Source organism: Heloderma suspectum, chromosome 2 (genome assembly GCF_057233095.1).
Source record: "Heloderma suspectum isolate Gila_16-S chromosome 2, 16-S_ref, whole genome shotgun sequence".
Taxonomy (NCBI): Eukaryota; Metazoa; Chordata; class Lepidosauria; order Squamata; family Helodermatidae; genus Heloderma; species Heloderma suspectum.
Window position 1 is genome coordinate 168,147,167 of NC_139459.1, and position 224,863 is coordinate 168,372,029.

Here is a 224,863-nt window from a genome sequence, read left to right on the forward strand (position 1 = left end):
AAGCTCTCTGGGCAGTTCACAAAAATTAAAACCAAAGAGCACACAATAAAATAATATAAAATATATAAAACATTAAAACCACAGAATTATTTTATTAATTTCATTTCAATTATTTATTCAATACTTATGGACCTTGGCCTCAGTCTGCAAGGGGCAAGTCTTCTGTTCTTAATGGCTAGAGCACAGGGTGTGTGTTGTGTGTCTGGGAGCCAGGACTGTGAGGGGGGTGGGTTTAAGGCATGTTTGCAGAACTGGTGGTTCATAGGGGGAAGGGCCTATGGTTCATAGGGGGAAGGGCCTATGACTTCATAGGGGGAAGGGCCGATCACAGCCACCAGCCATGATGGCTCAGTGGAACTTCCCGGTCCAAAGAGAGTATAACTCTGAATACCAGTTCCTGCCTTTGTGCCCTTCTTGTGGGATTTATTTATTTATTTATTTAAGCTTATATTCTGCCCAACAGCTGAGGCTCTCTGGGCAGTTCACAGCAATTAAAACCATAAAATACAACTTAAGAAAACCTAATGTAAGACTTTAGACGTATAAAAGCACCATGTAAAACCGAAGTAAAACCCAACAGCAGTTATAGCCCAGGGAAAGCCTGGGCGGAAAGGTGCGGGTTTGGGAGGTACTTGAAAGATGCCATATTTTCTGCCTCCCAAACTGCATGGGGGGGGGAGGGTTTTCCACAGGGCGAGTGCTGGGACAGTGAAGGCCCGCCATCAGGGTTCTTCACGGTGACATTCCTTTCCTTTTGGAATGACCAGTAAGGCCTCCTCTGCTGATCTTAGATGTCACCTTGGTATGTACAGGGGAAGGTGGTCTGCTAGGTATCCTGGTCCCAAGTTGTTTAGGGCTTTGTGTGATAAAAACATAACCTTGTACATGGCTCAGTAGCTAACTGGCAGCCAGTGAAGTTCTTTTAACACAGGTGTTATATGAGCATATGTAGGTGTCCCAGTGAGCACCCTAGCTGCTGCATTCTGCACTAACTCAGGCATTTGGTGACATCTGTTGGATACAGGATGCTAAACTAGACTGACATTTGGTCTGATCCAGCCAGTGATGCAGCTAGGGCCGGACCTCAGGGCCAAGGCCCCACAGACCAGCCCCCAGCCCCAATCATCACCCAGGGAGTGAGAGGCTCTAGGGGCAGTAGCAAACAGGCATGGCATTAGCCGGGGCCCACTGGTGCTAATGCTGCTTGTTGCAGCATCCTTTCTTCTTATTTTTTAAAAAAACATTTTATAGTCAGGGAGTGGTATTATCGTTTTGCTGCAAGAGAATGGTGCTTAGTCCCTAGGAAATGTTTTTAGCATCAGGGGAGCAGAAGCAAACGACATTTGATTGCTGTAGTCATGATGGTGCTATGATTTAAGGGAATTTAAAATGCTGAACTGCACATGCTCAGCGCATTTCTCTTTTAAAATCAGGATTGGCAAACAGTTTGTTTACACACTCACAACATATGAGGAATGTAGAAACAGTTGTGAAGTATGGAATGATGCGGGGGCGGGGGGGGGCTGTAAGATGATTAAATCTATGGTCTAAAATTACCTAGCTGTCCCACTGTATCCAGCTGAGCTCCTCTTAGGTTATTACCATTACATGCAAGCTATCAAAACCCATCATACCAAATATGGAAATTAAAATGTTGAAATGAAACAATGATACATAACATTTACATAGCTCTTGGGAGTGCTGAAAACACCTTACGTATATTCTCTTGTGATCCTTACAACAACCCTGCAAGGTAAATCAGTACGTATTATTACATTTGTGTTGCCGACAGAGAGCTGAGAGGGAGCTGAGGCTAAGAGACAGTGACTTGCCTAATGCCATCTAGTGAGTTCATGGCAGAGAGGAGATTTGAATCAGGGACTTCCTTATTTGTAGCTCATCACATGTCAGATACTGCTATTAACAATCCAATGAATATCTAGCAAGTATTTAAATATCCAAGATTAAAATTCACAGGTGAGAACGCTGAAAGGAATGTCTGAAAACAAAGCAAGGAGTGTCCAGATGAGGCTTTTATCATGCCATCACCCTGACTCACTCACGAAATTTTATGGGAGGTTCAGAAGTTGTCTTCCATTTGTACCCTCCCGGGTTTTCCCACTGCTTTTTCTATCTTTTTTTCTTACCACAGGAAATTCATTAGGGAGAAAAAGACAGAACAGCTGCACAAGGCCTTCTAATTGGTAGTGCTAGGACCCTCTGTCTGGAAGCACCTTCGGGGACAAAGCAGACATTCCTTTAAATCTGTGTCTAGCCAATAGGTCTTTTTTGTTTTTACTGTAGAGTAGACACAGGGGCCCTGATCCGGATTGGGATCCTAGTGTAGTGGGGGGGGATGGACATGACTCCAGTTCTGCAGACAGGCCCTGAGCCATTTCAGAAAAGACCTGTCATCGGTTCTCATACAAATGCTGGCTTTTGGCTTGTTTTTAACTCAGGTTCATGATGTCAGCTGCTGGCACACAGCCCTGAGGCTGGACCCTTGCCATGCTTGGCGTCATCTCCCCAGAGACAGGCCTGTCTCAATGTCATATGTACTATTACACCAGAATGACGGTAGGTGTGCAAAGCCAGCCTTGGCTGGGAACTGCTCATTCTTTAGGGATCCTTTCACACTTGCAAAAACGTTTCATTTAAACAAGGACATTGCTGAGCTCTGCAGTCTGTTTAAATTCCCACTGGTCCTGCACAGCAGGCAAAGGAGCATTTACGCCATCCTCACCCTCAGACGTGAGGGTCTGGCAGTCGTGCCCACAGCCTGAGGGGTGCTTGCAGCAGGGTGTGGGTGGCCTCTTGAGGGTTTACGATTAGGCAAGGAGGAGTAGAAAAGGTGAATCCAAATCTCAGCCACGTATGAAGAAACAGGACAGTCAAACGAAGGGTCAAGAGCCCCAAAAGGTCACCCCAAAGCCAGCTGGCATTTCTGGCCATCGTGATACTCTTAGGAATATCGGTCTACATTTGCTGCTCGTTAAGCAACCCTGCAGTCTGCTCAGAGTGAAGTGGGGGAAAGGCAGCCTCTTGCTGACACCATTCCACACCCCCAGGAGCAGAGGAGGAAAGGAAGATGCCCGTGGCCCTTGGAGCTACTGCCTCCAGGATGCCAGTAACAACTCAAGCTCCCTGTCACCCACTGCCAGAGACTCTGGGGTTCGAAGGAAGAACCTCAAGGGCTCAGGCCGAGACCTGGCCAAGCGACCTACCGTATGTCCCCAGGCCTCAGAGCAGGGGTAGGTCACATGGCGCCCTCCCAAAGTTTGGGACTACAACTCCCAGAATCCCTGACCAATGGCCATGCTGACTGGTTCTTATGGGAATTGTAGTCCAAAACATCGGGAGGGCATCAGGTTGCCTGCTCCTGCCCTCAGGCAAAAAAGGGAATGTGCAACGCTAACTTAGCCATGTGCAGTATAAATATTGGGAACCTGGTGTTCCCCCGCTTGGCTGGAGTCTACTGCTCTGGCTCCAGTGACTGGGGGCTGGGGGGGCAGTGCTAGCACAAGACGCCCTGGGGAGACACCAGTCCTTGAGTAGCCCCACCAGTCCCTCACCACTATTGCTGCTGCCCAGTACTTTTTCCTGTCCCTCTGCACATGCTCAGAGGCCTGATCTGCACCACCACCCAGAGGGAGAAGGGAAGGCAACTGGAAGCGGGGGCTGCTGCACCTCCTTCTGGCTCTTGTCACTTTCCACTTCTTTGGAGAAAGCAGGTGAACTGGCAATGACAGCAAGGAGAAGGAGCAGCGGCAGCAGCGGGGCCAGGGGCTTGTGGGGGCTGCTTGGGAGGGCCTCAGCACATGCCCAAAGATGCCAACTCCCAACGCCGGCCCTGCCAGAGCCTGACACCCAGAACGCAGTTTCCTGGTCCAGATTTCGGCATGACCGCCCATAATCCCGCCTGCCTGCTGGTGAATGCAACTACCTTTTCCACCGGAGACCCATTCGGACCACTCCAGGTCAGCACAACTACCCCGCCCCCAGTGGCTGCAATGGGTGGAGAGGATTCCGCACTTGTGCGACCAGTCCGCAGAATGTATAACAGCACGCGCCACATCCACGAACGTGGTGTGGCCCAATCAGAAGCGGCTCTGGCCACGCACCAGCTCAGCTAAGAGCTCGACAGGCAGCTCGGTCGCAAACCCCTGCCTCTCAAAGGCTGCTGCCCGTCTGAAACAATGGCGAGGAACAAGAGCAGCCACCCTTCAGAATCGGTGCTGTGAGGACAGATAAGGAAATGCTCTCCCTGAGCCTTAGAGACAGGCAGCGTGCAACTCTAGGGAGGGAATCACACACACACCCTTGTATTTCTCTCACACTTAACTCAAAGAGGGGGCATTTGAACTGGGCGGGGTGGGGGGGTCACAGTACTAACTTCACAGCAAGAAGCAGCAACTGCAAATTCTTCAGATAAAGCAAGCATGGCTTGGAAGGCAGCCAAGCAAGGGGACTCCCTAAATGACGCACTTATGCTAGAGCCAGAGAAGCTGGGCAGGGCTGGGTGTGGGGGAAGGAGCGATGAGGAAAGGGAGCTTTTTTAGCTGCTTCCAAGGAACTCGACAACAAGAGTGACTCCTAAAGAGCTACCAGCCGCGGCACTGACTCACTACTAGATTAGCAAATTCAAGATGTTATTGGCACTGCCTTGGTATCAGGGAGTTGGACTTTGTAATTGTGCCTGCATTTTGGAAATCAGCTGTAGCCTAATGGTTAAGAGACCGAGCTACACATCAGGAAGTCCCAGGTTCAAATCTCACCTCTGCCAGGAACTCACTACATGGCCTTAGACAAGCCTCTTTTTATCAGCCTCAGATCTGCAATAGGATGATAATAATACACACTTAACATACAAGCTTGTTGCAGGAATTGCAGCAAAATAAATAATAAATGGGAAGTGCTTTGAACACTCTAAAACACCCTTTAAGCGCTAAATATTTAAATTTAATTTAGCTGACTTCTATATCCTCGGGGATCAGTAATATACCTATAGGGAATGACTATGGTAGAGTCATAACGTAAGAGGAGTGACAAACGTGGCCATGAATCTATTAAAATGGGTGGGGGTGACCCTTGCCTTACCCCAAATGTATTCTCCAGTCACCTGCCTCCACTTTCTATCCCTGCTCAAGAACAAAACAGACGTGACACCAGCAATTACACTAATGAGATACATATAGCAGATGGGGATGGTATCTCAAAGGCAGCAGTGGATCCTTCATCTATTCAGCATGCCCAAGAATCCAAACATCAAGAAACAGAGATGAATATATCCACATGTAGCTAGGTGGGAGCGAGCAGAAGGCTGCTACCCCCAAAAAAGAATAGAGCCCACCTGAGTGGCCCAAGTGAACAGTGAAACCCAAGGATTCTTCCCAGTTCCTTGGGGAAGGACCATAGCCCAGAGACAGAGCGCATGTTTTGCATACAAAAGGTCCCACATTCAATCCCTGGCAAAGTTGGGAAAGACACCCATCTGAAACCCAGAACAGCCACTGTCATGTTGACAATACTGAGCTAGATCAAGCGATGGGTAAAGGCAACTTCCTCTGTTCTACCAATCCACTGGCCCAATTCCTCCTCTTCCTCTCCCTCTCCCACCCAAGCCAGTCTTCTCCCAGTCTCCATCTTGGCAGCCAGGACAGGACAGGAGGTGATGGTGGGGTGGCAGCTCCTTCTTGGACAAGAGAGGCTGGCCCAGGCATCTCTTCTTCCTGCACATGCTCCTTTGAAAACTGAAGGAGAAGCTTGAGGAGTCTCCTTCTGCCTGGGGTCATGCAGGGCAGAACTACAACTCCCATCATCCCCAGCAGAACCCTGCAAGTGTCTGGGAATTATGGGATTTGTAGTTCAACACACACACCCATCACAGGTGGAAGGAGACACTACAGCGTCAGGATGCTGCAAGCATCTCCTTACGTTTTCAGTGAAGTGGGTGTAGGAATGGAAGAAGAGGTCCAGGTGAACCTCTCCTTCCCATCTAAGGAGGAGTCACCAGTGGAGCTAGCATCACCTGCTACCTTGCCCTGGCTCCCAAGGTAAGCTTTTCCCCTTTGGGGACTGGGACGGGATGGCACATGGCAAGTTTTGCGAGCCGAATCAAGGACGGGCAGCCCACTGGAGCCAATTCTGCTCAAAGAAATGAAGCAAGGGTGTTTGCCTATGTGAGCACCTCTACTTGGTATCCCACAACACCCTTTCTTGTCATCTAAGCTGCGTGAACCAAGCCAAACTGACCCAGCCTGTGGCTTGACACTCTCTCCACTGGTGGAGCTCTTTATAAGATGCTCCCCAGGCATGCCATCCTGTTATCTTCTAGCAGCCATCATTTTTCCAAGTTAGCCTGAAAAACAACACAATCCAAATAGGATGCCTATGGGATGGAACCAGTCTTGTGGCACCTTCAAAACAAGAGCCAACCCAGTTGAAATCCAGGTAATGACACATACTTTTGGTTTACCAGTTGGGTCTCTCTGCTTTCTCAGAGGAATCTCTTCTTATGAGATTCTCCCCCATCTGACTTCTCCAGTTCCCCTTTGCAAGGATCAGTCCTCATTTAGTTTTCCATTCCTCAACTGTGGTTGCATTCCCTCTTTTCATTATGTGGGCGACTTCTTGCACAACTTGGAGAATTTAATCAAGTAGGAGGGAAACACCATTTCTGGCCAAACCTGATATTTTGAAGGCAGCAGAGGAACTTGGAGAATCCAGCATGAGGCAGGAGAAGATGACAGCAATCCTGTGTCAGTACAATGAAAGCTGTTTCTCATGGACTGCTTTAAGCAAAAGATTCTTGACAGATATTGAGAGAATCCGTCAGCCACTTGCTGAATGAAGCAACTCACATGTCACATGTGATCTGATGTAAGTAGGACGGAGTGCACTTCACTCCAGGGCTTTCTTGGTAGTGGCATCACCATCCCTTTACAAGGTAAATCTACCAAGGTAGATTTGGTTCATCCGTTCCTTGGATGCTTTTCAAAGGAAGTTGAAAATATTTATTTTCTCAAGCCTTTGCTGTTCACTGCTGAGTTAATGGCTATGAGCTTGAAACTGGTGTTGTTTCCTCTGCTGCTTCCAGCAATGTTTAGTTGTTTTCTTGGGTTATAAGCTTTCAGTTGTTCAGATTATTGCAATGCATTGTATGCAGGGCTGCCTTTCGAATGATCCAAAAACTGCAGCTTGTCCAAATCCAGGTGGCAAGACTGCTAATTGGAACTGGGCAATTTGATACATTGCACCACCACTTTATCAGCTGCACTAGCTCCCAGTCTGTTCCCAGGCTATTGCCTATGGTAGCTAGGGCTAATGGGAATTGCAGTCCAACAACATCTGGAGGGCCACACACTCCCCACCTTTGCCTTAGTAGCCTGGGAAGAAGATACCTGGAAGAGCATTTCTCCCACGTATACTTACCTAAACCATGAGACAGGCCCTGCTCCAGGTGCCCCCCCCAAGGGCAGCTACCAGGGAGAGGGGCTTCTTGGGGGTGGCACCCTGCTTATGGAATGCCCTCCCCAGAGAAGCCTTCTCTATAGTCATTCCAGCACTGGGTGAAGAGTGGGTTTTTTTCCCCTGGGCCTTTTACAAATCTGTGATTTTACTGGTTTAAGCCACTGTTTACCCATTACAAACTTTTTCAGTCATCTAGTACTATGATCTATTCCTCACTCAACTAGAAATTTTTAGATTGCAAGTTGTTCTATGATATCGATATTTGATCACATTGTATTTTAATTGTAACTGAACATGGGGGGGGGGGTGTGAGCAAGCCAGAGAATACTGTTATTATGCAGCTGTCAAGGTTCCCCTTATGACCTGGACCCCCTGAGCAACCTTTTAAGTATCTCTTGCCTCCTTAAGAGTCCCACCTTCTTTCTTTTAAACTTCGCCTTCCCAGTAACGTGGGGTTTAGGCTGTACACATGGGGCGACTGACACTCTAGAAACAGGGTTTAACCACAACAGTTTACTAGTAGATTTAAAGCTAGCAAATCACAACTAAAGGTATTTACACAATAGAGCTGAGTCATACAAAAGGCATTAAAAGAAAATAAAAGTTGCAAAATGAAAGTTCCTTTACCCTAGTTGTCCTCAGACTTTTCTAGGCTGCTTCTTCCTGCTCACTCTTCAGACTCTGCTCTCACTTCAAGATATGGCTTTCTCTCTCCTCTTACTGGTGCTCTCTCTCTCTCTCTCTCTCTCCTTATATACTCTCCTCCCTCAAAACGGAAAGTACTCCATCAAACCTGAAGAAATGAAACTTAAGTGGAGAAAGGAAACTGACACTTAATCAGAGAAATGAAACGACTCCTCTCAGGGTTACCCTCTCCCAACAGAAAACTCCAGGCTTCTAAGCCTGACCTTTTTAGAAGCATGGAGGGGGTGCTCTCCTCCGCACTCCAGCCGCCCTGCATTTGCAGCTAGACAGCCGACTTCGGCTGTCTAGCCACGGGACATCGAAGCACGGGGTGGGGAGGCTGGACAACATATAAGAGTCGTACCAACACTTCCACACTCCCCACCCTGCCCGCGGGAACGCCCCCTTTTGCCCTGCTCCGGGTTGCTCTTACAAGCGCTGAGCACAAGGACAATCCGCATCACATATGAGGCAGTGGGTGAGGGGGTTGGGAGGAAGTTCTCTGGGAACCGAGCTCAGAGCACGGGCGCCAAGGTTGATTCCCAGAAACCAACCAATCCAACTGCTGTCTAGCCGCTGTTTAGCAGCCATAGGATTGTGCCCTAAATATAGTAAGTAAGTAAGCAAGCAAGCAAGCAAGCAACCAATCAAATGTAGAATTAGTTGTTCTGTTGAATTGTACACCATCTTCAGGTGCCATGCAGTCTTGTGGAACCTTAAAAACAAAGGCTCAACCCAGCTGAGAAGTAGGAGACACATACTTTCATAAGTTATGCCGCTTTTATATTTCATCCCCACAACTCTGCAGTTTCGTTTTGTATAATTTTGTTCAACAACTGTGTTTACCACTCCATATTGGAATGAAGAAGGGCTTTGTTTATAACAGCCAACAAGTGCAATTGTGAATACTGATTCTGAAGGAGAACTTCATTGCAAAAAAACAAAACAAAAAAGTCATTTCAAAGCATTTTATAACCAAATAGAGTATTTGAAGTGAGCACTGAGAGACTATTCCAACACCCGCAGTGCAGCCATCTTCAAATTCAGTGCTGCACAGCCCCTTATTAAAGTGAGTACAGAAGTCTCTTGAAGTCTGTGTTTGTACTGTTTTCATAATAATTCTTAACATTGATATAGTGCATTTAAATGCTCAGAGGCAAGAATTACAGAGATAATGTAACAGCCCTGCAATACAGATTGGAATTATTATCCTCATATGGAACATTAGGAGTTGAAGCAGAGAGAACAGCCACCTAAGAAAGGTCACTTAGCAAGTTCTATAGCTGAGGTGAGGGGAACACAGCACATTATGCTGCAGATGCATATAACAAACCCCAACGGCCCTGCCCCTTGGCAAAGCGCACGTGGGAGAGGCACAAATACTTAATGCTTCCCCTGCCTGCTGAACTCACCCATACCAAGCAGCTTTCCCCCACCCCAGCAGTGTTCTAGACCCATGTTTATGGGGACTTCGGAAAGGAGAAGGGGCCACCAGAGGTTCATCACAGCTGCCACAGTAATGCGTAGCTTGCCCCTGTGGAAATCTGAACCTGGGACTTCCTGTTTTACACTCTTAGCCACTGTCGTGTTATACTGGTTTGCAGCCTAAAACACGCATTCTCCTCCTCCTCCACTTCCTCCTCTATTTGAAGAGATCTAAAAACTTTTGAGAATTTTTAATTATTTAAATGGCTAATCGGAATAGCTGCTGAAGGAAGTCTTTGGGTATATCCAACTTCAGATGGTATGCCAGCAACTTCACTACCTCTCAAGAAACAGCATAGTATTGGGGGACTTAAAGGGTTTGGCTTTATTCTCTCTCTCTCTCTCTCTCTCTCACACACACACACACACACACACACAGTCAGCTTCAGATGCATGCCTATAACTACCCAATGGCTTTCAGCTATCCTGTCTCAGGACATGAACACCGAACAGTGCAAGGCCAAAAGCCATTATTCCCTCTACCTCCTTGCGTCCCTCTCCATTTTATCATTTCCTTCTCCTTTTTGAGTTATTTCAGTTTCTGGCCCCCAACTGGCCACAGGGATTTGTGCCCCCTCCCCAGGGGAGGAAATCCTCTAGATTTCTCCCTCAGGCAATTGTGAGGCAAGAGCAAGGTTGCTTTTCAGGAAGGAAGTGTATCTGAGGCAAGGAAAAACTGAACTGAACTGAGCTACCATCTCTCTCTCTCAGTCTCTCCCCCTCCATTATGTTATAAAGAAAATATTCTGGGAAAATTACTGTTCCATTTTTTATATGTATAACCCTGTACAACTTCAGCCACAGCAATTATAGATAGCTTGTACCTCAGGAAGGAGATGACGGAGAGCCATCCTTCTCCAAATCAATTTCCCATGCATTATGCAGTAGATTAAGAATTATTTTGTGAATAATTAATTGTTTAAACTACAGGAGGAAGGCAAAAAGCAAATATTTTCATCACTGTGCTCAGCAGAACAAACCTGTTTTCCTAGACAATCAGGTAGACAGAGCTATGCCAGATGAGAGATCATCTCTGCACCTATCCATCTTGCAAGAAATAAGTCCCAAAGAGTTCAATGGGGCTTACTGCCCATGTTAAGTGTGCATGGGATTGTAGCCTTTTATTAATTATTTATTAATTACGTTTATATCCCGCCTTTTTTCCTCCTTAAGGAACCCAAGGCAGCGTACATTGTCCTCCTCCTCCTCCATTTTATGCTCACAACAACCCTGTGAGGTAGGTTGGGCTGAGAGTCTGTGACTGGCCCAAAGTCACCCAGTGAGCTTCCATGGCCAAGTGGGGACTAGAACCCATATCTCCCAACTCCCAGTCCAACACTCTCACCACTACACCACGCTGGCTTCACATAATAAGCCAGAGGTTGCAGAGAGCTTTTGGGTTGCCCATCCCTGCCATAAACAAATGGCCCCAGTAATTCCTAGCCACTCGTCCACTGAAATCTTCATTCATCATCAGAACATAAGAAGAGACCTGCTGGATCAGACCAAAGGTCCATCTAGTCCAGCATTCTGTTCACACAGTGGCCAACCAGCTGTCGACCAGGGACCCACAAGCAGGGCATGAGCACAACAGCACCCATTGTTGCTGTCGTCCCACCCAGGTTCCCAGTAACTGGTGTACATAGGCTTACTGCCTCTGGTACTGGAGGGAGCACATAGCCATCAAGACACTAGTTTTTTGACTAACTAGTTTTTGACTGATCCATTGATAGCCTTCCCCTCCAGGAATTTGTCCAACCCCCTTTTCAAGCCATCCAAATTGGTGGCCATCACTACATCCTGTGGTAACGAATTCCGTAGTTTAATTATGTGCTGTATGAGGCAGTACTTCCTTTTATCTGTCTTGAATCTCCCCCTAATCAGCTTCATGGGGTGATCTGGGGTTCTAGTACTTTGAGAGAGGGAGAAAAATGTCTCCCTATCCACATTCTCCACACCATGCATAGTTGTGTACACCACTATCATGTCTCCCCTTACCCTCCTTTTTTCCAAGCTAAATAATCCCAACTGTTGTAGCCTTTCATCGCAGGGGAGATGCTCCAGCGCTTTGATCATTTTAGTTGCCCTTTTCTGCACTTTTTCCAGCTCTACAATATCTTGTTTAGGTGTGGTGACCAGAACTGTACACGGTATTCCAAGTGTGGCTGCACCATAGATTTGTATAGGGGCAGTATGATCACTGCCTTGTTGTGGCGAAGGGGCTTGCGTAACTCAGTGAAGCCATAAGCTATGCCATGCAGGGCCACCCAAGACGGACAGGTCATGGCAGAGAGTTCTGACAAAATGTGGTCCACTGGAGAAGGAAATGGCAACCCACTGCAGTATTCTTGCCAAGAAAACCCCATGGAACGTATCACAAGGCTAAAAGAGATGACGCCGGAAGATGAGCCCCTCAGGTCGGAAGGTGTCCAATATGCTACGGGGGGAGAGCAGAGGGAATTCCCAAGTAGCGCCAGAAAGAGTGAAGTGGCTGGGCCAAAGCCGAAAGGACACTCCGCTGTGGATGTGTCTGGTGGTGAAAAGAAAGTCCGATGCTGTAAAGAACAATATTGTTTAGGAACCTGGAAAGTAAGGTCAATGAATCAAGGTAAGCTGGAGGTGGTCAAACATGAGATGGCAAGATTGAACATCGACATCTTGGGAATCAGCGAACTCAAATGGACAAGCATGGGCGAATTTAATTCAGGTGACCATTATATCTACTACTGTGGGCAAGAATCCCTTAGAAGAAATGGAGTAGCACTCGTAGTCAATAAAAGGGTGGGAAAAGCAGTACTGGGGTACAATCTCAAAAACGATAGAATGATCTCAGTACGAATCCAAGGCAAACCATTCAACATCACAGTAATTCAAGTCTATGCCCCAACCACTGATGCCAAAAAAACTGAGGTTGATCGGTTCTATGAAGACCTACAACACCTTCTAGAACTAACACCAAAAAAAGATGTCCTTTTCATCATAGGGGATTGGAATGCTAAAGTAGGAAGTCAAGAAATCACCGGGATAACAGGCAAGCATGGCCTTGGTGTACAAAATGAAGCAGAACAAAGGCTAATAGAGTTTTGCCAAGAGAACACACTGATCATAGCAAACACTCTTTTCCAACAGCACAAGAGGCGACGCTTGGACATCACATGGACATTACCAGATGGTCAATATCAAAATCAGATTGATTATGTCCTTTGCAGCCAAAGATGGAGAAGCTCTATACAGTCAGTAAAAACAAGACCTGGAGCTGACTGTGGCTGAGATCATGAGCTGCTTGTTGCAAAATTTCGGCTTAATTTGAAGAATGTAGGGGAAACCACTAAACCATTCAGGTATGACCTAAATCATATCCCTTATGAATATACAGTGCAGGTGAGGAATAGATTTAAGGGATTAGACCTGATAGACAGAGTGCCTGAGGAACTATGGACGGAGGTCCATAACATTGTTCAGGAGGCAGCAACTCAATCCATCCCAAAGAAAAAGAAGTGCAAGAAAGCCAAGTGGCTGTCTGATGAGGCTTTACAAGTAGCTGAGGAAAGAAGGGAAGCGAAAAGCAAGGGAGAAAGGGGAAGATATATCCAACTGAATGCAGAGTTCCAGAGAATAGCAAGGAGAGACAAGAAGGCCTTCTTAAATGAACAATGCAAAGAAATCGAGGAAAACAACAGAATGGGAAAGACTAGAGATCTCTTCAAGAAAATTGGAGATCTCAAGGGAACGTTTTGTGCAAAGACGGGCATGATAAAGGACAAAGAAGGAAGGGATCTAACAGAAGCAGATGAGATTAAGAAGAGGTGGAAAGAATACACAGAAGAACTATACAGGAAAGATCTGAATGTCCCTGATAGCCATGATAGTGCGGTCACTGAACTTGAGCTGGACATCCTAGAGAGTGAAGTCAAGTGGGCCTCAGGAAGCATTAGTAACAACAAAGCTAGCAGAGATGACAGTCTTCCAGCTGAGCTATTTAAAATCCTAAAAGATGATGCTGTTAAAGTGCTGCATTCAATATGCCAACAAATTTGGAACACTCAACAATGGCCGCAAGACTGGAAAAGGTCAGTTTACATTCCAATTACAAAGAAGGGCAACGCCAAAGAGTGTTCAAACTACCGCACCATTGCGCTCATTTTGCATGCCAGCAAGGTGATGCTCAAAATCCTACAAGCTAGGCTTCAGCAGTATGCGAACCGAGAACTACCGGAAGTACAAACGGGGTTTCGAAGAGGCAGAGGAACTAGAGATCAAATCGCCAACTTTTGCTGGATCATGGAGAAAGCAAGAGAATTCCAGAAAAACGTCTATTTCTGCTTCATTGACTACGCTAAAGCCTTTGATTGTGTGGATCACAACAAACTCTGGCAAATTCTTAAAGTGATGGGAGTACCAGACCACCTTACCTGTCTCCTGAGAAACCTGTACAAGGATCAAGAAGCAACAGTAAGAACCAGACATGGAACAACCGAGTGGTTCAAAATTGGGAAAGGAGTATGACAAGGCTGCATATTGTCACCCTGCTTATTTAACTTATATGCAGAGTACATCACAAGAAACGCCGGGTTGGATGAATCACAGGTCGGAATTAAGATTGCTGGGAGAATTATCAACAACCTCCGATATGCAGACGATACCACCCTAATGGCAGAAAGCGAAGAGGATCTAAAGAGCCTCTTGTTGAGGGTGAAAGAGGAGAGTGCAAAAGCTGGTTTGAAACTCAATATTCAAAAAACGAAGATCATGGCATCTGGCCCCATCACTTCCTGGCATATAGAAGGGGGAGAAATGGAAGCAGTGACAGATTTTACTTTCTTGGCCTCCAAGATCACCGCAGATGGTGACTGTAGCCATGAAATTAAAAGACGCTGGCTCCTTGGGAGGAAAGCTATGGCAAACCTAGACAGCATAGTAAGAAGCAGAGACATCACCTTGCCGACAAAGGTCCGTCTAATCAAAGCTATGGTTTTCCCAGTAGTAATGTATGGCTGTGAGAGCTGGACTATAAGGAAGGCTGAGTGCCGAAGAATTGATGCTTTCGAACTGTGGTGCTGGAGAAGACTCTTACGAGTCCCCTGGACTGCAAGGAGGTCAAATCAGTCCATCCTAAAGGAAATCAACCCTGAGTGCTCATTGGAAGGACAGATACTGAAGCTGAAGCTCCAATATTTTGGCCACCTAATGCAAAGAGAAAACTCCCTGGAAAAGACCCTGATGCTGGGAAAGATTGAAGGCAAAAGGAGAAGGGGATGGCAGAGGATGAGATGGCTAGATAGTATCACCGATGCAATGAATATGAACTTGAGCACACTCCGGGAGAGAATGCAGGACAGGAAGGCCTGACGTGCTATGGTCCATGGGGTCACGAAGAGTCGGACACGACTGAATGACTGAACAACAACAGTATGATATTGGCAGTTTTATTCTCAATTCCTTTTCTAATTATGCCTAACATGGAGTTTGCCTTTTTTTACAACAGCCACACACTAGGTTGACATTTTCATTGCGCTGTCCACCACAACCCCAAGATCTCTTTGTTGGTCGGTCACCACTTGCTCAGATCCCATCAGGTTATACTTGAAGTTGGGATTTTTTGCCCCAATGTGCATCACTTTACACTTGCTTACACTGAACCTCATTTGCCAGTTGGATGCCCATCCTCCGGGTTTGATCCTTTGGAAGCTCTTCACAATCTTTTTTTGTTTTAACCACCCTAAAAAATGTGGTGGCATCGGCAAACATGGCCACTTCACTGCTCACTCCTAATTCCAGATCATTATGAAAATCTGAAAAGTATTGGTCCCAATACAGAGCCCTGTGGGACCCCACTATTTATTTCCCTCCATTGGTAGAATTTATCATTTATTCCTACTCTCTCTGTTCTCTAACCAGTTACTGATCCATAAGAGGACCTGTCCTCTTATTCCATGACTGCTAAGTTTGCTCAGGAGTCTTTGGTGAGGGACTTTGTCAAAAGCCTTTTGGAAGTCCAAGTAGACAACGTCTACTGGATTGTTCACTGACATTCCCAAAGAACTTGAAAAGGTTAGTGAGACAGGACTTACCGTTGCGGAGGCCGTGTTGATTTTTCAGCAGGGCTTGTCCTTCTATAAGCTTACTAATTTTATCTTTAATAATGCCTCCCTTTTGTCAGTTCCATGACCAATTGTTCTAGGGCACAATTGTTTAGGGAATTGAGAAATTTAACCTCTTTGTCATGAGTGGAACATGCATTTATCCAGTCAATGTGGAGCTAACTGAAATCACCCATTATTACAATACTTCCTTGTTTGGAGGCCTCCCTGATTTTGTTTTCCATCTCAAGGTCACTCTGAGCATTCTGGTCTTCTGGACAATAGCACATTCCTAGCACTAAATTAGTGTTGGAGCCTGGTATTGTCACCCACAGTGCTTCTGTGGAAGAGCTATCCCTTTTAGGTATTCTACTCCTCTCGATACTATGCCCTCTTTGATGTACAGGGCAACACCTCCCCCTGTACACCCTTCTCTGTCCTTCCTGTAGAGTTTATATCCAGAGATGACCATATCCCACTGGTTCTCTCCATTCCACCGGGTTTCTGTAATGCCCATTATATCCATGTTCTCCTTTAAAACCAAGCACTCCAACTCTCCCATTTTGGCTCGGAGGCTTCTAGCATTTGCAAAGCAACCCCTATACACAGTGTCCCTCTCCAGATGCCTCTGGTGTGTACATCTTTTGCTACGGGACTTTGGCCTCTTTGATTGGCTATTATGTTCTACCATGTACTCCTGGTTTATTTCCTCCCCTTCTACATTTGGTCAATCAGAAACATTTTCAACTTCATTCCCTTGCGATGATTTAACCTGAACTGGATGCCTCCCAGCTTCTGTTGGCTTTCCCTCAGGGTTTAGTTTAAAAGCTGCTCTGCCATCCTTCTTATGTTTAGCACCAGCAGTCTGGTTCCATTTTGGTTCAAGTGGAGTCCATCCCTCTTGTACAGGCTCAGCTTGTCCCAAAATGTTCCCCATGCCTAACAAATCTGAACCCCTCCTCCCTGCACCACCATCTCATGTACACATTGAGACTCCACAGTGTCACCTGTCTAGCTAGCCCTCTGCATGAAACAGGTAGCATTCTGAGAAAGCCACTTTGGTGGTCCTGGATTTCAACCTCCTACCTAGCATCCTAAATTTGGGTTCCAGGATCTCACAACTACATTTTCCCACATTGTTGGTACCAACATGAACCATGACCACTGACTCCACACCAGCACTATCTACTAGGCTATCTAGATGGCGCATGAGATCCGCAACCTTTGCACCAGGCAGGCAATTCACCATGAGGTCTACACGCCCATCACAAACCCAGCTATCTCTGTGTCTAATGATTGAATCTCCCCCTCCCCCCAGAGGCACATCCTCGGTGTCAGAGGATATTTGTTAGTCTTCCGAGGAATGGGTCCCTTCTAAGGGATCATTTCCCTCTTCCTCATATTGACGCCCGCCTTCCCTGAGACCTGCATTCTCTGTAAGAGCGGAGGAGCTGTCACCCTGGGTGTGGAACACAGCTAATAAGTCCCTGAAGGTCTCATCCACCAACCTTTCTGCCTCTGTTAGCTTCTCCAGGTCAGCAACCTTGGCCTCAAGGGAATGAACTTGTTCCTTGACAGCCAGGAGCTCATTACACCGAGCACACACCCACAACTTCTGACCAGCAGGCAGATAGCCGTACATGTGGCACTCAATGCAATACACTGGATAGCCCCTGCCCCCCTGCTGGCTTTCCACTTTTCACTGGTTTTTTTACTTGGGTGTGTTTTCCCTGGAAAATTTAGTTTTTTTACTATGAGAAGGTGTGGAAATTATTTATAGTTATTTATTTACAGTTACTTACTGTGAGTAGGGAGGGAAGAGTTCACCGCCCTGGCTTCCTTGCCCTGTTGCTAAACCCGCACAGTTGCTTAACTCACTTTTTTGCTGAAACTTTGTCCCTGGGGCTGAGACGCTTCATCACTGGTGCTCCTTGTGCTTGGAGAGCTTTTGACTTCCCTTTGTCCTTTGACTTCTCTTTCAGTTCTTGCCTCCTCACTTTCTTTTAACTTCTTTTTTCTTATGCCTTCTCTTTCTCCCCCGCTCCTTCAAAACTTGGGAGCTACTTCCCCCTCTCCTGCCCTGCATCTGTTCAGGCTATCGCTAAAACCTTCCACTTTCAGTTAATCCATTTTGCTAAACTTCATCTGGTTCCATTCAATCCTCTTAAAACCCTGGTTAGCTCTCTTTCTCTATCCTGTCCAGATTATTTTATTATTCTACTTTCTGGCTTAACTCACATCCAGTGCAGACATAGTGACTGGGTTCAGATGACACAATAATGCACAATGGATTAAACAACCCACGATGGTTTATACAACTCATTGTGGGTTATCATGTTGTCTGTCAGGAATTTTTTAATCCACGATCGCTTATTTGCCCAAAATAACCCACTCTGATAACCCATGGTCTGCAGTAGGGTTTATTTAACCCACTGTGGGTTATCGGTTTGTCTGTCAGGCACTGTGGGTTATTTTGGTCGCCTACAGAGTTGTGCTGCAAGAGCAGTTCAGATCACTGCTGCTCTGCTCCTGCAGGTGTTCTCTGTGTTAAGGAAACAGCCTACACAGGCTATTTCAGTAGTGTCTATGGGGGAAAATGCACAACTGGAAACACCCGAAATTTGCAGGATTGGGACCAAACTTCATATACAACCTCCCCTAGTCAGGAGGTACCCGATGCACCATCAAAACCCTGCATGATTACTCACAAAGGAGCAAAAATCCTGGGTGCACCAAAAAGGGGGTGGCAGCTATAACACCCTGGAGGTTTGCAGGATCAGGCCCACATTCCACACACAGCTGTAGTGCTGTTTCGCTAAAGTGCTATACTGGCTTTTCACAACAGCACTACAGCTCTTTAGCAAAAAAGCTAAAGCTGTGTATGAAGTTTGGTCCTGATCCTGGAAGCCTCCAAGGTTTTATAGGTGCCACCCGTTTTTAGTGCACTCAGGATTTTCGCTCCTTTGTGAGTAATCGCATAGGGTTTTGATGGTGGATCAGGTGCCTCCCGACTGGGGGAGGCTCTGTATGAACTTTTGTCTGGATTCTGCAAACCCCCAAGGCTCTATAGCCAGCGCCCCCTTTTTGGTGCACCGCCTGATCCTGGAAGCCTCCAGCACTTTAGAGTCCCCACCCCCTTGTCAGGTTGCTGCTGGAATGTTGTCAATGGAGGAAACAGCGCCACTGCTCAGGCGGGAGGACTGCAGTGGGACAGGGGGTAGGGGGATGACTCAGATTATGCACAGTAGCTTAATAAACTACTCACAGTAGTTTATTAGCCCATTCATGTGGTGGGAATAAGCTACCATGAGTAGCTTATTAAGCCACCATGGCTTAAAGTGATGTCCGAATGCAGCCAATGTTTCTGATGTAACCATGATTGGGAGATCAGAGCCCCGATGCTCTCTTTCCATCCTCCTCTCCTAATTCCCCCCTCCCCACTCCCTTCCATGATTTGCTTTGACATGTTTTCAAGATGAGATGAGACAGAGTTACTACCCTAGTCCTCTGATCCTTGCATGCACATGGCAGCATGGAACAATCTCTGCACATTTGCCTGAGGAATAGGGGTGCAGGGGTGCACAACCTCTTCAGCCCAATCTGTAAACAGTATATGTGATATGACACACACAACCCTGCGATCCTGATACATACTGCTCTTTCATTTCTGATATCAGGAGCAGGGAAAGAGCGGTTTGTATGAGACGTTCTGGAGGAGATTGGTGGAGGTGTTAAGACACCCTTGTGAGGCCACAGTAAAGACCTTGAGGGATGCAGGTTGTGCACCCCTGGTTTAGGTGGAGGGGCCAAGTTCAAAATATTTCAGAATATCTGCATTAAAGGTAAAGACTAGTATAACTACTTGACAGTAGCATTCATAATAACTGGCGGTCAGCCCAGCCAACAGTAAACAGCTCATGTGATTTGCAGTAGGCTGCGGGCAAAAACAATTAAAGATCCTCAGATGATATAGAAAGCATGATGTATTCCCTTACTGCCAAGTTGAGAAGAACCTATCTGATGTCTCAGGGGAATTTCTGAGAAGCTTAATAAGTTGGCACAGTAGTCTCTATCTGAATCCCAACCAGACACAATTTGCCTAGTTAGTTCATTGTGTAGCTTTACTCAGCTGGACAGAAACCAACCACCTGGCAGATGCAGGTTCAGGAAGGAAACAGAGTCAACAAACCAACAGAAGACAAAGGCTACACTCTATTTCTTGATCCTTTGAGCTGATCTATTTCCCTACCAAACAGAACCAGAATTCAAACTCATTTTTTTTAATGAGACGAGTTACTAGTTCCCATGGTCATGGAAATGCACAAGTTCTGTTTGCCAAAGCATCTAATGTTTGAATTACGGGAGAAAAAGTAGGGGAGGACTCTTCATTAAATCTACAAGCCCCACCTCCTGACTCCTTCCAATTTTAGTCAAATCACTGGCCCCCTTTAGCATTAAAAAAAATTGTAAGACAGATGACACAAAAGGTAGGGGGTGGGGTCCCTCTGGCCCTCTATAATTCAAGCACCATGATGTTTGTGGTATGGGTATCTGTGAACACCTCTCTTAACATAGGGTTCACTTTTACAGGGGTATGGGCGGAATATGTGGACACATTCAAAAGAAAATAGTGATCAGTTTCTTCCTCTCACCATTGAAAATACAACAAGAAGCAATAGTTCTAAAACTACAAGAAAGTAGATTGGGTTTAATGATGAGCAATAATATCCTAATCAGAGGAACAGTTCTGCCAGGGGATTAACTTGCCTAGGGATGCTCTTCAGTCCTCTTCCTGGAAGTTTAAAACGTAGCATGCAAAAGACAGGCATCCTTCATCCTTTACTTTAGGGATAGTCTGTTTCAGAACAGAAAGCTGGACTCTGTTAGGGATATTGGCCGATGCCTGAGGGATAGGTTTGGGTAGTAACCAATGTCAGTCCTGCTTTCAGTCCCATTCATGTCAATGGGTCTACTCCAAGTAGGACTAGCACTGGACACTACCCTTTATTTTCCAGGTTGAGGCCTGGGTGTCAAAACTGCATTATGCTGACATTTCAAAATATATATATGAAGGGTTTTTTCCCCATTATTTTTGATACTGTGATTTCCCCACTTGATAACTGCTCTGTCAGAGAAAACGGGGGGCTTGATCCAGCCTGTAGCCAGCCAGGTGACCATCTTCAGAATGGTTTAGATATGGGGGAGGGAACCTTTTTTCTGTCAAGGGCCACATTCCCTTGGGAGCCACATGAGAGTCAGTGTGGTATAGTGGTTAGAGTGCTGGACTGGGACTTGGGAGATCTGGGTTCTAGTCCACACTCAGCCACGAAGCTCACTGGGTGGCTTTGGGCCAGTCTCTAACTCTCAGCCTAATTTACCTCACAAGGTTGTTGTGAGGATCAAATGGAGAGGAGGAAGATCATGTAAGCCGCCTTGGGTTCCTTGCAAGAGGAGAAAAAGGTGGGATATAAATGTAATAATAAATTTTAAAAATAAAAAGCAGGGGGAAAGGCCGAAGTGAACAGTGGGCAGGGCCAGAGCACAATATGAGTGGGGCTACCCCCTTTTTTCTTTCTCTCTTGCCACCACCCACTTATCTCTTTCCCTCTCTTCCTCCCTGCCCAACAGACTGCTAGGGAAGGAACAAATCACTCGTGCCAGAAGTCTCAACTGCTCACTTCTAGAGGGCCACGTTAAGTTAGGCTGAGGTGAAGGCCGCAGTTTGCCCACCCCTGGATTAGGTGCTACAGTGGTTTCCTTCTGTGCATAGAATGACCAGTATGCATGGCTTATAAGAGGAGAAAAACCCATATTCAATTCCCTTGGCTCTGCCAGTCACCTGGAGTACACTGGAGCCATTTTGCCTAAGATAACCATGAAAACTGTTTGGCACTGAGATATACATCTTAGTTCTGACAGGGATTCATCCAAAGAGCTAACGAAGTCCAAGCTCCTGTTCTGACCTACTCTCCACTGAGCCAACCCTAAATTGACCCACATGTGCCCATTCATTCATTCATTCATTCATTATATTTCTGTACCATCCCATAGCCAAAGCTCTCTGGGTGATTCACAAAAATTAAAAATCATTCAAATACATTATATAAAGTATAAAAACCATTCACTATCCCTCCCCCCACCTATCACAGACAACAGAAAGAGAAGAAAATGAGTACTGGATTGAAGAGTGCATCCAAAATTTATTCTAGCACAGGAGTGAAAGAGGACAAAGCCACCTATTTTTCCGAAGGCTTTTAAAATGAGCTATATTTATCATTGGGATAGCCCAGTGCAGACATAATCAATACATGTGTGTGTGTGGGTGGGTGGTGTTATTGCACCTACCAGATCCATACCCTCAGAGCATGAGTTATCCACACATTAATTATAATGTATGCAAAGGGCCCTACATGCAAATATCCCAACAGAAATTGTGCAAGTTGTACACTGCAATTCTCGCCTATGTTGGCATCTATGAAGATAGGCTCCCAGGCAGATAATAAATTCAACATGTCGATGTTGGGCACATCAAGGGGACAAGGACAGCAAAAGTAATCACAAGCCCACCACCCACCCACCCGCTAGGATGTCTGTATTTAGGCGGACCAACTCCTGTCCCAGCCTAATACTGATCCTGCCATCAACCAGTAAGAACTGAAGACTTCACAGCCAGAATTACAGATATATTTCAATCCCGATTATAAAAGGAGAGAAGGCATGGAGGGCTGAGGGCCAACTCAGATTTATAGCTCAGAACCAATTTTGTTGTAGTATCGGTCAGTTGTATGGGACTGCTTTGTTCAAGTAAGCTTAGTTGCTTTTTTAATCCATACCAAGATAAATTTTTGTTGACCTTGAAAGCCAGCCAAGATCTGTGATTGCCACCAAACCTATCCCAGCCCAAGCCCCAACTTAGGGTCTTCTCCATGGCATCACGCTGGGATTCCGAGACACTTGGAAGGAGTGACAGGACTGCTTCTGGAGTGACTCCAAATCCATTTCCGAGAGCCTCCTCCACCCTTCTCTTGAGCTTAAATAAGGGTGTGGGCTCTTCCCGACCTTGCACTAGGGTTCAGAGGTATTCAGAAAGCAGCTTTCTGGGTGCCTCCAAAGCCCAAACTGAGGTCAGGGACAGCACACACCCTTCCCTCACCAGATTAAAATGATGCGCTTGCCAGATCACTATGCATTTCTTTTCTTTCTGTCCTCCCTCCCCAACCCCCAAGAATGGGCAAGAAGAAAGCAACTAGTAGTTGCCTAGCAACACACACACACACACACACAGCTACCTCCCTTCTTTACTAAAGAACTGTGAAGAATGTTGTTATTCTCCTCAAAACCAGCAAAGAAAACCAAGCAGAAACTATATCGAGGGCATTTAGGTCCATTTTCCTGGCAAGGGTCCTGTGCCAGAAAAGCTGCATGGCAGGCAGGAAACTCAGTGTGATGCCATGGAGAAGAGCCTAAATGAAACTTCAAACTCTCTCTTTCCAGGGAGAGCTGCACTGGTTGAACTTCTATATGTCATTCAGTGCTCAGAGCACAAGAGCTTTGCCAGCCCAGCAAATGAAGTGGAAACTATCTTGGCCCTGCCTCTTTTGCCACTTGCCAGCACTTGTGCCAGGTTATCAGTCTGCAGGTGGCTGTAAGGAGGGGATGGAATTCCCAAACTAAAGAAGAACAGGCACAGAAGAGGTAGAAATACCCACTGCTTTCCTGCTGGTGGCACAAATCCTTTGTTTCTGTTCTTCATTACTTAAAACTGAACACAAACGAACTTCTAGGGTATTGCTGCCTGCACTGATATCATAGGATACACAGCAGTGGATAATTCCCCTTAGAAAACCATAAGCCCGAGCTTCCACACAGAGCCACTGCAAACATTTACTGTAACCAGGTCTATCTTCTTGTGCATCAACAGCTATAGCAGGTCCCCTTAACACCCTCCGACAGACACTAGGAAAACAGTAATTGCCATATAAAGGCTTTGGCAGCTCTGTCCTTCTGGGACTAGTTGCAAGGAGCTGGCTGGCGTAAGGAATGCTATTCTGGAGTCTTGATTCTTGGCTGAGAGCTGCAATGCTTAATATAAAAACACTTCCAATACCTGATCTTGCCCTGGCTCAGATGGAAAAAGAGGACAAGTGAAAGAAGTTGTCCTGTCCTATGCTTGAAGGGCAGAGATATGCCTTTCCCTGGCCATTCAGCGAGTTACTGCCATGCTGCCAGTGGGAAATGCATTGCCATTATTGATCCAGAGAAGCCAGATTATTGACCCAGAGTTAATATCTGCTGCTCTTTTTTAAATCTTACATTTTATTGTATTTTTAAAGCTTCTGAGCTGTTTTATTGCATTTTTGTTATCCTTGTTAGCTGTCTTGGGTGCTATATGTAGAAACGGGATATAAACTGAAATAAAGGTGCAATCGTATGTGTCTGGGCTTTGGAGGCACCCAGGAAGCTGCTTTCTGAATACCTCTGAACCCTAGCACAAGGTTGGGAAGAGCCCACACCCTTTTTTAAGCTCAAGAGAAGGGTGGAGGAGGCTCTCGGAAATGGATTTGGAGGCATTCCAGAAGCAGTCCTGTCACTCCTTCCGAGTGTCTTGTAATCCCAGTGTGATGCCATGGAGAAGACCCTAAATTGGGACTTGGGGTGGGATAGGTTTGGTGGCAACCACAGCATGGCTGGCTGAGGAATGCTGAGAGCTGTAGGACTTTTTAATGTCTAAACATGCATAGGATTGTGCCTTAAATAAAGTACCAGACATCGCATGAGATCACAACAGAGTCACCAGCTGTTCCTGTTCCAAGTCCTCCCCACCCCATGCACCACAGGAATAACCTTTTATGGCCTCACAGAAATCCAGCTCCACAGCTCCATAGAACCTCACAGAATGTAACCATCAGAACTCCTTAAGAAAGCTCTCATATGCGAAGCGCTCCACCAAACCAAGAGCTACATTTATATAAACTTGCAGTACAGTCCTCTGCATGTTTATTCAGTAGTCCCACTGGGTTCACTAGGCATTTCTTCCAAGTGTGTTGTTAAAGCTGCAATCCTAACCATCTATACAGAACCACCTTCATTATGAAACAGAGTTTCATAAGCAAAGAAAAACGTATCTTTGCCCCAAGATACTTACAGTGTAAATGTCAAAGTGAGAAGGGGCAACAGAGCAGCAAGGGTAACATGGGATGAAATGCAGTTACACAGAATATGTTTCAATTGAGGAAAAGGATTAAGGCAGGGATAGGGGATATCTAGCCCTCCAGATGTTGTTGGATTACAACTCCCATCCTCTCTGACCTTCCTAGTTGGAGCTGATAGGAATTGTGACAAACTCGGACTCCTATATTCTGATGAAGCTCAACGGCACCCCCTAAGGAGTCTGGTAAGTTGGCACAATGCCAGGACACCTATAGACTGATCTCCCCTTTTCCTTCTCCAATACGCATCCACTACTCTTTTTTTTTTTTTTTAATAATAGGCTCCCAGGTCTGAACTAGCTGAGTCTTTTGAGGTGTAAGTTTAGGGCTGTTATGAAAGTGGATCCTACCACTAAGTAATTTTCTGATTTGCTGGCTCGACCACTGACATCAGAAATTGAGGGCATTGTTGTTGTTGTTGTTCAGTCGTTCAGTCGTGTCCGACTCTTCGTGACCCCATGGACCATAGCACGCCAGGCCTTCCTGTCCTGCGCTCTCTCCCGGAGCGTGCTCAAGTTCATATTCATTGCATCCATGATGCTATCTAGCCATCTCATCCTCTGCCGTCCCCTTCTCCTTTTGCCTTCAGTCTTTCCCAGCATCTGGGTCTTTTCCAGGGAGTTTTCTCTTCGCATTAGTTGGCCAAAATATTGGAGCTTCAGCTTCATTATCTGTCCTTCCAATGAGCACTCAGGGTTGATTTCCTTTAGGATGGACTGTTTTGACCTCCTTGCAGTCCAGGGCACTCATAAGAGTCTTCTCCAGCACCACAGTTCGAAAGCATCAATTCTTCGGCGCTCAGCCTTCCTTATAGTCCAGCTCTCACAGCCATACATTACTACTGGGAAAACCATAGCTTTGATTAGACGGACCTTTGTCGGCAAGGTGATGTCTCTGCTTCTTACTATGCTGTCTAGGTTGGCCATAGCTTTCCTCCCAAGGAGCAAGCGTCTTTTAATTTCATGGCTACAGTCACCGTCTGCGGTGATCTTGGAGCCCAAGAAAGTAAAATCTGTCACTGCTTCCATTTCTTCCCCTTCTATATGCCAGGAAGTGATGGGGCCAGATGCCATGATCTTCGTTTTTTTAATGTTGAGTTTCAAACCAGCTTTTGCACTCTCCTCTTTCACCCTCAACAAGAGGCTCTTTAGATCCTCTTCGCTTTCTGCCATTAGGGTGGTATCGTCTGCATATCGGAGGTTGTTGATAATTCTCCCAGCAATCTTAATTCCGACCTCTGATTCATCCAACCCGGCATTTCTCATGATGTACTCTGCATATAAGTTAAATAAGGAGGGTGACAATATGCAGCCTTGTCGTACTCCTTTCCCAATTTTGAACCAATCGGTTGTTCCATGTCTGGTTCTTACTGTTGCTTCTTGACCCTCGTACAGGTTTCTCAGGAGACAGGTAAGGTGGTCTGGTACTCCCATCACTTTAAGAATTTGCCACAGTTTGTTGTGATCCACACAATCAAAGGCTTTAGCGTAGTCAATGAAGCAGAAATAGACGTTTTTCTGGAATTCTCTTGCTTTCTCCATGATGCAGCAAATGTTGGCGATTTGATCTCTAGTTCCTCTGCCTCTTCGAAACCCAGCTTGTACTTCCGGTAGTTCTCGGTTCGCATACTGCTGAAGCCTAGCTTGTAGGATTTTGAGCATCACCTTGCTGGCATGTGAAATGAGCGCAATGGTGCGGTAGTTTGAACACTCTTTGGTGTTGCCCTTCTTTGGAATTGGAATGTAAACTGACCTTTTCCAGTCTTGTAGCCACTGTTGAGTGTTCCAGATTTGTTGGCATATTGAATGCAGCACTTTAACAGCATCATCTTTTAGGATTTTAAATAGCTCGGCTGGAATACTGTCATCTCCGCTAGCTTTGTTGTTACTAATGCTTCCTAAGGCCCACTTGACTTCACTCTCTAGGATGTCCGGCTCAAGTTCAGTGACCGCACTATACAAGAGTCAATCTCCATTAAGGAGCCAGCTTTAACTGAACTCAAATTCCCATAGAAGTAAATGTTTGTTCACTCCTCGTCATCTCCCTAATAACATCTAATTCAAGGCCATGACCATCCTCTCTGCAATGAACTCTGCATATGCCCTGAAACCCAAAACTCTACTCAAGTAGGCAATGTACACCTAGTTAAGTTACACTGTGTATTGATTTTATTTGGAATTGTGTGTGTATGTGTGTTGCCTTCCCTTGTTTTCCACATGCACGCGCGCGCACACACACACACACACACACACAAATTAACTCCTGTTTTATACTTGGTTATATGGCTGTGTTTTCAAAGGGAAATTCTCACTAAACTCCCTTCCCCATATAAAAACAGCATGGTTACAAAGCTACCACTCAGGTTCTTAGGATTTTCACAAGGCTTTAGTTACGTTCTGTGTGTCTGAACTTATTTTTCCCTAGTGCTGGGCTGAAAGGCGAGGTCCTTGGCAGAAAGGCTTAAAATTCCCCAAGCCATTGGATAAGGATGTATCAGCAGTTTCATCCTAACTGGTGACAGTCCATCAGTAATCCTGTTTTGGGGGGTCCTTGTAAAGAAGGAGGTCCACCAGCGGGGAGTCATCCCCCTCCCAGATCTACACAGGGGTCCAACAACATCTGGAGGGCCGCTGGACTAAGAAATTAAGCCAAAGAAAGCTTAATCGTCTGTCTGAAACTTTCTCAGAGAAGGCATGTTAATTAGTGGCATGAGTTCTCCTTGCTTCATTCACAAAGAGCTCTTTACCAGGATTGCTAGAGGATGTACCTACATCACTAAATAGGGTTTGCACTTCCCCAGTGATAGCTTGCTGTAAAATAATTTGTACTGTTTTAAGGATCAGCAGCACTCTTAAGCATCCCCTAGCCCCCACCCCCACCCCGCCCTGTGCTAAAAGTGCACAAGTGATTCTAGACTATGGAATAATTACCCCTGTCCTCCTATACAAGAACAGTTTACTAGGATTGCCAAGTACCTTCTTTTTTCTCCGGCAAATAATCACCAAATTACAAATACAACAAGTACTTTTATCATGGGCATTACCAGTGGCACCAATCTGGGGGGAAGGAAACTCAGCAACTACATGTAGTTTATTTGGGACAGGGGAAGAAACACAGCAATTAAACACAGAGGGCACCCTGTAGTCCTCACTAAGAGCCCCTGACAACACAGTTCACTGATACACAGAATCCCATATGAGAAAAGGTAGTGCCCCGTTCATTAGTGAACTATTTTCACTGCTTTTTAAGTTAGGTCTAGCCACACATCACTTGTTACTTTTGCCCGTCAAGAAGTGTGTATCTAGTAATCTGTAACTGCTGGTTCCACTTTGCTTTTTCCAGTCTGGAGTGCATGCTTCTGGAAGCTATCAAATGCCTGGTTCACATACCCCATGCAGAGAAAAGTAGCAATGAAAACAGCTCCAAACCATTATTCATGGTTACATGACCATCTGCACCCAAGGAAGGTGTCAGGTTATTTGGCCGAGCATTTGGGCTTACCTGCTCAGGCTTATGAAGTCTTGTGCATTTAATTCTGGAACCCCACATTTGGTAGCTGAATTGGCACATGGAGATAGAACACTCGTCTGCTGCGGGACTGCCTCCCACACACACACACTTTCCTTTATCCTCAGAGCAGCACAGGTGTTGCACAAGCGTATCCAGACAGCTGTTGCACAAGCGTATCCAAAGTCCCACATCTGCCCTTATGTGCATTTCTCTGCACATAGCAGATGAGAAAAACCAGAGGACAGAGCACTGCAGTGGATGCTCAAGCAGCACAGAAAGAATTCAAGCAAGGGAGGGGCAGGTGGGGAATAGCCCAGTGATAAAGCACACGCTTTGCATGCAGAAGGTCCCAGACCCAATCCCTGCCATTCCCACTTAGAAGATCTCAGGTACTGGGGTTTGGTCCCAAGATACTGGGAGAGCTACTGCCATTCAGAGTAATACTGGGTTACATAAAGTTGGGGCCAGTGGGAGAGGAGGTTACTATAGCAGTTTCCTATAAACCTATACCTCTCATATGCAACCTCTCACACTGCCTCTGATTAAAATGTCCAGAAAATTGTGATCAAAACATGGACACGTGTGTATTTTGCAATGTGTACTGGGAATCTGCAACTGGCCAGTTGCATGCAGATTCTGGTATCTGACAAATGTACTAACACGAATTTCAGTGCGTGTACTCTGGCTGTTAAGAAGCAAGGAAGTGCTATCCAATCACAACTTCCATATGAGCCTGCTTGCACGCTCCATTCAACAACTGCCATGAAGCCTTTAGCACAGTGGGTGAGGATGCAAGGCAGGGCTTTTTCAGATGGGGTGTCTTAAGTTACAGAACTGTCTTGACTTGCTGCTCACATTCAACCAAGAAGCTAAAACATATTTTAAAAAAGATTTTGGACTAGATTAACTGCAGTTGCTGAGTTCCAATTGATTTAAATCAACCATTAAATTTCTTTTTTTTAAAAACAAAGACAATACAACCATCCAAACAGAATTACAATGTTATGAGTCACTTTTGTCATCTGACAGACAAGTGAGATATCAAAATTTATTAAACATCTGATTCCCAGCATACATGTAGCAAGACATACATGTGCTGCACACAACAGTACATGAATTTCACTCATTTTCCAAACACAAAAATACTTTCCACATGGTAAATTTATAACCTAGGAAGACGCACTGAACTGAAATTATTGGGGCCTTTCCAGCAAAGAAAGTAGGGAAATGGAACGAGGACTAAAGTAGTATGATTGCAACACCATTCTCGTGTCAGCCAACAGCCGGAGGTTCACCAAGGAGCCAGAGGTTAACTGGATGCAACTTGCCACATTCATGATGTCTGGGTGTGTTGGAGTACCTCATTCATATATACCTATTAGTAGATGCAATCTTTCTTTTATATTGAGTTCAGGTTGATTATATGTATATTCTTTTCTCTTCCAAACACAGTATTTGGAAAACTGAGATATGCCATTCTTCAGAGAGTGGGTAGCTTGCATAGGAGAGGCACATAGTTTGATTATGTATCTCCTCCTACCACAAAGACAGACTTCAAAATAACATGTCGCCATAAGGGAAACGGAGGAACACCAGGGGCAACAGTTGAGTTTGCTTTGGTGCATCATTTCAGACAACGACTATGCTTTGTGCATATACCACGCCTTCCTCTCTCTTGATTTGTGATGACCCTCACACTGCCGTGAGTGATTTCAATTTCAACAGAATACAGAGCACAGCACAGGACATGTGGCAATACAATGCCTCTTGAGCTATAGAGGCAGACGAGTAACTGAGCAGATTTCTCTCAGCATTAAGTGGCAAGCCAGCCCCCGCTGGCTCTTAGAAACCTCTGACCAGTGAGTAAGGCAGGGGGCTCAGGAGAAAAAGAGCAGCTGCGAAATGATCTGTGGAGGCTAACCCGCACTCTGCAGGCAGCCACAGCATCCCAGACCCAAATCCCCACTTGGGCAGGAAGTTCAAAGTTCACTGCATGGCATGCAACTACACCACTAAGCCAGATCTTGTTGCTGTCACCACCGCCCCCATTAAGAATGTGCAATCTTTATGCACTTTCTACACTGGAAAGAGGGATTCCCATGTTAGCTACTGAAAGGAGCATCCCAGCCAACGTGACCCAATGCTAACACAGCTGCACACATGCGAGAAAGCTTCAAGAGAATGATTCTGGATTTGCACCACTGAAACTGAAAGAGGGGAGAAAATACTGAAAAGATTGCTGGAGCTGGCTTTCCCTTGCTAGGCTTGATGTGCAAGAGGCTCCACTTGAGTTTCCACTGTTTGCAATGCAGCACACACTCTCTGCTTGTGCTTTGGGAAAGCAGGGGAGCCCTGCTTTGCAGAAGACATTCCTCCCATCTCCAGAAGCCTGCTATCCACTGCTACGGAGAAAAACAAGTGGGTTTCCTCCTCTTCCTACACACCTACCTCCCGCCCCACACTGCAGCCTTCCCCAGCCTGGCGCCCTCCAGATAACTCCCAGCATTCCCAACCACTGGCCATGCTACCTGGAGCTGATAGAAATTGTAGTCCAAAACTTCTGGAGAGCACCGGGGTTGGGGAAGGCAGCCATAATCAATGCTATCACTGCTGATGGCACTGGGCAAGCGGGAAGCAAAGCTGGCCCAAGACATTTAGGGACCCAAGGTGAGCAACCTAAATCACCAGCCTCCCACCCGCTCGCTAATCTGGGGTGTGACCTACCAGGAAGCTATCAGGAATGGGAGCTGTGCTCTCCAATCATATCAACAGAGTTTATACAGGGAAAAATTCCTGCAGGGTTGTGCCGATGAGTCAGATCTGACTATCTCATACTCTGCCACCATTAATAATGGCCCAAAGGGTGCCACCGAGTAGGGGTAACTACCTCCCTTGCCTCCTCCTGGTAAGGTTGCCTCTACTGGGAAAGCCAGCAAGCATGTTTGAGATTTTAAAAAGAGGGCAAAAGTTCACCAACCAGCATCCGCTCTCAGCAAAGAGGCACCAGCAAAGGAGGAATCCAGCAGCCACAACCTCCTTAGGGATGGTGGCAGTCTGGCCTGGAATGAATGGACAGGAATCCACAACCCAGTTCGGCCAAATGACTTGGATTCAAATGAACATGGAGCAGCCACAGTCGACTGGCACAATGCCCAGTCCTCTGGCTTGACCAGATTGTGCTGAAGGAGAACGATGAGTGCAGTGGAGCAATGAGGGCAGGGCAGGCTCTTGCAGGAGCCCAGACCACCATGGCCACATCCATCACAGGCTGCAATAAAGCTTGTGTACCTAGGAAGCGACCCCAAAACTGGCTGCCCAGATAGTCAGGAACACCCGGCTGTTTCGCCACCCTTTGCACAGCTCAGCCTTCCTATAAAATTCAGCCTTTGCAATCTGGCATGGGCCCTGATTTGTCCATATACATGAAGAACCAACGGTGCGTGGGCTTTTCAGTTCCCACACACACTATTAAATGCCTCTAGGTTCTGCAGATCAGCAGCAACAGCAACCCCCGCCCCCCCAACCACCTCATTAGGACAGCATATAGACTACACCCCATAGGTGTGGGCTTGGGCACAAATAAACGATCCACAACCTCTCCAGATGCAGCCCTACGTGCCTAAGCAGGAATAGATTTCTCACCAATGTTTTTTGGGGGAGATCCCCAAACAGGCTCCACTGGGTCTCCTCGACCATAAAATACTCAAGAGTGCCGGAGTATCCTCCCCCCGCACGCCGGCGGGGGGAATTCTCTTTTGCTTTCAAGTCGATTTGTGAGATCCCGGAAGAATCGAGCTCAACTCTACACCTCTGGTTTCACTGCACGCGCGACCACACCAACACCAGATGCGAGTGGCAGGTTTTAACAGACCCTCACGTGTGTGTGTGTGTGTGTGTGTATGCACGCGCGTACACACACACACACACACACACACAATGATGAGCCAGTTCCCACTTAGCTCCACACCCCACGACCATCTGAACCAAAGGGCTGCGATTTAAATCTACTCACACTCGCAACCCACTGCGCGGGGAAAGTCTGTCCCGTGTGAAAATGTCCACATAAGAGACGATTCCCGCCGCGGGACTGAAACCGACTGCGGTATAAGTGCACGGCCAACAGAACAGCGCGGCACGGGAAAACACAATCACGCGCGCACGCACACACACAAACACACACACATGAGCGCACGGCAGGGACAGCAGGCATCGCCTCTCCGTGGCCAACCAAGCAGCCCTGCAGAGGCCGGAGTCCCTGCAGCAATGTTTGCCTGCCGGGAGAGGATTCGGCAACTCCGGAAACACCCTGCAGACAAATCACGCCCGTCTCCACGAGCGGGCATTTTGACGCAGCGACGGATCGGGCCCCGAAGCCTCGCGTCGGCCGCTGGTCCCCGTGCGGGGGGCGTCGAAGGCTGGAGCACGCGAGGGTGCGTGGATGGCCGGCAAGGGAGCGAGCGGGGAGAGGAGAACCCGCGCGCATCGCGGCAGATGCTCTGCAGTGGCGGCGGCGAGCGAGTGAGGCAACTGCCCGCCTGCGCAGCCGGGGAGAGCGAGAGAGAGAGACGCCTGGCGTTGCCTCACCTTTCAGGGTCGCCGAGGATCCCCAGGGGCGAACGGCGCGAACCAGGGCGGCGCGGCGGCGGGTCTGGTTCCGTTTTCCGCCCGGCGTGCGTCTGCAGCGCGCCAGCAGCCCCATGCGCCGGCGAGGCCGACGCCTTTTGTTTTTCTGGCGTCGTGTGGACGCGGCTCGAGGCGAGCGTGCGAGGGGAAGGGGAGCCCGGCGGAGCCCGCCGCCCGCGGGAGCCCCGCCCCTGCCCAGCGAGCGCGGTCTGCCCGAAGTCCACGGCCCGGGCGGAGGAGGGCGAGGACGCGGCGGCGGCGGCCGGGGAGGCGAAGTATGGCAAGTGGGAAGCGCCTCGCGTGCGCGCGTTCGCATGTGTGCGTTCGCTCACGCTGCAGGCGGAGGCTGGGGGTCGCCGAGCGGGCTGATGCGGAGCGCGGCAGGGGCCCGGCCTCGGCCGCTCCGCTCTCCCGCAGCTCCGGCGAGGGGGCGCAAGCCCCGAAGGAGCGGGGCCAGCCTGCCCGCCATGACGCCGGAGGGTGCGTCCCTAGGAAAGCCGGGGCAGCCGCCTTGGCGCACGTGAAGGAAGCATGAACGGGGCTTCTCGCGGAGCATGTGCAGAGCTCTGCGTAGGGTAGTAGGCGGGGGGGGGTTAGTTCTAGCCATTCTGGGGGGGAGTGTCTCTGGGCACGTGAAAAGTGAGTTTCCATTATGAAGAGAGCCAGATGCTTGCATTAAAAAACGAGCCTAAGGACGCCTATGCATGTTTAGACCGAAAAAAAGGCTTACAACTCCCAGCATTTGGCTGGGGAATGCTGGGAGTAGGGCTTTTTCTGTCTGAAGGTGCGTAGGATTGCGCCCTAATAGTGCCATGTCCAGAGCTGCTGGCGCTGCCCAAGAGGAGCTGCTCGTTACAGCTGTCTATAATAAGACAAGGCCTAGAAAATGGGGAGAAGCTATGCAACTCAGTTGCAACTCGAAGTGTTCAGTGTTCCTTTTGGGGCCAAACTGCGGACTGGGCTGTGCTCCTGACAAACCATAAGCAGTTCAGGAGGAGTCAGCTGTGCATGCAGCAGCTATGCGAATCGGCCCAGAATAATAACAGCCCAGTGGCCTGTGGTGGGAAGCAGCTCCAGGCCTGGGGTGAAAATAAAGTCTGTGGCTAACTCAGAGCTTACCCTTCTGCACAACATGCCTGTCACATTAGCACATTCCAAAGAAATAAATTTCCCCAAAACATATAGAATAATAACTTTATTAGGAGCTTTGCACACATTGGATCAAAAGGACTGATGGGGGGGCACTGTGGGGCCTGCCCCCCTCAAGAAGTTTCCAGGCCCATTCCCTGAATTCTCAACTTTTCTGTTTTGTTTTGTCTTATAAGTCTCTCTAACCGAATTACTTCTGGAGACAGAAGGGAAACTGTGCAGGCAATGTTCTATCCAGTTGGCATTAAGCATGTGACTGGCCCTTGACTGCTTGTTTTTATTTACTAAATGCACCATATTGTGACTTCATGACTGCAAGCAGTTTGGGGCCAGGATTGCTTGGGGCAAGCCACTTTGATTTTAATGGGATTTTGTCTAGCGCATTTCCAGGGTCAAGGAGTTTGCCTCTCTTTATAGGTCTGATCTTAGGCCTTCTGGGCACTAATGGAATATAAATAATGCACCAATAACAATGTGCTCAAGTTATTTATTTATTTATTTATTTATTTATTTCATTTCTATACCGCCCAATAGCTGAAGCTCTCTGGGCGGTTCACAAAAATTAAATCCAAGCAACACACAATAAAACAATTTAAAATATACAGAACATTAAAACCACAATATAACAATACAACCACAATAAAACTAGCAGCAGTGCAGGAGTTTAAAATACAGATTTAAAACAGCAAAGATAAAAATTTAGAAAGCTGAAATGCTAAAATGCCTGGGAAAATAAAAAGGTCTTCACCTGGCGCCGAAAGGAATACAATGTAGGCGCCAGGCAAACCTCACTAGGGAGCTCATTCCAGAGCCGGGTTGCCACAACAGAAAAAGCCCTCCTCCTAGTAGCCACCCGCCTCACTTCCTTTGGCAGGGGCTCACGGAGAAGGGCCACTGATCATGATCTTAAGGTCTGGGCAGGCACATATGGGAGGAGGCGATCCTTCAGGTAACCTGGCCCCAAGCCGTTAAGGGCTCTGAATGTTAACACCAGCACTTTGAATCGGGCCCGGAAATGGACTGGCAGCCAGTGCAGCTGGAAAAGTACTGGCGTAATATGAGCTCGCAGGCCAGTCCCTGTTAACAATCTTGCTGCCCTATTTTGGACCAGCTGAAGTTTCCGGACCGTTTTCAAAGGCAGCCCCACATATAACGCATTGCAGTAATCCAGACGAGAAGTTATCAGAGCATGGATAACTGTAGCTAGGCTATCTCTGTCCAGATAAGGGCGTAGTTGGTATACCAGCCTAAGCTGATAAAAAGTGCCACTGAGTTCACCTGTGTCTCAAGTGACAGTTCTGGATCCAAGAGCACCACCAAACTACAAACCTGATCCTTTAGGGGGAGTGTAACCCCCTCCAGAACAGGTTGAACAGGTTGAATAATACAGTAATAATACTTTAAAACGCATGATGGTAAAATGGCATGCCCAGGCACAGAGATAACCAACAAGTCAGAATTAAGAGGCACTTCCCAAACCAGAGCATTCCCTCCAGAACGCAAGATCTTAGGCAGTCTCTGTGTTCTCTGAAACAGGCGAGAGCAAGTTCTGCCATCTACATACACATAGATTGAGGCTAGCACAATCAAGCTTTCAGCCTTTTCCTGGGTGTGTCACTTCAGAGAGGGGACTGCATGCTTGAAAATTCTCTTGTATGTGTGTTTGGGTGCAGAGGGGGAGAGAGACATAAAAAATGAGGACGTGGAGAAGGGTTCACTCTTGGCCTTCTCCCTGTACAGCAGGTGCAGGGAGCGTTGGCCCTCCAGATGGTCTTGGACTGCAACTCCCATCAGCCCAAGCCAGCATAGCCAATGTTGTGGGATGATGGGAGATGCATTCCAACAACATCTGGAGGTCTGCACATTCCCCATCTCTGCTGTAGAGGATATCTGTTGCTTTCTCTCTATTCCCTCACACAGGATCAAGTTCTGGTCATCTACCATGACTGCTGTGCCCTTTTCTTTGCCCTTCCATTCTCACACCTGAGTCCTCCTACCTCTGCTAAAAAAACTCCCTTGCCAAAATCATTTATTGTTCCCGTTGCTCAAACTGGGTGATGCTCTTCCATGTCCAGCACAGACTTTTTCTCAGTACCTTAAAGCTCTTCATGCCAATTGCCGCTTCCCTCCTGGAGGAAATAGTGGCTCCGAGTATGTGTGATTTTCATCAGGACTGCAGTGCAGGGGAAAAGGGTTAAAAAAAAAAACCTCCCCGCATGCTGCAGTTCTGATCCTGCTCCCCCCCCGCCCCCCCATACACACATAGCTGCTCTTTTTAAAGTAAAAACCAGACACATCAAACGTATACACACAATAAACGTATCATCTAACTTGTCCCTTACTTGGATTGAACCATGGTTTTGTAGCCCATTCACCTTGTTTGGTGAGATCCTGTTGGAACTCTTTGCTTGAGTTTTTCCTCATCCTTGGCTTTGGAAATTTGAAGTTGCCAAGTTTGCAGATGACATCAAATTGTTCAGGATAAGAGGGGGGGGAATCAGGTTTTTAAATTAAGAAATTAAATATATGTCTCAACACAAATCCTTAGGGGACGTCACTGCTTATTTCCTTCCACTGAGAAAAATGACAGTTTATTACTACTTCTGCCTCCTGTTCTTTAACTAGTTTCCAGTCTGTAAGAGGACCTGTTCATGACTGCTGTGTTTACACAAGAGACTTTGGTGAGGGACTGGCCTGGTTCACATGATCAAAATAAGCCCCCATGGCTTATTTAAATTGTAGCACGTGGAGGGCCCAATTTCTATAATCACTGCCCGAGTGTAGCTTGTCATGTTGTCAGAACCCGGGCAGCATGGCTTTTTGGAGGGTTGTTTCCCCCTCCAACAGCTCATATGGAAATCGTGCCCGGCACACTCCATGGCTTAAATAAGCCACAGTGGCACACTTTGATTGTGCGAACTGGCCCACCCTGCCAAAAGGGTTTTTTTAATCCTAAGTATATATTAGGTACCAGAGATCACCCCTATCCTCATGCTTGTTGATGCTCTCAGAGAACTCCAAAATACCACTCAATTCCCTTTGCAGAAATCACACTGATCCTTCTTTAGCAAAACCTGTTCTTCTGTATACTTAATCATTTATCTCTAATCAATCTTTCCACCAGTTTGCCTGGAACAGACATGAATGGTTCCTGGATCAGTATTACACTGGCTGCTTTCCAATCCTCTGATAAAAAGGATGGTTTTAGGGACAAATTCCATCTTTACATTAGAAGATCAGCAATTTCACACTTGAGTTCCTTAAGAACTCTTGGGTGGACACCATGCAGAGCTTGTGACTTGTTATTTTTGAATTTGATTGTAAGACCTAGTATTTCACCTTTTGCCACCTCTGTTTGGCTCAATTCTTCAAACATCCTCTCTTCCAAAATTGATTCAGGTGCACGTATCCATCCAGTATCTTCTGCAACCAAGATAGATGCATAAATGTATTGCTTTACAAAAAGTGAAAATAATGATGTCAATCTCCTTCAGTCTAATGGACTGCTATGGAGAGAATTGATTCACCATTAAAACCAGATACACCCTCCTACAGAGAACTTCCTTATCTCACTGATGAATGTTGGGCCTCCTCAGGAGCTGTTTAGAGGCACAAATGGACCTGCAACCTAAACTGCATTACTGAGATAGTTATGTTTTCTATCTGTCATTTCTGAAATAAAAATTTATAAAGAATTCAGTCAGCTTCTCTGTGATCTCCCTATCCTCCTTTAGCAAAATCTTCAGTCTTGTATTTTTTGTTTTAATGTTTTATTTGCAAATACAACAATAACAAACAAACAAAAGGGGAACCACAAAAGAGAGAGAGAAAAGAAAAAAATGCATAACAATCATTTATATCACCCATAATATAAAAAGAAAGAGAGAAAAAGAAGGATTTAACACTTCCATTTCAAATATATGCATTAATATAAACAGTCCATATATCTAAATAAGCATCCATATGAAACTAATGACTATATACAAATGTAGCAAGGGCAGTAAGATCTCCAGTCCTTTGTTGTTGAATAGTACAACTACCACCCTGGCCAGTTTCCTGCTTTGGATGCATGTACATATTAAAAGTATTTTTAGGCCACCTTTAAGGGTCAAAACATTTTCGTTGTTGGTCTTCATGTTTCTAGCCATATGTTCCTCAAATTCCTATTTTGCTTGCCTTTCCAACAACATACATTTGTTTCTGCTCATTTTTTGTTCTCCACATTTGACTTCTGTTCTCTGAAGGAAGCCTTCTTGCCTCATCACTTCCTTGATTCTACTCATTAACTATACTGGCATCCTCTTGGACATTTTGGTACCTTTCCTAATGGGTGGTAGAAATTCTAGCCAATGTTCTGTTATCATGGTTTTAAATAAACACCAAGTGTCTTGGTGATCTGACCACCTTGACTGTTCCTTTTGACTTCCTTTTAATAAATTGGAGATGAGTGAGACAAGGATTGAGAGCAGAGAGATATTAGGCTAGAGTTACGGTAGGGGAGCTGTCCAAGTTCTCTGGCCGTCTGCCATTGTAGGAATGCCTGTTTGCCTCCACTGTGTTCTGGTTGTATATTTCTAAATAAAACAAATAGTAAAAAGACACTATAAATCTCCAGTAAACTCTCATTCAAAGGTGAGCTCTGCAATCCTATACACACTTACCTGGGAATAAATCCTATTGAACCCAACGGGGCTTGTGTAGGGCGTAGAATTGCACTGTACAGCTGGGAGCACGGCCCCTGGAACTTCTCAGTTGAGCAGCCAGATGGAAAAGAGAACTAGGCTTCTGCTTCTTTAATCGTTGTGCAGGAGACAGCATTTCAGTAGGTGTAACTTGCACGACAGTGATGTAGTGGAACCAGGGCTCTCAGGGTCAAAGTGCCAGGACTTTTTGATCAGCAGCGACGATGATGTCATCTGCGCACTCCACCACCCTCAGGCTTCCCTGTTCCCTCTGACCTTAGCTGCAATCCTCACAGTAGCTGGGAGGGGGGTGGATTTTCATAGTCAGGTATCATTGTGAGCGATCCCTTTTGCAATGCAAAGTGTTTTGGGGTGGCTTGGTCTTGAATGGGTAATTAAGGGAGCCATCCTATGGCACCTAGACAGCATCTGGGAGGCCATAGGATGTTTCAGATTCCTGGATCCAAGGTCAGAGACAGCAGTCCGACTGACAGAGTGAATTTTTCTGTAACCGACCACCAATCTCCAAGCCTGCCCTCCTGATTTTAATACCGGAAGGAGGGGGCTATTATATGGACTCTGGGCCCTAGCTATGATCCCCTGTTTTTCCAGATCCTCAATTACCCCCGCAATCCATTCTTCTGCTGCCTTGGGTAAAGGATATTGCTTCTGGGGTGGAACTGGGGCTCTACCAATGCTGTTTTATGTTTTCCACATTCTGAGGGGTAACTTTGCCAGACTGGACAAGCTGAAGGCAGAACATGAATATGGCGTAACTGTTGATAAGTCTGGCAAAGTTACGCCTTGGAACATGGGTGATAAAGCCCATCTAGCGAAAATGCAGAGTGGGAGGAGCGCACAGGCGAAGATCACCTCTGCACTCCTCCTGCTCTGCATAGGATGACCGTCAGCCTCCAAGTTCAGAGCGTGACAGACATCCTGATAGGATTGCACCCTTAGCTTTACAAAAGACCTGCTCCTGGTGGAGGTAAAAACTGCTAGAACTGGTTTGTTGATGTGGGTCAACACACTGGCCTGCATTTCTAGGCTCCCCTTGGGAAGGTGGGTATGGGGACTGTCATAATGAGCGCCTGCCCCTCAAAATTTACCGCTACAGCCCCGATGACACCTGGTGAAATTCCCTGTGCCCCACGCCTATAAAAAGACACAGGAGCCCTGTCCTCTTTTGCATTCGACCACCCTGCTTCTCCCTGCTTGTAAGTGGACAGTGTAGCATAATACGACGTTGAGGAGGAGGCCAAAGCCATCGCTTTCAGTCTGGAGGACTGGAGAACAGGCAAGGGCCAAGCTGGACTCAGGCCAAGTAGGGGCAAGTTCTGCTACTGAAAGAGTAGGGAGCTGCAGGACCCAGAGAGATAAGAAAAGCTAGAAGGGGGCTTCAGCAGCAAAGGCCGGGGGCAACCAATGCTAGACATATTTTTGAGGAGGGGAATGAGAGGGGCTGTTCCTGTGCTCCTCCTCCGCTGGTGGCAGCTGCCGTTCAGGAGCTGGAAGTGCACGGCTCTGCGTGACTCTCCATTTTTCTCATCCCTGTGGTATGAAATAAAAGGCTGAGCTGGGCAGCACATGTAGCTGGCGAGGAATATGGATAACATCTAGATCCAGATTTTACGACGCGAGTATGAGTGGATGGCGCTTTGGACGGTACAGACAGACAGAATAACTCCTGGGCACAGAACCCTGTTCAGGCGAGCAGCCAAGCCCAATGCTGTGTAATTTTCCTTAACTAATTATTAGAAGCGGGGGGCAGAATGAGAAAATAGTCTCTTAGAAGGGACAGTGGCTTTATAAAAACAAGCAAAAACGGGACTTGTGGACATATCATGAGAGAAAATGTTGTAAATATCAGGTGACAAGAAGAGACTCTCACTTCAGTCATCTTTTAAAAAATACCTAAAATTCTACAGATACGTGTGAGCAAAATGTGTATTGCATCTTTCAGTTTCCACCTAGTTAATTTGGTTTTCAGTCCACATGGGTGTATATTCCTGGTAGATCCAGAGCCCTTATCATGTATTTGATGAAGCAGATGGTAAATGTTGCCTATGAAGATTTATGCCACAATAAACCACGGAGCTTCTAAAATGCCACCATGGGACTCTTAATCTTCTTTTTTATTTATCTGAAGTGTCTGTTACAAGCATCCACATTTATAGCAACCTTGTTTTTTGCAATAGTGCAGAATTTCTACTTTGCCAGGTAAACTGTAGTTCAACTGGAGAAACATTAGCATTAAATGTAGGCTGGAAATCAGGGTGGGGAGGGGAAGAGTTCTAATTATGAGAGGAGTAAGGGTGCTTTCAAGTGGTGGGGTCCTAGTACTTGCAATCAGAAAGCATTGTGCAGCTATTCTGTCTTTTCTTACTTAACAGATTTTCTATAGTAAGAAAAAAGATGGAAGAAACAATGAGAAAACATGGGAGGGTTATGAATAGAAGACAATGCTGTTTATGCCCTCCCCCCTAACGTTGTATGAATGAGGCAGGGTGATGGTGTGATAAAAGCCTCCTCTGGAAGCACTCTTAGATTCTTGAATTGTCTCCTTGGAATAGGGGAGGAAGCAAAGAACATTTATTTATCTGGATTTTTAGTCTGCCTAATCCCACAGCCTATGAACAGGTTGCAATACCTTGAAACACACACAAGAACAGGTGGGGGTTCTGTTCTAACTTCAGTCATCTCTAAATATGTGTTTTCCCAAGCACAGGCCTCAGTTGTAGGTCTCACAGGAGCCTTAAATGCACCTTGCTTCCACAGCAAGGAGGTACTAGGATCTCAACCATGTCAATTGCACACCTATGATCTGCATCACATGACAGATGCTTGTGATTGTGAACGTAATAGAGAAATTATCAAAACAACACAGAGAAGCTTCAGTTTGCTCTTCTAAGAAGAATTGTGGAGGGGGGTGCCCATGTGAGTGAGTGAGAGAGAGGGAATTGCAGACAGACAGATGAACAATGTACTTAACAAGGTGGACACTTAATGGACGTTAGCCTCCAGTTGTGGACAATTTGCAGCTCTGCAGATGCAATTCAGTTCATTCTACAAGGCAGCTACCTATCTTTTCCCACATACTCAGGGTTTTACCGTGGCTTGGGAGGGAGTGTGTGTGCCCGCGGGCATGCATTTCATTACAAATCCTGATTGGGCTGGGGTGGGGAAATCACTGGTTCTTGATCTTAGACAACTGTCCCACCTGCATAAGAAATATAAGAGATTGTGAACCCTAGAATTCACATCTACCAGTCTCTTTCTGGGCTTTGGTAATTAGCAAGTGAGGTATGGTTTAATGTGCCTAGTCCTAGTAGGAGCCTCCTTGGTGTCAAGGAGATGGAAGGATTTGCCAGTGCTGCCAGGCAGGAGTGAGGAGAAACTGGAGCTTCCCTTAGAGTGTTCCCCACTCTCCGCCCACTGCTTGCCAGTCTGGGAAGCTTGCCAAACCTCAACATTTACATCTACGGAGATTTTCCTTTAGCAAAACAGTCTCTCTTTTCGTGTCCCTCTCTGTATAGCATTGTGCACCAGGCACAGTCCATTCCCATGGATTAAGACATGCCATAATAATTGGGCCTTAATAAAGGGATGTTCAACGTGGCGCAGATTCAGCAGGTACAATGGGCGGAACAGTTTGCATAGCTACTTCAAATATCAGGGGCTGTCTGTGTTCAGACTACAAAGAGTCTCGTAGCACCTTAAGGACAGAACAGATTTATTGTAGCATATGCTTTCAAGGACTAGAGTCCACGTCATCAGGTGCATGCATGAAGCGTTATCCTCAGCTGACAGGTGGGTGTAGAGCAGTGGAGGCTGGAGGCTCCGATGTCAGTGGGGCAGTGAATCCACTCCAAGTTTCAGTCAGAACTCTAAAGGGCCTTGGATAACTCCTTCAGAGTTCCGATGGAAACCCGGAGCAGATTCACCGCCCCACTGACATCAGAGCAACCAGCCTCCATTGGTGTAGAGGTCACATTGTTAACAGTGGTGTCAAATATCGTAGGTCAGATCCAGGGTTAGTCATGCTTAGAGTAAACCCATTGAAATCAATAGGTCTCAGGCTAGTCAGTCTTAATTTGTTCCATTGATTCCACTGGGTCTACTCTAAGCATGACCAAGTCTGGATCCAACCCAATGTTTTCTGACTTACTACAAGTATGGATTAACATAGCAGATCTAGGATTATTGTGTTATATCCGGAAATGTGAAGACCTGGTGGGAAAAAAACAGAAAAATGGGGATAAGAGTTTAATCTATTCCCCCCTCAGGAAATTTTTGGAAATTTTTTGGGGGGGTTCCTCATGGAGTTTCCCCCTGCAAACCTTCACATCTCTACTTATATCACCAATTACTGCTGCTGTGAATGGTCGCTATGCTTATGTTTTATATGTGTTATACCAGAGTTGTCACAGACCGTATATTTTTGCATTTCAAGATCATTTGGCCCTGCAGTTGAATTTCTTCTCTCTCCCATTGGGTCTCTGTGTGGATATGGATATATAACTTGCTAGTGTAAGCAGGGCTGGCCTTAGGGGTGGGTGAGCTGGGTGGTTGCCCAGGAGGGCCAAGCTGAGGGGGTGCCAAGCTGAGCTCTGTGGCTGTGTTTTTTAATGTACTGTCTGCAGTGAGCTAGGGTGGCAAAAAGCAAGTGCCTGTACCCTTTCTTTTAAGGTTCTGCAAGTTGTTTGGGTACTAACTACAAACATGATCTTCCTTCAGTAAGCTTTAAAGTAGGTTTCTTTTTCAGTTTCCACCTAGATGTCATTTGTGCTAGGTAGAAATCAGTGGAACACAGCTGTACTTTGAGGCAATGTTACTGAGTGCTTACCACATCAAGTACTGTAAGCGCTATATACATAATAATAAAATAAAGACATAAGCTGGCAGAGGTCAGCGGATACCTTTTTTATTTATAACTTTTCTTTTATTATTTTTAAAGATACACATAATGGATATTCTAAAATAAAGAATGTTTACTAAAAGATAGGAACTGCTACAAAACAAAAATATTGTAAGTGAAACATAACAGAACTGTGACAGTTCCACTGTGTTGGATAGCGCACTGCCACTGCTCAGAATGTGGCTTTTCCAACTTTGGCTTGTGCAAACTGTAGCACGGTGGTTGAGAGATCAAGGTTTTCAGCCATGTCATTCTCAATAGACATCACACCTGCACCAGGCCCCATAAATTCTCTGGGTGGCCCTGGAAAACTGACTATGGGCAGGGCAGCACCAAAGGCACTCCTGGGCCAGGGAGCTATTTGTGCTAGGGCCAGCCCTGAGTGTAAGTCACTGGGATGAGTTCCCTATCCAAGGTCTCCAGCAGCCAGTCCCCAGTGCCTTATCTCCTATGCCACCAGCACTCAAGTGCCTCAGAAGGCCCAGGCAGGGTAGGCCTTATAGATCTAGGGCTGCACTTCCAACCTGAAAGGTGTCAACTGACCACCCCCAAGGTTCATACTGTTAGCTGAGTCCACAAGCCAATCAGCACATAGTAGGCTCTATAAAACCCTTCAGGCCAATCCAGCCCATTGATCGAAGCTACTTGTCTCTAAAAGAGGCCATGCAGACTGTCTTGCTTCATTGGCCTGGCTTTGATTACATCTCTGCCTCGGCCCAAGACATTTTGCTGCCTGAGGCACCCCACCTATTCCATGTAGAAAAGCTGACTGGACTGGCAGCTGAATCTTTCTTCAGCTCTGGCAATGGGACAGCATCCTCCACCACCCCTGAAGGCAGCAGGTGAGCTTAGGGGGCACAGAACAGGCCATGTGGCCCACAGCTTTCTCCTTTCCAACACTTTGCTGCTACCTCCCAGCATCTGCCCCCTGAGGTGACTGCCGCACTCCACCTAATGGCAGGGCTGGCCATTCTGATTGCTGTCTGCCTCCTCTGGATCCTGATCCTCAGCCTGACTTTGACTATATCTTCAACCCGTAGCCCTTTCTCCCTCACTGCTTGTGACAGAGTCAGGCTTCCCCTACAACTGTGGCCCGTCCTGGTGCAGAGCCAGACTCAAAACCTAGGCTGCCTGGAGCTGAGCACTGAGATCACACATACTCCAAATCCACAGTGTGCAAAGCAGCCCTGAGAGGTACTGTTTGCACCCCCAGACAAAAACTTTCTGTAAGTATAGATTTGGACTTGGACTTTTATATATCAGGAAGAGACCCATGTTTGGCTACAAGCTGGGCATGGGCTGGCCTGCTAGAGAGATGGGTGGGAAAGTACTGAGGCAAGAGGGTGATGAGACACATAATGAGACACTACCACAAGATGTGGTGATGGCCACCAATTTGGATGGTTTTAAAAGGGGGGCAGACAAATTAATGGAAGATAAGAGAAGCAATGGTTACTAGTCATGGTGGCTATATGCTACCTCTGGTACCAGAGGCAGTGAGCCTATGTAAATCAGTTGCTGGGGAACATGGGCGGGAGGGTGCTGTTGCACTCGTGACCTGCTTGTGGTTTCCTGGTCAACAGCTGTGTTGTTGTGGCCACTGTGTGAACGGAATGCTGGACTGGATGGATGCTTGGTCTGATCCAGCAGGGCTCGTCTTACATTCTTATAAAGCTTGCTGCAGTCCAGCACTGGAGAAAGATGTTCTCCATGGGATTTCCTTGTTCGCAAGATCTCTGCAAATTGCTTCTCTCCCTCTCCCTCTCCCTTTAAACAAAATCAAGCTGATGCCCAGCAGGTGGAACCCACAGTAATTGCATTTCTGCTCAACAATGAACAAACCCATAAACTGTTTCCTAAAGGCAGGAAGGTAAAGCAGGAGCCATTTAACAGCCAAGAAAACAACAAACAAGTCAAAGAAAATTAAATGTGGGAGGGGAACTTGCTCATGTTGCAAACACTGCAAAGATTTGGGGTGGGGTGGGGTGATGAGCTGCTTGTACAGAGGAGCAAGGAGCTGAGGAGACTACCTCAACAGTCCTTGGTGGGACACACATCTGAAAAATAAATGTCATGTTATGAATACATAGGGTAGCTGAACCTAAAAGAGGGAGATGAGAGGGGGGTCCTGAGGCTATTCCTGCAGCCCTGCTGAAAGGCCACCCTCATGAAGGCTCCTCATCCCTCCGCTATCACCACTACCAGCCATTCCAGCAGGCTGTACAGAGGGAGATGACAGAGCAGGGCCAACCCACCAGCCCTGCTGAAAGACTACTTCATTTTCTTCTTCCCTGCCCATCCCTTTTTCCTTGTGTGATGTATGTTTTTAGATTGCAAGCCTGTGGGCAGGGGCCGTCTTGTTTCACTGATTGCTTGAAAGCCACCTTGGGAGACATTTTAGCAGAGGAGTGGGATAAAAACACTTTAAATAAATAAATAAATAAAGGCAAGCTGGAGAATTTTCCAACAGTTTCTGCTTCTGAACCATCTTCAAGGGAACTGTATGTGAATACTGCAAATAATTTCTGCATTGGTTTCCTTCTGACACGGCTTAGGTACTGGGCTTTTGGACATCCAGAACTTATTTCTATGGGGCTTGCACCGGAGAACGTCCTGGTGGATTGTGTCTCATGCACCAAATCTCTCTGTGTTCCTCTTTGGTGCCCCAATTTTCATCTTGCCTTTTAGCCACCTCAGGTGAGGGGCAGGATGGCTCTTCTTCTCTGCTATTCTGGGTGATGAAACAGAATGGAATGTTTGTGTGGTGGCTGGGGCAAAATTGCAGACATATGTGCTGAGCTATATGTCCAGATGCAGTAGTACTGAATGTAGCAGTTTGTTGCACAGTTAACAGCAATCTGGAAAAGCTTTGGAGGAAGGGAAACCAATATTTGGTAACAGGCAGGTTGTACCACTGAGGGTGAAACAATATATTCAGCTCCCAGGACATGCCTCCCTTGAGGACAGAGTGATGCCATCAGCCCTCAAGGAGGCAGTGATAAGACCGCTCTTAAAGAAGCCCTCCTTGGATCCCCAAGTTCTGAACAGCTTTCGCCCAGTCTCAAATCTGCCATTTTTGGGCAAGGTGATTGACCTGGTGGTGGCGATGCAGTTGAAGGCACACTTGGAAGAAACCGATTATCTAGACCCATTTCAGTCAGGCTTCAGGCTTGGGCATGGGACATAAATGGCCTTGGTCGCCTTGGTGGATGATATGAGGAGGGCTCTGGATAGGGGTGAATGCTCCTTCCTTGTTCTCCTTGACCTCTCAGCGGTTTTTGATACCATTGACCATGGTATCCTCCTGGACCGCCTGGAGGGGTTGGGCATTGGAGACACCGTACTGTGGTGGTTCCGGTCCTTCCTCTCCAGCATGTACAAGAGGGTAGCACTGGGAGAGGAGGTTTCGGACCCGTGGCCACTCACTTGTGGGGTGCCACAGGGTTCTATCCTCTCCCCGATGCTATTTAACATCTATGTGAAGCTGCTGGGGGCTACCATCAGGAGGTTTGGGGTGCGATGTCATCAGTATGCGGATGACACACAGCTCTACCTCTCGTTCAAATCTTCACCAAGGTTGGCCGTAGAATCCCCGTCCAAATGTCTGGAGATGGTGAGTGGCTGGATGGGGAGGAATAAGCTGAAGCTGAACCCTGATAAGACCGAGGTATTTTTGGTGGGAGACAAGAGGAGGCTGGGGGATGTTGACCTGGTGTTGAATGGGGTACGGCTACCCTTGAAAGACCAGGTCCGCAGCCTGGGGGTCATTTTGGACTCCCAGCTGTCCATGGAGGCTCAGGTGTCAGCTGTGAGCCAGACAGCACTGTATCAACTCCATCTGATACGGCGGCTGCGCCCCTACCTTCCTGACCATCTGCTCCCATCGGTTGTACATGCCCTGGTCTCCTCTCGTTTAGACTACTGTAATGCGCTTGTTTTCTGGGCCAAATTCAAGGTGTTGGCTTTGACCTTTAAAACCCTATATGGTTCCAGCAAAGCCTATCTTAAGGAGCGCCTCCAGCAACACCAGACAGGCCACTTAACAAGATCAGCCTCAGATGGCCTTCTCTCTGTCCCATCAGCCAGGACAGCTAGACTGGTGGGGACGAGGGAGAGGGCCTTTTCTGTGGTGGCCCCCACTCTGTGGAACTCCCTCCCTAGGGAACTCCGTCATGCCCCCTCTTTAATGAGCTTCCGCCGTGCATTAAAAACGTGGTTTTTCAGGCAGGCATTTGGGGTGGGTTAGGGTAATTTTAGAAAATGCTTTTATTGTAGAATTTTATTGTTTTAAACTGTTATATGTTGTACATCGCCCAGAATGGCTGGGTGACCAGCCAGATGAGTGATTAATAAATTTAATAAATAAATTTATTAAATAAATGTCTTCAATGGCTGGACATCATTGGTCTTGGCAAGGGAGGATGAGAGGGCTTGATTTCTAATGAGGGAGAAGTGAGTGGTAGGAGGGCACTTAACCCCTCACTTACCCACTGATTTTCCTTTCTAGGACTTCCCTCCAGCTGCTTTTCTCCTAGGTGATGTTCCAGAGCCATCTTTCCATTGCAAAAACGCATTTGGAACTTGAGCTGGTGGGAAATCAGAAAAAAGGAAGCTGGAGGAGGAAAGCACTGGGCAAAGAAGGGTTAAGTGCTCCCTACCCACACACACCTCTGCTGCTTTTCCACTGGAGATCAAGCCTTCTGGCTCCACCTTGCAAAGAAGAAGTGGCCGTCGGACTGTGAAGATATGCATTAGAGATGGAATGCATAGTTCTACCCTGAGGACTAAACAAATTGTTGGTTAAATGGTCCTTGTGGTTATTGTGCTGTACAGAAATTCGGGTAATCTGCATGTCCACTGACAATAGGGCAGCCCTGGTTTTGTGTTTTGTTTTTTCCAGATCTCATTTCTTGTTCTCTCTATTTGCGGAGGTGCCGGCTGGTTGGAGGAGTGTAAATGTAATGTCATCCGCCATTTCTTTGAAAGGCTCCTACAAATTAGGTATGCAAGAGCCAGTATGGTGTAGCGGTTAGAGTGTTGGACTGGGGAGACCCAAGTTCAAGTCTCCACTCAGCCATTAAGCTCACTGGGTGACTTTGGGCCAGTCACTGACTCCATCTAGCCTACCTCGCAGGATTGTTGTGAGGATACAATCAAGAGGAGGAACATGTACACTGCCTTGGGCTCCTTCAGAGGAAAAGGGGGAATATAGATGTAACAAATAAATACACCAACAATGTTTCCTTCCTGGCCAAAATAATGGGACATTTAGGTAAGAAAAGTTCCCTTTGGGTGAATTTCAGACACCCTTTTAACAATGAGAATGTGTGTTGCCTGGCTATATATAAATATCTCTTTAAGCCAGGCATGGGGAATCTCCAGCCCACAGATTGGATATGGCCTTTGGTGGGAGGGGGAGGGTCCCCATCTGGCCTGCCAGCTTCTTCCCCAGGCCCCACTGCACCTCTGAGCAGGGAAAAGCTCTTATCTCCACTCAGTAGCTGACCAGAGATGAGAGCTTTTCCCTGCTAGGGAGGGGGATGGGACCTGAGGAGGAAGCTGCTAAGTAATTCAGCCCTGCTTGCTTCTGAGGCTCATCCTGCTTACTTCTGAGTAGACATACAGAAGCTTGGTATTTGGGATGCTGTTTGAAAGTGCTGCTGTGTGATTCAGTTGCACTTATTTCTGAGTAGGCTTAAAATCAATGAGTCACATTTGGGCCCTGCCCACTCTGCCTAGGGGAAATCAACAGTGGAAACCACTGGTTCCAAAACAAAATGTATTAAGATTGGCCGTGGTCAAATATATAATTGGATCTTTGTTTCTCTCTGTGTGTGAGTAGAACTTTGGTACCGGCTAAAAAGTCAGTAAGATGCATGATACCAGCATGTCACATTTCCCGGGAGAGCTATTACACTTAGCGGGATCATTCCCAGGTTCACTGGGTTGTCTTTCAAATGGCATTCACAGAGAATAAATAGTGGGTGGCTCAGTCAGTAGCAAGGTCTATAGCACCTTGGACAGCTCCATCTGGTAGGCCTGTGGAGAGCGGTGACAAGATTTCCACAAAGCCCAGAGTCTCAATGAGAATCATCTCTCTTAGGTGAATCTTATTACCAGCAAAGCCCCTCCCTCTGGAAAGCCGCAAGCAAGGCTCTGGCTTAGAGGCCTGTGCTGTGGACCCACCACATAGCCTCAACGTGGGTCTGTGGCTGCCTCTGATGTGGACTTCTGGAGCAGTAGTCATCAATCTTTCCAGACCCAGCATCTCCCAAACTGCAGTGTGGGACCTGCTTCCTCCCCACCCACCCCAATCATATATTCCAATCTTCCTCCTCTTTTTTTCTTTTTAGAGTGTCCAGATGCAAAGGAGGGCAGGGGCTGTTAATAGCTTTATACAAGAGATTTTTTCCAGGTGCATCTTGTCTTGAACTGAAAAGGCTGCACTTTCCAACATATTCTCTTCTATACAACTGCTACTAAAGATAAAAGACATTTTTCCTTTGCCTCTGGTAAACTCTCCCCCTCTGTTTCCCACCCCACCCCACCCCCTCTCCTTAAAAAAAACCCAAACAAGAAGAACATAGTGGCAACGTAACTGGCACAACCTTAGATCAGGGCACAATCTACTTGTCAATCCCATCAGTGGAACTCCAATTCCTGCGGGGAGGGGGAACAAACTGGCTTGTTGTACTTTTATTTTTTACTAGAACCTTGAGGTCCTTCAGCGTGATCTAGGTACAAGAATTGGGGATGGATAGAACAGTGTATTTTCAGTCCATTACACTTTCACATGTGTTCATTCAGAAGTAAATTCTGTCTTTTTCTGCATTAATCTGCAATTAAAACACACACACATGAACAATTGCATTTATATACATGTTTAAACATGTAATTTTGAGCATATTTCCTCACAAAATTCACATTTCTGAAGTATTTTATCTGAAAATGTGCATTTTTAAATGCATTTTGAAACTCTTTTTTTGAGCCAAGAAAATCACAGAATTCAGAAAAGTGTGAAATCTGAATGATAAGGACATTTTGATCCCCACATTAGTTCAACAGGTCAGTTCATATCAGAAGTCACAAAAATCAAATTCTTCAAGCATCCCTAGCAAAGGAGTGACTCAGAGTGGCAGAACACACTCAGAGTTAAGGAACAGGGTGCCCCTGAGTATATGCTCTGCCCAGGAATTTGTTTTTGGTACTAGAACCAAGCTCCTAGTCCTTTCACACAAAAAATAGACCTCTGGTTTCTTCCCAAGCTTTCTTGATTTCAGCACCAAACTTAGGAGGAGGAAGCCTTTTTATTGTTGCCAGTGTTAAATGACTGGGAATCAGAAACCCTTGCTGATTTACTGCAAGTCACCAGGAGATCGTAATCTACCTTCTGCCTGTTCCTGCTTTAGAGGGACAAATTAACGGTCAATGAGGTGAGCTGCCAGTCCTGGGTTAGTTCATCAGGGTGTTGTTGCTTGTCATTATCCTCCTCCTCAAGGTCTATGAAGAATTCTCCCCATGACTGTTTCTGGAGCATCAGGGTGATGCAAGGAGTCTCAAACCTGGGCCTCCAGTGTCTAGCCTTTCACCCACCACACCAGGCTATCTCAGGCAGGGATGCAGCATGGGTGGCCCTCCAGAGGTTGTTGGACTGCAACTCCAGTCATCCCTCACCACTGGCTACGCTGGCTAGGGCTCATGGGAGTTGCAATCCAACAAGCTCTGGAGGGCCACACGTTCCCTGTTCCTGATATAAGTGCTGGCCTGAGTGCTATGAGCTGAAGATACCATCTGAATGTAGTCAGCTGATCTCCCAAACTAATGGAAATGCACCAGGCCCTATAAAGCCTTTCCTTCTAGGCTGGTCTGGGAATAGGAACTACTTGTCTCATTGAGTAATTAATGCAGACTCTCTATGCCCCACTCAGTCTCAGCCCTGCCTTGCACCTGCCCTCCTACAGCTCAGCTCCACTCCAGTTTTTAACTTCCAGCCTGTCCATGACTACACCTCCTGCCTCTGTTCACCTGACCTGCCTCCTGACCTCTAGCCAGTTGACAGCCATGCCTCTGGCCCATGTGGCCATCACCGGACCTTTGTGTATCCTGGTGCCGGGGCTTGGAGCCCACAAAGGAAGAGGCAAGCTATATTCTACAGACCCAGGCAAAGGAAACCAGACTGAGTCACGTCGATCAGTTTAAAGTCAATCACCTCATGGTAAGTCAGGACAGTCCAAGAGGAGGGGCTGTAGCTCAGTGGGCAGAGCACCCGCTTTGCATTCAGAAGGCCCCAGGTTCTATCCCCGGCATCTCCAGGTAGGGTTGGAAAATCTCCTTCCTGAAACCCTGGAGAGCCCTGGCTGCCAGTCAGTGTCAACAATACTGGGCTAGATGGACCAAGGGGCTGACTCGGTATAAGGCAGCTTCCTGTGTTCCTAAGGCAAGCCAGTTTTTTACTGGCTTAATCTGAGTGAGTTCAGGCCAGCAGCAATCAGGACTGTGGATAGCTCCCACTTCGCTCAGCAAGAAAAAGATATTCTAGACATGGTCTTCCAGCAGTGCCACCCTCATTGGATCTGATTGTAATTGTTAAAGGGCTGGTGGCTGTTTCTGCAGTCTTGTACTCTAGTGTGGCTGAGGGATAGAAGAAGCTGTAGAGGAGTAATCCTCAGAGCCAGAGATTAATAGGAGGGCTAAGTCCTCAGGTCAGGAAGGTATAGAGAGGGGTGCTGAAAGCTCCTCCAAAGTGAGGTGACCTGTCTGCATCTAGTACTCCTCAGGTTGATGCTGGGCCTTGGAAGCAGCAGATATGGCAATGTCAAAGTCTGTACCAGCTTGTCACCCACTAGGCCCAGGCCTGGCAGTTAAGCAATGCTGAGGGCCGATGATTCTGTGTGTGGCTCCTAAGGTAAGGGCCTTTTCAGTGGTGGCACACCAGTTGTGGAATGCCCTCCACAGACAGTCTCCCTTGGCACCTCCATTGTCACCTTTTTCACATCCTATTAGGACATTTTTATTCCACCAGGTCTTAAGTCCTTCAGTGAAAAACAAACTGTTTTATAGTTTTTAAATCTTTGCACTGCTACTGGATTTTACTTTGGTTTTATTCAGTTTTAAACTTTGAGTTATATATTATGTTTTATTGTGTTATGGTACGTTATGGTTTTAAGTTTTGTTTGGTGAACCACCCAGAGAACTTCAGCTATTGGCTGGTATAGAAATGTAATAAATAATCCTCAGAGGGCTCATTATGGAACCAGTCTAGGGTTCCTAGATTGGTTCCTCATCAAACTCTCATTTGATATAAGCCAGTTTGACTGACAGCTTGTTGGTTTAGAGCTTTCTGCAACTCCCCTATCATTCCTTTTCATCCTGTTCATTTGCAAATAAACATACATTTACAATTACACCATCATTCTCCAGTCCATGTTCCTTCAATGGAAACTGACTGTGAAGGTTGTTGTTAAAGCAAGAGAGAGTGAACCCAAATGGGGAAAAAATGCAGTTGATCAAATTGTCAAAGCAAGACAGTCCAATCTCACCTCACAGAAAGTGAGTCTTTAATCAAACGGCTTGCTGCCTAAACCAGCAATCAATAATACAATTAACCCATTACTAAGCATTGTTACAGAGGCTTCCTGGAACATATAGAGAGCCAAAGGACTGCATCTCTCTAACCCATTCCCTGTGGCTATTAATTTAAAAGTATAGCTCACTGGTATCTCCAGTAATATTGATCCCTTCTACTATTCATACCTGCAATAACTTGGTGATATTGGCTGTCAGATTCCCATATATGTGCAGGGGCAAAGAGCAGCTCCTCCATATTGAGAGGGGGCAAGTTCCTGGATCACAGAGAGCATCAGACAGGCAAGGTCCCCTGCCTGAAGACCCAGCGGGATAGTCTGGTGACCATCATCAACAATAAACTGCCCAGGCTTTTCTACATGAGGCATTTATCGTGTGCTCATCATCCCTACTCATAGTTGTTAACAGGTTCTTTAGATGACCTCATGGCCCTCCAGTTTCACTTTCAGCGAGTTTTTTTAGAGCAGGAACAATGTGGCATTTAATTGTTAAAATTAAACAAACCACTTTTTTCACTTGTGTATTTGTGCTATTCTTCTATACCACAGTGCCACCTAGAGGTTATGTAGCAGAAAAGCAAATGCTGTTTGTGTAGAGCTTAGATCGCAATCCTGCAATGAACCCAAAAGTAGATTCAGCCAATTAACAGCCTTGTGTAGAAAAGCTCTAAGGGAGCATAGCAGATCTTGGAGCTATAGAGGTGCAGTACCAACTCCGGATTTGAGGGGCCCTTAGGCAAGACTGAGTAAAAGGGTAAAGGTGTCCCCAACCAGTCGTGTCCGACTCTAGGGTGCGGTGCTCATCCCCATTTCTAAGCCGAAGAGCCAGCGCTGTCCGAAGACGCTTCCGTGGTCATGTGGCCGGCATGACTGAACACCGAGGTGCACGGAATGCTGTTACCTTTCCCGCCGAGGCGGTACCTATTTATCTACTTGCAATTTCTTGCTTTCGAGTTGCTACGTTGGCAGAAGCTGGGACTGAAGACAGGAGCTCACTCTGTCATGCAACACTCGGGTCTCGAACTGCTGACCTGCCGACCTTCCAGTCTGCAGTTCAGCGTCTTAACCACTAAGCCTAGGTCCCTATAAAACATGAGTGCTGAGCAATATGAAGTTCTCTTCATGAACATCCAAGGCTACAGGGTCCCTACCTCCCACCATAGCCTTGCTAATCTCTCTGTCTTATGAGAACATCACTACAGCAAACAAAACCGATACTTGCTGATGCATTTGGCCCTGTAGTGGTGAGGGAGTGCCTTCCATTCATCAAAGTAACTGGGCTGCAGTTTTCAAAGTTCCTAGGGTGGTCTCAAAGGAGAAGGAGCAGGGTCAGTGTCTGGCCTCCTGTGAGCAAGTGGGCCCTGGCAAGTCCTCAGTTATGTTGTCTGTTGATGCCAGACCTGAGGCAGTGGCATGGGATTGGCTCTCCAGGATCACCTGATTCTCAAGACCAAGAGGGTAGTGGGGGCTGGTGGCTCCTATGTTACTGAGAGGTGAATCCACTCCAAGTTTCAGTCAGAACCTTAAAGGAGCTGTTAGAATTCTGGTTGGTTCTAATGGAAACCTGGAGCAGATTCTCTCTCACTCACTCACACTCACACACATACACACAACATTGGAGCCACCAGCCTCCATTGCCAGAGGGTTAGGGTCTGTGGTATTAGTGTCGCAGCTTCAAGGATGCGTCTTCCACAGTAGGAGTTTACCCTCAAGTAGCCACACTTTTTTCACTCACTTTTTATGGGGTATTTATATGACATTGTCACCAAATGGGCCTCCTGTATTTCTCCCATGCTGCTTGTGTCTTTTCTCAGACAGCAAACAAAATCACATTTTAAAAGAAAGAACAGAAAAATAGCACAATCTCTGCAAATGTCATTTGCCTTAGAGCGACTCTTCTGTCTTTTTAAGAGGCATGTTTGTTTTTACCATGCAGTGACATTTTGGGAGATTGAGGCTCATGCAGCTATACCTCAACACAACTTTGCTGTTATCTTTCTGGTGAGCACCATTTTAGCCACATTTTTTAAATGGATCTTTTAATCTGCGCCTTTTCACCTATAGGTGAAAGATATATAAGGTGTTTATAACAACAACAACAACAACAACATTGTTAAAATTATATTACTCTACAACCCCTCTCCTTTTTTTTAAAAAAAAGGAGAATAAAAACAACTACCACCAACTACTGGAGACTGTAACCTGTTCACCTCATCCTTTGCTAATACCTCATCCATTGCAGTTGCCATTTTTCCTGTATATCTTTCTGTCTGAACCATCTCCAGTACATCGTGGTTCTGATCATAGCATTGTGGCCCAATCTATACTTGCCTAAAAAGGTAAAGGTGTCCCCAACCAGTCGTGTCCGACTCTAGGGTGCGGAGCTCATCCCCGTTTCTAAGCCGAAGAGCCAGCGCTGTCCGAAGACGCTTCTGTGGTCATGTGGCCGGCATGACTGAACACCAAGGCACACGGAACGCTGTTACCTTTCCTGCCGAGGCGGTACCTATTTATCTACTTGCAATTTCTTGCTTTCGAACTGCTAGGTTGGCAGAAGCTGGGACTGAAGACGGGAGCTCACTCCGTCACGCAGCACTCGGGTCTCGAACTGCTGACCTGCCGACCTTCCCGTCTGCAGTTCAGCGTCTTAACCACTAAGCCACCGCGGCCCCATACTTGCCTACCCCTGCCCTATTCCATCATGATAATAGGCATTGTAATCTATACCAGTGGCCTTCATCTTTTTCTGATCAAGGACCCACCTTTGGTACCAATATGGGATCCATAATTGTACATATCTCTCTTCCTCTCTTTGTTTTTCACTTATATTCTTCCTCCCTCCTCTCTATATGTTTTTCCTCAGTCCATCTCTCTGTGTGTGTCCTTTTAAAGACAACAACCCCCTAAAAAGCAGTAAAAAAAGCACCTACAGTGGGAGTGCCACCTCAGGGCACGGCATGACCCAACAGGGGGTCCCAAAGCACATGTTCTATATTTACAGTAGCTAGTTCCCACAATTGTAGTGCTTTGTCAATTAATGATGAGATGTTTATGCTTTTGTGGCTATACCCACTTACTTTGGAGTAAGTGGGTATAGGCAAAATAAACTCAAATAAACAACTGAACCCAGTAGGATTTACTTCCGAGTAGATATGTATAGAATTGCACTGTTTATGGATTTGTATTGGCTTCATTGTGACTTTTTATTTGTATTTTGTAACCTGCCCTGGGGAAAAAAAATATTGTCATTCCCCCGCTGGAGGAATCCTGCTCAGAGAAAGAGCTGGAGCTCTCAGAAACTGCGAACATCCCAAATTAGTCACTGTCACCAGACCAGGAGGAGCCTGGGCCCTTGGGGAAGATGGCTGCAGGCTGAGCAGCCCCCTGGCACCCAGAAGCTTCAAGCAACAGGCCAGTAGGGCTCCTCTGAGAAGGACTGCCTGCTTGCAGAGGAGGACTCCTCAAGAGAACGTGACTCCTCAGGAATAGGGTTCTGGCCAGAGAGCTCTAATGTACTACAGCTGGGCTCTGGGTGAGACTCAGCAAGCTCTGGTGTTGAAAGCCGTCAGTGTCTGCTTAGTTAGTGGTGGAATAACACTGTTCTATCAGCTCTAGTGTGTTGAATCTTGTTTTTCTGATCTTGCCTTGTGAATAATCCTCATGCTACTGAGCCTTGGACTCCTTCCTGACCCCACTTCTGGGCTGTGTAATGTATCTGACTGCCTAACTGTGTTTTGAACTTTGCCTGCTATCTTGACCACTTCTGCCTTAGTCTGAACCCCTTGGACTGAAACATGTGTGCTAGAACCTTTGCCTGCTTCATTACTTTACCTCTTGGTTAGCCCTTTCACTCAGAGTCTGCTGCAGCCAATGCAGGACAGTTATACAGACATTGGATGCAATTAATTGATTAATTTTCAGTCTGGGTCAAGTAGTGGAAACTTCTGGATAAGGGGGCCTTTCCTTCCCTCTCTTGGGTTTTCAAATGTTGGCATACCATTTTAGGATGTGGAAGAAAAGAACATATGTTGGGGAGGTGTTTACAGTCATGATTTTATTTCTTTTTGTATTTCATCAAAAACCACCTTCGCAAGCATGTGCCATATTAAATTAAACCATCAGATACAAGAGACAACCCATCTTACCCCTACCCATGGTCTTAAATCATTCAGTTGCTGTCACATTGTCACTGCATTCAGCCATTTTTTAAAGAAATACAACATGAATGTTCTGTCAAAAGGCCAAGCCTTTTCTTCAGCAGAGACAGAAAGATGTTTTCTCCATCAGACAGACCTGTTTCCTACACAGCATCTCAATTATGAGAAAAGCTAGCAAAGTTCCCATGAAAAATTGAAAAAATAAAAAAGCAGCTCAAAAGCATATTACTCCCACCCACCCTCTCAGTTTAATATTGGCTCGATAGTGAAATACTATGTGCAGCGGTTGCTAAGGATCTAATGAACAAACTGGGTTTGTCTAGGTAAAAGAGTCTGTTAATTATGCCAGGCATGGCTGCAAAATCTCCTACATAATCAGTCTGTTTCTTCCAAGCAGAGTTCACCTATGCTGCTTTGACAGCCTGACTGCTGATGCTGATGGACTGGCCCTCCTTATTCCAGGGTTTCTTTAAAAAAAAAAAAAAAGTGACAGATTTGATAGACATTATTTTGGTCTTATGCTATGTTCCAAGAGCAAAAGCAGTTAGGCGAAGATGACAGGCAGTCTGAACTTAAAACCTTACTCTTAATGCAGGCCCTGAAATCACTCCCAATACCCTCAGGTGTATCACTTTGGCAGGAACAGCTTCTTTTCTTTGGTAGAAAATACCATAGCTTTGCTAGCTTCAGTTGTGAAAAAGTGATCTACCACGCATGGCCCTGAAATACCAGAGAATATCCCCTTTTTCACTGGAATGACTCCAAGGCATAGCAAAGCGTAAAGAGTGCTCCCTCCAAATATTTCCCACTTCCCCAGCGTTCAGTTACAGTTAGGGATGGGGGAGAATTTCTCCCCGAAACTTCGGGGGGCTGAGCGCCAACGCATTCGGCCCCCCGAAATCAGCGGTGAAATTCTCCACCACCACCCCACCACCCCCCCGCCACCCCCCCGAGATGGGACTTACCTTTCACGAATGTCCCTCCCGGTGGCAAATAGCGTTGCCCTTATTTTCGCCGTAGTCTACAGGGACCAAATAAGGAACGCAAATGGCGGCTCCCTAAGGGCCGCCATTTGCGTACGCGCTTTTTTTTTTTCCCAAAGTCACCCGTGATAGGCTACATGACGATTAACGTAGCCTATCACGGCTGACTTTGCAAATCTAGCCGTGATAGGCTACGTTGATCGTTAGGTAGCCTATCACGGGGGTGGTTTTTTGTTTTTTGTTTTTTCGCGGCCGGGTAGACGGGGCGCTTCTACTCGGCCTGACTTTCACCGGTGAGGGATGGGGCGCCTCCCGCCCGGCCTGAATTTCGGCCGGGCGAGGTGGGAAGCCTCCCCCCCCTCGCATGAACTTCGGGGGGAGAAGCGAAGCACCTCCCCCCCACCGTGAAAAAAGCTGCGGGACAAGGTAAGTCCCTTTCGTACATCCCTAGTTACAGTATGTTTGCATTTCACACGCATAGCAAAATCCTTGCTCTCCTAATAATGGCCTTTGCTGCTACTTTGCTCCCCAAAGTAGTTCCCCCCCCCCCTGGAGTTGTCCCTGTCTTTTCAGAAAATGTTGCTGCGTGTCTGAATGACAGTTCTCCCACTCAAAGTTCTGGGTATAATATTTTATCTGAGGTTGCTGATCCAGAGTTGTTACTCAGATACAATACCATTTGTCTAAATATATAGGAAATTCCAGGGTGTGTTAGCCTCAAGCTGTACTGTCCCAGGCTCTGTAGATACACTGAGTTTAAGTGTGGATAGGAACATGAATACAGGAACTGGTAAGTCCTTAGTTCAAATCTCCCTTCAGCCACAAGCTCAGTAGTTGATCGTAGTGAGACACTATTGGTTCAGCCTCAGTACCTCCACCTGTAATATGAGGGTCAGAATACTGGCCTACAGTATACCTTCCCGACACTGTACCTGATAAGGTTCTCTTTTCTACATAACTGTTAAAGTTACACAAGCCCTCTCTTTCTTTGCACTGTGTGTGCGTGTTTGTGTGGGGGGATAATTTGTCTTTACTACTCTAATGCAGTACAGCAGCTTTAGGATAAGGCCAGGTTGCCCCTCATTTTCCAGCTGAGAGTCACTCTGAGTATCCAGAGCCTCTTTCCACAGCTTTTGTGAGGAATCGTGTCTTGGAACTCGGCATTCACTGCCAGATGTGTTTTGACTTCAGCAGTGGCTGCTTTACAGCATGCAAGACTTCAGTTCATTGCCTGAGGAGTACGTTCATAATGCATAGCTGCTTGACCTGCAAAGGATACTTGTTACTATTGGAGTGAAGCTCTGAAAAGTTAGCGCTTTGGGGTTAAACTTCTGAACAGAGTAAATATCTTCTGAACAGAGTAAAATCTGAAAACTTCATTAGCACTCTAACACTTCATGTGATCAGCAACGTTTTTTCCCTGTGGGCAAAGACGTTCTGAATATTCTTTTATAAACATGCTCTGCAGATGGTGAATTGAAGTCTTGCATGCTGTACAGCTGCTGACGAAGATGGAAGTTGAAACACATTTATCTGTTCTCATTGTATTAAGAGTTCTTAAGATTAAAACTGGGGACTGTTTGATTTGCAGAACCTTTGCTTGCAAGGCATTCTCACAGGATCAAGTTGATTTGTACAGACAGCCTGCAGACCATTTTCTCCAGAGCAGTAAAGCAAAGCCACCAAGTTGGATGGCTTTACAAGGGGACAAATTAATGGAGGATAAGGCTATCAATGGCTACTAGTCATATGCCGATGTACACCAGTTGCTGGGGAACATGAGCAGGAGGGTGTTATTGCTCGCAAATCCTGTATGTCGGTTTTCCCCAGGCAGCTGGTTGGCCACTATGTGAGTGCTGGACTAGCTGGACCCTAGGTCTGATCCAGCATGGCTCTTATGTTCTTAAAGCACCTTTGCAAGCAATTGTGGATCTCTGAAAAAGTAGGTTTAAAAGCATAATCCCATATATGTCTACTCAAAAGTAAGTCCCATTGAGTTTCCTGGGAGGTTTCCTTGGAATAGGATTACAGGCTAATTGGAATAAGCCCCACTCAGTTCAGTGGGACTGGCTTCTAAATAAGCATGGATTAGACTTCGTGTGCAGATCCTAGAATTTCCGAGTTTCACATATGAAGTTCTTTTCCATAGGGATATTAGGGGTATGGATTTGTGGGCAGTGGAATGGCTATATTGTATTTTTGTGGTAGAGAGACCCCCAGTGGCTACGTACAGACTTAACCACATTACTTTTTGTATAGCTGTTCAACTACCATAAAACTGACATACATTCAAGCTTCCTGATGATCCTAAAATGCAGAGAACAGCAAGTGCTGAGAGGCTTCCTCCCACCCCCCGCCACCATAGTCCTGCAGAAACTGGCCAACCCCCAAAGCTCTATCAAGTCCATAGACCGCTGACCCCACCTCTCCATCCCAGGGGAGTGTTCCAGAGAGCAGGGTTCAAATTTCACCTCAATGCTGGACTCGCTAGCTGGCCTTGGTCAATTCACTACACAGTCCCTTTCCATAAAGTGGGAATGATAGCAACCGAATTTGCAGTCTTGTTATGAAATAGTATGAGACTTCCCATGCTAATAATGTGGAGCATAAGGTAGTGTTGCTATTTTAATTTAATATTAAAATTATGAGCATTATAGAATAGTCAGTAGTCAAAGGCTGTCTTGCTAGTCTGTTGGGTCTCCGTTCAGACTAGACACAACCTGACATGAGCTCACAGTAGGACTTTGGTGCTAGTAAAAACTAGCTAAGGTTGAAACCCTGAACACACATATTGGTCTGATCCTATGTAGTTAGGCATACTGATCACCGATCATGGGGCATGTCGCTTAAGGTATCAGCCAGTTTCCTGGCTTTGTGGAGCTTGAGCCAACATGAGATAGCATTAATGGTGGCCTTAAACCTGAAGATTTGTTTATCACTGAATATATATTGTATTTACTAGTGTAAAGCCCACATCACCATGGGTGCAAGTAGTCCTGCTACTTTTCTGCCTTTTTTCCCCCTCAGCCCCCTCACCATAGAGAGGCTGAGGAATAATTCAAATGTGGCTCATGCATTCCGCCCCTCCTAAATTTGCATGTGGCACTGCCCCACCCCTTCCCTCACACACCCTGATTGGCTGCCTCCATCCCCTTCCCACTGGCAGCTATAACTGCATGGTGCCCTTGTGCCCAGGGCCCACTTTCGCACCACACTATTTGGCTGAGCAGGGCTGTCTGTCATCCCGCTGATGGAGGGACTGCCCTGCCTGTTTGGCATGGGGGAAATTAATTGCTATTAAAACTCGAGCTGTGAACTTGTGCAGAAAATTCTGAAAGTTTGAACATCTACACAGTTCAAAACTAAAATAAGCAAGATCAGTCTAGTAGATCTTGAGTAATAAGCCTTACACTACTGTATTCCTATATGAGATAACTGTGTAATACCGTTAAGCCATCTTTAGCATTTGGAATAGGATGGGGAACAAATATATTTTTAAAGTATCTCTTTATTATATTTTAACTATTATATTTTTAATCCATCCAATAACAAAAGTTCTCTGGGTGGATTACATAAAGCTAAAAGAATACAACACAGTACCAACACCACCACCCCTCAATATCAAAGACACAAAAACAGCCATAAAATCTAAAATGCCTGGGAGAAAAGGAAGGGCTGTGTCTGGTACTGAAAAGAGAACAGTGTAGGCACCAGGTGACCCTCTTTTGGTGGGAGGGCATTCTATAAACATGGCACCTCAACTGAGAAAGCCGTCTCTTGCAGCTACCCACCTAGCTTCCTTCAGCGGGGAAGGAAGGACCCAGAGAAGGGCCTCTGAAGATGCCCTAAGATGCCTTCTTCTGGGTCCTTCTGCAAAGTTAAGTCCTGTCTCACTAATGTTTGCGTCCTTTGAGAGTGACTATAAACATGTAAATGGGGGTGATCCAGGAGACACTCACCTGGTTCTCGTGTATCGAGAAGCCACCATGGGTGAATTTTCCTGGGGGGCTTCTCATTGCGGTGAATATTCAAGTTGTGGCAGGGGCGCATGGTAGCTTGTTACATGTGAACCTGGAGAGGGTGTCAACCACCTCAGCAACCCACCCTCACTGGGTTAGCACATAACAACAAGCTACAGAGCTGCAGCTGCCGTGGCTCAAATATTCAAAATGGTGACTGCCATCACAACAAAAAATTCACCCATAGTTCTCTTGTAGCTACCCACCTAGCTTCCTTCAGTGGGGAAGGAAGGACCCAGAGAAAGGCATCTTAGGGCATCTTCAGAGGCCCTTCTCTGGGTCCTTCCTTCCCCACTGAAGGAAGCTAGGTGGGTAGCTGCAAGAGACGGCTTTCTCAGTTGTGGTGCCATGTTTATAGAATGCCCTCCCACCAAAAGAGGGTCACCTGCTGCCTACACAGTTCTCTTTTCAGTACCAGACACAGCCCTTCCTTTTCTCCCAGGCATTTTAGATTTTATGGCTGTTTTTGTGTATTTGATATTGGGGAGGGGGTGGTACATATGGGAGGTGGTACATATGGGAGGAGACATTATTTTAGATACTCTGGCTTCAAGCAGTTTATTAATAAATTAGTATAAACATAAACACTCGGAGGAAGAAAGGAAAGGGCAGATCTTTTTTTCTCTAGAGGGCAGCATTCCCTTGGGAGTAACCTGTTGGAGGCTGCACACGCACTGCTGGTAGGTGGGGTTGGAGCCAGAGGTGAGTGGAATTCGTGTTATAGTAATAGTTATAGTATATGTCATGATCTCTCTCCTTCCCTCATTTCTTCCCATTTCTCTCTCTGAAGTTTGCGAACAAGCTTGTCAAGAATGACAGCCTGTTTCCCACCATGAGACCAGGCCTGGGCATCATGTCCCAGGCATCCATCTGGAATGGTGTATTATCTGCCAGCTCCTTGGCCCTGTTGCTCAAGGCCATGCTCAGTCCCTGCTAATTGGGAAAGAGATAACAGCTGGGTTCGGTGGGAAGATCCTACCTCTTCTGGACAAAGGTGGTCCCTTTGGGGGCTGAGCTGACGATTGGCTAAGGGAAATCCGCCCTGGGTTGCTAGGGCTGGCCTTAAAAGGAGGCTGAGAGAGAGACATCACGTCTCCCTTCGTCCTGGTGGGTTTGGACCTGCTGCCGGCTGGATGCTATCCTGGGAGGCCCGTACCTAGGTATGTGGAAGGATAGTTAGTTTGGTTGTTTTGCTTGGGGGTGTGGTATAAAGGCTCTCTATGTATGTTTTGGTTTCTTTGTAAGCTTTGTAGCCCTCTGTACAACCTACCACCTCGAACTCTCCCCTTCCCTCTGTCCCTTTCCCTACAATAAACAGGTATCCAACTCCAAGTTGGTGTGATTCTTTCTGCTCAAACTCAGTGCTAAATTCAGTACCTCTTGGCAGGAGAAGGTGGCTACTGGGTGTCTTCTGGGGGGCTTGAGGCCACGTCTGGGCTGTCCTACTTTGCTCCAGCACTCCTTCACAAAGCTGATTTTGACCCTTTTGGTGCTCTGGATGCCGTTTTTTTACTGACTTCGGAGAACAGCGGGGCAGCAGGGGCTGCATTCAGCCTGTAGGCCGCATGTTGCCCACCCCTGCTTTAAACTCTGGCCACTGCTGTAGGTGAATGGGAATTGAGATTCCCACTCAACTTACTTTCCCCCATCAAGGGATCTAGGAGATGATTTGTCATTGCAAGTATATAATTAACACAAGTGCAAGTAGCGCAGCCTGATCCCACCAAGTTCAAAAACTAAGATGAGAAATTCTTGATCTTCTAATAAAAATATGTAACATGTTCCTAAGATAGCCCTCCTAGAGGACTGAGTTGTAACCAATGCAATCCCAGTTTTTAAAAATGGATCAAATGGAAATTCAGGAAATTACAGCCAGTTAGCATAAAATCTGTTCCAGATAAATTGGTGGAAAGCATATAGAAGAACAAGTCCTGATGAAAAAGAATCAACATAGCTTCTGCAAAGTTAAGTCCTGTCTCACTAATGTTTGTGTCCTTTGAGAGTGACTATAAACATGTGAACAGGGGTGATCCAGGAGACACTCGCCTGGTTCTCATGTATCGAGAAGCCACCGTGGGTGAATTTTCTGGGGGGGCTTCATTGCAGTGAATATTCAAGCTGTGGCAGGGGCGCATGGTAGCTTGTTACATGTGAACCTGGCGAGGGTGTCAACCACCCCAGCAACCCACCCTCACTGGGTTAGCACATAACAACAAGCTACAGAGCTGCAGCCGCCGTGGCTCAAATATTAAAAATGGTGACTGCCGTCACAACAAAAGATTCACCCATAGTTATGTGCCAACTGGGCTGGTGTTTATTTGGACTTCCAAAGAAATCAAAAGTAAAACTGCCAAATATCATAATGCCCTTCTACAAATCTATGCTGCAACCAAACTTGGAATACCATGTAATAAGGTGTGCTGGGAAGGTCTGTCCTAGTCAGTTAGCAAATACAGCAGTTTCTCATGGCTGGTTTTACTTTGTTTACCTTGCCAATAGTGGCTACAGGTCTCTTAACATAATACACATTTTACACTCCAACTGAAAATGGGCAAGTTCCTCCACTACTACTGTGATATATGGGCAGATTGTAAGATTCTTTGGGACATTCTCCAGATGCCCAGTATAATCTGCCAATGGGAGAACATTTAGCTGGGCTTGTGTAAAAGCAACCCATAATTCCCTCTTCATTAGATGTTCAGAATAAGTGATGCCTGAACAGGTATACACATAATACTAGTGTATAAGGTGTTTGATTTACAAAGAAAAATACCTCTGCAATTACTTTACAATGAGACATCTTTCAAGCACTGCAACAAGCCTCCTTTGCCCTTCTCATAGCTCAAGCTTAGTAAATAAGGAACAGAGAAGCCCAGATTTAAAGCCATCTCACAGAGTTTCTGCCCTCAAAAGCCCGCCCCCACCTCTCCATAAGCTTCAGCCGCCAAGACTGAAACCTGTTGGAAAATAATTTTCAGCCAAAACAGCACAGCCAACCCCTGTGTCTAGCTGTCAGTCTGGAGAAGATCTAATTCTGCCCTTACTGTGACCAGCTTGGTTGATCTAGGTACTGACCTGAGTCTACATGCAAATTTATTCTGTGCCTTTTCTAAAGGATCGAGCTCATCCAAGGCCCATAAAGGGACACTGTACAATAGCTGAGGCACAATTCTACATCTATGCATTTCAAGAGTTGGTTTAAACAGGTTACCACCCTTGGTTCTATGAAATCCTAGCATCCCATTTGTAGCCCTATCTGCCGTTTGAGTTAGTTTCAGTACTTGTGAAAGCCACCGACCTGTTGGTTGAAACATTATACCCAGGTAATTAAATTTTTTCACTTGTGCGATCTGATGTCCACCAAGCAGCCATTTGTGGGGTTTAGTAGTTCTGTAAAAAACCATAATTGTTGTTTTGTCATCATTTATACTCAGATGTTCAATTTGGCAGTACTGGCTGAATCATCTTTGCGTAGGCCAATTTGTGTCTGAGAAAGTAATATTGCGTCATCCGCATATAACCAAACAGAGTATCAGCCGCTCCCCACCTTTACAAGGAAGAATTGGTCACCTTTTTTAAAAGGCTCCACAGTATTCAAATATAAACTGAAAAGCAGAGCAGGCAAAATACAGCCTTGCTCGACCTTATTAGATAATGTGCTGTCCAATCCTTACCCTCACTTTCAAAGTTGTATCTATATATAAAATTCTAATATAGTTCAGAAAGTTGACATCAATACCTAAGGACAGTAATCTGGACCACAGTCATCCACAAGGTATTGAATGAAATGCTGCCTTTAAATCAATAAAGGATACATAAACACCACTTGATTGACCTTTTTAGTTTTTTTAACTATGTGATCAAGAATGAAACCATGATCTAGGGGGGAGCGCCTGGTCTAAAGCCACCCTGTTTTGGTGCTAAGAGGTCATGAAAGTCAACCCACTCTTCCAACTTGTCAAATACATGGTGGGCATATATTTTGTACCTCCAGCAGGTTTATAATTGGCAGGATCTGTCTTAGGGCCTCTCTTATGTATTGGTATAACTGTGACTGAAGGACATTCATATGGAAAACAGCCAGACCTATCCGTGTGTGAGAACAGAGCTGCCAAAGCAGGAGCCCACCAATCCATAAAGACAGTAAAAAGGTCAGGTGGGAGATGATTCTGCCCTGGAGCCTTCCCATTTTTAATGGGGATAGACGTCTTTTTACCTCTTCCCACAGTGACTGGTGAACAGTCTGAAATTTGTGTGGGTGTAAAAGCTTCTAAGGGAGCAACCCTATGGCCACTAGTCAGCGGCTAGATGGCCGTAGGATACGTTGTTTTCCAGGAACCAACCTTCCCCTGCTCCTGCACTGCCTCGCAAGCAGCTCGGAAAGACCCCATGCTCCGCACTCGGAAGAGGAGTGTGGAGCAGCGAAAACGGGGCGTTCTGGGCCAGGGAAGGCGGAAATGCCAGTACAACACATCCAACGTGTCGTCCAGCAGCTGCTTCCCCCGCTCTGCCTTTCTGCGGCTAGACAGACGAAATCAGCTGTCTAACTGCAAATACAGGGCGGCTGAAGCATGGAGGGGATGATCCCCTCTGCACTTCTCCTGCCCCGAATTGGATAGGTGGTCGCCTCTGAATTCGGATTCAGCTGCCTATCCCAGTAGGATTGCTCCCTAAATTACTAGCAGTCAGTTGTGGCTGTTCATTGAACAGATTACCAAAGTGGATTTCCCACCTTTCCATTGATAACTGGGAATCTGAAACAGAAGGCATCCTGCCCTCCATTTTAGCCACCATTTCCCCAAAATGCATAAGGCTATCAATGACTACTAGATATGATGGCTATATATTATTACCTCCAGTATCAGAAGCAATATGCTGGGGAACTCAAATGGGCGGGTGTCCTTGTGCTTATCTCCTGCTTGTGGGCTTTCCATGGGCATCTTGTTGGCTACTATGGGAAGAGAATGTGGGACTAGATAAGCCTTTGATCTGATCCAGCAGGGCTCTTCTTATGTTCTGTGCTCAATTTTTGGGTATTCCTTCTAATTCCCCAATTATTTGAGGAAGGAGCAGATCCATTTTGATTAGTGTACTTATATGTAAATTATTGCTCTCACAAACACTGCTTCCAGGACTGACCCCAGATATTAATTGCTGCCTGAGGCGAAGAACAAGACAGCGCCCCCTCACAATCCATGCACACAAGCTGACTGGATTGGCAGTTGAATCTTCTTCAAGACTGGCAATAGTACAGCATCTTCACCACACCTAAAAGCAGCAGGCTAGTTTGGGGGGGGTGCAGGGCAGGCCACTTGGCACACAGCTCTCTCCTCCAACACCTTCCTGTTGCCTCCCGGCATCTGCTGCCTGAAGCAACTGCCTCATGCCACCTAATGGTAGGGCCGGCCCTGACTATTTCCATTAACACCTTCACACATAACCATATATCAAAGTTGTGTTTTGAGTTGCAGCGATTCTACAATAAGTGTAACCAGATCCATTTTGTGAGATTAACCATTCTATGATGTTTCACAACGGGAAGAAATGAAGTGTCATGACCAGCTTCCTAATATGTTTCCGAAGAAAATAGCTGGCTCTCCTAGAAGCATCCCTTTAGGAACTCCTGTCTCTGCCCACAAAGATTCTTTCCTCCATCAACGGGAAGTGAGCAAGCCATGTAGATATCCTATGCTTTTTCTGGGAATAAACAAAACAATTTTGCAGGTGGCAATGTTGCAGGTAGGGTATGTTTTCAAAAACATGCACTGACTTTCCACAATACTTATTCCTACTCTTATTTGTCAACAAAATAAACTAAATGCATGTAATAAATGCAGCTTTTAATTGCTCCCTTGCTTGTTTGTCCCGTTCCTATGCTCACCAGCTGAGGATGCAATCCTATAGATGTTTAAACAGAAAAACAGTCCTACAACTCCCAGCATGCCTCAGCTGGCTGGGAATAGTGGGAGATGTAGGACTTTTTTTTCTGTCTAAATATGCACAGGATTGCGTTTAACTCCACTTTCCTTTAAAACTACGCTTTCTTAAAAAAAAAAAAAAAAAAAGAAAGAAATTCCACTGTGGTTTCATCAGCCAATCAGAAAGCAGGACCAACTCTTTCCACGGGGGCGCGGGGCGGACACGTGGGGTGCATGATTGCTTCCCAACACGCAGCGAAAGGGAACCTCCAGCGCTGCTCCGTGCGATGGACCTACGTGCACTGTATTTCCGCAGCTCCCACCTTGCGCGCGGAAGAGTCTCTCTTGGAAGCGGGAGCCTGAAGTGACGGCTCCGTAGAACTCTTCACCTTTGCGTGCGTCTTTCCTTCGGGTAGCGTCGCAGTGATAAGAAAACCGAGGCGCAAAGAGGGGAGGGGGGAGGAGAGAGAGCGAGCGAGCGCGGAAGTGACGTTAGGGAAGAACCGGATGTGCGAGAGCGTGAGACGTAGGCGGCGGCGCCGGGAGGCTCGCGAGGCGGGAGCGGCGCCATGGTGGATTACAGCGTCTGGGACCACATTGAGGTGTCCGACGATGAGGACGAGACTCACCCCAACATCGACACGCCCAGCCTCTTCCGATGGCGGCACCAGGTGAGGAGAGAGCCTCCCGCCCCCTCCCCTGGGGGGAGAGGCCCCTCCCCCTAGCGCGGCTTTGCCCCCCCCGGCCCCGCCGCCTCCCCTTCCGCCCTGGCCGGGGGGGTCCTGTGGGAGGCTGCATAATACGCGGGAGCCCCACCGGTGCGGCCTCCCCTGCCCTGCCGCGCGGGGGCGGGGCTGCGCCTGCAGCGTTACTCTCAGAAGCACGGGGGCCCCTTCGCCGGGGCGCAGGCGAGCGCCGCCCTCCCCGCCTGCGAGGTCCGGCCCCCCACCCTCTCGCCGGCTCTTCGTTGCTGCCTCATGCCCGGCGTCTTTCCTACCGGCGCAGCACCTGCCGCGCGCTGGCTCTCTCTCCTCCCTCAGAACCCGCTTTGTTTGGGATCCTTCGGTACAGCCCCTTAAACTTGGTCCTCGTCACCTGTTACTGAAACGAAGTACATATACTAACTGAACGGAATGCATACGTTTCCTTTTCTCTCCTTCCTCTCTCCCTTCTGTTGCTTCTCCTGTGTGAAATTTTTAGAGCGTAAGCTTCTCGGGTACCTTGTTCTTGCTCTGTAAAATATCGTGGGCAGGTGTGGTGCTGTATAAATGTTGTTTGTACGCTACCCAGAGAGCTTGGGTTGTTGGGTGGTTTAAAAGTGCAGGCAATACATCTGTAATGCCTAAAGTACATTTCAGTGTGGGAACCTATTATCATTGTTAGTGGGACTTTCCCTTTACATAGGGCATTGTAGGTATTATTTTGTTTGTCAGGAACACACCTGCAAACAGTGTGTACAGTATTGCCATTTTGCAGCTGAGGGATTTGAGGCTGAGGTAGAAAGGCCACCTCCTGAGAGCTGTTCTATACATGATGTAGCAGCAAACCCAGGACTGCTACTGAGTGTATGCTGGTTATGGTTTGCCATCCAATCTTAGCTCTTTGATGAGTATACCTGCCTGAAACAAGTGTTTCCAAATATATGTTTGACAGTTCCCATGGAAGTGGTAAACCTGTGTCTGGGCTGTCTCTCTTCAGACTTCAGGCAGAGACTTGCTTGATGAAATGGTCCTCCATACTAAACCATTCCCCACACCTAGCATGAAAACTAGCATGTTGGTAGTTGGGAGGAAGACTAGGCAAGAATACTTCTTGACATGCTATTTTTCTGAGTGGAGGGAACAGATTTGTGTGAAAGATCAGTTAATCTTGTGAGTCTTCATTTGCAATCTGAAGAGATGTAGTCCAGACACAGGTTTATGATTTTGGTGAGAACCGGGCCAGTGCCTCATCTGCACATCTTATTTGTAGGTACGCTTAAATGTATCCCTACAAAATGTAATATGCAAATCAGCTAATATGTAATATGAGTCCCTGAATAATCAATGATTCCCCAAAGTGGCTTGTGCAGCCTGATCCTTATTTGAAAGTAATTTCTGCTTGTGTTTAGTGAGACTTGCTCTTGGGTAAGTTTGCATAGGATTGCAGCCTTAAACCAAGAGCTGTCAGTTCCAAGCTTAGAACTGGAACGCATTTCTCTTGTGTGTTTTTAACCCATGTGACTGAAGGTGTGAGCAGCACTTTTCTCTCCTAACAATATATAATCCCAAGTTACCTGATTGGGTTGCAGTTGGAGTGTGTTAATTCTGGGGATAATCCAGAATTCTTTCACATAAGTATTCTTTCACATAAGTATTCTTTCACATAAGTAAAGTAGTTATTTACTCCCTCCTACTCCCTCCCTCAGGGGCACCAGTAAGTAATATTCTTTATTCTTATATTCCTACTATCTTTTCTTTCAGCCTCCTGGCACTACTTCCTTGCTAAAAAGTTTTGAATTCATACGCAGAATCTCAACGAGTTCAGAATCTTCCTCTGAAATGAGCATATTTATTTGGGCTCTTTATTAGTAGTGTCAATGCGACTACATATAAAAGTTTTCATGGCTTATCTTCAACCTTCACAGGTGTTTATGTAGGGTGTTCTGTGTATTCCTTAAAACAGGAATCCCCAACCTTCTTGGGCTGGTGGGTACATGTAGTATTTTAAGAAAATGTCATGAATGCTATCACAAAATAACTGTGCCTTGGCAGGGCAAGGGTCCATTCACAAAATGGCCACCATGGTGGGCACAGCCAGTCACAAAACACTTATTTCACAGCCTCTGGGCTCCATGGGCCCAGAGGTATTCTGGAGAATGACACGAAAGATGGCAAGTTGTTGCAAGCCAGGTGCTTCATTTTGCAACTGCCTTAGGGAGGTTTCTGTGGGCTCATTGGAGAGCCTGGACCTAAAAGGATGCAGGTAATAAAGTACTATATGCTCTTCACTACATCTTGAAATGTGGTGCTTCTGTCACTGGCACAAGAAATATGTACAAAAACAGAAAATTGGAGGGCTCTTAAAAACAAGAGTTTGATATGAGATATGTTTTTCAAACTCTCAGACTTCTCAGAAGTAACAACCTATACTGCTTCCTAAAACTCTTGGCTCCTTTCATTTGTTTACAACTGGCTGGTTTCCAGTTGTAAACAAATATATAATTTGTTATATATTGGCTGGTTTCCAATAAATATATAATGTGTTATATATACTGGCTGGTTTCCAGTTGTAAACAAATATATTATATAACCAAATAAGGAACTGAAAAACAAGCAGAGATGCCATCTCTGCCTGTTCTCAAAATGTTTAATAAGACTACCATTTTTCCACATGGTATGGGTGAACAGAGCCATGTGGATCCCTGAAATGCCACTCACCTGCATACTTTCAAGCAGATGTGTACAGCCACAAGGACTAGATGCCAAAAAACCACCATCCCTGGTATTCTCAGCAGCTCAAACTCTGCTCCAGTTTCCAGTCTCTCCTCCTGTAGCTATAGAAGATAAGCAATCCTGCCTATATTAAGATTCATAGAATCATAGAATAGTAGGGTTGGAAGGGGCCTACAAGGCCATCGAGTCCAACCCCCTGCTCAATGCAGGAATCCAAGTCAGAGCATCCCTGACAGATGGCTGTCCAGCCTCGTCTCGAACGCCTCCAGTGTGGGAGAGCCTACCACCTCCCTAGGGAATTGGTTCCATTGTCGTATTGCTCTGTCAGTCAGGAAGTTTTTCCTGATGTTCAGCCGGAATCTGGCTTCCTGTCACTTGAGCCCATTATTCCGTGTCCTGCACTCTGGGATGATCGAGAAGAGAGCCTGGCCTTCCTCTCTGTGACAACCTTTCAAGTACTTGAAGAGCGCTATCATATCTCCCCTCTGTCTTCTCTTCTCAAGGCTAAACGTGCCCAGTTCTTTCAGTCTCTCTTCATAGGGCTTTGTTTCCAGTCCCCTGATCATCTTCGTTGCCCTCCTCTGAACCCTCTCCAGTTTGTCTGCATCCTTCTTCAAGTGTGGTGCCCAGAACTGGACACAGTACTCCAGATGAGGCCTAACCAGTGCTGAGTAGAGCGGAACTAGTACTTCCCGGGATTTGGAAGCTATGCTTATTTATTTATTTATTTATTACATTTATATCCCGCCTTTTTTCCTCCAAGGAACGCAAGGTGGCGTACATAATCCTCCTCCTCCTCCATTTTATCCTCACAAGAACAACCCTGTGAGGTAGGTTGGGCTGAGAGTATGTGACTGGCCCAAAGTCACCCAGTGAGCTTCCATGGCCGAGTGGGGACTAGAACCCGGATCTCCCGACTCCCAGTCCAGCACTCTAGCCACTACACCATGCTGGCACCATGCTATGCTTCTATTAATGCAGCCCAAAATGGCATTTGCCTTTTTTGCAGCCACATCACATTGTCGGCTCATATTCAGCTTGTGATCGACAACAATTCCAAGATTACATTCATATGTGCTTGCCAGTTTCTAAAGCAGACCAAGTTAAAACAGCGAGAATGTTGCCTGGTGATCAAGACAGGATCCTGCAAAAAATGCTTAGATCCTAGCTTAAACTATTCATAGCCTATTGAGGTCAGAAGAGATGATCATTTCTTCTGACCTCCCTGGGGAATTTAGTCTAGTGGGATTAAAGCATACCTTTTACTGGATCCATGAGCCTCTGTCTAAAGCTTTGCAAGCATGGACTCAGTGTTTAAGAAGCTGAGATTTTAGAGGGCTGGGTTATGGCAAAAAGTATTTTGTTATTGAAATATGGTGACTTTGAGGCCAGGAGTGGTGTGCATCTGATTGAAATGGTCATCTTGTCATTGCTATATATCACCACTCTTTACATTGGACTTGCACTGGAAGCACTCAAAGCACCACCAGTCTCTTTGGCTGGGCTCCATCACTCCCAGTGACCACCACAGCAGCTAGGTATAGGGTTAGGCCAGTGGGCAAGGCTAGCACAAGTGGTGGTGATGGTGGTTTTGGGTTACTCTGAATCCAAAATGTCTCAAGTGGCAAACAAAATACATGCCAGATCTTGGTGTTGGATTGCAGGAGGAGAAACATGCTGATGCTTAGGGGAAAGGCAGCCACAGCCTCTATCCAGGGGGAGCGGCCAGTACTGCACCTGAGCAGGTGGTGGACAGCCAGAGTGCTGATGAATGAGCAGACAGCCTGGGGGCATTGCTGTTGCCAGCGTGCTGTGAGGATGCAAATGCTCTGGTTTACTGGTCCAGGCAGGATTGTAAGGGGGGCTGGAAAGGCAGCAACAAGGAAAACCCGCCCTGCCCGCTTTACCTACTTTCTCTGCTATTTATGTGTGCGTGTGGGGGGCGGGGAGATAAAAGATTTGTGTGAGGGACACACCCATTTTACACTCTGTGGACAGCAGCTTCTGCTTCTGCGGCTGGCTGATTTCTTTGTCCAGTATGCATGCATTCCCTTTGCATATCCGGGAAAAAAGGTTGGGAAATGTTTTTAAATCTATCGAAAGGTCAGCTGGCCAGCAACATGGGGGTGGGGAAGAGAATGTTCCCTCCCCCCTTCTGTCAACTGGCCCGGAAGACCAAACTGTCCAGGCTTCTGTTGCAATTTATAAAGAATTTAGTGCAGGGATACATGTTATTTGTCAGGGTGTTTGTGGAGCCCATGTCTCAATTAACAGGCTGCGAGGCAAGATCATTGACCCTAACCTGTATACCTTTAGGTGCCTACTTAAAAACTGGTTATTTAAGAAGGCCTTTAGCTGAGAAGATGTCTCTTCTGTAGGTATGTCAGTGCTGTTCCTGTTTATCTTCTTGTTTTTGATATTGTGGACTGATTGCTGCTTTTGCTGCTTGCTGGAGTTTTTTGCTCCAGGTATTTTATTATGATGGTGGTTCAATTAATTTTGTGGTTTTGTTTTTGTTATTGGTTGAGTTCTTTGGGGGGTGGGGAAATGTTGGGATAAGACAGGGTTTTTAAAAAATAAATACATAATAAAACAACCTTTCTTTCCCTTTAAAAGGTGCCAACTAGCTCTGTTTTCATATAGGCTAGTTGGTAGGACTCATTCTAGGTTGGAGCTGTCCCAATATGAGTGCCAATGAGGGGGGAGTTGGTAGTACGAATGAGCCTTAGTTGGACTATATTGTCTGAATAGAACCTGTTTTCCAGGCTCGAGTTGACAGGATGGAACAGTTCCACAAGGAGAAAGAGGAGGTGGAGAAAGGGTGCCGGGAGTGCAAGAGGAAACTAACTGAGTGCCAGAAGAAAATGAAAGAACTTGAATTGGCCAACACAGAGGCCACCAAAAGTGAGGTGCAAAGGCTACAGGCTGAGGCACAGCAGCTCAAGAAAGAAGAGAAGAGCTGGGAAGAGAAGATGGAAACACTCAGGAAGAAGGAAAAGAATATGCCTTGGAATGTGGACACTCTTAGCAAAGATGGCTTCAGTAAGGTGGGTCTAGCTATTCACTTGGGCTGAGTGTGTTTTCTGTCTTGCTTCCCAGGGTTGATGGATCTGTACTCATTTACAACTGCAAACCCTTGGTGTGACTGTCCTGTACATTAAGTTACATGAATCACATACCTTTTCTGATGAATTGTGGGAGTTGGGTTTTTCCAGCCTGACACATTCCTAAAACCCAGGGTGTACAATCATTTAAAAAGCAAACACAAAAACCCAACTTAGTTCAAGACAACCAGCTACACGGAGAAGCAGTTTAAACATTTTCCAAATAGAAAGAGCCAAAGAACCATGAACCTGATTCCATAAACCCACTGGGGCTTTCATCTTCTTTTTTCTCAAGCGGCAGCCCCTCCCCATGCCACCTTTCAAATTGCTTTTGACAGTGAGGGTATTTCAAAGGCGGATTGATGTAACCTGGAAAGAGGCCTGGTCAGTGGAAAAGGTCAAATCCCACTGGGTTAGTGCAGTCCCCTTACTTGAGCGTAAATGGCTGTTTGGATCCTAGCCAAGATGCCCAACTGGCTTAACTGCATTCCCCAAGAGCTGGCTTGGAAAGGCATATCTGAGGGTACTTTTGGAAGGTGCTGTGGCTCAGAGGTAAGGAAGTGGTCGGGGGAAGGGATGGAGTTCACAGTTATTGGGACAGCCACCGAGAGTGCCTCGATGTGCCCTTGCAGTCCTGCAGACATGCATATAGCCTCAAGAGAATATGCTTAGGCAGTTTTGGAGATGATTGTGAGGTATAATTTGCCGTGAGCTGCTCAGAGAGCTTTGGCTATTGGGCAGTGTTGTTGTTCAGTCGTTAAGCCGTGTCCGACTCTTCATGACCCCATGGACCATAGCATGCCAGGTCTTCCTGTCCTCCGCTCTCTCCCAGAGTGTGCTCAAGTTCATATTCGTTGCATCGGTGATGCTATCTAGCCATCTCATCCACTGCCGTCCCCTTCTCCTTTTGCCTTCAGTCTTTCCCAGCATCAGGGTCTTTTCCAGGGAGTTTTCTCTTCGCATTAGGTGGCCAAAATATTTGAGCTTCAGTATCTGTCCCTCCAATGAGCAGTCAGGGTTGATTTCCTTTAGGATGGACTGATTTGACCTCCTTGCAGTCCAGGGGACTCGTAAGAGCCTTCTCCAGCACCACAGTTCGAAAGCATCGATTCTTCGGCGCTCAGCCTTCCGTATAGTCCAGCTCTCGCAGCCATACATTACAACTGGGAAAACCATAGCTTTGATTAGATGGACCTTTGCCAGCAAGGTGATGTCTCTGCTTCTTACTATGCTGTCTAGGTTTGCCATAGCTTTCCTCCCAAGGAGCAAGCGTCTTTTAATTTCATGGCTACAGTCACCATCTGTGGTGATCTTGGAGCCCAAGAAAGTAAAATCTGTCACTGCTTCCATTTCTTCCCCTTCTATATGCCAGGAAGTGATGGGGCCAGATGCCATGATCTTCGTTTTTTTAATGTTGAGTTTCAAACCAGCTTTGGCACTCTCCACTTTCACCCTCCACAAGAGGCTCTTGAGATCCTCTTCGCTTTCTGCCATTAGGGTGGTATCATCTGCGTATCTGAGGTTGTTGATAATTCTCCCGGCAATCTTAATTCTGACCTGTGATTCATTCAACCCGGCGTTTCTCATGATGTACTCTACATATAAATTAAATAAGCAGGGCGACAATATGCAGCCTTGTCGTACTCCTTTCCCAATTTTGAACCACTCGGTTGTTCCATGTCTAGTTCTTATTGTTGCTTCTTGACCCTCGTACAGGTTTCTCAAGAGACAGGTAAGGTGGTCTGGTACTCCCATCTCTTTCAGAATTTGCCAGAGTTTGTTGTGATCCACACAATCAAAGGCTTTAGCGTAGTCAATGAAGCAGAAATAGACGTTTTCCTGGAATTCTCTTGCTTTCTCCATGATCCAGCGAATGTTGGTGATTTGATCTCTAGTTCCTCTGCCTCTTCGAAACCCAGCTTGTACTTCTGGTAGTTCTCAGTTCACATACTGCTGAAGCCTAGTTTGTAGGATTTTGAGCATAACCTTGCTGGCATGTGAAATGAGCGCAATTGTATGGTACATTGGGCAGTATAGAAATGTAATTAATGAAGAAAGGACTGCTTCTATAAGTTTTGCAAGTCCTGGGATTAGAAAGGGGCAGTGGGGAGGGAGCAGAGGAAGCAGTAGGGGTGCAGGAAGAAGAATTTCTAACTGATCCCCAGGAAGCCTTAGAGGGCAGAGTCTTCAGCAGACACTGCCCATAGTTTGATTCTTCCACTCATCTTGTAGACGGAAACTGAACAGTACAAATGTGCAGACCATGAGTTTATTACCTCCCATGGTCTCTGATTGCATCCCAAATGCTAGATCTCTCTTCCTGAATAGCTAATGATGGAAGCAAGGATGGGATCCTGGTCCTAGAAATATCCTAGAACAAATAGACGAGGAAGCGTTAAAAAGCTTCCTGTAAAACTGTTAAGTCCAGAGCATTTTGAGTCTCACGATTCATCTTCAGAGGCAGCTGAATCAGTTTCATCAAAATAGCATACAGAATTAATTTAGTCTTGTGCTAAAGACTTTGCAGGACTAGCTTGAATGCCTTGAGGAAACTGATTCAGTTGCCCCTGATCCTTTTGAGGATACTTTACCTCTTTATTCTTTTGCTGGTGCATTCCCTTATTTGTTTGGTCTAGAACTATCCAGCCAGCCATGAGATAGTTCAGCCAACTTTGACTATCATGAAGTAACAGTAGTGGCACTAACAAGCCTTCCTTTGCTATTTCAGAGTGTCTTCAACGTCAAGGCCGAGCAGCAAGATGAGGAGTCCGAAGAACAGAAAGAGAAGAAGCACAAAACATTTGTGGAGAAGTATGAGAAGCAAATTAAGCACTTTGGTAAGTCAGTTACAGTTTCTTATGCGGACTATAGATGACTAGCTTTTCTATTTTCTTTTTGTGAAATTTCTTTGGATTGTGGTCTCAGAGGTTTACATTTATTAGTTTTTTATTGTAGAAGAGACTTGCTCATGAAAAATACATACTGGATAGAGTTTATCCTGGGTTTCTTTTTCTGTCACCGAGAGTGCTTGGGGTCAATGTGGCCAATTGCGGCCAGCTGCAGATACAGTCTGTGGACTGGTACTCATTTGCAATTGAGTAGATTGTGTGACTGGCCACTGGGCCAGCCCAGAATTAAATACAGGGGTGACATGTTCTGTGCTCTAATTTGCCATAATGCTCTACCTTGTTCATAATGGAGTACAACGGAGGAATGTATCTGGAAAATCAAAGACTTGGGAATTTAATGTTCCATGAGCTACTTCTGTGCAGCTCTTCTGGAATGAACAATAACAAAATGTGAGCTGCCTGTCTAATACTTATTCACCCTGGTAGTTGCCTTCCCTTTTGGGTTACAAAGTTCAAAACAAAGTGTTCTGACAGGACACACTTCCTTTGGGAGGCTATTCTGGAGTAAATGAACTGCAGCATCTGTTTCCAATGGTCTAAGTAGTTTCCTTTTTTTCTGATGGTTTGTTCTTGGGTTAAAACTCTTGAGTTGTTTCTCCCTCAACAACCCAGATCTCCAGGTTTGGATGTCTCAGAGAACAACCTTGGAATGAGGTGTTCCTGGGTTGTTAAGCAAAGCAGAAGCAAGCAGTTGGGAGCTCTCCCACGCAGTCCAAAACAACCCATGGCTAACAAACCATGGGTTGTTAAATCATGCCAAACGAGTCATTCTGTTCTGCTCTCTGGTGCTTGCTCCTGAGTATGAACACCCTCCAAAGGTTGGCAAGAGTGCTAATGATCCAAGTATCCCCCAATGGTAATACATTTTCAAAATGATGAGATTAGTTGTCTATACCACACATGAAGCTTTGCTCAGTATATATATGGTGGCTGGTTTGCATGTAACACCCAACTATGTGCACAATCCTTTGAACACATGTGCTTTCTCTGCTCCTTTCTCCTGTAGGAGAAGGGAAGCTTTTGTTTCAGTTTTCAACTGCAGTTATTTGTTATGTAAGAACCTGGACAAACTGTGGCTAGTGTTAACAATGGTTTAAGGAAACAAGCCATCTTGGTTTGTAAACCACAGTGTGAAGTTGGCTTGTTTCCCTAAACCAGCCTTCTCCAATCCAAGTCCTTAAAGAGGTTTTGGATTACAGGTCCTATCAGCCTCAGCCAGCATGGCCAGTAATCAGGGTGATGGGAGTTTTACTCCAAAGTATCTGAAGCTACCCAGTTTGAGGGAAGCTTCCCTAAACCATAGTTAACACCACAGTTTGTTCAGATTCAGCCGTAATGAGTAACTGTGGTTAGTTGAAAATAGAAGCCAAAGCACTAGGGGAGGGGCAGGCAGGATATGTATGTGTGAGTTTGACGCTCAGTCAGGCTCATTCCTAAACTGGTTTAGTGCTGTGTCTGAATAAATCCATTGTGTAACAAGGACCAAAAACAGCATCTTGGATTGTGGGCTGTGATTACCCAAAGGAAGCCACTCCTAAGTCCTCCTTTTACGGCTGTCGTGGAGTTTGTTTCTTTTATTTAAGAACATAAAAGCATTCTTGCTTCCTGCTGTTGATCTTAAACAAACATATATTCAGGTTATATAAAGCTCCCTTTAGGAACTAGAAGCCTTGCTCTGGTTCTCATAGGCTGTGTGCAATCATGGTTGTCTTGCTTAATTGTTTTAATACCATTTTTACCATAAGTTCTGAGCTTCTTTAATATTTACCTCCATGAATGTTCCCAAGTCAAAAAACCAACTCCTCTCCCCTCCCCTCCATCATTATCCTATCCGCCTCAATTGCTTATCTTGCCAAACTCAAGTTAATGTGTTGCATATTATACACCAAAAAATGCCAGCAGTTCTTCATAGTGCTGTCAGTGGTATGTCAAATTCCTGGTCCAAAAGCCTGGTTGGGAAAATTGTCTCCTCTGTAGACCGTGGGAGCAATCTGATTTGATACTGCTTCTCTCCTCTTCCAAAGGAATGCTGCGGCGATGGGATGACAGCCAGAAATACCTGTCTGATAACCCACATCTTGTGTGTGAGGAGACAGCCAATTACTTAGTCATCTGGTGTATTGATCTGGAAGTAGAAGAGGTGAGTGATGCTGATGTAGCTTTTCTGGAACCTGCAGTGCAAAAGGCTAAGAGCTACCAGTCAAACATGATAAATCAGTTGAAATGTGTGGAGGATAACAGTGGCTCCCAGAGACCCCAAGTTCTAGGTTATCCTTTTTAGCCCCCAAATAATTTTGTAGTGGCTACACAATTCTATGAAATGACTCCTTCTGTTAGAAAAATCAAACACTTTCATGGCTGTTATTATTGGTCTCAAAACAAATGAGGACAATGTTTTGAGAAACTTTGGTTACTGCAAGGCAAGCTCTTAAGGTCTTTCCTTCGTATTTATTTGAGATCTTATGATTAAGAGTCCAGATAATGCTTTTGAACACCTGGATACTAGCCATTAGTACAGTATATTACCTTGTGCAGTTTGGTAGTTGACTACCTCGTAAACAGCCATTGTGGTTCTGCACTGAACAATTTGCCTGGCCTTGCTTTAAATGAGTAATTTCCCCTGCCAGTGGAATTATTTCAGCTGTTATTTTGTGTCTGGTGTTGTAGCAGTTGGGTCCTGCTGAGTCAGCTGCTGCTGTCTCACAGCCAGCTACATGCCTAGAAGAAGGCACTGACTGAGATAGCCTCACGAATTTGTTGAAAGGCAATGCTGACATTCAGTATAGTTCTGTTGCTGTGTGCTGGAATGTAACAAAGCGGCCAGGGAGGCAGGATGCTGTCGCTTTGATAGTCATGGTTCTGGGCCAGCTGGTGTCCTGCACATGTAGCATGAACCTGAGAGAGGCTTGGACTGATTTTACTTGCTTATTAAAATATTTATTGCCTGCCTTTCAGCCCAAGCAAGACCCTCAAGGCATTGTACAACAAGAAGAAGAACATTAAAACAAATTCAGAACAACAAGCTGAATTAACAGCAGAGCTAACGTTAAAGCCTCACACCCCATGTTAAAAACATTTAATAGCTGAACAGGACAAAACCATCTTCACTGCCTGCCTAAAACTGAGTAAATATGGGGGCCTAGGGAGGCAATTCCATAACTGGGGTGCTTCCGCTGAGAAGGCCCTGTCCCACGTCCTCACCAACGTAGTCCACCAACTTTTTAGAGCTCTGTTGAAGTGTGAATAAAGCTGTTTTTGTGCCAGGCTCAGGCAGATGTGGTTTGGAGGAGGAGTGCTGTGTGTCTTTAAAAGTTAAACTCCTCTTTTGTCACCTTTCTCAGAAACATGCCCTGATGGAGCAGGTGGCCCATCAGACCATAGTGATGCAGTTCATCCTGGAGCTGGCCAAGAGCTTGAAGGTTGATCCTAGAGCTTGTTTCAGGCAATTCTTCACTAAAATCAAGGTGAGAAAACCCTTCCCTTGAATAGTAGCAATAGAAACACTTTGCCTTGCTGGCTTCGTTGCCTTGCTTCTTGGTTAGCCCTGCGCTCAGGATCTGCTGCAATCAGTGCAGGGCAGCTGCCTTATTGGCTGACAAAACATTACAGAGGCAGCAGAGTAACACTAAGCTTCCATTTTTCCATAGCAAATGTTATCTTAAAGCTGACAATTTCTGATGATGAACGTCCACAGTCTTCAGTGCTTGATGTTGTGCAGTCTTGGTGAATGAGTAAAAATAGTTTGTGGCTGTGACCCAGATAAGTGGTGCAATTCTGTTTGTGACCTGCATGACCTTAAAGCAGCCTTCCCCGACCTTATGCCCTCCAGATGATGGGAGTTGTGGTCCAACACATCTGGAGGGCACCAAGATAGGGAGGCTGAATTAAAGGAACCATGCAGACACTACTCCCTGCCTCCACCCCAAATGTTCTCTTATGATCCCTCAGATGAACAGGCTGCCCCCTTAACAGTGCCTTCCAGGTAACTAGCCTACACCTCAAGAGCCCTAAAGTAATTAGGAGCTTCATGTTTAGGAAATTCCATTCCTCTGGTGGCTCATCAGAGTCTTAGCTTGAGTATATTTGATAAGTAGTGTGAAGTATTTGGGCTTGGGTGGGCGTTTAATGGGCAAGTTAGGCAAAGTGTGAAGAGGTATGGGGAGAGCGGGTCACTTTGATTGTTGAGTTCAGGATGTCCGTTCAACACTTGGTACTCATGTGCGGTTTTTTTCTTTTCCCTGCCGCCTTCCCACCTTCCATTCAGACTGCTGACCAGCAGTACATGGAGGGCTTTAATGATGAACTGGAATCCTTCAAAGAGAGGGTGCGAGGCCGGGCCAAGGCACGCGTCGAAAGAGCCATGAAAGAGTATGAAGAAGAAGAGCGGCAGAAACGGCTGGGACCTGGTGGCCTTGATCCTGTGGATGTGTATGAATCACTCCCGTCTGTGAGTAACTCAGGGAAACTGCTAAAAAGCTGATGCTTCAGCTGTGGAAATTAGTTACATGAAATGATCCTTTGTTTCACTCTGTGGTGTGTGTATGGGAGGGAAAGTGGGACAGCGATGATGATGATAATATCTTGGTTCTTGAAACCTATATTATCCCAAGGGCTCAGGACTAATGACTCCCATGTAGATAAAACTATTTGTACCCTTATTTACTTCCCTGGCCTTGGTACCGCTGTGCTGTCAGAATCCCTAATCTAACTGTTCCTCCCCAGGAAGCTGTTCTGTAGTCATGCGTCTGGTGAGGGTACCTACGGCAGAGGCAGTTCCATCAGGGATCAGATTTGCAGTGCACCTGATTCCTGTGGCCCATACTCTGGTGGAGCTTCTGGTCTTGCAGATTATGGAATATGAATATATAAAGTTGCCTTATACTTGGTCCATTTAGCATGCTACTGCCTGCTGTGATTGGTGGTGGCTCTCCAGGGCCTCGCACAGAATTCTTTCCCAGCTCTGCTGAGATACTTTTAACTGTGTATGTCAAGGGTTGTACATGGGACCTTGTGCTTGCAAAGCATATGATCTATCCCTGAGCTTTGGATAGCCTTTGTGACTCATGTAATCTGAGATGTTGGTGCAAGGCTGTTCCTTTCTTTCCCCTCCACTTGCTATAAACTGCGAGTGAGTGCTTGGAGGGGAGGTTCTTTTAAACATCTGGTTCGATGCTAAAGTGTTGAGCTGAAGCAGGAAAAGCTCTTGCGCAGATGCCCTCACATTGGGCATTCTCCTAATAGTGCTCCTTGATGGACCTGGGGTACCATCCTGAGTTTGTAATGGAGTGACAAAGAATTGTAGGGAATGGGTTGCTCACCTAAGCAGATTATCCCCTCGGCTAACCATGCTACTGTCTCCTCTTCCCAGGAGCTCCAGAAATGCTTTGATGTGAAAGATGTGCAGATGCTTCAGGATGCTATCAGTAAAATGGATCCTGCTGTGAGTATCGTCAGAGCTGGGTTAAGGATTGGACTCCCTCCTTCAAGTCATGGAACTGTATCCAGATAGCTCCAAAAGATGTCAGGCCCTGTTCTTGAATATGCTCACACACTTACATGCATTCTCCACCCCAATTCACCTATGATCTAGGGCTTGGAGACATTTGTTCACACTATCACAGCCAATTACTACAATTTCTCCAGCTACCCCATCCCCATCAAACCACTTTGAGAAAAAGTCTGGTATTTATCTGTACCAGTAATTGCATGCTGTAGTACCCTAGCTTACAGAGGTTCTGCAAACATGACTAGTGCTCTTACAGTACTGAGCTTCCTTGCTCCATTAGCTGTGTCCGATGCTTTGCCTGCATTTTGTCTTTAAGCTTCAAAAACTAGTATAAACTACTGAAGTATTTGTACATTCTTCAATTAGGAATTAACACTAGAAAAATCTCTCATTTTTCCTTGCAACCAAAATTTCCCTTAATAGCAGCTTATTCTGTGGATTTGGTAAAACCAGTTCCCTTAAGACTGATTTAAGCTTTGTAGTCCTTTTGCTTTATTTTCTAACCTTTTATTTTAGGAAAAAAACCCATCATTTTGCATAGTGATGGGCAGGCTCCCTGCAGCTCTGCCTGGAACTGATATTTAAGAAGTTCACATTTGCATACTTTATCTGTGAACTTTTTAAAAAAGCTTGTTTCCTTTCCAGGAGTCATTTCTCAATGCATCAGGTTAGCACATGTGTGGTGATGGTGCTGTGCACTCATGTTATTACATTTCCCTGACCCCCCATCCCCAGGAATTGTTGAACTTTGGAGAATTTCTGCACAGGCGGCTGGCTTTGATTGCCTCGTCCGCTGACAGTGCATGCACAGAATTGTGTCTAACATTCTGAGCTGGAGAAGAACGTCTGGGGAAAATAGAGTTCAATTTGTAATACAGCTGAGCATTATGAGCTGGACAAATATGTATACTGAACCAGGGAATTATGAACTTCAGCGCTATTACTTGTCTGTCTTCATAATTATTACATTCGTCTTTGACTCCATTAATGCCCTTTAAAAAGCTTTAGGTCAGCATGTTTCCCTACAGCAAAATAGAAAAACTGCCCTCCCATGGCAGCTTTAGCACTACAGAGTGCTAAAAGGGTCAAATTTAGCTTGTTCTGAAGCCAAATTTGACCTTTTTAGCTTACTGAAGTGGGTTGCTGCTGAAATTTGGCAGCAAACCGCTGATTTTTTCTCTCTTGGAGCCACACTGAGTACAGTCTGCAGGAGGGGTCTGGGGGTGGGAACATGGCTCCTGGGCCCCCCAAAATTGCCCACCCTTGCTTTAGTTTTATTAGAATAGTTTAATTTCCATTGTTTAGAAGCCCAAAGTGGGTCCTAGGAATTCACCAGAACTGTTCATCTAAAGTGCAACAGGCATATGGCCCTTAAGCAGTGTGCGTTTTGCATCCCACTGCAGGAAGCAAAATATCACATGCAGCGGTGCATTGATTCTGGGCTGTGGGTGCCAAATGCACGAACAGCAGAAGGAGCAGAGAAGAGCGACAAGGCAGAAGGTGTCTATGAAGAGTTGAAGAAGGAGAGCTGTGAGGAAGACAAAGGAAACCCTTGAAGCTTTGGCTGGATGTCCGTAAAGCAGAATGCCCCTGTCAACCTCTGTCCGCTCTTCCTGTCTTTCACACCAAACTGTTCAGCGATGATGTGCTTTATACACTTAGACACTTCTTGAATTGTATGAGCTGCTTCTTGACTGACTCTCTTGCTCACCACATCAATCCCCCCCCCCTCCTGTGCGCAGTCCTGAAGCATTTTCCCCTGTTGGAAGCCAGCATTTTAGGGGAGGTCCTGCAACACAGCATAGGCTCAGGGGGGCTTGGCATGGCAGTTCTGCCTTCTATCTTGTTGTGGTAATGCCAGTCAGCGTCATAGTTACAAATGTGCTGTTATATCTATCTTTTTGTTTGGCAACCAGTTAAAGCTATTGAGCAAATAAAAAGATTGAAATAGCTGAGACTGGAATGGAGTCACTGGGCGCAATGTGTCTCTTCACTAGAGAATCAAACCATTAATTTTCTTGCTGTTTAGTTCCGGTTCAGGATTGGCTGCAAGGAGTAGTAGAGGATGCATGCTCCACCAGTAGAGCGCATGCTTTGCATGTGCAAAATCCAACCTGGTATCTCGGGTGAAAAGGGTCTTTGGGCTGGAAACCTCTTCCTGAAACCTTAAGAGAACTCCTGAGGAATCATGGTAAAGAATGCTGAGCTAGATAGACCAATGGAGATGGTTTTCATGTATATCTTGAGTTCCTCTTTGGGTCAGTAAAGGCTTGGTAGCAGATTTGGGACATATCATTGACATTTCACATTTGATGTTCAAAGTGCGGTGGGACAAACTAATATATCTAATGTATATACTTTCCAGTCTGTTAGAAGTACCTGCTTCAGAATCTGGACCCTCAGAGTCTGCTTCATTTTTCATTGCGCCTAGGACCCTGCAGGCACCACCTGTTGGAAGGCAACATTTTAGGGCAGGTCACATGACCTGTGAGGGAAATTCCTTATCAGACTGGGTTCATATTATCTGACTGGGTTCAGATAATATGCCACAGCTCATCATGGGTCATTTAACCCACAGTGTCCATGAATGCAAAATTGAATATGCAACCCCTGCTTAAGGGTTGTCACGTTGTGTGAACCCAGCAAGTATGGTCTAAAACAATCCTATGTGTGTTTAAACAGAAAAGAGTCTTACAATTCCCATCATTCCCTAGCCAGCCGTAGCTGGGGAAACTAGAACAATTTGTGAAATGGCAGTATATGCCAAGGATATCTAGTTGGGAGGCCAGCACTAAAGTGCTTTTTAGGGTATAATCCTACACAAGTTGAGCCAGAAAACGGTCCTAAAACTCCCAGCATGCCCCAGCCAACCATGCTGGCTGAGAAATGCCAGAGGTTGTGGGACTTTTTTCTGTCTAAACGTGCATAGGATTGTGCCCTAAATGTTCTAAAACAGACCATGGGTAATGGGAGGATTGTTTAATCCTCAAATAACCCAAGCTTGGCGCGTTTGCATGATATGACAAGACCTGAGCAGGGATTGCATGTTCAATGGCGGCTGCATGTGCCCCGCATGCACCACAGCCTTGTCAAGGGTTGAATGACACGGTGGGCTGTCATGTCGCGTGAAGAGTCCTAGTTTGTCCTTTTGAGGGTCAAAGATCAGAACGATTGTATTTCAAACATATTTAAGAGCAGCAGAGACTGGCTAAGCACCAGACCATGGAGAAACTATAGTGCACAAAAGTGCTGTCCCTTCTCACACTAGGCTGCCACACTGAACTGGAGTCTTGGAGCAGGAGGCCTCCAGGGTGCCTACCCCATCCCAGGCCTTGATGTGGCACAGCACAGAAGACTGAGCAAACCCAAGATGTAACAGTCCTCTTTGATAGTGGGTTTACGTCCTGTGATTTATTTTATTTGGAGCCTCTGAGTGTAATACATCAATATTTTAATTGAACCCTTATTCTGAACTGATAATCTGCATCGTCTTTTGTTTGGTTTTTGTTCTGTTTGTGTATAACATACTTTTGAACAATGGTTCCTGTGCCTTGGGAAGAGAGAAATAAAAAGACCAGTCCAGTTCTTGGTACAGATTGAGTTTTACGAGCCTGCTCCTCATCTAGTGTGAATATTGATATGGGAAGACCAACTCCAGCTCAACATCATTTGTTGGAATAAATTATAGTCTTGCCTACACAAGTTACAAATACTTGTTTAGTGTTCTGTTAAATACCTTGTAGGATAAAGTAATTTGTAGCTCTCTTGGTCCACCCCCCATGGGACTTTATATAATAGCACAGTGGCTGTAGACCACTGGAATGCCTGTGGTTTTTAAGAGGATGAGGGATGGCCAATTAAGATAGGTACAGGGAATTAAATAGCTGTTTTGAAACTAAAGGCCATTGGGCAGTATCCAGTGGGTCCGCTCTGCCTCCACTATTTCCGTTCTACTCATGTGACCCACTGCTTGCACAACAGGGCTTTGGTGCTTCTAAAAATAACCTTAGAAATGCTAAGGATCTGGACAGGTCAGCGGTCTTCCCTTCTGCAATCTCCGCTTGTCCTGCCCTATTCCAGAAATTAGCGTTTCTGCTCCTTTCAGGTTATTTTTAGAAGCGCCAAAGTCTTGTTGCACAAGCAGTGGGTCCTATGAGCACCCAGGCACAATAGGATACTACCCACTGTAAGATGTCTTGGATATTTTCTGGGAGAGGTGGAGAATAAATCATACTAATAAAGTTGCTAGGTAGGTACAGTCATTCTATAATAACTTCTCCCATCTTCCCAGAAATTTCTTAAAGAGCTATTTGCCCTGAGCACCGTTCAGGCATATGGAGGTAGGGAATGGATACATTTCCCTGGAGTCTTGGCAGAAGGGTGTTGTGTAATTAACATTAGGGTAAAAAAAGCACTTAGGTGTGTTTTTTTTTAAGTTGTAGATTGTGCTTGAGAATGTTTATGCAAACATATCTGGGGTATTCAGACCTTGTGAGATTTGCTGAAGCCAACCAGAAGCCCTCTAGAACAGGAAGAGATCTTGTACAGGAAACTCTAGGACTTGTGGTTTGAGAGACATGTGCCTCTGTATGTAACGTGAGCACTTGAACTGCAAGCCCCAGACTTTCTTAATTCCCGCTGGCATTTTCTATGAGGCAGCTGACAGGTGGGAGAGATAAGTACCATAATCAGGGCCACTGAGATCCTAGTGATGGTGGAGACTAGTGCTGCTGAGATGATTTACAGGGCCCAGAATATACAGAAGAAAATAAGCTAGGGCAGGGGTCTCCCAGGACTGAGAATAATATCTAAAAGGCATTGTCAGTGTGCTTGTATATAGTCAACATACATGCCATACTGCCATGTCTGGCTATAAACACTTAGAAGTCAGACAAACTTGGGGCTAAACCAGGTGAGCTAAACAAAGCTAAAAGACTAGTACAATATTTTAAAATATATCCTGCCTTTTCTCCTAGGAGTTTCGCAACAAAAATCATTCTTTCAACTTACAACGTAAATACCAAACATTAAAACAAAACAGCAGCAGAAAACAACGCAGCAGTCAAAATTTTTAAAATAGTCAACCAGAACCCAGAAAGTTCAAATTGCATATCGAATCCCTTCCTGAAAAGGAAGGTCTTTGTCAGCTTCCAGAAGGTCGTCAATGATGAGGTAAGACAGGCCTTCCTCCAGTTCTAGAAGACAAGGGATTGTGGAGGGTGGGGCATGTTTGCAGTTTGTACTGGACCCAGAGAAATGATCCGTGGGCACTTGCCCTAAGGGGAAAACAAGAGGAGAATCCCAGGTTAGGGAGCTCATACTATCCGTGGCCAGATTCAAGCTGGGGCATCCCCTCTCAAGGGCTATTTAAAGGCCTGTATACCCGGGGCCACTGCTGTTCGGTGGCACCTAAAGGTGTTGACCTGGTTCACATTATATGATAGATCACCATGGCTTAATTCACCCATGGGGGTGTGATGTGCCAGGTGCCTGCGGGTGCCATTTTTGCATGGCATCCATGGGCATCCAGCTTGCCTTGTGCGAACCCAGGAGGCAGGGTTTATTTGAGGGTTGTCTAACCCACGAACAACCCTTGTTGCTTGGGTTTGCACAACACAGCAAGCCAGGCACCATGCAAAACTGGCGCCCAGGGGCACCGGTCACGCCTCACAGATAAATAACCTACGATGGGCTGTCGTGACATGCAAATGGGCCTACTGGCAGTTTGGGGATTCCTGGAAAGGGGTTCAGGAAAGCGAATGTTCTAGTTGTTGCTATTTTCTGTGGTGGGATTGGGGAAAGGACATTGAAAGGGGGTTTCAGAAAGGTGTTGGAATAGCAAAAATGATAGGGAATGAGTTGGGGTCCTGGTTGTGGAGGGATTGAATGATTGTTGATGGGGAAAGGGGTTCACTTGGGGTATGCTGTGCTCCACCCTAGGAGCAGGGAAGAAGAAAAATGATAGGTTGCGGGGGTACTGCATTGAGCGCAACATCTAAAAACGACCTGACATGCATAGGCTCTCGATGTGGTCAAGAACTCTTATGTTGTCAGGGTTCCTGATCAGATCATCTTCCCCAACTTTACCTGCATAGGCTCCTGTTTGAGAGATCATGCCAAACATCTGGACACACTAGAGGTGAGTGGTGCTGGCCCATTTCCCCCTCCATGTATTGGACACATGTGTGGATGGGACTTTTCTGAACATGACTGTTGTCCATTGAAGTGTCTGTGTCTAACTATATCAGAACCTGAAACGTGACCGTTATGATTGTGTTGTCTGTTCTGGTGCTTTCCAGTGCTAAGAGTTCAGGTTCTACCTGCCAAGGAGCAGAGCAGAGATTCCAGTTGAGTCTATTTGCTAAGCAGCTAAAATGGAGGGGAGGCAGCAAAGGAACAATCAAATATTCCTGCAAGGGTGGTTGTGCAGGCCACATGTTGGGTGTGTAATGAAGTGCCAGCGGCTCGGAGTAGGCATGCCAATATATTGGACAGCCTCAGAAATGCTTTGTGCAATTGCTTCATGCTGGCTGTTGCAAGGTGGATTGTGGGTGGAGTTTACAGTGTGGCTTTGATCAGTATTAATGGTGGTTGGCTCTTAGCCTTTGGCACCCAACTTCTAAACTGCTTCATGGTCAGGCAAAAGCTGCTGACACCCACTTTCCATTGCAGCAAACCCCTTGTGCATTGCCATTCATCTGCTGGAGGTGGTGGCAGGACATAATCAGGGCTGGCTGTTCTACTCTGTAGGAAAGAAATAATACAATTCTGTGCCCAGGAATATGACTTCTCTAGGCTCTGTCTAAATCATGCAGGTTTGCATAATTTCTCAGTCTGCTATGGGTCAGCTCCCAAGTGGGGTCAGTCAAAATAAGGACCCCGCTTGGGAGCTGGGAAATCAGGAAGTTAGACATCTTATTTTCAACAGTGATGTCGGTGCAGCATTGTCAGCTGGGTCTAGGATTCTGCCCCCCCCCCCCCCAACGTAGACGATTTATTGGCTGCACTAAGGTATTTGTGTCTGGCAGCATTTAAAGAACCTCAGTAGTGTACTGGGCATGTTTTTAATGACATACCATCTCAGTTCAATCAACTTTTCGTGTTTTGGGGAGGTGACATGCAAAACATTATTTGGCATTAATGGCGTTTCCATGCTTCTTTTTGCCTAGCAAATAACACCCCCACACACACCCCTGCAGCAATACACCAGAGAGAACTTGCTCCCTTTCCAGTATACGGTCCCTCTCAGAACTGCCAACCTCTCTAGGTACTCCTCTTGCTCTGTCATCCAAATGAAGGCCAAGTTAGCAGGACATAACCCTGAATTCTTGTATATTTGTGTATGAGGATGCAGACCACTATACCTTGTATGGTGACCCTTGTACATAGATGAGGATCCTCAGACATCTGGCCTTGGTCTGGCCTTTTATTTATCTGTTGCGTCTCCCTGTACTACAAGTGCCACCAGTGAAGCTTCGTGTGTCTGTGTGCGTGTGTGCTAGTCTGAGAATCCCTGCTCTAGCCTACTATTACCATGTCTGTCTTACCATGTCTGTCTTCTTTGCTGGCAAGATATAACAGATGCAAAAACCAGTCTGCTTTACTTCTCTGTATGGTCTTTCCACAACTGGATTTGCAACAAAAAGAGCTGCTTACAGAGCCTCTGTGGATGGAAGAGGTTAAGTATGTCATTGAGACCTTCAGGGCCAGAAGGTTTTCTTACAGAATGGTATCAGGCCCACTTAGACTTCAGACTCCTAAGCTTTTCTGTCTTTATTGTGAGGCTTTTGAATCAAGAACTTTACCTGTCTCGTTATACAACGCTTATATATCAGTTATCCCTAAACCTGGCAAAGACCGTGCAAATTATAGACCAGTTTCTTTAAATAATGTGGATGCTAAAACATTAACGGTAATTCTAGCTAATAGACTTCAATGTGTGATATACACATTAGCCCATCCTGATCAAGTGGGATTTATTCACCAGAGACAGGGAGTGGATAATTTAAGGCTTGCAGTAAATCTGATTGCTTTGAACTCTAAAAGAACAGGTTTGGCTGCGATTATTTCATTTGATACAGAGAAAGCATTTGACAAGTTATATATTGCCAGTTTATGTTGTGACCTTAGAAAAATTGGATTTCCATAGGAATTTTTGAGATGGAGTAGAATTCTTTATCTCCCTCCTGCATCACAAGTGATGACAAATGGAATTTTCCCAAGCTTTTTTGGTTTGGAGCTGGGCACAAGGCAGGGCTGTCCTTTGTCTCCATTAATATTTGATCCTTGGCATGTGCAATTAATATTTGCAGTTTGGGGCATGAGCAGGTTGAGTATAAAAGAGCTTTATACACAGATAATTTGTTACTTATCAGTACACCAAAATTAATCAGCTCACTTGATACTTTTGGTACACTTTCGGGTTATGCTATTAATGGGTCAAAATCTGATTTAATGCCTGTAGGTTGTATCGAGAAACCCAAAGGGGATGGATTTAATTTTCCAGATCTTAGTTTACATCATAAGCTTATTTGTTAACTCGTACCAATGATCAGAAAACAACCTTTTCTTTTAATACTCCATGGGGTTTTTTTGGAGTCAAATTATTTGGCACCTCTTACTGGTTGGATGGCATTAGGATCTAGGTATATTAAAAAGAAAGGAATGGCTCCATTAACCATTTTAGCAGTGAGAGAGAATTGGCATGCAGCTGGGTTTACACAACACACTAAGCCACCCTGCAAATAAGCTATGGTGGGTTGGTTGTTCGCAGAACAACCTACAGCACACCCGACAGATGATCAGGCTTGCCATGGCTTGTTCTCCCCCTCCTTCTCCCTCAGTCCTGCAGCTGGCTCCGGCACATATCCGAGGCATCTTTGTGGCAGAACCTGTCTTGTCTCCTCATCCCAATCCTCTCCCCACTCCGATCGCTACCCCTTTTCATTTGAAGGGGAATAGGTATCTCTAACATTCCTGTCCCTGGTTATACCTTCTTCAATTTCCACCTTTTGAAACTGAAAACCCCCTCAGGACGTCTGCCTCCACTTTGGTCAGTTGGCCTCACTGACACACAAAGCTTCAGCCCTTTTACGCTCTCTGGGTTTTACATCCAATATGCATAATAGGTTCCTTCTACCCAATACAGGAGAAGTAAGAAGGAAATAGATTTTCTAATGGTAGCACAATAAGCCAAACAAACACATGGGATTTTGTATTAAAAATGAACAAATAAAATGTATTACACACAACAGTTATATATACTATTATTAATAAGTCTGTACTTGGTCCTAACCTACCTACTCTACCCCTTCTAAATCCTGGTTCCCAAACCTCACTAACTAGATGTAGTTCCTTCAATCCCTAAGGCCCTATCTGACTAAGTGTCAGATCTCTCCTTTCATAACCTCAGAATGCGCTCTCTCTCTCTCTCTCTCTCTCTCTCTCTCTCTCTCACACACACACACACACACACACCCTACACCTTTCACTCACTCTCAAATGTTCTTTTAACCCTAACTTACCTGGGTTACACTTAACAATGCAAGCACATATATTACTTTAACAAGCACAAGTTACGGTAACACAACTTTTCATGGCTCCTTCTGTCTTGTCAAAGGCAAGGGTTCTTTTTGGATTCAGGAGCAATAAGCACCACAAGGGAGGTGAAGTCAAAGGATTTTATTTAAAGCAGACAAAAGGATATCAGGAAGAATATACAATACCAAGCAAGCAGTCCTCAATCAGTTGTCGGGAGCCCCAGCCGAACGACAACGAGGAGACCCCAGTATACGGCCGGCATGCAGCAACTTCCCGGTCAGGTCTGCGTCGAAGCTCCTCTTGGGCAAAACTGCGGGCTTTTTTATACCTTAATCTCTTGAGTGCTACGTGCTGCTTAGGACAGCACCTCAATTAATCACACCTGTTGTGCTTCAGCCACTCAAAAGATTAGGCGAAGCGAGCGGACAATGGCCAGATGGTACCCTCCCGCATTCCGAGGCCGTACCATCACTCATGTCATCCTCCCACATTCATGTCATCCTCCCACATTCGTGCCGTCCCCACCTGCAACCAACTCTGAAAACTGAATTTCACACTAAAGGCCTTAAGGAGGCCTAAGTTTTAAGGTCTTCCAGGAGACATGGGAATAGAAGGAACAATTGTGGCACACCATCCCTATCTCCTCGATATACAATAGTCTTCCGGTGGTTTTCCTCTACACCTTCTTGGAGTACTTACTGCTGTGGTTACTGCGCTTCACAGGGGGTGGGGGAGAGAGCCATTATCTCCCCTTTCTGGACTTGCTGGAGACTTGGGCAAGTGTTGAATCAGAGGAGGACACTGATAAGTGTCAGTTCAACACTCATTAGTGAGAAGATTTCATTGCCACATGGGAAATGTTGTCCCCGTCCCCCCTTTTGGTGCACCTACTTCTCTCACTTCAGCACTCCCTTTGACAGCTGAAACATACAAGGAAATTGACAAGGCAAGGCTAGACATCAGTCAGGTGAATCTGCGCACTTGTGAAAGAACAGGAAAAATAATAATTAAAAAAAATACGGCCCCATTTGCGTACTCCCAAAGCCCTGAATTTTTTTTTAAAAGATGGTGACAGGCCCTCCACAGTGTTGTTGCTGTTACTGCTGTTATCATTGTGGCTGGTTTTATTGTTGGCTTTATTGTTGTTTTTATCACTTTTAAGATCTTAACTGTTTTTATGTATTTTATTTCTGTACGCCACCTTGAGAGGGCTTCTGCTCTGAAAGGCGGCTGAGAAATGTTTTAAATTTAAATAAAAGTGTATTTATTTATTTATTGAATTTCTTAATGACCCATCTGGCTGGTCTCCCGGCCACTCTGGGTGATGTACAGCAATACAATTTTAAAACAATAAAATTCTACTTTAAAACATATTTCTAAAAATACCCTAACCCACCCCAAATGCCTGCCTGAACAACCATGTTTTTAATGCATGGCAGAAGCACATTAAAGAGAGGGCATGGTGGAGTTCCCTAAGGAGGGAGTTCCACAGAGTGGGGGCCACCACAGAGAAGGCCCTCTCCCTTGTCCCCAGCAGCCTAGCTGTCCTGGCTGATGGGACAGAGAGAAGGCCATCCAAGGCTGATCTTGTTAAGCAGCCTGCCTGGTGTTGCTGGAGGCTCTCCTTAAGATAGGCTGGGCTGGAACCATATAGGGTTTTAAAGGTCAAAACCAACACCTTGAATTTGGCCTGGAAAACGACTGGTAACCAGTGCAACTCCTTCAGCACTGGAGTGATGTGATCACGCTGGTGGCTGCCTTTAATCAGGCGAGCCGCCGCGTTCTGTACCAGCTGCAGCTTCCGAACCGTCTTCAAGGGTAACCCCACATAGAGCACATTACAGTAGTCTAAATGAGAGGAGACCAGGGCATGTACTACTGATGGGAGCAGATGGTCGGGAAGGTGGGGCGCAGCCGCTGTATCAGATGGAGTTGGTACAGCGCTGTCGGGCTCACAGCTGTCACCTGAGCCTCCATGGACAGCTGGGAGTCTACCATGACCCCCGGGCTGCGGACCTGGTCTTTCAAGGGTAACCGTACCCCATTCAACACCAGGTCAACATCCCCCAACCTCCTCCTGTCTCCCACCAAAAGTACCTCGGTCTTGTCAAGGTTCAGCTTCAGCTTGTTCCTCCCCATCCAGCCACTCACCATCTCCAGACATTTGGACAGGGATTCTACGGCCAACCTTGGTGAAGATTTGAATGAGAGGTAGAGCTGTGTGTCATCCGCATACTGATGACATCGCACCCCAAACCTCCTGATGACAGCCCCCAGTGGCTTCACATAGATGTTAAATAGCATTGGGGAGAGGATGGAACCCTGTGGCACCCCACAAGTGAGGGACCATGGGTCTGAAACCTCCTCTCCCAGTGCTACCCTCTGGTACCTGCCGGAGAGGAAGGACTGGAACCACTGCAATATGGTATCCCCAATGCCCAACCCCTCCAGGCGGTCCAGGAGGATACCATGGTCAACGGTATCAAAAGCTGCTGAGAGGTTGAGGAGAACAAGGAAGGAGCATTTGCCCCTGTCCAAAGCCCTCCTCATATCATCCATCAAAGCTGTTTCTGTCCCATGTCCAGGCCTGAAGCCCGATTGAAATGGATCTAGATAATCCGCTTCTTCCAAGTGTGCCTTCAACAGCATCGCCACCACCCGCTCGATCACCTTGCCGCAAAATGGCAGATTTGAAACTGGGCAAAAGTTGTTCAAAACTTGGGGATCCAAGGAGGGCTTCTTTAAGAGCAGTCTTATCACTGCCTCCTTGAGGGCTGATGGCATCACTCCCTCCTCAAGGGAGGCGTTCACCACCACTCTGATCCCCCCTCCCAGCCTCTCTCTGCAGCTCATGAGCCAAGATGGGCAGGGATCAAGTAAGCAGGTGGTCGGCCTTACAGACGAAAGCACCTTGCCCCTTCATCAGAAGGAAGAAGCTGGAACCGATCCCACAAAACTGGTTTGCCACAGGCCGTCTCTCATTCACTAACTGTATCCACAGCGCACAGAATAACACTCCTAATCCGATCAATTTTATCCACAAAGTGCCTTGCCAAGGCCTCACCAGAGGCCTTAGAATGCTCCAGCGGTTCCAGAGCAACTGGACTGACCAGGCTCCGGACCACCTGGAACAGCCTCCTGGGACAGCACTCTGCAGATGCGATAAAGGCAGCATAATGTTCCTTTTTTGCTGCCTTCACCGCCATGTGATAGGCTGAAGATACAGCTCTAGCCAGTGTCTGATTGTCTTTGGAGCGAGACTTCCGCCACCGGCGCTCTAGCCGTCTCACCTCCTGTTTCAGAGCTCGTAACCGTGGATTAAATCATGGTGCAGTCTGAGCCCTGTTCAGGGGGAGAGGGCATTTCGGAGCCACCCGATCTAATGCCCCAGTGATTGCGGCATTCCACCTACCCACCAGGGTCTTGACCGAGTGGCCGTTTGCGTGTCCAAGAGAATCACCAAGCGCATTCAGGAATCCATTCGGATCCATAAGACGCCTGGGGCTGACCATTTTAATGGGTCCTCCACCCCTGCGGAGGGGTTGTGGAACCGAGAAGTCCAACATCACGATAGTGATCTGACCATGACAAGGGGGTGGTGGATATACCCCCGACTTCCAGATCATCCCTGCTTCTCCAGAAACAAACACAAGGTCTAGTGCATGACCGGCTACATGGGTGGGCCCAGTTAGAATAGGGTACAGCTCCCAGGAAGCCATGGTCTCCTTGAAGTCCCGAGGTGCCCCTGTGAAGATGGCCTCTGAATGTACATTGAAGTCCCCCAACACCAATAAGCTAGGGGACTGCACACGCACATCAGAGACCACCTCAAGCACCTCAGCCAGGGAGTCAGTCGTGCAGCAGGGTGGGCGGTACAGGAGCAGAATCCCTAGACTGCCCTTCGGGCCCCAAATAAATTGTTTAGGCATCAGTGGAGGGGCAGTCACGGATGAGATCGGAAAGAGTGGCATGGGCTTTTTTGCTGCTCTTGCCAAGCAGCTCTGTAGCTGATCCCAGCAACCCACGATAAAATCGCTCTTCTGGGTTCAGACAACATGGCAACCCACCATGGGTATGAACAACAAACCATGGGTTCTCAGGGTGGCTTGTTTGAGAAAAATAAGCCACCCTATGAAAACACGCTGGGTTTCAACAACACAACAACCCACCATGGCTGACTGCTCATGGTAGGTTGCCATATTGTGCAAATCCAGTCATGCCTTTGATCCAGTTTGATCCATATTCACATACTAAATTAACTTTATGGGAGAATCCACCCTTGAAAATAGAGAGATGGCCTTTTATGTGGAGTTGGGCTAATAGTAGAATTTATACTTTAGATCAGTTAATAGGACCAGACAATGAGTTAACATTTTCAGCACTGCAGATTAGATATCATTTACCACCTAGTGCTAGTTAGGAGTATATTCAGCTACAGCACTTGCTTGTATATTTGCCGTCAGCAATGTGTGTCTCAGTGCTTCCTACACCATTGGGGGAATTAATTGGCTCTTCATAGAGAGCTAAGCCTACAATAGCTGTTTATAAAAATCTTTTGGAATGTAGTAAAGTACAGTCAGGGCCAGAAATATTGGAGCAAGGATAACTGTTTTGGCAATTGGCCTCTGTACACCACCACATTGAAGTTGAAAGGAAACACACCCAGATGGGAGCGAAGTCAGGACTTCCAGCTGTAATTCAAGGGGTTTGACAAAAGTGGGGCACTAACCATTCAGGAAGGACAGCCAGTGGCATACACACACACCCATCATTGGTGGCTCATACGTAATGGAACAAACCAACATCATTTCAAACTGAAGGATTGCCTTTAATACCTGGATGAAAATCCTTTGCAGTCAATGACTGCCTCAAGTCTGGAACCCATGGACATGACCAAATGCTGAGTTTCCTCCCTCGAGAGGCTTTGCCAGGCCTTTACTGCAGCTGCCTTCAGCTGCTACTTGTTTGTGGGTCTTTCTGCCTTCAGTCTTGTCCTCAGTAAGTGAAAAGCATGCTCTATTGGGTTGAGATCAGGTGACGGACTTGGCCATTGAAGAACATCCCACTTCTTTGTCTTGAGAAACTCTTGGGTAGCTTTTGCTGTATGTTTTGGGTCATTATCCATCTGCAATATGAAGCGGTGTCCTATCAGTTTGGCAGCATTCGGCTGAATCTGAGCAGAAAGTATAGCCCTATACACTTCAGAATTCATCCTGCTGCTTTTATCAGCAGTCAGGTCATCAATAAACACCAGTGACCCGGTTCCATTGGCAGCCCTACATGCCCATGCCATAACACTGCCTCCACCATGTTTGACAGATGATGTGGTATGCTTTGGATCATGAGCTGTTTCTTTCCTTCTCCATACTTTTCTCTTCCTACATCAGTCCAAAGAATCTTATTCCAGAACTGGGCAGGCTTTTTTAGGTGTTTGCTGGCAAAGGCTAATCTGGCCTTTCGGTTCTTGAGCATAACCAGTGGTTTGCACCTTGTTGTGCAGCCTCTGTATTTACATTCATGAAGCCGTCTCTTGACTGTAGATGTTGACAATGACATGCCCACCTCCGCAAGAGCGTTCTTGACCTGGCTAGATGTTGTGAAAGGGTTCCTCTTTACCATGAGCAGAAGTCTGCGGTCATCCCCTTTAGTTGTCCTCCGTGGTCTTCCAGGCCTTTTGCTGTTGCTGAGCTTGCCAGTTAATTCCTTCTTTTTCAGGATGTTCCAAACTGTTGTATTGGCCACTCCCACTGCTTTTGCAATCTCTGATGGGCTTATTTTGTTTCCTCAGCCTAATGATGGCCTCCTTCACTCACATGGACACCTCTTTGGGCCTCATGTTGGGAGTTCCAGTGAACAGCTACCAAATGCAAATGTAACACTCAGAACCACCTCCAGGCCTTTTACCTGCTTGATTGGTCACCCAGGAAACAGGCCACACCTGGCCATGCAGCTGCTTGTCAGCCATTCATTCCATTACTTATGAGCCACTAATGACAGGGGGGTGGGGTTAAGGCCACTGGCTGTCCATCCTGAATGGGTAGTGGCCCACTTTTGTAGAGCCCCTTGAATTACAGCTGGAAGTCCTGACTTCGCTCCCATCTGGGTGTGTTTCCTTTCAGCTTCAATGTGGTGGTGTGCAGAGGTCAACTGCCAAAACAATTATCCTTGCTGCAATATTTCTGGCCCTGACTGTAGATGTCCAGAATGTCAGAGAGGAATGGAATAAGGAGTTGGAATGCTCTATGTAGTCTAATCCATAAATGGTACATATGGAAGTTATAGTTTCCACATGTACTATTTATTTAGATTTAAAATTGAAGCTGATTCAACAGAAAATGATGTTTCACGTACATCAGACACCACAGAGACCTGTTAATAGGAAGCTGGCTAGCTCTGCCAGATGCTGGCAATGCAAAGAGGACAATGCCTCATTGAGACACAAGTAGGTGTGTCCTGTAGTGGCTTCCTTTTTGTGGGAAGTCATTGCTCGTGTAAACTTTGTTCTTGAAAAATCTGTGACAACAGTGAATGCTCATGCGCTTTTAAATTACATCCCCGTGACGTGAGGATTAACAGATGGACAGCAAAAGTGGATGCCGAGAGCCCTTACGGTTGCAAACGGACTAACACTTCAGGCTTGGAAGGATAAATACCCACCACCTATCACTCAATGGACTGAAGAGATTACTGCTCTTGCTATAGTTGAACTTATCTCCTACAGTGGTCAATCTCATATGGATGCCTTTCTAGGTATATGGACTGCTTATATTAACACATATATTTGAAATGGAAGTGTTAAATCCTTCTTTCCCCCTCTTTTTCTTTTTGTATTAAGGGTGCTGTAAATGATTATTGTGCGTGGATATGTTGTATGATGTGTTTTTCCCCCTCTGTTCATTTCTTTTTTGTGTTTCCCCTCCTTCGTTTGTTTTGTTTGTTGTTGTATTTGCAGAAAAAAGATTTAAAAAATAAAATAAGAAAGGATGGTGGTTTGCTTCATCGTCAGAATGCCTTGTAATTTGTGTTTAATAGCTCCCTTGGAGTGATGCCCTTCTCTCACTCTGGCTGTGCAACACACCCTTATTTAGTATGTAGCAAGATTATTTAGCTGTGTATTTGGCTTGCAGCCCTTCTCCAAGCTTTTCTTTGTTTCATTTTCAGTCATTTTGGCTTGCAGTCATCTCTGCTAAGTGCTTGCTCTCTTGAATCTGTTCCCAGTGTTTTCATAAAAGTTCCCACACAATTGCCCTCCGTCGTCATTTCTATGCTCATTCCCCACCCACGTGCATTGTGCGGCACAGAAGCGGCAGGGCCATCTGACAAATGAGAGGAGACTGCAGAGGTTTTTATGTAATTACCACAAAAGCTCTTTGGAATGAACTGCACGTTCTTCTCTGTGGGAGGATGGAAGGGCAGAGATCAGGAAATTCTGCACAAAACTTGGAACTAGGCTAGAAACCTCAGATAAAAAGTGGCATTGTTAACTAACTAAACATACTTTTCTTAAATGCATTTGACAGTATTGGAGTTTGTGTAGTGTAGAACTAAGGGTGAGCTGCTAAGCAAAGAACTTCAAGTCTATTCTTGCCCCTGCTATGAACTTTCTGGGTGGCCTTAAGCCAACTGGTATCTCTCAGCCTTGCATCCCGCCATCCGCAATATAGGAATAATAATATTCTCTTTCTTTATAGGGTCATTTGTACGGATTACTGAACTAATGTATATGAAGTGCTCTGAGCACTTAATAAATAACATGGTGTTATTTATTGGCAATAGACTATTCAGGTTGTCCCTGCATAACTCTGTATGTAAAGGAATAAAGCTGGTAGAGGAATCCCTTTTGATTTGGGTGGGCAAAGTTTCTCGTCCATATCCTAATCTTATCCATTGCCCAAAGCATGCATGAAGAAGATGGGATGCTGATTAGCATCTCTTGGATGGAAATAACATTCTAATACCCACCTAACTTGCATCTCTGCTGCAAAGTGGCATCAGTGTTGGGCATATCCAACCACAACTTAAATTGGTGTTGCCAGACACGTGTTTAACCTGCCAGCAAGTGTGTGCTCAAGTTCTTTGTCTCTTGGATGGAACACCTGGGTTGAAATCCTGATGCATCCAGGGTGGGTAAAAAACTGATGATTTTTTTTAAAAGGATTTTTAAAGACATTTAAGTAGGATTTTAAAAATTTAAATCATTTTATTTTTAAACATAAAATATTTTATTTATATATAAATAAAATATTTTCTCTAACTTAAAAATAACATAGTTACAATAAAATCTCATCATAAACATGCTAAATCTACACATACAGTGTCATAAAAATGAAGTTACCTACCAATGGGCATTCATTTCAGTTTTTCGGCTCATGGAAATGGCTCTGTCCAGCCAAACTAATAGCTCTTGAAACTGCTTAGCTTTAAGTTTCTGTGACTAAAGTCGCATGTGCAAAGGCACAGGCAAGGTAGGGTTGTTGTTCTGTGCTTACGTGGTGGTAGAGCATTTCTTTTTTGTTTGCTATTTGTTTTTTTGTGAGGGCAAGTCTAGGCCAAGACAGAATAAAGCAGAAAGGAGCAACACTGGAAAGAAAAAGAGAAGGCAACATTGTACAGTGTGCATCTTTCTGTAGTCTCATGCTAAGGCTGCAATCCTGCACCCACTTACCTGGGAGTAAGCCCCACCAACTCAATGGAACTTATTTCTGAGAAGACATGTATAGGATTGTACTGTTAACTTCAAACTGTCAAGATTGTTAGTCATAACAAAGACCTTTTATGGGAATATTTTAAAGACATTCCCTCTGTAGTCTACTTGTGAGAATGAAATAGTGTAAATAATATGCTCTTTAGTTGTAAGTTAACATGGTTTAGCAGTCAGATTTGCACCATTGTTCAGGAAATATATGAAAAAGTTTCAGATGGGAAACTTGATTTAAAATTGTGATTTAGACAGGCCTTTTCTCACCAATTTAATTCATGATTTAAATCACCGTGATTTAAATCAATACACCTCGGTTGTTTCCAGGATGCTAGGTTTCACCTACTGCCTCTACCCTTCTCCTTTCAAAACTGTTATTTGAAGCAGTGGGATGGCCATAAATGTATGTTTTGACTTGTATAGAATATATCAGCTGCTGGCCAAAATGATGCTGCAGGTGGCTGTCAGCTTCTCCTAAATGAGTATTTGAGCATCTAGTATTAAAATCTATTTTTATCCACCCTGTATATTGTCTTTCTGACTTAACTAATTCCTCTGCTTGCTTGGCCCGGCTCTACCACTACCTAGACCAATAACAATCTTATCCACCCTGTGCCATTCATTGCACATGTGACTTTAGTGAGAGAAAATGAAATGGAAAACTCAGTACATGCAAGAAACAAGAGCTGGTAGTTCGGGACCCACAGAGCCATTTTCATGAGATGAAAAACTGAAACGAACCCCTGTGCTTGATTGGTAGCTAATTCAAGGTCTGTGGGTGTGACCACTACCACATTTTCATGAGACTGTACGTTTAGTTGATTTAAATTAAACTGATTTTTAATTCACCCATGCATCTGCACATTTTTATGTTCAAATGCAAGCTACATGCAGTTGTTTTCAAGAGGTCTACGATGAGCAAAACCTCTCCAATAGTGATTTTGGAGTAAATTAATAGGATTAATTATATAATTAGTATGTCGAAAGGTGGTTTACGGAAGGAGCAATCCTATGGCCGCTAGACAGTGGCTAGACATCCATAGGATACCTTGTTTTCCAGGAACCGGCTTCGGAACCTGTGCTCTGAAGTCAGTTCCTGAAGAATTGACCTCCCCGCACTTCCACACACAACCCCATTCTCCGTGCTCGCAAGAGGAGTGTGGAGCGGCAGAAATGGGGCATGTCTGGGGACGTTCTGGGGCGGGGAGGGTGGAAATGCCTGTACGACACATCCTATGTCTAGCCGAAAATGCAGGGCAGCAGGAGCACAGAGGGAACAATCCCCTCCATGTTTCTCCTACCCTGCATTGGATAGGCAGTCGCCTCTGAGTTCAGAGGCAGCCGCCTATCTGGATAGGACTGTGCTCTAAAGCACTAAATTAAAATTTAATAAATCTTAAATGTATTTAAAAAAGAAAAATTCATTAGTGTGTGTGGATATGTATACAGGGCACCCAGAGGAATCTGGGGGCCCAGGGCAAGATAATTTTCATGGGGCCCCTGTCACACACAAAAATTACAATTGTTTTGAAATTATATATAATTGAAAGACCATAAATCTCATTTAAAAAGTCCCAGCTTCTTGAATAACTACAGTATACATATAAATACCTAAATAATTAAAAAAGTAAATATTGAAATATTTGTACCAAATAACTAATTATTAGTACATTAAGGGAGCTAACCTACGGCCACTAGTCAGTGGCTAGATGGCCATAGGATATGTTGGTTTCGGGGATCCTGCGCTCTGAGGTCGGTTCCCTGAGAACTGACCTTCCCCCTCTCCCGTGTTACCTCGCAGGCAGCTTGGAATGACCCTGTGCTTCGCGCTTGGAAGAGGAGCACGGAGCAGCGAAAACGGGGCGGTCCGAGGCGGGGAAGGCAGAAATGCCAGTACGACGCATCCAATGTGTCGTCCAGCAGCTGCTTCCCCCGCTCACTCTGCCTTCCCAAGGCTAGACAGCCGAAATTGGCTGTCTAGCCGCAAATGCAGGGCAGCTGAAGCATGGAGGGGATGATCCCCTCAGCGCTTCTCCTGCCCTGCATTGGATAGGCGGTCACCTCCGAGTTCGGAGGCGGTCGCCTATCCCGGTAGGACTGCTCCCTCCATCTTTCAATAGGTAATTAAAAATATTTCGGACCTAATGTTAAAGTGGGTTTGGAGAGCAGCATCCCCTCCGTTACTGGGCCAAGTATTTTCATGTTTAAATATATGCCATTTATCTCTTACAAATTGACAATTTTAAAGGAAATTTTGTTGAAACAAGTGTTAAAAATGTATTATTTTTCATTTAGTTAAAATTGCTGGAAGAAAAGGTGTATGGCCTCCTCCTCCCCTTACAGCACCCCTATCCTCCATTCACTATTCCTAGAAGAACTATGCACACAGAGCTTTCAGAGGTGTAGTAACCACTGCCTAGGAAGTATTCCAGAACCAAGTTCTGAGCTGTTTCCACAATTTTTTTTTGTCAGAAGCCTGGAACAGAATACAATATTAATACAAAACGACATGAGCTGGTAGTTCTGTTAAAAACAAGAAATAAAATACTGTGCCCTGTACCACTGTAATGCTATGCACAGTCAAGAGTGCAAGAGCCATTACACTAATTGTGACTTCAGAGTGAAAATGCGTATGATTGAAAGAAGGCCTATGAGGTACACTACATAGCCAGCCAACGTGGAGTAAGGATTATGACCAGAAGTTCTGTTATAATGGGTGACTTTTTTTTAGCAAGAAATGATTGAAAATTTGCCCTTGAATATTTAGTATAGATAATCACAGGCTTTTTTAAAAGTGTGGCCCAGCAAGCAGAAAAAGGAGGAATTTAACCAAAGAGTATGTGTTCTAAGGCAACTTATCAATGAGTGGAAGAACCCATTTGACAACACAGAAAAACGGAGGCAGCAGGCCACTGAAGTCAATGTTGAGTATGGGTTACATAATCACAGGGTTTAAAACAATAATTTTGACCAGCAAATAGAAAACTGGAGGACTTTAGCCAGAAATGTGTGTTCTAAGGTGTTACTTTCCACCACCAAAAGAAAGGGTTAAAAAAAAAAGCAGACTGAGATTCATTGTATAGCACCACAAAATGGAGCCCGGGCATTGCCCTCAATTCATTACTTAAGGCGAGCATAAGGGAGGACAAAAACACCCCAATTTAAAAGTAGTTCAGACCCCCCATCCCCCACTCCAATTTATCCAGAATAGCAGCACAGAGAAAGCAATTTCTGGCAGAGTCCACTTACCAATGATTGGAAGCAGGGGAGGAGAGGGCGAACCGATTTCATACACAGGAAAACTGAGGCAGCAGGCAGTTGAAGTTAATGCTGAGTTTGATATATAATCACAGGGTTTAAAATAATTTTTAAAAACTGCAAATACAAAACAGGAGGAATTTAACCAGAAATATATGTTCTAGGGCATTACTTTGCACCACCAAAAAAGGGAAAGGGTAAAAACAGACTGAGAAGCACTGCATAGCACCACAAAAAGGAGGCCAATTAATTACTTAAAGGCGCAATCCTATGCATGCATAGACAGAAAAATAGCTTACAACTCCCAGCATGCTCCAGCCAGCCAGGGAGTTGCAGGCCTCTTTTTGTTTAAACATGCATAGGATTGAGCCTTAAAGCAAGTATAATGGAAGAGAAAAAAGGCCCCAATTTAAAACCAGTTCAGACCACTCCACCCCACCCCCACCTCAATTTATCCAGAATAGCAACACAGAGAAAGCAATTTCTAGCAGAGGTCACATAACTGTTTTTTCCCAGGCATTGGGCGGGGGCAGGGGGGGTGGGAGATGGTATAAACAAGATGGGAACAAAGATTTTTGCTGCATTTTACAATGCTACAGCACCTACGAATTTCTCCAGACACCCAAAAGAGAGATTGGAAAGATTTTTAAATGAAGAACATACTGGTTTAAACATGAAAAAAATAAACAGTGATGGTCTGGTCTGGTCTCCCCCCGCCCCTTCTACACGTTAAGAAGGGTATAGTGGAAATAAAGCAGTTACTATGCTTCAGTCACTCCTCTCAACTGGGCTTGGACCACCCAACACACCCACAAGTGGCTCCGACTGGCCAGCCAGCCACCTACTCCGTTTACTGACAATCAGCCAGCTTTCTTCCTCTGTACAACCCCCATCGCCCAAAATTACACACACACACACACACACACACAGGGAAGACGCCATCTTTGATTGGCCAGCTCAGGCTGAGAGCCTGAGTTGACCCTATTTTTTGTGGCACTTCTCCTTTTAATTAGGGTGGCTAGCCCTGCATTTTCCCAGTAGTAACATATGGCTGTGAGAGCTGGACTATACAGAAGGCTGAGCGCTGAAGAATTGATGCTTTTGAACTGTGGTGCTGGAGAAGACTCTTACGAGTCCCCTGGACTGTGAGGAGGTCAAATCAGTCCACCCTAAAGGAAATCAACCCCGACTGCTCATTGGAAGGACAGATACTGAAGCTGAAGTGCAAATATTCCGGCCACCTAATGCGAAGAGAAAACTCTCTGGAAAAGACCCTGATGCTGGGAAAGACTGAGGGCAAAAGGAGAAGGGGACGGCAGAGGATGAGATGGCTAGATAGTATCACCGATGCAATGAATATGAACTTGAGCACCGTCCGGGAGAGAGCGCAGGACAGGAAGACCTGGCGTGCTATGGTCTATGGGGTCACGAAGAGTCGGACACGGCTGAACAACAACAACAAGCCCTGCATGGCACTGGGCACCAGGCAGGTTCCAAAGACTTTATGATCCAGGGAAAGGCTCTGGTATAGCAGCAACATTCTGAGCAGGTGAGAGCATTTTTTTAAAATTAAAAAAAAAATGCTCTCCTTGTGAATGGCTTAAATTTAAATTTATTAAATGTATTAATACAATTTATTAATTTATTCAATTTATTAATTTAATATAAATTTATTAAATTAATATAAATTTATTAAATTTATAAAATGCGCTTGGCAGGGGAGGGGGGTGCTGTGCGGGACCCGGGCCAAATTGCCCCCTTTGCCCCCCCCCGCAGCCCTGTATATATATGTATATACGTGCACACACGAACGAGAATTAATAATGTGAAACCACCCTCGGATCAGCATGTGATTCTAGTTCCGGTCTGGCTGCGGCTAGACATTGCACATACGAAAGTACTTTTCCTCCGTCTACACTGCAAGCCAGCGCGGGCACGTGGCGGCCCAGAAGCTGCCAAGCGGCAGAACTGCGCAGCCAGCCGGAGCTACAAAGGCGACGTCCGGAGGCGCCCACTCAGGCAGCCCCGAAGAGCCGCCCGTCATCTTTAAGGTCTCCACTCAGAACCCCGGCAGGTAGAGGTAAGTCCTCTCCCCTGTCCCGCGTAGCCAATGAAAAGACGGACGCGTTTGCCCTCCTCGGCGAAGCCCGTAAGGGAGAAGGAGATGGGGGGAGGGGGGAGCCGACGAAGCCCAGGAACCCGACCGGCGGCGGCGCGTTAGCCAATAGGAGAGGGCGACTCATGGAGCCAATAGCGAGCGGCGTCTCGGCCGGCCTGACACTCCGGATGCGAGTGGTGGGCGGGGGCTGGAGCTGTCTCTGGCGGCGCCCACCTGAGGCGGCTCTGGCTGGGGGGGGCTCCCCTCCGCCGCGCTCTGAGGTGGGCCCCGGCGAATGGCGGCGCTGCCGGAGCGGGGGGAGCGAGGGGGCGGCGGGCGCCTGTGGGGGAAATGGCGCCTCGGGGGTGGGGGGGAGAAGAGCTGGGGGAGCAGGGAGATGGCTGCAGGGGCGAGGGGGACCTTCAAGCTCGGGCGGCTTTTAGAAATGGGTTTACAGCGGAATTCCTGGGGGGAGGGCGGGGGGAGGGCGGGGGGAGGGCTGTCAGTGTGCTGGTCCCAGCTGCTGACGACGAACCCTCCCTCGCTAAATCTAGATCGGCAGGCGCTCAAGAGGGAAGTTCAGCCCGACGGTTTTCTATATCTGTATCGTTTTACGCAGATCGTCGTCGCTCTGTTGTTTTATGCTTGGTGTCAGTTGAGTTTTCGTGTCGCATTGCTTGTCGATGAAACAGTAAAAAAAAAAAAAATTAAAGGAAAGAAAAGCCGATGATGGAGCCTCCATGTATAGAGCCAGTGTACCTTTAAAAAACATGCTGGGGGCAAGCAAGGCGGAACCATCACCAGATAACTCACTAAAGGGGTGGGGTAAGTGTAGTGAAAATATTACCACAAGACGTAGTGGAATTGCTGGTAGAGATGGTGGTGACAGCTGCTTCAGTTTTAATGGCTTTTGGGGGGAAAATATGTGTCTAGGCTCTAGAGAAAGAAGGTTGATGGAGAAACCCCTTTAAATTATGCATTGGTACTGTAAACTACACAGATTCCGTACTGCTGTGCAACTTTTCTCTGTAGTGCAGTAATCTGCCCGCAAGAGCTGTAAAATATGTGACTAGATGTTTACCAAAATATGGAACAACAAGGAATAGGTAGCACATATGCATTTATTGTTTTAAGCAAATGGAGATAGTGTATGAGGAAGAATAACTACTGAAGAGAGTAAAGTGAATAGTGGAGAAAATATTTCTTTATAATCTACCATTACTCTGTAAAGTGTCTTTAATATTATGAATGGAAATGATGTTCATATTTATTGTTAAAAAAAAAACTTTTTATTTGCATGTTGTATTTTGTTTACTTGGACTTTCAATATGTAAATTGAAACAATAAGGTTTGGCTGGGGAGAAGTAAGACCAAACGTATGAAAGCAAAGAATCTATCATTGCTTCTGTTAACTATGACAGCTAAATGAAATCTTTAAGTATGGAAGTCTCTGAATACCAGCTGCGAGGCAGACTCTCATTTAAAATAAGCCCTTGTAAGTTCCCCAGAGGCATTTATCTGGCTGCTGTTAGAAACCAAATATTGGACCAGATGGGTCTTTGGTGTTATCCAGCAAAACAGTTCTTTGGCTGGTGGGGGTGGGTGGGTGAGGAAATGATAATGGTGGAGGTAGGAGAAGGGTTATAGAAGGCTAGAAGTGGAGCACATCTGGAGGCTAGACAGAGGCTGTTGGAAGTCAGGGGAGACTTGGAACAGGTGGTGGGAGTGGATACGCTGTCGTATTTTATTTAGAAAGCTCTTTAAGTTACTTTGTGTTGTACAACAATAATAATGTAGCATTTTAATAATACATCTCATGTCCCACAGCACTTTTGTCTGTGCTATCTCAGTAATCCCACCTACAGCCATGCAAAATACCCAATAGTGCTATCCCCATATTACAGATGTGGGTGCAGAAGTTGAAGGATAGTGAGCTCACGACAGAAACAAGATTTGAACCAGGGACATCTTGACTCACCTTTTAAGCCAGTACACCACACGAGATCAGGAGTGTGGGAAGAATGGGATTGGTGCAATAGAATACGCTTTATTTTATATAACTAAACAGGTTTAAATACCGACTTACAACAAATATAATACATGATAGAGTTATTATTTGTATTTGTTAATCAACATGAGTTAACATTTCTATTCAGCAGCCTTAGGTGGTGAGGCCCTGTCCTCCTTGCTTCTCTAGAAGACGTTAGAATTCAGGGAGCCAACTGCAGTCTTTTCAGCAGCCTCAGGTAGAATGGCTGGCTGTTAAATGGCAATGATGAGGCTGGTTTGGCTGGCCAGAACAGGCGCATTTGAGTAAAAGCTTGCATTTTGTTGTTGTTCAGTCGATAAGTCGTGTCCGACTCTTCGTGACCCCATGGACCATAGCACGCCAGGCCTTCCTGTCCTCCGCTGTCTCCCGGAGTGTGCTCAAATTCATATTCGTTGCATCGGTGATGCTATCTAGCCATCTCATCCTCTGCCGTCCCCTTCTCCTTTTGCCTTCAATCTTTCCAAGCATCAGGGTCTCTTCCAGAGAGTTTTCTCTTCGCATTAGGTGGCCAAAATATTTGAGCTTCAGTTTCAGTATCTGTCCTTCCAATGAGCACTCAGGGTTGATTTCCTTTAGGATGGACTGATTTGACCTCCTTGCAGTCCAGGGGACTCGTAAGAGTCTTCTCCAGCACCACAGTTCGAAAGCATCAATTCTTCGGCGCTCAGCCTTCCTTATAGTCCAGCTCTCACAGCCATACATTACTACTGGGAAAACCATAGCTTTGATTAGACGGACCTTTGTCGGCAAGGTGATGTCTCTGCTTCTTACTATGCTGTCTAGGTTTGCCATAGCTTTCCTCCCAAGGAGCAAGCGTCTTTTAATTTCATGGCTACAGTCACCGTCTGCAGTGATCTTGGAGCCCAAGAAAGTAAAATCTGTCACTGCTTCCATTTCTTCCCCTTCTATATGCCAGGAAGTGATGGGGCCAGATGCCATGATCTTCGTTTTTTTAATGTTGAGTTTCAAACCAGCTTTTGCACTCTCCTCTTTCACCCTCAACAAGAGGCTCTTGAGATCCTCTTCGCTTTCTGCCATTAGGGTGGTATCGTCTGCATATCGGAGGTTGTTGATAATTCTCCCAGCAATCTTAATTCCGACCTCTGATTCATCCAACCCGGCATTTCTCATGATGTACTCTGCATATAAGTTAAATAAGCAGGGTGACAATATGCAGCCTTGTCGTACTCCTTTCCCAATTTTGAACCAATCGGTTGTTCCATGTCTGGTTCTTACTGTTGCTTCTTGACCCTCGTACAGGTTTCTCAGGAGACAGGTAAGGTGGTCTGGTACTCCCATCACTTTAAGAATTTGCCAGAGTTTGTTGTGATCCACACAATCAAAGGCTTTAGCGTAGTCAATGAAGCAGAAATAGACGTTTTTCTGGAATTCTCTTGCTTTCTCCATGATGCAGCGAATGTTGGCGATTTGATCTCTAGCTCCTCTGCCTCTTCGAAACCCAGCTTGTACTTCCGGTAGTTCTCGGTTCGCATACTGCTGAAGCCTAGCTTGTAGGATTTTGAGCATCACCTTGCTGGCATGTGAAATGAGCGCAATGGTGCGGTAGTTTGAACACTCTTTGGCGTTGCCCTTCTTTGGAACTGGAATGTAAACTGACCTTTTCCAGTCTTGTGGCCACTGTTGAGTGTTCCAGATTTGTTGGCATATTGAATGCAGCACTTTAACAGCATCATCTTTTAGGATTTTAAATAGCTCGGCTGGAATACTGTCATCTCCGCTAGCTTTATTGTTACTAATGCTTCCTAAGGCCCACTTGACTCCACTCTCTAGGATGTCCAGCTCAAGTTCAGTGACCGCACTATCATGGCTATCAGGGACATTCAGATCTTTCCTGTATAGTTCTTCTGTGTATTCTTGCCACCTCTTCTTAATCTCATCTGCTTCTGTGAGGTCCCTGCCTTCTTTGTCCTTTATCATGCCCATCTTTGCACAAAACGTTCCCTTGAGATCTCCAATTTTCTTGAAGAGATCTCTAGTCTTTCCCATTCTGTTGTTTTCCTCGATTTCTTTGCATTGTTCACTTAAGAAGGCCTTCTTGTCTCTCCTTGCTATTCTCTGGAACTCTGCATTCAGTTGGGTATATCTTCCCCTTTCTCCCTTGCTTTTCGCTTCCCTTCTTTCATGAGCTACTTGTAAAGCCTCATCAGACAGCCACTTTGCTTTCTTGCATTTCTTTTTCTTTGGGATGGATTTTGTTGCTGCCTCCTGAACAATGTTACGGACCTCCGTCCATAGTTCCTCAGGCACTCTGTCTATCAGGTCTAATCCCTGAAATCTATTCCTCACCTCCACTGTATATTCATCAGGGATATGATTTAGGTCATACCTGAACGGTTTAGTGGTTTTCCCGACGTTCTTCAATTTAAGCCGAAATTTTGCAAGAAGCAGCTCATGATCTGAGCCACAGTCAGCTCCAGGTCTTGTTTTTACTGACTGTATGGAGCTTCTCCATCTTTGGCTGCAAAGGACATAATCAATCTGATTTCGATATTGACCATCTGGTGATGTCCATGTGTAGAGTCGCCTCTTGTGCTGTTGGAAAAGAGTGTTTGCTATGATCAGCATGTTCTCTTGGCAAAACTCTATTAGCTTTTGTCCTGCTTCATTTTGTACACCAAGGCCATGCCTGCCTGTTATCCCGGTGATTTCTTGACTTCCTACTTTAGCATTCCAATCCCCTATGATGAAGAGGACGTCTTTTTTTGGTGTTAGTTCTAGAAGGTGTTGTAGGTCTTCATAGAACCGATCAACCTCAGCTTCTTCGGCCTCAGTGGTTGGGGCATAGACTTGAATTACTGTGATGTTGAATGGTTTGCCTTGGATTCGTACTGAGATCATTCTATCATAGGGTGGTGATATTTCTTTAAATGTGTTGTGGCATCCCTTGCCCTGAGCGAAAGCAGACAGTGTTTACTAACTTACTATGGCATGCATGCAACTGTTTGGTAAGCCTGTCACCTGGATCAAGTGCTACACAAAACTTTGCAACGTATCCACACTTGATCAGAAATTAGGCAACCCAGCAAATTCGTCTTGTCAGTTGGCAGTACAATACAGTACTGCTAGCCTAACAAGTGGTTACATGCACCCTATAATAAGTTGCCACTTAGTAGGTAGATGCCTGTATTCCTCCAAAGTTACAGAGGATGCTGGAGCAAAGCTCTAACAATGCAAATAGCTGTGCACACATATTGCAACTGATTCTGGGTTGTCATGTGGTGCAGCCACTTGTGAGGAGCAAAATGTCTTTGGCCAACTGGTGATGCTAGGGAACAATGCAGAATAGAGGCAAGGTAACAGTGGGACTATCTAACCAGGTCAGATGACATGCTGCAGATGTCAGGTTGCATATGCAACTGCCACCCGGGGGTTGTTGTGTTGTGTGAACCCAGTGAGCATGGGTTATGCGAGGGTTTACAGCTCTCATATAACCCTAAAACAGACCATGTGTATGATGGGTAACCCATGCTCACCATATAACCCCAAGTGGGGAATGCATATTCAAAACAGCGGCCTCGCCATGGGTTAAGATGTTGTGTCATGCAAACAGACCCTCTGAAAGAGGGTGGGTTTGAGGAGCTTTTTGGCTCCAGTATGCAGTGGGCGATATCATGAGATCTGGGTTTGTCCAGAGTGTTGTATGAGAATAGTAGCCAGAGGACTGTGTCTCCTTTGAGGAAGGCTGGGTTGGCTCAGGAGGAGAGTTGACCAGAAGAAGCTTGCTTATGGTTATGAGGCCACTGAAGTCTTATAGTTGACTGTGAATCAGGAAGCCCCTGATTCAAATCTTGCGTCTACCCTGAACTTGCTTAGTGGTCTTTAGCAAGCTGTTCTCTCTTTCTTGCAGCCTCAGTCACCCCAACCCCCTTCTGCAATATGGAGATGATAGTGCTGACCTATCTTACAAGGATTGCAACAAGAGAATGCAATTTGAAGATTTGAACATTATAAAAGCACTATGTAAATGTGAAGGAAAGAATTATTGGGCTAGATACAGATTTGGGTAAGGAGGGAGTGGGGCATTCCAGGCTTATTGAGGTTGGCTTGGCTTGCTATGAAGGATGAGGAATTTTGTGACAGAGGATGGAAAACTGGAGGTCTGAGAATTGTTAGCTGCAGGCATTCTAGGTCTAGGGAAGAGCATAGGATTTATAAACAATTACTGCAACTAGTGTGGTGTAGTGGCAAGAGTGTTGGACTATGAGCTGGGAGATCTGGGTTCTAGTCCCCACTCGGCCATGGAAGCTCACTGGGTGACTTTGGGCCAGTCACACACTCTCAGCCCAACCCACCTCACAGGGTTGTTGTTGTTGTGAGGATAAAATGGAGAGGAGGAGGATAATGTAAGCTGCCTTGGGTTCCTTGCAAGAGGAAAAAGGGCGGGGTATAAATGCAATAAATAAATAAATAAATAGTGCAGGTTGATGAGAAGTGCAGTAGATGGGGTGATATAGGTCATTTCTGTAGGCAGTCATATCAGGAGGATAGGGTTGGAAGAGGTTGGATGCAGGTTAGAGGAATGTATTTGTGGATCATGGTAGAAATGTGTGAATATGAGAGGTGGTGATGAAAGGAATATTGCAGGACAGGTCTGGGCAGAAGGGAGGAGATGATGTGGGTTGTCCAGACAGATTTGCCCTCTGTTTCACACTTTTTAAGGTTGTAATTTCACTTGCTCAGGAAGGGGCTTGGCCAGAATAGTATGGTCTCCTCTGTGTGTTGTGGAGGTGTTTATAGTTGTTGGTATTCATGGCAAGTTGATGTTTTCCTCTTGCCTTTCTCTCTTGTCAAGTACTTGGTTCATTGGATTACAGTATCTCTTTGGATCTATTTTTGTTAGAGTGAAAAAGCTGCTTGGCTTAAAAAATGTCAGGCAGATGTGTTCTCTAGCTGTTTGACTTTTGGGGTGTACAAAGATTTTATGATGTAGATAGAACGTGTGTGGTTCTGGGGAGATAAGGAAGGTAAGGCTGTTTCTTAATATCTTGCATATTTGATAGTTTAATGCAGCCTGCTAGAAAAAGGGATCCAGGATGTAAAGTCCCTTGCTTATTAGCTAACTGCCTCTCATAGATGCAGAGCCAAAAGACAAAAATTGCTTTCAGAGCATACTGTACTCTAGTATGTCTGAAATATAGGAAACTCTAATGAGGATGAGAAAGAGAAAGCAATATTGCTGCATATATTATGGCATTGCCTTGTAATAATACCTTTTTTGGTAGGCAGTATTTAAATATTTTAATCTTTCTTTCAATGCTGTCTGCTCAGTTACATTTTTACCTGAAATTATGGGAGTCTTTCTGGTAGCTTTCTGGTCCTTAAGCAGGGACCAACACTTATGGTTATATGGTGTCTTTTTAATTGCAAAAATGCTTGTATTATGCCATTTGAAGGCTAGATATTTACTATTCTTGAAATCTCATTATATAAGCTAAAATTTCAGAGCTCGTTCAAAGCAGTGAGAGCTCTATACTGGTTTCCATCATCTCTGAAGCTGCAGTTCAGTGCCCCAGTCACTAGCAAGTATATAAGAACACAAGAACTAATAGTTTGGCTCTTACTGAAACAGGACTGTTTTTGAATTTGGAGACTGTTTGTACAACATGATAGCTCTCCATGGGTTATTTAACATATGGTGAGGCTCCGGCATGCGTGGCTGCCATTTTGAATATGCAAACTCCAGTCGGGAGTTGTCGTGTCATGTGAACCCAGCAAGCTGTCCTGCTTAGGCTGGGTCAGATTCAGCATTAGGGTAATTGAAGGGCAAATCCAAAGGCAGGTCAATAAAGAGGCAAAGGTACAGTTTTTCCAGATAAGTAGGTGGTTTCCAGAAGAGAGTTCTGAGGCACAGCCAAGGTCAAAACATGAGAGAGCACTCAGATAGAAACATAGTCCAAAAAGCAGAGTGAAACAGGAGTCCAGAAGTCAGTAGCACGGAGGTTCAATCACAAGGCCGAGTCAAGGAAACAGTGGTGCAAGGCATTGGAAGCTGAGGTAGGGTGCTGTGTCCAACAGCTCTCAAGTTCCAAGTGAGAGGTGATATAGCCAGAGCTTTCAGAGCCCTAACCAGGCCCCAGCTGAAGTTCAACACATGCTTTTGTAAAAAGTCCTCATGAGGCGGGCCCGCCTCATGAGGAGTCTGGTTCCTGCGGTCCTTGAGGTGTGCGCTTCACCTCCAGGTGGCAGCCTGTGCTTCTACTCTCTGGTGCTGGTACATTCTAGGGCTAGGCATATGCTTGGCCTCCCCTTATATTCTGTGGGGGATGTATGATCCTCAGGGCCTTGTCCAGGGGTTCCTCAGTGTCCACTAGTACTGGATGATGTGGTGTAGGATACCTGGAGGTGTTAAGAGTGGCAGTGTCCAGATAATGCACTGGGTTGTTGGACTCCATGGTCTCAGAATATTCACCTGAAGAGTCATCCTGGCCTGGATCAGGCATGACAGGCGGAACCTGATACAAGCGTGGGTTATGCGTCGGTTAAACAACCTTCGAATAACCCATGGTCTGTTTTAGGGTTATGCGAGGGTTGTTTAACCTTCTCATAGCCCGCACTCACTGGGTGTGCATAATACAACAAGCCCCAAATGGGGGTTGCATGTGCAATTTGGTGCCCGTGGGTGCCATGGCTCATTGTAGATTATATAAACCCATGAAGAGCTGTAGCGTGTCATCCGAACCCAGTCTACAGGTTTGTGACACTTTGATAAATGCCACTTCCTCTGATGGGAAGCTATAAAAGTCGCTTTAGACATAACATGATTTTTTTAAAAAGGGAAAATATAATCCATCATTTTAATTGGAATCACAAGGCAGAAAATACAGCAAATGGCTAAAATACTTTGTTTCAGTTACCTAAAGTTTGTGTCTTTTACATTTTTCTGCAGAAAATGCAGAAGAGGCCACTGCCCTGGTCATTTTAAGAATCTTGAGTCACAGGCCATGCATAATTTGGGTAGCAGGGATCAGACCATTAGGGCAATCTGTTTAAAAAAATGTTTCCAGATATTTCATACTATCTGAAGAGACAATGAAATGCCTTAAATCACTGTGAAAGTAAATAAATGGGGAAAATAGGAAGCCTGAAATAGTTAAATCTATTGTATGTGAATGTCTTAAGGCAGGGTTGGGGTAGCTGTGGGCATCATATGTTGCTGGACTGCAACTCCCAACATCCCTCACCATTGGCCGTGCTGGGTGGGGTGATGGAGTCAAACAACATATGGTGGGCTACAGGTGTCCTCAGCCTTCTCATAAGGGGACTGATCTTACAAGTATATTGGGCTTGTTTTCCTAGTTGGCAAATGAGGGTGAAGTTGGTTATTTGTTCCCAGTTCCTTGATAAAAATGCAGCTACATGAGCATCCTGAATAAGGGATTATACTTTATATGCCCCTGTGCCCCCAAATAAGGTTTGGGCCACCCCATATCCTATATCTTAATGAAAGGAAGACCGTTCACTTTGAGATGCACAAGCCTTCCCTCCAAGAAAAAAATGTCACTTCTGATTTAACACGTGATGAAACTAGGCTTCAGTTACAAAATTTAGGCTGCGACTACTAGGAGTGTCCACTATGAGACATCCTAGCATGGCAACTGGCCCAAAGTTTTGTTTTGGGGCATGATTTGGGCTGGAAAATTTCCAGTGCTTTATTTTTCTGCAGAAAATTTTCTGTTTCCTAAGTTCATTAGTAACAATGAATGGATGCTAATTGCAAATATAACATTAGGCAAGCTTGGCAGCTTCAATGTTGTAATTAACATTTTTCAGGTGATTATCCTTAGCAAGTATGTGAGAAAATACATATATGCCATATGAAATAGAACTAATAGGCGGTGACTGCTCCAATGACCTTAATGGAAGAGTTGAACTCTGTTGAAACAGAAGAGTGGTTCTCAGCATATAATGCACAATTCTTTGCTAAAATTAATTAGTGCAGCCTTCTCCAACCTGGTACCCTCTATGTTAACTGAAGGGTGACTGAATTTTTGTGAATCACCCAGAGAGCTTTGGCTATTGGGTGGTATAGAAATGAAATAAAATGAAAGGATGCTGGGAGTCATAACCCCACATATCTAAGGGCACCAGGTTGGGGAAGGCTGAATTAGCGTGTCAGCAGTCTTCAGTATCTTTGTTTTTTTCTTAAATTTAAACAATAAGGGAAGTAGATGCTATTCTCTTTTAAATTTTTACACATTTTCCAGTAAAAGTGTCTACATAATATAACACTGAAATCACATTAAGTGTGCTTTAATTCCCCACCACCACCACTTCAGGTCACATACTTGTGGTGTATTGAGACAAAAAATAAATAAATAATGTGGGGTCCTTTTTTAGCCTTATTGTTTATTTTACTTGTATTTAGAAAATATGCTAAATTAGATCACTCTCCAGTGAACTGAAAGTTTTCTGATGCAAATGATCTTATGCAAATCAGCCCAATTTGCATTGGAAACCCCACATCACCGGGGGCAAGACACTGTGAAGTGTGCTGGGCGCAGGCTAATTGCCAATATATGTGGAAATGAATAAGGAACTGGGATGTGCAATGGGACACTGTAGCATTGCATCTCGTAGCATCTGCTGTTATGGGGAAGCATGCTTGACAACATTTTGTGTGAAATGAAGCATTGGGCTGTATGTGATGCTAGGGCATCTCGTAGAGGACAGTCTTCTGGCAGTGTGGGTATATGAGTTGGGGTGGTCCAAAGCTTGTTTTGGGGTGCAGGGGCATATAAACGTCTGTTCTTTATGCAGGCTGCTCATGCAGCTCTGTTCCAAATAATGAATTATTTATTTATTTATTTATTTCATTTTTTACTGCCCAATAGCCGAAGCTCTCTGGGCAGTTCACAAAAATTAAAACCAAAAAGCACAAGATAAAACAATATAAAATATAAAAGCATTAAAACCACAATATAACAATACAACAAGAATAAAACCTAGCAGTAATGCAGAGATTTAAAATACAGATTTAAAACACCAAAGCTAAAATTAGTTTTGGAGCCTGGTATTGTCACCCACAGTGCTTCTGTGGAAGAGCCTATCCCTTTTAGGTGTTCTAGTCTGCTTGACACTATGCCCTCTTTGATGTTCAGGGCAACACTTCCCCCCAGTATGCCCTTCCCTGTCCTTCCTATAGAGTTTATATCCAGAGATGATCATATCCCACTGGTTCTCTCCGCTCCACCAGGTTTCTGTAATGCCCACTATATCCAGGTTTTCCTTTAAAACCAAGCACTCCAACTCTCCCATTTTGGCTTGGAGGCTTCTAGCATTTGCACAGAAACACCTATACGAGGTATCCTTCCCCAGATGCCTCTGGTGTGTGCATCTTTTACTATGGGACGTTGGCCCCTTTGATTGGCTATTTTGTTCAACCATGTACTCCTGGCCTATTTCCTCCCCTTCTGCATTTGGGCAATCAAAAACATTTTCTTCTTCATTCCTTTGGGGGGATTTAACCTGAACCTGAATTAAGAACTAGGAACCAACTTCAACCTTGTAGTTGGCAACTGGAGGGCTAAGGTATTCCTGCTTCCCCACCCCACCAAGTGACCTGTCAACAGGCAGCAGATCTACACCCCCCCCCTCTTCTTCCTGGCCTCTAGCTTTCCTCCTATCTTTCCTTCATGGGTGATGGGTGGGAATAGAGGCTAAAAGAGCAGGGATGGGCAACCTGCAGCCCTCCAGATGTTGTTGGACTGCAAATTCCCTCAACCCCAGCCAGCGTGGCCAGTGGTCAGGGATGATGGGAGCTGGAGTCCAACAGCATCTGGAGGGCTGCATGAAGCTCACACCTCAGAGAGAGAAGCTCTGTTTTCAGACTTACTCTGATTTTTCCTTCCCCAAAGAGAGACAGGGGTATACAAGCAAGCATTAGGCCCTTCCCATTCCTGATATGCCCTAGCCATGGTCTTCCTTCCTAAGCATAAGGAGAAGAGTTCCTCTCATGTGCTCTCTGGGCTCTTTCTATCCTAAGAACAGCTTGTAGGAAGAATAGAAAGAACAGGTTAGCAGCCGTGTTTCCAGACTCAGCCTGCAGGCTGCCAGTTGCCAATTACTAATATAGGTAGGTTGAAAGCTATTATAAAGAGCAAGCAAGTTATTCTGCATTTGGCTGGAAAAAAAGCAAGAGAAAAAGAGCAGCTGTCTCTCCCCCCCGCCCCCAGTTTTCAAGCACCTCAAGGTCAGTTACAGAATTAGGGATTTGCTGAAGTTCAGTTTCTAAACATTGTGCCAGAAACAAGATGGTGGAGAAAACGCTGTTGCACATTTTGTTGTGCTTGTTTTTCTTAGCAGTAAGCCATAGGATGGATTCCTGTTTGTTCTGCCCATGCTTGTTCAGACTGAAAGAACTTGTTGTTTTACACTTCTTCCCCTCCCCAAAGAGTAAATAGAGCTTGATTTGCCCACGAGCTACAGACCAGCTATTTATCTGAGTCAATAAGGACAGTCTGGCTCTAAATCTCCTTTTTGTTTAAATATTATCCCAAGTGATTAGCCACATGTTGTGTAGTACAGCAGATGGGGAGATGTTGATTGTGATCTGTTACTTTAGTGCTTTGTAGTGAAGTCTTGTCTATCCTTGTAGCAATGTTGAAGTAATTCAGACCGTGCTTCATAACATGTAAGGTTAGGCATGGATAATGGTTACAGACACGCTTGTGATTCTCTCTTTTATGGAACATACATCTGTTTCTCTCAGATGAGCAATTAGCATATGATGTATTTCTTGGGGCTGATGTGCTGCACTGGAAGAGTATGATGGCTTTAATATCAGAGGTTTGACTACAAGAAGCTCTCTGTTATTGCACTGGGCAAATTGCATTCAGCCTAATCTACATTTATTATTATTACTTTTATATCCTACCTTTTCCAAGCAGTTCAAGGTGGTGTATCTTGCTTCTCCCCCCATGTTATACTAATAACCCTGTGAGGTAAGTTAGGTGGAGAGACTGACCTACCCAAGGTCACCCAGTGAGCTTCATGGCTGACCAGGGTTTTTAATCCAGATCTCCTCATTCCTGGCCTACTATAACTACTACACCACACTTGCATGGATAGATAAGAGTAATTTTTCTTATCTATGTGTGCTTTGTACTCAGGATAAGAAGTTCTATAGAAATAATTATACATGTCAGTTCTTGGCTTGTGGTCCCTTTAAGGTAGGGACCACAAGCCAAGAACTGACATGTATAATTATTATGGTAGATGTGGCACCTCTCTTCATGCTTCATTCACAAATTGTAAGTGAGAGTTGGGACTCACATTGAAGGTGGGCAAATATCTACTAGATAATGTTGACACTTGCTATGCAGAAAACCTGGTATGGGTAAGGGGCACAGGAAGCTGCATGGAAATAAAGTTAGTGTTTCCTGTGGAATTCTTATAATCTGCTATCTTTTAAAGCAGATTTGTGTTTGCATTTATGGAATGTTTGTGTATGTGTTCCCCTGCAACCCTTCCTGTAGTTTCTGTTAAGGAGAAACCCTTATATTTGAAAGATGGAGCTCCCAGAGATGGAAGGTGTTTTAAGCCAGGGTTGTTCTACCCTTCTGCTGGCTTCTGTGCCTGCCCGTTTGCCTCTGGAAGTCTGTTCACATGCATACTTTTCAAATTTACTATGAGCTGGAGTCCTCATCCCCAGTCACTTTTTTGTGGAAAAAAATGTTGAAATAAAACTTTGCAAATTCAGGGAAATAAACGTAGATTTTAGAATGAGTATTATGTGTGTAGATTAATTCATTTTTTCCCTAGTTAGTGCTGTTTCATGGCAATAGTAGGAATGCTCGAGGAGACCAAAAGCCAACAAGTCCCAGCCTTTGGTCAAGTAGTGTGTCCTGCATGAATTGGAGATGATCATAGATCATAGAACCATAGGGTTGGAAGGGGCCTACAACACCATCAAGTCCAACCCCCTGCTCAATGCAGGAAGCCTGATTCCCAGGCAGGTCCCCATTGAAGTACAAACCGGGGCTGACCCTGCTTAGCTTCCAAGATCAGGCACATCCAGCCCTTACACCTTCCCTGTAACTTTCAGTGGTGGGGAGGAGCTTTCCAAATGATTGCGAAAGCTTTATATCAACATCCTATTTGCAGAAGCAACACAACTGAGATCTTTTTGCCAGGAGCTGGGTGGATGGACAAAAGTCAGCTCTTCCTACTTGTTATGCATAAACAAAGGATTAGCAAGAAGCTTCCTTCCCAGAGTGGGCTTTACTGCTGGCTTGTATAACTGCCTGGAATATCTGGTTCCTATCATGATCCATTGGTCTCTGTTTATTGAAAGAAATGTGATTGCTTTCTTTACTGCATGTTTGAGCTAATGTTTGCTGCTTAGCTATGATTTCTATTGGCTTTGGTATGAAGAAACACCTTAGTATCTGGAGAAAGAAAGTGTGCCTTAAATGTTCGGTTTCATATGACTAGTTAATTGGGATCTAGGGTCCCTCTGTTTCTGTTCACTATCAAAACCTCAGTGGAACTTAAGAAAGGCTAGATCTTGTAGCTATAGAGGTATTGTTAAGAAAATATTTTCCAGTTTTGACAGTTACTCAAACTTTGTATAGGAACATCTTTCTTTGGAACTGGTTGTTGTTGTTGTTGTTGTTGTTTAACAGAAAAGTAGCTGTTCCTCTTTCAGGCTTGACAACACTAGCAATATTTGAAAGAGTGGTATATGGGCGTAACTTGCAAATGGACTTATATGTGGATATTTTGTCTGCTTTTACTGAAGTTTATGTGTAACCCTTCCCCCCTTCTTTTTTTCTCCAATATTGTAATGTTAGAAACTGAGGATTTTTGAACATGTTGTATTTTTATTTTTATTTTGTTCTTCTTTTTTTAGGTTTTGTAATGTTTTCAGTTTATAAAAAAATAAAAAAATGGGGGGGAAAGGAATGGCTTCTCTCAGGAATGGCTCGGGAAGATGGGAGCTGTGAACCAACACATATGGAGCGCACCAGGATGGGGAAGAGAGGCTTAAAGCATTGTGGTGGGTTGGACCAGATGGTGCTTGATGTTCACACTAGTTCTTGGATTCTAATTATTCTCTGTAAATGCACCTGTTTCTGGAAGGCTCTCTACCAGCTTTTTAAAATTGTGCCAAGCTGTATCTTATGCTGGGGAATAGCATTAGTGTTACAGAGGAGAAGGGTTTCTAAACCTATTCCACCCATTGTTCCTCTGCTGTAAATCCCCCTCACCAGGTATTGAGTACAAAAGGGACACACTTGCTTTGCCTCTGTGGAAGAGGAAGTGAGAGAGATTTGCCAGCTACTAGAGGCAGTGGCTGACTAGCAAGCGTAATCAAAATGTATGGAACTCTGGCCTTGAGCTCCCTCTTTTCTACTAACTAAACTGTAAATCCTGACCCTCTTTGTGTGATTTTTGTGTGTGTGTGTGTGTTAGATGTACATGTTTAAGGTGTTGCTGAAGATCATATTGTACTCCTGAAAATGTTTTAGGGTTTTTTTTAATGAGATCGTTGTTCCTCTGTTTCCCTCCAGCTAGGGACTTGGAAACATTGGCACAATGCCGCTGTGCCATTGTGCAGTGAAACACAGTGAATCGGACATGGAGGGGTGCCGTTCTTCACCTGCTGGAGGGCTGAGGGTATATCTCCACTGGAAGGGTGAGGAGGAGGAACAGTACCAGAGTTACATGCAGGGGACTCTTTGTGCTGAAGAGATCTGCATTGATATTGCACAGAAGATTGGTAAGCAGCCTAAATGATCCAGGGTTGTTTAGATATCTGTAGAAACATGTAGCCCTTGCTGTTCTAAAAAAAAAAAAAAAAAACGCACCATGCAAAATCCAAATATTCCTGTTTATCATCTAGGACAGGGATGGGGGACCTCAGGTTCAGGGGCCAAATCCAGTCCTACTGGAGTCCCAGTCCAGCTCTGTGGGGTTTCCAAGATGACCACACTCCCTTTGTCCCAGCCACCAATCCATTTGGTGGCTCCCTGGCTTTTGTACAGTTTTTTCCTTATTCCAAAAGGTTGAAACGCTTCCCCTAAAGCTTAGTTACTGGCAGTAAGGGATTTAAGCTAAGTATCCTGGTATTTTGGGTTTTGGCGGGTATTTTTAGCAATGCCCACAACTGGAATATGGCCCCCGAGAGCTTCTCTGAAATTGAATTTGGCCCTTGGATTGAAGGAGATTTCCCACCTCCAATCTAGGGAAACAGGTTTCAAGAGATTGTCTGTGCTCACAAAAGGAGGAACGGAGTCCAACTTTCCTGGGCCCCAACTATTATTTTAACTGCTGGAATTCCTACTTTGCTGTTTCCACTAATCCCTCTGAAGTTCCACACTACTAGCCAAAAACAGGTGTGACTATGGATGTAAGTCCCATGGACAGGAAACTTGATGGCTGTTTGTGTGTCTTTTGTGAAGCAATGGGAAAAGCCTGGTATTTCATTGGACCAATGTTTACTTTCCTCTTCCCTTTCCATTCTTTTTTCTCTTTTGTATTGTATTGTGTCTTTTGTCGGCCTGCAGGCAGGGATTGTCTTTTAATATCTGTGTTGAGAGAATATTGGTTGCTTTATAAATGTTAAGTAATATAAAAATAGCAATGTCTGGAACTTTCGTGGTGTTTTGCAGCTAGATCTTTCCTTTCATATTCTTTGAGGAATGTCTCCTCTGTCTCCCGTTTCTTTAATCTCTTCAGTTAATACCGCAGTACTAGAGTTGTGACACCTGCTATCCTTGGAATCCTGATTATATTTGGTTGTGGCAGTTGCTGTCCTGGGATCCCAGGAGTGTAATTTCTGAAATGAGGCACTGTGATTCAAATCTGCCTGAAAACCATGTTCTTTGCCTTATAAATTTTTGCCTCTAATCCCTGTGCTTTTCTATACAGCTGGCTTTAACTCTAGCCAGCACGGTAGTTCTTGCAGCTCTATGTAATTTGACTGAGGAAGGAGGGGTGTGTGTGTCTGGAACCTCTTCAATTAGAGGTTTAGAGCAGGAGGTGTTTACTCCTAAAAACAAAAAAGTGTATGTGGGGCAGGGGGCGGGAAGGATATTTGTGTGTGTAATATTCCTTAATCTTTGGAGAGAGAGTTGGGGTTTGGGCAAGGAGCCCTCATACCTGCCTATACCATTAGATGGTATCAGGGTGCAATAAAGGGAATATGTTATCAATTACAAAGGTGCTTTATTGGTTTCATGGAATATCTAAACCCATTTGTACTGATTGCTGGCCCATCCCTGGGTTCAAATGATTTTAAAAAATCCTGTTCCAGAAAACTGGGCAGTCACTGAACTTCTCAAAAAGGAAATTGAAAGGGGAAGTCAAGAAGACCAAATCTCTCTGGAATGCTTGGGAGTTATTCAAAACCACAGTAACAGAAACTCAGGTAGAATGTATACTGCAGGTCACGAAAGGTACCATGAAGTCCAAGAAGATGATTATTGAACAATGTCAAGGACTCTATTAGAGAAAATAAGGCCTCCTTCACTAATTGGAAGTGTTGCCTAAACAAAAAAGAAACACAAAACTTGGCTAAAGAAATGCAAGTAGACGACAAGGGATGCAAAATTAAGACTTTGAGAAGCATATTGCTACGAATGTTAAGACTAACACTTAAAAAGCTATTTAAATATATCAGAAGTTGGAAACTAGGCAGGGAGGCAGTTGGACTGTTGAAGGAGAATGTGAATTAATGCAAGTAGAACAAAATTCTGGTAAAAAAAACCCCAATTCCATCAATGAGCAGACAACAGTGAAAGACACCTGACAATCTGTGCAACGCAGACAGAACAGATTTAACAAAATCCATATATTCCTAGTGTGTGGCAACTGTGAAAAAAGTGAATTCTGTGTTAGGGCTTATTGGAAAACAAACTGAAAATAAAACTGCCAATATCATAATGCCTTTATACAAATATGGTACAACCATACTTTGAATACTGCGTACAATTCTGCTTGCCACATCCCAAAAAGGATATTGTAGAGATGGAATACATGCAACAAAAGGCCAACCAAAATGATCAGGGGACTGGAGCAACTCCTCTATGAGGAAAGGTTACAACTTTTGGTGCTTTTTAGTTCAGGAAAAAGGCAAGTGTGGTGGTGGTGGTGGTGGTGGTGGGAGCTATGATGAAGGTGTATACAATTTTGCATGGCATGGACAAAGTGAAAAGGGAGATGGTTTTTCTCCGGTCATAACTGATGTCATTCAATGAAGCTGAAAGGTGGGAGACTCAGGACTGGCAAAAGGAAAAAATAGTTCACATGGTGCTTGTTAAACTATGGTATTCACTTCCATAGGATGTGGTGATGGCCAGCAATGTAGATGGCTTTAAAAACGGATTACAACAATTCATGGAGGATATCAATGGCTACTAGTCATGAAGGCTAGATGCTGCCTCCAAGATCAGAGGTAGCATGCCTCTAAATATCAGCTGCTGGGGAAAAAAAACAGTGGGAGGGGGCTAGTGCTCTCATGTCATACTTCAGGGCTTACCATTGGTATCTCGTTGACCCCTGTGAAAAACAGATCCTGGACTAGATAGGCCTTTGATCTGATCCAGCAGGGCTCTTCTTATGTTCTTAGGAAATGGCTACTTATTAAGTAAGTTGTGACTTTCCAAGAGCTGTGCCCAATATTTAAATGGATAAGGGGAAAATAATATGTTTCTACATTTCCCATAATCTTCTTGTTTTCCACAGGGATCACACCAATCTGCTACAGCTTATTTGCACTCTATGATCCACAGGCCAAACTATGGTTCCCTCCCAATCATGTGTTTGAAGTCGATAATGACATCAAGTTGACCCTGCATTTTCGGATGAGGTAAGGATATGGCTCTCCATATGTATTCCATCTTCAGTTCCTACACTTTTCAGGTTACAACTTCACTGCAGAAAATTTGTTGGCAACTGAAATGGGTACTTGTAGATGGGGTCACCTGTATGATAAGCTGAGCATGGGCTAAAGAGAGCACCAGGGGGCTAGAGAGAGAAGGGGCGGGGGCTAAAAAGAGCAGCAGTAAGCCAGGGGGCATGTTAGGGAGAGGAGCAGGAAGCCAGCAGGGCCTGGAGTAGTCAGCTGGGAGTAACCTTGGGGGTTGGGGAGGGTTGTCTACTTGTACATCTGCATGCGTGTGAGAGATGGGGAGGGAAGGGGTTTGTGTGGGATTTCAGAGGGATCCTGAGAAAAGGTGTGGTTTTTCATTGTGCTTGCAACAATGAGGAGAAGGGAGGGACATGCATGTGTGGTGAATACATAGGGTGTTTATGTGTGACAGAGAATGGATGGAGGGTGGTGTACATGAGAGAGCGAGAGAGAGCGCACATCTGTGGGTGGTGAGGTGGCTTGAGCGAGAGAGTCTATTTGTTAGGATGGGGTGGGGTAAATTAAAAGAGTGTGCCTACTGTGAAATAAGTTTCTGTTGGCATTGAAAATGTTGGCTTCAAAGAATTTGTTTAGTGTGTTGGGGTTCAGATCCCACCTCTGACTTGTGCTTAGGCTTTTTGGCAGGTTACTTGTCCTTTGTGATTGGCCATGCCTCCCATAGCAGCCTTTTTGTGGTGGTGCCCAGGACAGTTTCTCAAATCGCCAAATGTGCCCATGGGCCCAAAAAGATTGCCTACCCCTCGTCTATATAGTGATTATGTGCTTTAAAAAAAAAAAACATTCCAAAAAAGTCATATAACAAAGTTATCCACTCATAACAGAAATAAACAAGTACCATTTTATATAAAATATCTGGTTTAACCATGACCTAGACAGGCTTCTCCAACCTAAGGCCCTACAATTCCCAGTATTCCTGACCATTGGCCATGCTGACCAGGGCTGATGGAAGTTGAAATTTAAAACATCTGGAGAGCCCCTGGTTGGGGAAGCCTGCCTCTCATTTAGTACTTTTTTTCAATTAGCAGAGTTTCACAGATACGCTGATACCAAGCATTCAAGATAAGCAGACCCACAGCTTTTCATTGCCCAGAAATTTCCATATAAGCAGTTGTGATGAGTGATACTATGAGACTTCTATGAAGTAAGCCCTTTAACTCATCAGGGAAATGCCCAGCCAGTATGGATATTCTGAGTTCAATGTTGGCTGCGTATCTGGACTCCAGTAAAATAAAGGGACAAATCTAGTATCAAAATCTGGATATTAATTCACAGTTCCATCACATACAATTCAATGATCCTAAATCCTAAACAAGTCAGGACCAGGATACCTGGCTGACCACCTTCCCCTATATACACCAAATCAACCCCTGAGATCTTCCTAGGAGGCCTTACACATCATTCCATGACCATTCCATGTATCGCCAGGTAATGGCATGTAAGTGGGCCTTCTCGGTAGTGGAACCCACCCTCTTGAATGTTCTCCCACACATGGTTCAAAAGGCAGAAACTGCGGCAAGCTTTAAATGCCTGTTGAAAGAGCATCTGATTATTCAGGCTTTCCCTGACTTGTAACTGACCATGACACTACTCTGTTTTACTGTTTTTGTTGTAAAGTTGTTAATGTATTTAATATTTTATATTGTTTTTATATTGTTTTATTGTATATTTTATGTAAACTGCTTAGAGATCTTAGGATATCAAATGGTATTATAAACAGTTTAAATAAACTAAATGAATTAGCACCCCTTCCCCCAGTGATGTGGTGAAGTTGTCTTGTGTATGTGCTGAAGTTTTGAGAGTGAGGTACCAATGATGAATGAACATCAGAGCTGATTTGAGGAGGGCAGCATTCTAATAGGCTTATCTTGCCCTGTGTTGATGCCTTTTGACCAAGTTTCTAAGTAAGTACCATAGTCCTTTAGGGAGCATCGGGCAGTTGGAGATTGGCAGCTTCCAGTATCTAATTCAGTAACGCACTTGGATTTCTAAACTGAAGGAAGTAGTTTTCATAGGAGTTAAGAATTCAGAGGTATTAAGAATTTTCTGTCTTTCTGTAAGCAATGGTGGAACTATTGATTTATAGAATTCAAGAGCATGGATTCAGTCCCAATGATAAAGTTGCAGTAACTAGAACTCCGCTTAATTCAGATTACCATTGACCCATTGGGGGCTATGATAAGGAGAGGGTGAAAGGACCCCAGGGATTTTGCGCTGCTGGTGGCATCTGATGAGTAATCTAAATGTCACAGATCCCCATGTGGAGCCTTGTAGATATGCTTTTTTTGTTTGTTTTTTTTGTTTCTACAGTCAACTGTACCTTGGTGGCAGGGGGCTTGTTCAGATGACCAGTGGGGGAAACAACACAGTGTTGGTGGTTTCCCCCACTCCTGCGGATGCCAGTCAGGCGATTGGTATTCCCCTAATTACCTGTGCTGCATCATGGGTTGTTGTGTCATCCAAACCTGGTGCGCAGTGCAAGCATAGTACATTTTCACCCATCCTACAACCTGTACTGCAAGCTGTGGGTTGTAGGGTGGGTGAAAATGTACTATGCTTGCACTGCGCGCTGGGTTCAGATGATACAGCAACTCACAATGTGGCGTGGATAATGAGGGCAATCCTGGTCATGTGACCAGCGGGGGCAGGGAAAACAATAGACACTGCATTGTTTTCCCTGCTGATCGTCCAAACCAGGGCAGGGTCTGGGAATGATGAGTGAGTCTGGGAAGAGTAGATTGGATAGTAAGGATTAATTTGAATGTGGAGCAGGGAGGCTTTAATGGGTAAAATACTTGAAAGCTTATTTGCCTCACTATGTCAGATGACACCTAACCTTTCTGACTTGAGTATATCTTCTGATTTGGTTATGACAACCAGTGATTAATCTGAGGCCCAAGTAAGTTTAAGACAAGGAAACAGGCTTAGTTTAATGGGGTTTTGGGCACTTGAGTTGGCCATTTCATCTTGAGATGAGTGCATGATCATTATATCCCTAGATATGTGGTGCTGAGTGAAGTTAATTTACTCGAAGCACTCATTCACCCAAGTGATAAAGATGCAACTCAGATAAGTTTTGAACTGGCCAGTGTTCTGGTGATATAGGATTGGAGGCGTTGCGGTCAGACCTTTATCATGGTCAGATCATTATCTCATTAAGGTACGAGTGGAAATAACAGAACATCTCTGCAGGGGTGGGCCATTATGTTAGCCTGCTCTTGGAGACTTAGATTCCGAAAGATGCTGCAAGATAGAGGCAGCTCTGTTAATTGGAAAGTTGGATGAATGGTTGATGAGAGAAATTGACAACCCCTGCACATTGGTTTTGGAGGGTCACAGAGCTGCAGACTATGAAGCACATAGAGAGAGCTGGAGCACAAGTGACCGAAGATGCATGCTTTATCTGTTGAAGCATGCTATAAAGTTGGTTTGCAAGTGGTGTGGGTGTTGGAAGTGGCAAATAGTTTTTTCTCTCTGCCACTATTGCATCAGTTGAATTATGAGAGAGCTATTTGAGGGGACAAATGGACTAACATGCTGAAACGTTGACCCACCAGATTCTGTGCAATCTAATGCCTGTTGTGGTGATTTGTCTGGATATTTGCTGATAAAACAAATCAAATTTGGTCTGATTTGGATTCTGCTGTTATGATAGATTTTGAGCCAGAGGTATTAGAGACCTTATCTTGTTGCAGGTGCTTGGGTTACTTTTTGTATCTTACCTCTGAAGATGTGGACAAAGTATTGGGAGTTGTGAGGGCCACCAGTGTAGCTTGAACATAAGCGTCTCCTGGCTAGCTAAGGTTGGCTGGGTTGAGCTTGGGCTATTGTTGATCAGAGTCATCAAAGTCTCATTGGATGCCCCATTTCAAGGAAGCAGGGGTCAGGTCTCTCCTTAAAAACCATTGTTGAGCAGGTAGCAAGGCAACTCTAGGTGCATCTGGATGAGGAATTCTTCCTTGACTCCTTTCAATCAGGCTTCCGACCTGGTTATAATGCTGAGGGCAGCGGTTGCTGTGGTGGACAGTCTATGTCTCATATATCTTACTACTATGTGGCTCATAATATCTTGCTACAAAGGCTATGATATCTGGTGGTGGGTTCCTGGGCTTGCTTTTGAAGATTTCCAGGCCTTTGGGGGAGGGAGGATCCACTCAGAGTTGTAATCACTGAGGCAAGCTCAGCCCCTGTAGTGAGGGGTTCCATGGGTCAGTACTGTCACCCATGTTAAATATTTATGTGAAGCCACTTTTAAAGCCAATCAGATTTTGGTAATGAGTGTCATCAATTTGTTTCCAGGCTCAATAGAAGATACTGGCTTTAGTCTTCAAAGCTCTCTATTTTCTTGGAATGGCATCCCTACATGACCGCCTCTCTGCATATGTCTTCCCAGCCCCACCGCACCAGTTAAGATCTGTATTGGATGCTCTGTCATTGTGTAAGGTCAAGTCAACCTTGGCAAGAAGAAAGGGCTTATTTAGTGGTGTCATTGGGTCTGTAGATGGAGGAGGAGGTTCACTGAATTGCATTCCCAGGGGAATGCAGAAGAAGCTCCAAGGCCTTATTCAGAAAAGTCTATGGAAGTTGAAGTCTGTTGAACTGGATACATATGTGCTGCTGATTTGGATGTTTTAGTTACTGTAATTCTGCTTTTATTAACAGTGAATGTTTCAAGTTGCCCCCTTTAGGGCTGGGAATATATTGCACCATTTTTGTCTTATTTGCCCAGGAAAACCTAGCTGAGGATAGCCCTGGCGGCTTTCTGGAAGCAGTGTAAGATGGTTTTATTCAAGAAAGCATTGATAAAGTTTCTTGTATGAGTTCCAGTAGGCTGAGCTGGGGTTTGCTTTATTACCTATAATATAGACAAATGGCTAGGGTGTTGTTGTTGGCATAAACAACCATTTAATACTATGATACATGGAGAGTGTTAGCTGCTTTGAGCATTTTGAATGGCAAGGCAGGGTATGAATGCAATACTTTTGCATTCATAATCAATAGCTTTCCTTTGTTCTAGAAGCATTGGGTATGTACTTAATGGTCAGTAGTACTGTATCCCACTTTGAATTCTGTGTAGAATAATGATATTTTATATAAAATGATAGTTTGCAGTGGCACAGGCCATAATGAATTGCCTTAATAATGAGAAACATTTTGTGCCAAATGTTCTTGGTGTCAAAACTAAATAGTTTGCACTTTGCTTCTCAGCAGACTTTCTCCCTCAAGTTATGTGCATGTGTGCCTCAGTCAGTGTGGTTTGGCCACATTTTGACAGAACTGGCTGCTTCTGCCAGAAAGTACAGATACAAAAATAGCATCCTGCCTGCTGTACCAAAGCAAAGCTGTGGTATTTGAAGAGAGAGAGATCTCAACCTGGCCTCATTTTAACATGCCCAAAATTTAATTTTTCATAAGTATCAGGTATGATGAGGACCCTATGCGCTGCAGAAACATTTTCAGAGAAGTATTAGTACAGTACAGATGCCAGCAGGGTACCCTTCCCTTCTGATACTTAACAGTGCAATCCTAAGCATATTTACTCAGAAGTACGCCCCACTGAGTTCAGACTGTCACAGATTCTTCAGAGACTTCTGCATGTGCACAGGTGTGATCTGAGAAGGAAGTGGGTAGGGTGATTATCATGCTGATGGAGAAATCTGCTCCAGTTTGGTGCCTTACTATAGATGCTGGGCTGAATTTGAGCTGTTGGCTTGGTTCATGTGTGTTGTCAAACAGAGATAACCAGAACTTACTACTTTAACATTATATTGACTTTTGCAGGAGCTATATAGCCATGCCCTTGAGCAGAAGCTTTCTTTCAGTCATATTTTTCCTCACAACAAGGTTATTTAGCTTAAAAACACACCAGACTAGTTAATCAATTCCATTCCAACACTGCCCAGGGATCATTTTGGTGAAGTCCAAAATATAAATTCCCTAAATAAAATAAATATTTACTCATTTTCTTTCTTCTTTAATTGGGTTTGGGTGACACCCTATTACTCTGCTGCTTTCAAATAGAGCTAATTGGAACCTACTGCTTTAACATGAAGTGAGGGTAGGGTTGTAAGGATCCATAATATTTTAAGTGCTGTGGATAATATGATTAGTGAACAACTGAGCAGCTGGACCACAGCAACAGCCTCCCATGTTGTTAGAAGATCAAGGCCTGGAGTGAGTAACTCAGCAGGCAAGCCTGTAATGGTGCACTTGATCGATCACTTAGCATCATTAACTCATCTCACCCATGGCAGCTACTACTGAGCAGCTCTCGGGGAAGATGCTGCTGCCTCCTAAACACAAACTCTTATTGCCCAGCTATAAATTCCTCAAGAGGGAGATGCTTGGCACTGTCTGCCAATAATGTGATGCTAATGAGTATTTACTGCATGTTAGCTTCTGGTTATATAGAAAAGTGGCTTTAGGCCAAAAGGCAGCTTCCTTCTTACTCACAAACTGGTGCTAAAATGCAAGAACCAGATTTTCTTGCTAAAAGAATGTATTTCAGACTAAGGTGTGGAAATAACTGTTCTAAGTGGCCACAATGGTTCACGCATGTACAGACAAATGGAAAGTGTACTTTGTCTTTTGTAGTGTTGGAAGAGCATGCATGGATTCAGCCTGGAACTTTGTCCAGTAGGATAGGCATGGGGGAGGGGGGAATTACTCATCTGACCAAATACTAAGATACTAGCTAAAAACCTGATAACCCTGTGGCCCAATTTTTGACCTGCCTCCTCCCACCCCCGGTGATCTCCTTATACATCAACACTGGCCCTGGAGGGTGAGGTGAGGTGGGGTTAAAATTGTTTTCATTTTATTGCTGAAAGTCTTTGCAACCGCATCTGTTGTGGGAATGCCTGGAAATGCAACTTTGTGTATGGCAGACCTACCCATCAGAAATATAGTCTTATTCTTAGTACTTCTGCCAGCAGCCTGGTAAGTCACCCATAGGAATCCCTCAGTAAAGTGATGAGGCTTTACACCACATCAGAATTGCTCTAGTACTACATGGCCTGAATAGATCCCATGGATCCACTTCCATTTCCTCCCACCAGTGACTCAGGCCTTGAACCTCTCATGTATACATGCTTCTCTGGGTTCTCAACCGCCCTTTTTCTGACCCTGATTCTGCAATTGCTAAGCAATGCTATGCTGCCCATCTCCTTCTTTATTTTTGCAGTTATAGCCTTGAGATAGGCTTGTTCGTCTTGGAAAGAGGTATGACCTATGTTTATTTTTCCCAGATACTTTTGGGTACTTTACAAAATGTAAAAGGGTAGTAACTTGGACTGTTGCTAGTTAGATGTTTTAGAATGCTGAAAATGTCTCCTTTGTTAATGGAATTGCCATGACCTGCAAATTGTGTCATATTAATGCATGGTTAATGTGCTGTAGGTGACTTGAGATGTAAGCAAAGCTTGGAAGAGGAAGGGAGTAGAGCTTTCCATGTGCCCGCTTGAGCTCACCTCTGAAGGCAGGCTATCCAAACAAGCAATTGCTGCAGCATCAGGGCTGCTAGCAGAATGAGTCATTGACATTCATCACTTGCTTGTCTTGGAGCCAGCCAGGCAAAAATCAATCGATGGCATTTTGCCAAAGCAATAGGTAGGAGGCTGAAATGGCAGGACCAGCTATCAAGGAAGCTTCTTCTCCAGGACTTGTTGGCTGACTTATGCTCTCTTGCACATACATGTACAGGCAGCGTGCTTGTTTTTTCTCCAAGTCAGCCCCACTTAACAGCCTTTGTTAATCTCTTGGGAGACAGTCTAAATGGCTCCATAATTCAGGTGCAATTGCTAGGATAGCTTTGATCATAGCTGTTGAGAAAACAGAGCTTAACTGCCAGCTGAAGTAACCTGACAGAGCCTTGACGCTGTTTATTGCAAGTACTTAAAACAATTATGACTGCAGCAGCAATATTAGCATTTATACAAGCACTATTCTTAGGTGGTCAAAAGACTTGACAAGCATTATCTCAGTAATCCGCACAACAGCTCTGTTGGGTAGGCCAGTATTATTCCCATATTGCAGGTAGCGTTCTAAGTCTAAGAGAGAATGCCTTGCCCAGTGAGTTCATGGGTGAGTTGAGTCATGCTCTTTATCACTCTGGTAAGCCAGCTCTCATGAAGTCATTTAAGGTCATTAAGTTTAAAATATTAACAGTAGAAATGGGAGGAGTGTTTCACAAGGTGGTGGAGGAAGGTGGTACTATCAATTAGCAAGCTGCCCTAGATCCTGTTAATGTTGCTAAACCCTGCTTGATCCCTTCCATACCTCGTGCTGGGCATCTTCCTAAATGCTAAGGGAGATCTGCCATTGTGCCTTTCCAGAGCTGTCTGAGGAGGCTGGTAAGCTTTGCATGGTGGCTCCTCTTGCTCCAAGCTACTCTTCTACTAGTTAGACTTGTGTCCAGCCTGCAGCCCAATTTCTGCTCCTTCTATTTACCTTTGTTCCAGGGCTGAGTAACTGTAATGAGCCACATAGTCTCCCATGTATCCTCTCCATCAGGTGTTTCTTTTCACCAGGTCACTCAGCTCTATATGCACGCTCTTTAAGCTGGCATCCAAGTTGTTGACCCAGATTCTACCCCTTCCCCACTTTGAAACACTGAAGCTTTGTTTCAGCTGGGCATTCTTGGATTTTGTATATGCTCATTTCAGTAAATTGAAGATGGGGCTGTAGCAGTTGTTTTTCCCTAAGAGGAAACATTTAATACTTTGTAAAGCATGGCAGACAAGTTCTGACTTGCTGCTAACTGTTTTTGCACATAGGCACAACAGTTTCCTTACACCCTGAACCAAGTCCGTGTGACTTCAGTGAGTACCTTAATATTGCTTCCAAACAGATTCAAAGCAGTCTTCTACTGACATATCCCACTATTCTTGATGCAATTTTAACAGCATAAATGTCCTTTAAATCAGAGGAGTTTGTCACAGTTTTTACATCTGGTCCTATCTGCTTTGGCTGACATTAATGTATGTATTGTTTGCCAATGTGATGTGCAAACGGTTGCTAGTCTGCAAGAACTACTACTTTGTCATTGACTAGAGACCAGTTGTTATTGGCTTCTATTGAGAACCATTGTACTAATTGTACCATTGTCACTCATACAGGTATTATTTCCGAAACTGGCATGGGACAAATGACAAGGAACCAGCTGTCTATCGCAGCATTCATCGCTCAAACGACTCAGAGGATAAGTCCCAGAAGGGCGAGCAAGGCAGTGCCGTACTGGATAAATCATCATTTGAGTATCTCTTTGAACAAGTATGAAGTTTTGTTGAAATTGATTTGTTCAGATTAAGCCTAGGTGTCTGGTACCCCATCCTTTTTAGCTTGTCTTTTTCTTTCTTAACACTAAGTTTCCTTGGGATTCACTGGATGAGTGGGGCAAACCCAAATAGCTCTTGAATTGTGAAAGCCATAAAGGCCAACCCCACAGTGCAAAGCAGGGCCATCAGTTTCCCAGCTCTCCTCTGACCAAACTGCACAATCCAGACCACACATGAATCAAGCAGAGAATATGCCTACAGAGCAAATAACTACAAGTGTCTCTGAGCCTAAGTTTCTGCCAGAGCAGGCTTGGGAAGATGAAACTGGGAGGCAGACACAAAGAAATGTAGGCAATATATGGCTATAGGAAGCAGGAATAGATAAAAGCTGTGGAGATCACTGGTAAGTTCCACAGACACTAAACCAACACACAGGAAATAGTGAAACATGGCATGTCATGGCAAGAGCAGATGGGGGGACTCTTCAGTAGCCAGGAGATGTTCATCGATTGGCAGTAGGCTGCAGTTCAAGCTCCCCCCCTCCCCATATATATATGAAATGTGGTGCAGATAGCCAGACTCCTGCATCCTAGATTTGTCTCCAGAAAGCTCCAAGCAGGCAAACTGAGACACATTCTACAGAGGAAAGAAAAATGCTTTTCTGAGTTACAAGGCAATCTGATCCCCTACACACACACGTGCACGCACCCTGGCATCCTCAGGTATGATGTTCATTCAGACACTAAATGTGATTAAAACCCATCCACAGAGTCTAAAGTTTATCAGAGTGTAATTATGTGTTACTCAGTAGATGTCCTGAACATTCATGTGACTTGACTACTCTTTCCTCTTTAACACTAGACCTAAAAGATATGCTGCATACAAATTAGAAAAGGGTTAATGAATAGTGTTTTACTTCACTTACACCAGAATGGCTCTCTTGCCATTGGTGGGGTGTGTGACTTGGAGAGAGGAAGAGACAAAGAATTCCATGGTTAGGGTCATGGTGGGACACTGCCAGTTTCAGGTTAGGGGCGGTAAAAGCAGGCAACAGCTGGTTCCAAACAGAACAGGATAGGGGCAAGATGGAAATGAATTCTAGTGAAACATTGTCTCTTGGCTTTGTTGTTTCATAACTACAAATAGCCTTTAGCAGACAGTATGTTTTGCCTACATGAGATTACAGGTTGGACCCCAGGCATCATTTTAATTCAATCTCCAGTAACTGAACTGGGATAGCCAATCTGACCAAGACCCTGGAGACATGCATTGGAGACCCACTAGTTTGGAAATGTACCTCCCTGAGAGTTACTTCTTTGGTTCTTTTTTCCCAGGGGAAATATGACTTCATTAATGATGTTGCCTCTCTAAAAGACCTACGCACTGAACAGGAGATTCACCAGTTTAAAAATGAGAGCCTGGGGATGGCTGTCCTCCACCTCTGTGACATTGCGCTCAAGAAAGGCATCTCCCTTGAAGAAGTGGCAGAGAAAATCAGGTGATTACCATGGTGATGGTAGTCAGAACTGTCTGTATGGTGTGCTTCCCATCCCTGTAATCCTAAATTCCTTTTCAGGGGGTTGCAGATATTAACTGCTGAAGTGCTCTTGGAGATCTTCTATTAAGATGTTGTTAATGATGTGAGTTACACGTGTGTCTACCACTTTAAAAGACTGCTCTACCCACTACCCCAAGTTATTATTCAGTGGGAATAATGTGTGGGGTGGGGATGGGGAGGCATTTCCTGTTGTACATTGTGGTGGCATATCTAATCCTCCCAGCATATTCTGTATATGCCATTTTAAGACTCCTAAGAACTGCCTTACTGGATCAGGACAAGCATCCATCTAGTCCAGAACCCTGTTTCCTACATAAGCTGGCTAGAGGGAAATCCTGCAAACAGAATATGAAGGCAATGGCTCTCCCTGTTGTTTGCTTCCCAGCAATTTTTATTTAGAGGTAAACTGCCTCTGAATCTGCAGGGTGTGTGTGTGTCTTAACTATTGTGTTTTAACAGCTTAACTAAGAGCTGTTGCTAGAACTATTCAAATATGAAGAAGAACTGCAGTAAGTCATGGCTCCCCCGTACATGGCCCTGAGTGTTCTGAGGGCATGTGTTTCCCCATAACATTTTACTTTGACCTTTATGTACACTCTTCTTATTGATAGATCTGAGTTGCTATGCAATGTGTGACATTACTCTAAGATTCCTCAGCTTAAGAAATGTAGAGAAGAGACTTGATTTTTTTTTTGACAGTGGTAAAATCCTTGCCTCTTTATTAGCAATATGATGCACCTATATTATGGGTGTCAGAGCATTCACCATTATACAGGGTTTTAAAAAATCTTTTCACACCCTTACTGGTTCACTGCTGATTTGTAGTGCCTATTTTACATTGGCCAGATGCCTTGAAAGAACTGAATCCAGAATATACATTCTTAGATTGTGCTTGTTGTTGTTCAGTCGTGTCCAACTCTTCGTGACCCCATGGACCATAGCACACCAGGCCTTCCTGTCCTGCGCTCTCTCCCGGAGCATGATAGACATAATAGAGTTTACATGAATTTCCTTTTGGTTATCCCTTCCAAAGCAGTTCCTGCAGTTTACACCTGAAAGAACACCATTAGCTTTTGATAGCAGCTAGGACCTTTCAGATCATAGGCCTAGCTTTGTAAAGGAATTGTTTTAGTCATTGTAATATATTGTAATATATTAATCATAATATATTGGACTAGAGATTTATTATTCCAATAATGGAAAGGGTATGATCACTGTGTAGTGATGGGGGGGGGGGCATAACTTGATGACAGAGCATATATGCTGTATGCAGAATTTTTTGGGTTCAGTCACTTGCATCTTTAGTTACAGGATGTCAGATAGAGCTGGAAGAGACTTTTGTGAGAGACCTTGAGCCAATCTACAGTAACATTTATCTTGGTAATGTTACTTCTGGCCTACTCGTGCAGTGCATGACACAGTCCTCAACCCATTGTCCTGATGCTATTTCTCCCTCAATCTTCTAGTTTTCCCCAGTACTATTATGGAGGGTTTTTTTCTCAGTGTGCTATTGAGGTATGTGTGTTCCAATGTAACAGTATTAAAACTCTTTCTGGTGGGAGTGACTTTAAAGCTGAAGAATCTGTTTTGCAACATTTCCCCCCACCTTCTCCTTTGGACTTAGATGGGGTGCAAGGAGGGAGGGATTTGCATGCATGAAATCTGTGGCTTATCCTCCATTTCTTTGCCTTCTGTGACCACGGTGTTTGGTTGGCCATTAAAAATCTTTTGGGGAAGGGTATTTTTTCAATGCACATCTACACAGCTGTGAATAAATACACAGGGCAGTATCCAGTGCTGCTTTTGTGCCTCTGCTGTTTGTATTGCCCCAGCAGTACCCAGTGCTACGACAACAGGAAGCTAGCACTTCCTAGAGCAACCACAGAAGCGAGCCAAAATACCAGTTTTCCTAACAGGATATGTCAGTGGAGCTCCCTTCTGCTAGCCTGTTCTATTCCAGAAATGAGTATTTCAGTTTGTGTCTGATTGTTTAAGGAAACACTAGCCTTTTAGCAATGGGTCCTGCTGGTGCGCATGCAGCATTGGATACTGCCCACAACTCAAATCTGTGCAGGTGCACATGCAGTTATAGGGTTTTTTAATAAGAAAGCAACCTGGCATCCCACATTTCACATGACCTCTCATACTCCTTCTCCCTGAATTACAGCTCTATGCATTGGCATGTGGCACTTGATCACATTATAAACACAGCAGATACTGTGGTGTATTTATTAACGTATGCTCACAGAGTAGCAATTGTGTTTGAAAAAAATACTGGACCTGTGGTGCCTCAGAAACAAAGGGGCTCCAGTGTAGATTCTATCCTTTGGGGAGACACATATTTTCCCCAATCACATATGTGTATACAAATGCTCATCTCTACATCTGTACCCAACTGACACAAGAATATAAAGGATCTTTGGCAGAAGCATGGCATGTGCACTGCAGATTGTACTCTGTGCTAGATACAGTGAGGAATTGACTAAAGAACACAAACAGAGCTTACGCATAAAGAATGCACATTTATTTTACCAAATATAGTTATAGAAAGAAAGAATTAATTAGATCACCACTCTTAGCTGTGAATGACAGCTTATTTTCTTATGACCCCTAATAGCTGCAACAGAGCAAGAGAAGATGGAGGTGGGGAATTATGGTTTGCCACATAAGGAGTGGGGATGACACTTGGGTAAGGTTGGGGTGGCACTTGAAGGCCTATACATAATAGGCGAGTTTGCACATCATGCTAAACTACCCTGTGAGTAAGCAACGGTGGGTTGTTTGTTTGCTGAACAACCCACAATACACCCAACAGACAACTGGGCTTTCTGTGGCTTGTTCTCCCCCTCCTTCCCTCTCAGGCCTCCAGCCAGCTCTGGCATACCTCCCAGGTGCCTTTGCAGCAGAACTTCCTTTTGTCTCTTGACCCCGGCCTCTTCCCCGCTCTGATTGCTACCCCTTTTTGTTCACCACCTTTCTGTTGTTGTTGTTATTATTGTGTTTTGGGAGTACACAAATGTGTTCATAATTTTTTTATTTTTCCCCGTTCTTTTGCAAGTGCGCAAGAGCATACTTTCGCCTGTCCAATATGTGTGGCTTTGCCTTGTCACTTTCCTTGTAAGTTTCAGCTGTCAAAGGGAGCACCGAAGTGGAGTAGGTAACATACAAGGAAATTGACAAGACAAGGTTGCATGACAGCTAATTTGCACACAGTTGCGAAGGATGAGGAGGAATAATAGAGAAAGGAAGGACCCAGTAGTGCAGTTCAGAAGCATCGAAAACTGGGGGGAAAGATGAACAGAGTAAGTGCATTGAAAGGGGGTGGTGGCAATATCTTCTCCTTGGCAATGAAATTCTCTAACTTTTAAGTGTTGAACTGATACTTGTCAGTGTCCTCCTCCCATTCAACACTTCCAAACTCTCCAGCAAGTCGAGAACTGGGAGATATTGGCACCCCCATTTTTCATGGCTCCTTTCCAGATTCAAATTCAAATTACGAACACATTTGCATACCCCTGAAGCGCCTTAAAAAAAAAAAGGGTGGCAAACAAGTGATGTTCCTCCAAAGTGTCATTTGGGCATTGGTGGAGGGGCAGCCACCGGTGAAAGAGGCTAGAGGTGGCACTAGTGAAATCACAAAGAGTGGCACAGGCTTTTTTGCCGCTCTTCCCCAGCAGCTTTGTAGCCAGTCCTGGCAACCCACAGTAAAGTCACTCTCCCGGGTTCAGACAACATGAAAACCCAGGTATGAACAACCCTACAACCAGCCATGGATTCTCATGGATTTTTGTTCACAAAAATCAAGCCACCCTATGAAAAACGCACTGAGTTCAGACAACACAACAGTTCATCATGGCTGGCTCGCCCACAGTGGCTTATTGTATCATGCAAACCCAGTCAATGGCCGCGTTCACACAACACAGCAACGCATTCTGCGAATAAGCTATTGAGTGTGGGTTGTTCACAGAACAATCCATGGGGTGCCCAACCGTTGATTGGGCTCACCATGGGTTGTTCTCCCGCTCTGTCCCTCTCGGACCTTCAGCCGACTTCCAGTGTCCTTTGCAGTAGAACCTGTCTTGTGTGCCCTTTCCATCCCCCTCCGCACTCTGATCGCAACCACTTTTTATTCCCCAGCTTTTTTAAAATTCCGCCCCAGAAATGTGTGCAACTGGAGCCGTAATTTTTTTCTCTGGGTTTTTTTTTGGGGTGGGGTCAGTCTATCGGAAGTGCTCAAGTGAGCACTTAAGGCTGCCCAATATGTATAGTCCTGCCTTGTCAGTGCCCTTGGATATTTCAGCTTCAAAAGGAACCAAGTGCAGTAAGAAACATAAAAGGCAATTGACAAGACTAGACTGCATATAGGCTGACTTGCACACCGTTGACAGTGACAGGTCAGAAAAAGATCAGGAGAAGTAAGTGCACCAAAAATGGGGGTGACAATGACATCCACTTAGCAAAGCGATCCTCTGGGTTTTAAGGATTGAACTAACACTTGTCACTGTTCTGCGTCCATTCAACACTTCCCCAAGTCTACAGCTATTCGAGAAAGGGAAGATGTAGGTTCCCCCCACCACGCTTTTCATGACTCCCTTTCACAGTAACCGCAGCAGTAACTGCGCCGAATCTGACAGCCCCTCCAAAGTGCCTTTTGGGCATCGTTGGAGGGGCAGTCACTGGTGAGGGAGGCTTGAGGCGGCTTGTGCAGGCACAATTAGGAAGAGCGGCAAGGTTTTTTGCCGTTCTTGTTGAACAGCTCTGTGCCTGATCACTGGAACCCATGATAAAATTGCTCTCGCGAGTTCAGACAGCACAAAAACCCATCATGGGTTAAATAATCCCTACAACAAGCCATGAGGTGTCAGGTTGGCTTGTTGCCTCAAAATAAGCCACCCTGCAGGAAGCGGTTTGGATTCAGATGACATGACAACCCACTGTGGCTTGTTAACCATGACAGGTTGTCATGTTGTGTGAATCCAGTCAGTGGCTGGGTTCAGATGACCAGTGGGGAAAAGAAGCCTTGGTGGCACTCACAACACTTGCCATTTCCCTAATTACCCTCGCTACGGTGTGGGTTGCTGTTTCGTCTGAACCTGGCAAGGTGTGTGGCAGTGGTGGCTTCCAAACCACCCTGTAATGCCTACTACAAGTCATGGGTTGCGGGATGGTTTGGAAGCCAGCCCCGCTGTGCACCTCACTGGGTTCAGACTGTGATGAAGGTAATTATACCTGCACTGTGATGAGGGTAATTATAGAAACATTGGGTGTGCAAGCAGCACATGCAGGGTGGGGTGCTGAGCATCTGAACCCAGTCAAAGAGAGAAACTCGGGTTTCGGTGGCCATGTGAGGGGCACAATGGACACAGATTCAGAGACATATTTGGAAAAAGAGAGAAGGAAAATAAGAGCAGGTATATTTATCTGTTTCAGAGGAGGGGGAAAACAGAGGGCTTCACTTCCTGGGTGTTTGCAATTATTTGAACAGCAATGATGGTATAATCACCCCAGTCTCATTGACAATGGGATGCACCTCGTCTGGAGACATCCTAAGGAATGACTTTTAAGGTGATGGTGGCAGGCTGAGATGTTTTAGAAGCCCCACATGGTGCAGAATTCAGTTGCAAAAACAGAACTTAAGTTGGAAGGCAGCGAAGCAGTCCCTCACCAGAAATCCTAACTAAACTGAAGGAAATGGCAAAACTAGAGAAGAGGCAAAGGTGCAGGGAAGAAGAGGCAAGGAGGCAAGCTGGCTAAATGGGGGGCAGACCGGACCAGCATGGTGATCCAGGGGAGAAGGTGAACCCAAGGTGGTGCCTGGGAAATCACTTGTAAAGGTTCTGTTTTCTAAGGGGTGCTTAAGCCAAGGAGGGGTCTGAAGGTGCTAGATCTTCTATCATAGGTTGGGGAATCTTGATGCATGGCATAACTAACCTTGAGTGAAGGTGAGTTACACAGAAGTGTTTTTAGCCTTGATGGCTGCCAGTGATTGCTAATGGCTTCTTTGGAGATAAGGGCTCTTCAGGATTGGAGCATATTTTCTGGCAAGGCTTTAGATTGGCCAATTTAGGTAAGCCTTTGAGTGGTTCAACTAGGATAGTGACTTGGTGGTCAGGAAGGCATCTGCATCCATCCAGAGTTCCCATGCTTTGTGTACTTGCATGAGGGCGACTCCTGTTAATTCAATTGCAATAAAGGACACATAGGTTATGAACTCTGATTACATTATATGTCATTAACTCGCAGTTTACTGTCTGGAACATTCCGCTCTAGGTTTGGAAGCAGCCAAAACAGCCTCCTGAAGCACATACTTTAGACAAGGTGCTTTGGTGATGCCCTGAAATAATGCATGGAACAGTAACAACAGGCAGTTAGAATAGACAGTGCTGGCTAGATAGACAAATGGGCTGACTCTGTATAAGGCAGCTTCATATATAAGTAAGATATGAGACAGGTTACAGAGTTTAACTGAGAAAATCAGATTTTGAAGCCCTTATGCTCATAGGTGGCTTGTGAGTGGAGCGATGACCATTTAGGCCTGTGTCATCTTTGCTGCAGGCTTCCATTCTTATTTTCTCATCTGTTTCATTGGGAGCATGATATTAATGTGCATGAGGGCTGGTCCTGCTAACTGGCTCTTCATGTCCCTTGCAGTTTCAAGGAGTGCATCCCACGTTCCTTCTGCCGGCAGATTCAGCAGAGCAATTACGTGACCAGGTTCCGTACAAGGAGCGTTTTCAAGAAGTTCTTGCAGCACTTCCAGCGGCACACAGTAAGCAGTGGCAAGCTGACAGAGGAGGACGTTGTGCAGAAGTACCTGGCGACCTTAGAGAACCTGGCCCCATGTTTTGGGAATGAGCTGTTCACAGTCCTCTCACTGGAAACTGTTTCAGAGGGTGAGAAGGTGCCGCTTTACATCAATGGAGAGCATACTTATCTGGAGAACTCCCATGCCTCCCCTGCCAGCGACAGGCCTGCCACCCATGAGGTCCTGGTCACAGGCACTGATGGCATTCAGTGGCGGCCCATCTCTGCTGAGGTAGGATCACTTCTGGGTTCATCATCACCTCCTTCTGGCAGTCCTTACCAAACTTTGCATCCTTGGGCATTGGGGCTCTCAGCTTTTTCTGGGGAAGTGGGTGTAGTGCCTGTTTGCTGTGCAGTAATTTTGTTGCATCCCAGATTGGGAAGCCATCTTGGGTACTTACTTTTGTTCAGCATAAGATACTTATTTTTGTCTTGGTTTACAGGTTTAGGGCAAGTAATAATATGTTCCTTACAAGCCCAAATTACTAATGGTTAAACCAGGAAGTTGGTTGAAACCAAATTTGAATTGAATGGTTAGTTTTTTCATGAACTGGAACAGAGTGCTTTTTGAAAAAGATCCAGGTTAAGAGTTCAAAATAAAGGTTTTACAAAACAAAACCTGATACAATGATATACTCAGTCACAATGAATCACGAGTGTGTAAAACTAAAATGTAGAAGGATTTCACATACTTTGGGTTTTTCTTGACTAATCTGTCTTTTGGGGAAATGGCAGCCAGGACAAAGCCCTTCTGGCTTTAAATGTTAAGGGTGTGGATCCACATATTTTGGCTGGTGTTACCAGCCAGAATTTGTGCTTGCTGCAGACCCTGCCCCTCTCTTGACTTTAGGTCTGGTGGGGGAGAATGTCTCATCCCTGACATTGGGCTGAGTTTCAGAGGCACTTGGAAAGTAGCCTGAAGACAGCATGCTGAACTTTTGTGCTCACATTAGAAGATGTGCTCGCTGGTGGCAAAGGAGTGTATTGTAGTTGACTTTGAAGAAAAACAGCATGGTGGGGTGACTGGCTGGCTGCTTCTGATTGGATAGCATTTAGAAACTAAAATCTTCAAATTCTGAGCTGATTCAGTTTAGCAAAAGCAATTCCAGTTTCTCAATGCAATGAAAAGAGTGTCTTGGCAGCAATAAAATCTTCCACTGAGGGGCAGCCACACAGTGCCTTTGTAAATTTGAGGGTACACGGTTAATACCAAAGGCACGCTATATAGATATATAAAGTGGCTGACAGGAAGCTCTGGCGTGGGCTGGTCCATGAAGTCACGAAGAGTCGGAAGCGACTGAACGAATAAACAACAACAAAAGTGGCATTATTGGGCATGCTGATTGTTCTTGCTTTTGTAGACTTGCCAGAATTTTGGGGATGTTTAGAGGGAAAATTGGGGTGCAGGGTGTGTGGGAATTTGATAGAGGATATTATAAGCAAGAGAGAACAGTTTTTCTCATATCAACGCAGAACAGAATAAAGAGCTGTGGGCTTAAATGTTCGGAAGGTAGATTTAAATTATATATTATAGGAAACCTTTTACTGACAGAATTTCCATTTAATTTTAATATTTTCATCGTGCCCACCATCATGCCCACCAACATCTTTCTCTCCCTTTTTCTCTGTTCTGTCTTTTGCTTAATGTCCAGCTTGAAAGGAGTTGTGGTGAACACAAAAGCTTGCTCGCATATTACTCTACTATTCTTGTTTGGAACTCTTTTTCTTGATGGACCAACATGGGTACCTGCATTTTTGTCCAGAAAGTTCAACAATGGCTCGATGACTTAGAGCCTCTGAAAGCTTCAGCTTCCAGAAAATGCTGGTCTGGGTAGATCTTGAGATGACCTATGTGGCCCTAAGATTCTGAAAGCAAAGAGTACACCTCAAAGGACACTATTTCTGATCCTAAAGCTGGAATTGGAGGACAGACATGGTTCCCTGTGTGCTGAATGGTTGGAAAGATAGTCCAGGTTTATTTTTACAACAGCTATAATGTAATATTGGAGTTCCAAGCTGATGTGAACACCCCAGAGTTCAGACTAACTCTCTGTCGTTGTCTTTCAGAGATTGCAAAGCCATCTCCATAGAGGTTATTTGGGGAAGAAGGCCAGGATGAAGGACCATAAGGCCAAGTGGCCCTACCAGCCAGTGGAACAATGTGAACCTAAATGGGTACACTTTTGTGACTTCCAGGAGATCACACACATCGTTGTCAAAGACTGCAAAGTCAGTGTTCACCGTCAAGACAATAAGTGCCTGGTAGGTGGGACTTTGTCCCTTTGCTACCCATCTCACAGAGTCCCTTTATTAATTTACAATTATTGTCTGGAGTAGCAATATCTGTGTATATGGTGAGGGTTGGAGCTGTTGAAAGGACAATACGTGATGTTATTTCTACTGTGATTGTATTGCTCAGCACCCTTGGCTGAAAGATCTAATTAGAAAAATGTTAAAACCAATAGTGACTACCTTTGAAAGAACACTTTCAGAGCACTGGATACTGGAGCTTCTTGCTGGGGTGTGTGTTTGTGTGAGAGAGGTGGGGTGGGGAGGTAGAGGAAAAACGATATCGAACTTCATTGAGATTTCTTAGGAATAACAGTTCTGTGCCTATGGAGTCTCTAAACATTGGGATATACCTGCATGTTTGGTTCTCCCATGTCTTGATGTCACAACAGTATATATCCATATCATGTGGCTGCCAGCCACTGCAGAGTAACACACAATGGCTGGGTTCATATGATCAGGGAAAGAAAATAAGCCACCGTAGTTTACTTTCCTGCCCCATGTGTGCTGCTTGCTGGTGGCAAAGGAGTGCACTGTAGTTGACCTACAAACCACCCTGCAACCCTAGAACAAGCCATGAGTTTCAGGGTGGTTAGTAAACCCACCTGCTGCCCACCTTGCCAGGTTTGGATGACACAACAATCTGTGCCCAGCAAGCATAATTATGCAGTGTGTGACCAGCACATGTGGGGTGGGAAAGTAAGATACGGTGGCTTATTTTCCTTCCCTGATCATGCAAACCCAGTCAGTGTCATGATATCAGTTGTTCTAGATCATGGCATAGAGGGAAAATGGGGAACTAGACTGCTGCTTGTTCTAGCCTTATTTTAATTGTTTTAAGATAGTTCTCCCCACTCTTTTACTGTTACTCTTTTATCTTAACAACAAACCTGTGAGGTATATTAGCCTGAGAGGTAGTGACTAACCCAAGGTCACCCAGAGAACTTCATGGCTGAGTGAGGAATTTGGACCTGGGTCGCCCCAGTCAAGGCTGAACACTAACTACACCACTACCCTGGCTTTCTCAGAATCACAGTTTTCCTTGGCTAGTATGGTACTGTGGATAAAATGTTGTATTTGGATGTGGGAGATCAGTTCCCTGCTCAACAACAAAGCACTTTTCGGTCAATAACCTTAAGCACGGTCTTTCAGCCTCCTTGGCCTCTAAATGGATTTTTGAGGAAAAAATAAAAACTATTGTAAAAGTACTCCATACTCTGAAAACATGTAGAAACCAAAAGGCGATTCTATCTGAGAAAATTGCACAAGATGGATGGGCTGCTCAGTGTTGCCTTGTATGGCTAATGTGTTGCTTCTGGAGCCACTGGTAACTGGTGCTTTTAGAGATAAAAAGCTGAGCTGTGTAGAGTGATTAGCCTAAGCCAGGAAGAGAGTGAACCCTTAGCTGTGAAAGTAGTATTGCACTTTCATTCCCAAAATTCCCATGAATTCCCACTAATCTTCCAGTGGTGCTATATGCAGGAGCACACGTAGGTTGTGACCAAGATGACCACTTGGTGGGAAACTTTTTAAAAGTATTGTTAAAGTACTGAAGCAATTTGAGCCCAAGTCTCCTTGTTCGAAGTCCAAAACTCCTGTCCACTCCGCTGTCTTGGCTGTCTTAGGATCACAGCTCTGTTGGGCTAGTATGGCGCAAGACGGTAGCCTGAGGTTCGTGAAGTTATGTATAAGATAAGGAGGGCATCCTGCTACCTTTTTCCTAACTAGGGATAGATTATGCACTTAGCTTCCCAACCAGATGCACCCCATTTACAGTGCTATCTGTATGTCTCTTCTCTCCTTTATGCTGAGCCTCTTTTAAATGTTTTGCAACTCAGAATACAGTGGCTTTATGTGAAACAGTGGAGTATTAATGGGACAGCAGAAGGAGGCTTAACAGTGAGCGCAAGCAGAGGTGGCAAATGGGGACAGAGAACTGCAGGTTCCCAGGTTATAGCTTTCCAGCATAGGTTCACAGGGACCTTCAGCCCAGCACAGTGGCTCAGGTCTAATGGTTGTGCTTTTAAAACATTTCTATTCAGGGTCTGGCTCTTTCATCCCATGAGGCTGCCCTTTCCTTGGTTTCCCTGATAGATGGCTACTTCAGATTGACAGCTGATTCTAGCCATTATCTGTGTCATGAAGTAGCCCCACCACGGCTGGTTATGAGCATCCAGAATGGCATCCATGGACCCATGCAGTAAGTGGCCTCTGCTTAAACAGCTAGCCATTCTCTACTCTTACATCAGGCTTGGGAGCAGGTGGCTTCCATAGCTTGTGTCTGAAATGTTTTCTCTTTGTAGGGAAGAGTTCATTTTGGCTAAACTGAAGCGGGAGGAGCAGGAGGAGGGGCTGTATGTCCTCCGCTGGAGTGTCCTTGACTTCAATAGGTTGATCTTATCCATACTGAGGCGAGGCCAGGTGAAGTATGGGGGAGTGGCAAGAGGCTGTTCTGATTCTATAGATTCTCCCCAACTTGTGATTTGGTCCTGATGCTCTGTGGGGGAGCCTTTCCCAAGTATAAACATTCAACTCTGGATTCTAAACAATGTTGTCAACAGCTGGGTGTGCCTTTATGTTAAATCTGTGCTGGCTGGTTGGCAGTGTATTGTCTAGCCAACTTGACAGACAGAAATAAAGATTATAGAAATCACCTGGGAAGCAGGGCTGAAGTTCTTGTATCTGGTGTATGTCCTCAAAGTGTGGTTCAACATTAGCGCCACCTTTCTGAAGATAATTAAACAAATTCTGGATTGCTTCCGATCAGTCAGCCATGATTAAGGAAAGTCAACTATGGCTTGGTATGATTTCTGAATTGACAATTATATTTTATTTCTGCCCTGCTTTTCAATGGAAAAGGGTTCCAGAGTGTCTTACAGATCGACAACCACCCCTCTGGCTTACAATCTAAAGGACACAACACAAAAGTGGAAAGGGTTGCAGGGGGAAGGCAAGGGAAGGCAAATTCAGGCACCAGTTTTAAAGATACAGAATTCTTATTATGAGCAGCTGGGATGCAAACAGTTCTGGGAGATGAGGAGCCAAAAGGAGCTGGTCTCTCACAGTTCCTGCTTCCCATCTCTCCCTCCACTACAGCCTGATGGAATGATGGCTGCCGCTCAGTGACAACTGGGAGAGAGCAAGAGCCAAAGGATGCTTGTCTCTCAGCAGAGCCAGAGGAATGGTTCTGCTTGCTTTCTCTTCCTCTGCTTTGCAGACTTATGGAATGTAATTATGGCCAATACTCTACCTCTGGAGGCTGCTGCACCTTGGAGATGGGATGAAGCTGAATGCTAAGCAAATGGAAAATGAAAGCAAACAATTAGCTCTAAACCATGGCTTTCCTATTGTATGCCTGGAAGCACACGATGTCTGAACTGAGTCACACTTTAGAGTTGCAACCAAGATTACTAGCATACTGTCCCACAAAATATCTACATTAGTCATTTAGTAACTTATGGTCTAAAAGGTTGGGGAGGTGAAGGAGTATGCTGTAATGTTCCCATGACTCATCACTTGGAGACAATTTCTTACTTGCTGCAGGCAAACAGAGGAACTGCTATCTACAAACCTTTATTAGCTTGAATGCACTTCTAAGTAATTTTAGGATCATTAATGCTATTGAATGAACTGTACTTTTAACCAATAATCATATTGTATAATTCCTGTATAATAACAACACTATGGGCAGGTTTGCATGACACAACAGCCCACCTTGAGAATAAGCTACACAGTGTGTGGGTTATATTTAGAGCAGTTACTGCTGCGGTTACTGCAAATGGGAGCCGTGAAAAGTGCAGGAGCCTAGTCTCAAAAGGACTTGCTGGAGACTCAGGGCACCCACAAGTGTCAGTTCAACACTTAAAACCCTGGAGATCAACTTGCTAAGTGGGCAATTTTGTTCCCTTTTCCCAACCTGTTACTGTCAACGGCTGTCAAATTAGCCTGTATGCGGTCTCGTCTTGTGAATTTCTTTGTATGTTTCATACTGTGTTCCCTCTGACAGCCGAAACATATAAGGCTATTAACAAGGCAAGGGTATACATACCTGACAGTTGCAAGTGTGCACTTGGGCAATTCTGAAAAACTTACAAAAATAAATAATTTAAAAATTATGAACACATTTGTGCACATTCCTGAGGCTGATTTTTTAAAAAAATATATTACGGCCCCATTTGCGCAAATGTCTGGGACCAGCATTTTTTAAAAAGTGGTTGGCGAATGAGTGACAGCCATCTAGGCACTGTTGGAATGGCTGTCACTGTCGAGGGAGGCTCAGGCGGGTGCAGTTGGGAAGAGCGGCAGGGGTTTTGCTGCTTTTGCCAAATGGCTCTGTATTTGATCACCACAACCTACGATGGATTGGCTCTGCCGGGTTCAGATGACACACCAACCTGTCATGGGTAAAACAACCCTCAGAGCAAGCCATGCAGACATAGAGTCCATTGTGGTAAACGGTGCCATTTTCCACTATAATCCCATCTGTTGTGATTCCTTTTCCCTACTTAAAAATAAACTAAGCCAGTTGGCAGAGCATCTGTATTTGCTTGCTTTGCTACTAGTTGTTACCAGGGCAGAAAACATTACCAGAGTAGAGCCCTTTGTAACCCTTCCCAGGATGGACCATTTCTCTAAGGAACAACTTAATATGTGACATACACACTACCCTGTTCTTGACCGGACACTGCTGGAAACAGGATGCAGAACTAGATGGAACCTTGGTCTGATTCAGCAGGCCGCCTGTTTATCATGAAGATGGAAGGAGTAAGCAGCATGTTCCTGGCTTCTGTTGACTTTTGAAAAATGGGACAAATAGAGTTTTGTGTGAAATGCCTGTGGATGCCTTAGTTTGGGGGCAGGTCTGTCCCATGTTATGCACTTTCCAGACGAGGCTGCTGAGTGACACTGCATGTTCACGTCCATCTCTTATTCTCTCTCCTGTTGCTTTTTTGCACCAGAGCCTCCGCAGCCAAGACGCCACAAGCTACAGACAGTTCCGGATCCAGAAAAAGGAAAATTCCTTTGTGTTTGAAGGCTGGGAGCAAGAGTTCCCTAGTGTCCAAGAACTGATGAATGCTCTCAAAGGCTGCACACTAAGAACTGAAAATGAGATCTTCATTTTGAAGAGGTGTTGTCTCCCAAAGCCAGGAGGTACAAACCAGGCCACATCTATAGAATTTTTCTTTTCCTGTGATACAAGTTGATAGTGAAATTTTCCCTAGGGAGGGAGAAATATAAGAAGGGGAGAGGTTGGTCTGCACATGGCATAGGACCTTTTCCTACCATAAGACCTGTAATGGTTTAGCATTTGGTTGCATATCCCAGAGTACAGTGTATCTGAACGTTGCTCAGGACATAATAAATGCAGATCAAAAACTTGTGAATCTGAGAAGGACTTTTGAGTCTAAGTTACAATTTCAGGCATTCTAGCCCTCACACAATCAGAGAGTAGGGGCAAACTCACTGGCCCCAGCCCCTCCATTGCATCACTGTTACCTGGTCCAGCTGCTTTCAATGTGTTGGAGGGTGAAGGTCTGCAGTGGGCAGCCTGCTGTAAGTGCCCAGGCACCCCATATGATTTAGAACCCTGTGCAATCAGCCTACATGTGTAGAGCATGATCCTCGCTGCAGACCATTGCCCCCCAATGAGCAGAGGGCAGCAGGGCTGGGAAACAGGGATGCAATGAAGGAATGGGGCCAGCAAATGCATCCCCACCCTCTCCTTATCATATGAGGGGTGGGCAGAAGGCCTTCAACTCCCAGAAGCAATATGTGGCTGCAGTAAGGTGGTAGTGTCTGTTTAACGGACCATATTTAAAAAGATATATGCTGAGGGTACTTTTGGGTAGCAATGGAAGCAGTAGCAATAGTCTGCTGTTTTACTGTAGGTTAAGTGTAAACCTGGATCTCTAATACCATCAACTGTGTGCACTGGCCTGGTTTAGGCATAATGACAAACCATAGTTTGCCATTAAAACAACAAGCAAATGCTAGCATCAGCCTTATGCGCCTCCCTCTGTTGTGCATGAGGAAATGAGATTTAAAGCTTCAAATTACAGATCATTTTTTAAAAGTGCAGTTTCTCATTTTACCCAAACACAGGGAACTGTGATTTATACAAACCATAGGTAAGAAACCAAGGTATCAAACCATGATCAAACTATTGGTTTCTTAACTCTGGTTTGCCAAATCAGTTCCCTGTATTCAGATGAAACCATGATCTGTTACATCTGAATTGGGCCACTGTGTGAGAGTGTAGCAAGAATTGTCCCTTATCTGTGTCAGCTGTGTGAATACTTGCCTCTTATTTCACTAGAAAGTTGTGGCCTGAGCTTTTTTAGGATTTAAGTCTTAGTATCATCCCTTCCCAGGACCCTGTGGCTCACTGGGAGAGTTTTTAAGCATCTCAACTTCTATGTTAAGACAGACTGCTTGATTCTTTTTTTTCCCCTTAGGAAATTCACATGCCAATCACTTTTTTTTTTTAAAGAGTATTTCTGCTGAGTTTTATGAAGCTATCTGCTAGCTATAGGCTGTCATACGTGGCTTGCTATGAGGCAGGACAAAGTTGCTAATCATCAGAAGCAGTGTCCTGCAAGAGGCTCTATTCAGCAACAAGATATTGACGGAGAGAAGCTGTCTTCTGGGAGGACTGCTGGTTGAACTCATTTATGGAATGTCTTTTAAAACTTATTTATTTTACAAGCTTCTAAATCTCAAGTCTTCCTGGGCAACAGGGCTCAACAATTGCTGCTTATATGTTACTAAATGTAATTTTCTGTGTGCGTGAACAAAGCTGCTAAGTATTTCCTTATAAATGGTCTGCTTTTGTGCTATCATCTTAGTGTGATTTCCTAGATCTGATCCCTTTGGGCTACTAATCTTGTGTACTACAGAAGTCTCGAACTTGCTGATCAAACAGAAAGTGAAGGACAGCACTCGACCAATGTTGAATTTGACCCAGTTGAGCTTCCACCAGATTCGAAAGAATGAGATCACCCAGGTCAGCATAGTTGATTTCTACCTATTAGCGAATGAAGGATTAGGATTATAAAGGTGCAATAACCTTGAAAGGACCTAGCATTCTCTTCCCATGCAAGGAACTTTTAAACCCCAGTCTTATGACCATGCAATGTGCTAATTTCAGATATAATGCCAAGCCATGGCTTAGGACCTACTGGATAGGTGGCTTGAGCTACTAATATGTCTTGTCTGGTGGCATCCAATTTGATTTCTGTGCCTCCCAGGGGGTTGAAAATGGAGTTTACTGGTTTAAAGCAAGCTGAATGCCTGACAAGAAGGATTACTGGCTTCTTTTCCCAATTGTGGAAGACAAAAGCAGGATTTAGGATTTACAGACTTGCAGGAGAGCCATGAATCCTATCCTTGGCTCCAGGTGGAAGGAAAGATGCACACAAGACTAAGGGGGTTATACGATTGGGAAGAAAGGGATGTTTTAGCTAACACAGTGGTGTCTTAACCTCCTTTCAGAGAGCCCACTTGGGACAAGGGACGCGCACCAACATTTATGATGGTGTGCTGCATGTGTGCACTGGTGCCAGCGGTGATGATGAGACGGAGTACTTCTCCACTGAGCAGAACAACAACAGCCGTGAGATGCATGTAGTGCTCAAGATGCTGGACCCCAGCCACAGGGACATTGCCCTGGTGAGTAGGCATCTGGAAAGCAGTAGAGGGGGAACTAGTGAACATTCTGAGAGCACAGCAACCCATCTACCTATCTGCTAGCTATTTGAGTGGATGGGTGGGCTGGCTTGCTCCAGAGACAGTAATGGCTACTACTCATGATAGCTGTAGGATCAGGATCAGAGCCACCATTCCTTTGAATACCAGTTGCTAGGTGCAACAATCAGGGAAAGACCTATTGTCCCCCATGTCCTGCTTGTGGGCTTCCCTTTGGCACCTGGTTGGCCACAATGGGAGACAGGATCCTGAACTAGATAGGCTTTTGGTCTGATCCAGCATGTTTATTATTTATTGATTTGATTTGATTTGATTTGATTTGATTTTTACCCTGTCTTTCTACTAAAAATGGCATGCAAAGCAGCTTACGATCACTGATAAAAACAACAATAAGCAAATATATTAAAACACAAAGGTAAAGGTAAAGGTGTCCCCAACCAGTCGTGTCCGACTCTAGGGTGCGGTGCTCATCCCCGTTTCTAAGCCGAAGAGCCAGCACTGTCCGAAGACACTTCTGTGGTCATGTGGCCGGCATGACTGAACACCGAGGTGCACGAAACTATGTTACCTTTCCCGCCGAGGCGGTACCTATTTATCTACTTGCAATTTCTTGCTTTCGAACTGCTAGGTTGGCAGAAGCTGGGACTGAAGACGGGAGCTCACTCCGTCACGCAGCACTCGGGTCTCGAACTGCTGACCTGCCGACCTTCCCGTCTGCAGTTCAGCGTCTTAACCACTAAGCCACCACGGCCCCCAAAAAACACAATTAAAAACAATTAAAAACACAGCAACAGCATCCAGCTCAACTGACCCGCTTACACACCTAAGGCCTACTTGAATAAATAGGCCTTTGCCTGCTGGCGGAAGGACAGCAGTGAGGGAGCGAACCTAGCCTCCCTTGGTAGGGAGTTCCACAGCCAGGGAGCGGCCACTGAGAAGGCCTTCTTTTGCGTTTCCACCAAACATGCCTCGGAAGGTGGTGGACTCAGAAGAAGGGCCTCTCCCAGAGATCATAAGAACTGGGCAGACTTGTATGGGAGAAGGTGGTCTTTCAAGTACCCTGGATTCAAGCTGCATAGGGCTTTTTAGGTCATAACCAGCACTTTCAATTCTGCCTGGAAAAAGACTGGTAGTCAGTGAAGCTCTTGTAACAAGGGACTCATGTGTTCCCTGTAAGCGGCCCCAGTCAACAGTCTGGACCAGCTGAAGTTTCTGAACCATTTTGAAGGCAGTTCCACGGAGAGTGCATTACAGTAGTCCAAATGAGATGTAACTAAGGCACGTGTGACTGCGACAAGATCCGATGTCTCTAGGAACGGGCACAGTTGGCACTAGCCTCAGCTGTGCAAATGCACTCCTGGCCACCACTGAAACCTGGGCATCCAGGTTAAAAGCCGAATCCAGAAGTATACCCAGACTGTGAGCCTGACTCTTCAGGGGGAGTGTAACACCATCCAGCTTTTCTATCCCATCTTGCAAGAAGAAGGAGGAGAAGGGGATGACTCAAGGCAGCAACTCTTTCCACAGATGCTCAAGATGACGTATAATAACGTTAAAATATTACAAAACCGTAAATGAAAATAAATCTGAACAAGGAAAGAATAGGTAGCTAGTGAGCTTTACTAAAAGCACAAGTTTATTTATAAAGCTTGTTTATCATGTACTTGTCATCCTGTGGGGAGTGGGATGTTAGAGTGGATAAGGAAATCACTGTTAGTGCACAGCAGTGAATTTATTTTGTTCCATTTTATTTTGTTCTGCCCCAGCTGTGCAGTGGCCCTCATGTGATGGCCTCCTCTCTCTTTTCTGCAGGCATTCTTTGAAACAGCCAGCCTTATGAGCCAGGTCTCCCACATCCATTTGGCCTTTGTTCATGGGGTTTGTGTACGGGGCTCAGAGAGTGAGTATTAATCCCTGCCTTGCCTGGTCTTTGAGATATAATTGTCGTCTTCTAACTGGCCTACAAGCTTCACTATTTTATCCTTCTAATACTCCCATTTCTTCCTCGCACAATGCCATTTCTCTCACTTTGCATCTGACACAACATACCCATGTTTAATCATCTCTTGACATCTACCACAACATATAGGATGGCCTCCAATTCGGATGGCTTTAAAAGGGGATTAGACAGATCCATGGAGAATAAAGCTGTCGGCTGTCAATGGCTACTAGTCATGATGGCTATAATGTATCAGTATGCCTCTGAATACCAGTTGCTGGTGAACACGAGCAGGAGGGTGCTATTGCGCTTATGTCCTGCTTATGGGCTTCCCAGAGGCATCTGGCTGGCCACTATGCAAACAGAATAGGCCTTTGGTCTGATACAGCATGGCTGAATAGGCCTGAATAGGTCTTTGGTCTGATACAGCATGGCTCTTCTTATGCTGTTATGAGAGGTTTCTATGGTGGTCACTTGCCTTCCATCCCCAGCCTGTGGCTCATCCCCCTTTTGTGGTTGTCTTAGATCTATTAGCATAGTCTGCTGCTGCTGTGGAGCAAGGATAATGAGCCTCTTTTTGCTTCAGAGTTCTCACCTGTCTTCCTTTTCCTGCTCTCAGATATAATGGTGGAAGAGTACATTGAGCACGGCCCCCTGGATGTCTTCTTGCGGAAAAACAAAGGGCGGATAACAGTGGGCTGGAAATTCACTGTTGCTGCACAGTTAGCTAGTGCCTTGAGTTACTTGGTAAGTCTCCTGGGGTGGATTTGGAGTGGACCTTCTGAGAGTGTTAGGTTGTCACTTGACCCAGATCTCCACTAAAAGGTTATATCTGTCATATACTACTTTAATTCCCAGGGCTTCCCCGCCCCCCGCAAATCCTTGGAATTGCAGTTTGGTGTGGGTGCTGGTTACAGATTCTCCATTACCTCACAAAACTGCATTTCTATGAGGAGAAGAATAACCATCAAACCAATGTAAGTTTGCCTTGTAAATCATGCTTTTGGGCACCACCTTGAGAGACGCAGAACTGTATGCGAAAGAGCCCCATTAAGTCCCACAACCAGATAGATGAGGATCACAGGACTGGAGATGGTTATCATTGAAAAACCGTTTCAGGCCTGAACTTGTAGTTTCCAGGGTCATGGTGATCCAGCCTTAAGGCACATAATTAGATTTGCATGCTTTCTGACCCTCTTCCAAGCCTATGAGTCTCAGGCTTGAAGTGCCCAAATCAGCTGGGGCAGCAGCACTTATAGGGCAGGGCTGCTTTCTCTGCGGTATAGAAGGGGAGCTGAGGCACATACAGTAAACTATTTTGCTTACAAGGAGTTTATGGTATGGCAAAGAGTTGCAGCTGTGTTCTCTGACTACTGAACCAGAAAGCTTTCTACTTGTTGCTTAACTAGCCCCATGAGGAAGCTGAGGCACAATGGAACAATGACTGAGTTGCTTACACAGAGTTAGAGATGGAAGCTCCCTCCATTTCCTGCTATTGAGCAGAACTTTTCCTTCTGAAGTATGTCTGACATATGCGTGTCAGAAATGGGGCTTTTCACAGACTGCCGTTATGTGTTTATTTAAATAGGAAGACAAAAACCTGGTGCATGGCAACGTATGTGCCAAGAACATCCTGTTGGCCAGGAAAGGCTTGGAAGATGGCTTGCTGCCCTTCATTAAGCTCAGCGATCCTGGAGTCAGCTTCACAGTGCTCTCCCGAGAAGGTAGACCTTGCTGGTTCTCTCTTCTCATTTATCTTCGTTGGGGGTGGGTAGAGGGGATTACTTTGGACACATTGCACTGGAAGTTGTCAGCTGTGAGCCTTTTGTGTTTCTTTGTAAGGAAAGATCCCTGAACAATTGTACATCTATTGTACAGAAATATTTTTCCATATGTGAGTCTACATCAAAAATGTTGTGGGAGGGGAGGGGAGGAGCTTCCTTGGACAAGCACTTGTTAATGGCTGATCTTGTACAAATAGTGGCTCTGATTTGCTCCTGTAGAGGCAAGTGTTATTTCAGAAGAGGCCCTGGCATGCATTGCCTGCCTGCCCCAAACAAGAATGAGCATTAGAAGAATTTTGAATCTGGCATATTGTCATTCTGCCGTGAAGACTAGTTAGATACAGGGGTCACAAATGAGAACATAACATTTGCTTTGCTGGACCAGATGCTAAGGTCTGTCTCCAGCCAGAGACAGTGACCAGCCAGATGCTCCTGGAAATACCCAAGCAGAGCATGATATGGGCGGGCCATGCCCTATTAATTTCCAGTATCTGCTTCTCAGAAGTATATTGTCTCTGATTATGGGGGCAAACTAGATGTGACTGGGGCAGCCATATTTGTTTGTTCATGTCTGCCCTATTTACATATAAATGGGGGTGAGATGGGAGGGGACCTAATCTGAACTCATTCTTCTTCCACTCTTACTCCCCTGTGTTCTGCCACTTCAGGCACTTTTCCTCCCAGCCCAGCTTACTTCCCGTATTGGAGCTGAGCTGGGGAAAATGCCTAGGGTAACAGTTTAGGTACTGCTCTTTGTATAAGAATTAGACCCCCCTGCTTTTTATATGAATAGTGCAGACATTCCAATAAACATGGTTTGGCTCATGTCTAGTTTGGTCCATCAAGAAGATTCCATTTAGCTCTTGGAAAACAGGTCAAAGTCATTGATAGACCTGTTCTCTATGAATTTGTCTAATCCTAATAGCCATTCTCAGCCATCAGGTCCTGTGGCAGTGTATCCTATCAGCTGATGATATGAGGTAGTACTTCCTTCAGTTTGTCCTGAAATTAACTGCCAGCTGGTGCCATCGGGATGAGGGAATGCACAGACAATTTGTGCATGAGCCAGGTGCTTTTTTCCCCCTTCTGCTGGAACTCAGCAGACTTTTGAATGAGCAAAGATGCTTGCTTGCTTTGCAGTACTGAAAGTGTATATGAAAAGTATAGGTGAAGAAAGGTTTGAAGCAGTCCAAATACTGGCAGCCACATCCCAGACCAAATTTTAGGGAGTGCTTTCTGGTCAAGCAGAGCCTGAGCAGGACTAGACTTCAATACGTCTTGTGCAGGAGAATTTCCCAGTGGATTGTATCCCACAGGTCAGATCTGGCAAATTATTCTGCCACCCGTAATGGTAGAGGGTGTGTGGGGGAGGACACATTACTAGTTCTCACTGAAGTGGTAAGCCTGTGGCTGGGCTGTACTACTCCAGGGAGAATTTTGTGATGGGTTTTTTCCACTATTCAAGTAAGTTATTTGCACATAGAAAGCTAGAATGCTAGGGATAAGGATTTTTAGCTTAACATTATCTGTGACAGCCTCATTTTGTTTGAGGAGGGAATTGTTTTCTCTGGAAGAGCATGCCATCATGTGACACCAACTCCCCGCACCTGCAGTCTAAAATGGTACAGCTCAGACCAAAGCTTAGTGTCTTGGTACGAACTAGGCCAAAGTCCTGCTGTTGGGAGTAGGCCACTTCGCTTTGCTGCCTCTGTGCTTGACTCCAGCCAGTCTCAATACTGTAAAGGCTTTTCAGCTTCCATAAATCCCTTGAGTGACCATTAAGTAACTATCTCAGCTCATAAATTGTTCAGCAGACACCAGTCCCAAACAGAAAGTATCCCATCTCCCAAAGCAGCATGGAATGTTTCATGTGCTTATTTGTTTGTTTTGAAGACTGGGAGCAACTGATCATCTGTGACTTGCTTTAAGTGTCAGGCAGCTGCACCCTGAGCTGCATCCCTTGATAGCCTCTTTGGATTTATTCATTTTTTTAATAAGATTTCTAAGTCCCATTTGTCTTAACCAAAATACTCAAACTGACAACTAAAACAGTTCTAAAAAACAACAGAGACAACATACAAGCCAGCAGCAGCACAACTTGCTTTAAAATCTGTTCAGTCTAATTAGCAGATCTGTCCTCCATGTATTTTTCGATTCCCTTTCTTCGACTTTGTTTTACAACTACCTCCTTTGCAGTTTCCCAAGTAACAAGGCTTCACAGGCCCCTCTTCTCTTATATAGCATCCCAGAGGAATTCTATAGGAGCTGCCTGCCCGGCTTTGTCTAGTATAGTATTTTGTAACAACTAAAATAAATGTCCAGTTAAGAGCCTTACCTGGGCAACAACTACCTGGGTAGTACCTGGCAATGACGACCTGGGTCAGTCATTGCATGATGACTGCAGAGCAATTTCAGAGGCTTCATGCAGTAGCCCATACAGGTCAAAAAACCTAGTTCAATTTACACCTCCATGAAGACTGTCACTGCATAGATAAGTATTTAAACTACCTTTAGGGTGCAATCCTATGCATGGCTGTCCGGGGAATGCTGGGAGTTGTAGGACTTTTTCTGTCTAAAAATGCATAGGATTGCGCCCTTAATAACTTAGCAGAACCTGCGTTATGCATGCTAGATACTGCCTGTTGTTTGCATTCACCTATATGTTCTCCCTCAGGCAGCCACTAATTCTTGATTTCTTTTTCCACTTACAAAGAACGAGTTGACAGGATCCCATGGATTGCTCCAGAGTGTGTCAAAGATGTAAGCAACCTCAGTACAGTGGCTGACAAGTGGAGCTTTGGTACTACACTGCTAGAGATATGCTTTGATGCGGACGTGCCACTAAAAGAACGTACCCCTTCTGAGGTAGTATCTGCCTCTGCTTCCTTTTTGTCCATGTATCCCTGCAAGACCCCTGTATCTTATTGAAGGATTTAGAGCAGGTTCCTTGCAGAAATTGGTTGACCTAGTCCATAGCTTAGTGACATTTGGGGATATATTTGCTGGGCAATAAGAAACAGATGTGCAGAGAATATCAGGAGCTCTTTTGTAGGGCTGCTGTGCCAGTCTGCTACTGGGAATGGCTTACCTAGATTATAGATGTATAATTAGGGGATCTAGATTTTTGAACCAAGGAGCAGAACACATTACAAGACATAATACATACATTGAATTAGCCATTAAGCTAATATGTCATGGCTGTGAGCTGGGAAGGTCCCCAGCTGTGAACTCACTAGGTGGCTTTAGGCAAGCATCTATTCTCTCAGCCTCATTGGTGATAGGAGGATAATAATGTTTATCTGCTAATAGTGCAATCCTACACATGTCTACTCAGAAGTAAGTCTCACTGAGTTCAGTGGAGCTTACTCTGCGGTAAGCAAGTATAAGCTTAAATTGCCCTTTCAATGCTTAGTAATTACCAGGCAGAGGTATAAAATTGCTTAATTTTCATCCTATTTTCTAGCTGCAAATGTAGTTGAGATTCAGCTATGGTCTTTGAGCCATGTGTACACATATCCCATTTTAAAGCTTGTTGGTATATTGGTGAAGGCCAGCAATATCTGCAATATCTTTTTTACAAAAGGAAATAATTGAGGATTCTCCATTTGTAGCCTGACTTCAGTTTGTAACCTTTATAAATCTATTCTTCTTCCTGCAGAAAGAGCGTTTCTATGAAAAAAAACATCACCTTCCAGAACCATCTTTCAGGGAACTAGCTATGTTAATCAGCCAGTGCCTGAACTATGCTCCTGGGGAGCGGCCGTCCTTCCGGACCATCTTGCGAGATCTTACTCAACTACAGCCACACAGTAAGGATTGCAGAGGGCTCTAGGATGCTGATAACAGCAGTTCTTTGTACGATGGAATAGTGCTCCCTCCCTCAGAGTCTCACAGTGCATGCAAAGGGTTGACTGTAAACCAGATCCATTTAAGGTGTGAAAAGGGTAACAGTTTGTGGCTTCATTGCAGTTAATGAACTTGGAGTAACATGAAGACAGGGACTGTAGAAATAAAAATGTAAATCTTTTATTAACACAAACTACAGAACAAAATGTTGAATATGAAGCAGCAAGATGTAAAACTTAAGAAAAGGTCAGGTCAATGTAATATAGAACAATAGAAGAAACATACAATGTTTAGAATAACCTAGGAACCTGATACTTGGCTCTAATGGAGAACAAAAAAGTTGTGATGCAACCTGTTCCGATATTAGACTCCAATAAAGATCACTTACGACTTGCATGATATGGCTGCATTTCTGTTACCTTTTCCCTCCTCCTGAGATCATCCAGTATATTTTGCTGTTTGAGTCTATTTCCTTCTAGCTGGTGTACATTTCACTTGATGTTTCTAAATTCCTTCCTCTTTTTTTCCAGACCCCCTTGACATCACCTCTGTGAACCCTGAATTTCCTGTATCTGACCCTACTGTCTTTCAGAAGCGCTACCTGAAGAAGATCCGAGATCTGGGTGAGGTAAATTGCCTTTGTTACAAGTGAAGCATCCACTTCCTGAAATTCTTTCCAAGTAAAAACTGAAACAGACAAGCAAAATCTCCTCTTGATTTTTCCATTCCTGCACTGTACCATTTCGATCTGCAACTTGAGGATCAAAAGTTTCAGTCCTCTCCACACTTCTTTTATATTTATACATACAGAATTAGTGTATCAGGGAAAAGCTAAACAACCTTCTTCCTGACATGCTAGGTTTGTATGAGTAGGGAGTATTTTATATGGGGGACCATTCAAACATTCAATCCCGCACTTGCAACCCAGCTTAGATACAGAAGAGAGTGTGACAGGATGTTTCAGCCTTTATAATGGATGTTTGGGCACACACGCACACATGAAGTGAACACATGAAGTGTGAGGGGGATTGCGCCCATTACTAGCTACACCCCTGCCGATGTGGTCACATGTTCAATCTTAGTATGAAGGGGGCTGTGCATTTAAATATGTGCCTATGCAGGGCTCCTACATTTGAACACACCTTCACACTGACACTGAATGTACAGCTGCTGGGTAGGGCACATTGACATGGGGTGGTGGCTAGCACGTGCCATCTTGCTCTGCCCTCACACATTCATTGAATGGGGGGGGGGGCGAACACCCCTATAGTGAAAAAATTAACATTGATGCTCTATTCAGACATCATGCCAAACCAGGGTTTGTGCTAACCATAGTTTAGCACAAAGTCATGGTTTCCACTTCCAAGCTATTGGGCAAACTATAGTTTACAGCTGCTTGGCTGCTTTCATTTTCTGTCTACCTCAGTATTCTCATCTGTAGAGGCAGTACTCTCCAGAAGCAGAGCAGCAGCCGTAACCATATTTTGTCCAGACATCCCACCAACTATGGTTTATAGACCCACTTCAGACCTTGGGTTTTGATTCTTTCTTGCTGGCTGATTGGAAACCATAACTTTGTTAATTCAAGCATCAGATCAAACCATACCTAAGCTTCCATAACCATGATTTGACATGTCTGTAACATCAATCATCTTTTTTGTTTTAACAAGTTATTAACTACCTTGCTGAGAATGGGTGTAAGGCATGCTCTTTTAGATGTTCACGCCATTTTCCCTCAGTCCAGCCTGCTTATCCACTTGGTATAGTGGGCTCATCTGGCTTGACTATTCCATTGGTAGAACAATGGGCTAAATCCAATGTTGCATGAGCAGACTTACCCCTGTGCAACAGGAATTTCCCTTCCCCCATGCATGCCCCTCAATCTATCCCAGCGAGTCCTCTAACCCACTGGAGCAGATTTGGGGGGTGCACTGGGGAGGGGGAATTTGATCTGCCCAGCAGTCAGTTCCACTGGTGGGAGGACAGTGTTGGATACAACCCAGTGAGATAGGCAAAGTGAGCTCTGAAGTGGGATCACAAATAGAAAGGATCAGTTTCAGCCACAGAAAAATCTAAGACCAATAAAAGACACGAGTAGATACGTTTCCTAATACATCTTGAGGAAAAGCTTTATCAAGGGAAATGTTTATAAAAACAATACAGATTAAACATTCGAAGACAACACCCAATCTAATAAGATGTATTAAAAATACTGCAGTATCTAACTGCAATAAAATAATTAAATAATGTTTAATATCCAGAAAAGAGTTTCCTCAGTGTGTTAGGAACCATATCTATTTGTGCAGCTCTCTCTTTTTTTGTTCTTGCTGTGAAGTGGAATCTCTGGGAAGTGTTGCTTAGGTCAGACTTGGTTGTGAAATCTAGTATTTGGCTTATACCTGTGTGTTGGAAGAGCTGATTGGGATATTGGGCAAAGAGGATATTCCTTGTCTTCACATTAATTTCTGCACGGGTTCGTGGCATGGCATTGTTGCACCTGAGAATGTTCTTGACATCAGTTCTCCTTCTGAGAAAACTGTACACCCAGTCAGTACAATGAATGTTCCCTAAGAGAGAGAGATTAGGATGTTTGTCTCTTGAAATATCAGATCCAGACCTTGTTTCTTTCTCTTTCCTTCTACTAGGGTCACTTTGGCAAAGTGAGTCTGTACTGCTATGATCCCACCAATGACGGCACTGGTGAGATGGTAGCAGTGAAGTCACTGAAATCGGGCTGTAGCCAGCAGCTGCTGACCAGCTGGAAGAAGGAAATTGAGATCCTGAAGACGCTTTACCATGAGAACATTGTCAAATACAAGGGCTGCTGCAGTGAACAAGGTATGGGATCTGTTGTGTTGGCACCACGGGTTGGATGGCAGCTGGCTTAGCACAGGAGTGCCTTTTGGGGAAAGTCATACAGGCAATTACAAAAGGATCGTGTTATCTTCTGTGACATTCATTTTTCATAGTTACCTCCAGAACTCACACAGCCTGTAGAGGGTGCTGGGTTGGCATCTCCTTTTCTCCATCCCCATACCTCTTTCCTTCCAGAGTTTCTGCTTTGATGCTCAGGTCTGGGGAAATGACTGCTTGAGAAGTTTCTAGGAACTATGGGAAATGATTTGGAGAATCAGTCAGGATGAGAGAATGCCTTTGTTTTTGTTCTTCTAGGGAGAGTCAGGGTGATGACTAAAAGAACACTCTCCTGTGGAACTAATCAGGGTAGATTGATTAGAAGGGGGATTTTTCAGAGGCTGAGGATGTAAAGCCTACCAAAGAGCTATTTCTCTGCCCCACCGCATCCCTCCTGCCCATTGTATTTCAGCTTGCAGCTGTATCTGCCATGTGTGTGAGCCAATTGATATATTCTACTTGGATTCCAAGGGTCCTTTATTTCTATCCCATCTAGGCCATAGGCCTCATCTGTGGCATTGAACTAGTTGCTATCTGTCATTCTCCATTCCATGTAGCAAGAATAAGCAAATTTTTCAGGGTCAAGGGCTTGTGGGAAAGTGGTTGAGGACCAGTAGGCAAGACTGGCAGCAAGCACTAAAATCTTGAAAGGCAGCTAAGAAAGACATTACATTACTTTAAAAAGGCAAAAGTGAGCAGGGGCACCCTTTGTTTTTGTTTTCTTTCCATCCATCCATCATCCATGTATTCTCTTTCTTCTTCTTCTTCTCTTCTCTTCATTTATTCTTTCACTCACTATCACATGCTCCCCCCAACACGCTAGTAAGCCAGCCTGCTCCACTGTGCCCCAGCACCCACAAACCTGCCTGCTTATGTGCCTGCCCCCAGTCCCCTCCCACTGTTACCATCTTTTCAGCAGTACATCTTTCCAAAGAGAAGAAGTGCTCAGTGGACGCAGCAGCCTGATGCAATAGCATCCTGGATAGAACACCAAGTGGGGGCACTACCTGGCACTGTCTGTGGTTGGCCCCCTGAGCATAGCTGCAAGAGCAGCTATTAGATAACACTCTGACATCTGCACTCAGAGGGCCAACCACTGAGTCCGCCAGCTCATTATAGGGCCCATGGAGCCTATCGGCAACTTTGGCAGCCCTAGGGAGGATACAAGCACCAGCCCTTACCTTGACAATGAAGCAGGGGGAAGTATGCATTAAAATCACCAGTGGGAGGAATGTTGGGGGGTGGGGAGCTGTGACTCGGAAACCCAGTAGACTGCACACAAGAGTCCCCCAAGAGCTGCAGCTTGCCCAAACGTGCCCTATAGTATAGTAAAGAAATAACATAAATGCAACAACACTTCCTTTGGAGCAATAGAAATAATTGTCTGAATTTTTCAATTCCAGGGGAAAAGGTTGTACAACTTATCATGGAGTATGTGCCTTTGGGGAGTCTGAGGGATTATCTACCCAAACACAATGTCAGCCTGGCCCACATTCTCCTCTTTGCTCAGCAGATTTGTGAGGTAAAACCCATCACCTTTGGATGCAAAATTCATGTGGCTTCTGACCTGGTGAAAATATACATTTGTCTTGAGATTATTGTTCTTGTTCTGGAAGAGGAATGAACTCTAATGGTTAAAATAGGCTGGAGGTTTGCTTGCATGGCTGTTCCTTGGTTCAGGGAGGAGTTGTTTTTCCTAACTGGAACAGTCTAGGCTGAGATTCAGGTCTCCTGTCTTTGATTTTCAGTATAGACATCAGCTATTGGAAGCCTCCCTGGTTGCAGAGTTGGGAGAATAACCCTATATTTATTCTTTGTAGGGAATGGCTTATCTCCACTCCTTGCGGTATATTCACAGGGATCTGGCAGCCAGAAATGTACTCCTGGAGAATGAGAATGTTGTGAAGATTGGAGACTTCGGTCTTGCCAAAGCCATCCCTGAAGGACATGAGTATTATCGTGTCTGTGAAGATGGAGACAGCCCTGTCTTTTGGTAAGTAAGCGATCATAAAACTGCATGGCTTTCAAACACATGAGGGGTATGACTGCATTGTAGCTCATCCTTATAGGCACTATGCTGAAAACAAATAAAGAGGCAAAGCCTCAAAATAGGTTCTGTCTTTGGGAAGCTTCAGTCTTGAGCTAAGACAAGATGTTCTTCTGAATGACCAATAACCTCCCAAGCTCTAAAACTAAAAGCTAAAACTAAGTTTAGCTCTAACAGAACTAAGTGCCCTTCTACTGTTACCTTTACTTCCAATTGAATGTTGCCATATGTTTAACTTTTGCAGAAATGATTGACAGTCTTCTTCCTCTAGTAGCTGGAGTGAACGGCGAGTTACATGCCTCTATAGCTTAAGTAAAAGAGCACCAAAAAGGAAGCTTGAAAACAAGGGGCTCTTGTCTTATAAGCAAGAATGTCAAATGTACATCTCCTATTTGTGAGCTTTCAAAGGCACCTGACTGGCTGCTGTTGGAGACTGGAAATGTGGACTAGATGGACCTTGGTCTGATTCAGCAAGGCAATTCTTATGTTTTTATTTGCTATGATATCTCAGCAGAACTTCCATGTTCATGAGGTAACATACCCCACTGGTGTCTTCCAATTGGGATAAACAGGTGGTCATCATCTTCACATTCTGCGTGTGAGCTTTGCAGAAGCATCTATCTGGTTCCTGCTGGAAACAGGTTTCTGGACTAGATGGACCTTGCTTTGGTCCAGCAAGACAGCTTTTATGTGTGTTTTTTATTTACTATTTACCAGCTCTGTGTTCTTGTTTTATTGTGTGCTGCAGGTATGCTGTGGAGTGCCTGAAGGAGTGTAAATTTTACTATGCCTCTGATGTCTGGTCCTTTGGGGTTACTTTATATGAACTCCTGACACGCTGTGATTCTAGTCAGAGCCCTCCAGCGGTGAGTCTAATCACTGGGGATACAAGGAAGGTGGCAACACTTCCTTAGCAGTGCTGGGAATTAAGGAATCCCAGTATGTCCCTAAGACCTATGAATATCCATTGTGTTGCTTCACTTGTAGTTCAGTTGTCAAGGGTACTTTGGCCCATGCTGGCTCTGCGGCTAACTGTAATTTAGCACAAAGCTAGTGTGCACACTGAACTGTTCCCTCAATGTACACAGGGGTGTTCCAGGGTTAAAAAATACCTGCCTTGTCCTGGTATGACTCCTGTACTCCTAATGAAATGCTCCAGTATCCAGTCAAAATTATAAGAAGCTACAGTATAGTCATGCATTTGGAACTTTTCTTCTGGAAAGTCTGTGCCCTACCAGAAGGAAGAAAATTATGTACATTTTGAAGACTTTTGATGAAAAATGGAACTCATGGCCTATGGTATCTCCCCCCACCCTCCCATCAAACCACTCACTAAGAGATTTCTTTCGGTTGCCTTAGAAATTCATCGAGATGATTGGAGCAACTCAGGGCCAAATGACAGTGCTGAGGCTTATAGAGCTGTTGGATAGAGGGAAAAGGCTGCCCAGCCCAAAGGACTGTCCTTGTGAGGTGAGTCTGGTTCTCACTTGTGTCTTTGCTTTTTTCTTGCAGAACCTGTAGCCTAGGGATCTAGACATTTGACTGCATTCATGCTTTAGCCTCTGTGGGGGTGGAACAAGGAAAGCTCTCTCATGCAGTAGTTAGATGCTCCTTGAAAGAGTATGTTTCATGGCTACTACTAACGATTTAGAAACCAGAGGGTGTTGGGAAATGGTTAGGAGATGCAGATCTCTACGTGGGACAGTTAGCGGGCTTACCCCATAATGTCAACACCCTCATGTTCTCAAGTTTTCCATGAGTCATGAAATGTCTTCCTCAGCTGCTTGCTTAGTTTCTGAAAACAAAACTTGGAGAAAAAAATTGCAACCTGAACACGTAGTTTAAATATGTGCGAAGTTGAATCATACACAGTATTTTAATATTTTGACACTTGATTATATATAATTGCATATTTAGCAAGTTTCCAGCTTTGAGTTATTATAGTTTTTTTCATGCTTTCCCCAAAAGCCTATGGATAGGATGCTAAAATATCACCCTGCAATGGAAACTCTTGCTTGTTAAATGGACGTCGAACATGGCCCCCAGGTCCACTACATTCAAAATACCAACAGTCAGAATTAGCTTATTAACTTGTTACTTAACATTAACTTATGTCACTAGTGGTAATTCATTCCTAGAGCATAGGAGATCAGGGCATGAAGTCAGGTCTGTCCATGCCTAGCAGCTGAGGAGGTTGGAGAAGATGGGTAGATGCAATATCCAGTACTAATGTCTTCATGGGATGGCCTGAGCTAGAAACAGATTTGAGAAGATTTGTTAGTGTGAAGTCTTGGAAGCTAAGTGATTAGTGGGACTGTGGTCTTTGTAGGCAGGAGCCTACTTCATCTGAAGTAGTGGATTCTTGCCCACAAATCCTCTTGGCACAACCTCTTTAGTCTCAGCAAGGGATGATGCAGCACTACTTAAAGCACAATCCTGTGCATGTCTACTCAGATGTAAGCCCAGTTTTCAATGAGACTTTCTCCCAGGTATAGGATTACAGCCTTAGTCTTGTTCCTGTTCCTGCACTAGCTACAACAGGGCACAGGTCATAGTAGTCTTCCAATCCTAAAAAATGTTGACAAGCGTCTGAACATGTTACAGTCTGTCATAAGTCCTAGGTTGCTTCCTAGACATAAATAGAAAGTACTAACAATGGTTGACTTTTAATGACTGGATGAGAATGAAGTCCTTATATTACACATACATTAACGTTTTCTTAGTTTTCTATAAATGTGGCATGTGATTCCAATTGATTGTCCCTAGCTGTGGGGACTTTGTGTCTTGAGGCAGCTAATGCTGTAGAAGCCCAGAATTGGAGCTGTAAGAGAATTACAACAGCTTCTGATTGAAGCTGTTTTAGCCCACTAGTAACGGCTCTTAGAGCAGAAGCCACAGAATTGTTCACCTGTGACTCAGTGAGCTGTTCTTGTGTTTATTTTTTTAATTTATTAAATGGCTAACTCTCCCATCCTCCAAATAGTTTAGAATGAATTACATATAACTTACCCCAGTCAACTGATGGGGCCAGAGCTGCTTGGCTTTAGCTGTAGAACTGAATCATGTGCCTTCAGACCATTCTCTGAGCTAGCTTTTTCTTTTATTCTGTGTGCCTCTTTTCTAAATCTGTGCCTGTTTTCACAGATTTACCGCTTGATGAAAAACTGTTGGGAATCAGAAGCTTCATTCCGACCAGCCTTCACAAACCTTGTGCCCATCCTCAGAACCTTTCACGAAAAGTACAGGGCCCAGGCCCTCTCAGTTTTCAACATGTGTTGAGCAGGATGCAGAGATTGTCAGCCAAAGACCACACCCTTACCCACACTCTGTGTCCTGATGCTGTCTCTGAGTGTCTGGAATGCCACAGTGCCATGGAAGCTGCTTCAAAATGTCAACACGCCTTGGAACTCTTGACTCCTCCTGTTTTGTTGTTCAGAGCCAGTACAGAGAGTCAATTTTTGCCTTGTCTATTTTTTCTTTATGCGAAATGTGACGGAGCTTGGGGGAAAACCCATCCAGTTTCTCAAACAAAGGCAGAGTTATGAAATGGTGTATATTGCTGCCCCAAACCCTGGCCTGAGAAATCGGGAAAGCCATGAGACTTGGTCTGAGTGTGGGATATCACAGGTGCAGGAAACAGTGAAAGGACTGACTTCACTGCATTTTAATGGACTGTTGGGCCTGTTGGTCTGCTGCAGACAGCTTGGATTAAAAGGATACTGGGAAGGAGCCCAAGATCTTCAAGCGCAATAATCTGGCTTGCTATAGGAAACGTCTGTCTTGGATTGGGTGTGCAGCATGCAGAATATTTAGTGCTGCATCTGATTAGTAAACAGAAGGGAGGCCATCTGTCCCTTTCCTTGCAACACCTTTCCAAGGAGATAAGCTATTTCCGATACTTTTTTCAAAGTGAATGCTTTGAACTCCCAAAGATGCATGAACTGGCTTTTGTTCCCATTCACCTGGTTTCTGTGTATTTCAGAATTGCTGGGGCTCTTGCATCTCTTAGATACCACCATCCTCCACCTATAGTATAGATATCTTTACACTTCCTTTCTGGAGGAGGCCCTCTTCTGCCTTCTAGAAGTCCATTTGTGGAGCCAGATGCACCCTCAGCCGATTAGAGAGGTGAATGTCTGATCACCTGTTGTATCTCCATGGAAAAGTCTTGGGTTTGCGCCTAAAGAGCTATTCTTGCAGTCTCCAAAATGGATAAAGAAAAGGTTCTATTTTTCCAGAATACGCCCTACTGATGAGAATTCCCCCCTCCTGTTCTCTGTAAATGTTCTCAGAGCCCACCTTGCTTTCTAGATAATACAAGCAGACATTCCTCTTTTGTTGTACCAAGAACCATTTCCCAAACTATTGTTGGTTTGGAACCAGCAACCAGAAACCTCCCCACGCCTTGCTTTTGCCAACCAGAAACTAAATTTGAAGTTGGGGGGGCAGAAAGGGGCTGCCAGCCTTAAATCATACCACAATGAGAGAAGAAATGCCTTTTGTCACCTAATTTGGTTGCTATGGCCCAATAACCAAGCTTTATGTAGCAAAGTAACAGTGGTCTCTGCTGGAAGCCCACATCCTGGAAAAAAAACCCAGCTGCCTCATACATCTCAGAAGGACTGTGATGTCTCTTATCTGATTTAGGTTTTTTTTTAATGCCTTCTTGCTCTTTTTTTTAATTTCTTCTCATTCCAAATCTTCAGGTAATTCTCCATCCTCACCAAACCTGCTCTGAGGAGAGTCAGCTCCATTTTCATAGACACATTTCAGATCCCTGTTGGAGGTATTGCAGGCTCCAAATTCTGTTTATGATCTGTAGAGTGCTGCAAAGCCAGTTTGCCAGTTGCCTTCAGTACAAATTCCTCCCTTGCTAACTTGCATTCTTGTGCTTCTGTCTGTTCTCCATAATTGGGGACTGGGACTGACTGTCTTTGGCAAACCTGAGACTGCAGAAAATCGATGAGCCTGTCCCAGACCATTTCTACTTTGAGAGAGGGGTGGGGGGCAGCTGTTGACCTGCCTCTTGTGTGGCTTTTTATATCATTAAAGGATACTATAATAATTAAGTATTTCAAGTATGTTCTGAATCTCCTTTCTGAGAGGATGGAAGGAGCAATAAATGCTGATAGTTAACAATTGTTCATGCTTTAGCTGTGCTGTGAAAGCTAGTCATATGCTTGGAGCTGTGAAAGAACTTGATGCGACTGCTTATCCCTGAGTATTCTCCTAGCATTCCAGTTCACCAAAGGCTAGAAGCAATCCCTATCCTGCTTCTAGGTGGCCACTTAGTTGAGGTTGAACGAGGATGATTAAGAGGAAGGGAATGCATGAGGAGCCAGGAGCCTCCTTGGGGTTAGTGTCCATTTTTATCCAGGCTAAGACTTTGACTTCTTGGCTCATGTCCGGATTGATGCACAGCTCTGAGAGTACCAAATGTCCAAAACTGAAGGGGGTGGGATTGTCTTGAAATGCTTAGTGCTGAGCATTTATTCTCTGGGGCTTTGATCTGCCAAATGCCTACCAAAGAAGTTGAGAACAAATACAGATGTGCATAACTTTTAATACTGTTTGGATTTTTGGAAAGGGCAGCTTGCAACCCTAATACCATCCTAGACATACTGACACAAAACTTCGGTAGACCTATTTTGACTGCTGTCTCAGTCACTCAACAGAGTTTGGCAGCATATAGCATTGGATGAGCATAGTTTCCCAACTCTTTCAGCGCAAGGGCCAAATTCATGTCGGAATAGTTTGAAAACTGTAAGTGCACTGGCTGTTTTTCTCGAGTAGGGGTTGAGGCATGGGTAAAGCCAGTCAAATGTACCTATCATGATCTTCCACAAGAAAGGTAAGAGCCACTGAATTTCTGTCCTCTCCCATGCCTGGCAGACATAGATCAGGACTGAGAAAATTGTGAAATTAGTTCTGGGAGCCTAAGGGAGCTGTGCAGCACATTCTTTTGCATGCTTACTTGGAAGTAAGTCTTACTGGGTGTTCATGTACATAGGATTGTAAGATTTGTTTTGGTTGAACAGCATCTCTCCTCCCCCATGGTGCATGGCGAATAACTTTTGCTGTTGGAAATAGTTTAAAAAGCAGTTTGCAATGTATTGTGGGGTTAACTCTTTTTAAAAAGTCAAATCTTCCACTGTGCTAACATAAACCCTTTCCATGAGCCCAAGCAGCTCCTTGAATCCTGACCCTGATATTTTTAAGTGTTTACAGCATGAAGAGGAGGAGGTGGTTATAACTTGGACTGTAATTCTATAAAGACTTGCATTTCTTTTCAAGTCTATGGGACCACTTAGCATAAAAGACAAAGAGGTGTTTACAAAACTCATGGTGTTAATCACTTTTATTTTGGAGGACTGCATGTACAGATGTTGGTAAACTTGTGCTATTGGCCTTAAAACTAGTCTTTCCCTCCCCTTTACATTTTATTTTGGGGTACAGAATTGCACCCTGAGCCTGCACTCCCTGTCTCTGGAGTGTGGAACAATGCCACCTGTCTTAGCTGAAAAGTTATCTTTGGCCTACAGAGCTAAACTGGAAAGCTTCACAGCATTGTGCCTTTTGCATCTGGAACTGCACTGAAGATTGGAGGCAAGGACTTCTCCCTCCACAGAAGCATGGGCAAGCTTCAGCTCAGCCTCCCTTGCTTTTTCTGTGTCCAAAGCTGCTGTACTTGTGTGTGTGTGTGTGTGTGTGTGCGTGCACACGTGTAGAGAGAGCGTGTGTACATGGGTGGAGAGACAGTGCAGAGAGTTCTCTGTTGGAAACCTTGCTCTAATGTGAATGTGCTCTTGTGCTAGTTGAGCTAGCAGCAGCTAGACTAATCAACTACATGTAATATCCTGGTAATGTGCTTTAAATTTTCTTCAAATAAACATTATGGAACTTTTAATGGGTCTGTGGAGTCTTGATTACTATAGACTGTTTCTAAAACATTTACTGGTGTTAGAAAACTACTATCTAGAATACATAGCCAAAGTAGAGCTTATAATTTTGTTTATGGTGTCATCAATGTACAAAAACAGAGGGGTTAAATTCAATATTAAAGTAAGTCTATTGAAATTTATCCTATTAATTTTGCTGCAGTGAATGAAACAGGCTGGAGGTCTGCTAGAGCGCAAATGGCATAAGGCTTGAAGCGAAGATGACCGAGCATGCTCTGGAGCACACAATCGTGTGGCGGTGTAGGCAGCAAAGAAGGCTTATTTTGCTGCCTCCATTGCATCCTCGAGTAGCTGTCCGGCACAATTCATCCAGGTGGTCCAGAGCTGTTAATACCTTCCCCAGCAAATGAGGACCCACTGTGACCTTTTTGCATCACACTTTGAGGACAAAATCACTTGTCTCCACAGCAAACGTGACGCTGTTGTTATCACAGTTCCAGCCAAGGTGTCTAATGCCACCATCTGCCTGATTTTGTGGGATCAGTTCCAGTTCCTGTGGCCTGAACTAGGTGCTTGCAGCAATGTGACCAACCACATGCCCCCTCGATCCCTGCCCCTCTTGGCTAATAAAAGCTAGCCAAGGAAATATGACTGGGTGGGTCCAGGGAGTGAAAAATGCTTCCCTGTGGGAAGGGGTGGTCCCTGCTGACCTTAAGGAGGCAGTAGTGCAGCCACTCCTGAAGAAGCCCACTCTGGACCCAATGGTATTAGACAATTACTGCCCAGTCGCAAATACAGTATCCCTTTCTTAGGGAAGATACTTGAGAGGGTTGTGATGGAGCAACTGGTCTTGGAGGATACTGATTATCTAGACCTATTCCAGTCTGGGTTTTGATCTGGCTATGGGACTGAATCAGCCTTGGTCAACCTGATGGATGACCTTTAGCGAGAGGGATGGGGGAGTGCAACCCTGCTAATTCTGCTCCATCTCTCATTGGTTTTTGTTACTATCAACCATGGTATATGGGGCTACTATGGCTTAGTGGTTAAGACGCTGAACTGCAGACCGGAAGGTTGGCAGGACAGCAGTTCGAGACCCGAGTGCTGCGTGACCGAGTGAGCTCCCATCTTCAGTCCCAGCTTCTGCCAACCTAGCAGTTTGAAAGCAAGAAATTGCAAGTAGATAAATAGGTACCGCTTCGGCGGGAAAGGTAACAGCGTTCCGTGCACCTCGGTGTTCAGTCATGCCGGCCACATGACCACGGAAGTGTCTTCGGACAGCGCTGGCTCTTCAGCTTAGAAATGGAGATGAGCACCACACCCTAGAGTCGGACACGACTGGTTGGGGACACCTTTTTACCATGGTATTCTCCAGGATCAACTCAGCTTCATTTGGCGACTTCTGTTTGTGGATAAAGGGAGTATTTCCTGACAGAATTCAGATCTGTGAAAACTGTTGTGGAGATAGTAAAGAATGATAAATGGGGTGGGAAGAGAGAATTGCAAGGAAGAGTATTATATGAAAAATGGATGCCAGGATTAGAAGAGATGGAAATGCCAACAGAACAACTGGATGGGAAAGGAAGAGGGTGAAGAAAGGTAGAAGAGATAGAGAAGAAAAGGCTGCATTTTGAAGGATTTTTCTCAGACAGTGAGGAATTGTCCAGCTGTTTTTTCTTGAGCAAATCCCCTGGGGTGGGAGAGACTTCAAACAACCCATTCTCATTCTCTTATAAAAACAAATGGGGCAGGATAGAGTATAGGTACAGAAATAGAAAATGAAGAAATCTCCATACCCAAAGAAACGTGGGGGTGATTGGGGAGAGAACTGCTGGAGGCAAGATGATACTCAGAACCAGAAACCATATTACATTACATGGCACCTTTCAAGAAGATAGCCATCCTACCACTCAGAAAGTCATTCTGAAGTCTGCCTATAAGGTAGGCTTAGCAACCTCAGCTAGAGAGGTTGTTAACACAACAACCCAGAGTAACATTCTATTATGTGTTATGTGAACCCAGCTGTGCTAATAAACCATGATTTGTTAACCATGAATAACCCACAAAGAGAACCCATGGTTTGTTGTTGGGTTGTGAACTCTGGGTTGTTCATATTTATCAAACTATGGTTTGTTAGCATGGCTGGGTTCACACAACAGCCCACGATTCAACAACAACCCATACTGTGGGTTGTTGTGTTGTGTGAACCCAGTGATAATCTTTAGTAGCTGCTGTTGATGATGAAAGCAAGCTGGGCTGGGATTGAAATGAGGAAAAACTGAAGGAGGAGGTAAGAACCGGGCACCTGCTGCTGCTGGCAGTCTATCTTGACAATGGAAAGGGTGTTGAGAATGGTATATGCGAAGCCGCACTAGGAGTGTAGTGACCAGATCTTCTATATATTAGAAGCCGTAGGAGGAGAAACCAGCTTTCCACTCCATGCTTCAGCAGCCCCAGTGCCTATCATCAGGCCCAATTGTTAAGATCTATCAGTGGGTACTACACATGATGGTTAGGTTAGGTAGCAGGCCCTTTTTAGACCGATTTTCAGTGGCTTCAGCTTTTTCTTTTCTTTTTGCAGCTTGCTTCATGAATCACATAAAGCATACTGAAGGTTTACATAATACAGACACATTAGTTGAAGGCAGAAATTTAACCAGAAATGGGGCCTATAGGTATAGTAAGAAAAATGGGCATGATAAATCAGCAAGAAACGGCAAACAGCTAAACAAAAGTAGTGTCATAGGTTTACATTAACTGTACATAAGTCTGGTTAAAAAAAATTAACATTTTAAAAATCCTGCTAGGTGCCTATGTGCTTGTCAGTGTAGGTGCCTATACTATACTGCCTGTTCATGGGCTTCCCATGAACATCTGGCTGGCCATTGTGCAAACTGAATGCTGGATTAGATGGCCTTTGGTCTGATCCAGCAGGGCTGCTCTTGCATTTATATTTTCCCTGTAAGGAAAAGGGCTGAGATTCCAATCTTAGACCCACTTACGTGTGATCAACAGGGCTTATTACTTTAAATAAACAGGCATAGGATTGTGCTGTAAATTTCTCTGTCACACACACAGTAGGGGCAAAATAGCTATCAAATGCAAGAGATAATTTTAAGGTTGTGATGTCTCCATGCAAAGCTCTGGAGGCATTGCTAAGCACTTAAAATATTTGGTGCCCATAACTATAGGGCACAAATCCGCATAAAAGATGCATATATTCATACACACACACATATAAATAATTACTAGGATTTATTTAAATTTCACAGAATTCAAAGGCAGTCAGTTAAGTTCTCATCCAAATCACCTTAAATGCTTCAATTAACTTGCAACCCACCACAGATCATCCCAAATCAGTCGTTCCTGTTCAAGTACAATTCATTTGCAATGGTGCGGGGAAAAAAATGTAAAAAGGGACTAGTAGTTTTTTTCATGAGCCCTCCCCCCTCATTCTCTCTCTCTCACACACACACACACACATGCCTGGTTTGCACATAACGACAACCCAGAGTATGGGTTGAATATACAGTCAGGGCCAGAAATATTGGAACAAGGATGACTGTTTTGGCAGTTGGCCTCTGTACACCACCACACTGAAGTTGAAAGGAAACATACCCAGATGGGAGCGAAGTCAGGACTTCCAGCTGTAATTCAAGGGGGTTGACAAAAGTGGGGCACTAACCATTCAGGATGGACAGCCAGTGGCATACACACACACCCATCATTGGTGGCTCATAAGTAATGGAACAAATGGCTGACAAGCAGCTGCATGGCCAGGTGTGGCCTGTTTCCTGGGTGACCAATCAAGCAGGTTAAAGGCCTGGAGGTGGTTCTGAGTGTTACATTTGCATTTGGTAGCTGTTCACTGGAACTCCCAACATGAGGCCCAAAGAGGTGTCCATGTGAGTGAAGGAGGCCATCATTAGGCTGAGGAAACAAAATAAACCCATCAGAGAGATAGCAAAAACAGTGGGAGTGGCCAATACAACTGTTTGGAACATCCTGAAATAGAAGGAATTAACTGGCAAGCTCAGCAACAGCAAAAGGCCTGGAAGACCACGGAAGACAGCTAAAGGGGATGACCGCAGAATTCTGCTCATGGTGAAAAGGAACCCTTTCACAACATCTAGCCAGGTCAAGAACGCTCTTGCGGAGGTAGACATGCCATTGCCAACATCTACAGTCAAGAGACGGCTTCATGAATGTAAATACAGAGGCTTCACAACAAGGTGCAAATCACTGGTTATGCTCAAGAACCGAAAGGCCAGATTAGCCTTTGCCAGCAAACACCTAAAAAAGCCTGCCCAGTTCTGGAATAAGATTCTTTAGACTGATGAAACCAAGATTAACTTGTATCAGAATGATGGGAAGAGAAAAGTACGGAGAAGGAAAGGAACAGCTCATGATCCAAAGCATGCCACATCATCTGTCAAACATGGTGGAGGCAGTATTATGGCATGGGCATGTAGTGACCCAATGGAACCGGGTCACTGGTGTTTATTGATGACCTGATTGCTGATAAAAGCAGCAGGATGAATTCTGAAGTGTATAGGGCTATACTTTCTGCTCAGATTCAGCCGAATGCTGCCAAACTGATAGGACACCGCTTCATATTGCAGATGGATAATGACCCAAAACATACAGCAAAAGCTACCCAAGAGTTTCTCAAGGCAAAGAAGTGGGATGTTCTTCAATGGCCAAGTCCATCACCTGATCTCAACCCAATAGAGCATGCTTTTCACTTACTGAAGACAAGACTGAAGGCAGAAAGACCCACAAACAAGTAGCAGCTGAAGGCAGCTGCAGTAAAGGCCTGGCAAAGCCTCTCGAGGGAGGAAACTCAGCATTTGGTCATGTCCATGGGTTCCAGACTTGAGGCAGTCATTGACTGCAAAGGATTTTCATCCAGGTATTAAAGGCGATCCTTCAGTTTGAAATGATGTTGGTTTGTTCCATTACGTATGAGCCACCAATGATGGGTGTGTGTGTATGCCACTGGCTGTCCTTCCTGAATGGTTAGTGCCCCACTTTTGTCAAACCCCTTGAATTACAGCTGGAAGTCCTGACTTCGCTCCCATCTGGGTGTGTTTCCTTTCAACTTCAATGTGGTGGTGTACAGAGGCCAATTGCCAAAACAGTTATCCTTGCTCCAATATTTCTGGCCCTGACTGTAGGGTGTCACTGAATCATGGGTTGTCACTACACACAAACCCTGCACTATGGTTTAACTATGGGTTATCAACCATGAACAATCCAGATTGAGGGTTATTTAATCTACAATGAGCTGTGGCATGTGCCAGCAACATTTTGAATATGCAACCTTCACTCAGGTTGTCATGTGCACTCGGCCTGAGGGTTATTTGAGGGTTAAATAACCCTCACATGACCCTTGGTTTGTTGTTGGGTTATGCAAGGGTTTTTCAACCCTCAGTGGCCAGGTTCATATGACAATGCAATCCCCAAGCTGGGTTTGCATATTCAAAATGCATCCAGCCTGCCTCTGAGCTTATCATGCGTTAATATAACTCATGGTGAGCTGGCCGTGGCATACAAAGTGGCCCAAAGAGAACTCATGGTTTATTGCTGGGATGTGAACTCTAGGTTTATGATTAACAATTAAGCCATAGTGCAGGGTTCACTTGTAACAATCCACGATTCAACCCGTACCCTGGGTTGTTGTTACATGTGAACCAACCAGTTCAACCTTACCTAAAAGTTCAGATGGCTGATCCAAAAGCAAGCCAAATCAAGAGATCATCTCCATTGTTTTCCCATTTCCCACCCAGATCCTGCTCCAAAATTTAAACAATTCTCCTTCAATTAATGACTCCATTCATCAATAATTATTACCTCATAAATTACATTCAAAATCAAGTAAGTCATGTACAATTCTGTCAAATTCAGGAGGTGTGAGGTATGGAGGGTGGGGCAGAAAAGGTTGAGCGGGAGTGGGGAACCTTAGGCCCAGGGACCAAATCTGGCCATCCAAGGTTCCCCAGCTCCACCAAATATTTGGTGGTTTCTCAGCTTTTGTGTAGTTTTTCCCTGCTGTAAAAGGCTGAAATGCCTCTCATGAGGCTGAGTTACTGGCAGGTTAAGCTTTAAGATATAATATGCTAGCATTTTTGGCTGCACCCCTTTTGTGTATGGCTCCACCCCTTTTGTCTTCCGCCCCAGCCACCACTGGAGTGTAGCTCCCAAGAGCTTCTACGGAATAGAATTTGGCCCCTGAGCTGAAAGAGGTTCCCCACCTCTGAGGTAGAGGAAAGGGGCAAGGAAGATTAGAAAGAGTAGAGGGGAAGGAAGGAACAGGCAGATTTGAGGGTGGACATCAGAAGGAAGGGAAGGAGCAATGATTGAATAGCATGTCAGAGGGAGCCTAGAAAGAAGATGGGGGAAGAGATGGCAGGGGGATCTGATGGGATCTGAGCTAGCAGTGACTGGCCAAGAAAGAGATCTTGGGGCTGTGGTGAACAGCTTGATGAAAATGTCAAGCCAGTGTGCAGCCGCTGTAAAAAAGGTAAACTCCATGTTAGGCATAATTACGAAAGGAATTGAGAATAAAACTGCCAACATCATACTACCCTTATACGAAGCTATGGTGTGACCATACTTTGAATACTGTGTACAGTTCTGGTCACCACACCTAAAAAAGGATATTGTACAGCTGGAAAAAGTGCAGGAAAGGGCAACTAAAATGATCAAGGGGCTGGAGCATCTCCCCTATGAGAGAAGGTTACAAAAGCTGGGATTGTTTAGCTTAGAAAAAAGGAGGGTAAGAGGAGACAGAGGTGTACACAACTATGCATGGTGTGGAGAATGTGGATAGGGAGACATTTTTCTCCCTCTCTCAAAATACTAGAACCCAGGATCACCCCATGAAGCTGATTAATGGGAGATTCCAGACAGATAAAAGGAAGTATTGCCTCACACAGCACATCATTAAACTGTGGAATTCACTACCACAAGATATAGTGATGGCCACCAATTTGGATGGCTTTAAAAAAGGGTTAGAAAAATTCCTGGAGAAGGCTATCAATGGTCCTGATGCCTCTATGCTTTGTCCAGTAATCAGAGGCACCAGTTGCTGGGGAACATGGGTGGGATGGTGCTGTTGCACTCGTGTCCTGCTTGTGGGTTTCCCATGGGCAGCTGGTTGGCCACTGCATGAGCAGAATGCTGGACTGTATTGGTCTGATCCAGCAGGGCTTTTATGTTTTTAGGCAGCGGGTGGTAGACAGATGGCTCTCTCCCTTTCTCTGCTCTGCAGTTTCTGAGGTTGTCTCTTTCTGTGATGGGGACTTGTGACTCCCCCCCCCCCCGAAACCCTACCACATACATATGGTGGACTTTGTCCCCTACCACACAGGCAGATACAAGCAGACTTGGCTAAGAAGTCTCACATTTAGTAACAAAGTTCTATGCACAATATAGGTCAGGAAGAGACATAAATTTCAGGTGGAACCATACCACAAAGGCACAAGCTCAGGAACTATAGAGAATGATCTCCTGGCCAGACAGTTTAACCTTTTAGGAGGGCAGTAAACACATTCCCGCCCACCCCCCTTTTCTCTCTCTCTCTTCAGGAGGAAAATTGCCCCACCCCATGCAATTAAGCTTAGAAAAAAAAGCTTCCATTAGCACTAACAGAATAGGGGTTCTCCTCCTAGGCTGAATACCCATGAAAAAGGGGGGGGGGGACTTTGAAGGGCCACAGTGTGGAAGGAAGGGAGAGTTAACCTGTCTTCCCTGACTGCTATTCCTAAGGAAACGCACGCGCACACCACTGGAACTGTGGAAAAAGCTCCCATTGGCACCAATGGAAGGGCTTTTTCGAAGCTTAATTGCCATGCATGGCGGGGGGGAGAGAGTAGCAGAATGCTACTCTCCCCCCCCCCATTGCTGTGGGTGTTGCAGCATTGGGGAAAGAAAAGGAGGGTTAATCTTTTCCCCCCCAGCTGTAATCCCCCTTGAAAATTGCCCCTTGCATGGCAACTACGCTGAGAGAAAACTTCCATTGGTGTCAATGGACGCTCTGGGGAATAGATTCCCCCTATGGGCCCAGGCCGCCTAAATGAACACTAAATAAAAACACGGACTTCTTTGTAACAGTGCCGAATATTGGGCTGCTGCAGAGTTCTACTTTCAATTACTTTTCGCACATAACTATGCTTGGGGCAGCAGTCCATTACGGATACGCGGCACCAGAGGAGGAGGAGGAGGGAGGGGGCGTGCACTATCCCAAACAAGTATCTCTTTCTCCCCCCCCCCCCGGACCCCCGTGGAAATGATAACCGAACCATAAACGGGAAGTTAAAATAAGGCTGCAGCCCTGATCGTGCTTCCTCGAAATGGCATCAACAAACCAATGGGGCGTGAAAGAGAATATGGTTAGGGTGATTTCTCGCTCAGAAATCTAAGATGTGGCACAAAGCCGCCCGAAAAGCTCTTCGGCACTTTTGCGGCTCCCCCTAGACGCCGCCGCTCCTGCCGAGACGTACCCCGAGGTCTAAGCAGCCAATCCCTCCGCTCCGCGCGGCAAAGGGTTAATTCGCACGGCCCCGTCTCATTGGGCGACTCGTCCAACGGTCATCCGGGCGATGGGCGGAGTCCTTCTGGACCAATGGGCTGCTGCCGTAGCGCCGCCGCCGCCACCGCCGCTCTTTCCCGCCTCTCGCTGGTCTTAGCCTGAGAGGAGGAGGGTAGCGGGCTCCCAAGATGGCGGCGGTAGCGGCTGCGGCTGGGCTCTCCGCGGGGGTGGCCGCCGCTGCCGGGTCGGCGCCCAGCCCGGACGAAGGCTCGGCTAACGCCCCTGAGGAAGAGCTGCCGCCCCTGGAGCCGGCAGAGGCCGGGAGCCGCCTGGAGAGGAGCGCCCGGCAGTTCCGTAACCGACGCAAGGTGCTCATTCGGGGGCTGCCTGCCGACGTCGCCAACCAGGTAAGGCGGGGCGGGGCGGGGCGGGGCGGGGCGCGTGGCGGGTCCGGCCCTCGCGGCGGGCGAGGGCAGCGGAGCAAGCCCGCTGATGGCGCGGGTGGCGACCTCTCTTCGTGCCTGATCCCCCGGCGCTGGCGAAGAACGCGCGTAGTTAAACCGGGCTGAAGGATTCCGCGGGACCGCTCCTTCTGCCTCGTCTCCACACGGGCGTGCGGCTTCTTTTTCCCTTCTGCCTGGGGAAGAGTTCTAGCGGGCTCCCGAGCTTGCGCGCTGCGTCTCTTGCAGCGGGCTTCAGCCCCGGCAAGGTCACGCCGCAGTGTATCTGTTCGCTTTTAAGACGTTGCGGGGCTCTTCGTTTTTGCCGTGCTTGCTGTGCGCTCTTTCGGGCTTGTTTTATTTCGTACAGCTGGAAGTAAAGCGAAGAGCCCTGTGGCAGCCTTAACGCCCAGCAGAATCTGCGGACTAGGAGGCACTTCCTCAGTTGTATGGAGTGTTGTCCTCGGCTGAAGATGGTGCATCTGTTAGCACCCATATGCACAGAGAAGAGAGACGGTTATAAACAGTGTGTCTAAAAGGCCCTGAAGTGCAGGGGGTATGAGTAAGTCTCTGATATTTCTATGCAGAGTCTACAGTTATGGAAGATAACAGTGACCTGATTACGAGTGACTGCTGTTGTGAATGGCTCACTATTACCTTGTATGCATTTGGACTCCGTGTAGAACTGTGACACACCTTCTTTTATTTCTTTGTACCTTATAGCGTTTTGGCTTCAGTGTTCACACTTACTTCCTCTATAGCTGTCACCTGCCAATTGAGTAACAAGTGGTGTATCCGCTGAAGTGACTTCTAATCCATGAAAACGTGTGTAATAATAAATCTGTTGGCACTTGACGTGCTGCCGGACTCTTGTTTTAATGCTGCAGCAGACTAACACACCAATTTCTCTGGAATGTGATATTTTTCCGTATTTGTTACATACCCCGTCACACCCAGATTTCTGGCTTCTGTGTCGCCGCTGTAGTATGGAGCGTGGACACTTGTTTCCTCGCATAAATAATTGAACGAGTTGGGGTTCACACAATTAAGTTGATTAGCAGTAGTTTTGGGACAGAAGGAAGAAAAAACTTCTTCACACAAAGCATTATTCTATGTTAATGATAAGTTTTTCTTTGGACCAGTTCAGACATAACAGTAAACCTCAGCATGTCCACAAAAAGGCAAAGTAAATATTATTCTGGCAAATAGGGACAGGTGGGCTATATGTTAATGTCTGTATATGCATATCAGAGAGCTCCAGGGCTCTTTGATATGATAGAAAGGACCAATACTGACATTGCACTCCAATCATAGTATTTCCCTAGCAGTTTCATATAGATGTTAAATAGCATGAGGGGTAGAAATGAACTCAGCAGGACCCCCAAAACCACAGTGCCAAGCAGTAGTCCTGCACTGCTTTCTGCATCCTGCCCTTCAGGAAAGACCAGAACCACTGCAAAACAGTAACTCCTAATGGCAGCCGGTCCAGGTGGTCCAAAAGGATACAGTGATTGATAATGAAAGGTCCAGCAGAATAAACAGAGATGAACTCTCCTTGTGTCTGTCATAGATCATGGCCAGGTCCCACTTCTTCAGGAGCAGGTTCAACTGATGCCCCAGTCAAGGCTGAATCACCAAAATGGGTCAGAAACCAGATTGAAACAAATCCAGATCATTACTCTTATAATTACTCCAGGAAATATCTGGAGTTGAGTTGCAATCACATGCTCAAGCTGTTAGGCATGTTAGCTATGCATAACCTCCACAAATGGAGGCAATGTATCTCAGAACATCAGATTTTGGGGGCAAACAGGAGAAGTTCACCTCTATGTCCTGTCTTATGGGCTTCCTGGAGGCATCTGTTTGACCAGGATTAGAAAGAGGATTTTGGACTAGATGGACCTTTGGTATGAGTTGGTAAGACTGCTCTTACCATCTTTATTGTTTGTTTATTTAGAATAGTTTTGTATTGCCCTTCCACTTGGTGAATGCTTGAGGAATGTACAAAAAAAATACAAAGATTAAAATACATAATACAAAAACCTAAAACATTTTAAAATTGGAGTTTAATTATAAGGAACAATAACTATTAAAAGCTCAGTGGAACAGCACTAAGGAGGGGTTCCACAACAAGGTGGTGCCACACAAAATGCCCTGTTAAAGCATTGACCGACCTCACCTCTCTAGGAGGTGGGGTCATGCAACAGCCTCAGATGATGAGCACAGGGTTCAGGCAGGCTCATACAGGAGAAGGTGGTCTTTCAGATATCTTGGCCCCAAGCCATTTCAAAGCTTGATAGTTAAGAACCAGCACCTTGAATTGAGCTCAGAAACAAATTGGAAGCCAGTGCAGCTGTTTCAAAACCCTCTTATACAGACTGTAAAATGCACACCAGACAAAGGTCTGGTTCCACATGTTACACTTGTTAAAGTTTCCAGACACTCTTCCAAGGGCAGTCAAGCCAACCCAGTAATCCAAACATGTAGAGCACATTACAGTAATCCAGACATGAGATGATTTAAAGTATGGATCAGTGTGGCCAGATCCCCTTCCCCAGGAAGGGACACAACTAGTGCACCAATCAGAGCTGGGCAAAGGCACTCCTGGTCATTGCCACCGCCTAACCATCCAGGAGCACCAAGCTGCATATGTGGTCCCTCAGAGGGAGTGCTGTCCCATCCAGAATAGGTTGCGCTCCCAATCCTGGGTTGGCCTGCTCATTGACCAACATTGTGGCTGAGAGAATCGTGGTTTTCATTAAGGCCACCTGGGGTGATTCTGGCTTATACTTTTGGCCATTAGCTATTCCAGCTCTAACAGGGTAAAGCAGAACCTTTCTCCTAACAATAAAGATGACCCAGGGTTATAGAGGTGGAGGCCATGAAGTATGTATTGGAATTGAGGGGGAAAGGTGGAATCCCTGAAGAATTTGGTGAGGATCTATAGAATCCCTTAGTAGGAAAAGTTGGAGATTGAGGAGGAATGGGGTTCTGGGAATGCTGGAAAAAATGGAGTTGTGAAAATACTATTATTTATAATTGCACTATCAATATACATGTAATATGAGCATCAAATACAAGCCCCTGCCCCAAAGAGCTTGCAATCTGTTTTTCAATAGTAAAGAGAAAAAGGCAAGAGAAAGAAGAAAAGAGGGATGGTAATAGATATTACTGGGTAACATGCAGAGAAGGGAGACGACTTCTGAAGAGTACTGGAGTGGGGAAAGCTGATCATGTGCTTGTGGGTGTTGCTTTTCCCTTTGAAAAACACACGGCTACATGTCAGGATAGGTTTTGGAGCTAATTGCAAGCCAGTATGATCCCTAGGAAAACGGTGTAGTGGGACATCTAGGTTCAAGTTCCAGTTCAGCTCTGAACACTGTAGGTGGCAGCAGGCAAAGCATAGCAGGTGGTTATTTTCTGCCTGATACATTTTTAATTCAAACGTTTGTCCATTCCAACACTTGGCACATACACAGTAACTAATTACACACTCAGATGTGTTGCAAATTCACCACAGCAGTATACTACCTGTTCATGCCACCTGGGATTTGCTCTGCATCTGCACTCCCTGCCTATCTCTACTGTTGATTTTCTAGGTGTATTGGTAACCACACTGAGTCATGTGCTCAACATGGCAACAAACTAATCTCTAACTTTGTTACAAAGTCCATTCCTGTTACTGTTTCTCATTTCACTATAACTCTGTAACATCACAAGCATGCATGTGAACTGGCTGACCATTTTTGTTTTGGAATACAACCAGGGACTTCAGTAGTTTGGGAAGAATTAATGTGAGGCATGCTCTTCACACTGTAGAGAAGGCAAGTTGCTTTGGGAAAAGTTTGGAGGATACTGATTATCTAGACCCATTCCAGTATGCATTTCGATCTGGTTATGGGACTGAATCAGACTTTGTTGCCCTGATGGATGACGTTTACCGAGAGAGGGACAGGAGGAGTGCAACCCTGCTAATTCTGCTCAATCTCTCATCAGTTTTTGATATCATCGACCATGGTATCTTCCTGGATTGACTCTGTGGGATGGGAATTGGAGGTACTGTGCTACAGTGGTTCCGGTCTTACCTGCAAGGTTGATTTCAGAGAGTAACATTGGGTGACGATTCCTTGGCCCCTTGGCAATTGAGCTATGGGGTTCTGCAGGTTACCATCCTGTCCCCACTGGTACTCAACATTTATATGAAGCCACTGGGTGCTGTCATTAGGGGATTTGGAGCCAAATTCCGTCAGTATGCTGATGACTTACTGCTTTATCTCCCTGTGGCATCTGAATCGGGTGAGGCTGTGCAAGTCATGGATCAGTGCCTAGACACAGTAATGAGATGGATGAGGGCCAGTAAACTGAAGCTGAATCCTGAGGGTGAGTGGTTCCTGGGTCTAGAAGATAGGCTCATTGCCTGTTCTGGCTGGGGTTGCACTCCCTTTGAAAGATCAGGTCCGTAGTCTGGGGGTACTCCTAGACCCATCATTGTTGCTGGAGGCCCAAGTGACCATGGTGGCTCGGAGTGCCTTTACCATCTTTGGCTGGTTCTCCAGCTACGGCCTCTCCTGAACAGGGATAGCTTAGCCACAGTGGTACAGGCGCTTGTAACTTCAAGACTGGATTAGTGCAATACACTCTATGTGGGGCTGCCCTTGAGGCTGGTCCAGAAGCTGGAATTAGTGCAGACTGTAGCAGCTCGGCTGTTATCGGGAACTGCCCTTTGTCAGCATGCAACTCCTTTGCTGAAGGAACTGCATTTCTACCAGGCCAGGTTTAAGGTTTTGGTACTAGTGTGCAAAGCCCTAAACAACTTGGGGCCAGGATACCTGAGAGAGCACCTTCTCCCTTACCAACCTGCCCAGTCACTGCTGTCATCAGAGGGCATGCTCCTGGTGGTTCCACATGGACCTATGGCCTGTCTGGAGTTCACCTGGAGAAAAGCCTTCAGTGTGGTGGCTCCCTTCCTATGGAACTGCCTGCCTCTGGAGTTCAGGCAAGCACCAACACTGGGTTGTTTTTGGCACCTGCTGAAAACAGCTCTTTTCCAGAAAGTCTACCTTGGTTAACCAGCCTCAGTTTTATTGAGACTCTTGTTTTTTAAAGAATAATTTTAGTATCATGTTTCATTCTTATCTTTTGTTCATTTTATTTGTTGTTGTTCACTGCTGTGTAATCTGTTTAGATGTGGAGCGGTATACAAATGTTGTAAAAAAAAAAAGTTAAGGAAGCTGGGATGGGACAATCCATGTACCTACAGATTGAAATAAAAGAGGCTATCTAAGTGTGGATATCTAAGGCTTTGTTAGGCTGGTAAAAGGACTATTATATGTCAAGTTAAGACTTAGAATCATAGAATAGTAGGGTGGAAGGGGCCTATAAGACCATCAAGTCCAACTCCCTGCTCAGTGCAGGAATCCAAGTCAAAGCATCCCTTACAAGTGGCTGTCCAGCTTCATCTTGAATGACTCCGATGTGGGAGAGTCCACTACCTCCCCAGGTCATTGGTTCCATTGTCGTATTGCTCTAATAGTCAGGAAGTTTTTCCTGATGTTCAGTTGGAATCTGGCTTCCTGTAACTTGAGCCCATTATTCCATGTCCTGCACTCTGGGATGATCGAGAAGAGATCCTGGCCTTCCTCTCTGTGACAACCTTTCAACTACTTGAAGAGCGCTATCATATCTCCCTTCAGTCTTCTCTTCTCAAGGCTAAACATGCCCAGTTCTTTCAGTCTCTCTTCATAGGGCTTTGTTTCCAGTCCCCTGACCATCTTCATTGCCCTCCTCTGAACCCTCTCCAGTTTGTCTGCATCCTTCTTAAAGTGCGGTGCTCAGAACTGGACACAGTACTCCAGATTAGGTTGAGTAGAGGGGGACTAGTACTTCCTGGGATTTGGAAGCTATGTTTCTATTAATGCAGCCCTAAATAGCATTTGCCTTTTTTGCAGCCACATCACATTTGTTGGCTCATATTCAGCTGGTGATCTACCACAATTCCAAGATCCTTCTCGCTTGTAGTGTGGTTGAGCCACGTATCCCCCATCTTGTAACTGTGCATTTGGTTTCTTTTCCCTAGGTGCAGAACTTGGCATTTATCCCTACTAAATGTCATTCTGTTTTCTGACCAGCGCGCCAGTCTATCAAGATCACTTTGAATTTTGTTTCTGTCTTCCAGGGTATTAGCTATCCTGCCCAATTTTGTGTCATCTGCAAATTTGATCAGCATTCCCTGCACCACCTCCTCCAAGTCATTAATAAAAATGTTGAAGAGCACTGGGCCCAAGACTGAGCCCTGCGGTGCCCCACTCATTACCTCTCCCCTGTTTGAGAAGATCCCATTGATAAGCACTCTCTGAGTCCGATTCTGTAGCCAACTGTGGATCCACCAGATCGTTGTTTCATCTAGCCCACTTTGAGCTAGGTTGCTAATCAGGCTATCATGGGGCACTTTGTCGAAAGCTTTGCTAAAGTCGAGGTATATGATGTCCACAGCATTCCCACAGTCCACAAGGGAGGTTACCTGATCAAAGAATGAGATCAGGTTAGTCTGGCAGGATTTGTTCTTGACAGATCCGTGTTGGCCTCAAGTAATCATTGCACTGTTTCAAGGTGCTTACCTTGATTGATTGCTTTATCATCTGCTCCAGAATTTTCCCAGGGATTGATGTCAGACTGACTGGTCTGTAGTTCCCAGGTTCCTCCTTTTTACCCTTTTGAAGATAGGGACAACATTAGCCCTAGGCCTGGTGTGCTATGGTCCATGGGGTCACAAAGAGTCGGACACAACTTAACGACTGAACAACAACAGTCATCTGGCACTTCCCCCATCCTCCATGATTTCTCAAAGAGAATAGACAGCGGTTCTGAGAGTTCTTCTGCCAGTTCCTTTATTCCTCTAGGATGCAGTTCTTCTGGCCCTGGAGATTTGAACTGCTTCAAAGTAATTAGGTGTTCCTTGACCATATGCCTATCGATCTCAAGCTGCAATCCTGCCCCTTCAGCCTATATTTCGCTTTTGCCAGGGGGGTCATAGGCCCTCTTTTGGGAGAAGACTGAGCCGAAGTAGGAATTGAACACTTCTGCCTTTTCTTTGTCATCTGTTACATTTTGCCATCCTTATTTAATAGTTGAACCACCATTTCTTTCCTCTGTCTTTTACTATGTACGTAGCTGAAGAAAGCCTTTTTGTTGCTTTTAGCATCCCTTGCTAACTTAGATTAGGACCATATGTGACTAGATCCTATTTTAGGGTAAGAGTTCACTAAAATTGATGGGGCTTGGAAGCTGAGCAGCAATTTGACTAGGACTAGGATGTAGTTGGTTCTGTACTGCCATGATCAGTGTGCATAAACAAGAAAGATTAGTGAGAGGAACAGTAATGTGAATAAGGTTTACCCAGGCAGATGGCAGAGGGAGTGGTGGTGGTAAATGTGTCACCAAGAATAGGTTGAGACAGAAGGAGGTAGAAGATGGATATTTGGACATGACCCAACCAAGTAGCAGGGAACTCAAGGATGCAACTAAGGTAGTAGTAGATGTTGGTGTGGAGGGAGAGGGTTGAAAGGGCAAGGGAACATGGCTCAATTTACTTTGGGAGTCCTTATAATGAGGCCTATGTGTATTCTGTGATAGTCATGTACAGAATTCAGGGTCCTGTATATGTCAGCTTTAAATTTTTGGAAAGGGGCAAGTTAGGTGAAACCGTGGATAATAACCAGTGAAGTTTTGGAATAGTACAAGATTAGTAAATGTGCAGGAATGCAAATTGAATTTGCATACTTCATACAGGTCTTTAAAGTTCCCCTCTTTTGGCGCAGAACATGGGTTACCTTGGCACAGTCAATTTCAAATGCAAAATTTTTGTGTACTTTGTGGCAATAATGCATTCTACAAATGAAACTGATGCAAATGCTTCTGTTTTGCATTCTCAGTTTTTATAAGTTCTGTTTGCATAGTAAAAGGCAAGGCCTTACTAAGTGGCATTGATCTCTCGTTGAGGGGAGGATAGAAGAAGCCATGCAAGGTACAGAAATCTCCTGTTTTACATGTTGAAGAGTTTTGCAGGTGCAGTTTGCACATTTTCTCTCCATTAATGAAGGCTAGAACTTTGGTCTTTTTAAAGAATGAAAATTGGCAGAGTCTGCATTCTTGAGAAATCAAGCATTCTTCCTGATAACAGAAGAAAAACAACCCAGACCATGGGGTCTGCTATAGGCTTGTCACTTCCCTGATTATAACTTCCAGAGTGGTAGCTATATTAATCTATTGCAAAAATATGTGATAGATAGATATAAAATATCCTTGTGACACCTTAAAAGATTAACAGTTTTATTATAGCATAAGCGTTCATGAAGTAAACTTTAGTCAAAAGCTTTTGTGCTATAATCTGTAAGTTTCCACAACACTCCACCCTTCTGACTGAATATGCAAACTCCGATTGGCCTGATTGTAGGTTGCTTTGTGGTGTGTGAATCCGGATACTAGGGGTAATTTGTGGGTTAAACCACCTGAAGTTAACCTAAGGTTAACTTTGGGTTGTTTAACCCATGAACAACCCAAAATTGGGCCAATTGGAGGTTGCATATTCAAATCAAAAGCATCTCACACATGGCACACGACCTGTAAAATCATGAGTTAATTCATGATTTGCTGCCATTGCATGTGCACTGAGCCATTATCAGGATAGTTGATAAATAGGCCCTTCTATCAGCTGCTTCTGGGTGCTTGGCTGATGCAGCATCAGAGCACATGTTAATCCTTGTTTTCTTGGCTTATTAGCTGAAATTTTGAAACAATGGATATAGAAATGTGGTCACTTTGCCCACTTGGAATGCTTAATAATCTAGCATTTTAACTCCTGACTCTGCTCCAAATGCAAGGAGGTATATAAAGTCTAGGAAGGCCTGGCGTGCTATGGTCCATGGGGTCACGAAGAGTCGGACACAACTGAACGACTGAAGAACAACAACAACAACATATAAAGTCTTCCTCAAACTCTCAAGGACTCTACATAAGAAAGCAATGAGGAGGAAACTCTCTGCAGTTGCTGTCTTGGCATTGTTAATCTGGTAAAGAGTTATGACTGGTAAACTTTTGAGAATGGATTTAATACCAACCAGCCCCTGGGGAAGTGCAAACCCATGAAAGAGTCAAACCAAATGAACAGACTACAACTTCTGTTCTTTTTCTCCTGAATCTGAGCTGTTTGAATTTCTGCTCAATCCAAAATAGGACACAACCGTAAAAAAAGAAGAAAAAAGAAATCATAGAACAAAGCTGAACCTAAAAAAATTGTTGTGGTGGTACGCTTGATGCCCCCCTCGAAATGGAATGGACCGTGAAGATAGTTACACATCTCGGGTTTGTGAAGGCTTTTGTACTCTCAAGGCCTGAGAAGGGATAGGTAGGTGGGAGGTCTCCTGCTCTAAGGCTCCAGCTCACTGTGGCAGCCTGATGGGAGAAGTGGCAGCATTTCTATGCATTTTAAGTACTTTCCCTATGGCATGGTGCTCAGCCAGTCTCTTTTGCTCTTAAACTTGGAACATTATTTTTCCGACTTTTGGCCCTCAGAAGGACAAACTAAAACCAATTTCCCTCACAGACAAGGTGTGGTGGTACTTAAAGAGTCTGAAGCAATGCAGAATGAAGCAGCTCTTGGCTCTGAAGCAGATACATCCAAAAGATGGAAAGAAGGGGAACTTGAAAGCGTGACTCTTCTCCCCACCCCATCATATTATGTCTTTCAATTATTACTTGATCCAGTGTCAGTGCACCTCCTTTTGCTGTTTCTCTCTTTCCCAATGTTTCAACTTGCTGTATGCTCATGTTATACAGAAAAGTATGTGTATGCTATAAATACTTAGTATTAAAACAAGGTGCAATAGTAAACACGTGTAATTCAGTAGTGCAACGTGACTACTGACATTTCCCCATGTGAATTGGTAGGTGTGGATATGCTGATGATTTATTGGCCTGAATTAGAGCCATACTTGTACAATTTCAGTCACAGCTTTGAACCCAAACTGGAAATTGGAGCTGAACTGAAATATGTAATAGTATGACTCCTTGATACTAATTTCTTTGGAAGGTTAACAAGCTGGGATTTGCATGTGAATGGTGGGGTCTATTATTGTCTGCTCTCGTGCTACAATTGTTAATTTCAGCTGGGTTGAAACACAGAAGCAAGTGAATACAATTTCTTAGAAATGTCTCTTATAAAAGGGTCATAAGATGCTCTGCTGTATAAATGTCTCATTTTAATTTCTTCTCCAATTGTGAAGATTGCATTTATGTCTGCATCCGGTAGTGATGCAAATAGTCTGGTCAGAATGAACAATGGTACTTCATCGGGAATCCTCATTGTGTACATTTTACATTATTGCATAGGAATTGTTCAACAGACTGCCAGGTATCTCTTTGACCCTGTGACCTGCCCTCATTGTTCGGGTGGGATCACTTGATTTCCAAGCTCTATTGATTTCTGCTAAAATCTCACATGCAGGCTTCTAGAATTGCCTTTAATTGATGTCTCTGCCTTTTCAAGAGCATAAAGAACACTAGGTTTATGCTGGAGGAATACACTGTGGTGTTGGTGTTTCAAGCTGCCTCTAGGGCACACATTTCAAAACAGGATCTTGCTGGTCCATTTATGCACGAGGTTTCCTTTTGAAGCATTTGGTCTCATGGCCAGAACAAGGAGAGGAGCCAGCTGGCTTCTTGGGGTGTGACCTTGAGCAAGGTTGACTCTTTGTCAAAGGAGATTACCTCATTTGGGGTGTGTGTAAACTGTGCAGCTTGAAGTTCATAAATTACTTCCCTGCCTAAGATGAAAGGTGTCTTGAGTAATAAGTGAAAGTGCTGCCTCTGGCAGCAGCAACACACATGCTAAATATCAGGTTGCTGCTGGTCAGAAAGAAGACTGTGGTTTGGAAAGGAAGTTAGTTCTTGTTGATGATCTGTACCAATGGTGCAGATTGCAATACCATCTTTGACTGGAGGCATAGTTCATTCTAACTTCTTGCCTAAAGGCTCTTATCAAGTTGAAAGCTCTTGTTCTCTTCAAAATAAATGGATTCAGTAGTAGATCCATTTGATGGATGCAGGCAATTGTATGTTGTGTTTTTTATTTCTTCAGTTGTGGCAGGATTCATATAAGAGTTGTTCACTTGAAGACTAAGAGCCTTCCCCACCCCAAAAATGCCAGCCTAGCTGAACAATGGTGGCTATAGTGTTGAATGTGTATTTGTTGTTGTTCAGTTGTTCATTCGTGTCCGACTCTTCGTGACCCCATGGACCATAGCACGCCAGGCCTTCCGGTCCTGCACTCTCTCCCGGAGCGTGCTCAAGTTCATATTCATTGCATCGGTGATGCTATCTAGCCATCTCATCCTCTGCCTTCTCCTTTTGCCTTCAGTCTTTCCCAGCATCAGGGTCTTTTCCAGGGAGTTTTCTCTTCACATTAGGTGGCCAAAATATTGGAGCTTCAGCTTCATTATCTGTCCTTCCAATGAGCACTCAGGGTTGATTTCCTTTAGGATGGACTGATTTGACCTCCTTGCAGTCCAGGGGACTCGTAAGAGTCTTCTCCAGCACCACAGTTCGAAAGCATCAATTCTTCGGCGCTCAGCCTTCCTTATAGTCCAGCTCTCACAGCCATACATTACTACTGGGAAAACCATAGCTTTGATTAGACGGACCTTTGTCGGCAAGGTGATGTCTCTGCTTCTTACTATGCTGTCTAGGTTGGCCATAGCTTTCCTCCCAAGGAGCAAGCGTCTTTTAATTTCATGGCTACAGTCACCGTCTGCGGTGATCTTGGAGCCCAAAAAAGTAAAATCTGTCACTGCTTCCATTTCTTCCCCTTCTATATGCCAGGAAGTGATGGGGCCAGATGCCATGATCTTCGTTTTTTTAATGTTGAGTTTCAAACCAGCTTTTGCACTCTCCTCTTTCACCCTCAACAAGAGGCTGTTTAGATCCTCTTCGCTTTCTGCCATTAGGGTGGTATCGTCTGCATATCGGAGGTTGTTGATAATTCTCCCAGCAATCTTAATTCCGACCTCTGATTCATCCAACCCGGCATTTCTCATGATGTACTCTGCATATAAGTTAAATAAGCAGGGTGACAGTATGCAGCCTTGTCGTACTCCTTTCCCAATTTTGAACCAATCGGTTGTTCCATGTCTGGTTCTTACTGTTGCTTCTTGACCCTCGTACAGGTTTCTCAGGAGACAGGTAAGGTGGTCTGGTACTCCCATCACTTTAAGAATTTGCCACAGTTTGTTGTGATCCACACAATCAAAGGCTTTAGCGTAGTCAATGAAGCAGAAATAGACGTTTTTTCTGGAATTCTCTTGCTTTCTCCATGATGCAGCGAATGTTGGCGATTTGATCTCTAGTTCCTCTGCCTCTTCGAAACCCAGCTTGTACTTCCGGTAGTTCTCGGTTTGCATACTGCTGAAGCCTAGCTTGTAGGATTTTGAGCATCACCTTGCTGGCATGTGAAATGAGCGCAATGGTGCGGTAGTTTGAACACTCTTTGGCGTTGCCCTTCTTTGGAATTGGAATGTAAACTGACCTTTTCCAGTCTTGTGGCCACTGTTGAGTGTTCCAGATTTGTTGGCATATTGAATGCAGCACTTTAACAGCATCATCTTTTAGGATTTTAAATAGCTCGGCTGGAATACTGTCATCTCCGCTAGCTTTATTGTTACTAATGCTTCCTAAGGCCCACTTGACTTCACTCTCTAGGATGTCCGGCTCAAGTTCAGTGACCGCACTATCATGGCTATCAGGGACATTCAGATCTTTCCTGTATAGTTCTTCTGTGTATTCTTTGTATATTCTTGTATGTGTATGAATGTGTATAGGGCATGATAAACAACCTTGCTTCATCCGGATTTTGCTATGGGTCAGTGGAGAACTGCCATTGTAGGAATGAGAGTCAAGTATAGTCTGCATCAAATGGTAAGCTTGTGGCAAACTCCCATCAACTTTAGGGTTTGTGGCCTGCATCTTTAGACAATGATGAAATTTACTGCATCTGGGCAAATTTCATGGGAGGAAGGTACAGACATGCTGCTTTCCCTACACAGAGTGCACTTTGGCTACATAGTAGGAGAAAATGAAATAGTTAACTTGCGATGAAACTGTGCTTGCAGATGCTGTAGGTGCAAATGTTGTATGTGGAACTTCCTGCCCAAGAAGTTAGAACATCTTCCTCTTTTTCTGTGTTCCACGTGTGAAGACATTTATTTTCAAACAGACATTTGACACTGGTTTTTCTATTTTGAGTTTTTGTATTTTTGTTTCTGATAGTACTTTTAGCTTACTGTAAACATATTTTAATGATTGGTTATTTTTATGCTTTTTATATTTTGTAAGCCGCCTTGAATGACTCTGGTTTTGGAGGGAGGAAGCAGACCATACATTTCTTAAATAGTTTATTAATTGGCTAGAATTGGCAGCATTCATTCCTGCATAATATATAGCTTCACAAAACTGCAGATGGAACAGGACATTCATCTGCAGTCAAAAAGAGAAAGTTAAGGTGATCTGTTTTTAGGCACTATTTTGTGGTGGTCTGTGTCACACCACTGTTGAATTTAAAACTTTTTATAAGGAGTTCAAGGACTCCCTTGCTTTTTTTCCTACCGCTCACCACCTCTGTCTATTTTAGCTGATTCACACACAACAGCAACCATTTATCTTATTTCTCTAGCTTGTTGGGGGAGAGACAAGCCAGAGGTCCAGGTTCAGACGTCACTCTAAACAACCCAAGGACACAGCATCCCTGGGTTTTTTAGCTGCTCCTGCTGGCAGGAAGAGCCAAGGAGGAGCAATCAAGCAGAATTAACTACCACCCTGGCTTTCATCTGGGTGGCTGACCACCTGCTTACCTGATCCTTGCCCATCTTGGCTCATTATGAGCTGCAGAGAGAGGCTGGGTGAGGGGATCAGGACGGTGGTGAACGCCTCCCTTGAGGAGGGAGTGATGCCATCAGCCCTCAAGGAGGCATTGATAAGACCGCTCTTAAAGAAGCCCTCCTTGGATCCCCAAGTTCTGAACAACTTTAGCCCAGTCTTGAATCTGCCTTTTTTGGGCAAGGTGATTGAGCGGGTGGTGGCGATGCCGTTGAAGGCACACTTGGAAGAAGCCGATTATCTAGATCTATTTCAGTCGGGCTTCAGGCCTGGGGATGGGACAGAAACAGCCTTGATGGATGATATGAGGAGGGCTCTGGATAAGGGTGAATGCTCCTTCCTTGTTCTCCTTGACCTCGCAGTGGCTTTTGATACCGTTGACCACAGTATCCTCCTGGACCGCCTGGAGGGGTTGGGCATTGGAGACATCGTATTGCGGTGGTTCCGGTCCTTCCTCTCTGGCAGGTACCAGATGGTAGCACTGGGAGAGGAGGTTTCAGACCCATGGTCCCTCACTGGTGGGGTGCCACAGGGTTCCATCCTCTCCCCAATGCTATTTAACATCTATGTGAAGCTGCTGGGGGCCATCATCAGAAGGTCTGGGGTGCGGTGTCATCAGTATGTGGATGTCACGCAGCTCTACCTCTCATTCAAATTTTCACCAAGGGTGGCCGTAGAATCCCTGTCCAAATGTCTGGAGACGGTGAGTGGCTGTATGGGGAGGAACAAGCTGAAGCTGAACCCTGACAAGACCGAGGTACTTTTGGTGGGAGACAAGAGGAGGCTGGGGGATGTTGACCTGGTGTTGAATGGGGTACGGTTACCCTTGAAAGACCAGGTCCACAGCTTGGGGGTCATCTTAGACTCTCAGCTGTCCATGGAGGCTCAGGTGTCAGCTGTGAGCCGGACAGCGCTGTACCAACTCCATCTGATACGGTGGCTGCGCCCCTACCTTCCCTACCATGTGCTCCCATTGGTAGTACATGCCCTGGTCTCCTCTCGTTTAGACTACTGTAATGTGCTCTATGTGGGGTTACCCTTGAAGATGGTTTGGAAGCTGCAGCTGGTACAGAACGCGGTGGCTCGCCTGATTAAAGGCAGCCACCAGCGAGATCACATCACTCCAGTGCTGAAGGAGCTGCACTGGCTACCAGTTGTTTTCCAGGCCAAATTCAAGGTGTTGGTTTTGACCTTTAAAACCCTATATGGTTCTGGCCCAGCCTATCTCAAGGAGTGCCTCCAGCAACACCAGACAGGCCGCTCAACAAGATCAGCCTTGGGACAGAGAGAAGGCCATCCATCAGCCAGGACAGCTAGGCTGGTGAGGACGAGGGAGAGGGCCTTCTCTGTGGTGGCCCCCACTCTGTGGAACTCCCTCCCTAGGGAACTCCGCTATGCCCCCTCTTTAATGTGCTTCTGCCATGCATTAGAAACATGGTTGTTCAGGCAGGCATTTGCGGTGGGCTAGGGTAATTTTAGAAATGTGATGTTTTTAATGTTGAATTTTATTGTATAAACTGTATTGTTGTACATCGCCCAGAGTGGCTGGGTGACCGGCCAGATGGGCGATTAATAAATTTAATACATAAATAAATTTAATAATAAATAAAAATGACAACCCAGACTTAAAAACAAACACACCTGTGTTGTCTCTTTTGACAGACGGGGTTTATGTGTGCTGAAAGAGATACTGATGGTTCATCCCCTTAAACTGACATCCTATGGCAGTTTCCAGCATCTGAAGTCTCATAGGAAAGTATACATGGCCAAGCAGTTATGGGTCCACAGCAATGACAAACCTTGACTTGCTTGCTATACCTCTGCAATAAAAATGCACCTGATAGTATCTTTTTCTGTTATCTTGTGACAGCTGGTTGGAGATGTTACTTGGGTGCTTGATGACAAAGAGTAACCTTAGCAGAACAGTGAAGGGACTTCAGCTTCCCTCCAGAGTTTTGAAGGTTACAAGCACTTGCGCAATGTGTTAGGTGACTTTAAAGAATTCTGTAGCTGACTTCCCAAATAACACATTTATTTGTTTTGGGGCTTTGAGGATGTGAAGGTTGCAATGTGTGTATGATGGCTTTAAGGGTGGGTGAGGGAAATGACAGCACTATTTGTGAGTCTGAACCCAGGTAAGGGACCTCTAAGAGCAAGGCTAATTCAGTGTTCGACTTTGTAAGTTCATTCACCCTGAACGCTGCCACGTTTTCATCCTTCTGTTCAACCAGTTCCATGACAACCTGAAGCATTGTATAACGTGTTGGGTTGGCCTTTGTTTGTTTAAGCCTGTAAGCTAAATCTTCAGGTAAGAATTCCAGAAGCTGGAAATGCTCAAAGCAGTGATTTGGCTTCACTGGAATTGCTGCCAAGATATGGGTGCAATTGTCTACTCCTCACCATAAAATGAGACTCTAATTTTGTGTGGTAAAGTTTAGCAATGGGGCTTGACTGGTTCCCAGAATGTGGGCTGGCTGTATTGCAAATTTTTTCCCCCAAGTAGGTTGTGTCTTCTGTGGACTGGAGTGGTGGGGTGAAGAGGTCGCTGGGTGTTCTTTTGTTGAAAGCAGTAATGTTTCACCACTCTGCCTCAACATGATTCCTTCTGTTGACTTTATGCAGGAAGTTCATGATCTGCTGAGTGACTACGAACTTAAGTACTGTTTTGTGGACAAATACAAGGGGACTGGTGAGTAAATGTGCATTACAGACTTCTTTGCTGTCATATGATGGGCGGGCTCTGTTTAACTGTTGATATACAGAAAAATCTCCTGAACCCAGCTGAATAGACCCCCCTCTCCGCTGAATGCCCTATGTAACTCAAAGACCTTCCAGGGCAGAGGAGGGGTAGTGCACCTGGTGGGTGTGGGAGGCGGCTCTTCCTGCTTGCTCTTGCTGGTGTGATCATCTTGTTTGCCATGGAGTGTCTTGGTCTTACTGTCCTTTGTGTGTGATCTTTCTTCAGTTGTGCACATTGGACCCTATTTGAGGTGACTAGTGACTTCGCTTGGAAAATTAGGAGCCAAGGGGTGTAAAGTCCTGTGAGGTGTTGTACGTGCAGCATGGGAGTGTCTGTCTTTGTGCTGGAAACAAAGCCATTGGCTGTTCCTTTTCACTGCTGAACATCCCAAACTCTCTCCCTGAAGATTGGGCAAGGCTGCACATTGTATCTGCCACATCATTTAAACAGTCCATAGAAAGTTTTAATGAACAGGAAAAGCTTCTGGCATGCATGAGAGTTGGTGGTTCTGTTGCTCAACTATTCATCCCATTAATCCTGACGTTTAGTCAGCAAACTGAAATGCCATGGATAATGTAGTTGGACTCCTCACCCTAAGGCAGAATACCCTATACTTGTCATATTGTTAACGAATATCCCTCCTCCCTTTCTGTAGGAAACCTCCAAAGACTCAACAGCCTTCCTGGGAAATACTGATTATGGGGGCTTAAGCTGCAATTATTTTGCATTAGGGCCAAGTTACTGCCATGGGAGGGACATTGTCAGTCATACTCTACTATGCGTCTCCCCGGAAGTGGAGAGCATGACAGAGGCCAAGGTATTCTGCACTCAACATGGGTCTATATCACTGAATTTGGAAAGCACTCAACATTATTGTTGACATATATGAAGTAGAGTTGTTTTAACGCACACACTAACTCATCACAAAGAAAGCATGAATGCATGCAATTTCCTATAAGATGTGCTGCTTGTCTGTGGCCACAAACTGTGTGGTTAATGTTTTACTGGGATCCAGAGTATAAACAAGCTGTTGATCAAGGGGAAGCACAGCTGATGTGCATGACACTTTGGATAATGCAAGGTTGCTTCTAACTGTGTTCAGCAGCCAGTTGCATTGCATCTTGGAATGTGATTCTAGAGATTAGTATTCTGAAAGGAGGCAATGATATGAAGTCCCTGTTTTTTGCCTTCCATTGGGTGACTTTGAAGTTGCTTTCCCCTGATATATAATAGCTGCAGAATGACTGGTTAAAATACTCCAGTAGTCACTTGTTAGAGAACAGAAAACTTGCCACATGGTGGCAGCTGTTGCAGAATCCCCCCAAAACAGAGCAAGAGCTAAGTGTCACTTGACTAGGGACGTCAGATCTCAGAGCCTCTGGTATAATTTCAATAATGTATTTATTTAGTACATTTATGCCCTGCCTATTTTCCATCATGGAACTCAAGGTAGTATACATAGCTATACCAGGCAGTCCCATCCAGGCACTGACCAGACCCAGGCTAGCTTAGTTTCAGCAAGATGGATGTATTATGTGCCTTCAGGCAACGCCCGAAGGCACGTAATACCCATTTTAGGCCTGCTGAGAAGGAAAGAAAGATTACTTTTTCTATGAACAGGGCTAGCTAGACAAAGCTCTGAGGGTTTCAATGTGTGGATGAGATAGTGGAGGAGGGAGAAAGGCTTTAGATTTGCTAGTCACCGAGAAAACTCAATCTAAAAGATGAGCTTCACCTGAGCTAGAAATGAAACCAGGCTGAACAACTTTTAAACTCATTTCTGGGAGAGGGAATATCTAGTTCTGGATTACTCTTCCCTTTGGGAGGATGACAGATTTTCTATGTTCTCAATATGGAGATGAGATAGAAGGTGACGGCAAACAGACAAATGAAGGAGCCAAACAAATATCTAAAGTGTCATGGAAGAAGTTCCACACACAAATACAAGAGTTCATTGGCCAGTGCTTAGGAGCCTCAAAACCCAAGATCAGGGGTAGGCAGCCTGGTGTCCTCTAGATGTTTTGTAGTACAGCCTCCATACTCCTTGAGCATTGGCCGTGCTGGCTGGGGCTGATGGGAGTTGTAATCCAAACCATCTGGAGGCCACCAGATTGTATCCTTATGAAACAGGCAACTGAAGATCATAACATGGAAGGCAGTTAAATTCAAAGATCCACAGATATGCTTGTCACTGGTGAATATGTCATTTAATGTGGCAAGCATATTTGTGTTTCATCTCTGATCTTGCACTGAGTTTCAGAGGTTCTTAGCAGTGAGACTTCTTGCTTCAAAGTGGCTTTAATATCCATCATGACTGTAGGCACAAGAGTGCCAATAGGTTCTTCTGCTGCACCTAAAATATAACTTGACCAAAATATATGTACTAGTGATGATCCACCAAATATAAGTTAATTTTCAAAAGACTTTTGACAAAATATCTTATGAAAGGCTCCTATGAATTTAGTAATCAGAAATTAAGGCTCGTCCTCTTATGAATTGGTATCTGTCTTTTTTTTTTAAACTAGAGGTTAAGAAATTCATAATGGAGGAAACTAAACAATGTGATTCCTCAAGGATCTGTGTTCAGATTGGTACTAAACTGGTAATTTGTATAGTGCCATCGCTGCACTTTATAGAGTAATGAGAGAAGACCAGTCTTTGCCCTGAGGGGGTTACAATCTAGATTGACAGTGGGGGAGGCAGCAGACTGAAGGCACATTATATGACAGCCTCATTCAACCTAAGTAAGTCTGGGCCTGGAGAATGCCTGGATGAGAAACTTCCTGAGAAGCTTGTCTATGCTGCTTTGAGTTCCATTATGGAGGAAAGGTAGGATATAAATCTATGAGTAAATAAAAACACAGTGAGGAAAGCAAATGTAACGAGGCATGAACATGAACAAATTTACATAGCTTACACATTATTTGGAATCGGGGCTGAACAAAAAGATCACCAAGCATGTAGTAGAATATACAAAATGTAGTCAGGATGGGGAAATCCCAAAAAGATTCTGAAGAGCTCCCTAAGATGTGCTCTAAAATGGATGAATTTGTTTAATTGGATATGTAATTATACACTCTATGCACACACACGCGCGCACACACACACACACACACACACACACACAGCATGCGATAGACAACAGTGTTTACCTTATCCCAGGCCACCAAAAGCCAGTTTGATTAAACTGTCTTGCACCTCTATAGATGTTAGTGATGAACAGGCACTGGGTGTCCCTATAGTCCCATGATTGAGAACTTCTTGAAGGCATCAGCTGCCTAGCCACGATTGAAAACAGAATGATGGACTGGTTTAGCAAAGACATTACTCTGTTGTGCATAAATGTTCTAGTTGAAATCTATACAGAGGGCTACAAGCCTTGGCTTATGTGTTTGCTGTACTATTTCTTGTCAACAGCCTTCACATCCCTCCATCTCTTGCAGCTTTCGTCACCTTATTTAATGGGGAGCAGGCAGAATCGGCCATTAAGAAATTCCACTTGAGCAAGCTGCGGGACAAAGATATCACGGTGCAGCTGCAACCCACGGATGCCCTCCTGTGCATTGCCAACCTGCCCCAGCTTTACACGCAGCAGCAGTTTGAAGACCTTGTTCGACCTTTTGGGAACCTGGAGCGCTGCTTCTTGGTGTACAATGAGAAAACGGGACACTCCAAAGGCTATGGCTTCGTGGAGTACATGAAAAAGGATTCGGCAGCCAGGGCAAAATCTGACCTCCTGGGCAAACAGCTGGGAACACGGACTTTATACGTTCATTGGACAGATGTCAACCAGTTGACCTTAGACCTTATACATTCAAAGTGTTTATGTGTAGATAAACTACCCCACAATTACAATGATGTAGAAGAATTGAGGCAGACCTTCTCTGCCATCTGTCCTCCAACGTTCTGTCAGGTGAGCACCTTGGGACACTGGGTAGTAGGCTGCCCTTTATGTGCCCAGTGCAGCACTCGACAGCCACACACGATCAGCTCACTGCAAGACTGTGCGTGCCTTAGAACCCCTTTCCTGGGATGTTTGTGAAGCAACTAAAGGTTGGGCTGCCATTCTTCCCAAGCTGTAAGCAAGTACAGTTTGCGCCTGTGAATAGTACACCAGAGTGCCACATTAAAGAGGAAATCTAGAAGCTTCCTACTTTTCCTTGCCAGGGGGTTAAGAATTCTGTACCTTTTCTAACTGAAAGAAAATTGATTGCCTGAGCCACATAGTTTTCCCCAAAAGCTAAACTTCATTAATTTGTATGTTCAAGATGTTGACTAGATTGTGCTTCTGATATAACATGTCGGGTATTTTGTTAGACACTTGCCATTGGAGGGAAAAGAGAGGCACACTTACTGATGGTCAGGGAAATGTATAACAGGTGGAAGGAAGCCTGATCCCATGCCAGGTCTCATCCGTACCCTGTACAGTTTCAGGCTGCTAGTAACTGCTGCCTCCATTTTGTAATTTTCTCCAAACCTGAGATGTGCAAATATCCTTAAAGAAATTGAGTGTTCAGAGCATTGCCAGGTGCAACAAATTCTGCAGTTCTCTCTCTCTGTAGTTAGCTACATGTGTGTCAACCACCTCTCTCTGAAGCTGCACCATCATCCTTTTTTGCTATTGAAAAGTGGGTGGTTACTGGATGAAGCCTTTATTGGCATCTGATAATAGCTGTAGGGACAGAAGCTGCTACATGGGCAACCAGACTGCTTGTCACACCATTCATTTGTTAGATAGAAAATATCAAAGGCTCTGCACAACCAGTTGTATAGAAAAAGGGTGATCAATTCACATTGGTGCAAATAGGATATAATTCTCTAAACAGAGGAAGTAACTTGGTTGTAACTATTTGGCCATGGCAATGGCAGGGGTAGCAGCTGTAAAGGCTAGGCTTGTCTTTTAGGGGATGTTTCGGCTGCATCATTGGACTTAGTGTGAGGGACAAAATGGGAGTCAGTTGCCAACGTGGAGGCAATAGAGAGATGAGGCAGTAGCTGTAGTAATGGTAACAAGTCTCTCTTATGTGGGAGTGGGAGAGCTGTGTGATTATCCTATCACTTTCCTCCATCCTTTTTCAATGTAGTTATTTGACCAAATCCACTTCTGATCAGGAAACTAACTTCCTGAACCTGTGTGTATTTACTGAGATATATCTTCCTAAGTTCAGTAGGGTTTACCGATGCTGAATCCTACAAGAGGCTATGGGCCCACCAATCTTCGTTAGTTCCAAGCAGATAACGCAATGATCTTCACTCTTCCCTTTTGCCAGGTTACTTAACTGCCTTTTAATTTTCTTTTGCATAGTTGGCATGTGGTCAGGATGGGCAGCTGAAGGGCTTTGCAGTCCTGGAGTACGAGTCACCTGAGATAGCAGAGACGGTCCAACAGGCCACCAACGGCTTGCCGCTTGCTGGGAACCATATCAGAGTCTCCTTCTGTGCTCCAGGCCCTCCTGGGCGAAGTATGCTAGCAGCTCTGATAGCTGCTCAGGCAACAGTAAGGCTCAACCCTCAGTAATATCGCAGATTGTGTGTAGTTTGAAATAACTCCTCCTCGTCTTGATTTGTCCATCTTCTTCCCCATGTCTGCATCTATGAGTCTTATAATTTGGCTGGTACATTGTCTTATTTGTTGATGTTGAGCAAATGGCTGCTCATCAGCGTGGCTTCTGCTTTATGGGCATCTATTCTATTAAGCTAATGCCTTTGTGGTGACAGACAGAAAGTGAATGTAAGGGCAACTTAATTAGATTTTTTCAGCTCACTCCATCACAAAGTAGCACTTGAATCAAAACAAAATACAACTCGCAGAAACTTGATGTCCCTCCTTGCAATGACCCAAACTGGCAGAAGGTCTGTCTAAATGATCTGGATTGCTGCAGTATTTATAATGTGCAAGCTACTATGTAAGTTGAAGCCTCAATTGTACGGATAGATGCTCCCTTCCTGCCGTGATCGTGATGTGTGTTTTCCCCACTATGCCACTTGATTTTGCTTCTGTTGCTTTTACAGGCACTTAACCGTGGGAAAGGGCTCCTACCTGAGCCCAATCTTCTTCAGATTCTGAACAGTTTAGGGAATCCTACATCAATCCAGCTCTTACTCAACCCCCTTCTTCATGGAGCCATTGGAGGAAAGCAAGGCAAGTATGGAATAGTGACCCTATTATGGGTCGTATCTGAAAGATCCCATTGGGCTTGAGCTACATAATCTTTAGGTTTCTTTCCATGCTATGAGCCCATTGAGCATGTTGGATTTCCTTGGCCCTGATGGCATCTGCTAATCGCTAGACATGTTATCACTGACTTGGTTAGAGCTGTATTACAGCAGGAATGGTTCATGCTTGTGATCCTTTTCCATCACCAATCTATTTAGGAGGCCAGGTTTAGGCATTTAGCCATCTACAAAACCTTTAAAAGAATGGCCAGTATTCAGCACTGATTATGCCATACTCCCCAAACATAGTTCTTCCCAGATGTTTGTGTTGGCTACAGAATGTAAAAGGTGACACCTTCTGCTGATCTAGTTTACACTTCTCAGAGCTCCACAGGGTTCTTCATCAGATAAGCAATATCGGTGCTAGTTCCTACTCCTAGCCTACCCAATGTGAGGGCTTGTACCTAGCAGTCAAGTGTAGTCAAGATGCGATAAAATAAAAACTAACTTAATCTGTCATCGAAAGCCAAACGGAATAAAGTATTCTGATGTCTCAGAATTTAGGCTATTCTGTTTGATTCAGGCTTATGTTGCTGCAGTATTTGACTTGCCTTGAGATTTTTTCTACTTAAGTAGGAGTTTTTTTTAAATTGTCCACCTTGGTTTCTTTTCAGGAATCCTAGGAGCCCCACCATCAGTGCCTCTCCTAACCAACCCAGCCCTGTCCAGTGCTCTCCTTCAGCTAGCGCTCCAGAATCAAACACAAGCACAGCAGGTATTTGTCCTCCAGAACCACAGGTAGAAAGATGACGATGATGTCAATCTTTGTCCTGTCACGGGATGGGTCATTGTGCACAGCTCATGGACTGCTTTTAATCTTTTCTCAGTCTCTCCTCTTCCTTTCCCCCAGAAACCTGGCAGTCAGTCCTCCACATATTTCATAGGGATGCATATGTCTCAGCTGTGCAGGGATATGTTTGCTATTGAAAACAAGTGTTTGGGGGCTATATATATGGGCCAAACACCACTGGGCTTTACACTGCCCATGTCTGGCCTAACTCCCTTTAGCCTTTCAGTCAAGATAGCTTAGTTGTCTGTAGTTCTTCTCTAGAGCCTCTCTGTATACAGTTGCAGTGCTGTGCTGAATGGCAGAGAGAAGGTCGGCTGCTGTGGTTGACTTTCCATTACTGCAGTGCAAGAGTCCACTCTGCTTCAGGAGTTTGCAAAACTGCTCCTGCTGATAGAAATGCCCTTGGGGTACTTGCATACAGCAACAGATTCAAATGGGGTCTTACCCCCCAACCACTTCCTCCTTTATAACCCTTCTGGCTTTTAGTGACCCTGTCTCTGGTCTCTCTTTGCTTTCTGCTCCAGAAGGCATTTCTTGGAAACTTGCTCTTAGTCCATAACCAGGTCTGGACACAACTCCTGCAGAACAAGGAAAACCAGGCCATATTCCATGTGAGTGCTAGGCCTAGCCTGTGTGTGGAAATCGCGCTGCTTGTGTGTATGTGTGTACGCTCCATGAAAGGTGTACTGCAGTGGCCATTCGCCAACTTTAAGTGTCTACTTGCTTCAATGCGGGGCATGTGCTGTGTAGCACAACTCCCTAGATGGAAGACTTCCTTATGTTTGAACCTTTTTACCACATAATTTTAGAGGGGAGGCTGGGAATTTAACACATAGGGTAGAATTAAGAGATGTGCCCAGTCCCTTGCAGCACCCTTTAGGTAGGCCAGACTTATAGTGGCTCTTGAAGGGAGAAGTGGGCTCTTCCCTCTGTACCAGGTCACTTCATTGCCTATGCATCCTCTTCTGATGCTGTGTCCTCCCCTTAAGGTTGGATTGGAGCATATTATGATTCCAGAGATGATTAATTCCAGAGAATATTGTGTGCCTACATGCCATCAACAGAGCTGTAGTGAGGTCATCTCGTGATGTGCACCAAAATAAATTGTGCTTAGTGAAGTGGGCCAGTTTGCCACTCTTTTGGTCTGGACTTGGTGGTCTAAGTCTTTGCAAAAATCTAGCACCATTTGGCAAGGAGCAGTGAGGTAGCAGAGTTGTTTGCAATGTTGCAAAAAATGAATGGGCCTGTTTAATGCATCTCAGTTTCACAAAGCACTGCTGGTAATATTACACCCAACAGGATTGATCCAGGCCCACTGAATGTGGGCAGGGCAAGCTTCCTCCTGATGCCTGTGCACCCTGTTCCTAGTGTCCTGTGCACAGCAAGGCTGCCCTTCCTTAATAAACTGTACTCAGGCTTTCTTGCAAACCATGCTTATCTGGCTACAGTCTTCTGTCCTCAACTCTCTGGGTTTCAGGACATGGCTTTTTGGCTTCTGCCTCCAGCCATTGATGAAAGTATCTAGGGCAAATGGCTGCTAGAACTTGCAATGGTTAGGGTGAACTTACATGACAATTAAATAGCCTTGAAGGTTGTGGTTTCCCCTACTGTTAATGTTGTTAGTGGTATCCCAGCTCTGCCTGTGCAGGGCGTGGTCAGAGCTTAACAATGTGGAAGTGAGTCCCAAATAGGAGAAACTCGTTTACTCATAACAGTGACACAAGGAAACTGCAGCAGCCAAGGCTTTCCTTGTTGGATACTTTCAAGGCTAGCTTTGAAAGGCCAACACAGGACTGCAGAAGAACTGGTGGCAGCTGCTGCTCATCCCCTCACAGTAGTGGAGAAAGGCAGTGAGTGTGCTGGAGCTTAAGCTAACAGTTTGTGCTGTGGAACTCCGTTGGTGTAGTGTTGTATTTAGGCCACTTGTGGCAGCTAAACTCACATCTAGGTCATCCCTACAAAGGGCTCAGACCAATCTACTGAGCATCTAAAAGACATCAGGGCACTTCTCTCACTCTTGTCCTTGCCTGGCCATCTGTACAGCTCCACCTTCTTCAGGATATTCTGTATCTGAATATGTGCAAGGAGGGGTGTGCAAGGAGGGGTGTGGGAGCACTGTATTATCTGAGCATAGATTCTACCAATTGGTCGGCTCAGCACCTCAGTGTTTCTTTCTTAGAGCATCTCAGTTCACCTGTATGGTGTGGCTTTAGTTGTTCCCTTTCTGCTTAGTGCCTCATGCCAATCAGATCCATTCATTACCACTGTGCCCTGGGCATTGCCTTTCTTGATATTAGCTGCTTGTAGTGAGCTTATGGCTTGGTTCTGTTTTGTCTTTTAGCATACATAGTCTTGCCTTCCATCTCAGTTGTTGAAACCTGTTACTTGTTGCAGAAACCAGGAATCTTGGGAGAGTCTCCATTGGGTTCCTTGCAGCATGGTGGTCTTGGGATGCCAAACACCACAGCTTCTCAGGCAGGAAATCAGTTACTGGGTGAGATGTCCTCAGGTGAGTGCTTTGTAGTGTGGGGGTCATATCAACAGCCCCTCCAATCTACCGTCTTTGAGCAGTGGTTTCTACCAGAAGTGGGGTTAATTCTGTTTTATAGAGTGGTACCTGGGCAGTGAAAAGGGAGAAAGTCATGGAACAAGGACATAGACTGAAGGAAGCTCCTGCTGCTTGATAGAACTGGCTGACCACAAAATGTGACCTATCCATTGGATAGGGTTAATTTTCTCATTTAATGTAACTATTTAGATTTTTACCTCAGTCACCCAGCTCAAGTTCTTTCAACCTAGCTGAGGGGAGAGTGTTCACTTGGGTAAAGGTACCACAGGCTCTCCTTTGGATGGGATATTAGGTTTTGGGATTAAATGGAAGAAGGTTTTTCCCCCTAGGGCCTTGGCATTTTTGCTGTTCTTCACAGTAACTTTATTGGGAACCCTTAAGGCATAGTTTAATTTTCAGTAGGAGCTTCTGAGAACAGGTACAGCCCATTCTGGGCCTGACAAGCAGAGTGGATTAAAAATCCAAACAAAACTGTGCGTGGTTGTCCAGTGCTGCTTAGATCTAAAAATAGAGTGGAAGAAGTAGTTGTAAAGAATCTGAGCAGTGCACAAGACAATAGGATGAACACCAACATGCTAGTTTTCGCCAATGGAATTGCATTTATTTGTGTCCATGTGAAGCTGATGTGAAGCCAATGGAATTGCATTTATTTGTGTCCATGTGAAGCAGATAATACATTTATTTATTATAAATAAATGCAATTCCATTGGCGAAAACTAGCATGTTGGTGTTCATCCTTTTGTCTTGTGCACTGCTCAGATTCTTTACAACTACTTCTTCCACTCTATTTTTAGATCTAAGCAGCACTGGACAACCACGCACAGTTTTGTTTGGATTTTTAATCCACTCTGCTTGTCAGGCCCAGAATGGGCTGTACCTGTTTTCAGAAGCTCCTACTGAAAATTAAACTATGCCTTAAGGGTTCCCAATAAAGTTACTGTGAAGAAAAACCTTCTTTCACTGCCTCCACATTATCATTTACATATATTGTCACTCCTGTTAGTGAGGAGTATTTCACAAGTTTGGCTGCAGAGAGCGGCATGCAGTTCTTGGATCTGAGAGTTCTGCTGAAGGGAAGTAAGCTGTCTGTTACTTGCTCCCCTTCAGCCTAAAAGGGTGTGGGGTGAAGTGGGATCAGGCTTGTGTCTCCGAGCTCAGTGCCCACTTGAAATTTCAAGGACAGGAGGGAGGGGCTTTGCCTCAGAGGGAGGACCCTCTGAGGCCAATCCCTCACCTAACCACCACCCTCCAAGCCTAGCACAAGTTTCCATAATGGCTTCAGGGGTAAGTTCAGAGGGAACAAACACATTGTCCCCTGAGCTTTTGTGACTTCTGCTTTGAAAATAAAATAGAAACCTCTGTGTTGGTTATCATTGTGAATGCCATCTCTAAACTACTGTCAGCTTGGGAACAGCCTGTTGTCCTTGGGTTGATAGCTGTCCTTGGAAAGAGTCTCTGCTGGTCACAACTTCCATCAGCCTTTACCAAAACCTGCATGCTAGTTCTGATGTAGAAGCAATATGGAACTATGTTTTAGAAAGCTTGGCTTGTTTTGTTTTTTAAAGTCTTGCAATCAGTTGAACCAAAAACACTTTAGCTGACTGTGGTTTGCTTATACAAACGGGATCTGATCAGAAGTGTCTTTCTGTGCATTTGGTTTTGATTCCTTCCTTACTACAAAGTAGCTCCCGCAGCCCTCGGTGCCTTAATTGGTTTGGCAGGGTGGAGACAGCAGGTAAAAATTGGGTTGGTTGTATAGGAAGAAAAAGAGGTGCCATGTTTCACTGAAGTGTTTGTAGACCATGACACCAGGGAGAGCCAAGAAATTTGCTATCAGATCAAGCAAATTGGGCCCCCACAAAATCTTAGGCTCTCTTCTACCCTGAAGTAATAATTGGGGAAAGGAAATGGTGAAATAGGGTGTTTGAGTGCCCCCTCAAGACTGAACAAGAGAGCATTGGGTAGGGGTTACCTTCTTCCCTGCACTGTATCCCCAGACTTGGGGTTGTGGGGATGGAGGGAGGACTTGGGGCGTGTTGCACAACGAGCTGCTCTGCCAGCCCTCATCCTGAGCAGTATAGCATGGAGAGGGGGAGGGGTTAACACCTTCTCCTCCACACTGTTGGAAAGTTTGGGACTGGATGTGCAGAAAGCTTGCACTCAGCCTCAAATTTACTACAGTGCTGTAGATTAATGGATGGAGGTCTATGGGGCTACCTGTGCAGTAAGCCCCCAACCTGAGCAATATGGTGAGTGAAGCAGGGCTTACCTCTCTCCCAACACTCTTTAGGGGAGTTACTTTTTCCTTGTTGAAAATGATGGGGGGTTAACTAAACGCTTCAGAGCTCATTTCACCCCACCCACCCTGTTTTTGTCGCTGTCAGAGCTTTTAACTGCTTTTACCATTCTGTTCCTGTGGGTGGGTTTTGCACATGAGCAGCTCTGATTAGGAAGAATCCCCCTAAGTATGTAGAGATCCCTACTTAGTCTGTGAATGGTTCTCTCTCATAGCCTAACTTGTTGGCAAGAGGCCACCAAGTTTGTTATTAAAGGACACCATCTACAGATGGGCGTTCTGTTCTTCACAGGATATGGTGTGAACCGTGATGAAATAAGATGTGGACAACATTTGACCGGTAAATTAACTGATGTCCCCACTCCATTTGGGTTTCAAAACTACTTCACTTTAGGAAGTGGCTCTTACCTGGGTGTGTGTGCTCTCTGCAGGTGGCTCTCTGCCTGCTGATATGGCCCCAGGACCTGTGAAGTCTCCGATCTTGCCTTCAGGAAACATGCCCTTGCCTTCCTTTATGGGACCATTGGGAATGGAGAGAGAGAACTCTGTGATGGGGGCCCAGACTTCACAGCTGACCCCGCCTGGCCTGCAAGGCCTCACCACCTCCATCCTGGGATCTGTGATCAGTGGACTTCAGAAGCCAAAGCAGACAGAAAATGGGCCTCCATCATCTGGAGTAAGTGTGGGGGCAGTTCTGAGAGGAGCCCTAGTACTCAGTGCACGTTTGCATTAGTGAGAATCTGAGTATTTGCTCACAGTGTCATTTTAGCCCTCATTACTGTATTAATGTATTGAGAAACACATGAAACAAAAGGCTCTTGCGTGCTGGGATGGATCACTTTGCCCTGCATTGCAGCTGAGCCTGCATTCGTGTTCTCCCTTCCCATACATCTTCCGTCTCACCCGTAGCTCTTTCTGCTCCAGAATTCTTCTGTGCTCTGAAGTTATAATACCTGCACAAATTCAGGCACTGTATTAAAAGCTGAGCAAGTGGATGCAAAAATAACACATTTTACATGGACCATCATAACTGGAATAACAGTTTGGGTTTGTTTGTTTTTACTTTTTGGGTAGCAGATGATCAGCAGCTATGTAAGATGATCAGTGTAATTGCTTTGCCTAGCCTGTCTACCTCTATAACCTGATCAGTTCCTCAAATGTTTGTATATCCTCCTGCAGATTTAAAAAATATCTGCCTAGTATTATTGAAACCCAGGACCCAGCATGCAACATAGGATGTTATTTTTGCAGTATGCATTTGTCTTTCTCCTCTGAAATAACCTTTTTATGGTGCAACTTCTGTAATTTGCTTTAAATGGGGCATAACCTTCCAATGGAAGACCAACACTCCAGTAAATGCTGCTCACTGTTGCCTTCTCTTGCAGGTCTCTCTGCTAGGAGAACCACCAAAAGACTTCAAGATTCCACTCAATCCCTACTTAAACCTGCACAGTCTTCTCCCTACGAGCAAGCTTGGAGGTAAGAATGCAGTGACTCAGGGACAGCAGGGGGAAATCGTGTTTGGCATACAAAGAGACAATTGTGCTGGCCTATACTTGTTAGAAAGTCTAAATCCTGATGTGTTGTAAGCAAAAGCTCTCTCTTTCAGGGACATAATTAACAAACAATTGAGTTAAGTCTCTATGCATATGGATTCTAGAATAACGTACATAGCTCAACAGCATTTTGGATTTTCTCTCTGTTTCTGTGCTTGTTCCTTTGGTGTTACCCTTCTACATCGGAAAGTTTTTTTTAAAAAAAGCTTCAAGCAGTTTACAACGTCAGTGAAGTCTTGTTGAATTCATTGACACCTGGTGCTAAATGTGTTTCTGAACTGAAATGTAAGTGATATTTCACAGCTGTTCAGTATCTCTTGAGTCAGAAGCAATGCTGCAGCACTCCAGTCAGGTACCCTTGAGCTTGCCTCACTACCCTGCCTTGGGTTGTGCATGCATTCCTCCCCCCGCCCTACCCCACCCAGATGCTGCAACAAGCTGTCAAACAGTGACCCAGTTTGCACCTAACAGCAGCAAATCGTGGATTAATAATTAGTAGTTAGGTTAACTGTGCGTTGTTTAACCCATGATTAACCTATACTGTCCAGGTTTCGGATGTCATTTAGCAACCCCTGATTGGAGGCTGAAAATTCAGAAAGGCTGCAGAATGTGCCCAGCACATGCTGTGACAAAGCATGGGTTAATTAACCCACGGTTTGCCACCATTATATGTGAATGGGCCCAGTGTCTGTGTCATTGTCCCAGTCAGCTGATGATGTCGGAGGCACAGAGGTGAGATGGTAACAGAAGGACAGATGCACGACACATAGCTTTTAAGGGAGAGGCTGTTTCGGCCTGCAACTATAAGTCTCTTGCATGGTTAGAAAGTGAGAATTTCTTCTTTACTTGTGGGGCTAGTCTAAAGTGGGAAGAAGCCTACCACATCCTTGCTTCTCCAACAATATTCCTGCATGTTAATGGTCAACTCCTTCTCTGCAGGTGGGGCTAATAAAGCATTCAGCTTGAAGACTGGAGTACTTGGCAATGTTTCCAATCCCAGAGTTCCACAGGCCTCCATGTCTGACCCTGTGCTGCCCTCTCCTGGACTGACAGGAGATAACTGTGCATTTGACTATCAGCCAGTGAGTACTGTAGAATCCTTTGTGACTGTGGGTTTCTGAGAATGAACAACAAGGTATAAAGCATTGGAGCTGCTTGTAGTTATCCTAGTATCTGTAAGATCATACTACTTTTGGAGAAGTAATGTGCCAGGTTCCCTATTTCTCAGTGGTGATCATATAAGCTCAAATTACAGGAACAGTGGGCATGCAAATTGAGCAAACAAAATGGGTAAAATTATGGAGACACAGTCCAATGAAATTTCTCTATGAAAATAAAACATAATTAAAATTTTATACAAGTGGTACTTAACACCACAAAAGTTAAGCCAGATACACAAATCAATCACTCCTAAGTATTGGTGAAACTATAATATAACTGGTACCTTTGTTCATATGTGGTAGTCGTGTGTCATTATACAATGATTTTCGCAGGAGGTGTTTGTAGAAGCTGGCATAATAATAGGGCAAGTAATTATCTGACCCCAGCTATGGGTCTGCTATCAATATATGGCAAAGATGCTGACAAACTACAAAACAAAGAACTACTTACTGTCTTAAGGGCAGCAGCCTGGTTGGAAGTCGCAGCCAGTTGGAAAGGAAGACACAGACCTAGACTACAGCTATGGTTCCTCAGGGTTTGGTCGACAAAAGTCAAAAAGGCAACTAGGAACATTAACTATAAGGAAGACCTCTATGGCATTAATTAATAACTTAAATGATTGGCACAAGGAAACATTAAAACCACCATAGACTCAAATTCTATTATGGAAAGATTTGTTAGGACAACAATATATGAAGGGAGTAGGATAAATTAATAAATTATAGGTGAGACAATCTCTGTAATGTAATACAGGATATTGATAGACTGTAGCTGATGTATTACATATATTACATGAACATTTTTGGAGGCATAGTTACCTTCGGTGTATGCTACTCTTGATTAAATAGATTCTAACTTTCTATTGTCTTTCAGAAGGACTTGGGATCACGAATGTATCCCCAGGCCAGAGAGACAGTGCCCCAGCTACCTGGATTTGCACACAACAAGCAGAAGGTAAACATCCATTCAATGTCTCCACCCAACTTGGACAGGACAGATGCTAGGAAGCTGCTGAGAATCTCTGTAGCATCATTCCCTCCATTTCTTATGTTCAGGCTGTGTGCTGTTGCTTATGGAGCCAAAATGACACGCACGTGCAGATGGTATTGACAAATTTGGGAGAATCCCAAGTTTTGCAGAAGTGCAAAAATATTTAGGAGAAAACCTAGGGACACCCCCCCCCCCCCAAGAGCCCAGTAGAAGTGAAGAACGTTGACTATTGGTAGAAGAAGGGAAACTAGCTGGGACTGGGACTGGGGAATGAAGTGTCCTGGAAGGAGGGCACTGAATAGGAGCACTCAGATTGCAAATGTTTGTTGCAGGTCCCACTTCTTTATATTCCTGAATGTCATGTGTTGATTTCAGAGGGTGACACTATAAAACACCAGATCCTGAAATAGTCGTCCTGACCTCAACCACTGAAAGTCAACAGGATTATGATTGCACAATTCTTAACTAAGGTAGGGTAGGCAACCTCACCCCCTCCAGATGTTTTGGGCTACAAATCCCATTATCCCTGACCATAGGCCATGCTGGCTGGAACTGATGGGAGTTGTGGTCTAAAACACCAGAGGGCACCAGGTTGCCTACCCTTGAACATAGGTTCTTGTGATGTACACTTGTCTAAATATGTTTCAGTGTGCATGGAATACAGGTCTGTTAATGGACATCCCCAGACCTGTTATTTAGGAGCATGTAATCCTTAAAAGTAGCCATGAGCATTGTGCCCTGCTTGTCCACTCAGCTATAGAATCTCTTGATACTGCTGCAAGGCAGAGTGTTAAGCTATGGAAGGGGTGGGTGAGGACAGAATCAATTTTGCAATACTTCTGTCATTCTTCAGTGCTGAACTCATAATAACCTCCTGTTACAATCCTCCTTTCTCTCTAGCTACAGTATTGAGTACAAGCTGTTACCTTGAAGTGATGCTGAGCCAAGTAGCAGTGGCATAATCTGATAATTTTCCAGTGTTCCTTGCTGCCCTAAAAGATAGAGGGGTTCTGCCTACAAACAGCTGGTGTGAATTCTACTTCTCTTTCAGGTGTCATCACCTGGGTTTGAGAGGAACAACCTGGGGACCCCACTGCCTCCATTCTATTCAGGATCCCCAACCTCCTATTTCACTAGTGGTCTTCAAGCTGGACTCAGACAGAGCCACCTGAACAAAGTAAGACTGAGAGCTGTTTTTGCTGCTGTGCTGATTTGATCTTTGTGTCAGGACTCAACCTGGGATAGCTTTGGATGTTACATCCTAGTCACTTGCACATCCCTCTGTTCTTTGCTTGAGCATATCATCCGCTGCCACTTGGAATCGCTCCCTGCCGTGGCATGATTAAGTTGATTCTCTGGGACTGTACCACCCCCCATGCCTTACTCTTGAGTTTTTGGCCACTAGCTTTCTCTTTTGACAACAGCCTGCTTGCTTATGCACGCAGCTGAAAATAGAGGTGGCTAGACCTCAGCAGAATGGGATCAAGGCAAATTACAAAAATAGTTCCAGATATAACCAGCAAAGGATATGAATTGGAGTTCCTGCAAAAGAAAAGTGAACATATAATGAAATTCCTGAGATATAGCTTTATTTATAGGAATAAGAAGGAAAAGATTAGAATACTGTCTTGAGGCTGGACACAGTGGCTAGGATTGAAAGAAAAAATTAGTTCTGTATGTCCATTAAATGCTTTAGCCTTGTGTTCTCCAGCAGCATATATCCCCCCCACCCCAATGCTACATGGTAACTGCTTTTTGAAACTTGTGTGCTTTTTTCAAAAGCACACTGATCTGGCATTCGGGGAGGCTGCGTTCTGTAAAGGGCATACATCCAATGGGCGTACATAATGCCTTTTGGATCCCAGTCCATAAAATCAACATGTTGTGGGCTGTATTCTTACTGCTAAGAATCTCAGTCTCCAACTGCAGACCCTTCTGTAGATTTTGATTGGCCTAAAACATATACATCGGGTGGGTAACACATGGCCCATGGGCTACGTGCAGCTTCTCTGGCCTCTGATGCGGTCCCCATTGCCACTGAGATTCAGCAGTGCGGTGGCAACCCCTTCTCCCCACCAAAAACCAATGGTTTGCCACTGAATTTTGTTGAAAACCGCTACAGAGGGCTAGAAGGGACAAATTTAAGTTGTTTTCAAAAACTGGTGGTTTGTTGCCAAATTTCAGGAGCGAACTGCTACAGAGGATTAGAAGCAACACATTTTGCTTGTTTTCAATTAAAATTTGTTGCTTCTAATCCTCTAGTGGTTTGCTGCTGAAATTTGGCAGCAAACCACCAATGGGGGGTGGTGTTGCTGCTGCTGCGGCACCAGGAGTATGGTCCAGGAGGGGGTGTGGCCCCTGGCCCACCCCTGGTGTAAATCAAAATAGCTAATGTATACTAGAATCTTCTTTTTGTCTTTTTTATTTTTTAACAGTGTAGAAAGTTCAGAAGGTTTTCTTAAGGGGCTTGAAAGGAAAAGTATGTGGGAGGGGAAATAGCTCAGTACAAGCAGGGAGTCTGGGAATCTTTTACAACCATGCTACGTAAACAGGTCCAAACCACTCATACATCCAGCCCACTCTGTTCACAAAACCTTAGTAAAAAATGCTGATTTACTTGTGGTGGTTGTGCACTGGTGAGGTCTACATTTCCCTCTGTATTCATGAAGGATTCTAGACATAGACAGGTGGCTACCCGTAACTATAGTTCTTTGAATGGTCATCTGTGCATTCAAATGTATGTGCTCTGTGCCTGTGCAGAGCCTCGATTCGGGAAGCTTTTATAGCTGAGGAATTTTGGCAGGAGCCCCTCCCCTGCCATCCTAGTGTGCATGTCCCTAGCAGCTTCTTGCTTATTTCTCTCTGTTATGAGGCTGTGATGTCAGTTCCTTGAGACTGACATCACAGCCTCATAACCAAGAGAAATTTACACAAAAAATACCTTTGGTATTCAACATTGAACTTGAGTATGACACCAAAGAGGGGACAGCGGGTGGGTTGTGTGAATGCATAGATGACCACTCAAAGAACTACAGTTACAAATAGCAACCTGTCTTTCTTCATTGTCTCTATGCATCACACATATGGGCGAGTAGCAAGCTAATTTACAATGGAGGTGGGTCGCTGTCCTACTACAACACAGAGGAGAGGACGGCATGACCAAAAGTACAGTCAGCTCTAGCCCGAATGTCCAGTCTGTAATGTTTTACAAAGGTGGATGGTGTCAACTAGGTTGCGGCGCAGCACAGTCCAGGGATGGCAACCCCCTGTCGAATGCGACCGATATTGCTACTGCCTGAGTAGAGGGAGCTTGGACTAGGGCAGACAGTTTGAGCCCAGCCAGCTCATATGACAGCTCGACAGTCTTAATGACCCAAGATGCGAAGCGCTGAGTCGAGAGAGGTTGGCCCTTGTACTTGCCACCGGAGCAGACAAATGGGCGGCGTGACAGTCGAAACGGTTCAGTCCTCAACTTAAAATAGGTCATGGCATGATGAACATCGAGTGTATGCAGGGTCGACTCCAAAGATGTAAAAGGAGAAGCAAAGAAAGCAGGCAAAACAACGTTTTGATTAAAATGACACTCAGATACAACCTTAGGTAAAAAGGCAGGTTCAGATCTGAGCACCACTTTATCTCGGTGAAAGGTGAGAACGTGAGTCTACGCTGAGCACACAGAGCTCGCTGGCACAATGTGCAGATGTAATGGCCACTAGAAATGCCACCTTCCATGATAGGAGGCACAGGTCTGTAGTCACCAGCAGTTCAAAAGTCTTTGATGAAAGTGCCTTAAGCACCACAGAAAAGCTCCAGCTCAGTACCATAGAGCGGACTGATGGTGCTAGATTTCTGAACCCTTTCATAAATCTTTTTGCTGTTGGATGTGAGAACATGGAAGATCCCTCAACAGGAGGGTGGAATGCAGGAACAGCAACCATAGAATTTGGGGCAGGGTGTTTGAAGAGGTAATCATTATTGGCCTCTTGCAAGTGGAACATACCCTCCAAACATTCGGAGATTGGTGGCATGGTGGAAGGGGCTTTCCAAGCCTGTTTAATAGTCTCCTCTAATGTGGATAATAGAGGAATGGTTACTGGTCTAAACGATTCAGCATTTACTGCACCAAAGACCAGATCTTGTACTGTGGAAGGTACTTGCTGAGCCTCTATGCCCAAAGCCTGTGCCATTCAGAGGATTTGGTTAGAAAATTGACCTAGACCCTCCGACGGGAATATAGTTTCATTGGAGCCAACTATCATGTCTGGCAAAGAGATGGAAAGAGGGCAGGATGACTGGGACATAGTGTCTGACTGTTAACCCTCTGTTCTGGACACTGAAGACTTCCCCACAGGGACCTGGCATGGTAAATGCTTCTCCCTTAGTTCGATAGGGAGTGATTGAGCTCTGCTTACATTAAGCTGCGCACTAAAAGGTAGTGTGGATGATGGCTGAGTAGCCAGCAGAGCAGCCTGCAATTGCACAGACTGTGGATGCATTAAATTTGGCAAGAGAGGCTGTTGTTGAGTTGCTTGTGTTTGCTGGACAGCTGGCAAAGCCGCTTGAATTTCCTGCTGAGCTGGTAGTGGCTGAACAGCCAGCACTAATGGTGTCAGAGGCCAAGGATTGCTTGGTTGATTTGGAGGTCTCGAAACCATAGCCGATGGATGTCGCTGGTATCGACTTTCTCCCCAACAGGGAAGATCAAGATGGTGAGAGTGGTACTGGCTGTATGGCTCACTGCAGTCATCAACTCAGTCCTGGGGTTTCCTCTATTGCACATCCAATGTTGAATGTCTGTCCCATTCAGAGAATGGTGATCTGGTCCTTTCCCAATATCAGATTCACTCATAAAAACTAGGGGTATGACCTCTGGTAGCAGAGGCAAACAACCACACTGAGTCAGTGAACATGGGCGCCGATCATGGCCTGTGCTCCAGCCTTCCATCCTGTAATGACGAGGAGGATGAGGGATCAGTTCTGTTGGAGACGGTTCTCAGATCTCACCTTCTGATGTACATGTAACGGGATAGGTTCCCCTTGCTGTGTAGGACTCACCAGTGCAATGGGTGAAAATAACATTGGCGGGGCAGTGGGTGAGGCTGCCTGTGCAAGTGACTGCATTTGAGCGGTAGGCATTGGTGGAGCAGTGGGAGTCGTGGTCGGTATCGGCGGTCACTGTTAATCCCAAGACGCTTGTACCAAAACAAGTGGAGTGGTTAGCTCTTCATCTCAAGTTGGAGTGCTGTCAGACACTGCCTGTATGGGCCCATCCCAGTCACAAGGTGTTCCTGCAGAGTCAGAAAGACCTGAGGGTCCAGGTACTTGATCCCGAGCAGAATCATGTGACTCTTTAGATACCTTTTTCTTCTTCTTTGAATGGGAAGAAGACAGACTAGCCTGCTTAGAGACTTTTGCCTTTTTTGTTAGTCTTCTCGCCAGTGTAAGTCAGCCCAGAGTGCGGGAGCTTGTGCACTGGTGGAGTATGACACTGAGGGGATGATGGCCCCAACACTGGAGCAGGCTCCTGTGCGGCAGGCAGGTTGTGTGATGGCAAAACTGGTGCCTTTGCCATATCTTTAGGGCCCCTCTACTGATTCCAGTGCTCTTTTCCAAAGTGTGGCTTTTAGCCGATCTGACCTGTTTCTTCTTGCTTGCTTCGAGAAGGCTTTGCAGTGAGGACAAGCCTCAACAATGTGCCCTTCACCAAGGCAGAACAGGCAGAGTGAGTGCCTGGCTGAGGGCAGCAGTTTTGCCCCGCAGCAGATGCACTTTCAAATGGGGGCCCTGAGGGCCATACGTCGTGAGGGCAGTTGCGAAAACAAAAGAAAATAACAAGGGGACAGAAATACTGGATAGAAGGAGGAAAAATGAGGGGAAACCCTCAGCTTCTCTCAAAAAGGGCACATTTAAACAGGGAAACGACAAGAGAGCTTTTCCTACAAGGTGCATGCAGTGGTGGTCAAAAGAGAACTGAGGGAATAAGCAGAAACCTACTAGGGACATGTGCACTAGGACAATGGGGGAGGAGTTCCTGCCCAAATTCCGCAGCTATAGAAGCTTCCCAAATCAAGGCTCCGTGCAGGTGCAGAGCCCATACATGTGATGTATAGGGATCATGAGGAAGAACTTTTATCAGTTTAGCATCTCACCCTGGGTAGTGTGTCAGAGAAAACTTCCAGTCAAACATGATGCTGATTGCTCTTTTGTCTTCCAGACAGTTGGGATGCCACCTGTGGGTACAGGAGACAGTATCCTGGGACTAGGACCAGCCAGTCACTCGCACGGCACATACTCAAAGGTGAGATGGTGCAATCAAGAAAAAACTCTGAAACCTGTAGCTCTTCTGTGTCATCTTAACATTCCCCTAACACAACCTCTCTTCCCTCTCACACCCCTCCTTCATTTTGCAGACTCCAGTTGGTGGCCAGAAACGGGCCTTTTCCCACCTGCTGCCATCCCCAGAACCCAGCCCAGAAGGCAGCTATGTCGGTCAACATTCTCAGGGTCTGGGAGGGCACTATGCAGACTCCTATCTGAAGCGAAAGAGGATATTTTAATCTATTTCCTACTGAAGCACTCTTCCTCCTCACCCGCCCCCCAGCCTAACTGTGTAAATTTTTGTAAAAATGTTTTTAATGTTTTGCTTTATTTTTATTTTTAAGCCTGTGTGTAAAGGACTCAGCTTCTGAGCTTGGGGTCATATACAAGCACGTCCTGGACTTTGAAGATGAACCTTTGGTGCTTTTCTTGAGCAAACATCCCCTTTCCTAGATGAGGCTATTTGGGTAATCATGAGAAGCATCACCAAGTTCCAGACAGCCCCTGCTGCCTGTCAGTTAGCTGGACCAAAATGAAATTGAATGCATTTTCCTCCTTGGGTTCCTTCCTGTACTGTTTTCTGAGTGCCATCTGTCCTACCTGCAAGGACTCTGTCTTCTAAAGAGAGACGAGTTCCCTGCCTTAAAACTACTTCTAGCAAATGAATGTACCTGAATTCTGTAGGTGCCTCTGGATGTGCTGCAGTGTGATGGAGTGAACTGCTAAGAAGAAGGAGGTGGCATTAGAGGACTCTTTGTGCCACACTGGGAAACAGGTTCTAATCTGCTGCAGCCTGTCATGATCCTGGGGGCCCCAGGTTGAGTTCAAAGTCTCTGCCTTCCCCCAAATCTTTCTTTCCCCCTTTTGTTCTTTTAAAAAAATGCTAGATCTGTTTTACTTATTTTGATAATTATAACTTGTAAACTACCTTTTTAAAAAGTTCATGCTTTTAGTTACTTTTTAAATAGTTTAGGAGTGTGGGATCTTAGTAAGCATCCATGTGAACTTGGATAATATTTTTGTTTTTTAAAAAAAATCTTCCATCCTAGGTGTGATGTGTATTTTTTGGTCTATACCAATTCCTTCTTTGAGTGCAAATGATTTTTTTTTCTGAGTGTGTTTTTCTGTTTTGACAGTTGTCTTAATGCTGATCCTGTAGTCTGATACCTTTCAGGCCAAACTTCCATGGCTGGGACAACCTTTGGGCGTTGCTTGCTAGGGTGACTTAGAATGTTGTGCAGCATTTCTGCATCTCAGTGGCAACAGAATCTCATTTGGCTTTTTGAGAGCACCCAGTTTTTGAAGCTATGCCAGTGCTTGAGCAGAGCTGAGATGTTGAAGCTGGTTCCACTGGCAGTTTTGACCTCCAATCCTAATTTAATGGGTTGTGAATGTTTCTCTTTTCCCTTACATTTTGCTGAGGGAGAATAGATGGAAAGCACAACCTCCTCCTACCAGGACAGTTCCTGACCAAGGCCCAGGTTTAGCCTGCCACAGAATTGGATAGCTCAGCTGGTTGCTTAAACTAACTTAGGTTCAGTTCGGGCATATTGCTCATTCTTGGCGAAGACCTGTGTGGGGTTATTTTAAGACAGAATGAGGGTTTGTGGCCTTCTCCCTGAGGGATTTATAGTTCTGCCTACATATGGTACACTTTTTTTCTGTTTTATAAACATGCTATGTTTCTACTGTAGATACTGGCTGGTTTGCTGTATTTGTCACGGGATTTTAAATCTCTCGGCAGCTGGATACCAACTTTCCAGAGTAAAACTATATTTATATCAAACCTTGTCTTGCATTTTCATTCTTCCACATTACACTCACATGAAAAGTAGCTGCATGTAAGTCTGGCTCTAACTGCTAAGAATTCTAAAGCTCCCTGCCTCCTGACAAGCAAAGAAGGCTTGTAGGCACAAACACAGGAAAGCAGCAGCTGCTAACCACCTTTCTCCATCCCTCACTTTACCTTCTCTCGCCTAAGAGCTGTGTGGAGGAATGGGGACAACTGGGTGGAGGAAGGTGGCCAGTAGCTCCTGTTTCCCAATGCTTGTGTGTAGGATCCCTCTCCAGCATTCTCTGCCTGACAGGGGTGCATGGAGCTTTAGAATTAAGCTGCAGGAGACATACTTAGTTCTTCCTACCTTACAAAAGCCATTTAAAGGGAAAGTAGCTTAGGGTGGGGGTGGGGGGAAGAAACCTTCAAAATAGAGGTAAGACTATGGGAAGGTTCGCTGGCTCTGTCAGTTGGGAAGTGTCCCAAATCCAACCTTGTGCTCCTGTTCAGGAGGCCTGCTCACCCTTTGGGAACCTATCCGCTGTGCAGGCTCTTGTTCAGAGCACTACTCCGGTGGTACCATTTGTGCTCCTTCACAGGGTGATCTGGAAGTGTCTTGTGTTTTATAAAGCCATTTCTGGACTCCCGCTACTACGTGTTCACCACTTACTCTCTATTTGTGCTTATATTTCCTTCCTCAGTAAGGACATGTACAATCAGCTAGACTCTAACCAGGGTGGGGGTTCTTTAGAGAAGCTTGCCTTGCACTTAGACGTGGTTGTGTGATTGCATCAGCACCCACAGCTTGGCTATGCCTTTGCCGTAAACACCATCCAGATATAATACTTTATGTGAGTAGATAGAAAGGTATATTTCACCTCTCAATTTAGCAGTTTTGTACACTTACACTATGGGAAGACATCATTTCTTTCCTACAACACATCAGTAACCTATGGAATTTGATGCCAGATGAAAGTGATGGCTGGTACCAAGGTGTATCCAAAAAGGTGAAAATGGTAAGATTTAACGGTGGATCTTCTTGATGCTATGTCACATCCCAAAGCTGGGAGGGGGTTCTCTCCCATACAGGCAAGCATGTATGAATCTCACTTGCATAAGCCCTGCTTATTGGAGTAAGGTGGAGAGGCAACCATTCTGGGATGCCCCCCCTCCACTGTAGGAAAACCAATTCTACCTCCCACCCCCACAATCTACTTTCAAGTATAAAAAGGAGCATTGGGAAATTTGATCACAGATCTCCTGTACTACTTCAACTGAAACAATTTATTGCTTTTAAATTTTAAAAAAATCTGTAGTTTTGGTTCTTAGCTAGTAACCATTTAAGCCTTTTAGCACTGAGTTTGTGCAGGGGCAACAGGTTTGGCAAGACATTTCTCTGCAGGCGTGCATTGGAAATTAAGACTTCATCATGAGTCATAATGCCACTCGTATAATTAACTTCTGAGTTTTGTGCTATCAGTGTGTTGATATTCTGCCCAAGGCTAGTAAGTAAAATTATACAAATTAAGCAAATGCACTTGCATTACATTAGTTTGCATCTGTTAATAAATTAAGGGCAAGGAGTTATGTAGAGTCTTGCTAATCTGAAATGTGACTCTGAAATGTTTTTCCATCCTCTGCCCAGCTTCTGACCATTCATCACTCTCAACTCTTTCCAGGCTCTCTGGAAATATAAGTAGGAGTGAGTAGTGAAGTGGCCAAGTTTGTGGATAAGACCAAATTAATTAATGATAATGAAAACCCAAGTAGACTGCCAAAATTATCTCTTCAAGGTAATGAGAAAAAAAAAAGTTAAGTGAGGTTCCATATAAGTATAAAGCTCTGCATGAGCATTGGGGCAAAAAATCCCAAAGTTACATACACAAAAGGCTTGAACTGGTGGTGATTGACCACAAAAGAGATCGTGGAGTCATGGTGGGTATCTTAATTGAAACACAAACACAGTGTGTGGCACCTGTAAAATGGCAAATGCCGTGCCTGGAATTCTTAGGCAAGGGATTAAAAATAAAGGGCTGGTATTGTAATGCCTTTATATAAATCTATGGTGCAATCACATTTTGAATACTGTTTACTGTTTTGAATAGTCACCATATCTCTAAAAGGATATTAAAGAGCTGAAAAAAGTGCAGAAAAGACAAACCACGATAGAGGGGCTTATAGTATTTTTATAATGAAAAGCTAAGTATTAGAGGATTTCAGTTTAGAAATTAGGAGGGGAAAGCAACAGAGCTTTATCAAATTATGCAAAATGTCAAGACAATGGATACTCCTGGCAAATTCAAACAAGCAGGGTATTAAGATAATGGTCCTTCCCTGTTTGTCCTCTGCATCTGGAATTCAAAGCTATACTACTTCTGCAGATGACTAAAGACATAAGATCCCTGATGGATCAAAGGACCCATCGAGGCTCCAATTGTTGCAGGAGAGCTTAAAGTGAACCTTTGGGGCAATTTTTTTTGGTGGAATTTAAAAACAATTTTAAAACGCCAGAAGCTGGTTCTCTTCACAAAAGAAGTGCA

General features: G+C 45.0%; 3 protein-coding genes and 2 long non-coding RNA genes across 13 annotated transcripts; 3 read left to right on the top strand and 2 right to left on the bottom strand.

Moving 5' to 3' along the window:
- Positions 1-50,161: 50,161 nt before the first annotated feature.
- On the bottom strand, positions 50,162-68,870 carry LOC146353164 (uncharacterized). The gene is made up of 3 exons (XR_014788002.1): positions 68,769-68,870; positions 65,852-65,943; positions 50,162-50,646 (listed from the first exon to the last, which is right to left on the bottom strand). It is a non-coding gene; the product is annotated as an uncharacterized LOC146353164 (long non-coding RNA).
- A 114-nt stretch (positions 68,871-68,984) lies between these two features.
- On the top strand, positions 68,985-85,379 carry CDC37 (cell division cycle 37, HSP90 cochaperone). The gene is made up of 8 exons (XM_084835875.1): positions 68,985-69,142; positions 74,671-74,952; positions 77,738-77,846; positions 79,943-80,058; positions 81,260-81,382; positions 82,183-82,365; positions 83,287-83,358; positions 84,828-85,379. Exons 1-8 carry the CDS (start codon positions 69,041-69,043, stop codon positions 84,978-84,980), a joined length of 1,140 nt encoding a protein of 379 aa, XP_084692001.1. The 5' UTR covers positions 68,985-69,040; the 3' UTR covers positions 84,981-85,379.
- A 4,138-nt stretch (positions 85,380-89,517) lies between these two features.
- TYK2 (tyrosine kinase 2) lies at positions 89,518-173,023 on the top strand. 6 transcript variants are annotated; one of them, XM_084835867.1, is made up of 24 exons: positions 89,518-89,563; positions 122,601-122,809; positions 125,776-125,899; positions 135,076-135,229; positions 136,569-136,732; positions 143,444-143,828; positions 145,664-145,858; positions 147,928-148,085; positions 148,189-148,306; positions 150,844-151,036; positions 152,782-152,888; positions 153,377-153,553; positions 155,402-155,489; positions 156,148-156,275; positions 157,117-157,252; positions 160,026-160,177; positions 160,971-161,121; positions 161,689-161,786; positions 163,804-163,996; positions 165,475-165,593; positions 165,892-166,064; positions 166,867-166,984; positions 167,478-167,588; positions 169,263-173,023. In XM_084835867.1, the coding sequence occupies exons 2-24, from the start codon at positions 122,626-122,628 to the stop codon at positions 169,395-169,397; spliced, it is 3,561 nt and encodes a 1,186-aa protein (XP_084691993.1). In that variant the 5' UTR covers positions 89,518-89,563; positions 122,601-122,625; the 3' UTR covers positions 169,398-173,023. The 6 variants fall into 6 exon arrangements, with proteins under 6 accessions (XP_084691993.1, XP_084691992.1, XP_084691990.1 ...); XM_084835866.1 differs by lacking the exon at positions 89,518-89,563 and adding an exon at positions 106,909-107,000; XM_084835864.1 differs by lacking the exon at positions 89,518-89,563 and adding an exon at positions 107,135-107,299.
- LOC146353167 (uncharacterized) lies at positions 161,316-181,906 on the bottom strand. The gene is made up of 6 exons (XR_014788001.1): positions 181,522-181,906; positions 167,837-167,925; positions 165,253-165,389; positions 164,132-164,266; positions 163,558-163,725; positions 161,316-161,906 (listed from the first exon to the last, which is right to left on the bottom strand). It is a non-coding gene; the product is annotated as an uncharacterized LOC146353167 (long non-coding RNA).
- On the top strand, positions 181,713-222,333 carry RAVER1 (ribonucleoprotein, PTB binding 1). 4 transcript variants are annotated; one of them, XM_084835871.1, is made up of 15 exons: positions 181,713-181,957; positions 198,536-198,602; positions 202,097-202,566; positions 203,959-204,150; positions 204,666-204,795; positions 205,484-205,584; positions 206,184-206,270; positions 208,054-208,168; positions 210,956-211,200; positions 211,910-212,003; positions 213,020-213,162; positions 214,115-214,195; positions 215,283-215,408; positions 220,446-220,529; positions 220,642-222,333. In XM_084835871.1, the coding sequence occupies exons 1-15, from the start codon at positions 181,739-181,741 to the stop codon at positions 220,786-220,788; spliced, it is 2,301 nt and encodes a 766-aa protein (XP_084691997.1). In that variant the 5' UTR covers positions 181,713-181,738; the 3' UTR covers positions 220,789-222,333. The 4 variants fall into 4 exon arrangements, with proteins under 4 accessions (XP_084691997.1, XP_084691998.1, XP_084691999.1 ...); XM_084835872.1 differs by having other exon boundaries at positions 214,118-214,195; XM_084835873.1 differs by lacking the exon at positions 206,184-206,270.
- Positions 222,334-224,863: the final 2,530 nt, after the last annotated feature.

Excerpts from the sequence above, each read along its gene's own strand:
- TYK2 (XM_084835867.1), top strand. The coding sequence starts at position 122,626 with ATGCCGCTGTGCCATTGTGCAGTGAAACACAGTGAATCGGACATGGAG. Across the intron at positions 148,307-150,843 it reads CCATACTGAGGCGAGGCCAG|AGCCTCCGCAGCCAAGACGC; the intron begins GTGAAGTATGGG and ends TTTTTGCACCAG. Across the intron at positions 166,985-167,477 it reads CTAGTCAGAGCCCTCCAGCG|AAATTCATCGAGATGATTGG; the intron begins GTGAGTCTAATC and ends CGGTTGCCTTAG.
- CDC37 (XM_084835875.1), top strand. The coding sequence starts at position 69,041 with ATGGTGGATTACAGCGTCTGGGACCACATTGAGGTGTCCGACGATGAG. Across the intron at positions 74,953-77,737 it reads GCAAAGATGGCTTCAGTAAG|AGTGTCTTCAACGTCAAGGC; the intron begins GTGGGTCTAGCT and ends TTGCTATTTCAG. Across the intron at positions 81,383-82,182 it reads AATTCTTCACTAAAATCAAG|ACTGCTGACCAGCAGTACAT; the intron begins GTGAGAAAACCC and ends CCTTCCATTCAG.
- RAVER1 (XM_084835871.1), top strand. The coding sequence starts at position 181,739 with ATGGCGGCGGTAGCGGCTGCGGCTGGGCTCTCCGCGGGGGTGGCCGCC. Across the intron at positions 202,567-203,958 it reads GTCCTCCAACGTTCTGTCAG|TTGGCATGTGGTCAGGATGG; the intron begins GTGAGCACCTTG and ends TCTTTTGCATAG. Across the intron at positions 213,163-214,114 it reads GTGCATTTGACTATCAGCCA|AAGGACTTGGGATCACGAAT; the intron begins GTGAGTACTGTA and ends ATTGTCTTTCAG.